Source organism: Jaculus jaculus, chromosome 7 (genome assembly GCF_020740685.1).
Source record: "Jaculus jaculus isolate mJacJac1 chromosome 7, mJacJac1.mat.Y.cur, whole genome shotgun sequence".
NCBI lineage: Eukaryota > Metazoa > Chordata > Mammalia > Rodentia > Dipodidae > Jaculus > Jaculus jaculus.
Genome location: NC_059108.1, coordinates 106984151 through 107272508, shown reverse-complemented (window position 1 = coordinate 107272508; position 288358 = coordinate 106984151). Strand labels below are relative to the sequence as shown.

General features: G+C 39.4%; 4 protein-coding genes and 1 pseudogene across 7 annotated transcripts in view; 3 read left to right on the top strand and 2 right to left on the bottom strand.

Moving 5' to 3' along the window:
• Psmc6 (proteasome 26S subunit, ATPase 6) overlaps positions 1–26279 on the bottom strand; it is a 28719-nt gene extending 2440 nt beyond the window's left edge. Inside the window, exons 1-13 of the mRNA XM_004649188.3 lie at positions 26140–26279; positions 24893–24972; positions 24766–24805; positions 24274–24326; positions 19337–19404; positions 18872–18986; positions 15658–15745; positions 13252–13313; positions 12868–12991; positions 11300–11361; positions 4591–4711; positions 4391–4471; positions 15–86 (exon numbers count right to left, since the gene is read on the bottom strand). Of these exons, the coding sequence (XP_004649245.1) occupies positions 15–86; positions 4391–4471; positions 4591–4711; positions 11300–11361; positions 12868–12991; positions 13252–13313; positions 15658–15745; positions 18872–18986; positions 19337–19404; positions 24274–24326; positions 24766–24805; positions 24893–24972; positions 26140–26266 (1093 nt within the window). The 5' untranslated portion in view covers positions 26267–26279. The remainder of the gene's footprint in view (positions 1–14; positions 87–4390; positions 4472–4590; positions 4712–11299; positions 11362–12867; positions 12992–13251; positions 13314–15657; positions 15746–18871; positions 18987–19336; positions 19405–24273; positions 24327–24765; positions 24806–24892; positions 24973–26139) is intronic.
• LOC123462643 lies at positions 12277–12400 on the top strand (annotated as a pseudogene).
• Positions 26280–38163: 11884 nt separating the features above from the next.
• Positions 38164–106803, top strand: Ero1a (endoplasmic reticulum oxidoreductase 1 alpha). Its single transcript, XM_045154725.1, has 16 exons — positions 38164–38280; positions 54303–54422; positions 55996–56079; positions 60707–60745; positions 63933–64006; positions 64088–64161; positions 74809–74929; positions 76543–76589; positions 81106–81117; positions 86044–86070; positions 86179–86271; positions 87267–87513; positions 91053–91122; positions 104046–104132; positions 104212–104345; positions 106421–106803. The coding sequence occupies exons 1-16, from the start codon at positions 38164–38166 to the stop codon at positions 106479–106481; spliced, it is 1407 nt and encodes a 468-aa protein (XP_045010660.1). The 3' UTR covers positions 106482–106803.
• Positions 106804–112599: 5796 nt separating this feature from the next.
• On the bottom strand, positions 112600–201593 carry Gpr137c (G protein-coupled receptor 137C). The gene is made up of 7 exons (XM_004649187.2): positions 201144–201593; positions 169910–169953; positions 168019–168247; positions 117259–117408; positions 115664–115789; positions 114972–115090; positions 112600–113525 (listed from the first exon to the last, which is right to left on the bottom strand). The coding sequence occupies exons 1-7, from the start codon at positions 201591–201593 to the stop codon at positions 113348–113350; spliced, it is 1296 nt and encodes a 431-aa protein (XP_004649244.1). The 3' UTR covers positions 112600–113347.
• A 699-nt stretch (positions 201594–202292) lies between these two features.
• Positions 202293–287263, top strand: Txndc16 (thioredoxin domain containing 16). 4 transcript variants are annotated; one of them, XM_045155074.1, is made up of 21 exons: positions 202775–202817; positions 203250–203322; positions 212257–212493; positions 213364–213446; positions 219736–219806; positions 220901–220975; positions 233892–234013; positions 241056–241146; positions 244562–244712; positions 253916–254082; positions 254748–254808; positions 261832–261949; positions 265414–265557; positions 266127–266186; positions 271623–271791; positions 272533–272669; positions 276786–276870; positions 278901–279039; positions 280697–280857; positions 283636–283826; positions 285689–287263. In XM_045155074.1, exons 3-21 carry the CDS (start codon positions 212334–212336, stop codon positions 285949–285951), a joined length of 2448 nt encoding a protein of 815 aa, XP_045011009.1. In that variant the 5' UTR covers positions 202775–202817; positions 203250–203322; positions 212257–212333; the 3' UTR covers positions 285952–287263. The 4 variants fall into 4 exon arrangements, with proteins under 4 accessions (XP_004649243.2, XP_045011010.1, XP_045011009.1 ...); XM_004649186.2 differs by lacking the exons at positions 202775–202817; positions 203250–203322 and adding an exon at positions 202293–202352; XM_045155075.1 differs by lacking the exons at positions 202775–202817; positions 203250–203322 and adding an exon at positions 202356–202480.
• Positions 287264–288358: the final 1095 nt, after the last annotated feature.

Below are 288358 nucleotides of genomic sequence, written 5' to 3'. Positions count from 1 at the left end.
CTTTATATTCATACCTGCTTCTGTACAAACATTTCTCAGGTCTGCTCCATTAAAGCCATCTGAAAGCTTAACAATTGCTTCATAATCTGTGCAGGAAAAGATACTGGAAATTAGTTTAAGAGACACATTCTTGATTTTTGCCCACAAGGAAACTGCAGCTGTTATTTTGAATTGGATTTGCACCCTCTCTATTACTCTCTACAACACTAAGCACTGAAAAATAAAAATACTGTGAAGTTAACCAGAACCAATGAGACATACCTCTAAAACGTTAAAATTAGAAAGGCCAAGATGTTTATATGCGGCCCAACTACATTATCAGGCAGATATGACTCATTAAAACTTTAAGCTGGAAGGCAGATTTCTCAGTATCCACGTAAAGCCAGATGTAGTAGGTGGCACATGCATGTGGAATTTGCAGTGGCCAAAGTCCTGGCGTATCCATTGTCTCTCTCTCTCTGCCTGCCTCTCTCAAATAAATAAATAAAGTATTTTTAAAAAACAGCCTGAGGGCTCAGGTGAATTGACAAAATGCTTACCGATGAACTCCAAGTCAATAAGAGATCCTGTCTCAAGGAGGTTAGAGGGTTTCTTAGGATCATACCTAAGGTTGTCCTGTGACCTTGACATGCATGTGCATGCACACATATTCTTAAAGTATTTTATTTATGAGAAAGAAAGGCAGAGAGACAGAATGAGCACTCCAGGGCCTCTAGCCAATGCAAACTAACTCTAAACACATGCACTACCTTGTGCATTTGGCTTTTTGTGGGTCCTGAGGAATCAAACCCAGATCCTTAGGCTTTGCAGGCAAGCACCTTAACCACTAAGTCATCTCTCCAGCCCTGCACACCTATTAAAAAAAAAACACAAAACTTTAACCTAAATAAACCATTAATATCCAAAACCAATTATAAAAGTGGAAAGTGGTGGTACACACCTATAATCTCAGTACTGTGAAAGAGTGGTAGGAGAATCATAAGTTCCTGGCCAGCCTGAATTACATAGTGAAATTCTGACTCAAAATAAGAACACTGCCTCCTAAAAAAAAAAAAAAAAAAAAAAATCCTTGGGCAATAGGCTGGAGAGATGGCTTAGTGGTTAAGCGCTTGCCTGTGAAGCCTAAGGACCCCGGTTTGAGGCTCGATTCCCCAGGACTCACCTTAGCCAGATGCACAAGGGGGTACATGCATCTGGAGTTCATTTGCAGTGGCTGGAGGCCCTGGCGTCCCCATTCTCTCTCTCTCTCTCTCTCTCTTTCTCTCTGCCTCTTTCTCTGTCTGCCACTTTCAAATAAATAACTAAACATAAAACAAAATTAAAAAAAAATTCTTGGGCAAGGAGATGGTTCAATGAATAAAGTGTTGGCCATGCAAGCATGAGTATCTGAGTTCAGATCTCCAGAACCCATGTAAAGGTGGACACCATAGCACGTGTCTATAATCCCAGCCCTCCTATGTTGAGATGAGAAGCAGAGGCAGGAAAATCCCCTGGATACTCATGGGCAAACTAGTGTGGCAAATGCAGTAGTGTACGGTTAGACACATTGCCTCAAGCAATGAGGAAGACAAGGACTGACACCTGAGGTTGTCATCTGACTTCTATATGTGCTCGATGGCATATGCTCACCAACACTCACCCATGAAAACACACACACACAGAGAGAGAAAGAGAAAGAGAGAGAGAGATAGAGAGAGAGAGAGAGAGAGATATCTTGAAGGTCTTGCTCTAGCCCAGGCTGACCTGGAACTGAACTGTGTAGCCCAGGCTGGCCTTGAAGTCACCATGATTCTCCTACCTCAGCCTCCAGAGTGTTGGCATTATAGGTGTAAGGTACACATACCACATTCCACATCCAATTCATTAGTTCTCCACCTTACCTTCAAAACACACTCAGAGTCTTTTCATTTAAATTACTTTAATTATCTCTTAATAAATATGGGGAGGAAAAAATGACTTTGCTATGACCTTGGACCAAGCCACTATTCTGTTTTACCTGGATCAAGGAAGTAACTTCCTAATGAAACCTCTTACTTCTATACTTAAGCCTCTATAATTTATCTCTAACATGCTGTCAGATGACTCAGTGGTTAAAGCACTTGCCTGCAATGCTTAATGACCCTGGTTCCATTCCCTAGTATCCATGCAGAGCCAGATGCACAAAATGGTGTATGTATCTAGATTCTCCAGGACCCACATAAGCCAGATGCACCAGGAGGCCCATGCATCTGGAGTTCGTTTGCAATGGCTGGAGGCCCTGGCACACCCATCCTTACCCTCTCTTTTTCTCTCCCTCAAATAAGTAAGTGAATAATTAAATAAAAATATTTTTAAAAAATAGAAAAGAAAAAGAACTAGGAAAGTGAGCCAGGTGTGGTGGTGAACACTATTAATCCCAGCACTGGGGAGACAGAGGTAGGAAGATTGCTATGAGTTTAAGGCCACCATGAAACTACATAGTGAATTCCAGGTCAGCCTGGGCTGGCGTGAAACCCTACCTCAAAGAGAGAGAGAGAGAGAGAGAGAGAGAGAGAGAGGGAGAGAGAACGAACAAATGAACTAGGAAAGTAAAAATTATATATAATAATCATAATCATCATTTTGTTTTGTTTTGTTTTTTCAAGGTAGGGTCTCACTCTAGCCCAGTCTGAGATGCAATTCACTATGTGGTCTCAGGGTGGCCTTGAACTCATGGTGATCCCCCTACCTCTGCCTCCCGAGTGCTAGGATTAAAGGAGTGCGCCACCTCACCAGGCAAATAATCGTAATCTTAATTCTAAAATAGTCATGCAGGAAATGTATTCAATGTAAAGTCCAAAGGAAAGGTTAAAAAAAAAAAAAAGATGTAGGTCACACAGGAAATAAGACTAACCAGAAATAATTATTGAAACTACAGTGAGTCATCAGTAAAAAGTACCTAAAGTGCTAGAGAGATGGCCTAGTGGTTAAGCTCTTGCCTGTGAAGCCTAACCCTGGTACCCCCCAGGACCCACATTAGCCAGATGCACAAGGAGGCACAGGCATGTGGAGTTTGTATACAGTGGCTGGAGGCCCTGGTGTACCCATTCTCTATCTCTATCTGCATCTTTCTCTCTCTGTCACTCTCAAATAAATAAATAAATACAGTTTTTAAAAAGTACCTAAATATTTCACCTTGTATTATTTTGATGTTTTGTTCCTAAAGGCACATATTCAAAAGTAACACTGAGTAAGGCAGAAAATTACTACCTTTAAATTGCCTAAATATGTATCTTATTGTTAACTACACAAGAAGAAAAACTAACATGTTTAACTTTTTTAGCTGTACCATTTTTAAAACAATAAATATGGTCTTTTCCTTTGAGCTAGGAAGGGACTTTCTTTAGACAGGGTTTTGCTATATAACCTAGACTGGCCATCAACTGTCATCCTCAGTCTCCCAAGTGCTAGAACTACATTTAAGAGCCAGCACTCTTATCTGAGCTTTTAATTTTCTATAATAAAACACTAAGGCTAACAGAAAGTGAAAATATGTCATTCCTTTGCTCACAAGGCTCCAACGGCACCCTTATTGCCAAAAATCTAAAAAGTTTAGCAATAAGAAAATAAAAGTCAGGTTGGAGAGATGGCTAAGTGGTTAAGGCACTTGCCTGCAATGGTAAACAGCCCAAATTTGATTCCCCAGATTCCATGTAAAGCCGGATGCACAAAGTAGCACATGCATCTAGAATTTGTTTGCAGTAGCTAGAGGCCCTGGTGTACCCATTCTCTCTTCTCTATGCTTCCAAATAAATTAAAATAATTTAAGAAAGTTCCTACATCATGATTTCTATTAAGGCTCTGCATACACAGCTTTTCAGGTCATCTTTTTTGTTTGTTTTTGTTCTTTGAGGGAGGGTTTCACTCTAGCTCAGACTGACTTGGAATTCACTATGTAGTCTCGGGGCGGCTTTGAACTCAGGGCAATCTCCTACCACTAGCTCCCAAGTGCTGGGATTAAATGTGTGTGCCACCAAGCCCAGCTTCAGGTCATCTTAAAAATCACCTTCTTGGTAAGGCCTTCCCTGTGGCAATCTTCCCCCATTTCAAAATTTATATTCTTATGGTTGCTCTTGGCATTTCCTATCCTCCTATATCTTGCATTATTTCCACTCATCACTTTACTTATCATCATCTAGTATGCTACATAGTGTACTTATTTTAGCTGTTTTTCCTAAAAAATAATAGAATTTTTCTAAAGGCATAAATTTGTTTCATTCATTGCTTTATCATTCCCAGCTCTTATAATCCCTAGAATTCAGCGCATTCAATAAATATTTATAAATGTAGAATTAAAAGTAGATTTGGTAGACCAACAGTGATTGAACAGCATTTTGCTTTATTATCAGATGTACAAAGGTTATTTCCTTACCTATTTCACCATGCTTTGTAATGGGACCTGCATGAATTTTCAATATATCTAATCTTGCTTGTTCATTTGGTAAGTCAATATCTGAAAATATAAGAATTGTTCTGTAATAAAGTTGCATTTTAGGAACTGAAATTAGGTAAGACGACAAAAGCAGGCATAGACAAAGGAAAGCAGGTAGCAAGTAAAGAACTATAACTCACGTATTTTTCTATCTAATCTTCCTGGACGCAGCAAAGCAGGATCCAGTGTGTCTGGTCTATTTGTAGCCATGATCATTTTAACTCTATGCAGAGTATCAAATCCATCCATTTGATTTAGTAACTAAGAATATTAAAAATTAAGACAGGTTTTACAACACATTCTCACCAATTAAAAAGACAAGCAGCATACATCTTTTACATGCACAATGTCATCAAATGTACTGTCTAAAGATAGCTGGATGACCTTCAGAATGGGCATTTGATAGAATTCTTTTTCTTTCTCTCAGGATGTATATGTATTTATTTTTCTTTTCTGACCTTCAGAATGGGCATTTGATAGAATTCTTCTTCTTTCTTTCAGGATGTATATGTATTTATTTTTCTTTTCTGTTTTAAAAATATTTTTAATTTATTTCCTTATTAGAAGGGAATGAGAGAATAGACACACCAGGGCCCCTAGCCACTGCAAACAAACTCCAGATGCAAATTCTTGCACATCTGGCTTATGTGGGTGCTATTAGTGAATCAAATTTGGGCCCTTAGGCATCGCAGACAAGTGCTTTAACCACTAAGCCACCTCTCCAGCCCTTTTCTTTCTTGATGCTAGGGTCAAGCCCAGGGCAACCACTCTACTACTGAGCTACACCCCCCAGTTCACTTGAGAAATACTTTCAATTCTCAAAGGTTTTGTGGGGGGAGGGGTGTTCATGTATGTGAGTGTAGGTATATACATGCCATAGTGTACATGTGAAGGTGAGGAGAGCATTTTGGGGGTAGGCTCTTGCCTTCTACTTCCTTAGAGGCAGGGTCTTGCCCTGTTTGCTGATGCTTTCACCAGGCTAGCTGGCCACTGAGCTGCTGGTGGATCCTCCCATCTCTGCCTCCTTTCTTACTGCAAACGTGGCTGAGATAATAAGTGCCTGCCAGTGTCCATGCTTTTTATGTGGGTACTGGGGCTCAAATTCAAGGACTCATGACTATATGGCAGGCACATTATCCACTGAGCCGTCTCATAGATCTATGTGTCTTTTTATATGTTTTTAATAAATCTGAAAGCTTCCATCCAGTTAACAATTATGAAACTAAATTACACAGATCTAATTTTCAATATCCAAAATGTTTTCATACATCTTTTCTTTCTTTTTTTTTTCTTTTTTTTTTGAGAGAGAGAGAGAGAAAAAAAGAGAGAACTGGCATGCAAGGACCTAGTGGGCATGTGTGACCTTGCACTTGCCTCACCTTTGTGTGTCTGGCTTACATGGGACCTGGAGAGTTGAACATGGGTCCTTAGGCTTTGCAGGCAAGTGTCTTAACTGCTAAGCCATCTCTCCAGCCCTTCTTACAGCTTTTTAAAAACTTTTACTTATCTATTTATTTATCTGAGGGGGAAGGGACAGAGAAAATATGAGCCCCCTAGGGCCTCTAGCCACTCCAAGTAATCTCCAAACACATACACTACCTTGAGCATCTGGCTTACATGGATAATGGGGAATCAAACCTGAATCCTTAGGCTTTACAGCCAAGCACCTTACCCACTAAATCATCTCTCCAGCCCTATTTTCAGACATCTTAAAAAATAAAAACAAAGAAACTCTAATACATCAAATTCTTATGATGTGGATATGGGAAAATAGCTCATCCAGTAAAGTACTTGCCTCATAATTATAAGTACCTGAGTTCAGATCCCCAGCACCCATATAAAGTGCCTGGCATGGTGGCATGTGGCTAAATCCTAGTGCTGGGGAGGCAGAGACAGGTATATGCCTGGGTCTTACAGCTAGTCTAGCCTAGTTGGTGAAGTCCAGTCCAATGAGAGACTCTCTAAAAAAGAGGTAGAGGGCTAGAGAGATGGCTTACTAGTTAAGGAGCTTCCTGAGAAGCCTAAGGACCCAAGTTCGAATCTCCAGGTCCCACGTCAGCCAGATGCACAGGTGGCTCATGCGTTTGGAGTTCATTTGCAAAAGCTAGAAGTTCTGGACCACCCATTCTCTCTGTGTGTGTTGCAAATAAAAATAAATTTCAAAAAAGAGGTAGACAGCATTTCTGAGAAAGACACCTGAGGTTGTCTTCTGGGTGCCATATTAAGTACATGCATACCCATGCACACTCACACATATGAATGAAAACACAGACATACACACACACATCTCAAAAAAAAGGGAAGAGGCTTTTTTTTTCAAGGTAGGGTCTGACTCTAACCCAGGCTGACAGAAAATTCACTACGTAGTCTTAGGGTGGTGGCCTCAAATTCATAGTGATCCTCTTACCTCTGCCTGCCTAGTTCTGGGACTAAAGTCGTGTGTCACAATGGCCAACTGGGAAAATGCTTTTGATGAGTAAAGACATAACATTTACATGAAGATGGTAACAAAGTAATAAAGTAAACCAAAATAACTGAATAATAAGCATTTTTCTATTTATTCTGACATTACACCATAATTTTTTTTAATTTTTAAATTTTTATTAACATTTTCCATGATTATAAAAAAAATCCCATATTAATTCCTCCCTCCCACCCCCCACACTTTCCCCTTTGAATTTCCATTCTCCATCATATTACCTCCCCATCACAATCATTGTACTTACATACATACAATATCAACCTATTAAATACCCTCCTCCCTTCCTTTCTCTTCCCTTTATGTCTCCTTTTTAACTTACTGGCCTCTGCTACTAAGTATTTTCCTTCTCACACAGAAGCCCAATCATCTGTAGCTAGGATCCACATATGAGAGAGAACATGTGGCGCTTGGCTTTCTGGGCCTGGGTTACCTCACTTAGTATAATCCTTTCCAGGTCCATCTATTTTTCTGCAAATTTCATAACTTCATTTTTCTTTACCACTGAGTAGAACTCCATTGTATAAATGTGCCACATCTTCATTATCCACTCATCAGTTGAGGGACATCTAGGCTGGTTCCATTTCCCAGCTATTATAAATTGAGCAGCAATAAACATGGTTGAGCATGTACTTCTAAGGAAATGAGATGAGTCCTTTGGATATAAGCCTAGGAGTGCTATAGCTGGGTCATATGGTAGATCAATCTTTAGCTGTTTTAGGAACCTCCACACTGTTTTCCACAATGGCAGGACCAGATTGCATTCCCACCAGCAGTGTACAAGGGTTCCTTTTTTTCCACATCCCCGCCAACATTTATGATCATTTGTTTTCATGATGGTGGCCAATCTGACAGGAGTGAGATGGAATCTCAATGTAGTCTTAATCTGCATTTCCCTGATGACTAGTGACGTAGAACATTTTTTTAGATGCTCTATTTAGCTCCATAGCCCATTTTTTGATTGGCTTGTTTGATTCCTTATTATTTAACTTTTTGAGTTCTTTGTATATCCTAGATATTAATCCTCTATCAGATATATAGCTGGCGAAGATTTTTTCCCATTCTGTAGGTTGCCTCTTTGCTTTTTTCATTGTGTCCTTTGCAGTGCAAAATCTTTGTAATTTCTTGAGGTCCCAGTGATTAATCTGTGGTTTTATTGCCTGAGCAATTGGGGTTGTATTCAGAAAGTCTTTGCCAAGACCAATAAAACAATTCGATTATACATAGAGTACCGTGAGACACCAAAATATTTCTTTTGGTTCCTAATGCCTTCTTGAATAAAATTTGAAAAACTTTAATCAAAGACCAAAATAAACTGAGCACAGAGGTGTATACTTTTAATCCAAGCACTTGGGAGGGAGGCAGGAGGATCACCGTGAGTTCAAGACCACTCTGAGACTACATAGTAAATTCCAGGTCAGCCTGGACTAGAGTAAGACCCTACCTCGAAAAATCAAAATAAATAAATAAGATAGACAGGTAAACAGCCTTGCTGGGTGTGGTGGGGCACACCCATAATCCCAGCACTAGGGAGATTAAGGCAGGCCTGTCAGTTTGTGGTGTGGCCAGGATGGCAGAAATCTTGATTAACATGCCCAAGCCCCTGAATTCAATTCCAGCACGCCAAAATAAAAATTTTAATTTAATTCAGTTAGATGAATAAAACTAATATTTGTGCTATTCTAAAATATTTTAATTGAAGGAATTTAAGGTGCTTTGGTTTTGTTGTTGAAAAAGGTTCTCATGTATCCCAGGTCAGCCTCTAACTCAATATATAGTCAAGGATGACTGAATTTCTTATCCTACTGACTCTGCCTGAGTGCTAGGAGTACAAATGTACACCATCACACCCAGTTACGTAGTGCTGTGGACCAAACCCAGGCTTCTTACATGCCAGACAAGTTTCCTACCAACTGAGTTATTTCCCTTGCCCCTCAATTTAAGGTTTCTCTACCAAGGCAGTGGCAGTTGGGCTACCCCAAGTTCAAGGTCATTTGGTCTTTGCTATCAAGGATCTAAGATCTTTGCCTGTGTCAAACAAGTAAACATAAAGTTTTCAAAGCTGGGACACGGTGGCACATGCCTTTAACCCCAGCACTTGGGAGGCAGTGACAGGGGGATCACTGTGAGTTCAAGGCCACGCAGAGACTACAGATAGAGTTCCAGGTCAGCCTAGGCTATAGCAATACCCTACTGAAAAGTGACAAAGAAGTGTCCAGCACTGAAACATCTCTATCACACTCTCCAAGGTTCAGGGTCCATTGTGGAAAAGGTGGCAGGAAGACTATAGGAGTCAAAGGCAGGGTACAAATCCTTACAATGCTACTGACCAGAAAGAAATTGGTCTCACTATCCATGACCTCGCAGTGCCTAGCAATACCTTCACACAACCCTCATAATAGGAGGAAAACACAATGACATCAAAATAAAAGAAAGACTAATGGAGAGAGGGAGGGGATATGATGGAGAGTAGAGTTGTGAATGGGAAATAGGGGAGAGGAAGGAAATACCATGGTTTGCAATCGTCAATTAAAATTAAAAAAAAAGCCAGGTACAGCAATCGTCAATAACAAAAAAAAAAAAAAAAAAAAAAAGAGCCAGGTGTAGTGGTGCATGCCTTTAATCCCAGCACTCAGGAGGCAGAGGTAAGAGAACTGCCGTGAGTTCAAGGCCACCCTGAGATTGCATAGCAAATTCCAGGCTAGCTTGGGCTAGAGTGAGACCCTACCTTGGAAAACCAAAAAGAAAAAGAAAAACTCTCTCTCTTAAAAAAAAAAAAAAAAAAAAAAAAAGGATGGGGGGACTGGAGAAATGGCTTAGTTTTGGTCAAGATGCTTGCCTGCAAAGCCTATGGACTCATGTTCAACTCTCCAGATCCCACGTTAGCAAGATGCACAAAGGTAAGGCAAGCACAAGGTTGTACATGCCCACTACATGATGCAAATGGCTGGTGTTTGATTGCAGTGGCTTAGGCACTGGTGCGCCAATTCTCCCTCTCTCTCTAAAAAAAGACAAAAAGAGGGGGGCTGGAGAGCTGGCTTAGTGATTAAGGCACCTGCCTGCAAACCCAAAGGACCCAGGTTCGATTCCCCCAGGACCCATGCAAGCCAGATGCACAAGGTGGTGCATTCATCTAGAGTTCTTTTGCAGTGGCTAAAGGACCTGGTGTGCCCATTTTCTCACTCTGCCTCTTTCTCTCTCACTTTCAAATAAATAAATAAATAAATAAATAAATAAATGTACCAAAAAAAAAGCGTTGATCTGTTTTGAATAGATGAGTATAATATGCAGTGATTTTCAAATACTCAGCGAGAAAGAATTAAAAATAGCTGGGCGTGGTGGCGCACGCCTTTAATCCCAGCACTCGGGAGGCAGAGGTAGGAGGATCGCCGTGAGTTCAAGGCCACCCGGAGACTACAGAGTTAATTCCAGGTCAGCCTGGACCAGAGTGAGACCCTACCTCACAAAACCAAAAAAAAAAAAAAAAAAAAAAAAAAAAAATTAAAAATACATTAGCCAGGCTTGGTGACACACATCTTTAATCCCAGCACTTGGGAGGCAGAAGTAGGAGGATTACTGTGAGTTTGAGGCTACCCTGAGACTACATAGTGAATTCCAGGTCAACCTGGGCTAGAATAAAACCCTACTGCAAAAAAAAAAAAAAAAAAAAAAAGCAGAAAACAAACAAACAAAAAGGCATTGCCCTGGGATAGAGTAAGACCCTACCTTGAAAAACCACACACACAAAATAAATTACCTATTTGTAGAAGTGGGAAAAAATGAAAAAGCAATTACCTTCACTTGCACAGAATATTGAATGGGAAACAACACAGGGAAAGGCTTTATGTAAGTTCTATCCCATCTATCTTCAATCATCACAGCTATTTATCTGGGGCTGGAGAGATGGCTTAGCGGTTAAGGCACTTGCCTGCAAAGGCAAAGGACCCAGGTTCAATTCCCCAGGACCCACATAAACCAGACGCACAAGGAGGTACATGCATCTGGAGTTCGTCTGCAGATGATAAAGGCCTTGGCATGCCTATATTTTCACTCATTCTGCCTCTTTCTCCAATACAAAATACCTGGTTATTACCTACATATCCACTGTGCAACAGCACTTCACTATTTCTTGTTCCTATACATAATGGCAACTTAGTACCCATCAATCTTTGCCCAACTTCCCCTGTTCCTTAGTACCAATCATTTTTTGGGAATTATGAAACACAAATATACTCATTTCTATCAAAAATTTCACACTTAATTCTTCATCGAAATTGTTACATACATTCTGACATTCAAATATGCCATGCTCAGGTTTTTTTCATTAGTAAAAAGTATTTTCTTTATAAACCCACTTTTTCAAACATTACCTCCATTAATGTTCTCTGAATTTCTCTGTCAGCTGAAGTGCCTTCAGAAAACCGACGGCCACCTAAAATAATTTGAAAATGTATATGCATTACTTTATTTATTCTCTGCCATCATTTATAAAAACAGAATAATAGCTGGGGTTAAAAGTACCATGATGAGGGCTGGAGAGATGGCTTAGCGGTTAAGCGCTTGCCTGTGAAGCCTAAGGACCCCGGTTCGAGGCTCGGTTCCCCAGGTCCCACGTTAGCCAGATGCACAAGGGGGCACACGCGTCTGGAGTTCATTTGCAGAGGCTGGAAGCCCTGGCGCGCCCATTCTCTCTCTCCCTCTATCTGTCTTTCTCTCTGTGTCTGTCGCTCTCAAATAAATAAATAAATTAAATTAAAAAAAATTCTTTAAAAAATAAAAAGTACCATGATGAAATTAAGTGAAAAGAATTATTCTGTTAAAAAAAATCCTTTTAGTATAATGTTTCTCATTTTGTTAAAGTCAAAATTTACTTTATTAAACATCCAGAAAGGCAATACTCTGGTAATAACAAATTCACTGTGGAATCTACTTCATACAAGTCATACCTATAGGTTAAAAGAAAGTTCTTTCTGCCGGGCGTGGTGGCGCACGCCTTTAATCCCAGCACTCGGGAGGCAGAGGTAGGAGGATCGCCGTGAGTTCAAGGCCACCCTGAGACTACATAGTGAATTCCAGGTCAGCCTGAGCCATAGTGAGACCCTACCTCGAAAAAACAAAAAACATAACAAACAAAAAAAAAAAAAAAAAAAAAGAAAGTTCTTTCATATTTTTTTTTCCCCAAGGCTGGTTCTTACCCTAGCCCAGGCTGACCTGGAACTCACTGTGTAGTCCCGGGCTGGCCTCGAATTCACAGGGAACCTCTGGAGTGCTGGGTTTAAAGATGTGTGCCACCATGTCCAGCTCAGATGTTTTAAAACTTCCTCTAACACTTTCAAAAACATTTCAAAAGCCAGCAACTAATCTACTTCTCTGAATGTGTTTCTGCAGAAATATAGAAAATGCTGGCAATAGCAATGCCATTTTATGAGCTTTAAGGATAGCTATTCAGGTCCCTGAAAATAGCTACAATATCATTAAGTTGAAGCATTTTCATAAGACTTAATTAAATTTTTGTTTTGTTTTGTTTTGTTTTTGAGGTAGGGTTTCAATCTAGCCCAGGCTGACCTGGAATTCACTATGTAGTCTCAGGGTGGCCTCAAACTCACGGCGATCCTCCTACCTCTGCCTCCCAAGTGCTGGTATTAAAGGCATGTGCCACCACACCCGGCTTTAATTAAAATTTTACTGTAACTTATTCTAAGCTTAATAAAACTTGAAAAAGTTATGAATAAAAATTTAAGTAATTATTGTATATATGTAAGTACAATGTTTGTGATGGGAAGCTAATATGATGGAGAATGGAATTTCAAAGGAGAAAGTGTGTGGGGGGAGGGAATTAACATGGGATTTTTTTATAATCATGGAAAATGCTAATAAAAAAAATTAAATAAAACAGGCAAAAAATATTTCAGATAAACTTTAAAAGATTTAGTCTTACCAATAGCATCTATTTCATCCATAAAAATGATGCATGGCTGATGGTCCCTGGCATAATTAAACATTTCTCTAATCAAACGAGCACTTTCACCAATGTACTTGTCTACAATAGAACTAGATACAACCTAGTTAAAAAAGAAAAACAAATTAAGGTAAGCATGAGACAATTGAAGTAAAACTTCATTTCATTGCATTTCTGGGTAAGGTCTTACCCTAGCCCAGGCTGAACTGGAATTCACTATGTAATCTTACGTTGGCCTCAAACTCACAGTGATCCTCCTACCTCTACCTCCCGCATGCTGGGATTAAAGGTGTGCGCAGCCTTGCCAGGCTCCATTTCACTTTTCAAAACATATATTTAATTACAAAAGAATCTTCCCTATACCTTTAGGAAGTTGCAGTCCAGTTGGCTGGCAACAGCTCGTGCCAAGAGGGTTTTTCCAGTGCCTAAGAACACCAAAAAATCCAATTAGATTGACAGCAGCACAAATTTTCAAAAGACTTTTAACAACATAATCATTTTGCTAGTGAATTTTCTAAAATTACAAGTCAAATCCTAGGGGCAGGAGAGATGGCTTAGCAGTTAAGGCATTTGCCTGCAAAGCCAAAGGATCCCGGTTCAACTCTCCAGGACCCATGTAAGCCAGTTGCACAAGGTGGCATATGTGTCTGGAGTTTGTATGCAGCAGCTGGAAGCCCTGGCACATCCATCCTCTCTATATATCTGCTTCTTTCTCTCTCTCTCAAATAAATAAATAAATAAATATTCTTTTTTTAAAAAAGAAAAACAATGGTCTATCTCGCAAAGTACATGATATTTTTAACACCAATAATAGGTTATTTAGAAACAACAGGCTCAGTGAGCTATGCAAATTTCTAAATGTTACTTTCATTATAAAATATTCCAAATAAGGGCCGGGTGTGGTGGCACACATCTTTAATCCCAGTACTTGGGAAGCAGAGGTAGGAGTATCACCATGAGTTTGAAGCCACTCTGAGACTACATAGTGAATTCCAGGTCAGCCTGAGCTAGAGTGAACCCCTACCTCAAAAAGTAAATATATAAATAAGTACATGTATGTATGTGTGTACACATACATACATATACATACATACATATATATATATACACACACACATACATACATACACACACATATATATACATATATATATATACATAGTTTCAAAAACAGAACTATTAATATAACTATACATCTTGTCAGAAGTCTTTAAGAATTAACATATAAGGGCTGGAGAGATGGCTTAGCGGTTAAGCGCTTGCCTGTGAAGTCTAAGGACCCCGTTTGAGGCTCAATTCCCCAGGACCCACGTTAGCCAGATGCACAAGGGGGCGCACGTGTCTGGAGTTCATTTGCAGTGGCTGGAAGCCCTGGCACACCCATTCTTTCTCTGGCTGCTTCTTTCTCTCTCTCTGTCTGTTGCTCTCAAATAAATAAATAAAATAAACAAAAAATTTTAAAAAAAAGAATTAACATAAGAAAGCTGTAAAACTCACTGTGCCAGGCATGCATTTTCAAAATTCTAAGTTATACCTAAAAGCTCTAATTTTATCACTACCATCATTGGTATCAGTTGTTTTAACACACAGGCTTATTTTGTTAGAAAATGTTGGCTAAAAAAAAAAAAAACAACGAAAATGTTGGCTAGACAGCCACTATCCAATCTACATATCCAGTAATTAATCACCAGTAAGCAATATGTGGTCTGAATTACCATGCACTACTCGAAACTATCCTTTCAAGTAAAAACAATCTTCCTTGAAAAGCATCTGAATTTGATGGAAACTCAAAACACTAAATGAATTAATTTCCTAAATACAACCATACTTTTCTTTTCTTTTCTTTTCTTTCCTTTTTTGCAGGCATGGTGATACATGCCTTTAATCCCAGCACTTGGAAGGCTGAGGTAGGAGGATCACTGTGAGTTCAAGACCAGCCTGAGACTACATAGTCAATTTCAGGTCAGCCTGGGCTAGAGTGAAACCCTACCTCAAAATATATTTTTTGTTAGTTTATTTGCAAGCAGAGAGGTGTGTAGAAAGTGGAAATGGGCACTGCTGCTGCAAACAACTCCAGATACATGTGCCATTTTGTGCATCTGGCCTGATATGGGTACTGTGGAATCAAACCCAGGCCATCAGACTTTGCAAGCAAGCACCTTTAATCACTGAGCCATCTCTCCACCCTACAACTATACTTTTCAACATGTAAACATGAAGAAATGTTCTTTCTATTGCATCACACAAAAGATCATTGTAGGATAAAGACTTAATAAGCAAGTTACTGTCACCTGATTCACACTATAGTGCTAAGCAATTTTACCTCCATTGTCTTTATACCATTAGTACAGATGTCAACACTAGACAAGAGCCAAATGACATTATTTGTTTCATGAAAGCATCTCAGGAACACTCATATCTGTGAACCACATTTTGGGGGAATATGGAATCACAAGGCATGTAATATGTAAGATATAAATATACTACTTATGCCTGAGGGAAGTACAGATGTACATTCGCCCATTCTCACTCATAACAGAGTGGAGGTTGTAATTAATCAAATTAAATACCATCTTTTTTTTTTTTTTGAGAGGGTCTTACTCAGCCCATGCTGACCTAGAACTTACTTTATACCCCAAGCTGGCCTCCAATTCATGCAATCCTCCTACCTGAGCCTCCCAAGGTACATGTCTTCACACCCAGCTCCATTTTATTTCTTAATTTACTCATTTATTATTATTAGTGTAGTAGACATAATTTGATACCAACCTGGTGGTCCATATAGCAAACAACCTTTTGGAGGTATTATTCCTACACGCTGGAATAATTCTGGGTTTGTAAGAGGTAATTCTATTACCTAGAAGAGAAGTTGCATGTTTCTTAAAAAGCCAATAAGGATATTTTAATACACCTTTAAACATGTTAAGTCTAGTAGCAATATACATATTGTGATCCATGAGAAATTAAGACTTCCACACTATGTAAAACAATTAAATTATAAGATTTTCTGCAAGTGGACAGATTTCTTAAACCTAAAAAAAGTAAGCTACACTTATACACAAGTATATAACTTGTCAAAACTTATTTGAAATATATACTTAAATCAGGTGTAAATTGCACCTCAATGAAAAATTACACAATTGGAAAAAAAAAACAGGGCTAGGAAGATGGCTTGCCAGTTAGGACGCTTGCCTGCAAAGCCTGAGGACCCAGATTCAACTCCTCAGAGCCCACAAAAACTATATGCACATAGTAGACACATGCATCTAGAGTTTGTCTGCAGTGGCTAGAGCCCCTGGTGTACCCATTTTCTCTCTCTCTCTCCTTTTTTTTTGGGGGGGGGTTTCCGAGGTAGGGTCTCACCCTAGCCTAGGCTGACCTGGAATTCACTATGTAGTCTCAGGGTGGTCTCAAACTCATGGCAATCCTCCTACCTCTGCCTCCCGAGTGCCGGGATTAAAGATGTGCACCACAACACCTGGCCTCTCTGTTTTTAATAAATATGTATAAATTTTAAATTCAGTGAAACTATGCCTGGCGGCACATGCCCAATCCCAGCTTCCTGGGAGGATGAGGCAGGATTACAGGAGTAAGCCCAGCCGGAGTAACTTAAGACCCTGTCAACAGGGCTCTGTGGAGGAGTGTAGTGGTAACAGTGCAAAGCCCTAAATTCAAGTCCAAATACCAAAAAAGAAAAAAAAATTTAACAAGAAAATAATCCTGCAACAATTTGCATGAGAATACAATACAAAATAACAGCAAAATAACAAATGGCTTTGATATCATAATGCCACTAAGAGAAAAGGTATATAAAATTTTCTGTGTTAATAAGTGTTACAACAGGCACAACATGGAGACTGGAGAGATGGTTCGGGAGTGAAGTGTACTTCCTATGTAAGCTCGAAGCCCTGAGACTACAGGATTTGAATCTCCAGAATCCATGTAAATAGCTGGGTGTGGCCATGCACGCCTATGTCCCTGGTGCTGTGGAGAGTAGAGACCATAGAATGGCTGGGCTCACAAATCACAAGCTCTGGAATTAGTAAGACTCCCACCACAGGGTAAAAACAGGCAGGTACTGCACAGAACACTGAATTAGTATATACACATTCATACAACATGCACAAAAAGAACAATATGGTCTATTCTCAATGTCCTGATTCACTGAAAGAACAAAAAGAGGAGAAGGTTTGGCAATATAACCTAAACAATTCACACCACCCACTTCTCAAGATAAACCTCAGAGCAGGAAGTATGCCCATAACAACAAGCCAACCCTAAAGTATCTGGAGACGCAAAGTATGCTTGTCTGTGCACATGCGCTTCTGACAAAGTGATGTTAGCAAATCACTGGAGAAGATACTTTTCACAGTTTCACCAAGTACCTGGTCTTCCTTCTGTTGCCCTTCCACTAAACAGGTGAATATAGGTTTTTATTTTATACTTATGCTTCCTCATGTACTGTCAGAGAAACGTTTACTTTCACCAACCTAGAATTTTTTTTTAAAGCTAACTTCTGGGGTGCTATCCCCTGTATCAGCTTCATTTAAACCACTCAAAGAGCCTATATTTTTTTTAATGTTTGTTTTGTTTTTTTTTTTGAACCCTAGCTTGTCACGCTAGGTAATCACTCTACCATTTAGCTACATTCCTAGCACAAGCCTATATTTTTAGTAACTATTTCAGAAACTTTAAGGTGCTGATGTCTAAGAATTAAGAACAACGTATCTAAGAACTCGCAAGGTGGCATGTTAACGTAGTAGGTAATGCCTCAGTCTCAAAGCATCTGGAGTTTGCAGTGGCTGGAGGCCCTGGCGCATCCATTCATTCTTTCTATCTGCTACCCTTTCTCTCATTGTTGCAGTCAGGTTCACATTGCTGGCCGAAAAGAGCAGACCAACAGCAGCCTGCTGGGATAAAGAAGGGATTAATTTTGCTTATAGACTTGAGATGAAGCTCCATGATGGCATGAGCACAGGGTGGACATCACCTCCTGGACAACATCAGATGGACAACAGCAACAGGAAAGTGTGCCAAACACTGGCAAGGAGAAGCTGGCTATACCACGGATAAGCCCGCCCCCAACAATACACTGCCTCCAGGAGGTTTCAATTCCCAAATTGCCCTCAGCTGGGGACCTAAGCATTCAGAACACCTAAGTTTATGGGGACACCTAAATCAAACCACCACGCTCATAAATAAATATTAAAAAAAAAAAATTGCTGGGCGTGGTGGCGCACACCTTTAATCCCAGCACTCAGGAGACAGAGGTAAGAGGATCGCCATGAGTTCTCCAAGGCCACCCTGAGACTACATAGTGAATTCCAGGTCAGCCTGGGTTAAAGGGAGACCTTACCTCAAAAAAAAAAAAAAAAAAAAAAAATCAATAAACTACTCAGTCTCAACCATTTTGATTCATTCCTAAATATTTAGGCTTACACTAACAGGACAGTGGATAATTATCAAGAAACCAGCCACCTGCACTGTGAGATAAGGCAATCCTATTTTAATCAATCACCTAACAGTTTAAAATACTTAAGTCACTCTACCAGCCAACAAATAGCTTTAACAAAATGAAACACTTAAAGCAAAGGTCTCTATCTCTATAGAGGTGAAGTTCACATTACCAGCATATGGGAAAGCACCCAATACATTACCCAAAGTGCCCTAACTGACTAAACCAACAACTGAGACCACAGATAGCAATGGCTTAGGAATACTATAATCAGTTATTCCTGGTTCCCCTTGCTTTCTTTACCACAAGACAGCAAAACTTTTCTAACAGTGAATATCTCCAAATAAATAAGCACTAGAAAGGTTCATAGCTACAAGTTTACTGTTTTCCTTTCTCAGCCAAGAATATTGGTGATAATATTCAAAAGCTACTTGGACAAATAAGTAATATTTCATCCTGTTTCTCCCTTCAGGAATCCTAAAACCAGCACCAGTTACCAAGTCTGAAATGAAAGTAGGCAATACCCACCTCTCTTAATTCCCGAATCTGTTCTGACAGTCCTCCAATCTCAGAATAAGAAACATTGCCAGGATCCTCATGAGACATGTTGTAAACCAATGGATCCACCTCTCTTGGCAAATATCTGTAATAAAAATATATATATATGCATTTCTGTTTCAAAAGATACTTTCTCCCAGCTTATAGATATATTATAAATGAGTCACTTATATAAGCACCTATAAGTGACCTTACAAAGAAACTTAACTAGAAATAAGTCAACAGTATGAAGTGGCAAAATCTTCTGAGATTTCAAAAAGCATGTAGTCATAGCCTGGCATGGTAATACATGCCTTTAATCCCAGCACTCAGGAGGCAGAAGTAGGAGGATTGCCATGAGTTCAAGGCCACCCTAAAACAACATAATGAATTCCAGGTCAGCCTGGGCTACAGAGAGATTCTACCTCAAAAAAAAGAACAGAGTAAGAACTTCACCTCATAATAGTGAGTGTTGTCATATCCAAAGCAACTCTTGTTCCTGGCTTCAGCTTACTTTTGTCAAGCTAGTTTTAGAAAACAAACAGTATTAATTAGTACACAAGCATTTAAAAATGAACTACAATGGATGGACCTCAAAAGGATTATACTAAGTGAGGTAACCCAGGCCCAGAAAGCCAAGCGCCACATGTTCTCTCTCATATGTGGATCCTAGCTACAGATGATTGGGCTTCTGTGTGAGAAGGAAAATACTTAGTAGCAGAGGCCAGTAAGTTAAAAAGGAGACATAAAGGGAAGAGAAAGGAAGGGAGGAGGGTACTTAATAGGTTGATATTGTATATATGTAAGTACAATGATTGTGATGGGGAGGTAATATGGTAGAGAATGGAATTTCAAAGGGGAAAGTGTGGGGGGTGGGAGGGAGGGAATTACCATGGGATTTTTTTTTACAATCATGGAAAATGCTAATAAAAATTTTAAAAAAATAAATAAAAATAAAAATGAACTACTACTCCTAACAAGAACTTAATATTCAGAAGCCAAATACTCATTTTGTTGTTGCTTTTTCGAGGGGGGTCTCACACTAGCCCATGATGACCTGGAATTCACTATGGAAGCTCAGGGTGGCCTTGAACTCACAACTATCCTCCTACCTCTGCCTCCCAAGTACAGGGCTTAAAGGCGTGTGCCACCATACCCGGCCTGTTCATTATTTTGATTCAGGCTGTATAATAAAAAAAATAAAAAATTGGAGGGAAAAGACAGATATGCTGGAAGTACATTGAGTAAATTTATTTTGAAAAGTAAAACTTTTGGGAAAAAGAATGTGTAACATAACAATAGAAGAGTAAGGGGAAAATCACTGTTTCCTCTTAGAGACTTTTATTAACATATTAAAGATGCAAAAAAATAAATTTAAAAAAAACAAATTATGTTTTTCCTACACAGCAGGTCTTATATTATGTAATAAAGCTTAACAATTTATTGACATGGTAAAGCGTGGTTAAAAAAAAAAAATTCAGAGCAGGTGTGGTAGTGCATGCCTTTAATCCCAGCACTGGGAGGTAGAGGTAGGAAAATCTCTGTGAGTTCGAGGTCACCCTGTGACTCCATAGTGAATTCCAGGTCAGCCTTGGCTAGAGGGAGACCCTACCTCAAAAAACTAAAAAAAAAAAAAAAAAAAAACCCACACATTCAGTAGAGGTGAGAGAGGGAGGCAGAATGAGGGTAGTGGGAAGAAGATTATGATCATAGTATATTGCGTATGTGCACGAAGGTTGTCAATAAAAACTGAAGTGAGAGATGGGCATGGTGGTGCATGTCTTTAAACCCAGCACTCAGGAGGCAAAAGTAGGAGGATTGCTGTGAGTTCAAGGCTAGCCTAAGACTACAAAATAAATTCCAGGTCAGCCTGGGCTACTGCAAGACCCTACCTCAAAAAAACAAACAAACCACCACCAAAAGAACCTAACTTTATATGCAAGGTACTTAAAAGAAAGAGATAAACAGAGAGTAGGAGCTATTTCAACATTTGCACCTGTTGCCCTTGTACAACCATGAACTGTCTTAGAAATGCCAAGTTTTAGCATCTACAGGGACTTGAAAGGGATATAAAGCACCCCACCCAACATCTGTTAAATATACGTACACATTCATTTTGGGGTGTGCAGTACTGGGAATTGAACCCAGAGATTCTCTGCCACTGAGCTACAATCCTATTTTAAGCCTTTGATTATCTGACTTAGAAAAATGTCATTCACTTAAATGCTAGGCAAAATTAGATTAGATATAGCCCACAATTAAATTCTACTCTAAAGGGCTGAAGAGATGGCTTAGCAGTTAAAGCGCTTGCCTGCAAAGCCAAGTGCCCAAGGTGGTACATGCATTTAGAGTTCATTTACAACCACTAGAAAGCCCTGGCACACCCATTCTACTTCTCTCCATCTGACCCCCTCAAATAAATAAATAAAAATATTTTTAATATATATATTTATTTATTTGAGGGAGAGAGGGAGATAATGAGCATGTCATTGCAAATGAACTCCAGACACATGCAGCCCCTTGTGCATCTGGCTTATGTGGGTCCTGGAGAGCCAAACAGGGATCCTTTGGTTTTGCAGGCAAATGCCTTAACCACTAAAAGCCAATGAAAATATATATCTTTTTTTTAAATTCTACTCTAGGGTTGGAGAGATGGCTTAGCAGTTAAGGCGCATTCATGCCTGTGATGCCTAAGGACCCAGGTTTGATTCTCCAGGTCCCATGTAAGCCAGATGCACATGGTGGCACATGCATCTAGATTTTGCAGTGGCTAGGGACCCTGGTGTGCCCATTCTCTCTTTCTCTCTCTCCATCTCTTCCTATCTCTAATAAATAAACAAATAAATAAAATTAATATCTTTTTTTTTTAAAAAATTCTACTCTAAAGACATATCAATGTTTTAAAACCTTAACTTGAAAAAAAGTTTTTTTAAAACCTGAACTTGGCCTGAAGAGATGGCTTAGTGGTTAAGGCACTTGCCTGCAAAGCCTAAGGGCCCAGGTTCGATTCCCCAGGACCTACGTAAGCCAGATGCACAAGGAGGCACATGCATCTGGAGTTCATTTGCATAGGCTGGAGGCCCTGGCACACCTGGTCTCTCTCTCTCTCTCTCTCTCTCTCTCAATAAATAAAAATTTAAAAAACTTAAAACAAAAAAACTTGCCAGGAATGGTGGCACATGCCTTTAATCCCAGCACTTGGGAGGTCAAGGTAAAAGGACTGTCATGAGTTCAAGGCCATCCTGACATTACACAGTGAATTCCAGATTAGCCTGAGCTAGATCTAGCAAGACCTTAAGTTTAAAAAAAAAAAAACAAAAAAAACAAGAAAACACATGAACTGGAGGCTGGAGAGATGGCTTAGTGGTTAAGGTGTTTGCCTGTGAAGCCTAAGAATCTACATTCAATTTCCCAGTACTCATATAATCCAGATACACAAGGTGGTGCACATGTATGGAGTTCATTTATAGTGACTACAGACCCTGACATGCCCATTCTCTCTATCTGCCTCTTTCTCACTCATAAATAAATAAAATAAAAATATTTTATCAAAAAACAATGAAATAAAACCTGAACTCAACATGTGCATATACCTATAATTACAGCATTCAGGAGTTTCCTGAATTCAAGACCAACATGGGCTACGTAACAATTTCCAGTCTTACAAATAAATAAATAAATAAATAAATAAAGCATGACATGATAGTACATGCCTGTAATTCCAGCACTCGAGAGGCCTAGGAATATCATGGTGAGTTTGAGACTACCCTGAGATTACATAGTGAATCCAGGTCAATGTGGTGGTGCACACCTTTAATCCCAGCCAGCATATGGCAGGCAGAGGTAGGAAAATCACCATAAATCCTAGGACACCCTGAGACTATATAGTAAATTTCAGGGTGGGGGATTTAGCTCAGTGGATAAGCGCTTGCCCTGGGTTCGGTCCTCAGCGGTGGGGGGTGGGGGGGCGGGGGGGATCAAATCACAAAAAGACAACCCACAAGGGAACTAGTAAATTTCAAGTCACCCGCTCAAGGGAGACCCTATGGGGGAGGGGGGACCTGAACAATAAAGTTAAAACAAATAATCAGATTAAGTGCTTTCAATAAGTTTGTAAGAATGTATGATCTAAGGATACTTTCTCTAAAGAACGGAATGGTGTATAGAAATTGCTTTTTGATGCTACTGAATGATTCTAAGATATTTGGTGGCATTATCTAATGACTACAGAATGAAATTCAGAGATATTTCAATTTGCCTATTCTAATCCAAATCACACACTACAAAATTAATTTAGACCTCAATGCAGCCTAAGACTAAGAAATACTTTAACACTTTTTTGAGTATTTAAATGTAAAATATAGGTAATATCTAAAACTTTATGACCTCTTCAAAAAAGTCATTGAAGAGTTGAGCATGGCAGCGCATGCCTTTAATCCCAGCACTCAGGAGGCAGAGAGGTAGAAGGACTGCTTAGTTTGAGGCCAATGTGGGACTAGAGTGAGTTCCAAGTCAGCCTGGGCTACAATGAGACCCTATTTTGTGGGAGGGGGGAGTCATTAAGGGCCGGAGAGATGGCCTAGCAGTTAAGGCGCTTGCCTAAGGACTCATATTCAACTCTCCAGGTCCCATGTAAACCAGACAACCAAAATGATACAAGAGCACAAGGTCACACATGCACACCAGGGGGCACACATGTCTGGAGTTCAACAGCTTCAGGAGGCTGGAGGCCCTGGCATGTCAATTCTCTCCATCTTTCTCTCTCATATTAAAAAAAAAGCAGTAGGGAGGCTAGAGAGATGGCTCAGCAGTTAAAGCACATGCCTGGGAAAAGTACCCAGGTTCAATTTTCCAGGTCCCACATAAGTCAGATGCACATGGTGGCACATGCATCTGGAGTTCATTTTCAGGGGCTAGAGGCCCTGGAGTGCCCATTCTCACTCTCTCTCTGTCTCTAATAAATAGTAACAAAATCTTAAAAAAAAAAAAAAAAAAAAAAAAAGGCAGTCTGTTGGGCTTGCCTCAAAAAAACTAATTAATTTTTTAAAATGTCATTGAGTCAGGCATGGTAGCGCATACCTTTAATCCTAGCACTTGGAAGGAAGAGGTAGGAGGATCACCATGAGTTCCAGGCCACCCTGAGACAACAAAGTGAACTCCAGGTCAGCCTGGAATAGAGACCCTACCAGAAGGTAAAAAAAATAAAGTCATTGATATAAAATGATTTTCTAGTTCTACAATTATTTGATCTTACTGAGGTGATGTGACACAGGAGAGAATTGGAAATTTTAAGAGTTGAAGCCCATGATTCAAATCCTTTACTTTGTTTGAACAAACTACTCTAGGCAGCTGTGATTGTCAATTACAATGCCTTACACAAATGTAAGTCTTACCTGTCGACGACAACCTACAACATATCTTGGTCCATTTGTAGCTTTAACAATGACTAGAAGAAGAAAAAAAGAACAAACTGAAAAATATAGTTAGAACATAAATAAATATACATTGATGGGGTGAGGTTTAGTTTTAATTCTGACCCCAAGAAGACCGCAGTTAAAAACCTAGTTTATGGGCTGGAGAGATGGCTTAGCAGTTAAGGCACTTCCCTGCAAAGTCTAAGCACCCAGGTTCGAATCCCCAGTACCTGTGTAAGCCTGATGCACAAGGTAGCAAATGCATCCTGAGTTCATCTGCAGTGACTAGAGGCCCTGGTGCACCTATTCTCCCTCTATCTGCCCATTCCACCCCCACCCCCGTCACTGTCAAATAAATAAAATATTTAAAAAGATTTTAAATCCTAGCTTATGCTAGAATATTTTCTTGCATTATTATCACTAAACAGAAAGCATTCCACATACTGGTTGTTTTTCTTTAAAACCACTTACATTTTTCTTCAGTTAATTGTTTAAGTACTTCACCCACAATCTAGAAAAGAAAAGAAAAAGAGCATTACTTTTTGTTAACAGCTAAGAAACACAGAAAATTGCCATCACCCCTAACCATATCACCTACCTGGCCAACACTTTGCAGTGCCTTCAGATCATTTTCGGACTTTTCATACTGCTTGGTAAGTTCTTTTAATTGTTCCCTCACTGAAATAATTTGAAGATTTTAAATTAAACAATAATCTTAGTGCACTAAAATTACAGTCTTATTAGTTTACCTAAATTTATGATAAGCCTAGTTCACGTTCTTCAGCTTTCATATCCGTTATATCAAACCACACACACACACACACACACACACACACACACACACAAAATTGCCTGGCGTAGTAGCGCATGACTTTAATCCCAGCACTCAGGGAGGCAGAGGTAGGATCGCTGTGAGTTCGAGGCCACTCTGAGGCTCCATAGTGAATTTCAGGTCAGCGTGGGCTACAGTGAGACCCTACCTCGGAAAACCAACAACAACAACAACAAATTGTCATCTCTAATGGATAGATGACATGTTTACAAAAAGAATGTAACAGAGAATCGTATTTCTATTTTCTTCACTGGCAATACTTACCCTTTTAAGTACATTTTAAGTTACATTATTTAAAGGTTTGCTAGTACAAATCCAAAGACAATCAATAAGTTAGACCCTTGGCTGCTGCTAGATTACTCTCGGATTGTGTGTAATAGTGTGGATAAAAAGTTAACAAATGCAATTCATCACAGAATCATATAGCTCCGGTCTCATTTAATTAAATCACCCGGGCTTTTCAATGAAGGTGCACCATTAAAGAAAAAAAGAAAAAAGTAAATGCTTAGGGAGTGTGCAAGAAACTTGGTCCACAATACATCATGAGATTCGAAGAAAGATCATTTTGACCACCGGACCCTCTCCTTCAAAGCTCCACGTTTGGCTTCTAGCACCCACTGTAAGCCGCCCGCGCCGAGTCCTATTTCCCGCTCGAGCTTGACTCCAGCGTCTTCCCTTCCCCTCCCGGATACTGGGACCCCAGCACTGCCTTCCTTGCACCCCAACCTGGGAACACGTCCCTCACCCACTCCTTCCTCTCCTGTCCTCCTAGACTCCCCCACTTCCATGTCACAACCGCGGCTGTCTTCGGTCGCCCGGGCCCGGACTGGGCCACTTCCCCGCCCGGAGCGGTGCTCGCACCCCAGGCTCCGGGCCGGATGACAAAGCGCCTTGTCCCGGGATCCAGGCCTGCCCAGCCCGGGCGCTCGGTCCCCGCGCTCAGCCCAAGGCCTCCGCTTTGTCAGAGGCACCAGCGAGCCCAGGCGCAACGTGGTGTGAAGAGGTTCACTCACGCTCCTTGAGACGGCCGTCGATCTCCTTGTGCTCCAGCAGCTTCTTGCGGTAGTCCTGAAGCGCCTTATCTCTAGGGTCCGCCATGATGAGAAGCCGTCGCTCATAGGGGATGCTGGGAAGGGCCATGGCCGCCCGGGCGGGGGAAGGGGCGGGGCGAGCAGGGGGAGGAAGAGCCGGCCTAGAGGGGCAGGTTCATTGAGACTCCGCCCCTTCCGGTTGGCCCCGCCTCTGCTTCACTTCTCTCGAGGCCGGGTCTGGTCACCTAGAGCGCAGGCGTACATGGAAAGAGGCTTCGGCCACACTGCCCCCTCCAGGCCAAACGAGGTAACGCAGGGCGCTGTTAGGAGAGCCTTGGTATTGAGTCACTGCTTTCCTGGAATGGTGAAAGGAAGGCACTGTAATAAACTGAGAAGTGGAGTCACGAGATACGCCCCTAGAGATTGCACCTGCAAGTGCAGAAGAAGCAGGCAGTTTTATTCAGTCACCCAGTGAAGTCGCGATTGGCTTATGGTCTGGTGGAGAGATTCAAAATTATTTGAATGTGATTAATTATCTATAAGGTGATGAAACACAGTGATATCATAGAGTAAAGGGAGGGAAGGAGAATTAATTGAGAATATATCTGAGATGAGAACGCTCCCACCATGCAACAGAGCAAACAGTAAGTGCAAGGTCCTAAGGTGAAGAAGGAAGTGAGGTAGAGATGTAGGGCACAAGATAAATAAAGTTGCTGAGGTCGGGGTTCTGAGGTCCAGTCGACGTAGATTTCTGTGGTTTGAGGGGAAAAAAATGCTTAATCTCATAATCTTTGCTATACACACATATTTAAAAGGATTGTCATAAACTGGGCATGGTGGCGCACACCTTTAATCCCAGCACTCGGGAGGCAGAGGTAGGAGGATTGCGGTGAGTTCGAGGCCACCCTGAGACTCCATAGTGGATTCCAGGTCAGCCTGCGCCAGAGTGAGACCCTACCTCAGAGAACCAAAAAATAAAAGGTTTGTCATAAGTATTAAGTAAGATAACATAACTAGAGATGTTAATACAACATAGTAATCACTTAATAGTGTTCTTTTAAGCTGTTATTTGGGTGCTGGGGATGTAGTTTATTGACAGAGCAATTCTTTAGAATGTGGGAGACCCTGGGTTTAATCCATAGCACCCTAAAACTGAATAAATATACTCTGCACATGCACTCTACACAAAGTTATGGGAATTCATGACGGTTTGTGACAAAGGTATTCAAATCTCTTTTATAAAGAAGATATTGTGGCTATTTTGGGAACATTTCTGTTGTATTTACTAAATATGAATGAGTCTTGCAGTAGACAATGAACAAAGATCATTTTCTCACACTCAGTTCAACAAATAGATCCATATCAAAACGTGTCAACTCTGACATCAAGAAGAAGAGGCCTTCACAAAATGGCCTGGATATCCATGACCTCACAGTGCCTGACACTACCTACACAAGACCATCATAAGAGGAGGAAAAGACCATGACATCAAAATAAAAGAGAGACTGATTGAGATGAGGAGGGGATATGATGGAGACTGGAATTTCAAAGGGAAAAGTGGGAGGGGGAGGGTATTACCATGGGATATTTTTTATAATCATGGAAAATGTTAATAAAAATTGAGAAACAAAAAAGAAGAAGAGGGCTGGAGAGATGGCTTAGTGGGTAAGGTGCTTGTCTGTGAAGTCTAAGGACCCATGTTCAATCTCTCTCCAGATCCTGGTAAGCCAGTGGCACAAAGGTGAGTCAAGCACAAGGTCACACATGCTCAGTAGGTGGCGCAGGCATATGGCGTTTGATTGCAGGAGCTGAGGCCCTTGCATGCCAATTCTCTCTCTCTCTCTAAAAAAAATTAACAGAAAAAAAGGACGGAAGGAAATAAAGAAAGGCGGGCCAGGCATGGTGGCAAGAAGGGAAAACAAGACAGACAGCGGTAAAAAGATAGCATAGTTTGGTTCAATTTATCATCAGCATATACTAGCATGTTATCTTTACATTACTCTCACCAATATTTAAGCTCCTGATTCTTTTTCTCTCACCCATTTGGCAAATTCCAACTTCAGATGAGCTATTCTTCTCATGCCCATGTTAGTTCTGTTCTTTTCTTACATGTGGAAATGTGGCTCAATTTGTAACTGTATCTTTTTATAAATGTGATTAAATACTAGTGACTAAACCCAGGAACTTATACAAGGCTATGACTATTTATTGCTCATGAGTATATCTACCACATTATTTGGAAAATTGAAGCTGTATATATGCATATGTGTATAAAAAGCAATGTGCTTATATGTGTGAAAGATGTGAATGAAGCCACGTATGGTGGCACATGTCTTTAATCCCAGTACTCAAGAGACAGAGGTAGGAGGATTTCTGTGAGTTCAAGACCATCCTGAGACTACACAGTGAATTCCAAGTCAGCCTGGGCTACAGTGAGATCCTACTTCAAAATAACAACAACAACAAAACAAAAGAGCTGGAGAGATAGATTAGAGATTAAGGTGCCTGCCTGCAAGGCCCAAGGACCAAGGTTCAATTCCCCAGTACCCATGTAATCCAGATGCACAAGGTGGAATATGCATACATAATTCATTTACAGTGTTAGAAGCCCTTGCATACCCACTTTCTCTCTCTCTCTCCATATATATATATATGCATATATATATATATATATATATATACATATATATATATAAAATGTGTATATATGCGTCTTTCTCACTGTCAAATAAGTAAATAAATAAAATAAAAATTCAATAAAAAATGTGAATGATGGGGCTGGAGAGATGGTTTAGCGGTTAAGTGCTTGCCTGTGAAGCCTAAGGACCCCGGTTCGAGGCTCGGTTCCCCAGGTCCCACGTTAGCCAGATGCACAAGGGGGCGCACGCATCTGGAGTTCGTTTGCAGTGGCTGGAAGCACTGGCGCACCCATTCTCTCTCTCCCTCTATCTGTCTTTCTCTCTGTGTCTGTCGCTCTCAAATAAATAAATAAATAAATAAATTTTAAAAAAAAATGTGAATGAAGCCAGGTGTGGTGATGCACAGTTTTAATCCTAGCACTTGGGAAGCAGAGGTAGGAGTATCACTATGAGTTTGAGATCACCCTGAGACTACATAGTGAATTCCAGGTCAGCCTGAGCTAGAGTGAGACCCTACTTCAAACAAAAAAAAAAGAAAGAAAGAAAAGAAAAGAAAAATGAAGTTATGAAATTTGCAGGAAAATGGATGGATCTGGAAAGGATTATACTAAGTGAGGTAACCCAGGCCCAGAAAGCCAAGCGCCACATGTTCTCCCTCATATGTGGATCCTAGCTACAGATGATTGGGCTTCTGTTTGAGAAGGAAAAAACTCAGTAGCAGAGGCCAGTAAGTTAAAAAAGGAGATATAAAGGGAAGAGAAAGGTAGGGAGGAGGGTACTTAATAGGTTGGAATTGTATATATGCAAGTAGAAGAATAGATTAATGGGGGTGAAAAAGCCCAAAGTGAGGTCAGGGGATGAGATTGAGTAAAGGAAGGGTGGAGGGAGGGCTAATCAAAATCTAAGAGGATGCAAATAAGTCATATGGAGTCCTTCGGTTTTAGACAATGGAACACTCAGGAGCCATAGATCATTGTTAGAAAATTTTCAGTGCCAGATGCCCCCAAAACATTATAGGCCATTGCCAAGGCCCTTGGTTTCCCACCAGGAATAGATAGTAAGACCCTATTGCTGAAGACTTCACATACTTAGGCCACAAGGTCACTGAGAAAACCTGCTGGAACTGAGCTGATAACCTTCTCCATGTAGACCAGCTGACAGAAAGCTGAAAGAAGCCATTCTACATGTAGTTCAATGGGATAAAGAGATACCACAAGTGAAGATACTCAACAGTGGACACTGCAAGCCTTATAATTGGCCAGCCAGGCCAAATGAGCCAACAGGTGCAATAGTGGCACATCTATCATGGTGGAAACCAACTGCCCTCCAATTGGACTGGAGGCCTGCTCCATGGGGGGAAACACATCCCTGATACTGAAAACTTAAAACAGGGGTAGTCATGAGCCCTAGGGGTGTAACATCTGCTGATGTCTGGAAAAATGTATATACTATGCTTATCCAACTGCCCAGTAAGCACTTCTCTTAATATTTATACCCTTATGTTAATGCTACTCTCACTTTGGGTAGAGAATCTTCTCTTTTCAGATGGCAGTGACTTTGGGATGACTCAGAAGGTATCATACTGCTGGAAAGAAGTGACTGGACTACTAACATCTCTATCACACCTTCCAAGGCTCAGGGTCTATTGTGGAAGATATGGCCGAAAGAATGTAAGAGCCAAAGGAAGGGTAGGACTCTGTACAACATGCTCCCTCCAGACATAGAATGGCCTGAATATCATGACCTCATAGTGCCTGACACTACCTACACAAGACTATCATAAGAGGAGGAAAAGACATGACATCAAAATAAAAGAGAGACTAATTGAGATGGGGAGGGGATATGATGGAGAATGGAATGTCAAAGGGGAAAGTGGGGGGGGGGAGGGAGGGTATTACCATGGGATACTTTTTATAATCATGGAAAATGTTAATAAAAATTTAGGAAAAAAAAACAACGCTCAGGAGGCAGAGGTAGGAGAATTACTGTGTGTTCGAGGCCACCCTGAGACTACATAGTGAATTCCAGGTCAGCCTGGAATAGATAGAGTGAAACCCTATCAAAAAAAAAAAAAAAAATAGCGAATGAGTTATGTCAAACGGTATGATTAACACACACAGAGAGAGACTTAGAAATGTCACCAGTACTCAAAGAACTTAAAATATCAGAGTGCAGTAGAACAGATATGAAAAGATAGAATAGGGCTGGAGAGATGACTTAGCGGTTAAGGCACTTGCCTACAAAGGCAAAGGACCCAGGTTCGATTCCCCAGGACCCATGTAAGCCAGATGCACAAAGTGGTGCATGTGTCTAGAGTGCGTTTGCAATGGCTAGAGGCCCTGACATGCCCATTCTCTCTCTTTCTCTTTCTGCCTCTCAATCTTTTTCTCCCACAAATATATAAAATAAAAAATTAAGAAAAAAATGTAGGACAAGTTTAGTTTGTCTTGAATTTATTTAAATTGGTATCATAACAAAAAAATGACCTGAGTTTCAGAACTTTATAAATATGCAAGAATAAACTTCCAAACTTAAAATTTAGCACTTAGGGCCTGGAGAGATTGGGCCATGGTTAAGGTGTCTGCATGACTAACAACCTGGGTTCAAGTCCCCAGTACTCACATAAAGCCAGATGCATTAAGTGGCAACATACATCTAGAGTTTGGTTGTAGTGGCTAGAGACTCTTGTGAACCCAATCTCTCTCTCTCTCTCTCTCTCTCTCTCTCTCTCTCTCTCTCTCTCTCTCTTTTTCTCCCTGTGTCTCTCTTCTCTCTGTCTCTCCTTCCTTGCAAATAAATAAATAAAAGATAATTTAAAAAAGTTAGCATTGGGCTGGGGGGATGGCTTAGTGGTTAAGGTGTCTGCCTGCAAAGCCAAAGGACCCAGGTTCTATTCCCCAGGACCCACGTTAGCCAGATGCACAAGGGGGCGCATGTGTCTGGAGTTCATTTGCAGTGGCTGGAGGCTCTGGCGCACCCATTCTCTCTCTCTCTCTTTCTGTCAAATAAATAAATAAATAAATAAATAAATACATAAATAAATAAATAAATAATAAGTTAGCACTTATATGTGTAGTGCTGTTAATATGCATACACAATTTTTTGGATACTTTCCACTTTAAGAAATGGAATCGAATTCCTCTTCCCCAGACTAATGACTTCCTCTTGATGATTAGAATAAGTGGACGTGACAGCATGCAGCTGCTGAGAGTAGGTCATAAGAAGAATTGGAGTTTCCTCCTTACCGTCCCTTTGATCACTCCCCCAGGGGAGCCAGCTGCCATGGCATGAGGACACATCAGCAGATCTCGGGGAAAGCCCACATGGCAAGAACTGTCAGCTGGGGCCTCCTGCCAGCAGACATGTGAGTGATTCACCTTGGCAGCGATCTCCCAGCCCTGGGATGACTTCAGATGAAGCAGCCGTGGTCTTCACTACAATAAACAGCATGAGATTGAGTCACAAACTTAATTCAACAGCAACTCCAGAATTGCTGGCTCAATCAAAACTGCCACATGATAAATGTTTGTTGTTTTAAACCATTATGTTTTGGAGTAATTCATTCCACAGATCTAGATAACTAATACAGTAGAAACACCCTTTTCTTTTTCCAAGAGAAATGGGCAAGTCATGTCAGATAAGCAAGTGGCAACTGCTTTTACTCACCTATCATCCTGACTCCTGAGGTTTCGTTTTGTTTCCTTTCTTTTTTTTTTTTTAACTATTTTATTTACTTATTTGAGGGGGGGGGGCAAGGGAGGAAGGAAGAGGCAGAGAATGGGCATGCCAGGGCCAACAGCCACTGCAAATGAACTCCAGATGCATGTGCCCCCTTGTGCATCTGGCTAACATGGGTCTGGGGAAGGAATTTAACCAGGGTCCTTAGGCTTTGTAGGCAAATGCCTAAACCACTAAGCCATTTACTCAGCCCTCCTTTCTTTTTATGATTATTTATTTGAGACAGAAAAGGAGAGAGAGAGAGACAGAGAGAATTGGGAGTACCAGGGCCTCCAACCCCTGCAAAGGAACTCCTGGTTCATGTACCACCATGTGCATGTGGCTTACGTGGGACCTTGAGAATTGAACCTGGGGCCTTAGGCTTTGCAGGTAAGTGCCTTAACCACTAAGCCATCTCTCCAGGCCTTGTTTTCTTTCTTTAAATGGGGTCTCATTGTATTGTCCAGAGTCTTCTCAGCCTTGTAGGCCTACATGATACTGAGCTGCCAGCTTAAGTAGGAATAGCTGCAGCCAAGGTATGTGCCACTGTGGCCAGTATACATTCAAGTGTCAAGAATTTTTTCATCTCAAATAAGGACTCCATGGGCTGCAAATGAACTCCAGATGCATGTGCCACCTTGTTCATTTGGCTTTACGTCGGTACTGGGGAATTGGACCTGGGTCCTTTGGCTTTGCTGGCAAGCACTTTAAACACTAAACCACCTCTCCAGCCTGAAAAAATATCTTTTTTTCTTTTTTTTAAGGCAGATGCACAAGATGGCACATATGTCTGGACTTTGTTTGCAGTGACTGGAGACCCCAGCATGCCCATCCATTCTCTCTCTCTCACATAAATAAAATATTTTAAAGTTATGAATCTGAGCACTTTTTGAAACTTATTTTTGTTTTAGAGATAGTGGGGAGGAGAGAGAATTGGTACTCCAGGGCCTCAGCCACTGAAATCAGACTCCAAACAATTGCGCCACCTAGTGGGTATGTGTGACCTTGTGCTTGCCTCACTTGTGTGTGTTTGGTTTACCTTGGATTGGGAGAGTCAAACATGCATCCTGTAGGCTTCCCAGGCAAGTGCCTAAGCTATCTCTCCAGCCTGCACTTTTCATGAGGAGAGTACACCAACACTGATTAAAAGATGGAATCCTGAGAAATATTCACATCTTAAAAGTGAGCTAGGAAAAAGATCAAGGCAGGCACAGTTAAGTAATACCAGCAAAATGTAAGAAGAGCAGGGTTTGGTGGCACACACTGTAATCCTAGCACTCAGAAGGCTGGAGCAGGAAGACAGTGGGTTGGAATCCAGCCTGTACCACATAGTGAGTCCCATCTCAGAAAGCAAGGGGTGGGGAGAACAAAGAGAACTTGGACTGCTGAGTGCATAGTAAATTGAGAGAAATCAATATTATCAAAATGTAGGAGAGGTTTCCTGAAAAATGGTCCCTGGATTGATGACAATGTCATATAAAGAGGAGCTTGCAGAAGGGAGAGCTGGGAACCTGGGGGCGAAGCCATGAATGGGAAATTAAGACATGATGTCAGTGACTATAATACCCAGTTTGCTCTTTCAGGAGCTGAAAATAATGAGGACAAAGACAGCTTAGGTAGCAGTTTGCATTTCAGCTTCAGCTGCTTCTCAGCACCTTGAAAGAAAGTTTTGCTAGTGTAACATTTATAATCAGTAAATATTGGGTAAGTGAATCTAATCATACAGTACCAAGTCTATATTTTTACTTAGTCATTCTCTCAATCGCTCAAGGATTACTTCTCATTGTTGACTATTTTTTTCCCCTTTAAAATATTTCCTTCCAGTTCCTGTAATGCCAAAAATTATTTGGGCATTGAGAAACTTCCCATAGACATTTCTGTGTCTCAAACTGGCTTGAGCCATTTCCTGCTTTGGTCATGAAAAAGAAATAATAGCTGCTATTTGCATACTAATCAGAATTCCATCAGGAAATATTGTGTACATTAACTCCAAGTCATGTTATTGTTATAACTACTAAGAATAGAATAACATGTTTGTGATCTTGGTCATCTCCAAAATATTTAAAGTTATTTAGCAGAGTTGTAGTACGTAGAAGACTGGCCTTTCAGAAATCAAAGGTTGAACTTTGCACCTTGTGGGTGCTCTTGAAATTGTCACTGATGACTAATCAGTTACCTCATGGGCCCTAACACAGTTGAAACGATTGCTCGGGCAGGCACATTTGTAGAAGTAAACTCAAAAGATTTAAAGTACTCTCAAGGAAGTTAGTAATATTCATATCATATGCACAGAACGACTTGACATGCTCTCAAATCCCTTACAAATCTGAAATAAAAATTACAAAAAAGTAAGTAAAAATTGGGGCTGGAGAGATGGCTTAGCAGTTAAGCACTTGCCCTGTAAAGCTTAAGGACCTCAGTTCGAGGCTCGATTTCCCAGGACCCACGTAAGCCAGAAGCACAAGGTATCACATGCATCTGGAGTTTTTTTGCAGTGGCTGGAAGCCCTGGTGCACCCATTTTTTCTCTCTCTATCTGCCTCTTTCTCTCTCTGTCTGTTGCTCTTAAATAAAAATGAACAAAAATTTTTTTAAAAAGTAAAAATTGTCAGATAATACTTGTATATGTTAGAAATCTGTTGTAAATTAGAGTTAGAGTTTAAAAAATATTTATTCATTTACAAGCAGATAGAGAGGAGAGAGAGAGAGAGATTGAGAGTGGGGAAATGGATGTGCCAGGGCCTCCTGCCTCTACAAACTCCAGATGCATGCAACACATGTGCAATGGGGAATCAAAGCCAGGCTGTCAGGCTTTGTAAACAAATGCCTTTAACCATGAGTCATCTCTCCAGCCCCAAGATTTAGATTTTTAATAGGACAGAAGTTTTGTTGTGGGAATGTTGAAATTTTTAAGCTCACTCAAGTAACAGGCTCTTGCATCAGGGTAAAATCTCAAGCTGAATCATGCTTCTTCTGAAATCTTAGACTTTATTTATTTAGTATTCTCCTTTTCTCATTCTCTCTCTCTCTCTCTCTTTTTCAAGGTAGGGTCTCACTCTAGCCCAGGCTGACCTGGAATTCACTATGTAGTCTCAGGGTGTCCAGCTTCATTCATTCCTTATTCCTGTTTTTTTTTTTTTTTTTTTTTTTTTTTTTTGAGACAGGATCTAGGAACTTGTATGTAGATCAGAGTGACTTCGAATTTATGGAGATGTCTCCTGGATGCTGAGATTGCAGATGTGGACCACCAAGCCTGGAAACTCATCTTTTCCTTTCATTTCTGCATGTATGCATGTATGCATGTGTGCATGTGTACATTAGAGGCTAATGGGCATCCTTCTCAATCACTCTCCACTTTATTTTCTGAGACAGAATCTCTCACTGCCTGTAGCTTAGTGATGTTTCCAGGTTAATGAGCCCCAGGGATCCCCTGGGACTGTAGGCGCACACCTCCATGCCCAGCATTCACCTGGGTTCTGGGATCCAAACTCAGGTCCTCATACTTTTACAGCAGCCCTATTATCCACTAAACCATATCCCAGCCCCATTCATCTTTCCGAGATTATTCAAACATATATGAGGAGGTGCCTCACTGTGGCTTTCATTTATATTTTTCTGAAGATTAGTGATGTTGACACTTTTGCTATAACTATTGTGATTTGTATATGTTCTTTGAAAAACATATGTTCAGTTCCTTAAGGCCCATTGTTTCAATCAGATTATTATTATTATTTGATATTGAGTTGTATGAGTTCCTTATAGTTTTTTTGTTTTTGTTTTTTTGAGGTAGGTTCTCACTATAGCCTAGGCTAACCTGGAATTCACTATGTAGTTTCAGTTTCAGGATGGTCTAGACCTCACAGCAATCCTTCTACCTCTGCCTACTGACTGCTGGGATTAAAGGTGTGCACCACTACACCTGGCTAGCACCCATGTTTATTTTAGCATTGCTCAAAATATTTAAGGTATAGCAGCAACCTAAGTGTCCATCAATGGATAAATGGATCAAGAATATGTAACACACATGTGAATGTGCACACATAATAGCTACTATGCAGAAGAGAATTCTGCTGTTTGTAATTATATATATATATATAAATTTGGAGATAATTATGCTAAGGGAAATAAGCCAAGTTCAGACAAATACTGTATAATCTCACTTGCATGAAATTTTAAAAAGTTCATCTGGTGGAATCAGTAAAGGTTGGTGGGAGTGGGTGGGGGAATGGCAGGAAAAAGGGAGATGTTGGTCAAATGTTCATTTAGCCTGGAGGAATGTTTCAGTGATCTACGGCACTGTATGGGGACTGCAGCTTAATAATGTATTGTGTATTTTGAGAGAGTGTGGACAGGCACACCAGGGCCTCTTGCCCCTCAAGATGCATGCACCACTGTGAGCACTGGGGAATTGAACGTGGGCTGGTATGCTTTGCAAGCAAACACCTTTAACTGTTGAACCATCTCATCAGCCCCTTACATTGTGTATTTTTTTTAAATGACTGATTTTTTTTAACATTCTCACTATGAACTGTGCTTTGTTCTTATAGTAAAATATACTAGATTTCAATATAAAAATTATAATATACTATGAATAAACTTAATATTGTTACATTTTGAATTAGTAACTTACACAAATTGGGTTAAACAAAATGTAATTTATGGGATGGGGAGACAGATTCAATTGCCCAGTTCCCATATAAAGCCAGACACACACAGTGGAAAAGTGGCGCAAGCATCTCCAGTTCGTTTGCATCAGCAAGAAGTCCTGGCGCGCCCCATAGCTCACTCTCTAAAGTAAATAAAAATATTAAAAATTAAGCTGGGCGTGGTGGCACATGCCTTTCTTTAATCCCAGCACTCTGGAGGCAGAGATAGAAGGATCATCCTGAGTTGCAGGCCACCCTGAGGTCATCCTGAGCTAGAGTGAGACCCTATCTCGAAACAACAACAACAACAGCAAAAATTATTTATTTACTTCTCAGCTTCTGACCCTGTGCCCAGGCTGGCCTGGAACTTGTCGTCCAAGGTGGCCTTAAACTCTTAGCCTCAGCCTTCTAAGAGCTAAAACTATAGGCCTGCCTGCATCACCATTCTCGGCTTATTTTAAATATCCATTTGGCATCATGTGTTTTTCTTTTTCTTTTCTTTTGCATTTGTTTATTTATTCACCATTTATTTATTTACTGTTGGGGACAGCCACCAGAAAAATCTAAACCCTATGCAGCAGCCCTGTTCCAGGTGACCTCCACGGTCCCTTTCATCAGCCAGTGGCGGGCGGACGCGTCCCGGGGACAGTCTCGTAAGGCATTGGCCGGCCGCGAGGGGGCGGGGCGGGCGGGGCGGGTCGGGGCGGGGCGGGGCCCGGGGCCCTGGGGGAGCCGGAAGGACCCGGCTCGGGCGTCTGCTGCGCGCGGGGCGCACGCGGTCCCTCCCACCCCGAGGCCGCGGGCAGCCGGCGGGGCTCGGGCGCCGCCGCACGTCCGCAGGCCGGCGGGACGGGGCGGGTCGGGGCGGGGCGGGGAGGCGCCGTGGGCGGGCCGACCGGCCGCGGAGGAGGGGCGCCGCCGCCGAGCCGCCCGCGCGGGCTTCATCTGAGAGCGCGCGGCCTGCGCCCGCCCGAGAGCCGCGGCCGAGGCGGAGGCGCGCCGGCGATGGGCCGAGGCTGGGGCTTCGCGCTCGGCCTGCTGGGCGCCGTGTGCGTGCTGCGCTCGGGCGGCGGCGGCGGGCCGGAGCCCGCGGAGACGGCGGCGCAGCGCTGCTTCTGCCAGGTGAGTCCGGCCCCAGGGCCGCCTTCCCGCCGCCCGCGCTGCCGGGCCGGGCCCGGGCGGCTCAGCCCCCGGCCTGGGAGGACCCGGCGAAGGCTCGGGGGAGCCCAGCCTGCCCGCCCCGCGCCTTCACGCCGTTGGTCTCTGCGTCTTTACGGACCTTCCCTCCCCGCCCGTGCGGACCGTGCGCGCCACCTCGGTGGTCACGTTGACTGGACCGCGGACGTGTGCGCCTCGTCCTGGAAGTCTTCGTCAGCCCTGCTGGCCCGGGACAGGCTGCTGCTGCTGCTGCTGCTGCTGCTGATTTTATTTTATTTTATTTTTTTGTTTGTTTGTTTGTAAGGCGGGCTAGCTGCGCCCCGGAGCTGGATGTCACGGGCGAGGATGGCTTTGCGTGGCTGTTTCTGTGTCCAGTCCTGCCCGGTGACTTTGGGGCTGTTGCATGCCCAGTGTGTGCGTTCTTTCTCCGGAACCGGGTCGGGGGGAATGGTGCTCCCCAATCGAGACATCCCGTTCAGAGGGTCGGAATGGAACGATGGTGGTCTTTACCCTTTTCAGTGCCCAAAGTGGATTACAAGTTTACGATTATTTGCTTCTGTAAGATGTATAGGTTCTCTGAGTACAAAAATCGAAGAAATTTCCATTTGCCCGTATTTCAGTAGCATTTTGTTTCGAGACACTACTAGCCTGCAAATTTTGGATTGATACAGTGAGATAATTGCAAATGTTGTTTTGTAGTCATCAGACTGCTAAGAAACATGAGAGGTTTTGGGTAGCACTAGAAATCAATTTATCTTGTCTTCTTTCCTTCCTTTCTTCCTCTTTTTGAGGCAGACTCTGGCTCTTGCCCAGGCTGATCTGGAACTTATTCTATAGCCTAGGCTGGCTTCAAACTTACAGCTGTCCTCCTACTCAGGGCACCTCCTACCTCAGCCTAAGGTGTGAGTCACCACACCCAGCTCTATTCCATACTTTCTGTTCCTTAGTGCATTCTTGTGAATTCATTGGGGAAACTTTCTTGAGGGCTTATCATGCTATTATTATTAACAGGTGTGCACCAAGATACCCAGCTTTCATTTTTTGGGGGGAGGGGGAAGGTCTTGTTCATTGCAATGAGAGAGAGAGAATGGGCATGCCAGGGTTTCTTGTCAGTGCAAACGAACTCGAGATGCATTTGCCTCTTGTGCATCTGGCGGATATGGAATCCTGGGGAATCGATTCTGGGTCCTTTGGCTTCACAGGCAAACACCTTAACCACTAGGCCATTTCTTCTGCTCTCATTACTGTTCTTAAAAAGCCACCCTTTGGAGGACTTTTATTGCTAAACTGTATTTTAAACAAAATCGCGGGGTAGGCAGGCAAATTACTCATTTTAGGATTTTGCAATTCCGATCAGAAATGCAACATACATCAGGATGTGAAACGCTGTCTTGATGGGCATGTTATGAGGAAGAGGTACCACCTTTTCACTGCTTTAAATTCTTGGGTTTTGTTGTATTGCTGAGTGATTTGGTTTGAAGTTGAGGTGATGTAATTAGGAAACTTATAGGGGAGTAGAAAGGAAATAGCTGCTTTACCGGAAAGACATTGGAAAGAATACTTTTCCTTCAGCGATTGTAAACAGCACACTGTCAGGTATTTAAAAGGGAACAGGGTCGCTTTTCCTCTGATTATAAATATTACATATCTGAACATAAGTAAGGTAGAAATAAACAGCTCTAATGTAGTTTTGAAAAAGAGTGTAACATTTTAAACTATTCTGGAGATTTGGATAAGGGAATTTGGGCTAGGGGGATGGCTCAAACATGGTTGGGTAATGGAATGAAATTCCTGTGTAACTCTTCAATTTTTACCATCTTCCCTCCCATAATCTTTTACAAGAGCCCTTAAAATAAAGGAACTGTGAATGTTTTACATTTTTTTTTTCCTGGTTAGTAATAGAATGTTTTTTTTTTCTTCTTTTAGAGTATCCTCAGATTTAAATGCTGTCCTAATAAACTTATTGAGCCACCTTTTCCCCCTTCTAAAACAAGAGTAGCTGATTTGTTTTTCCAAGCCAACTTTAAAGAAAGACAGGCACAGTGGTACCTACCTGCTTGCCCTCAGGAGGCTGAGGCAGAAGTACAAGGAGTTTGAGCTAGGCTGATCAGGCTACATCGTGAGAACCTATTTCCAAACAGTAAAAGACCAGGAGCTGGAGAGATGGCTTAGTGGCTAAGGCGCTTGCCTGCAAAGCCTAAGGACCCAGGTGTGATTCTCCAGGGCCCACATAAGCCAGATGCACAAGGGGCACATGCTTCTGGAGTTCATTTGCAGTGGCTGGAGGCCCTGGCCTATTCTTTCTCTCCTTTTGTCTGTCTCAAATAAAAATAAATAAATTAAAAAAATAAAAAAGTGAAAGATCAGCCAACAACAAAAGCAAAAATAATAATAATTGTGTGTTTTTCTTTTCCTGTTGTCTCTCTGTCTCATTTTTTTGGTAACCACTTCTACCGTGGGTTAGCACATCCTCCCACAAGCCCGTCCTGCAGTTGCAGAGGCACCTACTTGATAGTTGGGGTGTAGTTCACAGGATATCCTCTCAGATCTGGCTCAGAGCCACAGGTAGGTAGTTGATCACATAAAGACATTGCAATAAAATGTGCAGAGTTCAATAAATAATTAGATTAAATTCAGTAACTATTTGTTGAGGTCTACTGTCAACAAGTTTTAAGGGATCAAAAAAAAAAAGTGGTAAAAATGGTTTCAGCCCTCCAGAGTACTGAACCTGGTATAGTTGATACTTTGCAAATGTTAGGAAAATTACAAAACAAGAAGTACAAAAAATCATTTTGCTCTAGGACCTATTTGCATTGGTTTCCTGGAATTAATCTTTCAGATGGGTTGATGGCCCCAATGAGTACTTGAATTTGCTTAGTAGTTACTAACATGCTTGTCAACATCAAATCCTACTGAAACCATTTTCACTTTATGTTGTAAATTCTTTTTTTTTAAATTATTTTTATTTATTTATTTGAAAGTGACAGAGAGATAAAGAGGCAGATAGAGACAGAGAGCGAATGGGTGCGCCTGGGCCTCCAGCCACTGCAAACAAACTCCAGACACGTGTGCCCCCTTGTGTATCTGGCAAACGTGGGTCTTGGGGAATTGGCCTTGAACCGGAGTCCTTAGGCTTCACAGGCAAGCATTTAACTGCTAAGCCATCTCTCCAGTCCTGTAAATTCTTTTTTTTTTTTTTTTTTGGTTTTTCAAGGTAGGGTCTCACTCTAGCTCAGGCTGACCTGGAATTCACCCTGCATTCTCAGGGTGGCCTCAAACTCACGCGATCCTCCTACCTGTGCCTCCCGAGTGCTGGGATTAAAGGCGTGTGCCACCACGCCTGGCTGCTGCTAATGTTTTTTAAAGGTGTTTACTTATAAAGAGAGACTAATGGAGAGAGGGAGGGGATATGATGGAGAGCGGACTTGTGAAGGGGAAAGTGAGGGGGAAGGAAATATGGTTTATTGTCTGTAAGTATGGAAGTTGTCAATAAATTTAAAAAAAACACAAAAAAAATTTGTTTACTTGAGAGAGAGAGAAAGAGGCAGACAGAGAGAATGGGTATGCCAGGGCCTCCAGCCACTGCAAACAAACTCCATATGCATGTATCACCTTGTGCATCTGGCTTTATGTGGGTATTGGGTAATTGAGCCTGGGTCCTTAAGTTTTGCAGGCAAGTGCCTTAACCGCTGAGCTATTTCTCTAGCTCCTGTTAATCTATTTTTAACTATTTACTGACAACGTCCATAAATATACACGGCATACCATGATCATAAGCCCCTTTCACCATTCTCCCTTTTCCCTCTCCCAATCCCTTCACTGAATCCCTTCTTTCCAACTATCTCTTCTAGTTTGACGCCATCATTTTTTTTCCTTCTGTTATGCAGATCTTGTGTAGGTAGCGCCAGCCACCCTGCAGGCATGAATACCAAGGCCGCTTTGTGTCTGGATGACAGCATTGTTAGCAGTCCTCCCCTTCCTTTGGGTCTTACAGTCTTTCTGCCACCTCTACCACAGTGGTTCCTGAGCCTTACCTTGATAGAGGTATCTCACTTAGTGCTGAACACTCCACTGTCACTTCTATAGCACTGTTGTGATTTTGGAGTCATCCCAGTGGTCACCACCATCTGAAAAGAGAGTAATATATGGGCATAAGAAAAAGTGGTTAGAGGGCAGTTTGGTGGGCATAACTTATGCATTTAACAAGACAGTTACTCCCCTGGGGCTTTTGACTAGGTTTTTAGCGTCAGACATATGTTTCCTCCCATGTTTGTTTTTGTATTTTTGAGGTAGGATCTCACTCTAGCTCAGGCTGACCTGGAATTCACTATGTAGTCTCAGGGTGGCCTTCAACTCATGGCAATCTTCCTACCTCTGCCGCCTAAGTGCTGGGATTAAAGGCATGCACCACTATGCCAGGCTTACTGATAGCTTTTAAAATTTATTTTATTATTTATTTGAAAGAGAAAGGGGAAGGGAAGAATTGGTGCGCCAGGGCCTCTAGCTACTGCAAATGAACTCCAGCTGCATGTGCCACCTTGTGCATCTGGTTTATGTGGATACTGGGGGATCGAACCTGGCAGGCTCCTTAACTGCTAAGCCATTTCTACAGTCCAAGGCAGTGATAGCTTTTGACATTCCAGGTTGTGCCACTTAGAACACAGTCTGTGGTGTTTCCCTTCTCCTGGTGAAGAGTTGTCCCAGTGTGCTCTGTCATCTCCATGCTCTGTATCCCACACACTTGCTATGTCCTGTCCTTTAATCTTCATCTTCCCATTCCTCCTCTCCCATGGCAGTAACCAGTCAGTCTCTCTCTGTATTTAGCTCTCTTCTCTTCTCTCTTTCATATATTGTACGTATAAGTGAGATCATGCGAGATTTTTTTCATCTGTGATTGTTTTAAGTCACTTAGCTTAATGTCCTCCAGGTCCATCTGTGTTGTGAATGGCAGGATCTTTTCTTTTTTTTCTTTCCAAACTGAACAGTATTTCATTGTGTGTATGTACCACATTTTCTTACTCATTTGTCTGTGGATGAGCATTTGGAGATTTAATGTACAACATGAGAAATATAGTAATAGTATTGTGGTATCAAGATTTTTGCTAAATGAATATGTTATAGATAATTCTTGTCATGAGGGAGATTGGTAAGTAGTGATGGATAGGATAATTTGTCTCACTGTAGTGACCATTCTGCATTCTGCTTATGTAATATCCATCACGTATGCCCTAAAATATGGAATAAGATTTACTTTTCAAAGCTTTTTTTTTTTTTTGAGATAGGACCTTGCTCTCACTTTAGCCCAGGCTGACCCGGAATTCACTATGAAGTCTCATGGTGGCCTTGAACTCATGATGATATTCATACCTCAGCCTCCTGAGTGCTGGGATTAAAGGCATGAGCCACCATGCCCGGCTTTTTGTGTTCCTTTTTATTCTGTTATAAAACATAATAAACCTAAATAAACTAGTTGACAAATGAAACACACTTTGAACATGTGCATGTATTTATCTCTCTATTGAGATATAATTGAGAAAAATAGTATATATTCAGGTGCATGTGATATTTTGCTATACATATACATTGGAAAATGATTACTATAATCAAACTAATTAACATAGCTATCATCTCACAGTTACTTGTGTGAATGTGGAGAGAACACTTAAGATCTCTTCTCCTAGCAAATGCACATTGTTATTAACTATGGTCACCGCGCTGTACATTAAATCTCCAGGACTTACAGTATCTCCCCACTTCTAGTTCTGCCCTCTGGTAACCATCCTGTGGCTCTTGGTGTCCATGAGCCTGACTTGTTTTTAGGTTTCACATGTAAGGGAAAGCATGCACTATCTTAATATGTGTGGCTTATTTGCTTGGCATACTGCCTTCCACATTTATCCACATTGTCACAAACGACAGAATAATAGTCTGCAGTGTACTGTGTGGACCACACTTCCTTATCTACTCATCTCTTGATGGGTGCTGTGATTCATATCTTGGATATTGTGACTGATGATACTATAAACACAGGTGCTCAGGTGTGGTTTTATTTTCTTTGGATATATATTCAGAAGTGGGATTGCTGGATCATATGTTAGCTTTAGTTTTATTTATTTATTTTTGAGGAACTTCCATATTGTTTTTTTTTTTTTTCATAATGACTCTACCAATTTACATTCCCACCAATAGCATATAAAGTTTTTCCTTTTAGTTTGTGTTCACCAGCCAATTGTTATGTTATTATTTTGACAATGGCCATTCTAACAGGTGTGGAGTGACTTGTCACTGGTTTTGAACTGAATTTCCCAGATGATTAGTGGTGTGAGCACTTTCCACATGTTGTTAGCTCTTTGTCTTCTTTGGAAAATGGTCTATTCAAGTGCTTTGTTAATTTTTTCCCCCTTGGGTATTCCATGTGTGAGGCTGAGGATTACCTTGAACTACTTTTAAAAAAATATTTTACTTTTATTTATTTGAGAGAGAGAGCGAGAGCGGGACACACACACACACACACACACACACACACACAGAGAGAGAGAGCAGGGACTCCAGCCACTGCCAACAAACTGCAGACACATGTGTCACCTTGTATATCTGACTTATGTGGGTCTAGGTGAATTAAACCTGGGTCCGTTGGCTTTGCAGGCAGGTGCCTTAACCACTAAGCCATCTCTCCAGCCATAGTAACAAAAAGAGCATGGCACTGGCACAAAGCAGATATGTAGAACCATGGAACAAAGTCCGGGTAGCTATAGCCACTTGATCTTTGACAAAAATGCCAAAAATATTCATTGGAGAAAAGACAGCCTCTTCAGCAAATGGTGCTGGGAAAGCTGGATATGTGTTTGTAGAAAGATGAAAATAGATCCCTATCTCTGTCCATGCACAAGAATTAAGTCCAAATGGACCAAATACCTTAATATCAGGTCTGAAATCTCTGAAACTGCTAGAGGAAAAAGTAGGGAAACCCTTCAACATATTGGTCTTGGCAAGGACTTTCTGAATAAAACCCCAATTGCTCAGGCAATAAAACCACAGATTAATAGCTGGGACCTAATGCAATTAAAAGCCTTTTGTATGGTAAAACGCTGTGAATATACCAAAGAGGCAGCCTACAAAATGGGAGAAAATCTTTGCCAGCTATCCATCTGATATAGGATTAATATATAGGATATACAAAGAACTCAGAAAACTAAAGAATTAAGATATCAAACAAACAAACAAACAAAAAAACACCACAACACAACAAAACAAAAAAGCCAGGTGTGGTGGCACATGCCTGTAATCCCAGCACTCGGGAGGCAGAGGTAGGATTGCCGTGAGTTCAAGGCCACCCTGAAACTCCATAGTGAATTCTAGGAGAGCCTGAGCTAGAGTGAGACCCTACCTGGGGAAAACACACACACACACACACACACACACACACACACACACACACAACACAAAGAAATCAAACAAGCCAATTAAAAATGGGCTATGGAACTAAATATAGTGTTCTCAAAAGAAGAAACACAGATGGCATATAAACATCTAAAAAAGTTCTGTATCCCTAGTCATCAGGGAAATACAGAGTAAAACTATGTTGAGATTACATCTCACATCTGTCAGATTGCCTACCATCATGAAAAAAAAAAAATGAACATAACTGCTGGCGAGGATATGGAAAAAGAAAACCCTTCTGTACTGTTGGTGGGAATGCAATCTGGTCCAGTCATTATGGAAATCAGTGTAGAGGTTCCTGAAACAGCTAAAAATAGATGTACCATATGACCCAACTATAGTACTCCTAAGCATATATTCTAAGGACTCATCTCACTACTTTAGATTCTTGCTCAACAATGTTTATTGTTGCTCTGTTCACAATAGCTAGGGAATGGAACCAGCCTAGATGTCCCTCAATTGATGAGTGGATAATGAAGATGTGGCACATTTATACAGTGGAGTTCTACTCAGCAGTAAAGAAATGAAGTTAGGAAGTTTGTAGGAAAATGGTTGGATCTGGAAAGGATTATACTGAGAGGTAACCCAGGCCCAGAAAGCCAAATATCATATGTTTTCTCTCATATGTGAATCCTAGCTACAAATAACTGGATTTCTGTGTGAGTAGGAAGAAAACTCAGTAGCATAGTCCAGTAAGCTAGAAAGGAGATATAAAAGGAATAGAAAGGGAAGGAGGGGGTACCTAATAGGATGGTATTGTATATATGTAAATAGAAGAACAAGTTAATGGAGGTGAAAAGGTTTAAGTGAGGTCAGGGGAAGAGATTGAGTAAGGAAAGGTGGAGGGAGGGCTAATAAAAATCTAAGAGGATATAAATAAGTCATATGGAAATCTACTTATTTGGACAGTGGAACACACAGAAGCCATAGATTGTTACTAGAAAATTTTCACTGCCAGGGATGGTATACCTTCCAGTGAGTTGTTGGCCAGGGAGGTCCCTGATGACCCTAAAACATTACAGGCCATTGCTGAGGCCTTTGCATTTCCACCAGGAATTGATGGTGAAACCCTATTGCTGAAGTCTCCACATTCTTGGGCTGCAAGGTCACTCAGAAATACTGTTGGAGCTCCTCCATGTAGACTGTCTGACAAAAAGCTGGAAAAAGCCATGCTGCATGCAGTTCAATGGGAGACAGAGAAATCACCAGTGAAGATACCCAACAGTGGACACTGCAAGCCTAATATTTGGCCAGCTAGGCCAAATGAGCCAACGGGTGCATTAGTGGCACATCTGTTATGGGGGAAACAAACTGCCCTCTAATTTGACTGGAGACCCACTCCATACGAGGGAATATATCCCTGGTACTGAAAACCTACAACAGGGGTAGCCATGAGCCCTAGGAGAGAGAGAGAGAGAATTGGTGTGCCAGGGTTTCAGCCACTGCAGTTGAACTCCAGACACTTGTGCCAACTAGTTGGTATGTGCAACTTGCCCTTGCCTCACCTTTGTGCGTCTGGCTTACATGGGATTTGGAGAGTTGAACATGGGTCCTTAGGCATTGCAGGCAAGCGCCTTAACCACTAAGCCATCTCTTCAGCCCCTATGGATGTTTTAATAATTCTGATTAGTGATAAACCATGAACATGGTTGAGATGTTTCAGTGCTGAGCACTCCTTTGTCATTTCCTCTCAGCACCATGGTGCCTTCTGAGTCATCCCAAGGTCACTGCTATCTGAAAAGAGAAGGTTCTCTAACCAAAAGTAAGAGTAGCATTAATTATGTGGGTATGAACATTAAAAGACATGCTTACTGGGTGAGCATAGTATATACAATGAGCCAGACAGCAGCAGATGTTACACCTCTAGGTCTTTCACCTTCTTTTTTGGTTTTTCGAGGTGGGGTCTCACTCTAGCCCAGGCTGACATGGAATTCACTATGTAGTCTCAGGGTGGCCTCAAACTCACAGCGATCCTCCTACCTCTGCCCCCCAAGTGCTGGGATTAAAGGCGTGTGCCACCACACCTGGCACTTCCACCTTCTTGTTTATGTCTTCCTAAGTATTTCATTCATGTGATTCTATTGTAAATATGAATGTTGATTTTTTTTCAGATAGTTTGTTAATTTATAGAAACACTGCTTTTTTGTGTGTTGATTTTATATCCTGAAACTATTAGTTTTAACTTTTCTTGGTGGAGTCTATAAGTTTTTGTATATGCTGTGTAAGATCATGTCATCTGCCAATAGTGATATTTTACAACTTTCTTTTTAATTTGGATACCTTTATTTTCCCCTACTCCTTTTCATTCTTCTTTTTCTATGAGCTTTCTCTCTACCTTATTGGCACTTGGAACAAAGGATTTCATAAACATGAGTATGAGGAATATTGTCTTAAAGTACTTGGAGTGAAAACATAAAATGAAATCTGTTGTAGAGCTAGAATTTGTTAGTATTGTACTCAAGAAAACTTAGGGGTGTTTTCATTGTGAATTGAATACCTTTGACTAAGGAATAGGGAACAAATAGTTCAGTGTAATTTTCTTTTCTTTTGCCTTTTGCACCTGGCCTAAGCAGCCAGCACCCATGGAGACAGTAACCGAAGCTCCCTCTACTGCTTGCTGAATGTCAGCATCCAGTCCTCTGTCCCACGGAGCTGTGGATGTCAAACTTCAGTAGTTTTTGGGTTTTTTTTGGCGGTAGGGTCTCACTCTCACCCAGGTTGACCTGGATGTTGCAGTCAGGTTTGCATTGCTGGCAGAAATCACCCAACTAGTAGCAGCTTGAGGGGAAAAGATTTATTTTGGCTTATAGGCTTGAGGGGAAACTCCATGATGGCAGGGAAAACAATGGCATGAGCAAAGAAAGGGTGGACATCACCCCCTGGTCACATCAGGTGGATAACAGAAACAAGAGTGTGCCAAACACTAGCAAGGGGATCCTGGCTATAATATCCTTAAGCTCACCCCCAACAATACATTGCCTCCAAGAGGTGTTAATTCCCAAATCTCCATGAGCTGGGAACTTAGCATTCAGAATACCTGAAGTTTATGGGGACATCTGAATCTACCACATTCTGCCCCTGGCTCTCATAAACTGATAACCATACATGATGAAAGATGCAATGCATTCATCCGACTTTAAAAAGTCCCCACATTGTTTTATCAACACTAATGATGTTCATATATTCCCATAGTCCAGGATCTTTGAACTGAGTCATAATGCCAAGAAAAAAAAAAAAAAAAAAAAAAAAACAACCCAAAACCCATAATGGCATAGAATAAACACTCATACTGCAAAAGATGGCACTGGGCATAGCAAAGAAATATTCAACCAATACAGGATTTAAAAAGGGCAAACATCAAACTCCATAGTTCCAAGACTAACAACTCTAGTCAGTGACAAGTCTCCAAATCCGATACAATCCTAACAGCAACAAGTCTCAGAAGTTCTAATTCCACCCCTCCAACTAGGCTACTCACAATCCTGTAAAACTTCACTGGGGCGGGCAGCTTTCCTTAGCATCTCGTGGTCCCTGTGCTTCATCTTCATGGCTCCATTGGGTCTCCATGCAGGCAGCCAGCAAACCTGCTTCACACTGCCCATGGCCATTTCCAAACCACTAGATGGTGTTACAAACTCTGTGACCCTCTCTTTCCTGCATTGCTTACACTCCACAATTCCAGGTGGGGGTACCAATTTGTTAATCCAGGGGGGAATAAAGTAGACTTTGAAGAACAGGACACTTCTTGAGCACTCAGGACCCTTCAAAAGAGTCTACATTCTTCCTATTGCCCAAGTGCAGGTCAGCTGACCAATCTCTAAGGTTGTAATTTCTCATATAATTGCAGCTGAACAGATTTCATTCTGTGCCATATCCCTCTGCTCACACCAGTCCATTTCTATGCAATGCAACCCTGCACAACTTCTCAGGACACGGGTATAACAGTAAGTCTCTCACACAAACTGTTCGTAGCCCAGTCCAGGCAAAGCTCTTTCTCACCCTCATAAGCCAAACCTCACGGCCCGTAGTTCTTACTGCATTCAGGTCTTTCAACTCTGACCAGAATAGTCCATCAAGCTGTAGTTACAGCACTGCAAGGCATCTCTTAGGCTAAAGTTAAGGTTTCAAATCCTTCCACAATCCTCTTGAAAATCAGTTCCAAAAGGCCAAAGCCACACAGTCAGCAGCAATCCCATTCCTCTGGTGCCAACATTACTGTTGCCGTCTGGTTTGCATTGCTGGTAGAAATCACCCAACCAAGAGCAGTTTGTGGGAAAAAAGGGTTTGCTTACAGACTCGAAGGGGAAGCTCCGTGATGGCAGGGGAAAATGATGACATGAGCAGAGGGTGGACATCACCCCTGGCCAACATCAGGTTGACAACAGGAACAGGAGAGTGTGCCAAACACTGGCAAGAGGATACTGGCTATAACACCCATAAGCCTTTCCCCAACAGTACACTGCCTCCAAGAGGCATTAATTCCCAAATCTCCATGAGCTGGAACCTAGCATTTAGAATACCCAAGTTTATGGGGGACACCTGAGTCAAACCACCACACTGGAATTCATTATTTAGTGTCAGGGTGGCCTTGAATTTACAGTGATCCTCCTACCTCTGCCTCTTGAGTGCTGGGATTAAAGTTGTGAAAGATGAACAATTAGTAAGTGGCAGTGATGTGACCCAAACGCAAGTAGGTCTGATGACAGAACCTGGGTTTTCTTTTTCTTTCTTTTTAATTTTTTTTTTTATTTTTTATTTCTGGGTTTTTGAGGTAGGGTCTTGCTCTCTAGCCCAGGCTGACCTGGAACTCACTCTGTAGTCTCAGACTGTTCTTGGACTCACAGCATTCCTCCTCCCTCTGCCTCCCGAGTGCTGGGATTAAAGGCATGTGCCACCATGCCCGGCCAGAACCTGGGTTTTCCATGGAGATGCTGCCCTTCTGGCTGGAAGGTTGCATTAGGTAACCTTCAAAGACTGTCCAACTCTTACAAACTAGGCCTTTAAACTAGGTGAGGTTATGTATTTTGGTAACATGGCATTCTTTAGTGTCTAGGCCTGGCCTCCACGTCCTACCTGCCAGCCTTCCTTCCAAAAACCAGGTTCAGCTGCCTGTTGACGGGCTTCCCTGCACTGCCACCAGGCCTGGGTTTCTAGTATCTTTCTGTCTTAACTGGTCCTACTCCGTCTGTTGAAGCCCTGCTGCTCTTTCTTTGCTGCCTTAGCTGCCTGCCACCTGCGGTTGCAGTGGAGAATGCCTCCTCATCCACGGCTAAGTAAGGGGCAGAAGATAAAAAACCCACTTGCTGTCCTGCCTCCTTTCCTCCGAGGTCTCTTGGATATATACTGCCTCTGCTCTGGGAGATCTTGGATTCCTTTCTATTTGAGGAGTTCCTGTGCATCCTTTGTCATTAGCTATAGATAGGTAGAATGCGAGTGTGCTCCTACCACATGTCCTGTGTCTCTGGGGTAGCCAAGCACCATCATAGGTGACGTGGTGGTAGAGCCTAGATATAGACAGTGATAGGCTGGTCTGTAGTAATGAGAAACAGTGGCAGAATTCATTGATTCACTTAGTCTTTTCACCCCCATTCCATACACACCTGTTGAATATGTACTGTGTGTTTTCTGGAACACACTGTTAAGTACTCAAAAGTGAACAGACATGATTTTGCCCTGGAAGATTTTCAGTTTAGCTGATAGGAGGGAAATAGATACATCTAGCGCCGTGCACAATTCTCATACTGTAGTACAAGGTGGAATGCTCTGGGGGCACCCAGGAGAGGCATTGGTAAGAGGAGGATCCGAGAGAGCTCCCCCGAAGGGGTGACACTGAGCTGAGTCCTGAAGATATATTTTTAACTTAACAGTGATGTCCTCAGAAAAATGGATGGCTTCAGGTTTTTCTTACTTTCCTTTTGTAATTTAATGTGTCCTTTTGACCTTTGTGGTCTTTCTGCAACATTTTAAAAAATAATTTGTATCAGAGGGAGAAAAAGTATCCGCTTTCTATCCTTAGTTCTACTTTGAAGGTTCAGAAGAAGCTGTGGGGCTGGAGAGATGGCTTAGCGGTTAAGGGGTTAATAAGGCGCTTGCCTGTAAAGCCAAAGGACCCAGGTTTAGCTCCCGAGGATCGAGGATCGATGTAAACCAGATGCCTGCAGTTCGATTGCAGCGGCTGAAGGCTTTGGTGCGCCCATTCTTTCTCTCTGTATCTGCCTCTTTCTTTTTCTCTCAAATAAATAAGATAAATTTTAAAAACTGAAAAATTAATTCAGAATTAAGAATCTAAGGTGATATGTGCTCACAATTTTTAGTAGATGTAAAGCCACATTTGCATTTGAAATGAAAATAGATATATGACAAAATATGCAGGTCATATTTCTATAGAATGTGTCAGTTGAAAATAAGACTAGAAAAATTAGTAAGAAGTGTTAGCTTTTGGATATTGCTGTTTCCATTCAAGGTGTTGTTTTTTAGGTTAAAAAAAACTCTATTACTAATTTACAGTGTTCTCAAGTTAACAGTTAATATAGGATTCCACCTATTTCAAAAACAACATGAGAATTCAGTATTTCAGTAAACTTGCTTATTTGCTTCCTTGTTTTAAATTATGTTCTTGTAGGCAGCATTGCCCACAGTATAACCCAGTGTAGGGCACAAAGTAGATATTCAGCACTACAGTAAGGATCTTTCCTGTAACATGATGCTTTTTCTTTAAAAAACTTTTGTTTTGAATCATGAATTGTTACTTAGTGTGAAATTACTTTTAGGTATTTGCCTAGCTCCAAATAAGCATCTAAGTATTTGTATCACAGCTGACAACAACATTGTCTGATTATAATATAACTTCTTTTTTTTTGAGGTAGGGTCTCACTCTAGCCCAGGCTGGCCTGGCACTCACAGTAATCCTCCTACCTCTGCCTCCTGAGTGCTGGGATTAAAGACGTGTGCTGTACCTGGCATAATTTCCTATTTTATCCTAGTGTAGGTACACTTAATAGTTTGATCTGATAAGACATGTATTGAGCATTTGAAAGTCAAGATCGACTTTGTTGTTAGTTTTCCATCAGTGTTTCTGATGATATAGGTAATTTCTTTTTTTAAAAAAAATATTATTTACTTATTAGAGAGAGAGCAGGATGGGGGCAGAGAAAGGGCATACCAGGGCCTTCAGCCACTGTAAACGAACTCCAAACACATGCACCACCTTGTACATCTGACTTATATTTGTTCTGGGGAGCCACACCTGGTTTCTTAGTCTTCATAGGAAAGTGCCTTAACTGCTAAGCCTTCTCTTCAGCCCTGATGATAGGTAATTTCTAAGTACCATTCCAAACCTATAAAATGGCTATGGCCCAGTATTTGGAGGTTGTTAGATTCTTATAGTGTGCGGGGCTCCTTCCTGCTCAGGTAGGTGGTGCCGAGGGAAGGACCAGGCCTGCTGGTTCCTTCCTAGGGGTTGAGGGGATGATGAGCGTCGGACGACCCAGAAACCTCTCCTGGCCACCAGAGAAAAACCACACTGAGTCGGGAGTTTTTTCAATGCAGGAACTCGCAGAAACAACTCACTTTATTACTCTGAGCAGTTGCCTATATCATGTTGGGGACGAAGGTGGGTGGGGATTTTGGGATGTGGGAAGAGGTAAGGACCAATAGTAAACTGTACCTAGCTGGCCAGAGACAGGTCGCCAAACTTTAGCTAGGCTCAGGAAGTTCCACTAGGCCCCACACCTGGGCTTTTCAGAGCTCAACAATAGTGAGTTCCTGCTTCTTGCATAATTCCAGTCTTCTTTTTTAATAATTTTAAAAATATTTTATTATTATTTATTTGAGAAAGCGGCAGAGAGAGGGAGGATGGTCACATCAGGGCCTCCAGCTGCTGCAAATGAGCAACTGGCTTATGTGGGTCCTGGAGAATTGAACCTTGGTCCTTTGGCTTTGCAAAGCAAGCACCTTAACAGCTAAGCCTTCTATCCAGCCCTCATTCCAGTATTCTTTTCACACATCTACCAAGCTGGTCTCTTTCCTACATATCCTCTGAAATTCAAGACTGAGACAGAGAAATATAAGAAAATACAGCCTTAGGAAAGCCAAGAATGAGAATGAAGCCTAGTTTCAGGAATCCTGGGTAGATGTAGGAACGGGGTCTTGGGAACGCACGTAGTGTCTGCACTCTGGCTGCTAGCTCCGCTTCTGTATCTTTTAAAACCTTTCCTCCCCACTACGTGGCTCATGTGCTCATCAGTTAGTTCTCTTGTGGAGCACTATCTGAGTTTCTCTGGGACACTTCCCCCTCTTAATCTAAGTACCCACCTTTGTGAGGTCAGCCATTGTCTGTAGATAGGGTTTCAGGGTTCTAGCTCTGTGTATGTGTACCTGTGTATGATATGAGAAGTTGCATCAAACCCCATCTTAGAAAATTATGATGGGGAGGGAGGATAAGGCAGGGTTTGTCAAGTAGGAAGCTTTTTCATAGTAACTATGTGAGGAAGAACTTGGTTGCATCCAGGGCATTTTAATGGAATGTTTCATTTTCCTTGGAACAGGTGAGTGGTTACTTGGATGATTGCACCTGCGATGTCGAAACCATCGATAGATTTAACAACTACAAACTTTTTCCACGGCTGCAGAAGCTTCTTGAAAGTGACTACTTTCGATATTACAAGGTACTTTTAGTTTTTATATGACTACTTTTTTCAGGTTTAGAGAGAGCTTGTTAGATTAAGAGAAGGAAAGAGAAAAAAAGTACAGCCACATGGAAGGAAGGAGGGCGAACAGAGCCCCTGTGGGAATAGGAGGCCTCTTTTCTGGATGAAGCGGGGGCTTACCAGAACAGGGACCTGGAAGTTCAGGAGAGATGCACAGTCAAAACAGAGCACGTGAGCTTACTTTAAATGGATCATTTTCTTAAGAATCATAAACTTAAAAAATGTGATTGAAACAAATTAGTATCTGGGACCAGTATGGGGTTTAGTAGGAAGTTTTGACTTGTAAGTGAACTGTATGGCTCTGAAACCACCATTGGTTAGTTTTAATTTCAGTAACAGTTCTGTATTTAGAGTTAGAAAATAGGTGGTTAAATTGAAGTTAAAATATAAACTAATAGATTCAGAATTTTGTCAAACATTAGGTTAGTTAATTAAAATAAGTAAATTTTTTAAAGGCAATTGCTGCCATGCCCGGCTTTTAAAAAATTTTTTAAATTAATTTTAATTTTATTTATTTGAGAGAGAGAGAATGAATGGGCACACCAGGGCATTCAGCTGCTGCAGACGAACTCTAGAAGCATGCGCCCCCTTGTGCATCTGGCTTATTTGGGTCCTGGGGAATCCAACCTGTGTTCTTTGGCTTCATAGGCGTGTGCCTTATTTGCTAAGCCATCCCTCCAGCCCAACGAAAATTTTTTTTAGACAAACCATTTTTGACCCATATTATTTTCATACTTGTAGCTTATCTTGAGAAAAGTAATGGAAGTGTTTAGAAAACCTGTTCTGTGAAGTATTTGGGTGTAGTTTGTGTTCCCAAGTCTCATTGTCCTCTACTTAGTGTTTCTTGACTTAGAAATAGCAGTAGAGCTGGGCGTGGTGGCACACACCTTTAATCCCAGCACTCAGGAGGCAGTGGTAGGAGGATCACCGAGAGTTTGAGGCCACCCTGAGACTACATAGTGAATTCCAGGCCAGCCTGAGCTAGAGGGAGACCCTACCTCGGAAAACCAAAAAAAAAAAAAAAAAAAAAGCAGTAGAGCAGTAAGATATGAGCTACTTTGACTCCTAGTTGCTGTCTGTTTAGGCTCTGCTCAATAGCAGTCTGTTTTTTTGACCAAGTCCATCAGTTTAGCAGCAATAAATAAACAAACAAATATATGTATGTATAAATGTGTATATATATGTGTGTGTGTATTTATATATAAATATATATATATATATATATATATATATATATATATATATATTTTGCTTGCTTGTTTGTTTTTTTGAGGTAGGGTCTCATTGTAGCTCAGGCTGACCTGGAATTCACTATGTAGTCTCAGGGTAGCCTCAAACCCGGCTACCAGCCCCATATTTATAGTCAGTAAAACTTGACAACAGGTACATGAAATTAATAGGGTAATTACAGATAATACTAATATATATATTATATCATTATATATAATATATACATTATAGCATTATAATTTAGCAGTTATCAACTATAACCTCAGGATTTTAAGTTTTATACCTTCTTTTTCTATTGTAGGTGAATTTGAAGAGGCCATGTCCGTTTTGGAATGATATCCACCAGTGTGGAAGAAGGGACTGTGCTGTCAAGCCTTGTCACTCAGTAAGAATTGTGTATTTAAAATCTGCGCCATCTTGGTTTATCCACTACAACTTTTTAAAGGGTTGATATAACCAAACAATTTAATCCTGCATAAATATTACATCAAATATCTACATATTACACACTTAAGCTTACAAATATAAAATATCTTTTTTTTTTTTTTTTACTGCAAATGAACTCTAGATACATGCATTACCTTGTGCATCTGTCTTTACATGGGTAATGGGGAATTGAACCTAGGTTCTTAGGCTTTGCAGGCAGGTGCCTTAACTGCTGAGCCATCTCTCCAGTTCTTCTTTTCTTCCTCTTCTCCTCCCCCTCCCTCTTCCTTCTTCTTCTTCCTTCCTCCTCTTTTTCCTACCTCCTCCTCCATCTTCTTCCATCCTTTCCTTCTCCTCTTTCTTCTTCTTTTTCCTCTTTTCTTCTCCTCTTCCATCTTCTTCCTTCCTCCTCCTTCCTCTTTCTTCTTCCTTCTCCTTCTCTTCCTTCCTCTTCTTTTTCCTCCCTCCTCCTTTTTCTTTTTTCCTCCTCCTCCCTCTTCCTTCCTCCTCCTTCCTCTTTTTCCTCCTTCCTCCACCTTCCTTCCTTCCTTCCTTCCTTCCTCCCTCCCTCCCTCCCTCCCTCCCTCCCTCCCTCCCTCCCTCCTTTCTTTTTATTTATTTTTTTGAGCGAGCGAGAGAGAAACAGAGGGAATGGGCACACCAAGGCCTTTCAGCGGCTCCAGATGCGTTCGCCCTCTTGTGGGCATGCGTGGCATTGCATGCTTGTGTCACTTGCGTGCCTGAAGGATTCCAACAGGAGTTCTTAGGCTTTGCAGGCAAGCGCTTTAACCACTAAGCCATCTCTCCAGCCCCTCTTTTCTTTTTCTTTTTAAAAGGTTATTGCTAACAACATGTTTCACATGGTTACATCATGTATTGGTACCTTCTTTTCCCCCATCTCTGCCAGTGCCTTGTGCCTCATGCCTTTCCTTTGGGCATGCTCTTCGGTGGGGTTGCAGGTATTCCCCATGGGGTTGTGGGGCCTCTGGATCTCTGCTTTGGTATGTGTTGAGTATTGTCAGGGTCTGTCTCCTTCACCCTGGTGCTGATTACCAGGTTCAGCATGGAAGCAGCCCTCTCGTTCATCTCCCCAGTTCCTCTGGATTTAGCTGTGGCCTGGCTGAAGTGCAGGGGTCGCTATCTCCTCCCATTGCACTACCTTTCTGCCTGGTGCGCACCCTCCGGTACGGGCTCCTTTTCTCCTTTTCTTTTTTTTCCCCCTTTGGCTTTTGAGGTAGGGTCTCACTCTAGCTCAGGCTGACCTGGAATTCACTATGTAATCTCAAGGTGGCCTTGAACTCACAGTGATCCTCCTACCTCTGCCTCCCAAGTGCTGGGATTAAAGGTGTGTGCCACTATGCTTGGTTACAGACTGAATGATTTTTCTTCTTCTTCCTCTTCTTCCTCTTTCTCTCTCCTACTTCCTCTCTCCTCCTCCTCTTCTTTCTTCTTCTTCTTCATGTGTTTTTGTTTTCTAAGGTAGGGTCTCACTGTAACTCAGGCTGACCTGGAATTAACTATATAGTCTCAGGGTGGCCTTGAAGTCATGGTGATCTGGGATTAAAGGTATGCACCACCACACCAGGCTGCTCTTATTTTTTTCAGCTTCTACACTTATAGGCAATAAGCCATGATAATTCCCTCCCCTTCACAAATCCACACTCTTTCATATCCCCTCCCTCTCTCCATTAGTCTCATTTTAATTTTGATGTCATCATCTTTTCCTCCTATTTGGAGGGTCTTGTGATACTGAGACTAGTTTCTGTCTGGAAAGTTGCATTGTAAGGAGTGGTACCCTTCCTTTGGCTCTTACATTCTTTCCACCATCTCTTCTGTAGTGGACCCTGAGCCTTGGATGTGTGATAGAGATGTGTCATTGCTGAACATTTCTTCCAGTACTATGGTGCCTTTTGAGTCAGCCCAGTGGTCACTGTCAATTGAAAAGAGAAGCTTCTCTAACTAAAAGTGAGAGTAGCATTAATATATGGGTATGAATATTAAGCAAAGTGTTTGCAGGGCAGTTTGGTGGGCATAATATAGGCATTTAGCCTGACAAGAGCAGGAATTACATTCCTAATGCTCATGACCTCCCTCACCATACGCTTTTGATTAGGTTTTCAGGACCAGGCAGGTATTCCCTCCCATAGAGCAGGCCTCCAGTCCAATTAAAGAGCAGTTGGTTTCCCCCATAATAGACATGCCACTGTTGAACATATTGACTCATAGACAATGGTTTTGATGCCTGTACTTTTTTTTTTCTTGAAGTAATAAGATGGAGAGAAGGCTTTTCTCTCTCTTTTTACAAATTTTTTATTTTTCTCTCGAGGTAGGGTCTCATTCCAGTCTAGCCAGACTCACCTGGAACTACAGAATGAGTTAATCCTAGCACTCGGGAGGCGGAGGTAGGAGGATCCCTGTGAGTTGGAGGCCACTCTGAGACTACTAGTGAATTCCAGGTCAGCCTGGACTAGAGTGAAACCCTACCTTGAAAAATGAAAGAAAAAAAGAAAAGAAAAGAAAAGAAAAGAAAAGAAAAGAAAAGAAAATGAGAGGGAGAGGAGTATCATTTACTGTAGAATGTACTTTGGTTTCAATAATAATGTTTTGTGCCATTTACATTATTCTAGGACCTGGTTTATAAGCTTAGCTCTGGCCTTGCGAAGCTGGTAGTTAGTAGAGAAGAGAAACGCTAACTGATGATTTCAGCGCAAATGTCGTGTCCTGATAAAGGGTATACCGATGGTATGTACTCTGAGGACAGAGAGGAAGGGGGCACGAAGGAGCTGGCTGAGAGGAGCAGCGCTCCAGGTGACAGTAAGGGGATGATACATCTATTTTCCTTGTAGGACAAGTCTGGCCTCCACTGACAGATAGATCTTAGTAGGGTGTTGTGTCATAACCAAAGAGTGAATAAAGGTCATTTCAAGTGTCTTGTAATACTTGTCACAGCTTACTCAGTCTGCTGCCATACCTAGCATTTCTAGTGAGCATTTATGATAATATTGACATCCCAGTATTCTTTTTCTGGTTTTTTGAGGTAGGGTCTCCCTCTAGCCCAGGCTGACCTGGAATTTACTATGTAGTCCCAGTGTGGCCTCAAACCCACAGTGATCTCCTACCTCTGCCTCCCCAGTGCTGGGATTAAAGGCATGTGCCACCATGTATGGCTCAACATTTATTTTTTTAAACACAGAAATTAAACAGTTTTAGATACAATGATTTGGCCAACAGTTCAGGTTATGCTCTGTGACCCACCAGGTGGGAAGGAGACAGTAGAAGCAGACGTGTACTTCCTTACACTTCACACTTTGAGACGATGTCTCTTACTTTGCACCCGGATTCCAGAGAAGATCTGAGTGAGGCTGGAGTCTTCCTATAAGGACAGTCATTTATTCCTTTTGCAGTTCATCAAAATATGCTTCTTTCACCATAATTATTAAGTGACCAATGAGAAAAAGAGTCACAACATCCACTGTTAGTCTGGGAATAAGAAATGAGCCCTTTTTGCAAATTAATTTGACAAATGTGTGAGAAAAATTAAAAAAGGCACATCTCTTTTGACCTAGTATTTCTACTAGGAATGTCACTGAGTAATGTAACTGGACAGATACTCAAAGATAACTGTACAGCAGCATCACATATCACAAATACATTAATTTTGCTAAAATCAATCAATCAATCAATCTATCTATCCATCCACACACACACACATACACATACACATATATGTATATACCCACACATATATATGTAGCTGTTCATTATATGGAAAAAAATAGAAACAGTTGGGAAAGAATATAAATTGATCTAGTTCAAAGTTTGGAAAGCGCACAGTAAGGTGCTGGTCTGTGTGTGTCCTTGGAAATCACTAGCATTGATTTGCACTCTATAGTTGACTGAGGTCTGTTCATTTTTACCTACTCACAGCATCACTTTGAAATAAGCAGATAGTCAGTACGAGGCCAGCAAGACAGAAACTAGTTTCCTAGCAAAGAAAAAGGGCTTTAAAACAAAACAAAACAGTTGATTTTGGGCTGAGAGATGGGTTAGTGGTTAAGGTGCTTGTCTGTAAGCCTAAGAACCCCATGTTTGACTCTTTAGGTCCCATGTAAGCCAGATGCACAGAGTGACACAACATAGACAAGGTGGCGTGCTCATCTGGAGTTCGAGTGCGGTGGCTGCAGGCCTCGGCACGCCAGTTCTCTTTCTCTTGCTCTCTCTCTTTTTATCTTTTCATCTCTCTCACAAAAAAAAAAAACAACCAAACAAGAAACAAAACAGTTGATTCTAAGAGTGGGGCAAGAAACACAGCAAAAATGCTACCCATGACTGCTGGAATAATTTCCAAGGTAAAGTTAGTACTCAGTGGATCTCCTTATGGCTAGACATGGGACCATTTGAACATCGCAAAGAATAATGGCTAAGTTACCATTACTGAATATTCATAATGTAATTAAAAATCGTCCAACCCTTCTCGCTTAAAAATAGTTGCTTCAGTAATTTGTTTTTGAAGTTTGTCAATCATAGGAATTTACTTTTTTTCCCTGAAGATAAAATGGCATCCAGAATTTTGTTTTTTTTTCCAGGATGAAGTTCCTGATGGAATTAAGTCTGCCAGCTACAAGGTGTGTACATATGCCTGTTGATGTTGAGGAAAGCTGCACTCCTTGACATCTGTTACCTTGCTTCCGTGCTCTCTCTCTCTTTTTAAAATTTTTTGATTTAAAATATTTCTTCATGTTTGTGTGTGATGAAGTGCTTTTTTGGTTCTCTCTCTCTGTGTGTGTGTGTGTGTGTGTGTGTGTGTGTGTGTGTAGACTAGAGGTTGATGTTACCATGTCTGGCACATTTTATGGGTGCTAGGGATCAGAACTTAGATCCTCATGCTTTCACGCAACTGAACTCTCTCCCCATCTCTCTGCTGTGAAATCCCTTGTATTTATATTTAATGATTTAATTATTTTTATTTTATAAAACATTAATAAAAGCACAGAAAATGACATTTATTTATCATCTAGTAATTACTAGTGTATACATTAATTTCGTTTTATGTGTACCTTCTATTCCATTTTTCCAGTTATTTTAAGGCCAATCTCAGATTAATCATTTTGCTTATGATTGATATACAACACAACTTTTTCTTTTTTTTACAATCACAGCTTTCAACAAGGTAAATGCCATATTGAACTTCTCTCAAAGACTAGAACTTATAAAATATAGGGGTAAAAATATTTGGGCATACTTAATAAGCAATATTTTGTCAGTTAAATGTCTACAGAGAAGAGTCAGCTGAAATTATTGATAATTTTAAATTGATTGTAAAATTATAACTTAAAGGTTATGGCAATTTTGTGGAGAATTTAAAATGATAGTAAAAACGCTCTTCAGAAACATGCTAATAAAGTAATGAGATATGTAATGAAGCTGATTATATTATTATGTAATAACTAAAAATACTTAAAATTTTTTTTTATTTCTTTGAGAGAGAGAGATATAGAAACAGGCAGAGAGATAGAGATAGAGATAGATAGATAGATAGAGAGAGAGAGAGAGAGAGAATGGGCATGCCAAGGCCTCCAGCCACTGCAAATGAACTCCAGATGCATGCACCCCTTGTGCAGCTGGCTTATCTTGGTCCTGGGGAGTCGAACTTGGGTCCTTTGGCTTTGCAGGCAAGTGCCTTAACCTCTAAGCCATCTCTCTAGCCCAATACTTTTATTTTTAGTATTTATAAAATTATAATAAGGTTTTAATATGTATTATGCATAGGTATGTTATTTTTTGCATAATTTTTTTTTTTTTTTTTTGAGGTAGGGTCTCCTTCTAGCCCAGGCTGACCTGCAATTCACTATGTAGTCCACAGTGACCTTAAACTCACGGTGATCCTCCTACTTCTGCCTCCCATGTGCTGGGATTAAAGACGTGCGCCACCATGCCTGTTTTAAATTTTGTTTTTATTTTTAATTTTTATTTATTTATTTGAGAGTGACAGACAGAGAAGGAGAGAGAGAGAGAGAATGAGTTAGTGTGCCAGGGCCTCCAGCCACTGCAAACAAACTCCAGACGCGTGTGCCCCCTTGTGCATCTGGCTAACTTGTGTCCTGGGGAGTCGAGCCTCAAACCGGGTTCCTTAGGCTTCACAGGCAAGCTCTTAACCACTAAGTCATCTCTCCAGCCCTTGTTTTTATTTTTTAAACACATTATTTATTTATTTATTTGAAAGAGACAAGCAGATACCAGGGCTGCATATGGACTCCAGATGCATGTGCCACTTTGTGAATCTGGCTTTACATGTGCAAGCAAGCACCTTTAACCCCTGAGCCATCTCAGCCATCTGCCCAGCTCTTGTTTGGTTTTGATGAGCTTTTTTTTTTTTTTTTAAATTTTTTTATTTATTTAAGAGCGACAGACACAGAGAGAAAGACATATAGAGGGAGAGAGAGAGAATGGGCGCGCCAGGGCTTCCAGCCTCTGCAAACGAACTCCAGACGCGTGCGCCCCCTTGTGCATCTGGCTAACGTGGGACCTGGGGAACCGAGCCTCGAACCGGGGTCCTTAGGCTTCACAGGCAAGCGCTTAACCGCTAAGCCATCTCTCCAGCCCCTTGATGAGCTTTTTATTGATACTTACTGTACATAGTGATTGGCTTCATACAAATATTTCTTTCAAATATGTTATGTACTTTTTTTTTTTTTTTTTTTCTTAGGCAAGGTCTCACTGTAGTCCAGGATGACCTGGAACTCACAGTGTAGCCTCAGGCTGACCTTCAACTCACTATGGGACTAATGATATACCTATGTTGTGTACTTTCATATATATTTTCAACTTTTTATTTTGAAATAATTTCCAATTTACAAAATGTTGTAAGATTAGCATAAAGAGATTTTTTTATACATTGGAGATTCACTAACTTTATATATTTTTAGTATATTTGTTTTGTGCTTTTTCCACGTATGTTTTCTGAGCCATTTGATTATATGTTAAGTAGATCATATCCTTTTACTCTTTAATATTTCATTATGAATGAGAGAATTTTTTAAACTTTTTATTGACACTTTTCATACATGAGCATTGGGAATTTTAAAACGTTTGCAGTTTAGCTGTCTTACATATTGACCAATATAATGAAACAAAGTTGTTATTCAATAAATAAATATTTCAAAAAGTCATATCGTTTTTTCAGGGTTCCCTAAAACTGAGATCATTTCCATTCTTTTAGTGTTCAGTTATCTTTTTTTGTTTGCTTATTTGTTTTGTTTTTTTGAAGTGGGGGTCTCACTCTAGCCCAGGCTGACCTAGAATTCACTATGTAGTTTCAGGGTGACCTCAAACTCATGGTGATCCTTCTGCCTCTGCTTCCCAAGTACTGGGATTAAAGGTGTGTGCCACTATGTCTGGCCTCCTCAATTATTTTTATATTTTTAATATTTTATTTATTTATTTATGAGAGAGAAAGAGACAGATACAGAGAAATAGAGAATGGACATGCCAGGGCTTCTAGCCATTGCATACAAACTCCAGACACGTGTCCTCTTGTACATCTGGCTTGTGTGGGTCCTGGGGTTTCGAACCTGGATCCTTAGGTGTTGCAGGCAAATGCTGTAAATGCTAAGCCATTTCCCCAGTCCCCCCTAAATTATTTTTTAAAAGCTGTTTAGGACAGGTGTGATGTCACATAATTGTAATCCCTGCATTTGGAAGACTGAAACAGTGGGCTCATAATGAGACCCTGTCTGAAATATAAAAACAAAACAAAACAAAACAAAAAGCTTTAAAATATAATAAGTTCTATTTATTTTCTCTTCCATTTAGTATTCTGAAGAAGCTAATCTTATTGAAGAATGTGAACAAGCTGAACGACTTGGAGCAGTGGATGAATCTCTGAGGTGATTTATCTTTATCCATACCTTTTCCTTCTATGTCACATGTACTTGAAAAAAGAATGACATGGTTTTCTTTGTTTGAAGTGAGGAAACCCAGAAGGCTGTACTGCAGTGGACCAAGCATGATGATTCCTCAGACAGCTTCTGTGAAGTTGACGGTACAACATTTGTTATAGTATACATCCCTTCCTCTTCTTTCTTTCTCCCCTCCCTCCCTCCTTTTCTCCTTCTTGTCCTCCTTTCTTTCTGCCCTCCCTCCTTCTCTCCTGTCTGCCTTCTCTCCCTCCCCTCTCCTGTGTTTTTCATATATAAATATATATATATTTTTTTGTAACATGTGATTGGAGATTGAACCTAGTACCTTATATATGCTAGGCAAGGACTCTACCACTGAGCTACATCTACAAGTCCTCAGTTTCTCCTCTTTTCTTTTCTTCATTATTGTTGTTATACTAGGGATTGAAACCAGGGCCTTATATGTATGTGCTAGGCAGGTGCTCTAACACTGAGCTGTATCCCCAACCCAAAAAATTTCTTTGAAATTATTCTTTTTTTTTTTTTTGTTTTTTCGAGGTAGGGTCTCACTCTGGTCCAGGCTGACCTGGAATTAACTCTGTCATCTCAGGGTGACCTTGAACTCATGGCAATCCTCCTACCTCTGCCTCCCGAGTGCTGGGATTAAAGGCGTGCGCCACCACGCCCGGCTCTGAAATTATTTTTAACATCTCATTTGTAACAGTTTGGACATTTCTTCATAAAGCTAAGCATAGAACTATCATGGAACTTAGAAGCACCACTCCTAGGTATATACCTCAAATAAATTGGATAGACATAGGTAAACCAATATTCTGTACACCATCATTCAATTGCCAAAAGGTAGATGTGATCCATTGACACATTGATCAGGTGAATGAATTAGCAAAGTGTGGTGAATATGTGAAATGGACTACTGTTGAGGCATAATCATGAATGTAGTGGCCTGGATAGATGACTCAGGTGTTAAAGGTGCTAGCTTGCTTAGTCATAATGGCCTGGGTTCTGCTCCTCAGTACCCATGTGAGGCCAGATATACAAAGTGTTACATGCATCTGGGATTTATTTACAGTGGCACGAGGCCCTGGTGTACCCATATTTCTCTCTTTCTCTTTCAAGTGAATAAATAAAATATAAAAATGAATGACACATGCTACAACATGAACAAATATTGAAAACTTGCTAAATGATATAAGCCAAACACAAAGGACAAGCTGAGTCTCCTTATATGAAGTAGCTATGGTAGTCAGATTCATGGAGACAGAGTAGATCAGAGGTTACTAGAGGTGCTGGGCATGGCAGATGAGGAATTAATTGTTAAATAATTTCAGAGTTTCTGTTTGGGGTAATGGAAAAGTTTTGGAAACAAAGTGCCACTGATTACATAACGTTGGACTATAACTAACACTGCTTAGTGTACACTACATGTGGTTGAGCTAGTAAGTTTTATTAGGTTTGTGTTACTACCATAAGAAGAGTTTATAAAGGGTTGGAGAGATGGCTTAGCAGTTAGGGCACTTGCCTGCAAAGCTAAAGGACCCAGGTTTGATTCTCCAGGACCCACGTAAGCCAGATGCACAAGGTGCACTGTAATCAAACTCCAGATGTGCGTGCCACCTGTGTGCATGTGTGACACTGTGTGCATGTGTCACCTTGTGTATCTGGCTTACATGGGTTCTGGGGAGTCCTCAGGCTTTGCAGGCAATCATCTTAACCACTAAGCCATTTCTCCAGCCCAATCTTCCTTTTTCTAAGTTGGATCATCAGTCTTAATTGGTTTAAGCAAAATTTCACTAAATTTGAGTTTTAATATCCTCTGTAGTTTTATTGTAGTGGATTAATGATCTTCTAAATTAGTGAAAAGAATGATACAGATTATTTGAATTACAAGATGTAGCCTATAATCCCCAAACAAAAAAGGAAAAGGGAAAAGGTTTATTTTTAATTCCAAAGTGAAAGTAGGCACAGACTTGTTTTCCTTAATTGGAAACATGCCCATGTTTTGACACATACATATCTATAATGCCTTATTTCTAGTTCTAAAATCTGAAAACTCTAAAATGAACATTTTCTCCTTAGTTTAACACAGATTCATTTAGTGTGAATATTCATGTTTTTCTAGAAATATCTCTATGTGTATATGAATTTTTATTTATTTTTACTTAAAAAAATTTAAGGCCAAAGGACCTTGGTTTAATTCCCCAGGACCCATGTAAGTCAGATGCACAAAGTGGTAGATGGGTCTGGAGTTTGTTTGCACTGTCTGGAGGCCCTGGTGTGTCCATTCTCTCTCACTCTGCCTCTTTCCCTTTCTCAAATAAAATAATAATAATAATAAAAAATTTAGAGTGCTAGGTATCAAACCCAGGGCCTTGTCTATGCCAGGCAAGTGCTTTCTGTTAAGCTATACCCCAACCCCATGGTTTTAATTTGGATTTCTGATAATAACTATTATTGCTACCTGGAAACTTCTTTATTTCCAGGCTCTTAAACTACTGTATTATCTCTTCTGTCATTCTAGTTGATGTCTGAGCTATGTTCCCTCCCAGCCCTGTTTGGAAATGGATACCCCAGGCCCTGGTGGGATACATGCCATAGTACTCTATTATCTTCATAAAGTCTAACATTCTCAATTCCTATCCTCATTTGGTCTTGTGATATTGTATGAAGGTTTGCAGACGTAAACCAAAGTTCAGAATAGGAAAAGGAGACTAAATGATCTCCCAAACTCCTTATTTCATCATCTTTATAAAAACTTATGCATGTGAAGATGGCGGCGTAGGTACCACGCCAAAGTAGCCTGGGGGGGAAAAAAGATCAAAAAAACTCAGCAAAATATACACTTTTACTAAAAAGTGAGGTGTATAGGAAATTGAAGCAGCAGCGGAGAAGTAGGAGAGATCTACAGCATCCAGAGCCCGCACAGGCGGGAAAAGCGGCGGCGGCGCAAAGAAAGCCGCCAGGCTCGGCTCGAGCCGCAAGAAAAGCCAAGTGCGGGAGCTTCCCCTGACATTGCGCTCTCCGCAACTCGGGAAACGTGAGGGGAGAGCGGCAGCAACGGAGGAGCAGACCGTGAGGTAGAAGAACACGTGGAGCAGCAAGAGAACCGGAGCAGCTGCGGCTCCCTCCCCTCCCCCACCGCCTGAGCCCAGCTCCGGCGAACAGAGCAGCGGCCCCGGGACCCGGCCACGCCAACCTGACCCAAGCAGGAGCAGAGTTCCGCAGCAACATCAGCGGCTTCAGCACCGGTAACAGCGGCCCAAGCAGCAGCAGACCAAGGAGCGGCAGAAGCTTCAGCTGCTGACAGACCCAGTGGGGGAGCTGATCTGCAGGGCTACACTTGCCAGGCTTGGCTTGCCCCCCAGGAAAAGCCAGTGCCCAGCTCCAGAAATCACAACAGCAGTCCAACGACCCAGGCAGCAACTTGACTGAGACCAAACTCATCCAAGGTAACTGGGCTTGCACCAGGGAAGGGTCTCATTTGGTCACAAGCTGACTTGGATCCCTCAACAGACCAGAAATCTTAACCTCTATGTTCATAGAGGATCTATAATAACTACTCTGGCATACATACTTGGGGCTGTTTTTGACTGAATGGGTACAGTGTTTAGTTAACTTTTAGAATCTACCTGTATTTTATTCCACTCAGCCTACTTGAATACTCCCATAGCAGGGAAACTCAACCCCTAGGAGCACCTTTGTAGATACTCTCAGAGTCTTAAGAGCCACATCTAACACCTCAAGCTCCTACCCTGAAAATATATAACATCAAACCAATTGATACAGCTAAGAATACCCAGGTAGCTAGAAAATCCAAGCATTAACTTAATCCAAGATGCAAAAATATATACATTATAACACAAGAAACACTAAAAAGCAAGACGATATAAATCCACCTAAAAGTATTAATGCATCAGCAATGACCTCCAGTGAGAACGAGTTAGAGGAAATGCCTGAGAAAGATTTCAAAAGAATGATTGTAAATATGCTCAAAGAAGTCAGAGAACAAATCAAAGGAGTCAAAGAGGAACTTAAAGAGGAAATCAAAGGAATCAAAGAAGATGCAGGACACCAATTTCATGAAATAAAGAAGGCAATACAAGACATAAATAAGGAAATAGAAATAATAAAGAAAAACCAGTCAGAATACTAGCAATGAAGAACACAGTTAATGAAATAAAAAACTCTGTAGAAAATCTCACCAGTAGAATGGATGAAGGAGAGGATAGAATATCTAAGCTAGAAGAGCAGGTGGCAGATCTAATACAGGCCAACAAAGAGAAAGACAAACTTATAGGAAAGTATGAGTGGGAATTTCAAGATATTCGGGACACTATGTAAAGATCAAATATTAGAATTCAGGGCATAGTAGAAGGAGAAGAAGTCCACTCCAAAGGCATAGTAGGTGTCTTCAACAAAATCATACAAGAAAATTTTCCCCAAATTGGGAAAGAGGTGCCAATACAGATAACAGGAAGCCTTTAGAACCCCAGCCAGACAAAACATGGAAAGAACCTCTCCTCGCCATATTATAATCAAACTTCCAAATACACACACCAAAGAAAAAATATTGAAAGCAGTTAGAGAGAAAAATCAAGTTACCTACAAAAGTAAGCCCATCAGAATTACAGCAGATTATTCAACACAAACTTTTTTTTAAAAATTTTTTATTTATTTATTTGAGAGCGACAGACATAGAGAGAAAGACAGATAGAGGGAGAGAGAGAATGGGCGCGCCAGGGCTTCCAGCCTCTGCAAACGAACTCCAGACGCGTGCGCCGCCTTGTGCATCTGGCTAACGTGGGACCTGGAGAACTGAGCCTTGAACCGGGGTCCTTAGGCTTCACAGGCAAGCGCTTAACCGCTAAGCCAACTCTCCAGCCCTCAACACAAACTTTTAAAGCCAGAAGGGCTAGGAGTGATATATTCCAAGTTCTGAAATATAACAACTGTCAACCAGCGTTACTTTATCCTGCAAAGTTATCCATTCAAATAGACGGAGAAATAAGGACATTCCATGACAAAAGCAGGTTAAAGGAGTTTTGAAGACAAAACCAGCTCTACAGAAAATATGATAGAATCCTCCATGCTGAAGAAAAGGAAAAGCACACATATAAGGAACCTAGAAAAAACAAGCAATACTCAAATACTTGTTAAAAGAGCACAGGTAGAACCGGAACCACAAAAAAAAAAAAAAAAAGGCAAATATAAATACACACCTTTCAATAATATCTCTTAATATCAACGGCCTCAATACCCCAACAAAAAGACATAGGTTTGCAGACTGGGTTAAAAAGCAGGCTCCTACAATTTGTTGTATCCAAGAAACTCACCTTTCTACAAAGGATAGACATTATCTTAGGGTGAAAGGTTGGAAGATGGTGTTTCAAGCAAATGGGCCTAGAAAACAAGCAGGGGTTGCTATCCTAATATCTGACAAGGTAGCCTTCAGTCCAACGTTAGTCAAGAAAGATAAGGAAGGTCACTTTATATTGATAAAGGGCACACTCCAACAGGAGGACATTACAATCCTAAACATATATGCACCTAACATGGGGGCTCCCAAATTTATCAAAGAAACACTATTAGAACTAAGGTCACAGATAACACCAAACACAGTGGTAGTGGGTGACTTTTAACACCCCACTCTCACCAATTGACAGATCATCCCGGGAAAAAATAAACAGAGAGGCATCTGGACTAAATGAGGTCATAGAAGGAATGGACTTAACAGATATATACAGGACATTTCATCCAAAGGCTGCAGAATATACATTCTTTTCAGCAGCACATGGAACATTCTCTAAAGTAGACCATATATTAGGACACAAAGCAAATCTTAACAAATTCAGGAAAATTGAAATAATTCCTTGCATTCTATCTGACCACAATGGAATTAAACTACAAATCAGTAGCAAGAAAGGCTATAGAGCATAAACAAAATCATGGAAACTGAACAATACAATACTAAATGATGAATGGGTCAATGAAGAAATCAAAAAGGAAATCAAAAAATTTATAGAGTCAAACGATAATGAGCGCACAACATACCAAAATGTCTGGGACACAATGAAGGCAGTTCTAAGAGGTAAATTTATAGCCTTAACTGCCTATGTTAAGAAATTAGAAAGGTCGCAAGTAAATGACCTAATGCTTCGCCTTAAAGCCTTGGAAAAAGAAGAACAAGGCAAACCAAAAGTCAATAGATGGGAAGAAATAATAAAGATTAGGGCAGAAATTAATGAGATAGAAACAAAAAGAACAATCCAAAGAATTAATGAAACAAAGAGTTGGTTCTTTGAAAGGATAAACAAGATTGATAAACCCTTAGCAAATCTGACCAAAAGAAAGAGAGAAGAGACACAAATTAATAAAATCAGAGATGAACAAGGTAACATCACAACAGATGCCAGAGAAATTCAAAAAATCATAGGGACATACTATAAAAGCATATACTCCACAAAGTATGAAAATCTGAAAGAAATGGATGATTTCCTTGATCTATATGACCTACCTAAATTAAATCAAAATGAGATTAATCACTTAAATAGACCTATAACAAACATGGAGATCCGAACAGTTATCAATAATCTCCCAACTAAAAAAAGCCCAGGCCCGGATGGATTCACTGCTAAATTTTACCAGACTTTTAAGGAAGAGCTAACACCATTGCTTCTTAAGCTTTTCCAGGAAATAGAAAAGGAAGGAATTCTACCAAACTCCTTCTATGAGGCCAGCATCACCCTGATACCAAAACCAGGCAAAGATAGAACAAAAAAAGAAAATTACAGACCAATCTCCCTCATGAACATAGATGCAAAAATTCTCAACAAAATATTGGCAAACAGAATAGAAGAGTATATCAAAAAGATCATTCACCCTGACCAAGTAGGCTTTATCCCAGAGATGCAGGGATGGTTCAACATACGCAAATCTATAAATGTAATACATTACATAAACGGGTTGAAGGACAAAAATCACATGATCATCTCATTAGACGCAGAGAAAGCATTTCACAAAATCCAACATCCCTTCATGATAAAAGTCCTACAGAGGCTGGGAATAGAAGGAACATATCTCAATATAATAAAGGCTATTTATGACAAGCCTACAGCCAACATATTAGTAAATGGGGAAAAACTGGAAGCTTTTCCACTAAAATCAGGAACAAGACAAGGGTGTCCACTGTCCCCACTTCTATTTAATATAGTTTTGGAAGTCTTAGCCATAGCAATAAGGCAAGAGACACACATAAAAGGGATACAAATTGGAAAGGATGAGCTCAAGTTATCATTATTTGCAGATGACATGATTCTATACATAAAGGACCCTAAAGACTCTACTAGCAAGCTGTTAGAGCTGATCAAAACCTACAGCAATGTAGCAGGATACAAAATGAATACCCAGAAATCAGCCTTCATATTTGCTAACAACAAACACACAGAGGATGAAATCAGAGAATCACTCCCATTCACAATTGCATCAAAAAAAAATAAAAGTACCTTGGAATAAACCTAACCAAGGAAGTAAAGAATCTCTACAATGAGAACTTTAAAACTCTCAAGCGAGAAATTGCAGAAGACACTAGAAAGTGGAGAAACATCCCTTGTTCCTGGATTGGAAGAATCAATATTGTGAAAATGGCAATCTTACCTAAAGCAATCTACACATTTAATGCAATCCCTATCAAAATTCCAAAGGCTTTCTTCATGGAAATAGAAAAAACCAAAAATTCGTTTGGAATCACAAAAAACCTCGAATATCTAAAATAGTACTGAGCAACAAAAAAGAGGCTGGTGGTATCACCGTACCTGATTTTAACCTATACTACAGAGCCATAGTAACAAAAACAGTGTGGTACTGGCACAAAAACAGACATGTAGGTCAGTGGAACAGAATAGAGGACTCAGATGTAAGCCCAAGTAGCTATAGCCACCTGATATTCGATAAAAATGCCAAAAATACTTATTGGAGAAGAAACAGCCTCTTCAGCAAACGGTGTTGGGATAACTGGATATATATCTGCAGAAGGATGAAAATAGATTCTTCTCTCTCGCCATGCACAAGAATTAAGTCCAAATGGATTAAAGACCTTAACATCAGACCGGAAACTCTGAAACTGCTAGAGGAAAAAGTAGGGGAAACCCTTCAACATATTGGTCTTGGCAAAAACTTTCTGAATACAACCCCAATTGCTCAGGCAATAAAACCACAGATTAACCACTGGGACCTAATGAAATTACAAAGATTTTGCACCGCAAAGGACACAGTGAAAAAAGCAAAGAGGCAACCTACAGAATAGGAAAAAATCTTCGCCACCTATATATCTGATAGAGGATTAATATCTAGGATATACAAAGAACTCAGAAAGTTAAATAATAAGGAATGAAACAAGCCAATCAAAAAATGGGCTATGGAGCTAAATAGAGAGTTCTCAAAGGAAGAAATACGAATGGCATATAAGCATCTAAAAAAATGTTCTACGTCACTAGTCATCAGGGAAATGCAGATTAAAACTACATTGAGATTCCATCTCACTCCTGTCAGATTGGCCACCATCATGAAAACAAATGATCATAAATGTTGGCGGGGATGTGGAAAAAAAGGAACCCTCCTACACTGCTGGTGGGAATGCAATCTGGTCCAGCCATTGTGGAAAACAGTATGGAGGTTCCTAAAACAGCTAGAGATTGATCTACCATATGACCCAGCTATAGCACTCCTAGGCATATATCCAAAGGACTCATCTCATTTCCTTAGAAGTACGTGCTCAACCATGTTTATTGCTGCTCAATTTATAATAGCTGGGAAATGGAACCAGCCTAGATGTCCCTCAACAGATGAGTGGATAATGAAGATGTGGCACATTTATACAATGGAGTTCTAGTCAGCAGTAAAGAAAAATGTAGTTATGAAATTTGCAGAAAAATGAATGGACCTGGAAAGTATTATACTAAGTGAGGTAACCCAGGCCCAGAAAGCCAAGCGCCACATGTTCTCTCTCATATGTGGATCCTAGCTACAGATGATTGGGCTTCTGCGTGAGAATGAAAATACTTAGTAGTAGAGGCTAGTAAGTTAAAAAGGAGACATAAAGGGAAGAGAAAGGAAGGGAGGAGGGTACTTAATAGGTTGCTATTGTATATATGTAAGTACAATGATTGTGATGGGGAGGTAATATGATGGAGAATGGAATTTCAAAGCGGAAAGCGTGGGGGGTGGGGAGGGAGGGAATTACCATGGGATTTTTTAAATAATCATGGAAAATACTAATAAAAACATTAAAAAAAAACACTTAAAAAAAACATATGCATGTTTATAATGATTTTTGTTGTTGTTGTTGGTTTTTCAAGGTAAGGTCTCACTCTAGCCCAGGCTGACCTGGAATTCACTATGTAGTCTCAGGGTGGCCTCGAACTCATGATGATCCTCCTACCTCTGCCTCCCAAGTGCTGGGATTAAAGGCATGCCCTACCACGCCCTGCTTGTATATAGTGAAGTTTGATCATAATCCTCTCTTATTACCTTCCTCCCTCACAGTCCCCAACCCCTTCTTTTTCCAAGTTGTCCCAATTCTACTGTGATATGTGTGTGTGTGTGTGTGTGTGTGTGTGTGTGTGTATGTCGCGTGTGTGCATCCAGAGTTTAGTAAGCGTTGCCTGTGTGAGCATGGGTGGGGAGTTACTAGAGTACATGCAGTTTACCAGTCGCTACACCATTTCTTGAGGTAGGTCAGCCTGGGCCAGAGTGAGACCCTATATCTACTCTTCAGAGAGCAGTGGAGGGTTTCCTATTCTAGAGAATCTGGATTGGTTCCCAGAGCCAGATACAGTTCACCCCCACTGAAAGGGTCTCATGTCCAGTGTGTGAGCAGTTGGTTACCTACATTGCCTGTGTGCTACTATTGCACGTGTGTACTTCTTGCTCGCTCGATGATTTTGTAAGTGGCAGGACCTGCTGCTTAATTAATCTGTTGACAACTGTTATTCTCCAGCCAGTGACTAGCACGAGGAGGGCTAGCCAGGAGGGAACCGAATTTCCTCTGAGTTCCAGCACGATGACTGGATAGTTTATGATGACTGAGTTACATGTTTCTTAAATGCTGAAATTCACACATTCCTGCTTTTCCAGTTATAAATTCAAAATATTTTTTCAGTCAGTGTGTACAGTATCACCCCCTGGTTTTGTCGTCTTCTTTTTTTTTTTTCTCCTGAAAAGTTGTTCAAAAATCAGTGAAGCCTGCTCACTTTGTTCTGCTCTTGGTAGTATAAAAAGGAAAACATGGATTGGGGAGTTAGGAGACCTGATTTCTATTCCTTATGCTTCTACTAACTAGCCTGAAGATCTTAACCGCTCTGTGCCTGAGTGTTCCCATCTGCAAAATGGGGATAGTGTAAATTGCTTTACGTACCTCACAGGGTTGTTGTGAGGATAAACTGAGACAATGAATAGAAAGCACTTTGACAAGTAAGTGCTATGCAAATTGTAAGAAATGGAAACAATCATGTTCAAGGCAATGGAATGAACATTGGTAGAAGGGTTAATGGATTGTCCAGTCCTTTCTCTGTGTGGCTTAAACCCCGGTCACCATTGCTTTATACGTTCTCACTTAGCACAGATTTGTAATTATGCATGTAATAAAGCACAGCCTTATCAAAAAAAATCAGTGAAGCATTGTTACAGGTTGGTGCCTTAATTTATGGAGTACAGTTGTGTATACTAGCTTTTTAAGGTAACTGAAGATGACTTCATCTTTTTATTCTACTTTACAGACATACAGTCCCCAGATGCTGAATATGTAGATTTGCTCCTTAATCCTGAGCGTTACACAGGTTACAAGGGACCAGATGCTTGGAAGATATGGAATGTCATCTATGAAGAAAACTGTTTTAAGTATGTGTCATTTTCATTTAGACATTTCTCCTTTGAGTAAAGTAAGTCATAATGATTTAAAATTGCAAATCAGATTTACTTTGTTAGATCTGTTTGGACATAGAAATTTATCTGTGGATTAAGTCATTTCCCCTCCTTCCTTTTTATTTTTTTTTCCAAGGTAGGGTCTCACTGTAGCCCAGGCTGACCTGGAATTCACTATGTAGTCAGGGTGGCCTTGAGTTCACGGCGATCCACCTACCTCTGCCTCCTGAGTGTTGGGATTAAAGGCGTGTGCCATCATGCTGGGCTCAGTTTCCCTCTTGAAGATATAGTGGCATGAGTTTTGACCAATATTTCTTTCTCCTTTAAAAGACTTGTTTTAAAAAAAAGTCTTTAAAAGACCTTTATTGGGGGTATTTTGTACACATTGGAGTAATGTTCCTGAGTAGACTTTTAAGATCTCAAGGTGAAATAACCTAGGACCAGAGAGGTTTGTTTTGTTTCCCAAGATTGATAGTGGTGGGGTGGAGATTAGAATCTGCAGCTATTTTGGTGTTTTAAACTCCTTTCTGTATTCATAGCTATTTTAACAGTAAGTTGATTTCAGAGAACAGTTATAAGTAGGAAGGAACATTTTTGAGCTTCACTGTTTGCCGTGCATTGTGCTAAGTGTGCATACGTTTTCTTTTCTAGTTCTTATAATAAAACTGTTATAGTCATTGCTGTTTTACAGAAAGGAAACATGAGACTTAGAGAGGTTAAGTGATTTGTTCAGTGTTTGTTGATGATTCAGTCAGTAGAAAAACCTGCTTTGTACTTCTAATGGAAGGAGTCAGTTTGATCACTGTAAGCCTGGAGACTCTAAAGAATGTACCAGTTGGCTTTTGTGAAAAGTGTGTTGCTATCAGATTGAGGGCTACCCAGAAAAAAATTGGAATTCTTAAGTATGGGGTAATACATTTTACTTTGTATTAGTCTTCCTCCTCTTCTTTGTCTTGTGATTTTTTTTGAAAGTGAGTCTCATTGTAGCCCAGGCTGGCCTTGGGCACTAATTCTTTTCCGAAGTACAGGTTTGCACTACACACCTGGCTCTGTTTTCTTCATAAAAACAAATTTATAACAAACTAGATGGCCACAGGGCAAACTGATGTGTCTGCACTTACCTAACTGGAAGATAATGTATCCATACTGGTTTTTTTTCCTACTGTTTTAATGCTTGAATTGGCTATTCATGTTTATTGCTTGTTTGTTTTTCAATGAGGGTACACTTTGTGTTATGCTCAGTATTATACATGTACATGACATATGTAATGATATGTAATATGTAATGACTTACAATGGCTCTTGGAGAAGAGCTTGACTGGTGTTTTTCTTTGTTTCAAGAAGTGATTCAGAAATGTCTTGTTGGTCACTATAATAGGATAAGATCAAAAACTGTTTTCACTGAAACATAATAGCCAGTAATTTTTTTTTACAGCAGTTACAGAAAACTAAATATTTTATATTCTCAGTAAACTAACTTGACTTTGGATATAATCATTAACTAACATTATGACATAGTATCATTTAAAGTATTATAACATGGTTGGTAACATTTGTGTTTTATGTCGTATTCTGTTTTTTGTTTTTAGACCACAGACAATCAAAAGGCCTTTAAATCCCCTGGCTTCTGGTCAAGGTGAGTTATTTGCTTTGTTTTATAATTTACAAGCAGTGAACTTGGGCCAGAATGGAGAGGAAGGCAGCATAATTGCAAGAGAAGTCCACTGGCCTGTCTCCACAGAACTTAGGTCTCTCCCTTGCAGAAGTGCATTGAGCCAGGCCTGGTGGCACACTCCTTTAATCCCAGTACTTGGGAAGCTGAGGTAGGAGGATCACTGTGAGTTCAAGGCCACCCTGCAATTACAGAGTGAATTCTAGGTCAGCCTGTGCTAGAGAGAGACCCTACCTCGAGGAAAAATAAATAAATAAATAAGGAAAGAAAGAAAGAAAGAAAGAAGCACATTGATAATTTAGGAAGGAGTGTTGTTGTGATGAAGCCCATGGTATTTGACTACTGTAAAATGAAGATGAGGTTATATATTTAGTTTTACAGATACATTAAGTACTATGTTCACATACTTTAATTTTTGTTCATCTTCCAGATAAATTAGTATCCAAAACACTTATTAGTTTTTCTAAAAATGTGGGATAGCTATAAGTATCTTAGTGGTAGCATGCTTGCTTAGCATGTGTGAGGCCCTGGGTTTGTGCCCAGAACTGTAAAAGTACCTACCTACCTCACTTTAAGTTACATTACATCACTGTGGTGGTTTGATTCAGGTGTCCCCCATAAACTTAGGTATTCTGAATGCTAGGTCCCCAGTTGATGGCAATTTGGAAATTCAAGCCTCCTGGAGGCGGGATATTGTTGGGGGTGGGCTTATGGGTGTTACAACCAGCTTCCTCTTGCCAGCATTTGGCACACACTCCTAATGTCCCTCTGATGTTGGTCAAGAGGTGATGTCCACCCTCTGCTCATGCCATCGTTTTCCCTTGCTATCATGGAGCTTCCCGTAGAGTCTATAAACCAAAATAAACCCTTTTTCCCCCATAAGCTGATCTTGGTCGGGTGTTTTCTGCCAGCAATGCGAACCTGACTCCAACAAACACCACATATGAAGAGTCTGATTATAAATTCACATGTCTTCATACCTCATTAGCATTTTTCATTTTCTATCTATGCTCTAGATCTGGTCCTACTGCTCCCTTTTCCAATTTATTTTTATTTTTAGGTTTTTTTCCAGGTAGAGTCTCGCTCTAGCCCATGCTGACCTGGAATTCACTATGTAGCCTCAGGGTGGCATCAAACTCATGGCAATCCTTCTACCTCTGCCTCTTGAGTGCTGGGATTAAAGGCGTGCACCATTATGCCAGGCCCCTCTTCCATATTTTTTAAAAAACTTATTTATTTATCTATGTAGTTTATTTTTTGAGGCAGGCTCTCACTTTAGTCCAGGCTGACCTGAAACATACTTTGTAGACAAGTTGGCCTGGACGTTCCTGGCCATTGTCCTACTTCAGTCTCCTGAGTGCTGGGATTAAAGACATACGCCACCACGCCCGGTTATTCATTTATTCATTCCTTTGTGTTTGCTTGTGGATATAGGTATGCCTTGGTCTGGCTTTATGTAGTTGCTGGGGAATTGAACCCAGGCTGCAGGCTTTGCAAGCTGCCAGCTTTAACCACTAAGCAATCTTACCACCCTTTCCAAATATTTTTTTCTTGGCCCTCCTTTTTGGAAGTAAATTCTCATTTCTCACAAAATAGTCTTTTTTTTTTAAATTTTTATTTATTTATTTGAGAGCGACAGACACAGAGAGAAAGACAGAGAGAGGGAGAGAGAGAGAATGGGCACGCCAGGGCTTCCAGCCTCTGCAAACGCCAGACGCATGCGCCCCCTTGTGCATCTGGCTAACGTGGGACCTGGGGAACCGAGCCTCGAACCGGGGTCCTTAGGCGTCACAGGCAAGTGCTTAACCGCTAAGCCATCTCTCCAGCCCTCACAAAATAGTCTTATCCCATGTTTGTTTCCCTCATGTAATTTTGTTTGCTGGTAGTGTCATTGTTGATGTGTGTGTGTGTACCCTAGGACTTCTAGATACACATAGATATACCATATAGAAATACCCTAGCACTTCCAGATATATGTGTATACTATAGTATTTCTAGATATAGATATGTCCTAGTACTTTGGGATATGGCTAGTATCTTTTTATTTATTTATTTATTTATTTATTTATTTATTTTTTGGCTTTTCAAGGTAGGGTCTCACTTTAGCCCATGCTGACCTGGAATTCACTATGTAGTCCCAGGGTGGCCTCGAACTCACAGTGATCCTCCTACCTCTGCTTTCCGAGTGCTGGGATTAAAGGCGTGTGCCACCACGCCTGGCGCGTCTATTTATTTATGTATTTTTGAGGAAGGGTCTTGCTGTAGTCCTGGCTGACCTGAAATTCACTGTGTAGTCTCATGCTGGCCTGGCACTCATGGTGACCCTGTGTCTGCCTCCAGAGTCCTGGGATTAAAGACATATGTCACCACACCCAGCTAGCATTTGTCTTTTTTTTTTTTTCATTTGTTTTTTAATTTTAATTTTTATTAGCATTTTCCATGATTATAAAAAAATATCCCATGGTAATTCCCTCCCCCCCCTCACTTTCCCCTTTGAAATTCCATTCTCCATCATATTACCTCCCCATCTGCATTTGTCTTAATATGGAACCTGACACACGTGTGTGGAGTAGTTTGTTAGGTAAATCGCCAGTGAAACTTGTTCTCCCCATTGGATAGTCTTAGTCATGGCATAGTTACTCACCGTCTACTATGTGTTAGTCGTTGTGTAAGACCAGAGGGAATACAAAGTTGAAATTGTCCTGCCTAATCAATGACAGGTTAGAATGGTATGTTGACTAAACCACTTCAGCATGACTACTTAGGAAACATAGGTATTTTTCCTTTGACTATGAACTTATTGATAAAATGTTGGATTCATGACTGGGAGATGGCTCGGTGGTTAAAGGTACTTGTAAAGCTTGCTTGCCCGCGTTCATACCCCAAGTACCCACTTGTCCCCAGATGCCCTGCTGCATACACACACATACAAAAATTTAAAAACCTCGGATACATTTTTAGCAAATATGTAAGCTTTTTAAGTTTATCTGAAAAGGTGATGATCTCATAAAGTCAATAAATATAAATTTCTTCCTGTAAAGTAATAAGATTACATCATTCCCTGAATGCTGGCAGATTCATCTTTTTTAGATTAGGAAGGAAAGAACATTTTCAGACTAGGCTTTTTGGGTTGTACAGAGTTGAATGTGGTGACTTAGTGAAAACTGTTGATCTAACATTAAATAAAGTGCTAATTCACACTATAATATATAATTATATATTATATATATAATAATTATATACAATATAATTTACTATGAACTGATGACTTGGTAAATTAATTAACCACCTTCACCTTCACTTATTTTAAATGCAAATGGGAACATTTTAATGGTTATCATTAGGGAACTGGTTAAATGACATATGCATGGCCACGCAATAATGTACAGGCATAATAAATGCTGCTATTATATTCATTTAAAGATGATCAATAGTACACTAAGGACAAAAGCTTCTATCAATATAGTTTATTTTCATAAATAATATAATCTCTATCTACACACAAAAGAGGGTATTTACCAAAATATAAATGATATTTTTCTTGGGAAAAGGGTGGTTATGGATAGCTTTTCATTATGCCTTTTTTTCTCAGCATTTAAAAAATTTATGGCATTTTCAAAATGGAATTTTTTGTTGATTCCTGTTCTACCCTTCCTCCTTTTCTATTCTCCTCTCCTACTTTCCTTCCTTCTGTTTACATGTCACAAGCATCCTTTTGCTCACCCCTCCCCCTCTTTCACCTCATCCCTTTATATTGACTTTTGGTTTTACAGTTTATAGGTTTTATCAACATTTGCCCATCTAGTGTTTTTTTTTTTTTTAACATTTGCAGTGAGTATATATTAATCAAACAATGATGTCATTACAAAGTGATGATATTTCAGTAGGAAATATGCAACTGCATACAAACTGCAACATTATGTGTAATTTGCAATTCATAGTTATTGAAAATACTCCCAGGTTCAGCCTTACAATGTCAGTGGATAGGTTTCAAACAGTCCTACAGACATTTAACAAGAATTACGTAACAGCTTTAGGATAACAGATGTGGAAGAGGACTGTCAGCCAAATAAACCCAAATCCTTCAGATATTTGAGTATTCTCAGATGATGCCTTGCCACTTATTCACATCAGGCATATACCATGTCACTGCTGAGTAGTATGTGGTTATGGGTGTTTCTCCAACCAGTTTAATGTTTGATGATCTGAAGGACTGAAACTAATTATCACGGTCTTTTTGTTTGTATGTTTGTCTTTTGTTTTATTTTCGAGGTATGGTCTCACTCTAGCCCAGACTGAACTGGAGTTCATCTCAGGGTCGCCTTGAACTCATAATGATCTTCCTGCCTCTGCCTTCCCCACCCAGTGCTGGGATTAAAGGCATGCATCATTACACCTGGCCATCACACTCTTATTGTCATGTAGGAGTATCATCAGTGGAAGGAATTTATAGTAATCAATGTCTTGTTTTGTTTTTCAGAGAAAAGCAAAGGTACGTGTAACTTCTTTACCATATGTTACATACTTGGATTTGCTTATATACATTCAGAGGTATTTCAGATGTTGTTATTGCATACTTTATTTTTTCTTCCCAACTTCTCTGAGACTCACAAGAATTTAATTTTTTTCCTTTCTTCTACCTTCCTCCCCCTGCCACTCTGTTAGGTTTCTGTATGTAGCCCAGGCTGGCTTTGACTTTGAAACAATCCTCCTGCTTCAGCCTCCTATGCTGGGATTATATTCATGAGCCACCATGTCTGGCTCTTAATTTTTTTTTTTTTTTGCTTTTTGAGGTAGGGTCTCACTGTAGCCCAGGCTGACCTGGAATTCACTAAAGAGTCTCTGGGTGGCCTTGAACTCACAGCGATCCTCCTACCTCTGCCTCCCGAGTGCTGGGATTAAAGGCGTGCGCCACCATGCCTGGCTTCTTAATTTTTTTTTAAACAATTTATTTTTATTTCACTTATTAGAAACAGAGAAAGGCATGGGGGAGAGAGAGTGTGTGAGAATGGGCGCTCCAGGACCTCTAGCCATTATAAATGAACTCCAGACGCATGTGCCACCATGTGCATTTGGCTTATGTGGGACCTGGAGAATCGAACCTGGGTCCTTAGGCTTTGCAGACATGTGCCTTAATTGCTAACCCATCTTTCCAGCTTCTTAATTTTATTTATCTAACATTTTGGAGGTCAGGGCTGGGTGTGGTAGTGCATGCCTTTAATTCCAGCACTTGGGAGGCAGAAGTAGGAGGATTGCCTTGAGTTGGAGGTCACCCTGAGGCTATATAGTAAATTTCAGGTCAGCCTGCTCTAGAGTGAGACCCTCCCTGGGAAAACCAAAAGAAAAAAAAAATTGGGAGGGAGGGAATTACCATGGGATATTAAAAAAAAAAAAAAAGGAGGGAAGGAATTACCATGGGATTATTTTTTTTTACAATCATGGAAAATGTTAATAAAAATTAAAAAAAAAATTGGAGGTCAAGGAACAGACTGAGGGAAGGTAACCGAGATATCAGTTACATTTTTATGCACTGATTGTAGAAGCTGGTCCTAAGCCCTCATTAAAGCAAGAAAAATTTCTTCCTCTTTTTCTTACTGGATGAAGCCTGGAATATGATGGGTTTTATATAAGATGGATCTTGAAAGTGTTTGGAGTATTGATCGGAGAAGTTACCATTGCTAAATTTGTAAATATTTCTTTGTCTTTTTAAGAATTGTTTTGCTTTAAGGATGAGATTGAAGTGAGGGACTCCTAAGTGCTTTTTAAAGATGGTTTTATTTAATCCTACCATTTTGGGAAGCATAATTTTAATCTCCATTTCATAGTTGAGGGAAATAAGTCTCAGAGAGGTTTAAGAGAACAACGTGGCTAAACTGATATGTAAATTGCAGGGTCAGAATTCATTGTAATCTGGCAGTTTGGCCCCTGGAACCACACAGTTACTGTTTTATACTTTTGTTCTGTCAACATTTCTGTTTTGTTTTTTTTTTCGAGGTAGGGTGTCACTCTGGCCCAGGCTGACCTGTAATTAACTTTGTCGTCTCAGACTGGCCTCGAACTCACGGCGATCCTCCTACTTTTGCCTGCCTAGTGCTGGGATTAAAGGCGTGCGCCACCACACCTGGCTCTCTGTCAACATTTTGATGTTTAATCTAAGTATACATATATACCTTATACTTGAGCATATGTATAAATAAAGCAAATATACAGATAAATATGTTCTTATAAGTTCCAAGTAAACTCGACTTCAGGAATCTGTCTCCAGCAGTGTGTGCCACCACACCTGGCTTTTTTATGTGGGTTTTGAGGATCAGACTCCAGTTCTTATGTTACAAGGCAAACAGTTATTGAGTCATCTCTTCAGCCCTTTATCTTGACTAACTTGATAGGTAAAAGTGGTAGATCTTTTAGTTTTTCAAGGTAGGGTCTTACTGTGTAATCCAGGCTAACCTAGATCTCACTCTGTATTCTCAGGCTGGCCTTGAACTCATAGCAATCCTCCTACCTCTATCTCCCGAGTTCTGGAATTAAAGGCTTGTGCCACCACGTCCATCAAAAAGTGGCGTATCTTTTAACTTCTGTTTTTTTTTTAAATATATTTTTTATTTATTTGAGAGTGAGAAAGAGGGAGAGGGAGAGAGAGAGAGAGAGGGAGGGAGGGAGAGGGAGGGAGAATGGGTGCTCCAGCCACTGCAAACAAACTCCAGAAGCATGTGCCCCCTTGTGCATCTGGCTTACATGGGTCCTGGAGAATTGAACTGGGATCTTTTGGCTTTGCAGACAAGCGCTTTAACCGCTAAGCCATCTCTCCACCCCATTAACTTCTGTTTTTTTAAATTATTGGTAAGACTGAACTATTTTTGGGTAGTATTATTTGCAACTTTCCTTAACTTACTATTAGATGGATATTTTAGCATTTGTTGCTTGCTTTTGTTAAAGTTCAAACAGGTTTTTTAAAACAATATTTATTTGAGAGAAAGAAGCAGAAAGAGAGAGAGAGAGAGAGGGAGGGAGGGAGGGAGGGAGACAGAGAGTGTGTCTGTGGACACCACAGGGCCTTTTGCCACTGCAAATGAACTCCAGATGTATGTGCTACTTTGTGCATCTGGTTTTATGTGGGCACTGGGGAGTTGAACCTGATTGTCAGACTTTGCGAGCAAGTGCCTTTAACTACTGAGGCATCTCTTCAGGCCCTAGATTTTTTTTTTTTTGTATAAATCAGTTTATTGCTTATTTTCTTTCTCACGCCTTTCATTACTTTTAAGTAATTTAGTAAAACACAATAATCACATATATAATATATAATGCAATGTTTATCTCTCTTGCAAATATACAAATAGTAATATAGTTATAATAATTGCTATACATGCTATTTATTATTTCTAATAAATACTTTTCATGTACTATTCTGTTAGGCTTTGTCATTCTAATTTATTTAAAAGTTTTACCATGTTATCTACTTGTTCTATTTTAATTTAAGCATTTTAAACATTTTATTAATTGAGATATTAAAACTAAAAATATAATTTTCTACAAATTCCTTGTCCTTCCCTATTTTTACTTATTTACTAATATTTAGAGCATAATTCTAAAATAAGATTTGCTAAATTTAAGTACATTAATACTGATAATAGTTTTATTTTAAATGTTAAACTCTAGATGCATGTGCCACCTTGTGCATCTGGCTTACATGGGTCCTGGGGAATCAAACTAAGGTCTTTTGGCTTTACAGGCAAATGCCTTAACTGCTAAGCCATCTCTCCAGCCCCAATATTAGTTTTTTTTTTTTTTTTCTTTTCTGGTTTTTCAAGGTAGGGTCCTCACTCTAGCCCAGGCTGACCTGGAATTCACTATGAAGTCTCAGGGTGGCCTCGAACTCGCGGTAATCCTCGTGTATCTGCCTCCCGAGTGCTGGGGTTAAAGGCTTGTGCCACCACTCCCGGATCTAATACTAGGTTTTTAACATTTGCCTGAATTGTTCTTTTGAAGTAGTGAATGCATGGATTACTATTAGCTACATACAAATGTCAAAACTCCAACACTATTTTATAATCTTTATTTAGTCTAATGTTTAAAGCATATTGTAGGCCCTCAATTTTCACAGTATTAGTTATTGTCTAGGCTAGGTATTTTCTTTCCTTTCTTCCTTCCTTCTCTCCTTCCTCCCTCCCTCCCTCCCTTCCTCCCTTCTTTCTTTCTTTCTTTTGGCAAGCCCACAGACTAACCTTTTTTTCTTTTTAAAAAAACAATTTTTTTATTTATTTGAGAGCAATAGACAGAGAGAAAGAGGGAGGTAGAGAGAGAATGGACGCGCCAGGGCTTCCAGCCACTGCAAGCAAACTCCAGATGCATGCGCCCCCCTTGTGCATCTAGCTAATGTGGGTCCTGGGGAATTGAGCCTTGAACCGGGGTCCTTAGACTTCACAGGCAAGTGCTTAACTGCTAAGCCATCTCTCCAGCCCAAGACTAACCTTTTTTTAATGAGAGAGAGAGAATGAGAATTGGTGCGTTTGGGCCTCCAGCCGTTGTAATCAAGCTCCATATGTGTGCTTCACCTTGTGTACGTATACGACCCTTGTACATACGTTACCTTGTGTGTTTGGATTATGTGGGATCTGGGGAACATGGGTCCTTAGGCTTCTTAGGCAAGCACCTTAACTGCTAATCCATCACTTCAGCCCTAGACTAGGTAATTGTATGTATGTATTATGTGTGACATTCATGGGAATTGAACCTTGAGCCTTTTTGTACAAGCTAGGAAGGAGCTCTACCAGTGTGTTGCAACTTGTATCCCCAACCCAACTTCTTTAGTTTTACTCCATATAAAACACCTTATCTAAAAACTTATGAAAAGGCAGAGCGGTAGGAGGATTGCTGTGAGTTTGAGGCCACTCTGAGACTACACAGTAAATTCTAGGTCAACCTAAGCTAGAGTGAGACCTTGCCTCAAGAAGCAAAAAAAAAAAAAAAAAAAAAAAAAAAAAAGTCGAGAGTGGTATTAACTGAACCCACATCAAAATTTTTTTTTCTGGGCTGGAGAGATGGCTTAGCGGTTCAGCGCTTGCCTGTGAAGCCTAAGGACCCTGGTTCGAGGCTCTGTTCCCCAGGACCCACGTTAGCCAGATGCACAAGGGGGCGCAAGCGTCTGGAGTTCGTTTGCAGTGGCTGGAAGCCCTGGCGCACCCATTCTCTCTCTCTCTCCCTCTTTCTCTGTCTGTTACTCTCAAATAAATAAATAATAAAAAAAACTTAAAAAAATTTTTTTTTCTTCTTTTGAAGAACTTGCAAGTAAGATTTGAACAGTTAGGTTAAACAGTCTTTAAACCAGCATACTTTTTGTTACAATATTTTAAAAATCATTTAGAAGTATATATTTTGATACATTCATAAGCTTATGACATTTTTCTTTCAATTTCAGAGAACACATTTTACAGCTGGCTTGAAGGTAATTAGAAATTTAAACAAATTTCAGTTTTTTTCATATTTAAAGTCATGATATTTTATATTTACAAGATTCATATAAGTTTTATTTCAAAATTATTACTTCTTTCAGGCCTCTGTGTAGAAAAAAGAGCATTCTATAGACTGATATCTGGCCTACATGCAAGCATCAATGTGCACTTGAGTGCACGGTATCTTTTACAAGGTATGTGACATTGATTCATTCACTTTCCCGAAATTGTTTTTGGGTATATTTAACATTTTCTTAACTTTACTTGAAAACAAAAGCTATCTGATTGAATATTAGGTAGTAAAAGTCTAGCTTAAGTGGCAGTAACCAGGAGTGAGGAAACAGGATATAGCTGACAGTTTCATGTATGGTCTCTTCAACTTTACGTGTTTGGAAATATTCTTGTTGTGGGACCTGAGCTAGCTCCTAAAGCACAGCCTGCTGCTTGTCAGCCCCTCCCTTGACTGCTGTGTAGCCTGAGTGGCTGCAGTGCTTCCTGCTGCTCCTTAGCCTTCTTTTCATCAGCAACATATTTCTTCTGGAACTGTTGACAGATTTACCTCTTAGGAACAACATGGTAACCCTGATTTGACTCCAGTAACTCCACAATCATTTTGAATTATTTGTTTTAATTTTATGAATGCTTATATTCAGAAGTTTAACTTTTATTTAAACTTGCTTTATTGAAAAAAATACTGAATTCATTTTGTTTTTAAGGCTGGGTTACAGAATCTTACAGTACAATTCTTAAAGGCTAAATTATGAAAGGCAGTTTTCCTCGTTGCTTTACATATTTTAAAATTAAAAATGAGGGCTGGAGAGATGGCTCAATGGTTAAGGCGCTTGCCTGTGAAGCTTAAGGGCTCGTGTTTGACTCTCCAGGTCCCATGTAAGGCAGATGCAGTGATGCAAGTGTGCAAGGTCACACATGTGCACAAGATGTCACATGCATCTGGAGTTCAATTGCAGTGGCTGGAGACCCTGGCGTGCCAGCTCTCTCTCTCTCATTTTCACCCTCTTGTATAAAAAAGTGGCCAGTCTGTTGGGCTTACCTCAAAAACAAAACAACGAAACAAAACAAAACAAAACAAAACAAAACAAAACTGTAAGCATAAATAACCTAATGTAATTAAAATGAATATTACTCCATTACAACATAAAGTCTTTAACCTTTTTTTTTTTTCCTCCAGAGACCTGGTTGGAAAAGAAATGGGGCCACAACATAACAGAATTTCAACAGCGTTTTGATGCAATTTTGACAGAAGGAGAAGGTCCACGAAGACTTAAGAACTTGTATTTTCTCTACTTAATAGAATTAAGGGCTTTATCTAAAGTGTTACCATTCTTTGAGCGTCCAGACTTTCAACTCTTCACTGGAAATAAAATTCAGGATGCAGAAAACAAAAGGCTACTTCTAGAGATACTTCATGAAATCAAGTAAATTATAATGTATTCATTTGTATCTGGGTGACATGTAGTATAAAAAAAGAAGTGGTTAATATTCAGAAAACAAAATAACTTCAAAATAATTTCTTAGTTTTTTTGTTTATTTTTATTTATTTATTTGAGAGCGACAGAGAAAAAGACGGGGGGGGGGGGGGAGAGAGAATGGGCACACCAGGGTCTCCAGTCACTGCAAACACACTCCAGATGCATACGCCCCCTTGTGCATCTGGCTTACCTTATCTGGGAACCGAGCCTCAAACCAGGGTCCTTAGGCTTCACAGGCAAGGGCTTAACCACTAAGCCATCTCTCCAGCCCTAATTTGTTAGTTTTTTTAAAAATTTATTTATTTATTTATTTTTTAACTTTTTAAAAAATTTTCTTAAATTTTTATTAACATTTTCCATGGTTATAAAAAATATCCCATGGTAATACCCTCCCTCCCCCCCACTTTCCCTTTGAAATTCCATTCTCCATCATATCCCCTCCCCCATCTCAAACATTCTACTTACATATATACAATACCAACCTATTAAGTACCCTCCTCCCTTCCTTTCTCTTCCCTTTATATCTCCTTTTTAACTTACTGGCCTCTGCTACTGAGTTTTTTCCTTCTCATGTAGAAGCCCAATCATCTGCAGCTAGGATCCACATATGAGGGAGAACATGTGGCACTTGGCTTTCTGGGCCTGGGTTACCTCAGTTAGTATAATCCTTTCCAGATCCACCCATTTTTCTGTAAATTTCATAACTTCATTTTTCTTTACCGCTGAGTAGAACTCCATTTATAAATGTGCCATATCTCCATTATCCACTCATCAGTTAAGGGACATCTAGGCTGGTTCCATTTCCCAGCTATTATAAATTGAGCAGCAATAAACATGGTTGAGCACGCACTTCTAAGGAAATGAGATGAGTCCTTAGGATATATGCCTAGGAGTGCTATGGCTGGGTCATATGGTAGATCAATCTGTAGCTGTTTTAGGAACATCCACACTGTTTTCCACAATGGCTAGACCAGATTGCATCCCCACCAACAGTGTAGAAGGGTTCCTCTTTTTCCATATCCCCGCCAACATTTATGATCATTTGTTTTCATGATGGTGGCTAATTTGACAGGAGTGAGATGGAATCTCGATGTAGTTTTAATCTGCATTTCCCTGATGACTAGTGATGTAGAACATTATTTTAGATGCTTATATGCCATTCCTATTTCTTCCCTTGAGAATTGTCTATTTAGCTCAATAGCCCATTTTTTTGATTGGCTTGTTTGTTTCCTTATTATTTAACTTTTAAGTTCTTTGTATATCCTAGATATTAATCCTCTATCAGATATGTAGCTGGTGAAGATTTTTTCCCATTTTGTAGGTTGCCTCTTTGCTTTATTCACAGTGTCCTTTGCGGTGCAAAATCTTTGTAATTTCATGAGGTCCCAGTGATTAATCTGTGGTTTTATTGCCTGAGCAATTGGGGTTGTATTCAGAAAGTCTTTGCCAAGACCAACATGTTGAAGGGTTTCCCCTACTTTTTCCTCTAGCAGTTTTAGAGTTTCTGGTCTGATGTTAAGGTCTTTAATCCATTAAAATTTATTTTTATTTATTTATTTGAGAGAGAGGTTGAGAGAGGGGGAAAAGAGAGAGAATGGGCATACCAGGGCCTTCAGGTGCTGCAAACAAACTCCAGACACATGCGCCTGTTATGTGGTCCTGGGGAAGGGAACCTGGGTCCTTTGGCTTTGCAGGCAAGTGCTATCTTTTCAGCCCTTATGTGTTAGTTTTGCTCATTTGTCTTTGAATTTTTTTTCTTTTTTGGTTTTTCGAGGAAGGATTTCACTCTAGCCCAGGCTGACCTGGAATTCACTATGTAGTCTCAGGGTAGCCTCAAACTCATGGTGATCTTCCTATCTCTGCCTCCCACGTGCTGGGATTAAAGGTGTGTGCCATCATGCCTGGCTTTTTTTTTTTTTTTAATATGTTTTATTTATTTGTGAGAGAAAGAGGCAGAGGGAGAGAGATAGAGAGGAGAGAATGTGCATGCCAAGGCCTCCAGTCAGTGCAAACAAATTCCAGATTTATGTGTCCCTTGTGCATCTGGCTTACATGGATCCTAGAGAGTTGAACCGGGATCCCTTGGCTTTGCAGGCAAACAAATGCCTTAACTGCTAAGCCATCTCTCTAGCCTTGTTTTTTTTTTTTTTTTTTTAAGTATCTTATTTTTATTTGTTTATTTGAGAGAGAGAGGGGAGACAGAAAGAGGCAGACAGAGAGAATGGGCATGCCAGAGTCTTTGGCCGCTGCATATGAACTCCAGATGCATGTACCACTTTGTGCATCTGGCTTACGTGGGTCCTGGGGAATCAAACCTGGGTCTTTTGGCTTTGAAGGCAAGTGTCTTAATTGCTAAGCCATCTCTCCAGCCCTGCCCCCCTTTTGAGAGAGGTTCTTACTAAGTAGCTCAGGCTTACCAGTGTCTTTACTGGCTTTGACCTTAAGAGCCTTCTGTGTCTGCTTCCTAAGTAGTCGGAATGTAGGCATTTACAAACCACATGTGTCCTGCATGCATCTTTAAAGAAATAACAAACTTTTAAAAAAATTCAATTTTATTTATTTTATTAGAGAGAGAGAATGAATGGGTGTGTCAGGGCCTCCAGCCGGTGTAAACAAACTTCAGATTTATGTGCCACCTTGTGCATCTGGCTTATGTGGGTACTAGGGAATTGAACCTGGGTCCTTAGGCTTTGCAGGCAAGTGCATTAACCATCTAGCTATCTCTCCAGCCCCATACACCTATTTGTGAGGAGAGAGAGAGGGCGTATAACTGTGCCAGGGTCTCTTGCCACTGAAGTGAATTCTAGGTTTATGCACCACTTTGTGCATCTGGCCCTTTGTGGGTACTGGAGAGTGGAACCTGGGCAAGGTGGCTTTGCAAGCAATTGCCTTTAACTATTGTGCCATCTCCCAGTGCTTATATATCTTTTAGAAATTTTTGTTTTTACCCACATACTAAGGCACACAGTTTTTTTAACTTTATTTTTGTTTATTTATTTTAAAGAGAGAGAGAGAGAGAAAAGAGGCAGAAGGAGGGAGAGAGAGAATGGGCACACCAGGGCCTCCAGCTACTGCAAATGCATGTACCTTCTTATGCATCTGGCTTACTTGGGTCCTGGGGAATCAAACCAAGGTGCTTTGGCTTTACAGACGAACGCCTTAACCACTAAGCCATCTCTCCAGCCTCCCCCCCCAGTTAATTTATTTTTAAGAGACATTTTTTAAGTTCATAATACCTGCATTATTTTATATCTACTTGCATAAATTTGATTTGCAGCCATACTTCTAACATTATACTTTATGTTTAGATTTGTGCATGGATATGTGTATCAGTGTTAAGTTTTACTGATTTCTACTATATTTTGATTGTTATTTATCACTGACTAATAAAATATATTAGCAAAATTTTTTAATATTTATAATTTTAATTGTATTTTAATATTTATAATACATGAAAATGTGTGTTCTCTATTTTAAAAATGCAGGTCATTCCCTTTGCATTTTGATGAAAATTCATTTTTTGCTGGGGATAAAAAAGAAGCATATAAACTAAAGGTAATTTATATTTTAACTTATTATTAGAGACCAATGAATTAACATGTTGTAGATTTGTGAATTAGCAAGAGAGTATTTAAGAAGTTTTCACCCACTGAATTTGTTAGTTACCTTGATTTATCATTCTATATATATATATTTTTTTGAATTTATTTATTTATTTATATATTTATTTATTTATTTATTTGAGAGCGACAGACACAGAGAGAAAGACAGATAGAGGGAGAGAGAGAGAGAATGGGTGCGCCAGGGCTTCCAGCCTCTGCAAACAAACTCCAGACGCGTGTGCCCCCTTGTGCATCTAGCTAATGTGGGACCTGGGGAAACGAGCCTCGAACCAGGGTCCTTAGGCCTCACAGGCAAGCGCTTAACCGCTAAGCCATCTCTCTAGCCCTCATTCTATATTTTATACATGTGTGAAATGTCATAATTAAACCTATTATTGTGTATAACTAATAGATATTAGTAAAAACCATTAGCTCCCCAAAGCAATATACAATTATTTATCAATTTAAAAAACAATTTGAGATATAAGTAAATGCACATATATATTTATTTATTTATATTTATATACATACTTAAATATATATATATACATATATATCTGTATATATACATATACAAATATTTATATACATATATATGTGTGTATGTATATAAATATTTAACTGTAAATCTTGATAAATACCCTAAAGTTGTAAGAAAATTTGGTAGTCATGGTTTTTCTTTTTGTTATGAAAAGGCAGGTCCAATATAAGTTGCAGTTTGTATAATGTCCACGGTAATAGCTAGGGGCTGGGTGTGTAGCTCAGTTGGTTTGATCTGATGTCATCAGAATGTTGGCAGTCTTTCTCTCTTCTTATTCTTTGTTTATTTCCATGATGAAAGAAGTTGATTTATGCAGCTTGCAAAGAAAATACTTCTTCACTCTGTTTTTGCTATTAGATAATAGCTATTCTTGACCTCCTATCTGTGTCCTCCTCAAAATATTCTTGACACCAAAACATACCTCAGTGGTTATATAATCTTCCAAACAGCTTCCAGGAACTGGAAAGTGAGGGGAAGATGCTGCAATAAGACTTCTTTTTTTGTACTATTTTCAATATGTTCCTTATTTTTAGTTCACTGCTGGCTTGTTGGAGAATGTTTCAGCATCTGCTCTTTTTAGGTGTAAAAATTAGAAATATTTCTCACAGTGTTTTAATTTGACCAACACTCTAGAACACTTAGCCTTCATGTGCTTTGAAGTTCATGTAGAGAGTTCTTAGATTTTTTGAAGATTTTATTAGAAAGAAATTTAAAAATAACAAAAAAGTTAATATCAGAGACTTTAAAAAACGTTTCTTAAAAACATTATAGATTTGTATAGCTATATTTAAATTCATTAAAAAAACTCAAGACTGCTTTATACTTATCATGACTATAAATGCAGAATTAAGTAATGTTCAAAACAGAATAGGATCTTAGGTAAAAGCTTATAAAAAACATTTGAGAATTTTGTTAAGAACTGGTTACTTGATTTCAGTGAATATAAGTTATAGTATATAACCACAACATGTTTGATCATTTATTAGATGAATATAATAATCTAAAGTCGTGGGAAAATGGGTGGATGTGTTTTGAGTGCCTGTATTTCCAAGTCTTTGGGAGGCTGAGGCAGGAGGACATCTTGGACTCAGAAATTTAAGGATAGCGTGGATAATAGCATAAGACCTTGTTTCTTAAAAATAATAATAAAAAGCAAACAAGAGAGTGAAGACCTAAAACTTGTCTGAACAAACAGAATTTATAAGTAATTTTGGTGCTGGGGAGATGCTCAGCAGTTCAGCAGGCTTGCTTGCAAAGTCTGCTCGTCCGGGTTCAGTTCCCAGCCACCTATGTCAAGCTGGGTGTGCAGCGTCAAGAGACTCTTTTGCACCCATACACATGCACACATGTGCAAATGATTTCCTCTCTCTCTATTAAAAAAGCAATTTAGGTTTTGACCTTACATTCAGAATTCTAATCTTTTTAGGTATAAAAATTAGAAATACTTGTCTTTAGGATATACTCAGATTATTGGACATGGTTGTTACTAGAGGAAGTAACAAGGATCTTTTCCTGTTCTGATCTAGTACATTTACATTTCTGGTATTTTAAGCACCTGTAGATGAAAGATCCATGCTGTTTTACACAGTTGGTTTTAGTTTTATAATTTTTTGTTTGGGCTATTACAAGCAACCATACATAGTCTCTGTGCATGTCATGTAAGATTCACTCAGTAACTGCCATCTTCAAATATTTGAATATTATAGATATAGCCACTGAAGTAAGATAAAATAGGCATAATTTTAGAACAAAGTTTCCAACCTTTACAAATATGAGCCTCTTGAAGTAAAAAACTTAAGGCTTCTTCCTATGAAAGTCCATTTTTATAGTCTGCTAATTGTGAAAATGTAGTTGTCAAAAAGGCACTGTATTCAGTAACACTTTTTAAGTAAAAGTTGTTTTTACTGCTCATAATTCTTATATCAATTTGGAAACTTATGGAGCAAATGCTTAACTTTTTTTTGTGTGTCTGTATATGGGTATTGTAGACCCTGCTAACAGCTATCAAGTCCTCTACAGGGAGAACTCATAGGAATGGGAAAATGTACTTTAGAGTAATTTTATTGGTCTGTTATTAAAAGTTTGAATTTTTATTTCAGTCTAGGTCAAGACACTAAAAGAAACCTTAAATCATGAATTGGCCGAGAGTAATTATAAGTAGTTTTTAAAAATTTTTTTTTTAATTTTTATTTATTTATTTATTTGAGAGCGACAGACACAGAGAGAAAGACCAATAAAGGGAGAGAGAGAATGGGCGCGCCAGAGCTTCCAGCCTCTGCAAATGAACTCCAGACGCGTGCGCCCCCTTGTGCATCTGGCTAACGTGGGACCTGGGGAACAGAGCCTCGAACCGGGGTCCTTAGGCTTCACAGGCAAGCGCTTAACCGCTAAGCCATCTCTCCAGCCCATAAGTAGTTTTTTTAAATAAAGATTTAGAATTAGAGGTAAATCTTCATGAAATGATAGAAAAACAACAAACTAAGAATATTATTTATGATCATAATTCATATTAATAATTTGGGCTTTGTACTTAGTAAAAACTCCTTTATATGTTACAGCTGTTTCACAGCCTCTGAGGACAGTCTTTTGTTTGTTGGTTTTGGTTTTGGTTTTTATATGGATAGGGGCTCACTCTAGCCCAGGAATTCACTATGTAGTCTCAGGCTGTCTTCAACTCACAGCAATCCTTCTGCCTCTGCCTCCCGAGTGCTAGGATTAAAGGCTGGCCCTTGACAGTCGCCTCGGAATGGAATATACTGGATCCTAGTCTTTGCTGATTGACTCCTACATTTAGATCTGTGGTCCTCATCTGGTTTGGTTCAGTAAATGGTTTGACACATTATACATTATGATAAATTAGCTGAAATACTCTAAAATACTTTTTTTTCCCCCTGAAATATCTGTTTTATGTTTTTGTTTAAAATTCTGGTAGCTTGTTGGGCATGGTGGTGCACACCTTTAATTCCAGCACTTGGGAGGCTGAGGTAGGAAGAACGCCATGAGTTCAAGGCCAGCCTGGAGCTACAGAGTGAGTTCGAGGTCAGCCCAGGCTAGAGTGAGACCCTGCCTCAAAAAACAACAACAACAACAACAATAATTCTGGAGGCTGGAGAGATGGCTTAGCGGTTAAGGTACTTGTCTATGAAGTCTAAGGATCTGGATTTGATTCTCCAATACCTACATAAGCCAGATAAATGGTTGTACGTGCGTCTGGAGTTCGTTTGCAGTGGCTTGATGCTCTGGCATGCCCATTCTCTCCTTCTCTTAAATCAATCAATCAATCAATCAATCAATAAATTAGTACCTTGATTCTACTCTAAGATCAGGACAGAAAATCACTTGGAGGAGGATCAAACTCCAGACGCATGCACCCCCTTGTGCACCTGGCTAACGTGGGTCCTGGGGAATCAAGCCTCTAACCGGGGTCCTTAGGCTTCACAGGCAAGTGCTTAACTGCTAAGCCATCTCTCCAGCCCTAAAATTTATTTTTTTATTGACAACTTCCATAACCCTTTCCCCTTTGAAACTCCACTCACCATCATACCCCTCCTCCTCAATCAGTGTCTTATATTTTGAAGTCATCATCCTTTCCATTTATTATGATGGTCTTGTGTAGGTTGTATCAGGCACTGTGAGGTCATGGATATCCATGCCATTTTATCTCTGGAGGAGCACATTATAAGGAGTCCTACCCTTCCTTTGGCTCTTACATTCTTTCTGTCACCTCTTACACAGTGGATCCTGAGCCTTGGAGGATGTGGTAGAGATATTTTAGTGTTGAGCACTCCTCCTCTGTCACTTCTTCTCAGCACCATGGTGCCTTTTGCATCATACCAAGGTTACTGTCATCTGAAAAGAGAAAGTTCTGTAACCAAAAGAGAGAGTAGCATTAATATTTGGGTATGAACATTAAAAGAAGTGCTTTCTGGGTAGTTTGGTGAGCATAGTATATACATTTAGCCAGACATCAGCAGATGTTACACTCCTAGGGCTCATGACTACCCCTGTTGTAGGTTTTCAATATCAAGGATGTATTCCCTTTCTTGGAGTGGGCTGCCAGTCCAATTAAAGAGAGTTGTTTTCCCCCATTAACACACATGCCACAATTGCACCTGTTGGCTCATTTGGCCTGGCTGGCCAAATTTAAGGCTTGCAGTGTCTATTATTGAGTATCTTCACTGGTGATTTCTCTCTCTCCCATTGAGCTGCATGCAGTGTAGCTTTTTTCCAGCTTTCTGTCAGCTGGTCTACATGAAGGAGGTTTTCAGCTCAGCTCCAGCAGGATTTCTCAGTGACTTTGCAGCCCAAGTATGTGGAGTTTTCGTCAATAGGGTCTTATATCTATTCCTGGTGGCAATAGCCTGTAATATTTTGGGGGTATCAATTTTCTCTCTGGTCAACAACTCACTAGAAGGTATCCCATCCCTGGCAGTGAAAATTTTCTAGTAAGAACCTATGGCTTCTGAGTTCCCCTTCTCCAAAAAAGTAGGTTTCCATATGACTTATTTATATCCTCTTAGATTTTGATTATCCCTCCCTCCACCTTTCCTTACTCAATCTTCTGCTGACTTCATCCTGTTAATCTGTTCTTCTACTTACATATATACAATACCATGCTATTAAGTCCTCCCTCCCTTTCTGTTCCATTTGTAGCTTACTTCTGCTACTGAGTTTTATTCCAGCTCACAAAGAACTCCAATCATTTGTAGCTAGGATCCACATATGAGAGCGAACATGAGACATTTGGCTTTCTGGGCCTGGGTTGCCTCAGTAATTATAATACTTTCCAGATCCATCCAGTTTCCTGCAAATTTCATAACTTCATTTTTCTTTACTGCTGAGTAGAACTCCATTGTGTAAATAGGCCACATCTTCATTATCCACTCATCATTTGAGGGACATGTAGTCTGGTTCCATTTCCTAGCTATTGTGAATAGAGCAGCAGTAAACATGGTTGAGCAAGTATCTCTAAGGTAATGAGACGAGTCCTTAGGTTATATGCCTAGGAATACTATAGCTAGGTTATATGGTAGATCTATTTTTAGCTGTCTAAGAAACCTGCATACTGATTTCCACAATGGCTGGACCAGATTGCATTCCTACCAACAGTGTAGAAGGGTTCCTCTTTTTCTACATCCTCACTAGCATTTATGGTCATTTGTTTTCATGGTGCTAGCCATTTTGACAGGAGTGAAATGGAATCTCAATGTAGTTTTTATCTACATTTCCCTGATGACTAGGGATGTAGAACATTTTTTAGATGTTTATATGCCATCCGTATTTCTTCTTTTGAGAACTCTGCATTTAGTTCCATAGCCTCCCCCCCTTTTTTGTTTTTTTGAGGTAGGGTCTCACTCTAGCCCAGGCTGATCTGGAATTCAGTATGTTGTCTCAGGGTGGCCTCGAACTCACAGCAATCCTTCTACACCATAGCCCATTTTTTAATTAGGTTGTTTGATTTCTTACTATTTACTTTCTTGAGGTGTGTGTGTGTGTGTAATTTTTTTTTTAAGGTAGAATTTCAGTCTAGCCCAGGCTGATCTGGAACTCACTATGTAGTCTCAGGTTGGCCTTGAACTCATGGTGATCCTCCTACCTCTGCCTCCCAAGTGCCACCAAGCATGGCAAGTTTTTTGTATATTTTGAATATATTTGGATGTATAGCTGACAGTTATTCTCCTATTCTGTAGGTTGCCTCTTTGCTCTATTCAATGTCTTTTGTTGTTCAAAACCTTTGTAATTTCTTAAGGTCCCAGCAGTTGATGTGTGGTTTTATTTCCTGAGTAATTGGGGTTATAATCAGAAAGTCTTCGCCAAGACCAGTGTGTTACAGAGTTTCTCCTACTTTTTCCTTTAGCAGTTTCAGAGTTTCAGGTCTGATGTTAAGGTCTTTGATACATTTGGACTTAATTCTTGTTCATGGAGAGGGATAAGGATCTATTTTCATCCTTCTACAGATATATATCCAGTTTTCCCAGCACCATTTGCTGAAGAGGATGTCTTTTCTCCAATAAGTATTTTTGGCATTTTTGTTGAATATCAGGTAGCTGTAGCTACCTGGACTTACATCTGGGTCCTCTTCTCTGTTCCATCGATCTACATGTCTGTTTTTGTACCAGTACCATGCTGTTTTTGTTACTATGGCTCTGTAGTGTAAGTTAAAATCAGGTATGGTGGTACCACCAGCCTTACCTTTGTTGCTCAGAATTGTTTTAGATATTTGAGGTTCCCAAATGAATATTTGGATTATTTTTTCTATTTCCATGAGGAATACCACTGGAATTTTGATGGGGATTGCATTCAGTGTGTAGATTGCTTTTGGTAAGATTGCCATTTTCACAATACTGATTCTTCCAACCCAAACCAAGGGATGTCTTTCCATTTCCTAGTGTCTTCTACAATTTCTTGCTTGAGTGTTTTTTAATTTTTTCCTTGTAGAGATCCTTCACTTCCTTGGTTAGATTTATTCTAAGGTACTTTGTTTATTTTGATGCAGTTGTGAATGGGAGTGATTCTCCTATTTCATCCTCTGTGTGTTTGTTGTTAGCATATGTGGAGGCTAATGATTTCTGTGTGTTTGTTCTGCTACATGGCTATAGGTATTTATCAGCTCTACCAGTTTGCTGGTAGAGTCTTTAGGTTCCTTTATGTACAGAATCATGTCATCTGCAAATAATGATAACTTGATTTCTTCCTTTCCAATTTGTATCCCTTTTATGTGTTTCTCTCGCTTTATTGCTATGGCTAAGACTTCCAGTACTATATTAAATAAAAGTGGGGACAGTAGACACCCTTGTCTTCTTCCTGATTTTAGTGGGAAAGCTTCAAGTTTTCCCCCATTTAGTAATATGTTGGCTGTAGGCTTGTTATAAATAGCCTTTATTATGTTGACATATGTTCCTTCTATTCCCAGTCTCTATAGGTCTTTTATCAAGAAGGGATGTTGGATTTTGTCAAATGCTTTGTCTCCATGTAATGAGATGATCATGTGATTTTTGTCCTTCAGTCCATTTATATAATGTATTACATTTATCAATTTGCATATGTTGAACCTTCCCTGCATCTCCGGGATAAAGCCTACTTGGTCATGGTGAATGATCTTTCTGGTATATTCTTGTATTCTGTTTGCCAATATTTTATTGAGAATTTTTGCATCTATGTTCATGAGGAAGATTGGTCTGTATTTTTCTTTTTTTAAAAAAATATTTAAAAAATTTTTAATTTATTGAGAGCAACAGACAGAGAGAGGCAGATAGAGAGAGAGAGAATGGGTGCGCCAGGGCCTTCAGCCAGTGCAAACGAACTCCAGACACGTGCACCCTCTTGTGTATCTGACTAACGTGGGTCCTGGGGAATCGCCTCAAACCAGGGTCCTTAGGCCTCACAGGCGAGTGCTTAACTGCTAAGCCATCTCTCTCCAGCTCCTTTTAAATTATTTTAAAATTTTTATTTATTTGAGAGTGACCAAGAAGAAAGAGTCAGAGAGAGAGAGAAAGAATGGGCGCCCCAGGACCTTCTGCCACTGCAAATGAATTCCAGATACGTGCGACCCTTTGTGCATCTGGCTAACGTGGGGCCTGGGGAATTAAGCCTTGAACTGGGGTCCTTAGGCTTCACAGGCAAGCACTTAACTGCTAAGCCCTGTAATTTCTTTTTTTGTTCTATCTTTGCCTGATTTTTGTATCAGGGCAGTGCTGGCTTCGTAGAAGGAGTCTACTGATTGTTGGTTTTCCTTGTTCTTCTTTTTCCAAGGCATTAAGGTGAAGCATTAACTTGTTTACCTGTGCCTTTTCTAATTTCTTAATATAGGCACTTAATGCTATAAATTTTCCTCTTAGGACTGCTTGCATTGTGTCCCAAAGATTTTGGTATGTTGTGTTCCCATTATCATTTGATTCTATGAAGTTTTTGATTTCCCTCTTGATTTCTTCATTTACCCATTCATCATCTAGTAGTGTATTGTTTAGTTTCCATGATTTTATGTATGCTCTATAGCTTTTATTGCTGTTGATTTGTAGTTTGATCCCATTGTGATCAGATGGAGTACAAGGAATTACTTCATTTTTCCTGTACTTCTTAAGATTTGCTTTGTGTCCTAATATATGGTCTATTTTAGAGAATGTTCCATGTGCTGCTGAAAAAGAATGTATATTCTGCAGCATTTGGATAAAATGTCCTGTAGGTAACAGTTAGGTCCATTTGTTCTGTGACCTCATTTAATCCAGATGCCTCTTTGTTTATTTTTTGCCAGGATGACCCATCATTTGATGGAAGGGGTTGTTATCTGTCACCTTAGTTCTAATAGCATTTGTTTAATGAAATTGGGAGCTCCCATGTTAGGTGCATATATGTTTAGTATTGTAATGTCCTCCTGTTGGAGTGTTCCTTTAGTCAGTATAAAGTGACCTCCCTTATCTTTCCTAATTAATGTTGGTCTGAAGTCTACCTTGTCAGATATTAGGATAGCGACCCCTGCTTGTTTTCTAGGCCCATTTACTTGAAATGCCATTTTTCAACTTTCACCCTAAGATAGTGTCCATTCTTTGTAGAAAGGTGAAGTTCTTGGAGGCAACAAATTGAAGGGTCTTGCTTTTTAACCCAGTCTACAAACTTGTATCTTTTGGTTTGGGCATTGAGGCCATTCATACTGAGTTATTATTGAAAGGTGTGTTTAATTTTGCCTTTTTTTTTTTTTTTTGCTTCCCAAGCACAAACATGAAAGTTTATTTTAACATGAGCAGATGGAATTGTGATGTCATTGAAACCCTTGTCTTGTTAGTGGCTCAGTGCTAATGGTGAGACACATCTTCCCTGATTGTAATGACCCATCTAAAACTCATCTTATTTAGTTACAGCTGTAGCAGTACTGGCCCTTAAGAGATGTTTTGGTCAGTCTAGGGTGGTTATAACGTGGGTAGGTTAGTTATTGCAGGAGTGGCTTCCTTTTTTTCCCATTTTTTTAATTAATTAGTTTTCTACTCAGTGAATACAATTTGGTAACATTATTAGGCTCATCCATTACCTACAACCCCCCCTCCCCGGCCCCTCCTTGTTGAGGTATATGGGTCATGCATTCTAGAATTAGCCCACAGTTATGGGTAGGATAAATGTCTGCATATCATGACCCAACATGTGGCTCTGACATTCTTTCCGCTCCCTCTTCCATAAAATTTCCCTGAGCCATGTTGGGTTCATTTTGGGTCTGCTTCAGTGATGAGGTGTTGGGGGCCTCTGAGGCTCTGGATCTCTGATTTGGTAGGAGTTGATTTTTCTCTATGTTGATCTCCTTCACCCTTGTGCTGGTACCTGGTTCACCAGGAATTGTTCTTAGTTTCAGCCGGGGCCCTTTTGAGGTATGATGCGATGGCTCTCTCCTTAGGATCTACATCTATCTGAAAAAGAGAAGCAGATTCTCCAATGGAGAGTGAGTTAGCACCAGACAAATGAGATAAACCTTACTTTTTTATAGAGAATTTAATAGGTGTAGGCCCTCTTGTTGCCCATGATTGGTGGTAGCTTGATAACGGATAGTGGGCTTATGTTTGGATATGGTTCTGACTTGTTTCCCAACTCCAGCTATGGATCCTGTACCACTCAGGGGATCAGTTAGCCGAATCAAGAGCAGTTGGTTTCCCACCGTGGCTGTGTGCCACTATTGCACTTGTGTGAGCATCATGACAGGTTATTTGCTGCCAAGTAGGTGAGACCATGAGTTGCTTGGACAGATATTGGTCATTTTCCCCCAGTCGCCCATGTAGCACCACCTGGCACTAGACATGCTGACTGTCTGGGGACTGACTCTCTTCCAGCTTCCAGCCATGCCAGTCCTTTTTTTTTTTTTTTTGGTTTTTCGAGGTAGGTCTCACTCTGGTCCAGGCTGACCTGGAATTAACTCTGTCATCTCATGGTGGCCTTGAACTCATGGCAATCCTCCTACCTCTGCCTCCCAAGTGCTGGGATTAAAGGCATGTGTCACCACGCCCGGCTGGTGCCAGTCCATTTTATGTGTGAACCGCTTAGGGTGTCTTCAGCAATAGGGTCTTACCACTGAACTTTGGTGGGTCATCAAGTAGTCTGATAGAAATCTGTCTTTCTTTTAGGAAACCTTGTAGGTCTCTCTGATCATAAGCTCATTGTGGATGATAGCCACATGCTGGTACTGGGAGTTATAGATCAGTGCCTACTAAGAAAAGGAAGATAACTAATATAAAAGACATAGAGAGAAGAGAGGGAGAGAGAGAGGCTATAGAAGATTAAGGTCAGTCTTCATCATACTCTCTCCAGTGTCTTGTGGGTCAGGTGTTTCCTGTAAGGGCCTGGTGAAGGTTCAGCCACTTAGTCTGCCTTTTAGGATGTAGAATTTTATGGTACCATTGCCGTTTGGGTCTAGATTTGTGTTGTAGTTCTTCTGGTTTATCTTTGCTTTCCCGTATTAGTTAGTATCTGCATATGGTTTGTTTTTCCAGATTCCTTATATGTGTGCTTTTCTTTCTCTTTAGCATGGAGGATCCTTTCAAGTATTTTCTGTATAGCTGGTTTTGTCTGCAAATATTCCTTTAGCCTGCTTTTGTTGTGGAATGTCCTTATTTCTCTGTCTATTTGAATGGATAGCTTTGCAGGATAAAGTAACCTTGGTTGACAGTTGTTATCTTTCAGAACTCGGAATACATCACTCCAAACCCTTCTGGCTTTTAATGTTTGTGTTGAGTAATCTGCTGTGATCCTGATGGGCTTGCTTTGTATGTGACTTGATTTTTGTAACTGTTTTCAATATATTTTCTTTGGTCTATGTGTTTGGTAGTTTAATTATAATATGGCAAGGAGAGGTTCTTTCCAGGTTTTGTCTGTTTGGTGTTCTAGAGGTTTCTTGTATCTGCACTGGCACCTCTTTCCTAATTTGGGTGAAGTTTCCTTCTGTGATTTTGTTGAAAATGCCTACTATGTCTTTGGAGTGAAATTCTCCTTCTACTGTATCCTGATTCTTACCTTTAATCTTTTCATAGTGTCCCGAAAATCTTGAAATTCCCATTCGTGCCTTCCTATTAGTGTCTTTCTCTTGGTTGCACTGTATAAATATATCTTTTAAGCCAGGTGTGGTGGCACATGCCTTTAATCCCAGCACTTGGGAGGCAAAAGTAGGAAGGTGTTTATGAGTTTGAAGCCAGCCTGTGCAATCTAGGTTAGCCTGGGCTAGAGTGATAACCTACCTACAAAATTTTTTTTTCTTTTTTTAAAAAAATATATTCAATTTATTTATTTGAGAGAGAGAAAGACAAGCGAGAGAGAAAGAAAGAATGAGAATGGTCACACCAGGGCCTTTAGCCACTGCAAAGGAACTCCAGATGCATGAGCCCCCTTACACATCTGCCTTACGTGGATTCTGGAGAATTGAACTGGGATCTTTGGCTTTGCAGGCAAATGCCTTAACCACTAGCCATCTGTCCAGTGCCCCCCCCCATTTTTTTTCATTAAAAAAAAAGAAATGTGGAGCGATCCAGAGGAAGTCTCTATTATACTTGTAATGGTTTCTTTTTAATACCTGGTGGTGTGTATGTGTGTATAATAGATTTATATATAAAGAAAATCTGAGTGTTTTACTTAAATAATACCAGAAAGGAAGAGCTATGATTTAATTGTTTGGATGCAAAGTTTTTCTTTACTTCATTCCTCTTTTTTCTTTCCCTTTTTAAAAATATTTGTGTATTTATTTGAGAGAAAGAGGCAGATAGAGAAAGAGAATAGGCACACCAGGACCTCTAGCTCCTGCAAACAAAATCCAGATGCATGCACAACCTTGTACATCTGGCTTTACATGGGTCCTGGGGAATTGAACCTGGGTCCTTTGGCTTTGCTGGCACGTACCTTAACCATTAAGTCATCTCTCCAGTCCTGCTTTCCCTTTTCCCCTTTCCTTTCCGTTCTCCTTTCTCCCTTTTTTTGAGTGAGTGGATGATTCCTTCCAACCTCCTATTACGTAGTATTGACCTAAAACACACAACAATACATCAACTAAGTTATTTCTGATTTTTTTTCAGGTAGTTTGGCTTTGGAGTGAGGCAGTGCCGGGTTACAAATGTACAATTTACTAGGTACAGGAATTTAGAAAAGGTACTTAACCTTTCTGAACCTTTTTTTTTTTTCTGTTATAGGTAGATTATATCTATTTTTTGATTTTATTATGGAAAGATTCTGGTGTGTAAGAGATGCTCACTGAATGTTCTCATTTTTGGAACCCTGTAATACATTGCCCAAGGTTAAGCCCTTAGAATGCATTCAGAAAGTAGTTCTTAGGTGACTCTATTAAGTTTAATACAGTTCTGTTACATTGTTTTTAGGAGGACTTTCGGCTACATTTTAGAAACATTTCAAGGATCATGGATTGTGTTGGCTGTTTTAAATGTCGCCTGTGGGGAAAGCTCCAGGTAAGAAGTCCTGCTCGGTCTTCCCATGTATCCTTTGTGTGAAAAGTTTTCTTACTTTTATTTTTTCTTTTTATTATAGACTCAGGGTTTGGGCACTGCTCTGAAGATCTTGTTTTCTGAGAAATTGATAGCAAATATGCCAGAAAGTGGACCAAGTTATGAATTCCATCTAACAAGACAAGAAATTGTATCATTATTTAATGCATTTGGAAGGTTAGTTTGAATGTACTGGAATTATTTCTGCTGGCCAGCTTAGTCTAATGCAACAAGTATATCCTCAGATGAAATGAGGAAGATCTGTTTGAGTAAAATTATCTCATGAATGGTGTTATGAAGTAAATCAAGAATGTAGACATAACAGTTACTCCCTAATTATTTTGATCTATTGACTTTTATATTCATGATTTATTTGCTGAGTGTATTTCAATTTTCATTACTTAAAAATTTTTTTTTGTTTATTTTTATTTGAGAGGCTCGAACCGGGGTCCTTAGGCTTCACAGGCAAGTGCTTAAACTGCTAAGCTATCTTTCCAGCCCAATCATTACTTTTTAAAAATAATTTAAAACTTTCTTTTGTGCATTTATTTTTTAAGGGTTCTGGAAAATCATGTTTAAAATGAGTGATACACGTTTTTTTTTGAGTTCATCATTACAGTACATTGTAATAATTCTTTCAAAGTCATTTTCTATCAAAATGAGATGGAAAAAATACACACACACACACACACACACACACACACACACACACACACACAAATGTATTTCCTTAAGGCTTATCTAAAGAATGCTAAAATTTAGGACATGTTTTTCCCCCCTACTGCTAGGGATTTATCTTCTTTTTTTCTTCTAGTCCTGGGATTTGAATTTAGGACCTCAGCCATACTAGGCAAATGCTCTACCTCTGAGCCATAATATTTCCAGGTCATTGCCATATCTTTCAGGTTCTCTCTGTATGTGTACATACATGTATTATTTTGATCCCTTGTGCATGCCAGATAATATGGGGCAATTAACATTTTTAAATATTGCATTTCTTCAACTTTAAAAACATGCTTTAATATTTTGGGCTTGATATAATTGTCCTTCAAGATTATGTTTTTAGTGTCCTAGCACCAGGGTTTGGTAATTTTTTTTGTTTTGTTTTGTTTTGTTTTGTTTTGTTTTTTGTTTTTTGAGGTAGGGTTTCACTCTAGTTTAGGCTGACTTGTAATTCACTATGGAGTCTCAGGGTAGCCTTGAACTTGTGGTGATCTTCCTAACTCTGCCTCCCAAGTGCTGGGTTTAAAGCCGTGCCTGGCGTTTGTGTATTTTTTATTATGTTGTAGAGCAGTGCCAAAGTGTACTTAAAATAAGGAATACACAGCTGGGTGTGGTGGTACACGCCTTTAATCCCAGCACTCAGGAGGCAGAGGTAGGAGGATCACTGTGAGTTCAAGGCCATCCTGAGACTACAGAGTTAATTCCAGGTTAGCCTGGACCAGAGTGAAACCCTACCTTAAAAAACCGAAAAAAAGAAGGAACACACAAGTTTTACTTATAAAAATTATTGAAAAAAATTGGGTCACATATTGCTAGTCTTAGTCTTTACAGACCATAGCTTTGATTCTTTGTACATTTATTATGGAATATTGGTTTGCTACAGTGTTTATGTACTTGTAGATATTCAAAATATGAATTTTTTTTAAAATTTTTATTTATTTATTTGAGAGCGACAGACACAGAGAGAAAGACAGATAGAGGGAGAGAGAGAGAATGGGCACGCCAGGGCTTCCAGCCTCTGCAAACGAACTCCAGACGCGTGCGCCCCCTTGTGCATCTGGCTAACGTGGGACCTGGGGAACCGAGCCTCGAACCGGGGTCCTTAGGCTTCACAGGCAAGCGCTTAACCGCTAAGCCATCTCTCCAGCCCAAAATATGAATTTTAATGTTTCTAAATTATTTTGTATTATGGTCTTTAATATAGGCAACTTAAAAAATACTTAAATATTTTATATGTAGTTATATATATTTATTCTTTGTGTGCTTAAGTACTAAGTAGATGAATATAGTTATGAATATTTAAAATATCTTAGTATATATTTTAATACTGCAATATTATTAAAAGCTACCCAATTTAGGCACAATATTAGGGTTACCATATCAAAAAGTACGTGAAAATTGATTAAATGGTTTATTATATATCTGTTGTTGAAAGTTATTGTGAAATTTTTTTATACTCTAAAGATGCAAAGTCACTAACAGAAGACTTATCTAAGATGATTTTTGAGTAAAATGTTTTCTGTTTACAGAATTTCTACTAGTGTGAAAGAATTAGAAAACTTCAGGAATTTGCTACAAAATATTCACTAAGGGCAATGAATTGAACAACGCCTGTTTCTGGACAATGGAAGCCAAAGATGGAATTTCATTGAACAGTCTTAAGCCAAACATTTTATATAAAGCTGTTTTTGTAGAAGGAGAATTATATTGTTTTAAGTAAACAATTTTTTAAAAATTGTGAGTTCATGTTTAATATACAAATGAGTCAAAATAACTGATAATGTCGTACATATTTTAATGCTTAATAATGGACAAAAACAGGATTATCAAATTCACTCATAAAATTTGGAGAATGATGTCTTAAGTCTCTCAAACTAGAGTTTAACAGGATGTAATAAAAATAAAACTGTGACACTTATGACAAGTGTTTTCTAAGAAAATGGTAATGAGACTTAAAAATGACCCATAGTCAACAGCCTAATTTTTTAAAAATGCATTTAAAAGTTGCCAAGTTTAGCAAAAGTGCACATTGCCCAGTTTTATTTGATTTTAGATAAACTAATTTTCTTTTAAATAGAAGTAAGTTATATGCAGTTTTAGGGCCTATTTATATTAAAATTATTTATTTCTTCAAAGTTCAGTTTTAACTAGGAGTCCTGTGTTTTGCTGGCAATCCTAAAAACCATTGGTATGAAAAGTGATTATTTCTTATTAGAGTTATATGGCTGTTCTGATTGGGTTGTTATGTAGAAAGTTACAGTAACAACTCAAAGGCATAGGAGATTTCTAAGCATTGTGAAAAGTTGAATAGATTATATATTTATTCTTACAATACTTCCCCTGATACAGAGTAAAAATCGGAGGGAATTTTTATTTTTATATACTTTCAGATTTACAGAAAAGTTTCAAAAATAGTACAAAAATACTCTCTTACCTGGATTCATTGATTGTTCACATTTCTCTCCCTGCACCCCCAGTACTGGGAATTGAACCCAGGACCTGAAGCATGCTAGGCAATAGGCAAGTACTCTACCACTGAGCTCTCTATCTCTCATGTTCTCTCTGTACATGCACATACATAATTCTATTTTCTTGTTTGGAAGTCAGTCATAGGCATCATGCCATTTTAACCCAGAATACCTCAGTGTAATACTGAGTAATTTTCTAGAAATGATTTTTCTTCAGGAAAAAACACACACACACACACACAAAAAAAACAAAACACCACCCTACCAATCTGGACTATAGCACTATAAGCCTTAAAATAAGAAATCATTTCAAGTCCCAGTCATCTTTTGTCTTGCTGCTTTTTCATGCTTGAATTTTCTGCTGGTCCTAAGGCATACAATTTTATAGCTTTGATTAATGTATCAAATTCATTTCATTTGTTCCATAAAACTGAACTATAAGTTTTATAAGTTTACATTAGTGGAAGGTCTTCAATAATATAAATATTTGAAAGGATTTGGAATTAGTATCCCTTGTTGATTATAGGGAAGAAAGTCACACCTCAAACTTATGTGTCCCCTTACCTGTGTCTTAGCAGTTATAACGAGTTAACATGTCGCATTACCGGTCAATCAAGGTCTACTTACATAATGGCTTGGAAATGCTATCCTTGTGTTCCTAAGACCTAGTCTAGTTCTAAGCATATAGTTGGTGTTCAGTAAGTATTTGTTGATTGAATGTATGAATATGTACTTAATATATCTCAAGTGAATATCACATAACCAAGCTTAACAGTATATGTCCTATATTCCCCCCCCCCCCTCTCTCTCTCTCTTTTTTTTTTTGAGGTAGGATCTCACTCTTAACTCAGGCTGACCTGAAATTCATCATATAGTCTCAGGGTGGCCTCAAACTCATGGTGATCCTCCTACCTCTGCCTCCTGAGTGCTGGGATTAAGGGTGTGTGCCATCATGTCCGGCTTCCCTCTCATTTTTGTCTGAATAGAACAGTAAACGAAAGACATTAGCTTACTCATTAATCAGTTTTCTTGGGGACTCAAAGGATGAAGTTATCACCATATATCCCCCCCCCCCTTTTTTTTAGTAGCCAGTCTTTTTTAAAACTCATACCTTCACTTGTCACCTCAGACTTGTTTCTTAACTAAGAGCTAGCATTTGGTCCTGTGTTCTCATCCATCCCTTTAATTCTAAATCTATAGTTCATTTCACAAGCCATTATTTTGAGTTTGTTCCATTCAGAAAGTCTGTTTCCTTGGTCCCTTGTGTTCTGCTTACTCCTTCATTTAGTCCTTAAAGGTCATTCCTCAGACTTTCCTTCCTGCTGTCTTCATCACTGTACCACTCATCTCTTCTGGGTAGTTTCAGTTGAGTGGTTCCTCAGCCTTCGTCTGTGGCTCACACTCCTCAGTCCATGTGCTACTACTGTACTTGGTTGTCCTGTCACATGAGTGCTTTCAAGCAAGTGTTGTGCAAAAACTCAGTCTTAGGCCCCGTGTTCCCCTTTTTGTTGTTCATTTCAGAATCAAGTTTGCCGTTGATTCTTCTCCTAAACCTTTTTCCACCTGTTAGTGTCTGAGTTCTGATGATTTTACTTCAACCTTTCTGAAACCCTTTATCTTTTTTTTTTTTTTTTTTTTTACTGTTAGTACCTGTGGTCTCCTTATAATCAGCTTATCTCCTCTTTATGGCTCCCTAATGTTAGGTTTTCTAGAAAGCACTTAACAGTATGTCTCTGCTTAACTCCTGTCCTTGACTTTATGAGTGTTCTGGAGAGCCACAGTCCTTTACTTGGTGTATACTTGTTTTTCCCACTCAGTTTTCCTAATAAAAATTTTTTCAATGTCTCACCTTGATGAGTGCTGTTTACAAGTGCCACCTAGTCATCCTTCCTCACCTGGTAAATTCCTGCAGGTTCAGCATAGGTATCTTCTCTGTGAGTTCTCATTGCCCCATCCAAGGAGAGTCATCTAACCTTTTGTATCACCACTGTAATTACAACCTACCTCTACTGTAACACTTACTATTGTACTGTATAAAATATCCTTTACTAGAATGTGAGCTCCTTACGGGCAGGAAAAGGAACTTTATTCATTTTTGCATCTCTGCAGCATAATTTTTGGCATGTGAACATTTAATAAATGTATTACATAAACTGCTTTAAAGTGAAATTATTATATTAGAGGTCATACCTTCGTGCTAAGTACCTTCACCTCTTTTGTTTTACAGCAAGGATTTGCAGACTGTAGGTGGTCAATAAGGATGAAATTGTATTTAAAACTTGGTGTAGGATTTGGTTAGTCACAAAAAGGGTCTATTCTGGAAAACAAGGGTTTTCAAGGGAAGAGACAGCATCAAAGGAATTTCTTTCATTTTTATTTTTTTTTAAGAGAGGGTGGATTTATTTTGGCACATAGTAGAAGCTTTAGGTATCCTTAGCAAGGAGAGGCTCGGTGGTGGGAGTGGCTCTGTCTGCAATGGTGAGCGTATGTGGCAGCAGGTGTTCATCTTGTGCTGGACAAGAAGAAAGCTCCCTGCTGGACCAGGGGTCGCAGAACCTTCAAAGATCCACTGCCTCTGACCTACTTCTGGATTGTTTTTGCTCTGGCTGTCCTACATACATTTTAGTTTCTTCTAGATGGATCACATGAAATCTTCAAGGAAATAAAATCTTAGAAATGCCACCAAGCAGCTGAAGTCTCAGGACATTACTTTTACCTTCTTTTAAATATTTATTTGTGACAGAGAGAGGGGCAGACAGAATGGGCGTGCCAGGGTCTACAACCACTGCAAACAAACTCCAGACACATTTGCCCCCTTGTGCATCTGGCTAATGTGGGTCCTGGGCAATCAAGCCTCGAACCAGGGTCCTTAGGCTTCACAGGCAAGTGCTTAACCATTAAGCCATCTCTCCAGTCCTCAGAATATCACTTTTGAAAGGCAAACATATGCTGAGTGCTTTTCACCCTAAACAACAATGTAACAGAGCCAATGTCAAGGCATACAATGAATGATTTGGAAATCTAGTGGGCCTGTCTTTCAGATTGAAATGATCACAAATTACATACCTTGTAGAAGTTGAATACTCTGCTCTCTTCATACAGGCATTTCTTGGATGATAAAAATTTATTTATTGCTATATCACTAAAAGGAAACTCATTTGTAACTTCTGGGAGTTCTCTTCTAGAATCTTATATGATGGAAACTCAGTGAAATCAGTTGAGGGAGATTAAGAAAACTACAACTCCAAGTAAAAGCACACTCTTTATTTTTAACAGTAATATTTTGTTACAATTTAGTGAAACAACAAATAAATACATTCATTGTACAGCTATACTTTTATAACCAGTTTTAAACTGATTATATAGCTGAGAAACACTGTTAAACAATAAAAAGGCAACTATGCATAAAAAGCCACTTTAGCTATAAATTTACATCTTTCATAAAACTACAACCACCTACAGTGAGTGGGAAGAGTTTCAAAATGAAAATGGCCAACCAAATGAAATAAATTACAAGTGTTGCTAATCACTGTAGAATTACACATACTTCAGCAATGAAATTCACTTTTCTAATTGATGAACATAAGAGAAAGTTTGTCATGTGCCTCCATGTAGGATGAACAGGGAATTGGTAGCCCTTTGATTTTATAAACAGCTCCTTTCAAGACCAAACTTAAAGTGCTCCTAGTGCTTTGGAAGTTTTAAGCAAAATTTGGGCCCGAGTTTTTCGTCTTTGGTGATGTATTATGTGAAGTATGTATAAGGAGACAAATGAAAGAATTTAGTCAGTGATGCAGATAAAATTTTTATAAATTCCAAAATCAGTACAGTCAGCCAGTGCACTTAAAAGAACCAAGGTACTTTATCTGAGAAATTATTTTAAAGTAACCTTTACTTGGTCAAATAGGAACTTTGTCTAGAGAAGCTTCATTAGGAAAATTTACCACCTTAAATGCAAGGATTAACAGACAACACAGGTTTTTAACATCAAAATAAATAGCTGACATTCTGAAAAATTTAGTAACTGAAATCTGTTGCAGACTGTACTGTTCAGACTGTCATCTTTGTACCAAGATTAACCACTTTGCTACAAAAAGTTAAGTAACTTTTTACAGTGAGGGAACTTACAAATAAATGCCACATATTTATAAGTATGATTGGTATAGAATCTAAAATCTTTTGTATAAGAAGAATGTATTTTGGCTTTGTATCAGCCTCTCAAAAGATAGATAAAAAGCATTATTAATTTCATTTTTTGAAGATTCTTCTGCTGTTAACACTTTTGTGAAGTTACTGCATTAGTTAGTAAAAAGTGGATTTTTCAAGCAAGAGTACAAATAAAACAACTTCCTAGAACAGTTGTAGTTCCAATTATGGAGATAAAAGATTGGCAGACAATTGTATATAGTCATCTTGAAGCATGTAGTGACTTCCCAATGTTGCTGTTCCCTTGGAATCTTGAGGTATTCAGTATCTACTCTCGTATAGACAAAGTGCATTTTAAGATTCCATACTGTCTTACACATATACATAAATGTGATTTATGGTAGAGCATCAAGACAGTTCAGTGAAATTCTGAAAGTATTCCAATATTGTTAACCTCTCTACTTTGATACCTAGTTTGTATATGTATATTCTTCACTTATTTAGTCCAATGCTGGAATTAATTTGAATTCATTTTAATTTGGTTTTGCCCATAAATAAGGTATAAAAATGTGAAAAATAAATAAAGAATTATATCTTATAAAGTATTGCACTTTAGTTCACTGCTATAATGTATAATGATTTAATTTACCTGAGGACAATCTTCATTCAATAGGTAAGATTAGCTGTACTTTGTTACAGATAAATGCTTTTGAAAACATTGTTCTAACTTGGAATTGTACATTTTATGAATAATTCCTAAATATACTTGTAAACTTGTTTAGTCTGAAGAAGTTTCTACCAAAATCTCCCTATGCAAAAACCACTATATTGCATTCTGGAAGGATCATGCTTAAACTACTGTATTTTAGTATACAAAATAATCACTTGAGGGCTTAATGTTTAAGGCGCTTGCCTGCAAAGCCTAAGGACCCATGTTCAACTCCCCGGATCTCACCTAAGTCAGATGCACAAGGTGATGATTGTGCAAGGCTGTGTGTGCACACAAAGTGGCACACATGTCTGGAGTTCAACTGCAGAGGCTGGAGGCTCTGGTGTGTCAATTCTCTCCCTCCTTCCCTTTCTCAGTTAAAAAAAAAAAAAAAAACCTTTAAAAAATAATCACTTGACCAATTCCATTCAAAGTAGCCACATACTTTTTACTGGTATACTGTTACCTTGAAACTACTGTGGCTTTCCAAACAACACTGTTGGTCATCACTGTAAAGGGTTACCACTATCATTTGTTTAAAATGAATTTTTTTAGTAATTTCAACTGATAATTTCAAAACATGCTTAAAATAACTGTCTTCAATGAGTACACATTTTAGGATTTCTTAAAAGGAATGACACGTCTTTATGTCTTAACTCTGTGCACTGTTCACACTAAAACTGTAACTGGGTAAGGATTTCATGTAGAATATGCCACGGAATATATAGGCTTTTATGTTTGTACAAAAATTGCCTTACAGTTTGGTGTACAAGAATATTCCAGTGCGAATACTGGAGCATGACTTCGGGGATTGCAAAGTACTCTTTCAGAACAAAGATAAAAGTGCAAATTTGCAAATGTGCATTTGATGTTCCAAAGTCAGAATATTTGGAGGCCATCAAGTGCCTTCATAGCTAATCTCTTCTCCTATCCCAAGCTTTCTATTTTTCTTAATTTTACTATGAAGAGGTCAAAAGAAACAGCTGTGTTCTCCAACAAACACAGCCCAATTTCTAGATTTTGTTTTCAGTTGCAACAGATAATGGAATGTTGATGTAGATGCTATTTAAACACATTGAATATACATACACACTCATGAAAAACAATCCAAAAACCATGACGTGGCAATGTTATCAGTTTTGTGGAGTGACATACAAGCTGTGGTGATTGCTGATATCTAAATTACTACAAGTAAAGAGCAAAGGAGCAGTATCTGTCACAGGTCCATTCAGGTGGGGAGTGACTGTGTAGGTGTTACTGCCACATCCGGTTATGGTGCCATACCAGCCCAAACTCTGCGAGTTTGATAAACTGCAACAGCAACAACAAAAATAGGTCAGAGAAGCCATAGTGATGTAATATGTCACGCTGGCATTTTTAACACTGCCAGTGAATTTCACAACATAGTATCAAGTGTATTAAAATACGTTGTTTGCCAAATAACTTGATTTTCTACAATATAATAGCTTTTACCTAGTATCTGATATATAGCATATAACAAAAAACAATTCAAAAGTGTTAGAACTTATGAGACAATAAGATAGTGTTCCTTATGTGCTAAGTTTTATTCTAATATACATGTATATATGTGTATGCATACTCATTTCATCGTCGCTGCCTATGCTTTAGGTCCTGTTAGTTCTACTGTAGTGGTCTGAGTGTAATATGTTCCCCATAGCCTCAAGTGTTTGCTTAAGCTTTCTTACTTAGTGTCCAGTTAGTAGAATCTTTGGGAGGTGGGGCCTTGCTGGAGGAGGTGTGTTGCCAGAAGAGAATCTTGGGGTTGATCAGTTCAGCCCTACTGGGCATTGAGAGCTAGCTCATTCAGATGATTTCCTTCTTGCTTTGTGAAGAGATGTGACATCATAGCTACCTGCTCTGTCATGCTGAAACTTCCCTTGGAAAGGGAACTAAACCCTTTTCTCCTATAAGCTGCTTCTGATAGGGTGTTTTGTCCCAGTAATGACAAGGTAACTACTATATCCCTACTTTACCAATGAAAAGCAGGCTCAAAAAGCAGCTTACTTAACTTGTCGAGATGAAGTTAGAATTACTGAACCTACAAACTGATAGAATCACGTAGGTTCATGTTCAGCGTTTCTCTTTGTCTTGATGCAGAGCTAACAGGACACTAATCAAGGATATTTTGCCATGGTTTTGGAACAGGAGGGTATGAGAAGATTCCCCATGGCACCTAGGCTTTCCGAGAATATCGGGTTTCTCTGTGGATCTGGAACAGCAGTAAGGATATACAAGCAGATACATAATCAGTGTAGTAGACTTCCTTCCCTGTTCACTCCCTTTGCCTAGCTCCAGCTCTCAGCCAACAGAGCTCCTGAAATGAAATGTTATCATTTTACTTCGGGAAGTATTTTTGAAATAAAGGTAGTATGTGAGCTTCAAGTTCTTTATGCCTCACATCCTACAGTGTATTTAATATCTACTGCTTTAAGCTGTAGTATTCACTGAATTTATCTTATTTTTTATTTCTTTGGTGTTTTGAGGTAGGGTCTCACTTTAGCTCAGGCTGACCTGGAATTCACTATATAGACTCAGGACGGCCTCAAACTCATGGCGATCCTCCTACCTCTGCCTCCCGAGTGCTGGGAGTAAAGGCGTGCACCACCATGCCTGGCCCAGTGACTTTATTTATTGACATACACTGCCAACTCAGCTGTTTGGTGGTTGGGCTAAACTTCAGAGTTTGGTCAACCGATTTTAATATCTATCCAGGATAAGTGACTTGGTTATATCTACCTTCCTTCTCTTGAACTTCCCAGTCTTGGCAAGTCATCGTCACTATCATACCGTCTTGGATTGTCAAAAAAGTAGGCTCTGGAACTGTAACTGTGGCTATTTATCATTCCAGCAGGTGCCTGTGAACAAAAGATTAGATACTTCATGAAGGCTTGCCTTTCAACTAAGAAGAGGCTGGGGTTGGGGTGAGGCTGGGGCCATGTTTCAGTGGCTAAAGGCACTTGCTTGCATTGCGTAGTGTAGAAGGTTTGATTCCCCAGTACTCACATAAAGCCAGATGCACAAAGTGGCACATGCCTCTGGAGTTAATTTACAGCAGTAGGAGGCACTGGCACACCCATTTTTTTCTTTCTCAGTCTGCCTCATTCTTTTTTTTTTTTTTCGAGGTAGGGTCTTGCTCTAGCCCAGGCTGACCTGGAATTCACTATGTACTCTCAAGGTGGCCTAGAACTCACAGTGATCCTACTACCTCTCCCTCCTGAGTGCTGTGATTAAAGGCATGTGCCATGACGCACGGCCTTGCCTCATCCTTTATCTGTCTTTAACTAATTAACTGACTAAATAAAAGAGGCTGGGATTCATAATGATGTTTAGCCTTAAACTTCGTAAGAAAAATAGAAAATAAGCATAAATCTTCCATATTTTGTTTTTAATAATGAGACCAAGCATTGAGGAATATTATGGTATCATACCAAATTCTGGTTTAATCTCTGTGCCCGGAAGAATAGTACCACCGACCATGCTGGTACATGTTCCCACAGAAAGAGGACCATTCCAAACATTACATAGTCTTCTCCACTTACATCTTCTAGGTGAGCCTGTAGATAAGAGTATGGCAACTCAAGTTTCACACCTGTTTTATACTTAAGCAATCTCCACAACTGTTTCAGGTTGGGTGAGTTAAGATCTATCAATTATAAGCACATGAACCTTAAACCTTCCTATATTTTGTGATTTCCCATGGCACTTTTCCTTTAAGGAATGGTTAGTGAATAAAAAGCTATTAATTTTTTCTTTTTTTTTATTGTTACAAAATTTTTTTTAAATTTTTATTAGCATTTTCCATGATTATAAAAAAAATCCCATGTTAATTAATTTTTTTCAATGTATCACTTTACAAAAAATAATTTTAATCCTTCTTTAATTAGGAGTGATTTCATTTTGAAGCCACATATTCTGAAGACAGTTACTTAGAGATTATTTTTCCATCTGCCCACTGGCACAACAGCATACTGAATAAGCCCCACAGGAAAAAGGAACATTAAATACCTCAGAACAGGTACTATTTAAAGTATGTTTTCAGGCCTGTCTACATACTGACTTGTTTCTATCCTACCAGATTTGGGGAGAGGAAAAAATGGAAAAAGGGGTGAAGAGAATCTGCTACATGGAACCACAAATGAAAATTCTTTCTTAGAAAGGTGAATGAAAAACAGTATCCTAGGATGCCCTGAATTCAGTATAAAATTAAATTGACATAAATCATGCCAAACAGCACTTTTAGGAATGTGACAGTGAATGCTGGGAAGTTAAATATGCATGTCTAGATCACTGTGAATTACCACAGCAAACGCTGGGCACTCAAACAACTACTAATGCTCTTCTTTAATACAAGGTTAGTAAAACCACATTTTAAAGAATGTTCTTATTTATACATATAAAACTGAATAAAAGATTAAGATTTCTTATGTAGTTCTTATGTAGGGAAAAGTTAATTTCATTCTAATATGTTAGGTATATTCATTGGCTAATGTTAGACAATTTATTTAGAGATATTTAAACAGTATCTTTTAAAAATTAGTAACTAGGTTTTTACTGACAGGCTTTTGACACTATTACTATTTACATAAAGAAACTATTTTGAGGGCTGGAGAGATGGCTTGGCAGTTAAGTGCTTGCCTGTGAAGCCTGAGGACCCCGGTTCGAGGCTCCATTCCCCAGGACCCACGTTAGCCAGATACACAAGGGGGTGCACGCGTCTGGAGTTCATTTGCAGAGGCTGGAGGCCCTGGCACGCCCATTCTCTCTCTCTCACTCTGTTCCTCTCAAATAAATAAATAAAAATAAACAAAAAATACTTAAAGGAACTATTTTGAAAAGTTCTCTAATGATTTTGTGTGTCACATGTAAATGAGGAAATTTAACCACAGCTTTAAACTCCATTACTTGAAGCAGAGACTTTACTAAAGTATGTCTATGTCTGATACTAACATATTTTTTTTAGATAAAGGTAACTTAATTATCAACAGTATTAACTGTAGATTGGCAATATGTGGCAAGCACTTACCTTATCTGAAAGATTATCCCAACCATAATTAAATGGACTTTCTAATGTATCCTGAGATATGGTGATAACTACCAAATTGTAACAAGCTCTGGAGGAGTAGAGAAGGATGACTACAGAGCCCACGACGACAGTCTGGCATAGAGACATACCCTAAAGGAAACAAGCATTGTCATGATATTGTGCCCAATTTGCCGTGACAAGCTAGCTATTCATCCACATTCATTATGGTAGCTTCTTCAAAACACTTCCAGAAAGCACCGAGAGGACACCTGCCATAATTTCTATTCCTTTAGTTACATGTTGTATTTAATATGTGTGAGTTCTTTGCCTACTTGCCAAATGGCAGCAGGAGGAAGATTTTGTTCTGCCAAAGTTACCTTATTCCCTTAAATAATATATGAGTAGATAAGTTGGCCAAAGATCTGAGCCTTAAATCATTTAAATCAGGTAGTCAAAAGGAGAAAAAGAATGAAAAACAGGAGCATCAGTCCATTAGATACATTTAGCTTTTGATACAAATGAGAACAGAAATTCAATTCCTCAGATATTTACTCCTTTTCTATTATGGCACTGGTATTAGCTCTGTACTGATGACATCATAGTGATGACAAAACCATCTATGTGCTTGAATATACTTTCAAATTCATGACATTTAAAGCTATGGCTTTCACTGTTTCTGCAAATATAGACAAGACCTGTAACATAAGGCATCTCCACTATAGTGTGTACAGTGTGATCTTACCACTTGCAGGGATTCTCTACCTGGAATTTGTATTTCATTACAATTGGTTTCTTTTGTAGACTTACATATTTTGCCTTGTTCATTAAAGCTATTATTCTGAGTGATGACACCATTGCCAAAGAGCTTGATCTATGGCAAATAAATACCAAACATGGCATTTTGGAAGTTTGGGTTTTAGTTTCACAAAACTAAAGGACAATTATGGCATTTAGCACACAAAAGTCCAGGGTTGCTAAGATGTCCTGCAATCCAAAGGAAGTCCTCCACATAGAACTGTCCTCTGACTTTATGATATTCAAGATGAAAAACCTATTTATTATCATATGACTAGATTCTAAGTAACATATAAACACAGTTTATGTGTATATAATTTAAATTCATGCCCAAAATTTCAGAAACACAGGGGTAAATTTTTCTCTTCATATTATAGTCATGGAAATTACATTAAGTTTGTACTTTCTTTTGTTCTTAATTTTATTAAGGGTTCAAATATTTCAGAAAATCACAACACTTGACACCAACACTGTTTGTGCTATATGTGATCCAAGCAAAACACTTATAATACTCTATACTTATAATTCACAGATCTAGATTATATAAACATCTGATTACTATATCATGTCCAAGAAATTATATATTGACAGAATTATTCTTTCCTGTTTCCTCTTTATGGTAATTGTATTACTAGCTAAAATCTATTAATATCAGAATATACATTCATTTCAAGTGTTGTTACTAGAAAAGTACACTGGGTCTGGTAGGGTTGGGAATCAATATTACTACTGATTTTCTTTTAAGAATAACACACTTTAGACAAACACAAAATCTTAAAAAAGATACTATTTAAATTCTTGACAATATAGAGCCTTCTTTGAGCAAATATTACTATAACAAAGTTTGTGTACAATGCATAAAGTATTAAATGGGAAAAGCCAAGACTAAAATTTTTATCAATAGACATTTTTTATTTTTGTGAATCCAAAAATGTTAGCTGAAAAGCTCAGTCTAGATTCAGTCAATATATTTATTTTAATTTTTGAGATGGGGCCTCATTATACTACCTGGGCTGTCCTTAAACTCTTGAGCACAGAGGATCTTCCCAACTGAGCTCTGAGTAGCTGGGACTACTGTGTGCACAATTAAATCTTGCTTGCAACTGATCTTAAAAACATTATATTACTAGAAGAATAAGACAGAATGCTGTAATGACCTAAAATAGCCACCAAAGCTTCTATTTACTGCTTTGTGTCACAAAGCAACTGTTTGAAAGAAACAGCTTCTGCTTACATCTGTCAACATTGTAAGAACTTTTAAAAAGCTTGTGAGGAAAGAGCATAGAAGCAACAATGAAGAAGCAATTAATAAAACTACCTACAGCCAAATTACATGTAAAAACAATGAAAGAAATCCACTGATTTTCAAAACATTCCTCTTGCAAAACACAGGATTCTAGGATAAAAATAAGAATGTAACAGCTGTGTAGGACAAATCTCTACTACAATATAGAACATTATCATCAATACCGAATGGTCCCACACAGCCCTTCCCCATCATCCAATCCCTCAGATGCAAATCCTTCCATTCCTGTTTTGATAACTTAGTTCTGCCTGCTCTAGGGCTCTAGTAGCATAATATAATATGAACTCTTTTGTATGCTTCATTCACTTAGCATGTTTTAAAGATCTGTCCATGTTGTTGAATGTTATCCATAGTTTGTTCTTTTGCACCTTTTTTTTTTTTTTGAGGTAGGGTCTCACTCTAGCCCAGGTTGGCCTGGAATTCACTAAGTAGTTTCAGAGTGTCCTCGAACTCATAGCAATTCTCCTACCTCTGCCTCTCTAGTGCTAGGATTAAATGTGTGGGCCACCATGCCTTGTTAGTCTGCTTATTTTTTTATGGAGGGGGAGAGAGAGAGAGAGAGGGAGAGAGAGGTTAAAAAAATCGACTCACCAGGGCCTCCAGCTATTGCAATTGAACTCCAGATGTGGGCACCACCTAGTGTGTGTGTGTGTGTGTGTGTGTGTGTGTGTGTGTGTGTGTGTGTGTGTGTATGTGTGAGCTTGCACTTAACGTCACCTTCTGCATTTGGCTTTCATGGGATCTGGACTGTTGAACATGGGTTCTCATGCTTTGCAGGCAAATGCTAAGCCATCTCTCAAGCCCTACTTTTTTTTTCCCCCAAGGTAGGGTCTCCTTCTAGTCCAGGCTAACCAGGAATTCATTATGTAGCCTCAGGGTGGCCTTGAACTCACTCAGGGTAATCCTCCTAACTCTGCCTCCTGAGTGCTAGGATTAAAGGCATGTGCCACCATACCTAGCTAGTCTCTTCTTTTTATTGCTGAGGGTGACCAAGTTTTTCTGCTTTGCCCAGGAGTCTCTTGAATTTAGCACTGAGGGTTCCAAATTCTAGAAAACTCCCAGGCAAACCAGGACGATTAATTATACTACCTCCAGTGTGTGATGATATGCATTTCTTCTTATTTATTTATTTATTTATTTATTTATTTGAGAGCAACAGACTCAAAGACAGAGGGAGAGAGAGAGAATGGGCGCGCCAGGGCTTCCAGCCTCTGCAAACGAACTCCAGACGTGTGCACCCCCTTGTGCATCTGGCTAACGTGGGACCTGGGGAACCGAGCCTCGAACTGGGGTCCTCAGGCTTCACAGGCAAGCGCTTAACCGCTAAGCCATCTCTCCAGCCCGATATGCATTTCTTTCTATGACAGCTTGTTTACTCACATTTCTGTTAATAGATAGCTTCTATAAGCATTCCATTATGAGCCTTATGTGGATATATATGCTCTTACTTCTTTTGGACAAATACACTTAATGAAATTGTTGGGTCATTGCAGTGGGGGTAAATATGACTTTGCTAAGAAATCACGTCTTTTCCTAATGTTGATGTACAATTTCATACTTTCAGCAAGCATGAGTTCTAGCTGCTTCATTCAGCTGTCCTGTGCTGTGCTCTACTTGGGACTGCCAATCTTTTTTAATTTTACCTATGCCAGTGAATACATAATAATGCTTTGGTTTGAATGTCTCTCTCCAGGATTGCTAATGAGACTGTACTACTTTTGCACATCCTTGTAAAAGATATACCCAAACCTTTTCATCTCTTCTAATTCAGGTTTCTTTTTAAAACATTGCTGAACTACAGGTGATCTTTTTATATGCTAGAAAGTAGCTCCTTGTTAGACATGTACATTGTGAGTATTAGAGTCCGTGGCTTGCCTTTGTATTTTCTGTCTTGTCTTTTGATGAGATACTTTTAAACAAATCAAATTTACCATCTTTTTTGGGTTACTTTCTATGACTTAAGAAATCTTTGCCTATAAAGGTCTTTCCCCCAGTTTTCTTGGAAGCTTTTGGCTTTTTCCACTTATATTTAGGACTATGATCCATTCTGAGTAAGTTTTGTATGTATGAGATGCATTTGGAGATTCCAATGCATTCCATCTGGATATCCAGTTGCTCCAGCACTTCTAGTATGAAGAATTCCTTTCTTCATTGGATGCTTTTAGTACCTTATCAAAAGACCATGTAAATGTGAACTGGTTTCTAGCTCTCATTTAGTTGTATTGTTCTGTCTGTTCTTATGCCAATGGCATAGTCTTAACTGTTTTAACTTTTTACTAAGTTTCAAAGCCATATAGTATATGTCTTTCAGTGTTACTTTCTGCAGGGTTCAATGTACTACCCATTAGCCACATGTGACTCTTCATGTTTAATGAAATGAAAAGATCAGTTCCTATTGCAACGTATCACCACCAAGTGCTCAACAGTCATATATGGTTAGTAACCATACTGAATATTTACAGCTATAGAACATTTTTACCACCACAAAAAATTCTATAGGAAAACATGGCCTTAAGTGTTTTAGGTTCTTTGCTTTTCTACACAAAATTTGAAGGTAGCATGCCAATTAAAAGTCACATTATTGCCAGGCATGGTGGCACAGGCCTTTAATCCCAGTAGAGGAGGCAGACATAGGTGTATCACCGTGAGTTTGAGGCCAGCCTGGGACTACAGAATGAATTACAGGTTAGCCTGGGCTACAGTAAGACCCTACCTCAAAAAAACAAAAACAAATCACTTTATTGAGGTATGACTTACATGTAAAAAATACACATACTTAAAGCCGGGTGTGGTGGCACATGCCTTTAATACCAGCACTTGGGAGGCAGAGGAAGGAGGATCGCTGTGAGTTCAAGGCCACCCTGAGACTACATACTGAATTCCAGGTCAGCCTGGGCTAGAGTGAAACCCGCTCTCAAAAAACCAAAAAATAAAATTTAAATGTAGGTGGTTATTTTGTATCTTAATTATACTGAATAATGATAGAAACTTGAATCCCTTTAAATATAAAATCTTGGTCCAAGTAAGGTAGCAGTCTGTACCAGCAGTCATAACAAAAACATTATCCTCATTTGTACCTGCACTAAAACCAACATTAGTTTTACCTTCATTACGTAAACTATACCAAAGAAAAATTTAAATAGCTTAGATATTTAAAAGAAATTTTAAACGTAAAGGGATTTACAAAATATAAAAAACAAGAATTAGAAAAAAAAACCAAAAAAACAAACAAACCATACTTAAAAGTATACAACTTGATGAGTCTGTCACCTGGTCAACTTTCACTTTTTAACAAAGTCGTGGTATCGGGATTATATTCAATTAATACATCATTTTCAGATCTGCCATCTTAACAATACTACATTTTTCAATCCATGAACATGGTATATTTCATCATCTCTTCACTAACTTGGGTCCCTAGTTTCTTTTGGCAATATTTTACATTTTCAGGACAGAAGTATTAAGAAATTTTGTGCCAGGCATGATGGTGCATGCTCAAGAGACACAGGTAGGAGGACTGCTGTGAGTACAAGGCCAGCCTGGGTTACAGTGAGACCCTACCTCAGAAAACAAAACAACAAAAGAAATTTTGTGTCTTTAAAAATACTATTTTAATGGTTGTGGGTGCTTTTGGATTTTTATTTTTTAGTTTATCCCTCCTGGCATATAAAAATAATTTTTTTTTTTTAGGCAGTGTAATGTTATGCAGCCCCATCTGGCCTCAAACTCATGATCCTTTTGCTTTTGTCTCCCAAGTGCTGGGATTACAAGCATTACTTGTAATTTATGTCCAGTTAAAACATGTTCATAGCATTTCCCAAGAACTTGGTAGATTCACTTATGCGTTCTAGTGACTTTCATATACTCTTTAAGATATTCTTCATAAACAATTATGTTAAATGCATTTGATTACAGTTTTACCTTTTTCTTTTTGTTTTTTTGAGGTAGGGTTGCACTCTAGCTCAGGCTGACCTGGAATTCACTATGTAGTCTCAGGATGGCCTCAAACTTATGGCAATCCTCTTACTGCTGCCTCCTGAGTGCTGGGATTGAAGGCATGTGCCACCACACCCAGCTTCCATTTTCAATTTTTGAGACTAGGCTAGATTGCTGAAGCTGATCTTCTCAATATTCCTCCTGCCTCAGCATCCTAACTACTGGGATTACAGGCAGTTTCTTACCTGGCTAGTTTTAAAATTTATACTTCTCATTTCTTCTTCTTCCTTTTTTGGTATATTGAACAGAATTATATCTTTAAGAATATATATCTCTGCTTTATTCTCAGTCTTGGGGACAGAACATTAAATATTTAAATACATTGATTATTATATTTAAATTGGAGATTATTTGCTTTGTAAAAGAAAAACATTGTCTCCCCCCTTATTATCTATTAGCTGAATCCTTTCTTTTGTTAATCATTAAGTGTGCTATATTTTGTGAAATTTTTTCTAATTATGTTGAATGATGATTGGTTTTCTTGCTTTGTTCTGTAAATAAAATGAATTACATTTGATTAATTTGCAAATGTGAACCAATATTCCAGTCTCAGATAAATCCCTTTTGGGTCATGGATGTGTTATTGTCTGTTTTAAGTGTTGATTAGATTTTAGCCTACGAGGGTCTGTTGATATATTTAAAGAACCAATGTTTTGGGGCTGGAGAAATGGCTTAGTGGTTAAGCGCTTGCCTATGAAGCCTAAGGACCCCAGTTTGAGGCTCGATTCCCCAGGACCCACGTTAGCCAGATGCACAAGGGGATGCACACGACTGGAGTTCATTTGCCGAGTTAAACGCTTGCCTATGAAGCCTAAGGACCCCAGTTCAAGGTTCGATTCCCCAGGACCCACATTGACCAGATGCACAAGGGGGTGCACACATCTGGAGTTCATTTGCAGTGGCTGGAGGCCCTGGTGTGCCCATTCTCTCTCTAGCTGCCTCTTTCTTTCTCTGCTTGTTGCTCTCTAAATAAATAAATAAAAATAAATGAAAAAATTAAAAAATATATTTAAAAAGAATCAATGTTTAAAAACCTTCAATTGCACTTAAAATTGTGATTACTTCATTAGCCTTCAGTTTGACCTTTTTTTTGGGGGGGGGGAGGGATAGGAGCTCATTCTAGCACAAGAAGCTGACCTGGAAACTCACTTTGTAGCTCCAGGCTGGCCTTGAACTCATTGCGATCCTCCTACTTCAGACTTCCTGAATGCGTCCTTATAGGTGTAAGCCACAAAGCTCTGGCTTCAGTTTGACATATTTATTTTTATTTCACTTATTTATTTGTAAGCACAAAGAGATAGAAGACAGACAGACAGACAGACAGAATGGGCACACCAGGGCTTCCAACCACTGCAAATGGCTCTTTGTTTTACAAGGGTACTGGGGAATCAAACCTGGGTGTTAGGCTTTGCAGGCAAGTACCTTAACTGCTGAGTCATCTCTCCAGCTGCTGACAGTTTTAATTTCTTTGCTATCTTCTTTTTTCCTATGGGTTACTTAGAACAGTGTTGCATATTTCTATCTACTGTCTATCATCTATCTATCTTTCTATGTAGCTGCACTAATTCCTAATTACACTGTAGCTAGAGAATATTCTAATTCCAATCCTTTTGAATATGTTGGGGATTACTTTATTCATTATATGATCTATTAGGTGACATTTTCCATGCTTACTTGAAGTGAATGCATATTCCACTTACTGGTCACTGATCACCTCAAGTCCATTGATAATATTCAGATTTTCAAATGTCTTCTGATATTTTATAAATTAGATTGTCACTTTGTCTATTTTTTCCCACCTTTTATTATTAAACAGAGGGAGGGAGGAGAAGGGGAGGGGAGGGAGGGAGGAAGGAGAAGGGGAGGGGAGGGAGGGAGGGAGGGAGGGAGAGAATGGATGCACCAAGGCCTGTAGCTACTACAAACAAACTCCAGATGCATATGCCACCATGTATATCTGGCTTATGTGGGTTCTGGGGACTCAAACTTGGGTCCTTAGACTTGCAGCCAAGTGCCTTAACTGCTAACCCATCTCTCCAGCCCTTCTTTTCTTTTTTCAAATTTGTATTTTTGTACATGTGCACATGTGTGTGCCAGGACCTCTTCCTGCTACAGTGGAATACCAGACAAATACACCTTATGTGGGTGTCTTGGGAATTAAACCAGGGCTGGCAGGCTTTGTAAGCAAGTGCCTTTAACAGCTGAGCCATCTTCTCAGCCCCTCTATATTTTTATTTTTAACAGTCTTAGTTTTTACATTTATTTATTATTTTAAGGCAGTGTCTGACTCTCCTCAGGCTGGCTTTGAATTCACAGCGATCTTCCTATCCTAGCAGGAAGTGCTATGATTAAAGGTGTGGGTTATTATGCCTGTGACTCAGTCATTAGAGTCTGGAAGCCAGGAGAGAGATGACTTAAAAAAATCATTTTGGCAGTCTACTTTCTTTTTTTTTTTTTTTTGGTTTTTCGAGGTAGGGTCTCATTCTGGTCCAGGCTGACCTGGAATTAACTCTGTCATCTCAGGGTGGCCTTGAACTAATGGCAAGCCTCCTACCTCTGCCTCCCGAGTGCTGGGATTAAAGGCGTGCGCCACCACGCCTGGCTTGGCAGTCTACTTTCTAACCATACCACTAAATACAGTAGTGATATGTTTATATTTAGATCTTATATTTTACTAAATGATTTCTGTTGTCTCTCTTGTGTTTTGTTGTTGGTCTTTTTAGAAGGGAACAATTCTTAGTCTTTAGGGTTCAAGAACCTATAAGATCAAAATCAAAACTACTTTAAAAGGACTTCGACTTTATTTGCTCTTTTTGTATGTGTGGTTACGGTTACTCATATTCTCTTTTGAGTGCACAACAGATTTTGCCAGAGGCTACAAGATAAATGATGTTATAACCACATGTATGTTATGTATGTAGGTATGTATATATGTGTGTGTGTGCATATATATATGTATGTGTATATATATATATACACACACATTATATATAATATATAGTATTTTAAACTTTTTATTTACAATTTCCATAAGTATAAACAATCAACCATGATAATTTCCTCCCACCACCCTATTTTTTTTTTTTAATAATTTTTGATGTCGCAGATTTGGGTATGTCATTTTCAGACATGAAGCAGTTTGTTCTTTGTACTGTTACTAAGTTCTTGATAGTTTTCTTCAGTTATACCTACTACACTCAGTGACACTTTGTCATTCAATATACTTTATTTTGAAATGCTGAAAATTTTCTTGCACTTACATGGAAATTCAACATGTATACCATGTGGTTTTTGTTTTAAAGATTTGGAATTTTCTTCAAAAACTTAAAAAATTAATTTGATATACAATTCACTTAAAAAATAACATTTTACCTTAAAACAAAAAATATACTTTCATGTAAGTACTCTGTGCTAACTGAGCCACTGGAGCTCTGAAAAATTTCATGTTTAAGAAGATATTATTAGATTGAGAGCAGAGAGTTATTACTTAATTAGTACAGAGTTTCATTATGAGATGAGAAAAATGTTCTGGAAATGGACAGTGGTGATATTGGAACCACATGAATGTGCTTAATGCTACTGAACTGTGCATTTAAAATGATTATAATGATAAGTTTCATGTTATAAGTATTTTAGCACAGCTTCCCTGTCTACTTCTAAGATGCTGAGAAAGATGGAAGTATTAGAGAGAACGAATCTACCTCAAAGGGCCTATGTGAAACTGTTAGTAAGAAACAAGAATATAATGAAATCTATCTTTCAAAAGGCTTTATAAAATGTTAAGAATTTACCTTTTATGTCTTCTGCAACAGAACATTTTTTGAATAGTATTATGGTCCAAGTTAAGCTGCAGCATCTTTTGAGACCAATCATTCAGAGCTTAAAGCAAAAGGAATTGAAAATTTAAATGCAGGTGTGATGAATTATTTAAACACCAAATATTGTTTTCATAACTGTTGACATTAGAAAGAGCCAATGAAACAATTTATAGGCTACAAATGTAAATTATTGTACAATGATTATATTTTTCACTACCATGAACTTCTGGCTAAAATATCTTAATTTAAGAATAGCCTTTGTTTGTTTGTTTGTTTGTTTATTGAGACAGGGGCCTACATTGGCTGCCTCACACTTGCTACATAGCCAAGGCTGGTCTTGATTCTCCACATCTGCCTCCCAAGTGCCAGGATTACAGGCATGTGCCACCACACCTCGCCTAAGAATGTAATTCTTAAGCAGTGAAAATATTTATTAAATAATGACCCTATAGTACTTGTGTATTTAATATTCAGTGTGATAAGATGATATGTGCCCCTGAAACAATTCTTTTTCGTACTGAAATATTGTGGTTGTCTTTAAAATCACTTATGTGCCTGATTTGTTTAGGAGTGGAAACAGGCACTTCTCTTTTTCATACAGTACTGCTCTTCATTTGACAGACAACTATGGCAAACAAACAGTGGTTATTCCGATTTGGTAAGTGGGAATATATTTTTAAGTAAGTAAAATATGCGCATGACTTCAAAAAAAAAAACCCAGTTGGCCACAAGAAACTTTAAGTGAAGAATTAGAATTTTGGGAAACATACACACTTGTATCTATTTAACAACTCCCCCAAACTAAAATTTTTTATGATAAGATGGTGTGATATTTACATGTATGATTTTGGACATTATCTAACAAACTATATCAGTATCTTGAAGACCTGTGACCACTCTTTTCCAAATGACCAAAGCATGATCCTACAAAGTGTAAGGTAGACACAGGAAAGTATAAGTTCACTCATATTACTTTCAATTCCTCATGGCAATTAACCTTTAAAAAACCTCTACTTCTGAGTGTTTGTGTAGTATTAAAGAAGATATCCACAATTATCTGAAAACTCTACCAAATTTCTCTATTTCTAACTATATATATGTGTAAAGATGGATTTTCTTCATTTATTTCAACCTAAACAACATATGACAACAAATGAAAATCTGGCTGTCTCCGATTATAGTCAGACATTAAGAAGATGAATAATGTAATATGCCCAATATTCTATTTTTTATTTTAGAAAATATGATTGCTCATCAAAGTTATTTCTTTTACATGTAACGGGTTTATTATTATTTTAAAATGAATATTTTATTTCTAATATGGCATATAGAAATAGGTTTACATTAAAAAGCTCTTTGGAATCCTTAATGGGCCTCAGAACCCAAAGTCTGAGAACCACTGCTTTAAGTATTACAATTTATATTACTGACTTTTTAGTCTTGTATTCTATAGTAGTTTTATATATAACTTAGAAAAGTGTCTATTGTATTTACACATACAGACTTTACATTGCAACTTTTGCTTTACACAGTTATATTTATTTTTAAAGATGAAGAAATTATATTTACCCACATATTTACTATTGTGTCCTTCATTCTTCCCTGAAGAGCTGGAATTCAATCCAGTTTGTTTCTCTTCAGCATGTGGGATTTTCTTAGCATTTTATGCAATGCAAGTATGTTTGAAACTACCTTAGTTTTTTTGTTTAATCTACAAAACTGATTTAATTTGTTGTCAATGAATATTGTCACTGGGTAGATTTCAGGTTGTTTTCCTTCTTCATCATTTAAAGTTTCCTTGTCTTCTGGTCTCCACTATTTGTGATGAGAGATGAGTTATCATTTGAATCACTGTTCCTGAACCAGAGCTGCTAGTGAACTTCTTAAAACTGGTTCTTTTTCAGCAAAATTGAAAAATTTAGGTCATTTATTCAAATGTTTCCAACTTATTTTTCTTCCTCTTTCCCTCTGGTTATCCCAGTTATAAATACCTAGATCCTAAGGCTTTGTTCATTTATTATGATGCCCTCATGGTTCTCCATTCTTCAGATTGGATAATTTATATTAAGTTCACTGAACCTTCTTCTCTAATCTGCTGCTAAACACAAGTGACTTTAAGTTTATTCCCATTTTTTTATAGTCTCTTTTTCTCTTAAGATCTTCTCTTTGTTTAATCCAAATGTATTTTCTTTCACACCCTTTACTATATATAAAATTTTGTCCAGCAAATCCAAAAGTCAACTTGAGAGAGGGACAGTTATCGCCATCAATTGCTTTTGCTCTTTAGTATGAGTTACAGCTTTCCTGTTTCTTCATAAATGTAGTAACTTTGGATTATGTCCTGGACAGTTGTGAAAGATAGATTTTAATGTGTTTAGAATCTGTTTATTCCTCTGAAAACTATTAATTTTGATTTTTTAGCAAACCAAAGTGGGCTAGATTTATATCCCAAACTGTATTCTATGCATAGATGCTAGCTGAAATCTCCAATTCCTTTATCACTAATTGTGATACCTGGAGTGCCCTACACACGTGAGGGTCAAGTATCAGTCATAAACTTGGCAGCATTTATGAGAATATTGTGTTTGCTCTATATGGCTGTCTTCTTGAGAGCTCCCATTTATTTTTCAACCAGCAGTAGTTAGAAGAATGTTATGATCTGACTTTAAGCCAGTAAAAACTGGATTCCTCATGTTTTAGCTACTGCATGGATGCGCTCCCTTAGGTAAGAAGCTTACTGTAAACAACAGGAAGCTTATTCAGTGGCATTTCCTTCTTCTAGGTGTTGCTGTCCGGTGTCTTCAGTGCTTTTTCATTTGGTCCAGAATTTACCATACTATCTGGAAGTTGGATCCAGTAGCAGCAACCTTAGCCATTATCAGGAGCAGGAACCTGCACATATTTTTTTCAAATAACCTTACAAATGCTTTTAAATTAACTAAGCAAGGAAAAGTATTTTCAGTAAGTTTGAAAATGCTTTAATAAGTACAAGACTTGGACAGTTCCAAGAACAGTTTCATGCTGGTAAGACACAATGAAATTAGATCTCTGGTCCCTATCACTCTGAGATACTTTAATATTTTGCATGTTAAGGAGACACACCTGAAATCTTGGCAATAGACAAAAAGCGAAAAGATAGTGTTAACTCTTCAAGGCTGATACACACACAAGAAAACAGATACAATAGATTTCAGAACAAAGATATCTGCAAATAAAAAGGCTCTCTCATGCTTGCTTTGGCAGTACATGTACTAGAGCTGGAATAACAGATTAGCACTGTCACTGTGTAAGAATGACAAGCAAATCTGTGAAGGATTTATTTTTAGATTTCTGTCTTAAAATTTTTATTTATGAGAGAGAAGGGACTGCAAGGCCTCTTACTGCTGCAAACAAACTTGAGACACATCTGCCACTCAATGCACCTGGCTTTATATGGGCACTGGAGAACTGGACCCAGGCGATCCAGCTTTGCAAGCAAATGCTTTAACTGCTGAGCCATCTCTCCAACCCTATTTTCAGATTTCTTTAAAAATATTTCATTTATGAGCCGGGTGTGGTGGCGCATGCCTTTAATCCCAGCACTCGGGAGGCAGAGGTAGGAGGATTGCTATGAGTTCAAGGCCACCCTGAGCTGACAGAGTTAATTCCAGGTCAGCCTGGACCAGAGTGAGACCCTACCTCGAAAAACCAAAAAAAAAAAAAAAATCCATTTATTTACTTGGCATGTGTGTGTATGTGTGTATGGGTGTGCAAGGCCTCTTGTTGCAAACAAATAGCAGATGCATATGCCACTTCTTGTGTCTAACATCATCAAGTGTGTGATGTGGAACTGAATCCAGGCCACCAGCCTTTGCAAGCAAACACTTTTACCCACTGAACCATCTCCAGCCTCCATAGTTTTAGATTTCTAAGCAAAGAAGTTCCACTGCATTCCTGAGGCCTTCATTCTCCTAAGACATATAAAGATATGAGGGTTTGTTACTTTTTAGATATATTTTTATTTATTTGAAAGAGAGACACAGAAAGGTTGATAGAGAGAGAGAATTGGCACACCAGGACTCCCTGCCACTACCAACAACTCCAGATGTTTGTTTCACTTTGTGCATCTGACTTTATATGGGTAGTTGGGAATTGAATGGGGGTCATTAGTCTTTGCAGGCAAGTGTCTTTGCTGAGCCATCTCTCCAGCCCAGGTTTTTTTTTTTTTTTTTTTTAAGGCAGGGACACTTCATACTTTCAGCAATATTTAATTACTAGGGAAAGCTAGTTAAATAGTATGTGAAATATAATCTATCAGAGACTTCAATCCTTATCAAAATCACAGAGGAATGGTACAAAGTCACAAACAATTAAACTATTCAAAAGAAAAACATTGTTCTTCAGTGATTTCTATTCTGTTTTAAGAAACTTTCCTTTGGAGAGTTTAATTAAATGTACAAGACCTCTTTCTAGATAATTTTTGTCAACATTTTTAGGTATTCAAAGCTTCTTAAACCATCTTAGCAATATAAATAGCTAACATTTATAAATACTTTCTAAGTGGGAGGCATCACATTAGCAATTTATACGTATTTTAATTGAATTCTGCCAACTGGCTTATGAGGTAGGTACTACTTTTATTTCCCTTTAACCCCGGAGGTCAACATCATCCTAGTTCTACTTCACAGACCAGGAAGTTTAAGCTGAGAGGTGCTATTCTTTGTCTCAGGCCACACACTCAGAAAAGATGAGCTGGGATTTATGTCTTTATCTCTCACATCTCTTCACCTCGGATTTATAGTCTGGAACGCTATGATACAATGTCTCTCACTAAGGTCCTTCAGAATTAACTTAAAGAAATTAACATATCCACTGGGTATGACCTCACTTGCCTTTAATCCCAGTGGGAGGGCATGGGGAAGCAAAGCAGGGAATCTCCTGATTCCCATGCTCTTGGGTAGCCCACTAGAATGCCAGAACCCTCAAGCACCAGTCCCAGCTGCTGCACCCGACTAGGCTCTCTCCTGCGATACCTGCACACTCCACAAATCAGGACCAAGTGCCTCTCACCTTTCATCCTGTGCCTTTCCTTCTTTCCTCCCTCTCCCCACCACCAGGACCATGCCATCTCCTGACTCCTACCCCCTCACCACCCCGGACCCCACTGTTTGTCTACTGGCTTTTCTCCCCACCACCAGGACCACAATGACTCCTCCCACCTGAGCAGACAGGTTCCTGTGACACCCTCAATCCCACTGCTGGTAGTAAGCACCAACTCAGGGTGGCTGGTTCACTTAGCCCTTCACGATCTGCACATTCCTGAATACAAAGCCATCAGCAGCTTATTGTAGTCAAACACAAAAGAGAATAATCACTGAAGACACAACAAGGGTAAACTTCGGCTTCCTCTTGAATTAAGTAAGATTCCCACACTGTGACAGCAGACCACAATGCAAAACAAACAACATGAAACATCATATGGAAGGAACAAGGCTGCCTAGTCCCACAATGGAAGTCTCTAATAAAAACATACAGGACACAACAGAACTCCAAAATGAAGACACAAGATATGTGACCCTGACCAAGCAAATGGCAGAATTTGCAGAAAATCAATAAAAGACCAGCAATTTTGTGCATGAAATCTACATAGCCATCCTCACTAGGTTGGACTTAATAGAAAAAAAAAAACCAAAAAACAGAGAGACTTCAAAAGAGAGATAAGTGACCTGAAGGAGAGCCAAAAAACAGAGGACCTCAATAATAAGCTGGTTAAACTCAATGAAGATATAAATAAATACAAGGATGAATTCCAAGAAGTATTAAGAAAATCAAAAAATGACATAAAAAGAGAACTTGATAAAGGGATGGATATATATAGAAAAAAGGCAATAGAACATAAAAACCAAATTGAACCAGTCTAAACCTCTCTAGAAGCCCTTTAAAAACCTCTACAGAAGCTCTCAAGAACAGAGTCAGTCATGTGGAGGATAGAACCTCAGAATTGGAAGACAAGACAGAAGAAACAGTCCATGAGACAAAAACCAGAATAATTTCAAAAATTTTTGTGAACTGAACATGAGGGAATTATGGGATACCCTTAAACATCCTAACATTTAGATCATGGGTACACCAGAAGGGGAAGAAATTCAGACCAAAAGCATGGAGAACTTATTAGACAAAATTATCAAAGAAAACTTTCTCACCCTCTCAAAAGAGAGTCCCATCCTGATACAAGAAGCTAATAGATCTCCAAATAGACTAGACTAAAGGAGAAACTCTCCAAGACATTATCATTAAGACTCTAAACATGATAACAAACAGACAGCCCTAAAAGCAGCAAGAGAGAAACAACACATTACATATAAAGGTGATTCTATCAGAACTATCTCAGATTTCTCAATGGAAAGCCTGAAAGCTGGAAGGGCCTGGAATGGAACACTGCAAAGTCTAAAAACCTATAGCTTCAACCCAAACTACTGTGCCCAGCAAAAGTATCCCTCATAATAGATGGTAAAAAAAACCCTTCCATGATAAGAGTCAGCTCTACAAATATATGAACACAAAGCCAAACCTTAGAGAATACTTCAGGGAATTCACCACATAGAAGTCAAATAACCAATCTCAAGAGTCTACAAGAAGCAAACCTAGAGAAGGCTCAAAAAACTGTACAAAGGGCTGGAGAGATGGCTTAGCAGTTAAGCGCTTGCCCGTGAAGCCTAAGGACCCCAGTTCAAGGCTCGGTTCCCCAGGTCCCACGTTAGCCAGATGCACAAGGGGGCTCACACGTCTGGAGTTCGTTTGCAGAGGCTGGAAGCCCTGGCGCATCCATTCTCTCTCTCTCCCTCTATCTGTCTTTCTCTCTGTGTCTGTTGCTCTCAAATAAATAAATAAAATATTTAAACAACAACAACAAAAAAAAAACTGTACAAAGTCCAAGAAAACACCAAACTCCATAAAGTACCACAACACGGCAAGGATTAAATCAAACCTCACAGTTATTGTCCTAAACATTAATGGCCTTAATTCACCCATCAAGAGACACAAGTTAACAGGATAGATCAGAAAAATGGATCCCTCAATCTGCTGTCTTCAAGAAACCCACCTCACCATTAAAGACAGATACCTCCCTCAGTGTGAAAGGGTGGTAAATGATATTCCAAGTGAACCGAAATAAGAAACAAGGCAGGCGTTGCTATACTAGTACAGGATAAAATAGACATAAAGCCAAAAGTAATCAAAAAAGACAAAGAAGAGCTGGGCGTGGTGGCATACACCTTTAATCCCAGCACTTGGGAGGCAGAGGTAGGAGGATCGCCATGAATTCGAGGCCACCCTGAGACTACATAGTTAATTCCAGGTCAGCCTGGGCTAGAGTGAAACCCTACCTTGAAAAACCAAAAAAAGACAAAGAAGGCCACTTCTTACTCATCAAGGGAATGATCCAATAAGAGGATATCACAATCATCAATCTATATTCACCAAACACAGGTGTACCTCAACTCATAAAACAAAACCTACTTGACAACAAAACAGAAATTAGCACCAATATCATCATAGTTGGGGACTTCAATACTCCACTATCAGCAATAGAAAGATCATCCAAACAGAAAATCAATAGGGAAGTGAGAAAGCTCAACAAAACCATAGATAAATTAGACCTAATGTACATCTACACAACATTCTACCAAAAATCCACAGATTTTACACATTTTTCTCAGCAGCCCATGGAACCTTTTCCAAAATAGACCATATGCTGGGCCACAAAGCCTGCCTCCATATAGTCAGGAAAATCGGCATATTTTCCTGCATGATAATAGATCACAATGCTGTAAAGCTAGAAATTAACAAGAAATGTGCTAGGAACTCCATCAGCTCCTGGATATCAAACACCACACTTTTTAAACAGTAAGTGGGTAGTGGAAGAAATCAAAAGGGAAAATTTAAAATTTCTAGACTTGAATGACAATGAGAACACAATGTACCAAAACTTATGGGACACAATGAAGGCAAGTCCTTAGGGGAAAATTCATAGCACTAAATGCCTTCATAGCAAAGAGATATCAAATCAATATCCTAACCATCCATCTAAAGGCACTGGAAAAACAAAAAGAATCCAGCCCAAGGAGTTCCAGATGGAAAGAAATAATCAACATCAGAGCAGAAACTAATGCACTGGAAACTAAGAAAACAATTAAGAAAATTGAGGAAACAAAGAGCTGGTTTTTTTTTTTTTTTTTTTTTTTTTTTTTTTTTTGTTTTTGTTTTTGAGGTAGTGTCTCACTCTAGTCCAGGCTGACCTGGAATTCACTATGTAGTCTCAGGGTGGCCTCAAACTCTTGGCGACCCTCCTGCCTCTGCTTCCCAAGTGCTGGGATTAAAGGCTTGAGCTTGTTCTTTGAAAAAAATAAACAAACCCCCTAGGCAATTTGATCAAGCAAAAAAAAAAAAAGATGCTTCAAATTAACAAAATTAGAAATGAAAAAGGAGATGTCACACAGACATCAATGAAATTGGAAGAATCATCATGACTTAATTCTAAAACCTCTACTCCACAAAACGATAATCTGGAAAAAATGGATGAATTCCTGGACACAGGTCACCTACTAAAACTAAACTCAGAGCAATTTAATGTCCTAAACAAACCTATCACACCTATCATGACTGAAAAAGTAATTCAAAACTTCCCCCAAAAGAAGAGTCTAGGACCAGATGGATTCTCAGCCAACTGTATCAAACCTTCATGGAAGAACTAAAACCGATTTTCCTTAAATGGTTCCACATAATTGGACAGAGAAAGCTCCCCAACTTTTATGAAGCTAGCATCATCCTAATAACAAAATCAGACAGAGACATAACATGTAAACTATAGGCCTATATCCTGAGGAATTTAGATGCAAAGATCTTGAATAAAATCCTTGCAAACTGAATTCAACAACACATCAAAAGTATTATCCAACTTGATCAAGTAGGGTTTATCCCAGGAACACAGGGTTGGTTCAACCTATGGAAATCTGTCAATGCAATATACCACATAAAATAAACTTAATCAGAAAAACCACATGATCATTTCAATAGATGCAGAAAAGGCCTTTGACAAAATACAACATCACTGGGCAATAAGGAGGATAGGGCTTGGGGAGAGGAGTAGAAGGGCAGAAGGGAACACAAAACTGAAACCAAATTGAACTGGTACCATAGAAACCTATATCCTGGGAAGACAGACTAACATGACCTTAGGGGGAGCACCTGGGAAGAAGGGCCCTAGAGAGGGTGAGATGTGCCTAACCTTAAATTTCGTCTCCCCCCCCCCTTCTCTTTCTTTTTCTTTACCCTTGGTGCTGGCCTGTAATTCCTTGTACTAGGATGTGGTTAATACCCACAATGAGCTGTTGATCAAAGACCTACAAGGTCTTCCAAAGTAAGAGACTTCTGTCAGAGCCCTGGATTACCCACCAGAAATTAATGGTAAGACCCTACTGCTAAAGATACCATATGCTGTCGGCATGGAACATGGAGACCTGGCTGGAATCCAGAAGAGAGCCAGTCCCCAGACAGTTATAGCCTGTCTAGTGCTGGAAGGCACTACATTAGCTATTGGGGAAAAGTGGCCAACATTTGTCTGAGTAACTCAAGGTCTAAGCAACTCAGAAGCAAACAACCTGACGTGACACTCACACCAGTGCAACAGTGGCACACAGCCATCGTGGGTAACTAACTGCTCTTGAATTGACTAACAGATCCACTCAGTGGAAAGGAACCCATATCTGGAACTGGAAACAGGTAGAATCATATCCAGATAATGATTTTGCTCTCCAATATCAAGCTTCCACTAATCTTGGGGTATAAGATTTAACCTGTGCTGACTTTACTATTGGTTGGAGAATCTGCTTTTCTATTTCAGATGGGAGTGGGCCCTGAGGAGAGAAATGACCCACTGCACTTCAGCCTGGCCCCAACTGAAACCACAGAGGAACTGGGAAAATGAGCAAGAGTGATGCTTTCTCAATGAAGGAAATAGACATTGAGGACATTTTATACCTACTAAACCAGAGATTCAGAGACTGCTATGAGCCCATCACTGAAGAAGACTTAAAATGCACCAAATATGGCTCAGAGAATTTTGTAGAACAGGGGAAAGAAAGATTGTTAGAGGCACAAGTTGGGACATTATGCACAGAGACATTGCCTCTTCCCTATAATGGACTGCTGCACCCACAATGTACAACCCACAATCCCCGTGGGGATAAATTGCATCCCTAATGAGGCGAGCCCCTTCAGAAAAGGGGCAAGAATCAGGGGAAGGATGGTACCAACATTTGTTGCTTACATATTGAATCGGGTGTGGTGGTGCATGCCTTTAATCGCAGATTTTGGAAGGCAGAGGTAGGACGATCACAGTGAGTTCGAGGCCACCCTGAGACTACAGAGTAACTTCTAGGTCAGCCTGAGCTTGAGTGAGACCCCCCCCTCAAAAAAAAAAATCTAAAAAAGAAAAACTATAAACAAATCCAGAAGTGTATATAATCCTTTGTTAAATTACAACTTTCTCATTGCAAAAAAATTTTCTGAGGCAGTTGCATAGATAACACACAAAATCAAAAATGCAGACAGGTAGCTGGGCATGGAGGCTCATGACTTTAATCTCAGCACTTGGGAGGCAGAGGTAGGAGGATTGCCATGAGTTTGAAGCCACCTTGAGACTATATAGTGAGTTCCAGGCCAGCCTGGGCTAGAGTGAGACCCTACCTTAAAAAAAAAAAAAAAAAAAAAAGCATATAGGAGACTTTCAGTTAAGTTGGTGGCATAGTCACCATGACAAAGCAGAGAGGTGGGAGAGGGGAGGAAATAAGCGGAAAAATGCCACAAATCACTCTTATACTGAAAAGTGAAGGTGTATAAGGAATTATCAATCACAGCAGAGAAGCAGGAGAGACCCAGAGCTTCTATAGCAACAACACGTGCAGCCAGAATTGGCTCCGGCTGTAGTGCTAGTCTGCATGCACGACCAGCCCAGCCTGAGGTACAGGAGCAGAAGTCACGTGAAGAGATTTTCCACTTACAGCAGCCTCCTTACAAAATCAAGAAACCTGAAGAAGATAGCAGGGACCAGCTGAGCAGCTCTGGTACAACCTTCGACATCTTCTACAGTATCCCCTCCCCCAACTGCCATTGTCACTGGAGAATCTCCCCCACTCACAACACAGCCAGCCAGAACAGCAGACCCACCGGCCCTAGCAGAGCCCACAGCACTACAGAAAAGGACCCAAATGGACACACAGCACAGATGAGATCCAAGGCCATCTCAAAAGGTAATGACCTATTTACACTGGGTTAATACCTAGCCTGATATATAGGCCTGAATTCAAAGTGCTAACTGTGCTTTCTATATCAGGACAGTTATCTGTTAGATATGATTGAGGGCTGCTTTACCATTCTTAAATAAGCTGTATTTGGGGGTTGACTTTTGTGACCTTTGATATTTTCTGATTTATAGTGCCTTTGTCTTCTTCTGTCATTTGTGGGGGCAGGGTCTTACTCAGCCACAGGCTGACCTGTAACCCTTTACAGACCAGAAATCTCAGCCTCCCAGTTGACAAGATTAAGGGTGTGGAGCAACACACACCCTTAGGGACTTTGACTTGGTTAGACTATCTGTTTCAATCCCCACTTTTACATAAGTACTCCATGCTGGTTTTGATTGAGTATGTATATTGCTCAGTAGAATTTTAGGATTTGCCTGTATTTTGCTCTACTCAGCCTACCAAAATACTTGTATAACAGGAAAAACCCAACACCTAGGGTCACTTCTGGGAGTAATATAAGAATCATACCTGGTATCTGAAGCTCCTACCCTAAAGAAATATATTGTCATATTTACACATCTAAGAATACTTCAGATAACTAGAAAACCCAAGCATCAAATTTACTCAAGATGCAAAATTCTCTACATTACAAGAAACACACAAAAAAATCAAGACAACATAATTCCAACAAAAATCATAAATCCATCAGAAATGACCTCCAGTGAGACTGATTTAAATGAAGTCCCTGACAAAAAATTCAAAAGAATGCTTATATCTATGTTCAAAGAAATCAAAGAAGAAAACAAACTCCTGAAGGAATACCAAGAGAACACAGGAAACCAACATAATTAAATACGGAGGTCAATACAAGACATGAGTAAGAAAACAGAAATAATGATACTAGAAATGCAAAACAGAGTAAGTCACATAAACAACTCTGTAGAAAGTCTCACGAATAAAATGGATCAAGAAGAGGACAGAAGATCCAAACTAGAAGATGAAGTGGCAGATCTAATGCAGACCCACAAAGAGAAAGGCAAACTAATAGTAAGGCATGGATGGAAATTGCAAGGGATTCAGGACACTATGAAGAGATCAAACATAAGAATTCAGGGTGTAATAGAAGGAGAAGAATTTTACTCCAAAGCATAGCAGGTATTTTCAACAAAATCATAGAAAACTTCCCCCAAAAGGGAAAGAGATGCTAATACAGATACAGGAAGCCTTTAGAACACCAAACAGACAAAACCAGGAAAGAGGGTCTCATTGCCATATTATAATTACTACTATAATAATTACTAAACACACAAACCAAAGAAAATATATTGAAAGCAGTAAGAAAGAAAAATCAGGTCACCTATAAAGGCAAGCCCATCAAGATAATAACAGGTTACTCAACACAAACTTTAAAAGCCAGAAAGCTTGGAATGATTCATTCCAAATTCTGAAAGATAACTGTCAACCAAAATTACTTTATCTAGCAAAGCTATCCATCCAAATTGATGGAGGAATAATGACATTCCACAAAAAAAAAAAAACCACCCAAAACAAAAAACAGGCTAAAGGAATATATGACCACAAAGCCAGCTCTAAAGACAATACTTGACAGGATCCTTCACACTGAAGAGAAAGGCAAGCACACACATGAGGAAACAGGAAAAAATAAACCATGCTCAAATAACAGTTAATACAGGAGTGTAAAGGGAAAACAGTCAGCACTACAGAACAAGAATAAATACACATTGGGCTGGAGAGATGGTTTAGTGGTTAAGGCACTTGCCTGCAAAGCCAGAGGACCTTGATTCAATTACCCAGACCCATGTAAACCAGATGCATAAGGTGGCACATGTATCTGGGTTCATTTGCAATGGCTGGAGGCCATTTTTTCTCTCTCTCTCCCTCTCCCTCTCCCTCTCCCTAAGTCTTTCTCTCTATCAAATAAATAAATAAAAAATAAAATATTTAAAAAAGAATAAATATACACCTTTCAATAATAATTCTTAATTTCAATGGCCTCAATGCCTCAATCAAAAGACAGGCTTGCAGACTGGATTAAAAGGCAAGATCCTTCTGTTTGCTGCTTTTAAGAAACTCACCTCTTCATAACAGACAGACATTATCTTAGGGTAAAAGGATGGAAAATAGTATTTTAAGCAAATGGGCCTAGAAAACAAGCAGTCATTGCTATCCTTATATCTGATAGGACAGACTTCAAACCAACATTAGTTAGGGAAGATAAAGAAAGTCATTTTGTGTTGATTAAAGGAACAATTCAAAAGGAGGACAGTATAATTCTAAACACATAAGCCGGGTGTGGTGGTGCACGCCTTTAATCCTAGCACATGGGAGGCAGAGGTAGGAGGATCGCCTTGAGTTTGAGGCTACCCTGAGACTACATATTGAATTCCAGGTCAGCCTGGGCTAGAGTGAGAAAAGCAAAAGAACCCTCCGAAAACAAAAAACAGAACAAAACAATTACCACCAACAAAAACCAATTCTAAACATATATGCACCTAACATGGGTGCACCCAATTTCACCAAACAAACTCTATTGGACATAAGTTCACAGATAACACCAAGCACAAATGTAGTGATGACTTCAATACCACACTTTTACCAACTGACAGGTCATCCCAGAAAAAAAAAAAAAAAGAGAAGACTATGTATTAAATGTGGTCATAGAACAAAGGGACCCAACATATATTTCCATAACATTCCATCACAATGGTGCAGAATACACATTCTTTTCAGTAGTATATGGGACATTCTCTAAAATTGACCATATATTAGGACACAAAGCAAATCTTAACAAATACAGGAAAATTGAAATAATTCCTTGCATTCTATCTGACCACATTGGAATCAAACTACAAATCAATAACAAGAAATACTGTAGATCATAAACAGTCTCATGGAAACTAAACAGTACAATACTAAATGATAAATGGGTCATTGGAGAAATCAAAAAGGAAATTAAAAAATTCATAGAGTCAAATGATAATAAGACAACATGCCAAAACCTTTAGGATATAATGAAAGCAGTGTAAAGAGGGAAATTTATAGCTTTAAGAGTATGTATTAGGAAATCAGAGAGCTGGGCATGGTGGCACATGCCTTTAATCCCAGCACTTGGGAGGCAGAGGTAGGAGGATCACTGTGCGTCTGAAGCCTCCCTGAGAATACAGAATGAATTCCAGGTCAGCCTGGGCTAGAGTGAGACCTTACATTGAAAAACAAAACAAAAAACACAAAACAAGAAATCAGGCCGAGTATGGTGGTGCACACCTTTAATCCCAGCACTCAGGAGGCAGAGGTAGGAGGATTGCCGTGAGTTCAAGGCCACCCTGAGACTACAGAGTGAATTCCAGGTCAGCCTGAGCTAGAGTGAGACCCTACCTTGAAAAACCAAAGAAAAAAAAAAAATCAGAAGGGTTGCAATTAAACAACTTAATGCTTTACTTTAAGGTATTGGAAAAAGAATAAGGCAAACAAAAAATCAGTAGATGGGAAGAAATAATAAAGATTAGGGTAGAAATAGTAACCAAAAAAAAAAAAAAAGTACAAAGGATTAATGAAACAAAGAGCTTGTTCTTTGAAAGTATAAACAAGAGTGATAAACCTTCAGCAAATCTGACCAAAAGAGGTACAAATTAATAAAATTAGAGATGAAAAAGCCATCATTAAATAATAAGAAATCAAACAACCCAATTAAAAACTGGGCCAGGGAACTAAATAGAGTTCTCTCTAAAGAAGAAATACAGGGCTGGAGGGATGGCTTAGTGGTTAAGGCATTTGCCTGCAAAGCCAAAGGACCCAGGTTCGATTCCCCAAGACCCACATTAGCCAGATGCACAAGGGGGCACAAGCATCTGGAGTTCATTTGCAATGGCTGGAAGCCCTGGCACACCCATTTTCTCTGTCTCGCTCTCTTTCCCATCCCCTTCTCTGTCAAATAAATAAATAAAAATAAAATATTAAAAAAAAATACAGATGGCATATACACATCTAAAAAAAAATATGCTCCACATCCTGAGCCATCTTAGGCATATATCCTAAGGACTCATTCCACTACCTTATGAGGTATTTGCACATCCATGTTTATTGCTGCTCTATTCACAATAGCTAGGAAAATGAAACCAGCCTAGATGTTTTGAACTAATGAATGGATAATGAAGATGTGGTACATTTATATAATGGAGTTCTATTCAGTGGTAAATAAAATGAAATTATGAAATTTGTAAGAAAATAGATGGATCTGGAAAGGATTATACCAAGTGAGGTAACCCAGGCCCAGAAAGCCAAATGCCATATGTTCTCTCTCATATGTGGAACTTAGCTACAAATGTTTAGACTTGTATGTGAGTAGGGGTAAAAATTGGTAGCTGAGGCCCGTAAGATAGAAAGGAGCTATAAGGGATGGAGGAGATGGGTGGACTTAATGGGATGGTATTGTATATAGGTGAGTAGATGAACAGATTACACTGGGGTTGGAATGACATAAGTGAAGTCAGGTGAAGAGATTGAGTAAAGGAAAGGTGGGGGAGGGTTAATCAAAATTTAATATGGTATGAATAAGCCATATAGAAACCTACTCTTTTGAATAATGGCATACCCAAAAGCCATAGATTCTTACTAGAAAAATTTCTGTGCCAGGGATGGGATACTTTCCAGTGAGTTTTTGGCCAGGGAGGTTCCTGATGCCCTCAAAGCATTATAGGCCATTGTTATGGCTCTTGGTTTCCTACCAGAAATAGATGGTAATACCCTATTGGTGAAGACTCCACATTCTTGGGCTGCAAGAACACTTAGAAATCAAGCTGGAGCTAAGCCAAAAACCTCCTCCATGTATACCAGCTGACAGAAAGCTGGAAAAGCTATGCTATGGGCAGCCCTATGAGACTGAGAAGACATCAGCAGTGATAAATAACAGTGGATACTGCAAGCCTTAAGTGTAGCCATCCAGGCCAAAGGAGCCAACAGGTGCAATAGTGGCATGTCTGTTATGGGGGAAACCAACTGCTGTCTAATTGAATAGGAGGCCCTTTCCATGGGAGGGAATACATGCCTGGTACTGAAAACCTAATCAAAAGCCTATAGCAGGAGAGGTCATAGCCCTAGGAGTGTAACGCCTGATGTTGTCTGACTAAATGTATATGTTAACCTCACCAAACTTCCCTGCAAGCACTTTCCTTAATGTTCATACCCATAAATTCATGCTATTCTCAGTTTTGGTTAGAGAAGCTTCTCTTTTCAGGTGGCGGTGGCACAAAGAATTTAAGAGCCAAAGGAAGGGCAGGACTCCTTATGATACATTTTTCAGACACAAAATGGCCTGGATATCCATGACCTTGCAATGCCTGGTATCACCTACACAAGACCCCCATAATATTAGGAGGGAAAGATATGACTTCCAAGTAAAAGAGAGACTGATGAAGGGGGAAGTCTATATAATGGAGGTTATATTTGTGAAGGGGAAGGTAGGGAAGAGAATTATCATGGCTTATTGTCTATAATTATGGAAGTTACCAATAAAATGTTTAAAGAATGCATGTAGGACTGAGAGTGGTGGCACATACCTTTAATACCAGCATTCAGGAGGCTGAGATAGATGGGTTGCTATGAGTTTTGAGTCCAGAATGGGGCTATAGAGTGAGTTCCAGGTTAGCTTGGGTAGAAAGAAATCCAAAATTTATTTTACTTTATTAATTCTTTTTTTTTTATTAAAAGCTTCCGTGATTGTAAACAATATCCCATGGTAATGCCCACCCTACCCTTACTTTCCCCTTTTAAATTCCACTCTTCATCATATCCCCTCCCCATCTCAGTCAGTCTCTCTTTTATTTTGATGTAATGATCTTTTCTTCCTCTTATGATGGTCTTGTGTAGGTAGTGTCAGGCACTGTGAGGTCATGGATATCCAGATCATTTTTTATGGAGAAGCACGTTGTAAGGAGTTCTACCCTTCCTTTGGATCTTACACTCTTTCCACCACCTCTTCCACAATGGACCCTGAGCCTTGGAAGGTATGATTGAGATTTTATTGCTGAGCACTCCAGTCACTTCTTCCCAGCACCATGATGCCTTCTGAGTCATCCCAATGTCACTGCCATCTGAAAAGAGAAAGTTCTCTACCAAAAGTGAGAGTAGCATTAATATATGGGTATGAACATTAGAAGAAGTGCTTACTTGGAAGTTTGGTGAGAACAGTATATGTATTTAGCTAGACAGTAGCAGATGTTACACCCCTAGGGCTCATAGCTACCACTGTTTTAGGTTTTCAGTATCAGGAATGTATTCTATCCCATGGAGCAGGCCTCCAGTCCAATTAGAGGGCAGTTGGTTTCCACCATGACAGACCTGCCACTATTGCACCCATTGGCTCATTTGGCCTGGCTGGCTTAACATAAGGCTTGCAGTGTCCATTGTTGAGTATCTTCAATGGTGTTTTCTCTCTGCCCCATTGAATTGCATGCAGAATGGCTTCTTCCATCTTTTTCTCAGTCTACATGGAGGAGGTATTGAGCTCAGTTACAGCAGGATTTCTCAGTGTCCTTGCAGCCCAAGTATGTGGAGTCTTCAGCAATAGGGTCTTACCATTTATTCTTGGTGGGAAACCAAGGGCCTTGGGAATGGACTGTAATGTTTTGGTGGCATCAGGAATCTTCCTGGCCAACAACTCACTGGAAGGTATCCCATACCTGGCACTAAAAATTTTCTAGTAACAATCTACAGCTCCTGAGTGTTCCACTGTCCAAAAAGGCAGGTTTCCATAAGACTTATTTATAGCCTTTTAGATTTTGATTAGCCCTCTTTCCACCTTTCTTTTACTCAATCTCTTCCCCTGACCTCACTTAGGCCTTTTCACCCCCATTAATCTATTATTCCTCTACTTACATATATACAATACCATTCTATTAAGTACCCCCTACCTTCCTTTCTATTCCCTTTATATCTCCTTTCTGGATTACTGTTACTGAGTTTTCTTCCTACTCATACGGAAGTCCAGTCATCTATAGCTAGAATACACATATGAGAACATGTGACATTTGGCTTTCTGGGCCTTGGTTACCTCACTTAGTATAATCCCTTCCAGATCCATCCGTTTTCCTGCAAATTTCACAACTTCATTTTTCTTTACTGCTGAGTAGAACTCCATTGTGTAACTGTGCCATATCATCATTATCCACTCATCAGTTGAGGGACATCTAGGCTGGTTCCATTTCCCTTTCCCAATTATTGTGAATACAGCAGCAATAAACATGGTTGAACAAGTATCTCTAAGGTAGTGAGATGAGTCCTTAGGATATATGCTTAGGAGTGCTATTGCTGGGTCATATGGTAGATCTATTTTTGGCTGTCTTAGGAACCTCCACACTGATTTCCACAATGGCTGGTTAGATTGCATTCCCACCAACAGTGCAGAAGAGTTCCTCTTTTTCCACATCCTCACCAGTATTTATGGTCATTTGTTTTCATGATGGTAGCCAATCTTACAGGAGTGAGATGGAATCTCAACGTAGTTTTAATCTGCATTTCCCTGATGAGTAGGGATGTAGAACGTATTTTTAGATGCTTATATGCCATCTATATTTCTTCTTTTGAGAACTCTCTATTTAGTTCCATGCATTTTTAGTAGGTTTGTTTGATTTCTTATATTTTTGAGTTCTTTGTATATCCTAGATATTAATCCTCTTTCAGATGTATAGCTGGCAAAGACTGTTTCCATTCTGTAGGTTGCCTCTTTGCTTTCAGTGTCCTTTGCTATACAAAACCTTTGTAATTTCATGTGGTCTCAGCAGTTAATCTGTGGTTTTATAGCCTGAACAACTGGGTTATATTCAGAAAGTCTTTGCCAAGAGCAGTATGTTGAAGGGTTTCCCCTACTTTAGAAGTTTCAAGTCTGATATTAAAGTCTTTAATCCATTTGGACTTAATTCTTGTACATGGAGAGAGATAAGGATCTATTTTCATCCTTCTACAGATACATATCCGGTTTTCCCAGCACCATTTGCTGAAGAGGCTATATTTTCTCCAATGAGTATTTTTGGCATTTTTGTTGAAGGTCAGGTGGCTATAGCTTACATCCAGGTCCTCTATTCTGTTCCATTGATTTACATGTCTGCTTTTGTGCCAGTACAATACTGATTTTGTGATTATGGCTCTGTAATACAAGTTAAAATCAGATATGGTGATACCAGCAGCCTTGTTTTAGTTGCTCAATATTGTTTTAGATATTTGAGAATTTTTGTGCTTCCAAATGAATTTTTGGGTGTTTTCTATTTGTGTGAAGAATGATATTGGAATTTTGATGGGGATTGCATTAAATATGTAGATTGCTTTTGGTGAGATTGCCATTTTCACAATATTGATTCTTCTGATCCAAGACCAAGGATGTCTTTCCATTTCATAGTGTCTTCTGCAATTTCTTGCTTGAGTGTTTTAAAGTTTTCATGGTAGAGATCCTTCACTTCCTTAGGTTTATTCCTAGGTATTTTATTTTTTTAAAAATGTTTTATTTGTAAGTAATATACAAAATACACTTTGCTATGACAAGGAGATGGGGATGAAGGAAGAGCCATCATCTTCAGTCAATGCTATTCACTCTCTGTTGGAGATGACCATCTTTCTCTGAATCAAATGTATAATATAGCTTGGATTTCCTAAGTTGGAAAAGGAGAATTTGTAACTAAATTCAAAATGTTGTTGCACTGTTACTAGTTGGTTTGTCTCCACACAATGCTCTTGATCCCTGAAAACTCAAGTATCTTAAAAGGTATTTCCTGATACAATTTTATAAAGAAAAACAAAAGCGTAACTGTCAAGAACAGTGAGTTTAAATCTTTCGTTCTAAAGGAAACTGTGAAATAGCTATGTAACTATCCACATCTCAAATGTAGTTTCTTCAGTTATTTTCATTATTGAACAGTAAAAAGCCCTATGAATGTCAAAAATAGCCTTAATCTAAATGTTACTGTGGATAGTGCATCTGTGATAACTATCGACATGGCTATAGGTGTTTATCAGCTCTAACAGTTTGCTGGTAGAGTCTTTAGGGTCCTTTATGTATAGAATCATGCCATCTGCAAATAATGATAACTTGATCTCCTCTTTTCCAATCTGTCTCTTTTTTAGGTGTGTCTCTTGCCTTATTGCTATGGCTAAGACTTCCATTACTATATTAAATAAAAGTGGGAACAGTGGACACCCTTGTCTTGTTCCTGATTTTAGTGGGAAAGCTTCAAGTTTTTCCCCATTTAGTAATATGTTGGCTGTAGGCTTCTCATAAGTAGCCTTTGTTATGTTGAGATATGTTACTTCTATTCCAAGTCTTTGTAAGACTTTTATCATGTTCTCTGCATCTACTGAGATGATCATGTGATTTTTATCCTTCATTCTATTTATATAATGTATTACATTTATTGATTTGCATATATTGAACCATTCCTGCATCTCTGGGATAAAACCTACTTGGTTGGGATGAATGATCTTTGTGATATATTCTTGTATTCTGTTTGCCAATATTTTGTTAAGAATTTTTGCAGCTATGTTCATGAGGGAAATTGGTCTGAAATTTTCTTTTTTTGTTCTATCTTTGCCTGGGTTTGGTATTAGGGTGATGCTGGCTTTGTAGGAGTTTGGCAGGATTCCTTCTTTTTCTATTTTATGGAGAAGTTTAAGAAGCATTGGTGTTAGTTCTTCCATGAAGGTCTGATAAAATTCACCAGTGAATCCATCTGGGCCTGGACTTTTTTTTAGTTAGGAGGTTTTTTTTTTTATTACTGTTTGGATCTCTATACTTGTTATAAGTCTATTTAAGTGGTTAATCTCATCTTGACCTAATTTAGATAGGTCATATAAATCAAGGTAATCATCCATTTCTTTCAGATTTTTGAACTTAATGGAGTATATGTTCTTACAGTATGTCCCTATGATTTTTTGAATTTCTCTGGTACCTGTTGTGATGCTGCCTTTTTCATCTGTAATTTTATTTGTGTCTCTTCTCTTTTTATTTTGCTCAGATTTTCTAAGAGTTTAGCAATCTTGTTTATCCTTTCAAAGAACCAACTCTTTGTTTCATTAATTCTTTGATTTTCTTGGTTTCTATTTTATTAATTTCTGCCCTCATATTTATTTCTTCCCGTCTACTGATTTTCGGTTTGCCTTGTTCTTCTTTTTCCAAGGCTTTAAGGTGAAGCATTAAGCTGTTTACTTGAGACCCTTCTAATTTCTTAATATAGACACTTAAAGCTATAAATTTCCCTCTTAGGACTGACTTAATCATGTCTCAAAGGTTTTGGTATGTTGTGTTCTCATTATCATTTGACTCTATGATTTTTCTTTCTTTCTTGATTTCTTCATTGACCCATTCATCATTTAGTAGTGTATTGTTTAGTTTTCATGATTTTGTGTATGCTCTATAACTTTTCTTGTTATTGATTTGTAGTTTGATTCCATTGTGGTCAGACAGAATGTGAGGAATTATTTCAATTTTCATGTATTAAGATTTGCTTTGTGTCCTAATATATAGTCTATTTTAGAGAGTGTTCCATGTGCTGCTGAAAAGAATGTGTATTCTGCAGCATTTGCATGAAATGTCCTGTATCTATACATTAGGTCCATTTGTTCTGTGACCTCATTTAATCCAGATGCCTCTGTTTATTTTTTGCCAGGATAACCTGTCAATTGATGAGAGTGGAGTGTTGAAGTCACCCACTATAACTGTGTTTGATGTTATCTGTGACCTTATTTCTAATGGCATTTGTTTGATGAAGTTGGGAGCTCCCATATTAGGTGCATGTATGTTTAGGATTGTAATGTCCTCTTGTTGGAATGTGCCTCTAATCAATATAAAGTGACCTTCCTTATCTTTCCAACTAATGGTGGACTGAAGTCTACCTTGTTAGGTATTAGGATAGCAACCCCTGCTTGTTTTCTAGGCCCATTTGTTTGAAACACTGTTTTCCATCCTTTCACCCTAAGATAATGTCTATCCTTTGTAGAAAGGTGATTTCTGTGGAGACAGCAAATTGAAGGATCCTTCTTTTTAACTGACTCTACAAACCTAGATCTTTTGGTTGGGGCACTGAGGCCATTGTTATTAAGAGATATTATTGAAAGGTGTGTATTTTTGCTATTTGTTTTTTGTAATTTTTCCGGTTCCACCTTTGCTCTCTTGTGTTAACTAGTATTTGAGAGTCTTGTTTGTTTTTTTCCAGATTCCTTACATGTGTGCTTTTCTTTCTCTTCAGCATAGAGGATTCTTTCAATACTTTCTGTAGAGCTGGTTTTGTCTTCAAATACTCCTTTAGCCTGCTTTTGTTGTGGAATGTTCTTATTTCTCCATCTGTTTGAATGGATAGCTTTGTAGGATAAAGTAACCTTGGTTGATAGTTGTTATCTTTCAGAAGTTGGAATATAACACTTCAAGCCCTTCTGGCTTTTAAAGTTTGTGTTGAGTAATCTGCTGTAATCTTGATGGGCTTGCTTTGTAGGTAAATTGACTTTTCTCTCTAACTGCTTTCAATATATTTTCTTTGGTTTGCATGTTTGGTAGTTTAATTATAATATGGCAAGGAGAGTTTCTTTCCAGGTTTTGTCTGTTTGGTGTTGTAAAGGATTCCTATATCTGTATTGGCATCTCTCTCACAATTTGGGGGAAGTTTTCGTCTATGATTTTGTTAAAAATGCCTACTATGCCTTTGGAGTGAAATTCTTCTCCTACTATACTCTGAATTCTTGTGTTTGATCTTTTCATAGTGTCCCAAATATCTTGAAATACCCCTTCATACTTTCCTGTTAGTTTGTCTTTCTCTTTGTTGGACTGTGTTAGATCTGCCACCTGGTCTTCTAGTTTAGATATTCTGTCTCTCCTTCATCCATTCTACTGGTGAGATTTCCTAGAGTTATTTTATTTTATTAACTGTGTTCTTCATTGCTAGTAATTGACTGGTTTTTCTTTATTAATTCTATTTCCTTATTTATGGCTTGTATTGGCCTCTTTATTTCATTAAATTGGTTTCCTGTGTCTTCTTTGATTCCCTTGATTTCCTCATTCATTCCTTTGATTTCCTCTTTGAGTTCTTTGAACATATTTGTAATCATTCTTTTGCAATCTTTCTCAAGCATTTCCTCTAAATCAGTCTCACTGGAGGTCATTTCTGATCCATACTTTTTGGTGGATTTATATTGTCTAGATTTTTGGTGTTTCTTGTGTTATACTGTACATATTTTTGCATCTTGGATTAATTTAATGTTTGGATTTTCTTATTAGCTGCAGTAGTATTAGATGTATCAGTCAGATGCTATTTTTCTTCAGGCTAGGAGCTTAAGGTGCTAGATGTGGCTCTCAAGACTCTCAGAGTATCTACAAAAGTGACCCTAGATGTTGGGTTTACCTGCTACAAGAGTATTCAAGTTGCCGGGCATGGTGGCGCACGCCTTTAATCCCAGCACTCAGGAGGCAGAGGTAGGAGGATCGCCATGAGTTCAAGGCTACCCTGAGACTACAGAGTTAATTCCAGGTCAGCCTGGACCAGAGTGAGACCCTACCTCGAAAAACAAAACAACAACAACAACAACAACAACAAAAAAGTATTCAAGTAGTCTGAGTGGAAGAAAATATAGGCAGATTCTAAAATTTAACTAAATAATATACACATTCAGTTAAAAACAGCACAGAATATTTATGCAAGAGTAGGTATTATGACAACCAGATCCTCTAACAAAGTCACAGTCCCTTAGGACGTGTGTTGCCCCATGCCCTTAATCCTGTCAACTAGGAGGCTAAAATTTCTGGTTTGTTGAGGGGTCCAAGTCAGCTTGTGACCAGGTGAGACCCTTCCCTAATGAAGAACAGAAGAGGAAACAAAAGCACTATAAATCAGGAATCAACAAATGATAAGCCCAAAATATAGCTCATTTAAGAATGGCAAATCCAACCACCCATCAGATTTAACATATAATTTCCCTGACATGGAAGGTACAATTAGTACTTCCAAGATTCAAGCCTATATACCAGGCTTATTTGGCAAGTACTGACCTGGTGTAATTGCAGTTACCTTTTGGGATGGTTTTGGTCTCAGTTATGCTACGCTCCTGCTTGGGTTCCTCTTTGCTGCACTGTGGGTTCAGGTAGGCTGGCTGTGTCACTGGATTGCTGCTTGGGTCACTGGGGCTGGGTGCTGTGAGCTTCCTTCCCCAGGTCTCTGGTGCTTGCTGGCACTTGTGCTGGTGGTGAGGGAAGGGATGCTGTGGGTTGTGGCTCTAGTTCTCCCACTGGTCCACATGTTCCTCTACCTCGTGATCTGCTCCTCCATTGGTGGCTGCAGTCCTCCCTTTGTGTTTCTTGAGTTTGTGCAGAGGCCAGTGTGAGTGGAGAATCCTCTCACCTGGCTTTTCCTGTGGCTCAGGCTGAGCCTTGTGACTGTGGCCCTGTGGCCTGGTGATGCCTATGCTGGAGCTGCTTCTGCCTACTTTTGCGGGCTCTAGACATTCTGGATCTCTCCTACTTCTCTGTTGCCATTGGTAATTTGTTATACACCTCACTTTTTTGTAGAAGTGTGTATTTTGCTGTTTTTTTTTTTCTTTTTCTTTTTCTTTTTCTCCCGTAGGCTGCTTTGGCACGGTTCCTACACAGCCATCTTAAACGGAAGTCCTTATTTATTTATTTTTATTAGAGACAGCACTGGTGTGCCAGGGCCTCCAGCCTCTGCAGTTGGTACTCCAGACACATGCACCACCTTGTGTGCATATGTGACCTTGTGGATCTGGTTTACATGGGTCCTGGTGAGTCCAACCTGGGTCCTTAGGCTTCACAGGCAAGCACCTTATCAACTAAGCAATCTCTCCTACCCTGTCCAAATTTTTAAAACACATATAGAACATGTTCGTAAGGAGATAAGAACATGAAATGAAACTTGAGGTATAGCCAGAAGAAAAATTAATACCACAAAGTCATTTATAATTGGTAAAGGAGACCTCATATTTGCCTGTGAATGATGTAGCTAGTAGCTAGAGGAAAGGCTAACCAATACTGTTTTCCTTGGTGCTGAGTCTCAAAAAATTTTCTTTTTTGAGGACACTGTATAGCTAACACCCTCAAAAATATTACACACTCTCCATTGTTTAATGTTTAAATCTTTCTTACAAGAACTTTTTATGTTTATTCATTAATTAGAGAGAGAGGGAAGGAGGCAAGCAGATAGATAAAGAATGGGAACATCAGGGCCTGCAGCTGCTGCAAATGAACTCCAGATGTACATGCCACCTGTGTATCTGGTTGATGTGGACCCTGGCAAATTGAACCTGAGTCCTTTGACTTTGCAAGCAAGCACCTTAACTGCTAAGTCATTTCTCCAGCTCTTACAAGAAATTTCTAGTATTGTGATATAGGCCAAAGCATCATGCCAACATATAGGGTGGAAAATACAACTCTATCTATGGTATTATGTAATCTTTGTACAAAAATGCACTGACCTGGATTGGGCTGAGAATAAATGTAGATGACAAACAGGCTATATACACTTTCTGACAATTCTGCTTGTGACTTTTGCAGTTGAGTGCTTACTCCCTCTAACAAGAACCTAAAGTACAGAAATCCTATATGACTTAGTAGACAAGATTCTTGTTCATAAAAAAGTAAGCAGATGATAGAACTGTTTAGTTCTTATGGGAGTTGGGGGTGAAAATGAAGACAGATGTCTGATTCTAAGGCTGTCTTCCAAGGTGAGCCGATAGAAATATTTACTTCACAGTGATGTAGTATTTGAGTTGTCTGAAATCCAAATATAAAATTTCCTTGTTTTTATTAAATAAGAGATATTGGTACAACACTGTAAGATTATGGAAAACTGCCAAAATGATTCTTGAGAAAACATATTGCTCTACCTATATGTGCTTATAAAACAATGAAGTGTTTACACATGTAGATGTAGAACAAGGTAGAAACCTTAAATATGTAAGAAAGTAAAGAAATAAAAGCAAAGAAGTAAAAATATTTAAACTGTCAATAATTGTTATTTTTAAAGCAAATAGAAGTTATCATTAAAAAGAGAACATCAAATTATAGTATGAGTCTGTTTGGTTAAAATACAAATTAAGAAAATAAGTAAGGAAAGAGAATGTAAAAGATGCTTAAGATAAATGGAGACTGAAGTAGATAGTTCTAGATGTAATTACTAAAACCCCTACTCCACTATTACTTCTGTTTTTAAAATGCAAAATAAGATAGATTGTGAGGAAAAGTGAGAATTTAAAGGCTAATATTCTTTTAAAAACCACTTAAGTGGGCTGGAGAGATGGCTTAGCAGTTAAGCGCTTGCCTGTGAAGCCTAAGGACTCTAGTTCGAGGCTCGGTTCCCCAGGTCCCACGTTAGCCAGATGCACAAGGGGGTGCACGCGTCTGGAGTTCGTTTGCAGAGGCTGGAAGCCCTGGCGCGCCCATTCTCTCTCTCTCCCTCTATCTGTCTTTCTCTCTGTGTCTGTCGCTCTCAAATAAATAAATAAATAATTTAAAAAAAAACCACTTAAAGGGTTATCAGACAAGAGCTGAATTTTGGCACATGATGAAATTTTACATGGTTTTAAAATTTTAATAGCATGAGAAAATCCTTTACTAATGAATGGAAAGGGTATAAAGTTATATTTATTCTGAGTTCCAAATATAATTAACCACGGTGACATTGTTCTCCTTTCTTCAGTGTTCCAGACTTAACCCAAGGCCTTGTATAGTAGATAAGCACTCTACGGCAGAGTTATATCCCTGTCCTTGTACAGTAGACAAGCACTCTACTACAGAGCTATATCCCAGTGTTTGTACAGCAGACAAGCACTCTACAGCAGAGCTATATCCCAGTGATTGTAGACAAGCACTCTACAGCAGAGCTATATCTCAGTCCTTGTAGACAAGCACTCTACTACAGAGCTATATCCCAGTGTTTGTACAGCAGACAAGCACTCTACAGCAGAGCTATATCCCAGTGATTGTAGACAAGCACTCTACTGCAGAGCTATATCCCAGTCCTTGCAGACAAGCACTCTACTACAGAGCTATATCCCAGTGTTTGTACAGTAGACAAGCACTCTACTACAGAGCTATATCCCAGTGTTTGTAGACAAGCACTCTACAGCAGAGCTATATCACAGTGATTGTAAACAAGAACTCTACTGCAGAGCTATATCCCAGTCTTTGTAGACAAGCACTCTACGGCAGAGCTATATCCCAGTCTTTGTAGACAAGCACTCTACAGCAGAGCTATATCCCAGTCCTTGTAGACAAGCACTCTACAGCAGAGCTATATCCCAGTCCTTGTAGACAAGCACTCTACAGCAGAGCTATATCCCAGTCCTTGTAGACAAGCACTCTACAGCAGAGCTATATCCCAGTCCTTGTAGACAAGCACTCTACGGCAGAGCTATATCCCAGTCCTTGTAGACAAGCATTCTACTGAAGAGCTATATCCCAGTCCTTGTAGACAAGCACTCTACAGCAGAGCTATATCCCAGTGATTGTAAACAAGAACTCTACTACAGAGCTATATCCCAGTCTTTGTAGACAAGCACTCTACTGCAGAGCTATATCCCAGTGATTGTAGACAAGCACTCTACTGCAGAGCTATATCCCAGTCCTTGTAGACAAGCACTCTATGGCAGAGCTATATCCCAGTCCTTGTAGACAACCACTCTACGGCAGAGCTATATCCCAGTCCTTGTAGACAAGCATTCTACTGCAGAGCTATATCCCAGTGTTTGTAGACAAGCACTCTACAGCAGAGCTATATCCCAGTCCTTGTAGACAAGCACTGTACTGCAGAGCTATATCCCAGTCCTTGTAGACAAGCACTCTACTGCAGAGCTATATCCCAGTGTTTGTAGACAAGCACTCTACTGCAGAGCTATATCCCAGTGTTTGTAGACAAGCACTCTACAGCAGAGCTATATCCCAGTGATTGTAAACAAGAACTCTACTGCAGAGCTATATCCCAGTCTTTGTAGACAAGCACTCTACGGCAGAGCTATATCCCAGTCTTTGTAGACAAGCACTCTACAGCAGAGCTATATCCCAGTCCTTGTAGACAAGCACTCTACAGCAGAGCTATATCCCAGCCCTTGTAGACAAGCACTCTACAGCAGAGCTATATCCCAGTCCTTGTAGACAAGCACTCTACAGCAGAGCTATATCCCAGTCCTTGTAGACAAGCATTCTACTGCAGAGCTATATCCCAGTCCTTGTAGACAACCACTCTACGGCAGAGCTATATCCCAGTCCTTGTAGACAACCACTCTACGGCAGAGCTATATCCCAGTCCTTGTAGACAAGCACTCTACGGCAGAGCTATATCCCAGTCCTTGTAGACAAGCACTCTACTGCAGAGCTATATCCCAGTCCTTGTAGACAACCACTCTACGGCAGAGCTATATCCCAGTCCTTGTAGACAAGCATTCTACTGCAGAGCTATATCCCAGTCCTTGTAGACAAGCACTCTACGGCAGAGCTATATCCCAGTCCTTGTAGACAAGCACTCTACGGCAGAGCTATATCCCAGTCCTTGTAGACAACCACTCTACGGCAGAGCTATATCCCAGTCCTTGTAGACAAGCATTCTACAGCAGAGCTATATCCCAGTCCTTGTAGACAACCACTCTACGGCAGAGCTATATCCCAGTCCTTGTAGACAAGCACTCTACAGCAGAGCTATATCCCAGTGATTGTAGACAAGCACTCTACTGCAGAGCTATATCCCAGTCCTTGCAGACAACCACTCTACTGCAGAGCTATATCCCAGTCCTTGTAGACAAGCATTCTACTGCAGAGCTATATCCCAGTCCTTGTAGACAACCACTCTACGGCAGAGCTATATCCCAGTCCTTGTAGACAAGCATTCTACAGCAGAGCTATATCCCAGTCCTTGTAGACAACCACTCTACGGCAGAGCTATATCCCAGTGATTGTAGACAACCACTCTACTGCAGAGCTATATCCCAGTCCTTGCAGACAACCACTCTACGGCAGAGCTATATCCCAGTCCTTGTAGACAAGCACTCTACTGCAGAGCTATATCCCAGTCCTTGTAGACAAGCACTCTACGGCAGAGCTATATCCCAGTCCTTGTAGACAACCACTCTACGGCAGAGCTATATCCCAGTCCTTGTAGACAAGCACTCTACGGCAGAGCTATATCCCAGTCCTTGTAGACAAGCACTCTACGGCAGAGCTACATCCCAGTCCTTGTAGACAAGCACTCTACGGCAGAGCTATATCCCAGTCCTTGTAGACAAGCACTCTACAGCAGAGCTATATCCCAGTCCTTGTAGACAACCACTCTACGGCAGAGCTATATCCCAGTCCTTGTAGACAACCACTCTACGGCAGAGCTATATCCCAGTGATTGTAGACAAGCACTCTACGGCAGAGCTATATCCCAGTCGTTGTAGACAAGCACTCTACGGCAGAGCTATATCCCAGTCCTTGTAGACAACCACTCTACGGCAGAGCTATATCCCAGTCCTTGTAGACAAGCATTCTACTGCAGAGCTATATCCCAGTCCTTGTAGACAAGCACTCTACTGCAGAGCTATATCCCAGTCCTTGTAGACAAGCACTCTACGGCAGAGCTATATCCCAGTCCTTGTAGACAACCACTCTACGGCAGAGCTATATCCCAGTCCTTGTAGACAACCACTCTACGGCAGAGCTATATCCCAGTGATTGTAGACAAGCACTCTACGGCAGAGCTATATCCCAGTCCTTGTAGACAAGCACTCTACGGCAGAGCTATATCCCAGTCCTTGTAGACAAGCACTCTACTGCAGAGCTATATCCCAGTCCTTGTAGACAACCACTCTACTGCAGAGCTATATCCCAGTCCTTGCAGACAACCACTCTACTGCAGAGCTATATCCCAGTCCTTGTAGACAACCACTCTACGGCAGAGCTATATCCCAGTCCTTGTAGACAAGCATTCTACAGCAGAGCTATATCCCAGTCTTTGTAGACAAGCACTCTACGGCAGAGCTATATCCCAGTCCTTGTAGACAACCACTCTACGGCAGAGCTATATCCCAGTCCTTGTAGACAACCACTCTACTGCAGAGCTATATCCCAGTCCTTGTAGACAACCACTCTACGGCAGAGCTATATCCCAGTCCTTGTAGACAAGCACTCTACAGCAGAGCTATATCCCAGTCCTTGTAGACAACCACTCTACGGCAGAGCTATATCCCAGTCCTTGTAGACAAGCACTCTACGGCAGAGCTATATCCCAGTGATTGTAGACAAGCACTCTACTGCAGAGCTATATCCCAGTCCTTGCAGACAACCACTCTACTGCAGAGCTATATCCCAGTCCTTGCAGACAACCACTCTACTGCAGAGCTATATCCCAGTCCTTGTAGACAACCACTCTACGGCAGAGCTATATCCCAGTCCTTGTAGACAAGCATTCTACTGCAGAGCTATATCCCAGTGTTTGTAGACAAGCACTCTACAGCAGAGCTATATCCCAGTCCTTGTAGACAAGCACTGTACTGCAGAGCTATATCCCAGTCCTTGTAGACAAGCACTCTACTGCAGAGCTATATCCCAGTGTTTGTAGACAAGCACTCTACTGCAGAGCTATATCCCAGTGATTGTAGACAAGCACTCTACTGCAGAGCTATATCCCAGTGTTTGTAGACAAGCACTCTACGGCAGAGCTATATCCCAGTCCTTGTAGACAAGCACTCTACAGCAGAGCTATATCCCAGTCCTTGTAGACAAGCACTCTACGGCAGAGCTATATCCCAGTGATTGTAGACAAGCACTCTACTGCAGAGCTATATCCCAGTCCTTGTAGACAACCACTCTACGGCAGAGCTATATCCCAGTCCTTGTAGACAAGCATTCTACAGCAGAGCTATATCCCAGTCTTTGTAGACAAGCACTCTACGGCAGAGCTATATCCCAGTCCTTGTAGACAACCACTCTACGGCAGAGCTATATCCCAGTCCTTGTAGACAACCACTCTACAGCAGAGCTATATCCCAGTCCTTGTAGACAACCACTCTACGGCAGAGCTATATCCCAGTCCTTGTAGACAAGCACTCTACAGCAGAGCTATATCCCAGTCCTTGTAGACAACCACTCTACGGCAGAGCTATATCCCAGTCCTTGTAGACAAGCACTCTACGGCAGAGCTATATCCCAGTGATTGTAGACAAGCACTCTACTGCAGAGCTATATCCCAGTCCTTGCAGACAACCACTCTACTGCAGAGCTATATCCCAGTCCTTGTAGACAACCACTCTACGGCAGAGCTATATCCCAGTCCTTGTAGACAAGCATTCTACTGCAGAGCTATATCCCAGTCCTTGTAGACAAGCACTCTACTGCAGAGCTATATCCCAGTACTTGTAGACAACCACTCTACGGCAGAGCTATATCCCAGTCCTTGTAGACAAGCATTCTACTGCAGAGCTATATCCCAGTCCTTGTAGACAAGCACTCTACTGCAGAGCTATATCCCAGTCCTTGTAGACAAGCACTCTACGGCAGAGCTATATCCCAGTCCTTGTAGACAAGCACTCTACAGCAGAGCTATATCCCAGTCCTTGTAGACAAGCACTCTACTGCAGAGCTATATCCCAGTCCTTGTAGACAAGCACTCTACGGCAGAGCTATATCCCAGTCCTTGTAGACAAGCACTCTACAGCAGAGCTATATCCCAGTCCTTGTAGACAAGCACTCTACGGCAGAGCTATATCCCAGTGATTGTAGACAAGCACTCTACTGCAGAGCTATATCCCAGTCCTTGCAGACAACCACTCTACTGCAGAGCTATATCCCAGTCCTTGTAGACAACCACTCTACGGCAGAGCTATATCCCAGTCCTTGTAGACAAGCATTCTACTGCAGAGCTATATCCCAGTCCTTGTAGACAAGCACTCTACTGCAGAGCTATATCCCAGTCCTTGTAGACAACCACTCTACGGCAGAGCTATATCCCAGTCCTTGTAGACAAGCATTCTACTGCAGAGCTATATCCCAGTCCTTGTAGACAAGCACTCTACTGCAGAGCTATATCCCAGTCCTTGTAGACAAGCACTCTACGGCAGAGCTATATCCCAGTCCTTGTAGACAAGCACTCTACGGCAGAGCTATATCCCAGTCCTTGTAGACAACCACTCTACGGCAGAGCTATATCCCAGTCCTTGTAGACAAGCATTCTACAGCAGAGCTATATCCCAGTCCTTGTAGACAACCACTCTACTGCAGAGCTATATCCCAGTCCTTGTAGACAAGCACTCTACAGCAGAGCTATATCCCAGTGATTGTAGACAAGCACTCTACTGCAGAGCTATATCCCAGTCCTTGCAGACAACCACTCTACTGCAGAGCTATATCCCAGTCCTTGTAGACAAGCATTCTACTGCAGAGCTATATCCCAGTCCTTGTAGACAACCACTCTACGGCAGAGCTATATCCCAGTCCTTGTAGACAAGCATTCTACAGCAGAGCTATATCCCAGTCCTTGTAGACAACCACTCTACGGCAGAGCTATATCCCAGTGATTGTAGACAACCACTCTACTGCAGAGCTATATCCCAGTCCTTGCAGACAACCACTCTACGGCAGAGCTATATCCCAGTCCTTGTAGACAAGCATTCTACTGCAGAGCTATATCCCAGTCCTTGTAGACAAGCACTCTACGGCAGAGCTATATCCCAGTCCTTGTAGACAACCACTCTACGGCAGAGCTATATCCCAGTCCTTGTAGACAAGCACTCTACGGCAGAGCTATATCCCAGTCCTTGTAGACAAGCACTCTACGGCAGAGCTATATCCCAGTCCTTGTAGACAAGCACTCTACGGCAGAGCTATATCCCAGTCCTTGTAGACAAGCACTCTACGGCAGAGCTATATCCCAGTCCTTGTAGACAACCACTCTACGGCAGAGCTATATCCCAGTCCTTGTAGACAACCACTCTACGGCAGAGCTATATCCCAGTGATTGTAGACAAGCACTCTACGGCAGAGCTATATCCCAGTCCTTGTAGACAAGCACTCTACGGCAGAGCTATATCCCAGTCCTTGTAGACAACCACTCTACGGCAGAGCTATATCCCAGTCCTTGTAGACAAGCATTCTACTGCAGAGCTATATCCCAGTCCTTGTAGACAAGCACTCTACTGCAGAGCTATATCCCAGTCCTTGTAGACAAGCACTCTACGGCAGAGCTATATCCCAGTCCTTGTAGACAACCACTCTACGGCAGAGCTATATCCCAGTCCTTGTAGACAACCACTCTACGGCAGAGCTATATCCCAGTGATTGTAGACAAGCACTCTACGGCAGAGCTATATCCCAGTCCTTGTAGACAAGCACTCTACGGCAGAGCTATATCCCAGTCCTTGTAGACAAGCACTCTACTGCAGAGCTATATCCCAGTCCTTGTAGACAACCACTCTACTGCAGAGCTATATCCCAGTCCTTGCAGACAACCACTCTACTGCAGAGCTATATCCCAGTCCTTGTAGACAACCACTCTACGGCAGAGCTATATCCCAGTCCTTGTAGACAAGCATTCTACAGCAGAGCTATATCCCAGTCTTTGTAGACAAGCACTCTACGGCAGAGCTATATCCCAGTCCTTGTAGACAACCACTCTACGGCAGAGCTATATCCCAGTCCTTGTAGACAACCACTCTACTGCAGAGCTATATCCCAGTCCTTGTAGACAACCACTCTACGGCAGAGCTATATCCCAGTCCTTGTAGACAAGCACTCTACAGCAGAGCTATATCCCAGTCCTTGTAGACAACCACTCTACGGCAGAGCTATATCCCAGTCCTTGTAGACAAGCACTCTACGGCAGAGCTATATCCCAGTGATTGTAGACAAGCACTCTACTGCAGAGCTATATCCCAGTCCTTGCAGACAACCACTCTACTGCAGAGCTATATCCCAGTCCTTGCAGACAACCACTCTACTGCAGAGCTATATCCCAGTCCTTGTAGACAACCACTCTACGGCAGAGCTATATCCCAGTCCTTGTAGACAAGCATTCTACTGCAGAGCTATATCCCAGTGTTTGTAGACAAGCACTCTACAGCAGAGCTATATCCCAGTCCTTGTAGACAAGCACTGTACTGCAGAGCTATATCCCAGTCCTTGTAGACAAGCACTCTACTGCAGAGCTATATCCCAGTGTTTGTAGACAAGCACTCTACTGCAGAGCTATATCCCAGTGATTGTAGATAAGCACTCTACTGCAGAGCTATATCCCAGTGTTTGTAGACAAGCACTCTACGGCAGAGCTATATCCCAGTCCTTGTAGACAAGCACTCTACAGCAGAGCTATATCCCAGTCCTTGTAGACAAGCACTCTACGGCAGAGCTATATCCCAGTGATTGTAGACAAGCACTCTACTGCAGAGCTATATCCCAGTCCTTGTAGACAACCACTCTACGGCAGAGCTATATCCCAGTCCTTGTAGACAAGCATTCTACAGCAGAGCTATATCCCAGTCTTTGTAGACAAGCACTCTACGGCAGAGCTATATCCCAGTCCTTGTAGACAACCACTCTACGGCAGAGCTATATCCCAGTCCTTGTAGACAACCACTCTACAGCAGAGCTATATCCCAGTCCTTGTAGACAACCACTCTACGGCAGAGCTATATCCCAGTCCTTGTAGACAAGCACTCTACAGCAGAGCTATATCCCAGTCCTTGTAGACAACCACTCTACGGCAGAGCTATATCCCAGTCCTTGTAGACAAGCACTCTACGGCAGAGCTATATCCCAGTGATTGTAGACAAGCACTCTACTGCAGAGCTATATCCCAGTCCTTGCAGACAACCACTCTACTGCAGAGCTATATCCCAGTCCTTGTAGACAACCACTCTACGGCAGAGCTATATCCCAGTCCTTGTAGACAAGCATTCTACTGCAGAGCTATATCCCAGTCCTTGTAGACAAGCACTCTACTGCAGAGCTATATCCCAGTCCTTGTAGACAACCACTCTACGGCAGAGCTATATCCCAGTCCTTGTAGACAAGCATTCTACTGCAGAGCTATATCCCAGTCCTTGTAGACAAGCACTCTACTGCAGAGCTATATCCCAGTCCTTGTAGACAAGCACTCTACGGCAGAGCTATATCCCAGTCCTTGTAGACAAGCACTCTACAGCAGAGCTATATCCCAGTCCTTGTAGACAAGCACTCTACTGCAGAGCTATATCCCAGTCCTTGTAGACAAGCACTCTACTGCAGAGCTATATCCCAGTCCTTGTAGACAAGCACTCTACAGCAGAGCTATATCCCAGTCCTTGTAGACAAGCACTCTACGGCAGAGCTATATCCCAGTGATTGTAGACAAGCACTCTACTGCAGAGCTATATCCCAGTCCTTGCAGACAACCACTCTACTGCAGAGCTATATCCCAGTCCTTGTAGACAACCACTCTACGGCAGAGCTATATCCCAGTCCTTGTAGACAAGCATTCTACTGCAGAGCTATATCCCAGTCCTTGTAGACAAGCACTCTACTGCAGAGCTATATCCCAGTCCTTGTAGACAACCACTCTACGGCAGAGCTATATCCCAGTCCTTGTAGACAAGCATTCTACTGCAGAGCTATATCCCAGTCCTTTTAGACAAGCACTCTACTGCAGAGCTATATCCCAGTCCTTGTAGACAAGCACTCTACGGCAGAGCTATATCCCAGTCCTTGTAGACAAGCACTCTACAGCAGAGCTATATCCCAGTCCTTGTAGACAAGCACTCTACTGCAGAGCTATATCCCAGTCCTTGTAGACAAGCACTCTACGGCAGAGCTATATCCCAGTCCTTGTAGACAAGCACTCTACAGCAGAGCTATATCCCAGTCCTTGTAGACAAGCACTCTACGGCAGAGCTATATCCCAGTGATTGTAGACAAGCACTCTACTGCAGAGCTATATCCCAGTCCTTGCAGACAACCACTCTACTGCAGAGCTATATCCCAGTCCTTGTAGACAACCACTCTACGGCAGAGCTATATCCCAGTCCTTGTAGACAAGCACTCTACAGCAGAGCTATATCCCAGTCCTTGTAGACAAGCACTCTACTGCAGAGCTATATCCCAGTCCTTGTAGACAACCACTCTACGGCAGAGCTATATCCCAGTCCTTGTACCATAGATAAGCATTCTACTACAAAACTATATCCCAGTGACTGTACAGCAGACAAGCACTCTACTGCAGAGCTATATCCCAGTCCTTGTACAGTAGACAAGTACTCTATTGCTAAGCTACATCCTAGTCCATTGCAGCACTGTTTTTAAACTTTAAAATCACAATTTTTCATAATGCTAAGTTTAATAATCAGAAAAAATTACAGTAAGGTTAATATGGTCAACTGCTTACAAAACTAAAAATTATAGGTCTGCAGTAACTGTGGGCTAACTCCACAATGCACAACCCATTTACATCAACAAGGAGGGTCCATTGGGAGGGGGTAGATCATGGATGAGCCTAAACAATGGTACCAAACTGCCTCTATTTGCTGAAAAGAAAACTAATAAATTAAATTAAAAAAATTACAGGTCTGGTGAAAATACATCTAGTAAATAGATAATAGAGAAAACTAAAGCAAAATAAAGATGAAATGGTCAAATGGTCATTAGAGAAATTTGTTTATATTTTCTAAGAGGTCAATTTTTATAAACCAAGACAACATACAATGATGTAGACAACAGCATATGACATTTATATTTATAATTTATTTACTTTTGGTTTCTCAAGGTAGGGTCTCACTCTCGCTCAAGCTGTCCTGTAATTCACTATGTAGTTTCAGGCCAGCCTTGAACTCACTGTGATCCTCTTACCTCTGCCTACCGAGTGCTGGGACTAAAGACATGTGCCACCATGTCCGGCTAATATTTATATTTTTAGTGACAGACATTATGTGGTGGTTTCCCACACATTACCATTTTATCCTTCTAATAGTACTATGGAGATAGTTTAAACATGGACAGATAGGTTGAAGTCAGAGCTAGTAAAATAGCAAACCTCTGATTTAAATCCAGGCAACATGACCCTAGAACTTGTGTTACTTTCACACCCTCTCTGTGACTCTCCAAGCAGCTCCAGGTATTCAGCAATACAGATGCTCCTGGGGAATGATCCTGAGGGGCTTATGGAACTTTAGGATGTAGTGAGGACCCGATCCTGTAACCATGCCTAGGTTATCCCAGTAACTAGCACCCCACCACTAAGAAGCTAGCTAGGTGCCCCAAGCCACTGTTATTAGTATATAAAAGACTCTCTTGTCATTCTTGAGAATTCCAAGGGTTCTAACTGCTATGCACCAGGAACCAGAGGCAGAGAGCAAATACGTATACTTTATTATATTACAGTACCACTGATATGTGAGAATTATTTTCAGATAATGTGAAAACAACATCTTATAACATGGTAGATATGGATTGTGTCCATTAGGTTACCTTTTCTATCAAGTTCCTCAAACTGAAAAAAAATAAGCGTTGGAAGTTTTTTAAATAAAAAAATTAAAAGATGATAATTTTAGGAATGAGAAATGAAGAAGAGTATTCCAAATCTGAGTTGGAATCAATGAGTGTAACAATGACAAAATTACTAAGACGCAGAATGGAACATACAGGTTGCAGGGGTTTAGGTTGGTGGGGATATCTAAAAAGCAGCTGAGGTACAATAAAAATTTGTATCTTGGGCTGGAGAGATAGTTTAGCAGTTAAGGCACTTGCCTGCAAAGCCAAAGGACCCAAGTTTGATTCCCCAGTACACATATAAGCCAGATGCATGTGTCTGGAGTTCGTTTACAGTGGCTAGAGGCCTTGGTGCACTCATTCTCCCTCTGTTTGTCTCCTCTCTCTGCTTGCAAATAAAGAAAATAAATTAAAACAATTTGTATCTCCTCATTCAAATGAAATTCACTAATCCTCAAGTATGAGGCACAAAGGAAGATAATAATAAGTGATTCTCCTTGTAAGAGCTTAGATTTTAGTCAGGAAGATTGGACTACATAAACACAAATGTTATCTACAGCTATACATCTATCTATATATAGTCTATATAGAATGAGAAGAGTCCCAACATATGAAATTTTAATACAATTCAGGCAAGTTTTATCTATCTTTTATTTCAGAGACGGGACCAAATTAAGTTTACCAAAGGGGAGACACTAGAAAATTCAAGTTGCTAAGGGTGGATAAGAGGTGAGCTTCCAGGTAGGGAATACTGGAAGAGGGAAAGACCATCCTGGATGGTAAAATAGTCCAAAGATGTGGCGACAGGAAGTCAGTGTGTATCATTTAGAAATAAGATATGTAAGACTTTGTAAAGACTAATTACAGAGATCATAATTGTAAAGTATGCAAAGGAAGGAATAATAAAAAGAGAAAAAAGGTAAGTCTGAACTTTAAAGAAACACTAGAGACAGCAAGACAGTTAATTTGAAAGTGGATGAGGTGGAGGCTCAACAAACATTTGTTGACTGAAAAGAAACACCTATTACTATGTATCGTAGAAATGGAAGAGCCTAGTGTTGTTACAATGAGAATCTGAAACCAGATGATATTCGGTTTGAATGTAGAAGTTTACAACCTACTTACAATAATTAAGCACTACTTAACAATATAATATAGTACAATACAAATACTCAGATATCTCATCTTAGTAGGTTTATATTTGAATATTTCTCTCCGTAATGTTCCTACGTAAGCATGAATCCATATGGCTTTTAAATTTAAAATTTTAAAAATAATATAATAAAAAAGTGAATACACTTCATATGTTAGTAGGGGAGTAAGTTTGAAATAATCTGGAGTATTTATCAGATCTTTTCAGATTGTTAACTGTATTCACAATATTATTGTTCCAAAGTGAGTACAATAGAACTTTAGCAAGCTACTAGGTATCTGGAAGAAGAAACACTTTACATTCAACTATATTTATGCTTTATCACTAGATAATTCACTTGATAGCTCATGCTGGCCTCAAACTCATGGCTATCCTTCTACCTCTGCCTCCCAAGTGCTGGGATTACAGGTATGAGCCACCATGCCTTTAAAAAAAAAAAAAACTTAAAACTTTTAATAATTTTTTGTGTGTATGAAGATCAGAGGACAAACCCAGCATGTTAGTCCTTTCTTTCTACCTCAAGAGATAGAGTGTCTTGTTTTCACTACTGGGAAGGCCAGGTTAGCTGGCCTCCTGAGCTTCATAATTTTCCCATTACCATAGGTATTTTGGGATTGCAGACATATGCTACTTTGCATTCAGTTTTACACGGATGCTGGGGATTTGAACTCCTGCTGGCAGGCTAGCAGAGCAAGTGCTTTTAACCACTTGCCCATCTTAGCAGTCCCAAAAGGAATGAATTCCATGGTGATGTTACTACACTAAGTAAGGATGCTATCGTTGCCAGCAAAGATTATGTTCCATGACACTGAGAGTCATAATACTTAACGGTCACAACGAAGCAATAATTAATTAAAATACTTAAAATTTAATAACTATCTTTTTGGAATAAAAGTTGAATGAAATAATTTTTAGGCTTAATTGGCTTGAAATGTTCTGTCACTCTAAGTATATATTTTACTCAGCATTCCACTGAAATATGTTTAAAAAGTAAAATTAAAATCACCCCCAGCATTTAAAGGAAAAGCTGATTACCACATATTTAATTATAGTTCCTTATTCTATTAGGACTATATTAAATATAACAACAATATAGAAATCTAGAAATATCTGAGATGGATTGTGCTTAAGATACAAACTTTCTTATCTTCAATAAATAGTCAAATGGTTCCTCCCATAATGCATAACCTACAACTCCATGGGGAATACCTGAAACCCCACTAAGAATGGCACCAAGCAGACTGTGGGCAGGGACAAAGGAAAGGATGGTTCCAATACATGATGTATCCATATTAAGTATGTCCATAGTTTAAAAAAAAAGTATAGAATCTATATACACACTCCCCTGCTATGTGGTTCCATCCCCACACTCAATGCTTCACATATACTGTAAGGGTAAATTCACTACTCGATCACACTGTCAACCAACAACAGTAAAAACTTCCATAGCTCTTTGTCAGTGAGTTAACTTTATAATATACTGCAGTAACATTTCCAAATCTTCCTGCAAATAAATAGCACTTTATTTCCATGATATCTTTACATTGCTATCCTGAATGTATGTAGACATAATATGGCACATTTATTTGATGGTGGTACTGAAAAAAAAAAATCTCAAGTTCTTACTGCAGCTTCATAAGACTATTTTTGTTTTATTCATATCCATTCTGGCTTATTTAACTAGCCTCTAATGTAGAATTATAGAAATTACAATATGCTTGTTATATATACCATTTTCTTAAGAGATTTAGTATGGGCCAAAATCTGAATGCTCTGTATTTACTTAGACTATTATTTCATGCTAGAAATGTGGCTGTCACTCAGGATACTTAAAAAAAAAGCAATAAAAACTTTCCACTAAAATATGACTCATAAGATTAGAACTTGAAAATAGAATTTTCAGGTGCAAATTTAAGAAATATACTTACCTTTGATTCGAGGTAGACATTTGCTGATGACATTTTTGTAATTTTGCATATGTAACTAACTAAAGAGATGGCACAAAGAATAAATAAGCTATCATTAATTAGTGCTCGAACAAACACAGTCCATTTCAGTTGGTTTTCTGGGACATCTCCATGAACCAGCATTGCACAAGTCAAGTTCACCACTAAAAAGAGAAGGCTTGCCAGCATAAAGCCCAAATGCAGCAGAATTCTGAAAGAAAGAGAGTTTATCTGATGTTTATAAAACCAATACAAAGCTGGTATGTTAAGTACAATTCTTTCAGCTTAGCATGTTTATAATTACATTGAATACAAATTTAATAATCCCTCTTGGGCCATATGGTATTCTGAAATTAGTATTTAAACCATTTCAAAATGTCATAGATTAAAAATATTACTTCTGCTGGGTGTGGTGGCACCCACCTTTATCTCAGCACTCGGGAGGTAGAGGCAGGACTGCTGTGAATTCGAGGCCAGGTGGGCTAGAGTGAGATCCTACCTCAGGAAAAAAAGTAATAATAATTCAGAAATAATCTCTTATACATAAAAATTGCTCTGTGGGCAATTCATCAGACTATTTTAACACTATTTTAGGAAATCATGATTTTTTCATTTTTATAACTACTAAGCATATTTTCATTGACCTTTTTTATTCCAATAATTAATGGGCTTAAAAAATTAATATGCTGTACCTAAATTTAAATTTATGAGTTAATAAATTTAAGAACTACAGGAAGTGTGTTTTAAAAAATGTTTAATCCTATGAGCTCTCAAGTATCTATAGAGAACATTGCTTTCAAACCTGACTAAAGAACAGAGGGGCAGAACACATGGTGTGCAAGCACCCATCAATCTCTCATGTTCTACAGAGGTGCGCATTTACTATGTATACAGAGCAACTCACACCTGGAGTCCTGCCTTCCTCCTCAGAAAAATTAGAACATCTGAAAAAACTCTCAAAGTAAAGTGTGATTTTATATATCAAGTAGCAGTTAACAGTTCTCTGTATGAAAGTCATCCCAGGTGAAGTACATTTTTATTTCCAAATTAAAAATATGCTTCAAAATTTATTTTGCATCCTAGAGTCTTCTATTTTGCATGGCTGTCAGTAGTGGGAATCACAAATCATCTACCCTTGGGAGATGACTTACACAAGATAAATCAAATGTAAGCTGTAATTGGTAATAAGCAAACTTTGTTACGTATACATGCAAAGCATAAAATTTTTAATTTGAAAATGTAATGTTATATTTAAAAAGGTATTTTTGACTGGCAGGCATTGTGCACTGCTCAGTTGGCCTTGAATGCATCACCTTCCTGCCTTATCCTCCCACCACCCCCCTCCAGTGCTAGGGTTATGGCAATGTGCTGCCACACCTGGTAAAAGGCTAGATTTCTTTTAGAATAAATAACAAAAAGAATAATTATGTAGTTTTAGATCTACAAACATACCTTGAAATTATGTTTAGCTAAGTAATTATAGTAGTTCAGAAAATGAAAGCACAGTGAAGGTAAATATGTTAGTGGTTTCAAATCCAAAGCCCATGTCCCTTGACTCCAGGTTTACCTTTCACCCTGTTGAGATTAATAAGTTCTACAACATTACTTAGTTCATGAAACTATACCATAATTGTCTCCCCTAAAAGCATAATCTAGCTTTAGCTTAGCATGGTCCCTAAGAAGTTACAGCTAACATCTTAATCAGGGTGATGAGAGGGGAGTGAAAGGGAGAGACACTATCAACCACCACTTTTCACCTTGATCATGTTACTGTCAGAAATGCTTTCTTAGAACTTTTAGGTACTAAACATTAATATTAATGAATTCTTGCTTAGATATATTAGACAGAAATTTTGATACTCATGAAACTTACTTTTGTTTGTCAAGCTCAGTGGCACATCTGACTTTACATATAACCTATAAAAGGAGTATAAAAAGAAAGTTTTGAAAACATGTGTAATATTTTTTTCAATTTGTTTTGACTTCATGTTTCAAGTGATACAACTACAAGTAATAGCAAATAAATGTCAACAACTGAATTGATATGAAACAAAATACTTTTCCAAATGCTTAAATTAATAACTTTTTTGTTATAGATTTAAATTTCTACCTTTAAATAACTATTGTTATGAACCAGCCTGTGTTAGATGGCTTGCTATCGATCTTAAAGTGCATTTTATTACTAATGTTTTATACCAAAATAGAAATTCTTGAAGTTAGCCATGTTCTCCAGTGATTACTTTCCTTACCAGTGAATTTGGCCTTCAGTCTTTAAATAGCGGGAAGATACCATATCAAAGGTTTTTATACAGGTATTTCACATCTGTGATTTCACTAATTTGGTATTAACACATAGGACACTATAGAGGAAATACAGAAGCGGGAAGACCAGTTACAAAGACTATTGAAATACAGTATGAATTTTGATGTTTAATGTTCTTTTGGAAGAAATCAAGAATTCTGGAGTCTAGATTTCACATATTCTCCTTTAATTTTTGTGTCACTTATGAGTTATAATTTTTAAGAGTGCAGACCAGTAGAATACTTCTCATTTTGGGCTTCTCTACTGTTTCCTTCTTTATTTTTATTTATTTATTTGGTTTTTTGAGGTAGGGTCTCACTCTAGCCCAGGCTGACCTGGAATTCATTCTGTAGTTTCAGGGTGGCCTCAAACTTACAGCAATCCTCCTACCTCTGCCTCCCGAGTGCTGCGATTAAAGGCACGTGCTACCAGGCCTGGCTGTTTCCTTCTTTAAAAAGTTGTTTATAGGGCTGGAGAGATGGCTTAGCGGTTAAGCGCTTGCCTGTGAAGCCTAAGGACCCCGGTTCGAGGCTCGGTTCCCCAGGTCCCACGTTAGCCAGATGCACAAGGGGGCGCATGCGTCTGGAGTTCGTTTACAGTGGCTGGAAGCCCTGGCGTGCCCATTCTCTCTCTCTCCCTCCATCTGTCTTTCTCTCTGTGTCTGTCGCTCTCAAATAAATAAATAAAAAAAATGAACAAAAAAAAATTTTTTTAAAAAAAAGTTGTTTATATATTTGTGTCTGTGTCACACATGTGACATGTCTGTGTCACTTTGCGTCCAGCTTCATGTGGGAGCTGGGCACTAGAACCCAGGCCATGAGGCTTTGCAAGCAGGTACCTTTTACCATACAGCCATCCCTGAACCCTGCTGCTTTCTTATGACTACACTGAGGTTCTGCTCTTTGGCTGCAGTGATGGTACATTCTTCTCAGTGCACTAGGCTCCTGATGGCGGTTTCCTCCATTACTTTGTTGTTAGCTTTGTTCAATTGGCTGAGGTGGCATCTGCAGGTTTCTTTCACTGTTGTTACTATTTTCTTCATTGTAACTAACAGGCATCATGTGGACAGACATTTTAAAAATGATTCTTCAAACTTCCATTCACTAGTTTTAATGTCTACAAGTGATTTTTGCCTGAATAAATGATGATGGAGAAACTTCTTTGCAAATATGACTATACTATTTCAGGAACAATTCCATACATGAAAGGTGTTCTTTGTTCCTCCTACCTTCAATCTTGTGACCTGCTCATTTTGAAATATTCACAACTTTTCAACTGAGGGATTCAATTTCATATCTTCATGCCTCTGTATGTATTTGTACTTTATCTGGAATGTGCTTTTGTGGTCATATGACAAATTCCAACTCAGCTCCAAGATTACCAGAATGTCATACTTTTTCTCTCATGTTTACGTGTGGTGTGGTGTGGAGTGTGTGTATGTGTGCTTGTATGCATGCATGTGGAGGCCAGAAGTCAAGGTCAGGTGTTTTCCTCTATTGCTATCTACTTTATTTGAGGCAGTGACTCTCACTATGCCCAGAGCCTATACTGATTCAGCTAGACAGGTCAGCCAGCTAGCCCTGGGAAGCCTCTTGTCTCCCCCCCAGTGCTGGGATTACAACTGGACTCCCTGCATCCTTGGCATTTTATGTGGGTGCAGGTCCTCACATTTGATGGATGTATTTACATATTTACTTTTCTCTTAGGAAAAGCTGTAACTTACTTAGACTTAGAGCACCAGTTCCTAATACAATGGCTGGGTCATAATTTTTCAGGAAGTATTTAAAAATCTTAGCAGTGGATTCAGGTCAAAGTGAGTACTTTGGTGGTTTGGCATAGTACAAAGGAGTTTGGAAAAATGGAAGAAATTGAAGCTGGAAGGACAAGCAGCCATCCATCATAGAGGCCATGTATAAAAATGGAAGTGGACAAGGCTTTGCTGCTCTACAAACTCTGTAACATGATTCTGTTTGAGTGATTCTTATGTGAGTGCAGAAAATGGATTAAAGTGAGGCAAAAAACTATACTTAAAAGATTTTAATTTCAGTAAATCTACTAAATGATATTCCTAGGTTCTGCATCTAAAGAACTGTTAGAACAAAGGCCCCACTGACAAAATATTTAGAAGTCGGATCATGGTTCTTATTTTTAAAGTTCATTACATTTAGGCAGAGATAAAGATGACAAGTGAGTTTCAGAATGTAAGTAGGAAATGACAGGCACCTGCAGAGGTGACAAATGAAACTCAAGTAGAAGACATTTTGAGGGAACAAAGATGAGAAGTCAATCTATGATATGGTCACATTTAACAGTCAGGATTAAAAAGCAAAAGAGTTAAGAACAGAAAGATAAGCAGGGAAGACAAACAGAATTAGACTAGTCATAGAAAAAGTTAAGTAGTTTAGAGTTAAAGGGAAGAAAGTATAGCATATATAGTTCTTGTTAAATTTAGCAAAAATTATTTGGTTGGTGATTTGTATGCCACTGATACCCTGCAAAGAATAGTTTCTAGTACAATGCTAAGAACAGAAAGAAGTACAAGGAGTTAAACAAAGAAAACAGAAGCCGTGGGTATAGACTAGAGATGTCTGAAGTGAAAATAAATGGGATACTCTGCATTAGGAGACAATTCTTTTTTTAAAATTTTTATTAGCATTTTCCATGATTATTAAAAAAAATCCCATGGTAATCCCCCCCCCCACTTTCCCCTTTGAAATTCCATTCTCCATCATGTGACAATTCTTTTTTTTAAAAAATATTTATTTTATAAAAAGACAGAAAGAGACAGAGAAAGAAACAGAGAGACAGAGACGGAGACGGAGACGGAGACGGGGGGGGGGGGAGAGAGAGAGAGAGAGAGAGAGAGAGAGAGAGAGAGAGAGAGAGAGGGGGGGGGGGGGGGAGGGAGGGAGGGAGAATATGAATGGGTGTGCCCAGCCACTACAAACTAACTCCAGATGCATGTGCCCTCACTGTGCATATGGCTTAAGATGGTCTTGGGAGAATCGAACCTGGGTCCTTTGGCTTTGCAAGCAAGTGCCTAAACTGCTAAGCCATCTCTCTAATCCACTGGGAGACAATTTTTTATGGATATTTTACATGTGTGTATAATTCAGATACTCTAATGAGTTTGTACTGTAAGTATCTTTGAGAGCTAGAGGTAGTATCTGATTTTAATGTCAGAGGAAGATTTGTTTCCAGACTAGAAGAATGAAGAATCTCTTCATGGAGATGGTAAAACCTCTGTCCCTCTTTGGGATGGCAATTTGCTTACATTTGAGAACAAACCTGTCTCTACCGTCACCGTTCTCTCATTTCCCTTATTTCCAGTTCTTCCTCTGGTGCTCACCTTGCTTCATGGTCAGATAATATCTAGCCCATCAAAGCGCCGCTCTATTGGCAAGCCTGGGGACCTGATGGAAGGACATGCTTGGGTTACTGCTTTTGCCATGAGTAATAAATGGACTTCTCTGACTCCTGAGTCTTATGCTTTCCTTTTAGCATGTGTATATGGTGACAATCAAACTGTTACATTTCAAATAGGGTAAAGAGAACCCTTCACGGTTTCTGATTTAAAAATCTGTTAGCAATATACTAAGTAGGAGTGATAGACAGCTCAGTTGATGGAGTGCTTGTCTAGCATGTAAGAAGGCCTGAGTTCTATTTCTAGAATCACACAAAGTGGGCATGATAGCACACACCTGTAATTCCAGCACTGGGAAGTTGAAGGCAGGATGATCAGAAGTTCAAAGTTATCCTCAGCTACACAGTGAAGTCAGTCAGGGCTATGTACTAGACTAAATAGAAAGGGTGAAGCAGAAGCTGCAGGAAAGAGATAGAAAGGAAGAGACACAAGCTCAATTATTAAAGACTACTTTGGAAGAGGCAAAGTCACAAACTTGTAAGTCTTCAAAGAACATTTAAAATAATTTATAAATCATCTCTTTGTTAAGAAGCCTTGACACTGTGGATTCAGAAATTTTGATATAACGAAGGATAAGATAATTTGGAAAATGTATTCTGCTTTTCTACAAAATATATTCAGGCAAGACCATCACTTGGGAAAGGATGTTAGGGATTTCAGCACTTGGAGTAAGAAAGACACAAATAAAGAATATATTAAGATGAAGAGATGCAGCTGATAGCAGTCAGAAAGGTTTGTTGATTTTAAAACTCAAATAATCTAATAGCAAATATGAATGCCATTATAAAAGTTCAACACTAAGTTGTATTTTTCATGTATTAATTTAGAACTGTGAAACATGGGAACTATTTTGGAGAAAGAACTTACTCCGGTAAGTGAACTAGTTTGGCATAGCAAAATGTCAAGAGATGAGGAATAAAAAAACGTAATGGGGAGAGCAGAAAGGGTAAAGTGACTTTAAGTTGGGACAAGGGAAAAAAAACAAAAGGGTGAACTGAAGATGTTTAAGAGGAAAGACATAGAAGACAATGGTCAGAAAGAGACAGCTCTGGTTTTAACAACTGTTCCAAGGTATGGCCAAATAGAAATGGGAGAATTTTAGGGCTCTGGGAAACCAGTGAAGTGAGGCTTTGAATGGGTTATTAACACAGGCTTTGGAAATGGTCATCTATCATGGGAGACAAGGCAAAATGAAAGTGCTGATTCATGCAGGGCGGTACAGGTTATTATTATACCCAATGATGACCTAATCAGATGGCACAGATTTCAGAGAGGCATGATGGTACAACATCAGTGAAGAATACTGAGAGGCATAAAATAGGCTCTTGTCTTCCACAAAAGGCATGGAGTGCCATCTGGGAAAGGCAGATTTCAGTGGAGGCATTTAGAAAGATTACATGAAAAAGAGAATGGGGACTGAGGAGATAGTTCAGTGGGTAAAGTGCTTATCTTGCAGACTGAAAACTTAAGTTTGATCCTCAGTATCCATGCAAATGCTGGTTGTGTTGGTGCACACCTCTCCAATGCTGGAGAGGTAGATATAAGTGGATCTCTGGACCTTCCTGGTCTCAAAAAGACAGATGCATACCTGATGATGACACCTGGCATTGTTTGCTGATGTCCACATGTGTACTCACACACTGCACATCACAGACAAAACTATGCAAAAAAAGACAGTGGGAGAAGGGTGAGAGGGTGAATTCGTAATACTAGAGATCATGGAATAATGGGCATGAGAGGGAGCTGAGCTGGGTAACAAAAGGTCAGTTACTGACATCTGGGTTGAAAAAGTATGTTGGTTCCTGGGCACAAGCAAAAACCATGTGCTTAAATCATATTTATGTATTTATTTGGGGGGGAGAGATGGGAAGACAGAGAGAGAGAGAGAGAGAGAGAGAGAGAGAGAGAGAGAGAGAGAGAGGGAGGGAGGGAGGGAGGGAGGGAGGGAGGGAGGGAAGGAGGGAGGGAGGGGGAGAGGGAGGGAAGGAAGGAGAGAACAGGCATGCCAAGGCCTCCAGCCACTGCAAACGAACTCCAGATGCATGTGCCACCTTATGCATCTGGCTTATGTGAGTACTGGGGAATAGAACCTGGGTCCTTAGGCTTTGCAGGCAAGCGCCTTAATTGCTAAGCCATCTCTCCAGCCTTAAATCAAGTTCTGATTGTACTAAGATTAAACATACTAATAGGATATTAAGATTTCAAATATTTTATAGGGTATATCTAACAGGACATGATCTTGAGTAAAAATATACATCAAAAGAGCCTAACAATTATACACCGTTTGTTAAGATAGTACAGATAACTCATGAAATAGAGACACATACTTCATACAGACTTTTTTTTTAAAGATTTTTTTGGTTGATTTTTGTTAGATTGGTTTTTATCTTATTTTTACTTATTTATTTGGCAGAGAAAGAGGGAAAGAGAGAGAGAATGGGCACACCATGGTCTCCAGCCACTGCAAACAAACTCCAAATGTGTGCACACCCTTGTGCATCTGGCTGACATGGGTCCTGGGAAATTGAACCTGGGTCCTTTGGCTTTGCAGGAAAATATCTTAACCATTAAGCTATCCCTCTAGCCCTCACGCAGACTTTTAAAGCTTTGAATGACCAATAAATAATATGCCAGTTTATGTCAGATGGGCCACATCTCACCAAACATTTGAAACCTAAACGGGCATTTATACAGATATTTATCTTTATATAAATATATGAATCATAAAGCTTGATGAGCATTTCACTTTCATACAAACTATCACTCCTGATTTAGAAAATATTGACTTAGTATGTATGTATATGTGACAAGAAAGTAGAAGTAAAACTGTCTAGGGAACAAAGAGGACTAACATGAGGGCAAGGGAGAAAATGGAAGATAAGGAAGTCTGGGAGAAAAGATGCCCCACAGTGCATTATATATTTGTATGAAAATGTCTTTTTATTTTTTTCCCAAAGCAGGGTCTCACTCTCGCCCAGGTTGACCTGGAATTACTCTACAGCACTAACTTGGCCTCAAATTCACAGCTATCCTCCTACCTCTGCTTCCTGAATGCTGTGAAAATGTCTTTATGAAAACAAGTACCATACACAATAAATATATGCCAGTGAAGAAAAAAGGAAACACTGACTTAAGGCTTTAGAACAGATGGAGATTTGAAATAATGTTATTACACATTCAATTTTCTTTTACAATACTTAAACCATAGCTAAGTGATCTGAGATATTGTTCTGTTTTAAATTTTAGATGTATATATTCTATTTCCTTATTTAGTTCCTCAAGTAAAGGGGAGGTAAGAGTATAGCAAATATATTTTGTGTGTGAATGTTACTCTATATTATTAGTTTAATTAGTTCACCATTTGAAGACTGTTATGGTCTGCTTGTTTATGTTCTCATGTTCACATTAAAATATTAACCCCATGTGAAGATATGAGGAAAAAGGGCCATTGGGTCATAGAGTTATCATGAATGAGCACTTAGTATCCTTATAAGAGACTCTTTAATTTCTTCCATCACACCAGGACATAGTGGGAAGGCATTATCTACCTATAAGTGGGCCTTCACTAGACACTGAATCTTCCAGCTTTCCAGTGTCAGAATGGTGAGAAATAATTTTTTGTTATCATAAGCTAATTATTACCCAGGTGTGGTATACTGTTTTACCAGACTGAATAAACTAAGAAGATGTACACTGGAGGTTGCTATTTATTTTCCCTGTGATATGCAGACCACAGACCATGTGGCTTTGAATATGGTAAATGCTGAAACACAGAACAAGTGCTTTTCTGTGGAATTTATTTTTGTGAAATTAACTTTTCACTGTTGTTGATTTGAAATAGAAACTTTACTGAAGAACATGTCCGTATAAAATTTAGAATTCATGCTAAAATAAATCATGATAAACATAATCTCTTCTCCATGGTGAACTGCTAGGCATACATATCCAACTATGTAGATTACTTTCACAGAAGCAGTCATCTGTAGTCTCCATCTCAACTGCTTAAGTTCCTATGTAGAGTGGTCCATTATTTCTGAGCTTACCAATGCTGCTTACTACAGGTGAAGTATGAGGTCTCTATTTTAACTATAAACTGTATAGCAATACTATTCCTCAGACAGTTTTTTAAAATTTTTATTTATTTATTTGCAATCAGAGAGAGAGAGAGAGAGAGAGAGAGAGAGAGAGAGAGAGAGAGCATGGGCATGCAAGGGCCTCCTGCCACTACAAACGAACTCCAGATACATGTGCTCCTTGTGCATCTGGCTTATGAGGGTCCAGGGGAATCAAACCTCGGTCCTTTTGCTTCGCAGGAAAATGCCTTAACCACTAAGCCATCTCTCTAGCCCCTCAGATAGTTTCCTTAAATGCCTATTATATATTTCATTTTCAGAATTTTTATTTTGCAACTGTTTTTTGTTTTTTTGAAGTAGGGTCTCAACTTAGCTCAAGCTGACCTGGAATTCACTTTGTAGTCTCAAGATGGCCTTAAGCTCACGGTGAACCTCCTACCTCAGCCTCCTGAGTGCTAGGATTATAGGTGTTCACCATTAAGCCCAGCTAAATAATAAAAGACGACACAAAGTAGGAGAGATTAAGGGGCTGGGGAGATAACTCAGTTGAAGTGTTTGCTGAACCCATGTAAAAAGAAGCTGGGTGTGGTTGCTCAGTCCTGTAAACCCAGCACCAGAGCAGGGAAAGACAGGAGCACAGCCTACTAGGTGAGGTCCAGGCCAATGAGACTGTGTCTCAAGAAAAAGAAACAAAACAAAAGAGGAGGTGAGATAACGGTATCAATATAAGATGTCTAGAATCTAAATGTTGGGAGTTCCAAAGACAAAACAGCTCCTAACAAAGGAAGGGATAAAAATCAAAGTTAAGTCAACAAGTAAAAGTTTTCCAACTATTGACAAATATTGTTTCATTAATGCTAATGTCATCAGTATGTCATGGGAACTAGCTAAAGCTGTTAAAGAGCTGCAATTAACATGTCTAAGAAAATATATTCAGAAATCAGATTACATGTTTAGTAAATTGTAATGACCTAGAAAAATTGAATATCTTAATTGTATATTGTTTTGTAGCACACTGGGTACTTTTCTATGGCTATGAAAAACACAAAAACTGAGCTGGAGAGATGGCTTAGTGGTCAAGGCGATTGCCTGCAAAGCCTAACAACCTGGGTTCAATTCCCCAGAATCCGTGTAAAGCCAGATGCACAAAGTGGCACATGCATTTGGAGTTTGTTTGCAGTGACTGGAGACCCTGCTGTGCCAGTTTTCTCTATCTTCTCTCTGTCTCTGCCTACAAATAAATAAAAACTAAAAAACACAAAAACTAGCATTTTAAGGAATTAATGTAATCATATCAGCTAGAAGAAAATTTGTGAGCTTTCCTTAAAAATCTTAATAATGATGGTTAAAATGCTGTATGCCAACTAAAAATTTAAATAAAAATAATATTTAAAATATAACTGATTACTATGAACTACTCATTAATTTACCATAGAAAAGTTCTGGAAGATAAATTAATGTACTTTATATTTAAGGAATATGCTTTGTAAGCAAGCAACTTTAACCACTGAGCAAGATCTCCCCAGGCCATACATTTTTTAAAAGATGTTTTCTCTGGAATGAAGGCTATGGTGGGGGAAGGGCACATGGGAAGAGTAGGGTGAGGGAGAAAAGAGAGGCAGGGAAAGAAAACCAACATTTATTTGAAAAAAGACATTTTCCCATGGGAAATACCCCACAGTATACTACTACTTTTCATAAACCTTTGTACTTTTTAAGTCAGGAAGATAGAATGGTTTCTGTAAAAATAGAGAGGAGATTCATTGCAGAACACATCTTTGAGTGATAGTGGTGTGCTTAAAGGGGGAAAGAATGCAACAGACATTCACTAACAGTTTATAACCTGCTAATTCCATAGTATGACAGCAAAAACATTAGTATAGTTAAAATAATTGATTTCCAACTTATTTCTGGTGTGGTTTAGTATAAATCTATTACCTCAGTTCATTATCTGAAAAATGGGGTTATTTTCTAGAAATCTATTTTGATCAAATAGTAAGGAAATAATGCTATTATATACATTATTATAGGCTGGAAAAAAGGGCTAGTCTACTGTTTAATGTTTGCAATTAAGAAATAGGACAGGGCTGGAGAGATGGCTTAGCAGTTAAGCGCTTGCCTGTGAAGCCTAAGAACCCCGGTTCGAGGCTCGGTTCCCCAGGTCCCACGTTAGCCAGATGCACAAGGGGGCGCACGCGTCTGGAGTTCGTTTGCAGAGGCTGGAAGCCCTGGCGCGCCCATTCTCTCTCTCTCCCTCTATCTGTCTTTCTCTCTGTGTCTGTTGCTCTCAAATAAATAAATAAAAAATGGACAAAAACTATTAAAAAAAAAAAAAGAAATAGGACAAACAGAAGGAAACCTTAATTTCAGGGATATTAACTTTTCCTTAGGGATATTTATTTCCCCTCCTAACTAAAATAACACCAACAATGAACATTTGAGTCTTACTACACTTCTTTCAGCATTTTAAAAGTAGTATTTTTGCTAAGTAGCAGGTTTGGTTTACATGAGGATTTCAAATCCATCTCCATATGGATATATGGATATAGCCTAAAGCACCTCCATTGTGGCTTTTTCCTATCCATCAGGCCCCTTCTCTCGAGCCCTGAAGGTCCTAATGATAGTAGGGAGGAAACCATCATTTTACAAATATGCAGGCATGGCCTTTACAGTAATCCTAAGAACTGTGTTTTAGGTCACAGAAACAAAGTTGGTGAGTGTGCATACACAAATTACAGTTATTTAAATAAACCAGAATGTGCTGTTCTGATTTCATCTCACAATGACACTCCACTCTTTTCTCCAATGAATTCTCTTCCAAAACAAACAAAAACAAAAGAACTTGACATGCCTCTAAGTGTACACCTATGACCTCCAAATCAGCCACATGCCAAGTCACTAAAGGTGTCCACTAGATAGTCTACCAGGAAAACAAAACTAAACTTTGTTAGGCAACCACTTAAACAGCAATATTATTTCCTTCATATAAATTTTATGTAGTTCACGAGCTCAAACTCTCAACTACTAACTCTTCTGAGAGCAAAACATTTTCTCCCCATAGCAGGAGTGTAGTGACAAGTAATAACTTTTTCATAAAATTAAATAATGGCAGGTCAAGAAAATCATTTGCTTCTTATTAGCATTGTTTATAATCAAGCAGATGAGTATGCCACAATGTTTTGAACTGAATTCAAAACTTCCAGAAAAAATTAAAAGTGTTCTGGGCATGGTGGCGCATGCCTTTAGCCCAGCACCTGGGAGGCAGAGGTAGGAGGACTCCCATGAGTTCAAGGCCACCTGAGACTCCATAGTGAATTCCAGGTCACCCTGGGCTAGAGTGAGACCCTACGTCAAAAAAACAAACAACAACAAAAAAATGGAAGTGACTGATATTTGACCAGAACAAACTGTCATTGAAAACTTGCATTCACACATAAAAGGATTTGTTTTAAGGTTTTGTACTAGCATGGCTCTGCTAGGACATGTGGTAACTAAAATTTCCAGATTTTCTGTGACCTTAAGGTAGTAGCCCAAATGAATGGGAAGCAGAGGGGTCAAGAAGGAAAGGTTGTTAAAGAGAAGGAGATGTCCAAGAGCTGCTCCAGAACCCTTGGTTTCTGATTTTTTTTCTAAATAATTGAATATGGGTTAGGAGAAAAGTCAGGCAACACTTGACTGAAAAGTGTTTATAAACAAAGAGCCTAGCCTTTTACATTTTGGCATAAAGCTGTAAACTTTGTAACTTTATAAAGCAAGATATAAAGCAAATATAAGAGGATAATAAAGTACTTTTTACTAAAAAAAAGCAGTATTTCATTTAATCTTCACAGCCTGTTGAAGCACACACAACCAGCTCTCCATTTACACATGGAGAACTCATACCTGCTTAAGGTCAGTTAGTAAGGGTCGATGAATCTGAGCTTAGCTGCATCATACTTCCCCATACAATGTTCCAATGATGTTCCTAAAACCTTAGTTTACAAACCTGGAAACTTCACAACCCATTCAGAAAGTAGGTCTTTAACCACAACTGATTCTAGCCTGTTGACGCATCCCGCAGTAAGTTACCATGTCACCGTCCCTACTTTCCTACCTGTGCTGCTTTTGGTTTGTCTGTTATTCTCCCAGTTCTACTATTAAATATCCTATCATTTCCAGAACAGGTTTATCAAAAATGTCAAAATATAAAAAATAAAATAAATTTATCAACTAAATACTTTTTTTTTTTTTTTGGTTTTTCGAGGTAGGGTCTCACTCTGGTCCAGGCTGACCTGGAATTAACTCTGTAGTCTCAGGGTGGCCTTGAACTCATGGCAATCCTCCTACCTCTGCCTCCCGAGTGCTAGGATTAAAGGCATGCGCCACCACGCCCGGCTCAACTAAAATACACTACATCACCTCCAAGCAGCCCAAATGATTCAATCAGTAATTGAGCAGTCTTAAAACAGAATAGCACAGGAAATAGCACCAACTTTTAAGAAAATATTATTTAAGTTGTTTATACTCTGATAAAACAAATGTATATGTGGTCAGTATGCTGACAAAATTGAACTTTATATGTGTGAACATATAATTTTAATATAGCTCACTACTGCCTCTTATTCTAGAAGGCAGTTGACCATCAGGCCCTAAATAAGCCAAATTTGATTAGTTTTAACTTGGTATAACTTTGTTTAATGTCATCCATATCAGAATTAACACTGTATCTTAGAAGTAGGTAATAAAGTGTTTTTTTTTTTTTTTTTTTTTTTTTTTGAGTTAGGTTCTCACTGTAGCCCAGGCTGACCTGGAATTTACTATGTATGTAGTCTCAGGTTGGCCTCAAACTCATAATGATCCTCCTACTTCTGCCTCCCCAGTACTAGGATTTAAAGTGTGCACCATTACGCCCTGTGGTAATAAAGTTTTAATAAAAACTCTAAAATTCCAGATTGCTTTATTAGTGTCAGACCGTTACAATTAAAAGTTGTCTTGGATTTTACTAAAATTAACCACTTTGTTGATTAAACAATTGGTCCAGAAAAGCAGTGATTTGGTAGCTACCTATCAGCCAAACACAGAACTTGAAAGAGAATTCACATTCCCAGACTTCTAGATCAGAACTATTGATGAAATCATTCAATTTTAAATGTATTCCTTAACACAGTTAAAACAGGACCCTTAATAAATAAGACAAATGAGATGTGAAATTTTTATACTGCTAAGTTATTCTGACTTGGAGGTGGGGTAGAGTGGAAATGTTTCTTTTGAATTCCTTTATTACAAATTTACTTAACCACCCAAGTTATTAAACATTTACCACAAACGTAATAGTGCTGAGTACTGAATAGTAGCTGACTTAAAGTAATCTACAGTGTAGCAGGGGGACATGGATGTTGATGGTATAAACCCTTGCTCTATAGTACTTTCTTTACAGTTGGTCAGATTTGAGACAAACACACATAATTGCTCACATTTTCTATTTTTTTTGTGTGTATGCAACATGGTCTCAACTCTGTCAGACTTCATTTTTAAAAATAATTTTGAGTGAGGACTTTCATATATGACTGTAAAGTGGTCATATTCTCATCAGGTTATTCTCTTTTGTCCCCTCTTCCAGCCCCTATTGCACTGGGGCCCTCTTCAGGGTATCAGTAATAACTGTGGTGTCATAAATGCACCAGCTGGTTTGTGTTCAGACTTCATTTTAACAAACACTAATGAGTACTGAGTATAATGTTACATTTTGTTTATGAAAATGATAATTTATTCACTTGCTTCTTTTTTTTCTTTTCCTAACTTGCTTAATTCTTTAAAGCATAAAGAGAAGTAAAAAAAAAAAAAATCCAGCAAGTACAAAATATTTTGCTTACAGCACTCCTCTTGCCTCAGCCTCGCAAACTGCTAGAATTATAGTCATGAGCTACCATGCTTGATAGTGTACAGTGTTTTAAAAATAATATTTGAGGGCTGGAGAGATGGTTTAGCATTTATGACACTTGCTTGCAAAACCAAAGGACCCAGGTTCGATTCCCCAGGACCCATTTAAACCAGATGTACAAGGTATTGCATGTATTTGGAGTTGGTTGCAGTGGCTGAAGGCCTCAGCATACCTGTTCTCTTTCTCTCTTCCTCTCTCAAATAAATAAATAAAAAATAAAAATATAAAAATTTTGAATTTAAATTATTTACAAAGTAGATTTATTGGGACAGGGTCTCATGTAGCTCTGGCTACCTGGAACTTGCTATGTAGGTGAGGCTGACCTTGAACTCCTAATACTGCTACCTCTACCTCCCAAGTGCTAGCATTACCAGATTTCCTATTTTTTAAAAATGTAAATTCCTGCCAGGTATGGTGGCGCATGCCTTTAATCCCAGCACTTGGAAGGCAGAGGTAGGAGGATAGCCATGAGTTCGAGGCCACCCTAAGACTACATAGTGAAATCCAGGTTAGTCTGGGCTAGAGTGAGAACCTACCTCAAAAAAAAAAAAAAAAAAAGTAAACTCCTGATTTCTCTTGCTAATATGGAAATGTTGTCTTGCAGTTGAACTGAATCAATGTGGATATCCTCTTCAGACAAGTAGTCTACAAGGCACACCTCCTATTTCCTATGATAGCTCAGACAAAGTGTTAAGGTTCCTTTAGGCATTTGAGTTTAGGACTCTTGTTTTAAGGCAGGTTTTTGTGATTTTTTTTTTTTTTTTTTGAGGTAGTGTTTTACTCTAGCCCAGGCAGACCTGGAATTCACTATGTAGTCTCAGGGTGGCCAGGAACTCATGGTGATCCTCCTACCTTTGCCTGGGATTAAAGGTGTACACCACCACATCTGGCTTGTGATGTTTGTTTTAAGAGGAAGTAGGTAATTGGAACAAGAGAAAAAAAGAGAAGTGTTGAAACTTTTCTTCTTTGTAATTTATATATTCAGTAATTCCTCTCCTCTAGTATATTTGGGTGATACAGAACAAAAACTTCATTCATTCAATATTACTTATTGAGCATCTAATGCATGACAGGTATTAAATTGGGTACTAGGAATATAGCAAGAAAAAAAAACTTAGTTCCTATTTTTACAGTGCTACAGCCTATTAAGCGCATGCAACTATAAAATCCCAGCTGGGCAAATGACATGAAGAAAAGCATGATACTTGCTGGTAATTATGGAATCTATTCTACTTGGATAGTTGAGTGTAGGCTTCCTTGCAGAAATGCCATCCAGAATTCAAGAGGGGTAAATAAAGAAGGAAGAAAGAACATTCTAGGGATCAAAAAAATATGGGGAAGCTCTATGACAGAAGGAAATTAGCAAATACAAAGGACTAAAAGAATGTTTGGTTTCAGGGACAGGGAGCAAGGAACATACTATGAGATGAGGTGTCGTATAGAATGTGTAAAGCTGTCTTCATCCTAAATACTAAGCAGAGTCAGTGGAGGAATCGGTAACATGGGGGCAAGCTTTTAACATTAGATTTGTATTTGAGAAGGTAACTCTGCCAACAGTGTAGAGAATGCAGCCATGGGGGACAGAGGACACAGATACAGGTATGGATTAGACAACAGACTGTAGTAGTTTGATCAAGACGTTGGGATGGACAATGTATGAGAGAGAAAGCAGTATTGAACATGATGTAGCTTCTGAATACATAAACACATGGAGATCAGTGCAGTCACTATCATAGGGAACAGAAGTAAAGAGAGGAGAAAAGATCATGACCTTAATTTGGAACATTATTTTAAAAATATTTTACTTATTTGCAAACAGAGAGAAACTTTGTATATGAGTATGACAGGGTATCTAGCCATGGCAAACAAACCCCAGATGAATGTGTCACTTTGTGTATCTGTCTTATGTGGGTACTGGGGAATTGAACCTGGGTTGTTAGGCTCTGGAGACAAGCACCTAAACCACTGAGCACTCTCTCCAGCCCTTGTTTGATACACTCTGAACATGAATGCTTCAGTCACCTCAGAGAAGGTGCCAATGGCAGGGCTTAGGAGTAGTCTGGGTGTGTGCATCTAATTTTAACTGTCATTATGCCACAAGTATAGGTAGATGTGATCACTTGGTAAAGAGGGACGACAGGCTCAAGACTTTAGAAGTGTCAACCTCTGATGGCAAGCACAGGCAGATGAGCTAGCAAGGTAACAAAAAAATCAGAAAATGGTAAGCAATGTGAAAGTGCTAAGTTAGGTAACCCAGGCCCAGAAAGCCAAACGTCACATGTTCTCTCTCATATTTGGATCCTAGCTACAAATGACTGGACTTCTGTGTGAGTAGGGAGAAAAATCAGTAACATAGGCCAGTAAGCTAGAAAGGAGATAAAAAGGAAATAGAAAGGGGGGTACTTAATATGATGGTATTATATATATGTAAGTAGAACAACAAATTAATGGAGGTGAAAAGGCCTAAGTGAGGTCAGGGAACAGATTTGAGTAAAGGAAAGGTGGAGGGAGGGCTAATCAAACACTAAGAGGATATAAATAAGTCATATGGAAACCTACTTTTTTTTGACAATGGAAAATACAGGAGACATAGATTGTTATTAGAAAATTTTCAGTGCCAGGGATGGGATACCTTCCAGTGAGCTGTTGGCCAGGGAGGTCCCTGATGCCTGCAAAACATTCCAGGCCATTGCCAAGGCCCTTGGTTTCTGTTGCAGTCAGGTTTGCATTTATGGTAGAAATCACCCAACCAAAAGCAGCTTGTGAGAAAAAGAGGTTTATTTTGGCTTACAGGCTTGAGGGGAAGCTCATGATGGCAGGGAAAAACGATGACATGAGCAGAGGGTGGACATCACCCCCTGGCCAACATCAGGTGGACAATAGCAACAGGGGAGTGTGCCAAACACTGGCATGGGAAAACTGGCTATAACACCCATAAGCCTACCCTCAACAATACACTCCTTCCAGGAGGTGTTAATTCCCAAATCTCCATCAGCTGGGAATCTAGCATTCAGAACACCTAAGTTTATGGGAGACACCTGAATCAAACCACCACAGTTTCCCACCAGGAATAGATGTTAAGACTCTATTGCTGAAGACTCCACATGCTTGGGCTGTAAAGTCATTGAGAAACCCTGCTGGAGCTGAGTTGAAAACCTCCTCCACATAGACAAAACCTCTTCCATGTAGACCAGCTGAAAAAAAGCTGGAAAAAGCTATGCTGCATGCAGTTCAATGAGAGAGAGAGAGGGGGAGAGAGAGAAGAGAGAGAGAAATCAACAGTGAAGATACCCAACAGTGGACACTGCAAGCTTTATATTTGGCCAGGTAGGCCAAATAAGCCAATGGGTGCAATAGTGGCACGTCTGTTTATGGGGGGAGCCAATCACACTCTAATTTGACTGGAGGCCCCCTCCATGGGAGGGAATAAATCCCTGATACTGAAAACTTACAACAGTACGGGTCGTCATGAGCCCTAGGGGTGTAGCACCTGCTGCTGTCTGGCTAAATGTATATACTATGCTCACCAAACTGCCCAGTAAGCATTTCTCTTATTGTTCATACCCATATATTAATGCTACTTTCACTTTTGGTTAAAGAACCTTCTCTTTTCAGACAGCAGTGATCTTGGGATGACTCAGAAGGCACCATGGCGCTAAGAAGTGACAGAGGAGTGCTTGTGCTTAGCACTGAAATATCTCAATCACATCTTCCATGGCTCAGGCTCCATTGTGGAAGAGATGGCATAAAGAATATTAGAGCCAAAGGAAGGGTTGGACTCTTTACAACATGCTCCTCCAGACACAAAATAGCCTGGATATCCATGACCTCACAGTTCTGACACTACCTACGCAAAACCATCATAATAGGAAGAAAAGATCATGACATCAAAATAAAAGGGAGACTGATTGAGAGGGGGAGGGGATATGATGGATAGTGGTGTTTCAAAGGGGAAAGTGGGAGGGGGAAGGAGGGAATTACCATGGGATATTGTTTACAATTATGGAAGTTGTCAATAAAAAAAGAAAAGTTCTAAGGACAAAGTCTTAAGTAATTTGCTACTGATTAATATGGGTCAGTACTGGAATGTTTAATGAACTTTCTGTAACTGTGAGTCATAGGCAATGGTGATTTTATAGAATGACAGGCAAAAGCGGATTAGCATGGCTAAACAAGTAGGAAAATTATGTTGTGCATGGTAATTTCTGAAGAAGTTTAATTAGAAAGAAAGATGTGACTAGCCGAGGTGGTGTACACTAGTTATCCCAGCACTTAGGGAGCAGGATGATTGTGAGTTTGAGGCCAGAGCCTGTACTCTACAATAAGATTCATTTTAAAACAAAATAGAACAGGGCTAAAAAAAAAAAAAAAAAGCTCAGTTGGTAAAGTGCTTGCCTCATAAGCATGATGACCTGTACTCAATTTCCAAAACCCACATTAAAATTATTAAAAAAAAAAAAAAAGCTGGGCATGGTAGTGCGTGTTTGGAATCCCAACACTGAGAAAGCCAGAAGATCGATCCCTAGAGCTCACGGACCAGAAAATCTACACTGATGAAGCAAATTTCAGGCCAATGAGTTCCTTTCTCATAAAAGGTGGATGACTTCTCAAGGAATGACCCCCAAAATTGTCCTCTGGCCTCCACAAGCAACTGCACATATATATGTATATGTGAACATGTAGTCTCCCACACACCAAAACCAACTAAATAAAAAAAAATAAAAAAGAGAAAGGGGGCTGGAGAGATGGCTTAGCAGTTAAAGTACTTGTCTACGCAGTCCAAAGACCCATGTTCAATTCCCCAGTACCCACGTAGGCCAGATGCACATGGTGGCGTGTGAGTGTTTGGAGTTGATTTGCAGTGGCTAGAGGCCCTGGTACACCCTTTCTCGTTACTTCTTTCACTCTTTCAAATAAGTAAAATAAATAAAAAAGAAGGTATGGAGGTGCTTTGTCAAATCTTACTGTGTTTAAAAATATTACAGAAAATACTTTTATATTTATTATTTGCATCCTTTCAATTTATCCTACTCTTTTTCTAAAACAAACTAGATGCATACTTTGTTAAATTTTAGGCTCTTGTCTAATGTAGTTTAATCAAGACTCACTGTTTCTGCAGGACAACTCAAGTGTTTTAAAATTTCTAAGTGAACTTTTTTTTTCTCTGCTGGCCAATGAACCTTGGGATTCACACATGTGAGGCCAGCATTGTTCCAGTTAGCAACACTTTGAGTCCTCACAAGTTATTTCTGTTACTGAATTCTAACATAATGCTTTTGCAATGAAAAAATGATGTATATAAAATCAAATTCTTTTAAACTGAATAACTAATGACTGATATTACATGCTATATGCTACTGTAAATATATTTTATAATATATAGCTTTTACAATAATCCTATGAAGCAGGTATTATGGATTTCATTGCTATGAACACGGTATTAGGGACAGAGAAGTTAATGTACTTACTCTACCCAGTTCCATAGTACTAATAAATGATAAAGCTACACTTTTTACAATTTCCACTTTAGCCTTTATTCCTGGAGTAGAGTGCTATACTTTTTTGGAGTGAGAGAGAAACAATCTCATTATTATGTATAGCACATTGAATTCCAATTTAGGCTATAAAATTCTGAGTTTTGACAGATGTATACCAACTCTGAAACTATCAACAAATATAGGATGCTCCTACATCTGCTAAATTATGGTTTATTTATGTGTTGAGAATCTTCCCTTTTGCTCTAGACCCCAGGAAACTGGTGATTCACTTTTGATTATAGATTTTTTACATTTTACAAAATTTAGTGTAAATGGAAGAATAAATTAGCTCATTTTTGAGTCTGGCTTTTCATTCAGTACACCGATTCACTTATGTTGTTAGGTTTTTTTTTTGTATGGATGCACATATTATCCATCCACTTTTGATAGACATTTGGGTTAATTTTAGTTTTGGTTTCTTGTGAATAAAGCTATGATGAACTTTCATATGTAACCTTTGTGTCATTTCCTTTCTCTTGGCAAGTTACTTAGCTAGATTCTATGATTAAATTTATGCTTAATATTTTTTAAAATATTTGAGAGAAAGAAAGCAGATAGAGAACGGTGCTCCAAGACCTCCAGCCACTGCAAATGAACTCCAGACATATGTGCCACCTTGTGTAACTGGTTTATGTGTGTGCTGGGGAATTGAAACTGGCTTGTTACTCTTTTCCAAAATTTTTACTTGAGGTCTTCTTTATTTCCACACGTATTATAAAGTCATTTGTGAAATTAGCATAAAAATCCTGCAGAGATTTTAATAGGGATTTCCTTGAATGTATAGATTGAGAGAGAAGTGACATCTTTAAAGCATCCCATCTTCTAGAGTATGTTTTTCATTTATACAAGCTTTTTTTCCCCAGCACTAGGGATCTAACCCAAGGCCTTGTGCATGCTAATTAAGCACTCTATCACAGAACTACACCCTTAGTCCACACATAAGCTTTTGACATTTTCTCTTAATAGCTCAGCTTATAGAAGCCTTACATATTCTTTATTACATATATTACTAAGTAGTTTAATTTTTGGCACTGTTATTTTTAAAATGGAACTGTTTTTGTATTTCAGTTTCCAAATGTTTTCTGCTAGTTTAAAAACTTATATCTGGGCTGGACAAATGGCTTAGTACTTAAGGTGCTTGCTTACAAAGCCAAAGGACCCAGGTTCAACTCCCCAGTATCAAAGTAATAGAGTTTGTTTGCAGTGTCTAGAGGTCTTAAAGTACCCATTTGCCCTCTCTTCTTTCTCTCAAGTTAAAGTTATACCATATAGGTTTATTAAATTCACTTATAAGTTCTAGTAGTTTTTGAAGATTCATTAAGTATTTTTGACCTCAGTAACTATGTCACCTACAATTTTATTTTTCTCCTAAGTTTTAAGCATATTTTCCCTTTTGGTCTATTGCAATAGCTAGGATCTGCAGCATAGTGTTAACACAATTTGTCTTGTCATAGGAAATAAGCTTTCAGTCTTCCTCAAGTACATTAGGTGTAAGCTTTTTGGTAGATGTTCTTTATCAGACAGAGGAAATTTCCTTTCTTTCTCCTAGTTTGTAAAAGACTTAAAAAAAACCACACTTTTGAATTTTGTCAATTTTGTTATGTACCTATTGAAATAATCAGGTTTTTTTTTTTTGTTTCACTACAAAGATGGTCACTAATTGACTACTGAATGTTAGACCAATGCTACATTCTTGAAATCTGAGGCTATTTCATCATGACAAAATATATATTTAATATATTGCTAAAATTTGTTAAGGACTTTATGATTTTGTGATCATTAAATTCTCACTTGTTATCTAGTTACAAAGGGGAACAGGACTTCAGTAACTTGTTCATGAGCTCATGACAGCTGGTAGGTAGTAGAAATATACTCTCAGTGTCTCACTAGTTCTAATTTGTCCTGTATTTCTTCTTCTTTTTTTTTTTTTTTGTTTTTCGAGGTAGGGTCTCACTCTGGTCCAGGGTGACCTGGAATTAACTCTGTCATCTCAGGGTAACCTTGAACTCATGGCAATCCTCCTACCTCTGCCTCCCGAGTGCTGGGATTAAAGGCGTGCGCTACCACGCCCGGCTCTTGTCCTGTATTTCTTCAATGCTTTTTTTTTTTTTTTTTTTGAGACAGGGTCTCATATATCCCACACTGGCCTTGAACTCCTTATATAGCTGAGAGAGTGACTCTGATCTTCTTAATATTTATCTATTTACTTAACAGAGAACAGGCACACTAGATTCTATGATAGATATATGTTTAATATTTAAAATATTTGAGAGAAAGAGGCAGATAGAGAGAGAATGGTGTTCCAGCCACTGCAAATGAACTCAAGATGCATGTGCCACCTTGTGTATATGGCTTCTGTGGTTACTGGGAATTGAACCTGGCTCCTTAGGTTTCACAGACAAGTGCCTTAACTGTTAAGCCATTTCTTCAGCAGTCCTGCCATTGATTTGATACTCCTTTGTCTGAATTGTGAGTGCTGGGACTATAGACTACAGATGAGCCACCACACCCATTTATCCAAATGTTAAAAATAGAGTATTCTCTGCTCTAGGATCATTGTTCAATAAATGGCTGTTTTGGTGGTATTTCGTATTGGTTTTGTCCATTTGCTCAGTGAAACATGTTAACATTTCCAACAAAACATATTTCTTAACATTTCTTTGAAGTGTTATTAATTTGTTTTCTTTTGATTAGCATATCATATTTTCTATGCTTTGACACTTGCCTTTATATACTTGTATTTGTAGTGCTTCCTGTAAATAAATGAATTTCTATCAAAATGAATGATGCATTTTCATTTTTTGTAGTATTAGATTCATGAAATTGAGCATCCTCCTTTGTTGCCTGGGAACCACTGAGCCATATACCTAACAAATATTTCCTTTTTAAAAAATTTATTATTTATTTATTTGAGAGGGGATGGATAGACAGAGAGGAAGAGAATGGGTGCACCAGGGCCTTTAGCCACTGGAATGAACTCCAGATACATGCGCTACCATGTGCATCTGGCTTATGTGGGTACTGGGGATTGAATGTGAGTCCTTAGGCTTCGCAGGCAAGTGCCTTAACTGCTAAGTCATTATTCCAGCCCCAAATATTTTCTTTTAATTAAACTTTTATACTATACTAATTCAATCTTTCAAGATTGTTTTGCTTTGCTTTCTTTTTTGAGAGGTTCTTTCTATGGAGTCCAGGCTGGCTTTGAACTCGAGAGCCTCCTTACTCAGCCTCCTGAGTGTTGAGATTATAGGTGCACATCTTTATTCTTGGCTTCTTGTATATTGTCATTTCTTTCCATAGCTTGAAAAGTTACATATTTATATCATTTGAAAAGTATTTTCAGGGATAGACATATGGCTCAGCTGTTAAAGGCACTTGTTTGCAAAGCCTGATAGCCTAGGTTCAATTCCCTAGTACCCACATAAAGCCAGTTACACAAAGTAGTACATGTATCTGGGGTTCATCTGCAGTGCAGAAGGCCCCAGCTCATCCAACTCATTCTCTGCCTGCCTCTTTATCTCTCCCTCTCAAATTAACAAAAACCTTTCTAGAAAGAATATCGAAGGTTTAATATGTTTATACTCCTCTCAATCACCCCAGGACCTTATAATCTCATTCCCAAAACACCCTGATTTATATATGCTATTGCACAGGGCTCGGGTTCTCTTTTTTCCATTTTTAAATATTAGAAAATCTTTCACACATTCATTGTGTTTACATTTACTTACATATGTAGCTTTTTTTTTTTTTTTTTTTTTTTGCTCACTAGTTTTTTCCTGCATTTTAGAACTTCTTTTAACCTATGTCCTTTAGGATATCCTTCAATCGGGATCACACAGTGAACATTTTTATCTCCACATGCTTTTATTTTACAACTACTATTGTTTCATTGTGGATGGACTTTTAGGTACCTGTTTTATTTTTTGTCAGTAGTACCATTTGTTTGACTTGTTAAAAATATTTTAACATTGTTTTAAACTTTTATTCTAATGATTTTTTTTGTTTGTTTGCTTTTCTAAGTAGAGTCTTGCTGTAGCCCAAGCTGGCCTAGAATTCACTATGTAGTCTCAGGCTGGCCTTGAACTCACAGTGATTCTCCTACCTCTGCCTCTTGAGTGCCAGGATTAAAGGCGTGTGGCACCAAGCCTGGTCTAATTAGAATTTTAAGCTTTTGAATTTGACTGAACTATCAGTCATTAGCTCTTTAAATTTTTCTGAAATTTCAATTTTATACACACACACAAAATATCTGGCCATTATATCCTCATTTTCTCTTAACTATTTGTTCATATATTTTACCTATTTCTTTGAGCTACATTGGGTAATTTTTTTTCCCTCCCTAACCATGTAACATCACAGAACTTGTGAAGTTATGTGAACTCTATCTTCAAACTTGTGTGAGAACAGCTTGTTATGAATTCCCTTGGAAGGGTCCCAATAATTTGTACTCCCCACTTTCACTTATATCCAAGGCAAAGACAGGCATGAATCCCACTATTAACCTCTGAGGACCTCTTTATATTCTGGATTGATTCATTCAAAGTGTACACTGTGAGGGTTTGGGCTTTATGCTGTAGGGGTGTGAGGTCTCCAGACCTCACCACAAGATATAGCCCTTAATGTTACCTCTTGGTTCTCTCAACATATAAAATTAAAATACAGGCTGTGAGCAACTAAGGAGTAGTTAATAACTACTCCCGTCCCTAAGAGAAACACCTTTGTGGCATTTTATCATTCTAAACCCCTCTCTTTTTATGGTTTCTGGCCTCAAGTAGTGTCTTTACAAGATTCAATCATGCATTGAAAAAATATTCCTCTCTGCACCACTACTAGGAAATACTCTGAAGCTTGGGTGAGTCAGATGGCTCTGGCTTCTACTTTAAACTAGGGGTCAAGGGTCAAATGCTGATATGATGGGTTAAGAAAGGGACTGCTAGACGATGGGAAAGATATACAAATATGAAAGTATTAAAACATGCATTAGAGAAGTATCAAATTATAAACTAAGAAGTAATGGTATCCAGAGATGTTCAGGATCTAGGAAGATTTCTTGGTAAGATTTGACAGCATTGGAGCTATACAGTAGCTTCACATCTGATACATATTAGCCATGTAACACTGGACAAATGACACCCCTTTCCTATCTAATAAGATGAAGATGTTACAAAATGCTTTGAAGATATTGAACCCATAAAATGTAAGGCATTATAATCATGTCTTCTGTGCTATGTAAGTATCTGAAATTCTGGTCTTACAGATAGTATTAGGAAAACCAGGATCAAGTTAGTGGATAAAATGAAATTTAGTACTCAGATAAGAGCAGTTGGGGGCCCTTGCTTGCCATGCCTGATGTCCCAGGTTCAATTCCCCAGTACCCACCTGAAGGCATATGCCCAAAATGGCACGTGCATTTGGAGTTTATTTGCAGTGGCAGGAAGCCCTGGTGTAGCCAACTCTGTCTACTTTTCTCCTCTCCCAAATAAATAAAAAATTTAAAAAGAAGTTTATAATCACTTACAAAGAAAAGTCAAACCATTTCCAGTACATAGTAACTAACTTGTGAAGTAGACATTTTAGACCTTTCTGTTTACAATTCATTGAAACCAACCGAGAACAGCTCTAACGATTATGAACCACTTGCCATGATATGAAAATAGTTAAGCAAAACTCTTAAAGCAGCTTTTGTTAATGAGGTTTTACATAATAATCAAAATGAATTTTAGTCTAATTAAACCAAGCTACTCTAAAAGAGTATTAGCATTTACAGCATGTGGTATCATTTTTCTTTACATGTGTGTATGCATATTTGTACGAGTGTGTTCACATGTATGTGAAGACCAGAGACTGATACTGGGTGCCTTCCTCAGTTGCTCTCTATCTTATTTATCTTTGAGACAAGGTCTGCACTAAACCCAGAGCTCACAGATTTGGTTACACAAGGTAGTCAGAAAGTCCTGGGGATCCTGTTATCTCTACTTTCTCCAGTGCAGTGATGACAGGCATGTGCTGGCATATCTGGATTGTACATGAGTGCTAGGGATCTGAACTCAGGTTTTCATGCTTGCATGGCAAGCACTTTACCCATTGAACCATCTCCACAGCCCCACATGTGGAATCTTTAAGGCAGAAAATATAGTAATTATGGATTCTGTAAGTAATTTACCTCAAATTCTCATCAAAATAAAGTTAACTGGACACATCAGATGAATATTTTCTAGGTTATTTATTTATTTTTTTCAAGGTAGGGTCTCATTCTAGCCCAGGTTGACCTGGAATTTACTCTGTAGTCCAAGGTTGGCTTTGAACTCACAGTAATTCACCTAACCTCTGCCTCCATGTCCTGGGATTAAAGGTGTGTGCCACCATGCCCAGCTTTTTCTAGGTTTTGAGTTGTGTATCATGCCTGAGGTTTTCTAGGTTTTGACTTTTGTATCATCATTTAATAATATAGTCACTATTATGCTAGTTGCTGTGTGACAAAAATACAGTAAAAGAACTTATCTTCAAGTATATTTTTGTAGGACACAGAATAAAACTAACAGGCCTATAAGCAAAAATTACATTTAAAGTGTCATCAAGATTTGGAAGAGTATTGGGTGTGGTGACACAGCCTTTAATCCCAGGTCTTTGGGAGGCAGAGGTAGGAGGATTGCTTTGAGTTTGAGGCCAGCCTGAGACTACAGTGTGAATTCCAGATCAGCCTGGGCTAGAGCGAGACCCTGCCCTGAAAAAAAGAAAAAAAAAAAATTAGTTTGTATGTCCTTTAAAAAACCAGATTTGGAAGAGCACAGCTACTGGCAGGGGCAATAAATCATCCACAAAAGAGTGTTTAAAATTTTAAATTTAACTTTCCTAGATGTTCTGGAATTGTGATTAAGTCCCTGCACTTTATTCTGATTAAACAACTGGTATTTAAATTAGAAAATAGCATGAAAGGATGTCAAGATGAGCCTCAAAGATTAAGCCTGTGATTTTGGCATTCATCATAATGGTCCAAAGACGTACACACACTCTCATGCTCCGTTCCTTTACACATTCTAATGGCGGCCTGCACTAGTTATGAGATAATCTGTTCTACAGACTTAAATCTTCTCAGTGAAAATATATGACCACAAAACTTTGGTAAATTTCAAGTTATACCAATTCTGCCCCCCAAAATTAAGTCTATATTTTTACATTAGTGTACAGTTTTTTTTTCTTCCAACAGTCTGCTTCCAGAAGGCTAATAATGAGAAACTGAAAAGCCTATTTGTTTTAGAAAGGACTATCTTTTCAAAAATATATTTTTATCTTTTTATTTATTTGAGAGAGAAAGAGAGAGAATATGAGAATGAATATGAATGGGTGTGCCAGGGCCTCCAGCCACTGCAAAGGAACTCTAGAGGCATGTGCCATTTTGTGCATTTGGCTTATGTGGGTCCTGGGGAGTCAAATCAAAGTCCTTTGGCTTTGCAGGCAAATGCCTTGCTTGCTAAACCATCTCTCCATCCCAGGACTACTTCTTTTTTTTTACTTTTTTTTTTTGGTTTGTTTTTGTTTTTTTGAGGTAGGGTCTCACTCTAGCGCAGGCTGACCTGGAATTCACTATGGAGTCTCAGGTGGAACTCATGGTGATCCTCCTACCTCTGCCTCCCAAGTGCTGGGATTAAAGCCATGTGCCGCCACAACCGGCCCAGGACTACTTCTTATGTCAATCCCATTCAAGGGTAGTCACGAAAAGAAAGAGTGGTTTAGTGTTAAGCTTTCCAAAAACCTGCATTTTGGAAGACCCATTTTAAAACTGTTTTCAAAGTAGTAATAGCTGCTCTCTATATTTTTATATACATAAATGACTCCCTGCAACTAAATTGTTAAAGTTGGAAGTCTTGAGCTGGCGAGGTGGCTTAGCAGTTAAGACACTTGCCTGTGAAGCATAAAGACCCAGGTTTGAATCCCCAGTACCTGTGTAAGCCTGATGCGCATTGTGGCACATGCATCTGGTGTTTGTTTGCAGTGGTTAAAGGCCCTGGAGCACCCATTCATTCTCTCTCTCCCCCCTCTTTCTAAAGAAAAAGAAAAAGAAAAAGAAAAAAAATAAAGTTAGGAGTCTTAGAAATGGACATAAATGTTTTAGGTCAAAAGTGAGATGTGGGCTGGAGAGATGGCTTAGCAGTTAAGGTGCTTTCCCATGAAGCCTAAGGACCCAGTTCAATTTCCCAAAACCCCTGCAAGCCAGATGCACAAGGTCGCACATGCATCTGGAGTTTGTTTGCAGTGGGTAGAGGCCCTAGTGCCCCCATTTTCTCTCAATATTCAAAGAGTAAAATGGAATTAGGATTAAGAAAGCAAATATTAGCTTTGTATTTGTCAACAAATAGACTTCCCTTGTCACTCTGCTACAGTCTAAAGAACTCTCACACTGGGTATTATGGCACATGCTTCATGCTTGTAACTCTTTCACTTGGTTAGCTGAGGCAGGAGGATTGGGAAATTGAGGCCAACCTGGGCTATACAGACAGCCTGTCTCAAAAAACCTACAAAAAATTCACACACAGTTATTGCTGCTTGGTTCTTTAGTGTAACCCAGGCTCACCTGGAACTTAAGATCTTCTTGCCTCTGTCACTTGTGTGCCAGGACTTCAGGGATGTGCTATCACAACTGGCTTTCAAATATGTTTCCTTTTGAGATAGGGTCTTACTGGGTAGCCCAGGCTGGTCTAAAACTCATAGCAATTCTCCTGCCTTGGCCTCATGAGTGCTGAGATTAGAGGAATGTGCCATCACATCAAGGCTTTAAATTCAGACACCTATGAGCTTTTTTCTTTCTTTTAAAAAAATTCTTGTTTCTTTTTTTTGAGAGTGATAGAGATGGGGGGGGGGAGAGAATGAATAAATATGGGCACACCAGGGCCTCCAGCCTCTGCAAATAAACTCCATGCTACCCTGTACATCTGGCTTACATGAGTACTGGGAAATCGAGCCTCGAATTGGGGTCCTTAAGCTTCACAGGCAAGCGCTTAACTGCTAAGCCACCTCTCCAGGGCCCCATATGAGATTTTCTTAATGAAATGAGAAACAAATTCAGGTTAACATGTCTTTTTTAGCAGGTTTTCAAAAATGTTTAAAATGAGGATTCTATTGTTACATGTCCAACTTTTTAAGTTTGATTAAAGACAAGAATAGACAACTCACTTTTTTTTAGCAGACACTGTAAGAGAAAAAAAAAAACTTTAGTCCAGTTTTTCTTTTGCAAATTCTGTTTTCTAGGCTAATAAAGTTTAATTTTTTTTATTACAGTACATCACATGGACAAAAGATTCATTTAAAAGGAAAACTCTCAGAGTTTAAATTCTTCCTTATGGGCTGGAGAGATGGCTTAGCAGTTAAGCGCTTGCCTGTGAAGCTTAAGGACCCCGGTTGGAGGCTCAATTCCCCAGGACCCATGCTAGCCAGATGTACAAGGGGGGTGCACGCATCTGGAGTTTGTCTGCAGTGGCTGGAGGCCCTGGCACATCCATTCTTTCTCTCTCTCTCTCTCTCTCTCCCCCCCCCCCTTTCTCGCTCTCTCACTCTCAAATAAATAAAAATAATAAAACAAAAAATTCTTCCTTACTACTTAGAATGTTAACAATCAAAAGTGTGAAAACCCAGTCTGGAAGATGTAGGTAAGAGTGCTTGGCACACAAGCATGAGGGCCTGATTCACTGAGTTCAAGTTCCCCAGGATCCACGTAAACAGCTGGGCATGGCTACACACACCTATTACCCTAATCCAGTGGTGGGCAAAAACCAGATAATCACTGGGGCTAACTGGTCAGCCAATCCGGGTTGGGAAAAAGACTCCATCCACCTCAAGGAACCATGTGGATGAGTGATAAAGGACACCCAGTGTTGCTCTTTCCCTCTGCACATGTGCTCAAGGGGCAAGGGCATCTGGACACACACACAATCTAGATATGTGTATTTTATGTCACAGAAACACACTTTTAAAATTTTGAGCTTAAACAGAAATGAAGTTTTTCTATTATAAGGTTTGGCCACTTAATTTACCTTAGAGTGAGAGGTATAGGATACAAATGAACCTTATGGAGCAGCAGAAATGTTTGATATCTTATTCAGGGTGGTGGTTATATATAATTTTAATCTAGTCATATGTTTAAGATTGTACACTTTATGATAATACATTACATCTTAGGTAAAATGTGATTAGCTTCATGAGCTCCCTAACAACTATTTTACAGTGAATAATTACTATAGTTTTGTGAGTCAAGATTTATAGCAGAACATACTCCCAGCATGTAGACTACTAGTTACTTTCTGGTAAATTAACTGCATCTAAAGCTAAAGAAAGGCTATAGTGATAAGAAATTACTAATATTCTATCAGAAATGGTGGCAGGAAGAACCAATATATCATTTTACATATAAAGAAATGTTATAATGGCTTGATAAAGTGGATAATCAGAACATTCTCAAGTAAGTAGCATGACTATGATTACTCATGCTTTTAAGGTTTGGATTTTTGTCATTGAATTGTTTGAACTTCCAAAGAATGAAGAAAAAAAAAAAAGAAATAAAGTTTAGCTTCGTTACTTAGCTGTTGTTGTAGTGTGCTAACTAGCTGAAGTTATGACCATGTGATTTTTAAAACGATGCATCTGTTTCTTATTTATTAAGGGGGGGGGGAGAGTTGGTTTGTGCGGGAAATATAAACACAATCTGACTCAACTATTTTTTACTTTTCTTCCAAACTATGCTTAATTCTTATCACCTCCAGAAGCTGTTGAGAGGATTAGCTGCATAGACCAATATTGTTCTATATTAGTCAGTATTAAGCATATGATGTCACCTTGTTTCTTCTCTTCCTGTCAAGCTCTTCTTTTGAGGGAAAGTGGGGCCTTTGGGGAGCAAGTCTTAAAATACCGTGGTTTAAATATCACTAGCGGGTAAACGAGTGACAACCTTACAGTCCAAACCTGTCTGAAATGGGTCAAATACCTCAGCGCTGCAGAACAATGCAATCCAACCAGCAATCCCCCATAAAAGAGAAAGGGGGTGTGATTAGATTTCAGCTATTAAGCAACTTACTGCAAAAAACAGTTCGGCGGATTGTTTCTGCAATAGGCATAGGTTAAGCTAGTCTTCCCCTACCCTCTCTGTCTTAATTAGCTCCCCGCAAAGACTATGTGATCAGAGAGGTAGGGTACATGGCCAAAACATGATCAACTGGGGCAAACACTAAGGGCTTTAGGGAGATCCTTGTACTGTCCCGCAGCATCGGTTATTGATCGTTCACCTTGCTGGGGAACGATCGAACGGGAATTTGTGCGAGGCATTATCGAGCCACAGGCAAGGAGATGCAGGAGGGAATATAAGCTTCTAATAAAAGAAACGCAGCAACAATAGCGGAGGCACAGCTCTGCCTGGTGACGTAATGGCTGGCGGCGGTCCAGCTCCAGCAGAGCTGCCGCTACCTCAGCACCCAACCTCCCCTCCACTCGGTCCAGCTTGGGCAGAGCGAACGGGGCTGTTACTTCTTGCGATGCCACTTTGTGGGGGCCACCCAACACCTTACCTAAGAGAGCCGGAAGGGGGGGTACACACTGAACAAAGAGGTTGTCCCGCTGTTCTAAGTGTTTTACGCATCCATACTCTCCCCCATGCCCGCTCCCCAATCATCCAATCCCTTAGCATGCTTAAGTTGAGGGAGAAAACAGCGGTGCGCCTCAGTTTCCCGGGGATGCTCTACTCCGTCCTGTCCCTCCCGGGAGGGAGTTGATCAGGGCGCACCCTCCCGTCCTTCTTCCCCCCCGCCCCCGGGGAGGGAGGCAGGGGTCTCCCCGCAAGGCCCACCGCCGGCCCCTCCCGCCTTACCTCGGCCAGGTAGAGGTTGAGGAGACAGAGCGTGGAGAACTGCAGACAAGAGGGGAAGCAGTAGAGCAGCCAGTGGGGGAAGAAGTGCAGGTGAGCGGGCGGCCGGAGCAGGGGCAGCGAGCCGCTGAGCGAGAAGGCGGCGGAGAAGAGCGTGGTCCGGAGCGCAGCCCACGCGAGACACAGGAAGAGGCAGAGGCTCTGGTAACTGAGCCGCCGCTCGCGGAACAGGAGCAGCCGCCACAGCTGCAGGTAGGCGAAGGCGAAGAGCGCGGCGTAGAGCGCGGCGTGCAGGATGCTCAGCGCCAGCTGCACCGAGCCGGGCACCGCGGCGCCGGACACAGCCACGGAGCCCCCGCCGCCGTCGCCGCCTTCACCTCCTCCACCGCCGCCCGGCGTCGAGGGTTCGCGGCCCGCCGTGGGCACGGCCGGACCCGGCACCGACACCCTCATGAAAGAAACGTGAGACGGGCGAGCGCGCGCGCGCGGGAAGGCAAGGGTCGGACCTCAGGGGCGCCGTCGAGGGGGAGATGGAGTGTGCCCTGACCCCCCCCACCCACCAACCCCAGGAAGCGCCGTGACAGGACCCGGCGCCCCGCGTGCAGCAGCCGCCGCCGCTCCCCACCGACCCCGCCTCCTCCGTCCTCCCTTTTCTCCTCCTCCTCCCACCCCACCCCCCCCCAACCACCACCACCACCCCGGGGGGTCTCGGCTCCTCCTGCTGCGGCTCTGCTCCGTAGCAAGCAAAAAAACAACTCTCGGCTGGAGACAATCAGCTGAGAAAGCCGAGCATTTGAGGCGCTCGCTCCGCACCGTGGGCTGCCAGCGATTGGTCCAGGCGGGCACGCCCCCTGAGCGCCGCGCTCGGAAGGCCACGGGCCGCCGCACGCGTCACTCCAGGATGCTGAGCTCTGATTGGATGCCTGCTTTCCCCTCGTCCTCCCCCTGCTTTTTTCTCCACCCACACTGCTGATTGGCCCGGCAACTGCACGGCCGGCTCGCGCCGGCGGGAGGACTTGCTGGTCGGCTGTCACCTGGGGCGGCTCTCGCTCCGCCCCCTGAGCTTTCCATTGGTTGAAGAGTCCCTTACGTAAGGAGCACGAGGCGGGGGAGGAGTCCAGGGTTTTTTTTTTTTTTGGCCCGGGCCCCCCCCCCCCCCCCCCAGTCTGCGCCGGGGGTGGTGGCGGCCTTGGGGACGCGGATCTCTCACAGGTAGGCATTGCCGCTGGGCGGCTGCGGGAGGACCGTCCTCTAGATCCTCCCAGGTCTCGGGTGACGGGAACTGGTGGCCCGGGCCGCTTCAGTGGCTCTCCACCGGTGAGGCACGCAGCTCGGGGCAGGTAGGTGGCATTGCGGGTCCTTGGGGGATGTGGCTTCTGCCTGCAGGAATGCACATTCGGACCCGGCGGGCTTTCCTCCAGCAAGGCCTGCCCGTGGAGCTCCGGACTGGGATGTGTGTGGCACACCCGAGGGACACCGACCAGCCCTCACCTGGATCCTGCTGAGAGGCTTTTTTTCTTTTTTTGTTGTTGTTTTTGTTTGCTTATCTTTTCTTGGCGTGAGCAGTGAAGGAACCGTCGAGGCACGGTGATTGAACGAAGACCCTTCCCCCTCGCTTGAGAAATGTCCCTGAAGTACAGGTGGTAGGTAGGATGGATGTCGTAGCGATCTGCAGGGGTAAGGTGGTTCTTTGAAATTTACAATTTGGAGAGATGCTCTGGGCACACATTGGTGGGGAGGGTAGAGCGCAGAGTAACAGATTTGGAGCTGAAGAAAGAATAGTCAGTACTCAAAGTCCTCTTGTGATAGATTTGTATGTATGAGTTTATGTCGTCATCCCTGCTTGGGACTGAGATACAAAATAGATACTATGTTACTGTTTTAAAGAAGTGAGACACAAAATATATACTAGCGTATATTGGCCTTCTTTTTTGCATTCGATAATAAAATGAGCAGAGTAGTGCAATCAAGAGGAATTCAAGTGCTGTCAGAATGAACAGCGCACTACATGTATTCAGTACCCTTGTGGAAAAACATTACTACTTTTGCTGGAGCATCCAAGATCCAGTCTTTCCTAACTCAATATCCTTTGTCCTCTGCTTTGTCTAGAAAGTGTGTAGCCTTCTCCCACAAGTACAACTGGGTTGCATAGCGATTTCAAGCCTGTTTTGTACTCCAGATGGTAGGTCAGTAGTTTAGCAGACTCCTCATATTGTTGCTATTTGCATTCTTTCTAGGTATGCTGATGAACTGGTGGATGTCCTGACACTGTTATAGACATCCTCAGCTAAGCATTTAGTCCAGCAGATTTATTAGGATGCCATTTACTGTAAGAAACTAATAGACCTATCACAATATTAATCCTTTGGGAAAAGCCCAAGTTTATTACAATTTAACAATGTTGCCTCATGGGTTCTTAGTGAATGTGTGCTGAGGGCAATACACAGCCCTCCTCATATAAGAGGACGGAGTGCCCCTCACAGTAGTAAGGTCATTGGTTGCAGTTACATACTTAAGGACATAAATTAAGCATAAAATCTGATTTGTTTGTCTGACCTATGTTTGTACATTTTACATAATTAATGAGATGCAAATTTTAGGTCATAAATAGTTAACAAAATTTCATTTTTCTCCTATATTCTGTGCTCAAAGTGAAGGTAGACAAAATGTGGATAATATCCACACTAACTTTCGTTCTTTATAAGATTGCCCACATCCCTGCTCCCCAGCCTCTTTTTTTTTTTTTTTTTTTTTTTTTTTGGTGGGATAAGCATTCAGGGTGCAGATAGAAGAATCCCTCCCTCCCCGGCCTATTTGGAAGAGCTCTAATGTGGTGAGATATTGACTCCCTGTACCTCCTTTGGATCTTAAATAGTCAACCATATTAAGATATAATCTACATTTAAAACATTTTTTTTGTTCATTTTTCATTTATTTATTTGAGAGCAACAGACACAGAGAGAAAGGCAGATATATGTATAGAGAGAATTGGCGCGCCAGGGCCCCCAGCCACTGCAAACAAACTCCAGATGCGTGCGCCCCCTTGTGCATCTGGCTAACGTGGGTCCTGGGGCATCAAGCCTTGAACCAGGGTCCTTATGCTTCACAGGCAAGCGCTTAATCACTAAGCCATCTCTCCAGCTCCTAATCTACATTTTATTTGAGGCTGTTTCAGTGAGCAGGTTCTGTTCTCTACTAATAAGTTAAAATGTAAATAAACTAATTCTGAACAGAATGTTCCTGTTACAGGAACTTGGTCAACATTGTATAGCTTATTTGTTGCAAGATAAGGAGTGCCTCTTTTCCCAGAGAATGGTATGAGTAGATAATTGATATAATTTAATAGTTACAGCTGCTAGCTTCCTCTGTTCCTTAACATGGAAAGCCATGAAGTTTTGTGGCTATACCTAACTCATGTTATCCAGAAGTATAATTTCAACGTGTATAGAGAACTAGAAACATTTGGACAGTCTAGCCTTTATATCAACTAGTTTGATATTTTTGATAAACATAACAAGAATGACTTATGAAAAAAGGAAAATAAGCATCAAGTTACAAACCCCACTTTTAAAATTATTAGAACCAGTCAGGCATGGTGGGCACATGCATTCTAGAGGCTGAAACAGTGGATTGCTATGAGTTTGAGGTCAGCTTGGGCTATAAAGTGAGTTTAAAGCTAGTCTAGGCTGCTTAGTGGAAGTCTGTCTCAAAAACCAAACTAAAAAAAAAAAAATTAACAACAAATCACATAAAATTATTGTTATATTTAACAAATAGCCATATTACTTTCTTTTTGTTTTATTTTTTCAAGATAGGGTCTAACTCTGGCCCAGGCTGACCTGGAATTCATTCTGTAGTCTAAGGCTGGGTTTGAACTCACAGCAATCCTCCTACCTCTGCCTCCCAAGTGCTAGAACTAAAGGCTTGCAACACCATGCTGGGCTTCATATTACTTTTTGAAATTGCTAAACAGGTTTCTGAACAGTTTTTATTGTGTCAAGACAAAATATCCACTCTGCCTTAAGGAAATTAAAAAAAAATAGTTGACTCTGAACCATATGTAAGTGGCCATGGCCCAGGAACATAGACTCATGTCACCTTGAATGATATGTTCCACCACAGAAAAGGTTACATGAAAAGAAAGTTATCAGTCATTGTGATTACCAAATATGTAGGTGGGATCATTAGCTAGGAAGGCTGCAGCAAGAGAATGAAACCCATAGGTCTTTATCACATTAACTTTAGGGTTGGTGGAGGTGAGATGTGCATTCCAAACATCGATGATGTTAGGTCAGATACACAGGTCGATAGTAAGTAGCTATTAGAAGGGGTGAAAGAGCCCAGCATTTGTTCTTATCTCGCAGCATCCCACAGCTCTACAATCACGCTGTTCTCTTCAGCCAAGGCCAGGCATTCTGCAAGAGCTTTAATACAGCTGCAGCTTCTTCAGAGAACTTCGGCACACAAAACTTACCACTAGACTGATCACAAAGAATTCTAGTTCTGCACATGCCCTGCAGATTAGTTCGCCATGGTCTTTGGCTTTGTTTTGTGAGAGGTCCTGCAGATTTGATTATCTCAGCCACATCTGAAATTGGCTTTAAAGAACATGGCCTTCTTTTGTGGCTGAGCAGTTTGGTCAGCATGCTTCTTTGACCCTGGCAGGTGCGTGCCTCAGAATTGTTTTTGGTTTGCATAGCTAGTGCTCTTGGATGAAACTTCTCAGAGCAGCTTTCTTTGAACATCTTGCTAAATACAACCAATAGCAACCACCATCCATACTAATCTTTGGTCTTCCAGTCTTTTTTTTCTTGATGTTAGAAATAAGTTTGTTAGCCACACGAAGTGAGGTACATGTTCATTGTGAGTTCATGAAGTACACATCATGCCCAACTTTTTGTAGCAAGACTTTTATCAACTGTTTGCATCACTTCTTCATGTGGGTCACCTGCTGAGCTTTAGTTTCAGCTCTTTGTAGGTAGACAGTGGTGATTCCCCTAGTCAGTGTTTTGGAGGTTTTGTTAAGGAAGCTGCTCATTTCTAGTTTGAATAGTGAAAAACAGTTTTGCTATCATAGTAACTCCTCAAATCTCTGCAGGTTTATCATTCCTTTGTGTCACATGCTTATTGCACATCATCTGGGTGTGTGGTGGTCATGCTGACAAAATAGCTACCATGGAAGTCTCTCTTGTGATGGTGACAGAAGCAATAAATCCTGTCTACTCTAGCTGTTGAAATAGTTGCCTTAAAGAGACATTCTTCTTTTCCTCACATTTTTGGGGCCACAGTAAGTCACATGGTGGCCATACACAGCTTCAGCAGAGGTGGAGAAAGCTGGCCTACACTAATGATGTGCCACACTTAGGTAACAAGGTCGCATTTCTCCTGAGGCTCTCATCACATGATTTAGGTGTTTAGATGTTTCAAGCATTAAGTACTGTTTCCTTTTCTCATCACTGGAGATAAAGAAATCATCATGCATTTTATTTTAACTTTGCTTAATCTCTTTCCCCACCCACATTCTCTTCCCTTTAAAGATTTTTTTTTTTTAATGAGAAGGACATTCTTCTGGAAAAATGTACTTTATTTTTCATGCATGTAATATGCCCACTTTTCTATAGCCTAGCAAGTAGATTGGATTACATACAATTTGTTTATTTATTTATTTATTTATTTAAGTTTTTCAGGATAGGGTCTTACCTAGCTCAGGCTGACCTGGAATTCACAATGTATTCTCAGGGTAGCCTTGAACTCACGAAGATCTTCCTACCTCTGCCTCCCAAGTACTGGGATTAAAGGTGTGCATCACTTGGCACAAGCAACAACTTTTTAATAAAAGGCAAAAGAGGGGCTGGAGAGATGGGTTAGTGGTTAAGATGTTTGCCTGCAAAGCCAAAGGACCTTGGTTTGATTCCTCAGGGCCCATGTAAGCCAGATGCACAAGGTGGTGCATGCATCTGGAGTTTGTTTGCAGTGGCTGGAGGCCCTGGCACACCTATTCTCTCTCTCTCTCTCGTTCTGTCTGCCTCTTTCCCTCACTTGCTCTCTCAGATAAATAAATAAATACAATTTTTTTTAAAAGGTGAAAGATGTATTAGATCAGAAGAGAACCAGAGTGTAAGTAATAACTTTTAAAATAAAAATGAAATAGCATATTTAAAGAAGTGATTCTAGCCAGATGTAGTGGCTCACATCTGTAATTCCAGCACCCAGAAGACTGAGACAAAAGGATCATCATGGGGCTGGAGAGATGGCTTAGTGGTTAAGCGCTTGCCTGTGAAGCCTAAGGACCCTGGTTCAAGGCTCGGTTCCCCAGGACCCACATTAGCCAGATACACAAGGGGGCGCACATGTCTCAAGTTCGTTTGCAGTGGTTGGAAGCCCTGGCATGCCCATTCTCTCTCTCTCTCTCCCTCTCTCTCTCCCTCTCTCTGCCTCTTTCTCTCTCTGTCTGTCACTCTCAAATAAATAAATAAAAATAAACAAAAAAAAATTTTTTAAAAAGGATCATCATGGATTTAAGGCTAGCCTGGAATAGATGGTGAGTTCCAGGCTATCCTGGGCTACAAAGTGAGACTGTGCTTCAGAAAGCTGAGAAAAAGACATGGTTTTATGTGCTTCCAAAGTTCACTTGGTATCTGTTCTTGTCCCCCCCCCCCCGCCCCTCCAGTTTCTACTTTAGAGCAATTTTATTCAATTGATCATTGTGTATTTTGGCACTGACATTAATATTTCCAGTAAATGTGACTACTTTTGGCCTTGTTAAAGATATAATTTTCTTTCTTTTTTTGTTTATTTTTATTTATTTATTGAGAGGAACAGAGAGAGAGAGAGAGAGAGAGAGAGAGAGAGAGAGAGAGAGAGACAGACAGACAGACGGGAGGGAGGGAGGGAGGGAGGGAGGGAGGGAGGGAGGGAGGGAGGAAGGAAGGGGAGAGGAGAGAGAGAATGGGCATGTCAGGGCCTCCAGGCACTGTAAACGATCTCCAGATGTGTGTGCCCCCTTGTGCATCTGGCTAACATGGGTCCTGGGGAATCGAGCCTTGAACCAGGGTTCTTAGGCTTACAGATAGGCAAGTGCTTAACTGCTAAGCTATCTCTCCAGCCCTAGTTTTCTTTCTTTTTAATACATGGAGAAATTTTTTTAAAAAATACCTTCTTTATTTGTGTGTGTGTGGGGGGGTGGGAGAGGAAGAGGGAGAGAGAAAGAATAGGCAGGCCAGGGCCTCTAGTCACTGCAAACAAACTCCAGATGTATATGCTACCTTGTGCATCTGGCTTTACATGGGTACTGGGAAATCAAACCTGGGCCCTTTGGCTTTACCAGCAAGAGCCTTAGTTGCTAAACCATCTCTTCAGCCCTAAATTTAGTTTTCTTTTGCCCTAACTTACTTTCTGTCTCCTCACCTTTGCAGCTGTGTTTGTTAAAGTTTTGAGTCTAGCTGATTCATGATGCATAAATTCTGTGCTTTAAGTAATTTTTAAATAGTCACATCTTATTAAAGGTGGGACAAACTGCAGAGAACATTACTGAGTTTCTATTTCTAAAATGACATAATAGGTAATTTGTTTTTAATTGACCAAAAGCACAGTACCTTCATACATGTAATCTCATCTTTTTAAAAAATTTGTTTATTTTTATTTATTTATTTGAGAGTGACAGACAGACAGAGAGAAAGAGGCAGATATATATATAGAGAGAGAGATGGGCGCACCAGGGCCTCCAGCCACTGCAAACAAACTCCAGACGCGTGAGCCCCCTTGTGCATCTGGCTAATGTGGGTCCTGGGGAATCGAGCCTCGAACCGGGGTCCTTAGGCTTCACAGGCAAGCGCTTAGCCACTAAGCCATCTCTCCAGCCCTAATCTCATCTTTTGAGTGAGATAGAAGATGTGGGAAATTATTCAAGCACCGGATGTATGGTTAGACCTTATGCTACCGGTGTATTTTAGGGGAAAGAAAGTGTTAATTTTAATGTCCAATTTAGTGTTACAGTCATTGAATTCTAACGACAAAGAAATAGTATGCTTTATACTTTTATCTTTCAACTATGCTTTTACCTAATGTTTTATGGTTTAATGAAGTTATTGTTAATTCATATAGTAGCGATTGTTATTTAGTTATTCCCTTAGCCTCAGGAATATGTACATTTTCATCAGGAATGTAAATATCTGGTGACCTATTTTAAAACATACCCATGAATATAAAGTGGTACTAAAATAGGCTTATGTAAGATGGCTACAGTGTATAATCAATTTTAATGTCAGTGATACCCTTTAATTATATCATTAAAATCCATTTTATATACTACCTGTAGTTGTCCTGTCTCATTTTATTTTGAGTTTTTGAACACTTGACACATAATTAAAATTTCATGGCAAGTTTATTCACTGATAGAAATCTGTCTAATGAATTTCAGAAATATTAAGTAATCAATGAATAATTACCTTTTTAAAAAGCAACATCTGCTAGATAGGAAGACGTATCATGTGCTGTATTGGCGATGTTGAGTGACTAGAGTGTGTATCCAGTGTTTTATGATTTCTCCATAAGCTTTTTAAAAATTAAAAAAAATTTTTTTCTTCATTTTTTTTATTGACAACTTCCATGATTGTATACAATATCCCATAGTAATTCCCTCCCCCCTCCCACTTTCCCCTTTGAAACTCCACGGTGTGTATGGAGTGTGGTGTAGTGTCCCATAAGCTCATCTGCAGTGGCGGAGTGTTCATCTGTGGCGGCCAGAGTGGAGCACTGGGCAACTGCACCATTGCTCTGCCACCTAGTCTTTGTTTTGTAGAGTCTCTTTAATGATTCTAGAACTAGAGCTTGCAGGGATCTGCTGGTTCTTGGGTCTCTGCTCCTCTGTGAGAGTAAAGGCACATATTGCCACCTCAGCTGTTCATATGTGATCTGGAGATTTGAACTCTGCCAGTCCCCGCCTTCCTCAGGCCCCTCGTGCTTGTGCAGGAAGTGCACTTAACTGCCAAGCCATCTTTCCACACCAGCTTTTCACTTTTTATCATTTTATTTTATTTTTTTGTTTTTTTAAGGTAGGGTCTCACTCTAACCCAGGCTAACCCGGAATTCATTCTGTAGTCTCAGGGTGGCCTTGAACTCACAGCAATCCTCCTATTTCTGCCTCCCAAGTGCTGGGATAAAAGGCATGAGCCACCACGCCTGGCCATTTTATTTACTGAAAAATATAGCTCTTACTGTTATAAGTATATAGAAATATTTTTCTATTATCATTGTTAATTTTGAAATAGTGATCTTTCTTTTGAAAAATATGTGTCCTATTTGAAGTATAAAATTAATATTCTTACCTATATCTGTGTGTCTTTACATCCTAATAATTTGGTATTTTCAATATATTACTTTTCCAAGGGGTTGGGAATGTAGTTCAGTGGTAGAATATTTGCCTAGTTTTCCTAAAATACCTTCTTTCTAACATTTAGTAATAGAGATCATTAGTAAATAAACTGCGTGGAGTTGCTCAAGAAAAATTTGAAAACAGTCAAAGAGTAGACAGAATTGACAGCAGATAGAAGAAGAGAATGAAAGTAAGTACACCCAAGGAGAGAGGAAGGTGTCTGGATTATACTGACTTCATAAAATAGGAGTAGATCAAAATGTGAGATGAAAAAGATATCAATGTATTAATAGTGTTAACATTAAAATATGTATATTTAGAAGAAATGTTCTTACATAATCTTAAGTAGGCAACTTCTAGGAGATTTAAAGTGAACACACAGTTAACTTATAGCTGACATATATGTTGGTGTCTTACTCCCTCTCAAACAGTACTTAGTAACTATTTGAGATCAATATAAAAAACAGGGTTGAGGGCTGGAGAGATGGCTTAGTGGTTAAGGTGCTTGCCTGCAAAGCCAAAGGATCCAGGTTCTATGCCCCTGTACACATGTAAAGTTAGATGCACAAGGGGGTAAATGTATCTGGGGTTCATTTGCAGTGGCTGGAGGCCTTGGAGTGCCCATTCTCTTTCTCTTTCTCTCTTCATCTACCTCTGTCTCTCTCACACACATACACACATATAAATAAGTATATAAATTTATTTTAATGTGTTGATCCAGACCTGGTAGCTCAGTCCTCTTATCCCATCTATCCAGGAGGACTGTAAACTTAAGTCCTACTTGAGCTACAGAGTGAGTTCAAAGCAAGCTTGTGGGGCTTAGTGAGACCCTGACTCAATAAGTAAAAAGGCTGAGGATATTGCTCAGTGATAGAATACTTGCTTCACATGCACAAGGCTCTGAGTTCATTCTGTAGTACCAACATGCATATGTACAAAAAGATAATACATATTTTTTTAATTTTTTTGTTGTTTATTTTTATTTATTTATTTATTTATTTATTTATTTATTTATTTATTTATTTGAGAATGACAGAGAGAGAGAGAAAGAGAGAGAGGCAGATAGAGAGAGAGAGAATGGGCACACCAGGGCCTCCAGCCACTGCAAACAAACTCCAGACGCGTACGCCCCCTTGTGCATCTGGCAAACGTGGGTCCTGGGGAATCAAGCCTTGAACTGGGGTCCTTAGGCTTCACAGACAAGTGCTTGACCGCTAAGCCATCTTCCCAGCCCAAAAGATAATATTTTTAATAATTAACTTTAGAATAAAAAGACAGCTTAGCGTATCTATGAAACTTAAGAATTTTCTAGACATAATTGATATCTTTTATAATTATAAAAAATCAATCAGGATGTAGTGGTGCCTGCCTATAATACCAGTGCTCAGGAGTCGGAGCCCTGTGAGTTTGAGACCAGGCTAGACTACATACCAGTGCAACCCGGTGTTGCATGAAACAAACATCAATCACCACCACCACCACCTTCAAACCATCTCCAAGGGTTGGTACTGTAGCTCAGTGGCATAACACTTGCTTAGCCTGTACAATCTCCAACACTGCAAAAATAAATAAAATGAACTAAAAGTATTAACAAATCAATGTAATTATTTATCATCCTCCCTCATATTTTTACTACAATGAAATAATAAAGTTCTGGCAAAATCAGATAATGAGTGAACTATTCATTTGGAATATTTAACTTCATTAATTTAACAAAACTTTCTTGAACATTGACTCTGCCAGGAATTATCCTACGCAGTGGAACAACAATGAACAAGATAGACACCATCTCCTGGAGCTCGCCCACAGAGTAGCTCACAATGGCTTCCAGCTTCAGTGTATTTAGCATTGAGGTCTTTTTGGTCATACTATCTTGTGTTTCCAAGTCAAGTGAAGACTCTCTGCCAGAACTGAGTCCTCAAAAATATTTCAGCACACTGCAACCAGGAAAAGCATCTTTAGCTTATTTTTGTCAAGCTGGTAAGAAATTCTTCCATGATACTTTGTGATATTTATATTGCTGCCTAGTCAATACACGGTGGGAACTTAATGTCAGGAATGACAATATGCAGTTTACTAAAGCTGTTGCCTGGTGGCTGGGTTCAGAGTGGCCCATAGTGTGGTCTTGGTCATGTACCTTAGCATCTCTGTGTATGTTTTTTCATCTACTAATTTGATATTGCGATTGCCTTCTGAATTTATTGTGAATATTAAATTGTTAAGGAGATGATAAACCATCCTAATGTCATATAGTCATTTCTGAAAGTATACTTTTTCATGCTTTAGCATGTAATACTTTAAGATTTTTTTAAAATTTTGAAATTTAGTGTTTGTAATACTTGAACATACTGCTTTAGCTAAACCATTAATTACAATGAATTAGCTAACATAGCTATTGAACATGACTAGTAATTGAATGCTCGCATTTAAGTTTTCATGTCTTTAAAATGCAATTTTGTTATTGGAATTAATAAGTGAAATGAATTCACATTTGTATATGCTCCCTTACTATAATTGTAACCAGGGATTTAAAAATTATTTTCAAAATTGTGTATATGTGTGCTGTGTCCATGGTATTAAACTTGGAGGAATAATGCCAAATGTTAGATTTAAAATTAATGTCTTTTATCATGCCACTACTAATAGGAAAATTTTAAGGCCACTTATAAAATTACACTATATCATACTAATATTAGGAATAAGCATAATGAGGTAGTAGGGAAATGAAAATATGAAAATATGTGACTAGATGTGTTTAATATTTATTGTGTGAAGATTTGGGCTTTAATTTAAAAAATAACCTTTACCAAGAGCACTTCATAATAATTCATTTAACATTTCTTGTTTTAGATTCTCCAGGCACCTCTATATTTCTTGAAGAACTGAAGGAGGCCATTAGACCTCTCCAGGACTATGGGATTTCAGTTGCAAAGGTAGAAAGATATTTATGTTAGTAAAATATTGGTGGCAAAGTATGGTCCAAGGCTATCAAAAAATAGTTCCATACTTTTTTCCAACTGAAAAAACAAATTTTGTTTTTTTTATATAATAACAAGAAATATAGATAGTTTTAGATTATTGTATAACAATGCATAAAAGAAAATCTGCTTAAGATTCTTCAGCTTAGAATTTAATTTAATTTAGAATTAGAATTTAAACTTTATTGCATAAATTATTAGGGTATCATGTCATTTTTGGAACCCATAGTTAGGTTTATTATATTTTATTTTTTTATTAAAAAGAGGGAAAGAAAATTGGTATATCAGGGCCTTTTAGCCACTGTAGTTGAATTCCACATGCATGTGCCACCTTGTGCTCATATGTGCCCTTGTGATCTGTGTCACTTTGTGCAGCTGGTTTATGTGGGACCTGGAGAGTTGAACATGGGTCCTTAGGCTTCATAGGCAAGCACCTTAACTGCTAAGCCATCTGTCCCATCCTCATGGCTGGTTTTTGGTCCTGTTTTGTATTATCTGACAGATGTTTCATAAAAGAGACTATCATTTATTAAATTCTTTTTGAGGGTCTCACTCTAGCTCAGGCTGACCTTAACTTCACTCTGTAGTCTCAGGGTGCAATTGTGCTCACAGTAGTCCTCCTACCTCTGCCTCCTAAGTGCTGGAATTAAAGGCATGTTCTACCACACCCAGCCATTTATTAAATTTTTGTTAGTACAAATATAGATAGTAAAACTAAGATAGTTGAATTTTGTCTGTTTTATTTTTTTCTGTGTAATTGTTTATGTTACAGATTCTTGCATTGATTTTCTTCATAACAAAATTAAAACAACCTGAAAGTACATATTTAATTTTTTTCTAAAACTGTTCAAATTTGCCATGAAGATTTATGGAAAATTTGTACATCTACCTTGAATTAACTAGCTACATAAGCCTTCATTTAATGTAAGCTGAAAATTTGTACCTTGGAAGTAAGTAAGAAGTAGCACAGTGATAAAACCTCTTCCAGATAAATGTCTACCTGGCTTTCCATGTACATTCACCCTTTCTTGTTCACCTGTCTTCCTCCTCTCAGAGGTTGCTGCTGTCCCCTTACGTGTCTGCTACCAGACTTTCCAAGGCAGGAGGAATAGAAATAACTGACCTTGGCTATGTAACTTACAAACTAACAAACCAGAAAACGATATATATATATGTATATATACACACACACACACACACACACACACACACACACACACACGCATATATATATATATATATATATATTTTTTTTCTTCGAGATAGGGTCTCACTCTAGCTCAGGCTGACCTGGAATTCACTATGTAGTCTCAGGGTGGCCTTGAACTCATGGCAATCCTCCTACCTCTGCCTCCCCAAGTGCTGGGATTAAAGGCTTATGCCACCACGCCTGGCCCAGAAAACAATATTTTTAAATATGTCAGTTCTGTATGTATAGAGGTCTTATTTAGCTTTCAACAACCAAAATCCATTCTAGAATGATAACAGTATTGATCTCCCAGGAGCTGTGAGTAAAAATTTAAACTAACATTTGGGAGTGAAATACTTTCATGATACTCAAAAGGGATACCCATACTGTTTACCTCGTAGCTAGTAGATAAGAACTTAGTATTATGTATCCAGCAACTCCAGTAGGATATTGTGATTTGTGCACAGCCTGTTGCCCTTATTAATGAATATAACATATATAATTAATTTTATGCTTCAGAGTGCTAAGCTATCCGAAGAAAGAGTGGAATAACAGGTCCATGATGATCACTGAGTTCAGTCCTTGTCACATAGAAAATATTCAGTAGGGCTGGAGAGATGGCTCAGTGATTAAGGTGCTTGCCTGTGAAGCCTGAGAACTGATGTTCACACCTCAACTCAAGTTCCACATAAGCCAGATGCGTGGTGATGCAAGTGCACAATGTTGCACATGCCCACAAGGGGGTGCACATGTCTCAAGCTTGTTAGCAGTGGCTGAAGGCCCTGGTGCGTCCATTCTTTCACTCTCTCAAATAAATTAAATAAATAAATAAATAAATAAATAAATAAAATGTACAGTAAATATCCATGTGGGTAAAATGGGCTTACTATATCTAGTGTTCTTTTGGGCAAAAGGATGACCAAGACCTAGTCCTTTCCTTTAGAAAGGATCTATCATAAAAAGGGGGAGGATAAAACACATTTACCAATTATCTTAGTAGCTAGCAAAAGTTGATCATTGTGATAAGAGATACAAATAAAGTACCACTGAAATTTAAGGCCTAGCCTGTGTCTGTTGATGTGGAAATTCACAGTGATACTGGTGGACAACCTTGTGACAAGTAGCACTTGAGAATGTCTTCAAGAGTTAAGATTTCCAGAGGCTAAAGCTGTGTGAAGAAAAAACTACAATAAAGGAAGACTAAATGTTCCACTTAATGATTGTCCAGCTAGAAACAAATCGAGCTGGATGCTGTTTAGAAATGTGCCTATAATAAAGAAAAGCTTGAAAAATCTATGTTTATATGTAGAAATATAGCAAATGAAGGAAAACGATATGCAAATGATAGCCAGAAGAAAGCTGATACAGACAGCTATGTGACCATATCAAAGGGAAATTGAAAACAAAAAGCCTTTCAGTCACCTTGGCTTTTCTTTATCTCTGAGCAGTCCATCTCCTATCCTAATAGGCTCCACCGTGACGACTTTTCCAGTCTGCCCACCTGCAGTACTTGCACTTCTGCTTCTTGTCGTCACTCATGTCTGGAGGCCATAGCAGGCCTGATAGTTAGCCTTTCACTTGTCTCCATGTGCAATGAAAATTTTCAGATCACGTGGCTACTGTGCCCAGAGAGGCTTCCTATTACAGTCCTGGTAAAATTGAACCCCTCGAGTACTATGGATACTGGCTTTGTTTCTGATATCGTTTTCTATCCCTTTGCTTTTCTCAGTTTATGCCTAAAATGTACCAGTTATCTTTCTGTTTTTTGAGCCTGCTAAAGGTGCTATTATCACAGGGCCAGTACAGGTATTTTCCCCTTGGCTTAGAACTCATCTCTTTACTTGTTTCTATAATTATTTACCTATTTTTAAAATATTCTTATTTATATATTTCTTTATGTAGTTGACAGAGAGTGAGAGAGAAGGAGGCAGAGAAAGAGGAGAGAAAGAGAGAGAGAGAAAATGGGCATGCCAGAGCCTCTAGCCACTGCAAACAAACTCTAGATGCATATGCCACCTTGTGCATCTGGCTTTACCTGGGTACTGAAATCCAGTCCATAGGCTTTGCAGGCAAGTACCTGAGCCAGCTCTCCAGCCCTATATTTATTTACTTAAAAAATTTTATTATTTGCAAACAGGAGACAGAGAGAAGAAAGACAGACAGGGAGAGAGAGAGATGATGGGCACTCCAGGGCCTGTAGCTGCTGCAAACGAACACCAGATGCATGCTCCACATTGTGCATCTGGCTTTATGTGGGTACTGAGGAATTGAACCAGAGTGTTTAGTCTTTGCAGTCAGATAGATGCCTTAACTACTGAGCCATTTCTCCAGCCCCTATTTCTATATTTATATGAATCCCTTTTTGCTTGATGCAAACATCACCTCCTCAGAGTTGTTTTTCTTGATTGACTTAACTGTGGCTTAACTGTTGCCAACTATTATTCTATCCCTTTACTATTTTTATGTACAACATGTAACATTATATATTAATTATTTATACTTTCATAATGTAGATTCTAAAGATAATTTTTGTTTTGTGGTTTAACTTATTTCCAGCGACTAGGACATGGTTAACATAATGGTAGGTGTTTTAAGTACATTTTGAACAAATGAGTGAGTGGGTGAATCTGTTGTCATAATGACAATAATTTTTAGTCTGTAGGCTTTAAGATAATTTTAAAAATCGCCGGACATGGTGGTGCACAATCCCAATACTTGGAAAATAGAGGTAGGAGGACTGCTGTGAGTTTGAGGCAGCCTAGAACTACAGAGTGAGTTCCAGGTCAGCTGGAGCTAGAGTGAGACCCTACCTTGAAAAAACAAAACAAAATTTCAAAAACCATGTACTCTAAAATTCTTTTTTTGGTTATAGTTGTACTTTGACTTTTAGTTCTCTGTTCACGATATCTCTTTTGATTGCCACTTCCCCTTTTGTAGTTTTTTAGATCAATGCCACTTCTCTAGCTGTCACTCTGTTTCTGCAAACTCTAAACCAAATAACAACAAAAACTCCATTTTGAAGCAAACAAAAACCTTCTGATTAAATACAAAACAACCATTTCTCTAACCTTGTTGTTTTCTTAATTTTATTTATTTATTTGAGAGAGGGAAAGAGGCAGACACACACACACACACACACACACACACACAGAGAGAGAGAGAATGAGAGAGAGAGAGAGAGAGAGAGACAGACAGACAGACAGATGGGGGGGAGAGAGAGAGAGAATGGGCATGCCAGGGCCTCTAGTCATTGCAAATGAACTCCAGATGCATACAGTGCCTTGTGCATCTGGCTTATGTGGGTCCTGGGGAATCGAACTGAGGTCCTTTGGCTTTGCAGGCAAACACCTTAACTGCTAAGCCTTCTCTCCAGTTCCATCTAACCACTTTTTAAAAATATTTTTAATTATTTGCAAGCAGAGTAAGAGAGAGAGAGGGAGTGAGAGAATGGGCCCTCCAGGGCTTCTTACCCCTGCAAACTAATTCCAGATGTATGTGCCACTTTGTGCAGTTGGTTTTACTTGAGTACAGAGAAATCAGACTTGGGTTGTTAGGCTTTAGAAGCAAGTGCCTTTATTGCTGAGCCAGCTCTCCAGTTCCCTAACCTTGTTTTGGCTAGTTGCATTGGCAGCCATTCATTTGCCCTAATTAGAAACTTCTGCATTCTCTCTGTCTCTTTCTTCTCTATCTCATGAGGCATACACACTTAGTCTTTCTTACTGTATTTGCGAACAACATGCTTTTGTTTTTCATTTTGCTTACATGTGATACATGCATGTGTCTATGCATATTTGTATACATGTGGATACATGGCATGTGGCATGAGGTTGGTGTGGAGTATCTTCCTTGATCTTGCTCCATCTTATTATGGAGACAGGGTCTCTAACTTGAACCCCGAGCACACAAATTAGGCTACTTTAACCAGTTTGCTTTGGCTGTCCCCTTTTCTGCCTTCTGTGTACTGAGTTTGCAGGTAAGCTTCTATACTCACCTAGCATTTGTGTGTGTGCTAGGGGTCCACATTCAAGTCCTCATACTTGCAAGGCTCCATCAACGGAGCCATCTTCCCAGCCCCCTCCTAAGTCTTTTCTGCCCTTTATGGCTGTATTTCAGGTCCCTGATATCCTTGGCCTATACTAATTACCCACTTCCTTATGTGCCTTCTCACCCGCCATTAATCTTCATGATTTGCCTTATATTTTTTAACATGAAGTCCAGATCATTAGCTCTCTAGAACCGGTGTGGATGCTATAACATCAGAGACTCAAGTTCATTCTCTCTGTTGCACCATCCTTAGCAAGTGGCTTTTTAAAAGATGCCCTGAAGTTCATGATTGCCACTGGTACTGTAGCTGCTCTTTGGCTTGTGGTAAGAATTAGTGGGGAATTAGGCTATCAGTGTCCTTTTTAGAGCCTTTGAGGAAGTCCAACCAGTGATATCTCCTAATGCTGTGTGGTCATCCTGACCTGTTGTGGCGTCAACTGGGCATTCCCTTTCTAATAAAGTTCTGTTAAGAAGGGGAAGGATGAGCTTTTAAAAAAATAATAATTATAAAAGGGGGGAGCAGATGGGCTTGGGTTGGGAAGCCAGCAGAATCCACCTGCTAAACCTGTTTTATCACTGATATGCTTTCATGGGCCCTGTTTGTCACTCAGTTTTGTGCTTCCTGGTTTGTTTTTTTCTTAAATGTTGAGGAATAAACTTAACTCATACTTAGCACCCAGTCTACCACTTTGTTCTTAGGCCCTTATTTGTGGCTTTCCTGAGCAGTTTTATACCTTGCCTTAAACACTTTCCCTTTTTTAACCTACTTACCTCTGCTTGTTTTACAAGATTGAGTTAAATGTTAACTCTTAGGTGCAGAAATGGTTCCTATTTCCAGGTTTCCTCAAGCATTTGAGTAAGTGAGCCACGATAGCATAAAAGCAGGAAAAAAGGTAAAATACAAAATTTGGCCTGAAGAGACGCTGTAATGTTTAATTCTCCTTGTTTTCCTAACTATGAAACTTGACCTTTTTGGTATGCACTTTAAGCCTTGAATATAATCTTTTCAAGGTTAATTGTATCAAAGAAGAAATATCAAGATACTGTGGAAAAGATGATTTGATGAAAGCATATTTATTCAGGTAAATTATTTTTTGAGTATGTTTTACAAATATGAAGCCCTACTTTTTCATTTATGACATATCACTTACCCAGAATAAAGTTGTATTCAGTGGGTAGAATAGGAAGTTTAATAAAAAGTTCAAGTAATAGTAATAAATAGATTTACCTAATCATTTGGAAGGATAACTTCTTTCTTTATAAAATGTGGAAAGAAGTACCTTCTTCTCACAGGGTGGTTTTGAATATTATCTGAGATTATTATGCAAATTTCTAACCAAAATTTTTAATAAGTAAATACTTATTAACTTAGTGTTTTGAGTAGCTTTTCCAGGTCCATATTTGATTGTAATTTATTTTTGAGGGATCTGCCATTATCCAGGTATTGTTTCCTGTGCTCTTGGGTGGGTTAATGTTCTGAGGTGTGGCACACCCTTTCCTCAGACCCTCGAGGTATGGCATAAGAAGAGGGGAAGAGATTGTTTTGTTCAGGAAACTTCTCTCCCCTGTTCATCTCCTTTCCAGCCCTGTTTGGAAATCTTTGCGTGACAGGAACATTCTTAGGAAGCTGCCTTTTAACTCATGTTTGTTGTGCTGTCTTTGACAGCACATATACTAAAATTGGAATGATACAGTGAAGATGAGCATGAATTCCTATTTTTTCCCCTATTCTTTTTTTTAAAAAAATTTTTGTTCATTTTTATTTATTTATTTGAGCATGCCAGAGAGAGAAAGAGGCAGATAGATAGATAGATGGGAGGGAGGGGGGGGGGAGAGAATGGGCACGCCAGGGCTTCCAGCCACTGCAAATGAACTCCAGACGCGTGCGCCCCTTTGTGCATCTGGCTAATGTGAGTCCTGGAGAATCGAGCCTCAAACCAGAGTCCTTAGGCTTCACAGGCAAGTGCTTAACCACTGAGCCATCTCTCCAGCCCCTTTTCCCCCTATTCTTGCTACCATGTCCAGGACTTATGCTTTTCAAATTTAATACACTTATTGAATGAATGTTTACGTGTATTATGTGCTAGTACTCTTATAGATGGAGCTTAACCTAATGTTACAGACAAATCAGTTTCTAAGGAAATATTTCTATAATGTAGTTTTAAACTTTTTACAGAGGCAACGTATTGCTCAGAGAATTCCCTACGGACACCTTATTTGATGTGAATGCCATCGTTGCTCATGTTCTCTTGTAAGTACAGAGGGCACTCATTCACTTGTTTATTGTTGACTTCACTTTAGAGAACCATAATCCATGTAAATATTTCAGGGTTTAACATTGTACTTTCAGATATCAATTTTGTACAAATTAATGGTTTATTTTCTCATGTTAAAGTTCTGAAATTTCTTTCATGACAAAAGATATAGGAATATGTAACAGGAATACATGAAAGTGGATGACTTAACAAAAGCACATGGTCATGCACTTGGTTTTGGAGTGTTTTACTGCTATTTTAATCTGTTTGGGCTGATAACACGAAGTCCGTAGAGGAGGTTACATGTAAACAACAGAAATGTATTTTTCATGGTTCTGGAGGCTGGAAAGCCCAGGGTCAAAGTTGGCAGATTTGGTATCAGATGAGATAGATTCTCTACTTCATAGATGGCCATATTCTTCTGCTGTCCAGAAAGACCCTAGATATCTGAGGTTTCTTTTACAATAGTACTAAGTTCATGCATAAAGGTTTTACCCACATGATCTTAATCAATTTGAAAAGTCTCATCTCCAAATACCATCACTATGATGGTTGGGATTGCTTATTTATTTTGTAAATTTTTATTTATTTTAATTACCATAGAAAGTAACAGATTTCCTTAAGAGTTCTTATAATACTTAGTTTGGGTTATCTTCCATCCCATACTGTTACCCCTAACCTGTAGCATTCCTCCCCAGGTGTTCCCTTTTCCATGTTCTATTACCTGAATGTGTTCTATTACCCTTCCAAGACAATGTGTGGCTGAAGATCCTATTCTGTGAGCTGCTTAGTTCGAGGGGTTTGTCTCACTTTTTCCTGTCTTGGTAGTGTTAACACTTCTCATGCCATAATATGATTTGTAAAACACAGATTGCACACATAGATTCTTCCTCATGTCCCTGCTATGTGCCAACACTTGTTTGGCATTGGGGATAAAAAACAGAGTAAGCTGTGGCTTTTGTTTTCAGGAAATTTAGTGTTTTGTTGCAGAGAAATATAAGTACTTGGTTAAGACAAGAAAGCAGGGCAAACTTTGTGACAAAGACACGGATGTTGGAAATAGTTCAGAGAAGATTGTTTTGCAGGGTATAAAATGTCAAGTAGGTGATAAGAATAGGGAATTAGGTAACTCAGAAGAGTCCAACTTTAAGCCAAAATCCTTTGCCTGGCAGGACTCACAGGAGAAAACTCCCCTCTTCATGCCAGACATGGTGCCTGGCCAGTATAGTGTAGTTTTTTTGTGTGGGGGGGGGTTGGGGAGTTGATAATTGAGTTCAAGGACTAGCACACCCACCCTTCATGCTTTGGATCAGTGTTTCTTTAATGTTTCCACTTGTAATCCCTTTTTGCCTAAAAAATTTTTATATGCTCCCAAGTCCATAAAATAGGTATACAGATTACTTACTGACAATAAATCATAAATTTATTTTGAATCAATATTTTGTGTGTGTATGTGTGTGTGTGTGTGTGTATATATATACACACACACATAGTTGCTATGTATATATGTATATATATAAAATTTTACCATTTTTACCATTTAATAAAGATAAAAGCAAATTTGCATACTGAGAGAGGTGCTTATTTATTTTTATATAAAGTATTAAATCTTGACTCCAATATTTGATAACTTAGGGTATAGAGTTTCTTAAGTGTTATTTTAGAGTTCGTTGATATTTTGTTGCTTTTTCAATAATTGTTAATGCTGAGAAACCAAGGTTACATACATATGTAGTATACAATTGTAGAATTATGTTGAAGGCCATTTCAGAAATTGTATACTAATTCCAAGCCCAAATTCATTTATCTGTTTATAAACTTGGCAACTCAAGCAGAAATTTTTAAAATCAGACATCTTAATATATAGCAATTTGACAACTTACATGTTGAAGAATGATGGCATGCAAATATTAAAAGGATTGACTGGGGAGATGGCTTGCTGTGCAAGCATAAGGACTTGAGTACAGTCCTCATCACACGTGTAAAAATGTCAGGCGTGATGGCATCCACCTGTAATGTACGTGCTAGGAAGACAGAGACCAAAGACTCAGTCTTCTTTAAAAAAATACTTTTATGGGCTGGAGAGGTAGTTTAGCTGTTAAGGCACTTGCCTGCAAAGCCAAAGGACCTCGGTTTGATTCCCCAGGACCCACATAAGCCAAATGTACAAGATGGTGCATGCATCTGGGGTTCATTTGCAGTGGCTAGAGGCCCTGGCATGCCAATTCTTTCTCTTTTTCTGCCTCTTTCCCTTACTCAAATAAATAAATAAAAACAAAATAAAATAATACTTATATTTATATATACTTGAAGAGACAGGCCAAGAAAGAGGCAGACACAGAGAGAAAGAGAATGGATGTACCAGGGCCTCCTGCCACTGCAAATGAACTCCAAATGCATGTACCACTTTGTGCATCTGGCTTTACATGGGCACTGGAGAATTGCACCCAGGCCGTTGGCTTTTACAAGTAAGCATCTTTAACTGCTGAGCAATTTCTGCAGCCTTAAGGATTCATTTTAAAAGACTTATCCCCAGGGCTTGCTAGCCACCTTGTGTAACCAAATTGATAGGCTTTGGTTCAGTGATAGACCCCGTCTTAGAAAATAAGGTATTTAGTGATTGAGGAAGCTATCTGACATTGACCTGTGACCTCAGCACATGTGTGTGCATGCATCTGCACATCACACATAAGAGCATTCATCCATGCATACCCACATTGCATGTATATATATACAGCAGGAAAAATATGGAAAATATTTGTTTTTCATTATGTTTCCATAAGAGTAGTAAACTTTCTGTGTATAGTAAAACAACAGTCTCAAATCTGAGCCCGGGTGTTTCAGGCAGCATTCATTGGCAGTGCTTGGCTTGGTAGAAGGGCAGTGCAGCGGGCAGATGTTGTGTATTCAGAACCAAGGCCATAGTGAGTGAAGTGGTGCTTTGTAACAAGGGCATGTGCTGCCAGAAACACCCAAGTTCACTATGCAGTTGATTTTGAATTAGTTGTGCTCATCGTGCTTTCAGAAATCTTTTACTGTTGCTAAATTTTTCACGACCCCCCGCTGTGCCTTAGCCCTGCTGTGCTTATAGACCACAGCTAGATTCAGGGCCCACGTGCTTCTGCCTTGAGACCTTCTCACCTCAGACCTTCTAGGTGCTCTGCTAAGAAGTTAACAGGGTAGAAGCAGTTTTCTCCAGTTTCAGTCATTACCTTTCCACCTCTAATCCTTGCCCATTTTTCTTCTACTATGTCCATGGGTCCTTAAGAGTCAGGGAGGGGCCTTTGGCTTGGCAGGAGCTGATTCCTTGTGTCCGGACTGTATCCACCTGGCTCTTTGCTTTAGCAGGCAACTGGGAATAGCGTGGAGTTCGTGTTTTTATAGATTCTTGTATTATCACAGTAAGTGAATAAAATCCTATTTCTTTCTTACTCCCCTTACCCCAGTGGTGCTAGAGATTGAACCCAAGGTCTGTCTCATACATACTTAGGCCAGTAAGTACTCTACTGAGCTGCCTGGCTCAAAAAAAAATCTTGGTTGCAACTGTTAGTCCTGACTGATTACCATAAGACCTGATTGTTCAGCAAAGCACTGTAGGCAGGCAAGTGATGTCATCAGATTAGGATTTAAGAGATCATTCTGCAGGACATGAGGTCGATGTATGAAGTCTTAAGTCGATTTATGAAGTCTTAAGAAATCACTGGGTGGCCATTGTATAATCTAGGGAAGTAGAGCAAAAAAGCTGTTTTCGGCGTTTAAGAAGTAAAATTAACTGGGTTTTGCAATAGTTAATTTTGGACTAGTTAGCAAACCTAAAAACTTGCCTAATATTCTATTTCTTTTCCTTCCTACTTAACATCTCAGATCTAATCTGTCCCCTATCTGTAGTAGCCCAGGAAGAAAAACAGCTTGCAGATGATGAATCTGTTTTAACAGGCAGAATGTCCACCATGCTGTGGTCCCCGACAGCTGTGGGACTGGGAGCTGCTGAGGAGTGCACACATAGGTATTGTCAGCATACGTCATCTAAGGGACGTCCTAAGGCAACGCCACGTTAGGGAAGAGATTAAGAAGGAAAAAAAAGCCAAGGAAGTAAAAATTCAAAGGGAAAATGCCTTCATTTTTTGTTTAGAATACAATGACTTGCGGAATTCAGTATTTCATAAAATTTTCCAGTAATTATTTTTAAATATTTAATAATTATACCATATAGTTTGCTGTATCATAACTGGATCTTGTACCACAAAGGAAATATGTCATCCTTATTTTTGTGGTCTAAAATCATCAGTTAGAAATAACCAGTTCATTGCAAGCAATTTGTTTCTCTCATATGTACTTTTTCACAGTTGTGTATGGTTCACAGGAATGGATTGAACAATTGTTATTAATATGTTTTGAGCATTTTCCATATGCTTTAAACTTCATTGTTAATTTCTAGGCCAGTGTATATACAGAAGGGAACATAAATTACAGAAAAACTCCCCCCCCCCATGCTTGTCATTTCTTTAAATTTCCATATTGTGATCACTACAAATTATGTGGTTTTAAATTTAATCTTTTCTGTTTTGACTTCTGGATTTAGTGTTGTATGGTAGTCTTCCCTTATGCCATTGTTATATGCCATTTTGAGGGTTTTTTTAATTGACAGGCTGTTGTTTGAACACTTTTAGATTTATAGAAAAATTAAAGAAATTCTTGAGCAGGTAATATAGAAAATTTCCATACTACTTTCTCTCTATATGGTTTTTCCTGTTAATATTTTACAGCAGTGTGACAGTTGTTCTAATTGCTGAACCAACATGAACACATTATTGTTAACTAAGTATAGTTGAGTTCACTCTTTGTGCCTTGCATTCTGTAAGATTTGCAAAGGTGTAACAGCATATTCACCATTACAGTGTCATACAGAATAGCTTCACAGCTCTAAGAATCTGACCCTTTCTTTCATATTACTAATGATTTTGTCCCTGTAGTTTTACGTTTTTCCATAATGCACACACACCATGTAGCTTTTCATATTGGCTTCTTTTACTTAGCAATAAATAAAGATTGCATGTCTTCACCCTGAGACTACATAGTGAATTCCAGGTCAGCCTGAGCTAAAGCGAGACCCTATGTTGAAAAACAAAAAACAAAAAAAATTGAATATCTTGTTAGTGTTTAATGGTGCACTTCTTTTTACCCACTTATCCATTGATGTAATACTTTATTTTTTGTTAGACATTTTGCTTACTCCCACCTTTTGGCAGTTATGTATAGAGCTTCCATACACAAAAAATGTAGGACTTTTTTTGTAGATATGTTTTCAATTCATTTGTTTAAATACCTAGGAATAAGACTTGTGGATCATATTCCAGATTATATTTAGTTTTGTTAAGACACTGCCAAACATTCTTCGAAAGTGGCCATTCCATTTTCATCCTCACAGGTGATGGGTTCTTACATGTCTATATCCTTGCCAGTGTTTGGTGACATCATGTTGAAAGCTAAGCTATTTTGATATGTGTGCAGTGCTGTTTCATGACGCAGAACATCTTTTCATACGCTGATTTGCCATCTATATATGTTCTTTGATGCCGTGTGAAAAGTTTTGCTTGTCTTTTCTCATTTGTCTTTTTAAAATTAGGTTGTTTTCTTGTTGCTGTTTTAAAAAGTTCTTTAGTATGTTTTGGAGCTAAGTATTTTATAAGATACATGCTTTACAGATTTTTAAAATTTCCTTTCTCCCTGCCTTCCTTCCTTTCTTCCTTCCTCCCCTCCCTTTCTCCTTCCTTCCTTCTTTCCCTCCCTTTCTCCTTCCTCCCTTCTTTCCCTCCATCCCTCCTTCCTTCATTCCTCCCTTCTTTCCTTTTTTTTTTTTTTTTTTTGAGGTAGGGTCTTACTCTAGCCCAGGCTGATCTGGAATTCACTATGTAGCCTCAGGCTGGTCTCGGACTCACAAGGATCCTCCTGCCTCTGCCGACCGAGTGCTGAGATTAAAGGTGTACACCACCACAACTAGCTTGGTTCTTTGTTTTTAAAGGGAAATTTTAGAGCAGTTTTAGGTTCGTAGTACAAAGATGAAAGTACAGAGATATCCCATTTATTCCCTGCTCAAAACATGAGTAAGCTCCCCCCATTATGAACACCGCCACCAGAGTTGTATCATTTGTTACAGTTGGTAAGCCCATATAGACACATAGCTTTTTTGTTTTTCTTTTTAGTGATGATGGGGATCAAACAGGGCATTGTACATGACAAATAGCCCTGAGGTACACTTCTAGCTTTGTTGACATATAACATATAATCATCCAAGATCTGTAGGTTTCATTAGGATTCATTCTTGGTGACTATTTTATGGTTTGAACAAATGTATAATGGCATGCATTCATCATTATAGTATCATGTAGAGTATTTTCACTACTTTAAAAATTCTCAACTCCACCTGTTCAACTCCTAACCATCATCCCTGGAAGATGACCCTGGAAACCACTGATCTTTTTAGTTTTCTCATATGTTTGCCAGTTTTAGAATGGCTTGTATTTGGAATCCTACAATATGTAGCCTTTTTGAACTGGCCTCTTTCACTTAGTAATAGAAGTATTTATTTAAGCTTCCCCAGTGTCCTTTCATGGCCCCATAGCTCATTTCTGTTTAGCACTGAGTAGTATTCCATAACCTGGCTGCAGCATTTTATCAGTTCTCCTTGTGAAGGGCACTGGTCATTTCCAAGTTTAGCAGATGTGAAGAAAATGGCTGTAAACTTATATGTAAACATGTAAATTCATGTGAAAGTTTCTGTGTGGTCATAGATTTTCAACTCATATCGCTAATTGAATGCTGGGCTGAACAACAAGAATATATTCAGCTTTATAAGAAATTACCAAGTTGAATTTTAAAATGGCTATTCAGCTTTTCATTACCACCAGCAAGGCATTAGGTTTTCTATTGTTTCACATCCTTGCCTTCATTGGATATTGGCAGTGTTCTCTGTTTTTGTGTTATGGTAGATTATAGTGGTATCTCAGTGTTGTAATTTTTATTTCCTTGATGAAGTGACACTGTCTCATTCTAACACAGGGTAACCTAGAACCCACTCTGTAGCTCAGGCTGGCTTCAGACTTATGCAGTCCTACTACCCCAGCCTTCCAAATGATGGAATTGAAAGCATAAGCCACCATGCCCAGCTTATGCAGGTTTTTGTAGGATATTGAAAATATCACTAAAACACCATTAATTAAAAGTATACCAATCTAGGCCTTTAGATAGAGATAGCTTAGCAGTTAAGGCACTTGCCTTTAAAGCCAAAATACCCAAATTTGACTCCCCAGGACCCACATAAGCCAGTTATACAAGGTGACATACATCTGGAGTTTGTTTGCAGTGGCTGAAGGCCCTGATGTGCCTATTCTCTATCTGCCTCTTTCTTTCTTTCTTTCAAATAAATAAGTAAAAACAAAAAATTTAACAAATATACCAACCGAATGACAGCTTTTGTTTTTGAGAGTGACAGAGAGAGAAAGAGCAGATAGATAGAAAGAGAGAGAAAGAGAGAGAGATAGAGAGCTCGCCCACATGCCAGGGCCTCCAGCCACTGCAAATGAACTTCAGATGTGTGCCTCCCCTTGTGCATCTGGCTAATGTGGGTCCTGGGGAATTGAGCCTCGAACCGGGGTCCTTAGGCTTCACAGCAAGCCCTTAACTGCCAAGCCATCTCTCCAGTACTAATGACAGATTTTTTTAATTGGGAAATTATAATACAAAGTCACTTGTCTTAGATTTTAATTCTTCACACTATTAATAGTTGGTATAAATGGTTACATCTTCAAGCCGTGACCTTGAGAGCATAATGTGGTGCATGAAATCTGTTAGGTGTTCGATAAATATTGGATTGATATGTGATGAATATGGAAGATTGATTTTTTTGGGTGCTAAATATAGAAGGAACAAAAAATCTTTTAACTATCCATAAAATTGTTTCAGGTGATAGTTTTGGAAGTAAGCTGATAGGAAGATTATACAGTTATTATAGATAAAACTGAGATTGGTATTTTTTATTTATTTATTTTTTTAATGTTTTTTTTTTAAATTTTTATTTATTTATTTGAGAGAGACAGACACAGAGAGAAAGACAGATAGAGGGAGAGAGAGAATGGGCGCGCCAGGGCTTCCAGCCTCTGCAAACGAACTCCAGACGCGTGCGCCCCCTTGTGCATCTGGCTAACGTGGGACCTGGGGAACCGAGCCTCGAACCGGGGTCCTTAGGCTTCACAGGCAAGCGCTTAACCGCTAAGCCATCTCTCCAGCCCGAGATTGGTATTTTTGAGCCTTATAATTTTTACTCTTAATTCACATTTCAGAAGTGGCATCTATTTATTTTTTTCCAAGAATTAATGCTTAATAAGAGACTGGTATTGTTCTCTTTTTAAAATTTTATTTATTTTTTGAGAGAGGGAAAGAGGAACAGAGAGGCAATAGGCGCACCAGGACCTCCAGCCACTGCAAATGAAGTCCAGACGCATGTGCCCCCTTGTGCATCTGGCTAACATGGGTCCTAGAGAATGGCCATCTCTCCAGCCTTGTAGTTCTCTTTATATATGAATTTACTAAATCACAATGTAATAGTTTAGTTAAAAGAAGTTTCTCACCAGGTGATGTGGTACTCTCTCTAATCCCAGCACTTGACAGGAAGACTGAGAGTTTGAACCAGCCTAGGCTACGTAGTAAAACCTTGTCTCAATGGTGGCGCATGCCTTTAATCCCAGCACTCAGGAGACAGAGGTGAGAGGATCGCTGTGAGTTTGAGGCCACCCTGAGACTACATAGTAAATTCCTTGTCAGCCTGGGCTAGATCAAGACCCTACCTCAAAAAGAAAAAAACCCAAAAAACAAAAAACAAAACAAACAAACCAAGAATAAAGTAATCTCACACAAGGTAATTTTTTTCTTTTCCATTATTTCTCCCTCTCATAGAAGGTTTGGGTATGGTAAATTAGCAGATAGTATTTTATGATGTTTTTAGAAATTTGAATAATGACAGAAATAAAACATAAAAATGGTCACTCTGAAAAAGGCTGAATGACCTACTGCAAAAGTAGGAACAAGTAGTCTCTTAGATTTTTTTTTTTAACTTACAACTTAATTTTGGGCTACCTATCTATCTCATGATTATGACAATCTCAGGGAAAACATGAGAAAGGAAAGGAAAGGAAGTGGCAGAAAGAACTCCCCAGTTAGATCAGCCCCGGTTGCCTTACCCCATCACTAGAGCCATAAAATCTCAAGAGAGACCTTTTCTGTTTTTTTTTTTTTTGGTTGTTGTTGATGTTGTTGTTTGTTTTGGTTTTTCAAGGTAGGGTCTCACTCTAGCCCAGGCTGACCTGGAATTCACTATGTAGTCTCAGGCTGGCTTTGAACTCATAGCCATCCTCCTACCTCTGCCTCCCTAGTGCTGGGAATAAAGGTGTATACCACCACACCCGGCCTTGAGCTTTTCTTTTTGTGTGTGTGTGCATGTGTGTGGCATAGTATACATCTGTATGCCCTCACAGTGCACCTTGCACTCACCTGTGGGAAGGGGAGAGGATGGTGGCCAGAGCAGATGTTGGGTGTCAAACTTCATCTCTGGCTTCATCACTCTTCCACCTGGCCCAAATCTCTTACACTGGAACTTGCTGTATTTATTTATCTGTTTGTTTATTTGTTTACTTATTTATTTATGCAAGCCTGGATGATTTCCTCGTCCCTGCTTTCCTTTGAGAGCTGGGTACACCCAGCTGTTACATGGGATCTGGAGATCAGGTCTGTGAGTTTTCAGGCCCTCTCAGGTCCTCTCCCACATTCATCCACTGAACTATCACTTTATCCCGAGACTTATATTTTATTTTATTTATTTGAGAAAGAGAGAGAGAAAATGGGTGCACCAGGGCCTCCAGCCACTGCAAATGAACTCCAGATGCATTTTTTTAAAAAGGGAATTTGTTTTATTTATTTGAAAGAGAGAGAGAGCGAAATAGGCAGGGGGAGGGAGAAAGACAGAGAATGGGTGCACCAGGGCCTCCAGCCACTGCAAATGAACTCCAGATGCATGCATCCCTTGTGCATCTGGCTTACGTGGTTCCTGGGGAATGAACCTGAGTCCTTTGGCTTTACAGGCAAGCACCTTAATCACTAAGCTATTTCTCCAGCCTGCCAGAGACTTTCTTTTTTCTTTTCTTTTTCTTTTTCTTTTTTTTTTTTTTTTTTTGAGGTAAGGTCTCACTGCACCCAGGTTGACCTGGAATTCACTCTGTACTCTCAAGGTGGGCTTGAACTCACAGTGATCCTCCTACCTCTGTCTCCCTAGTGCTGGGATTAAAGACATGCACCACCACGCCTGGCTCCCCAGACTTTTTTTTTAAAACCCATTTAGTCACTCTTTGAGACCAGAGTGAAGGATCACAGACTTGTGGAATGAATCCCTAGATCTCTTCATATTCTGGAATTCTGCCTATTAAACAATATATTAAAGGTAGGAAGCCACTGGGAAAAATCACATCATTAGATAATGAATGTCATTAGTTTTGGCTATTATTATCTCATGGATAATAACTGCTTAATGCGCTTTGGGACATTAGACAGGGTAACCTCTCTATACACCCATGGCCTCATCTTTAAAACAGGTCTATGGTAATACCAGTCTCAAATGTTTGTCATGAAAATTATACAAGACAGAGTGCATTGCTGAAGGTTCTAAGTCATAAGCCTTTGAATCTGGGTCTGACTGACTTAAGCAGAAGGATTTGGATTGAAAGACTGAAGAACTGGACTCAAAGGTATAGCCCTGAATTACAGTAAAATTGACACATAGCTGATCTGGGAAGGCTGTCATATTACTGCCGACCACTCAATGCCACAGCTTTCGTTGTCAGCACCGACTCTTTTCATACTGTTATTACTATCTTTGATGTGATTACTGCGACTGCTTCTCAAAATAATTCTACTGTGCCTGGTTCTTTGTGTCACTTGCTGTGGATTCAGGATCTCAGGCAAGTGATTCTGGGTCATTTAGCCATTCCTTGCAGCAGAGAGCCTAGAAAATCAAGTTTGTGATATTAGCAGCATTTATGAAGGGGCTTGAACTGTATCCACCATGAACACTTAGGAAACTGGGAATTCTTAGAAGAAAAAGTTGAGTGCTGGGTAACTTAAAAACTACTTTTAAAAAGCTTAATACAATGCATGACATGTAGGTGCCTAGTAATTGTTAGCTCTTACTAATTTGTATTTGCCAGACTTCATTATATTAAAAATATAGTTGGGGAGATTTCTACTTCCCGGTTTGATTTTTGAAGTAAATAGATGGGAATTACTAGATTAATAAACATGAGCGGGTGAATGTAGTTTCCAGAGTAAGAATATACATGAGAATCCTTTTAAGCTTGCCACCACTAATCTGTTTTTGAAATAACTCAAGGTTAATTCTGGATTCTTTACCCAAGAGGTATAGGTATAGTTGGCTATCAAGACTGCCTGGCCATTGCCCTTTCCATTTGGTTTCCTTTTTGTAAGAGTAGATGGGAGGGCTGGGTATGGTAAGGAATGTCTGTAATGTCAACACTCAGAAGGCTGAGGCAGGAGGATTGCTGCAAGTTTGAGAGGCTACATAGCAAGACCCCAAAACAATCAAAAAGAAGAAGAAGAGATGGGTGTTAACAGATTGGAAAGTCTTTGCTTCAGTGTCAGAGCACCTGTATTTGAATTTCATCTATCAATGACTAGTACTATGATCTGGGGGATGTCATTTAGTTCCTGAGAGTGTTACATGTGCATGTAAGAGAGAGACTAGGTAGATGAACTGTTCTATCTCTTAGGATATTGTTAAGGGTGTGAATGGAAACATGTAAAAAGTATCCAACACATAGTGAATAATGTTCAGTAAATACTTTTTTAAATAAAAAGTAAGACAGGACTGGGGAGATGGATGGCTCAAAACCAGGTTTGGTTCCCCAGTACCCTTGTAAAGCCAGATGAACAAAATGGTGAATCTGGAATTTATTTGCAGTGGAAGGAGTCCCTGGTATGCCCATATTCATGTTCTCTCTCATTCTCTCTCTTGCTTGCTCTCTCCCCTTGTAAATCAATCAATCAATCAATAAATAAAAGTACTTAACAAAACAGTAACAAAAAAGACAAGAACCTGCCTTGAGAATTATAGATCAAGCTTTTGTATTTCTTTCAGAAAGTAAAAGAAGGGCTGGAGAGATGGCTTAGTGGTTAAGGCACTTGCCTGTGAAGCCCAGGGACCCATGTTTGACTGTCCAGATCCCACATAAGCCAGACACAAAAAGGTGAGGCAAGCACAAGGTCACACATGCCCACTAGGTGCCATAAGCAGCTGGAGTTGGATTGCAGTAGCTGAGGCCCTGGTGCTCTGTTTCTCCCTCCGTCTGTCTGTCTGTCTCTCTTGCTCTCTAAAATTAAAAAAAATTAAAAAGTAAATCTATGAAAAATATTTAAACACTTAAGCCAACATAATTTAGAGCAGACTGTCAGGGTGTCTACTAGGCCAAACTATTCTCATAATACTGTGATGTTAGCTGCCCTTTTCAGTATCAGTTTCCAGTGAATGTAAGCTCAGATTGGTCTGATATTCAAAGAAACTTTCAGAAATATAAGACAATCCACTCTTCATTTTTCAGGGCCACCTTCTGCTGCAAATGAATTCCAGATACATGCACTACTTTGGGTGTCTGGCTTCATGTGGGTACTGGGAATTGAACTTGGGCTTTGTAAGCAAGTACCTTTAACTGCTGAGCCATCTTCCCATCCTTAGGTTCTCACTACTGATCATTTATTCAAAAGAGCTAATTTTTTATTAGGTTCTTTAATCAAAATATGTGTTATAAAAGGCCTTGTCAAACTTTTGATTAATTTTATATGTATTTGCTTTAGTGCACTTCTTTTTAATGAAGTGAAATACATTACCACACTGGAAGACCTTCAGAACATAGAAAATTCTATGAAAGGAAGAGCCAATATGATATTTTCATATGTAAGAGCCATTGGAACACCAGGTATTGAAAACTTGTTTTATTTTGTCTGTGCCTATCTACTTGTGTATGTGGAAGTACTTCAAATAGCATACATGCTGGGCATAGTGGCATATGCCCTTAAACCCAGCAATTGGGGCAGAGGTAGGAGGATCACTATGAGTTCAAGGCCACCCTGAAACTATGTAGGGAATTCCAGGTTAGCTTGGGCTAAAGCAAGACCCTACCTTGAAAAAAAAAATAGCATATATTCTTAATATTTAAGATAAATATAAGTCATTTTTCTTGTTACAATGTCTTGCTTTAAATGAAAAGCATCATATAGTGGAAATCTGGAGCCAGACTATCTAGGTCTAATATAAGTTATATTGGTAAATTGTCATTTAATGTTATAGCTTGTTAAAAGTTGTGTCTGGAAATCCCCTTCCCCTTGTCCCAGGCACAAGTATGTTTACAGACCAAGAGTTAAAACATGGCACTATTTTCATTTTCATTTTATTTTATTATTATTATTATTATTTGTGTTTTTGAGGTAGTGTCTCACTCCAGCTCAGGCTGACCTGGAATTCATCTATAGTCTCAGGGTGGCCTCGAACTCACAGCAATCCTCCTATCTCTGCCTCCTGAGTGCTGGGATTAAAGGTGTGTACCACCATGCCCAGCTATTTTTATTTTATTTATTTTTTTATTGATAGCTTCCATAGTTATATACAGTAAACTCTGGTAATTCCCTGCTTCCCCCCCCCCCCACTTTCCCTTTGCTACTCCACTCTCCATCATATCCCCTCCCCTCTCAATCAGTCTCTCTTTCATTTTGATGTCATCATCTTTTCCTCCTATTATGATGGTCTTGTATAGGTAGTGTCAGATACTGTGAGGTCATGGATATCCAGGGCATTTTGTATCTGGAAAAGTGCATTATAATGAGTCCTACCCTTCCTTTGCTCTTACATTCTTTCTACCACCTCTTCTGCAATGGACCCTGAGCCTTGGAAGGTGTGATAGAGATGTTTCAGTGCCAAACATTCCTCTGTCACTTCTCAGCACTGTGATGCCTTTTGAGTCATCCCAGAGGTCATGGCCATCTGAAAAGAGAAGCTTCTCTAACCAAAAGTGAGAGTAGAATTAATACATGGGTATGAACATTAAGCGAAGTGCTTGTTGGGCAGTTTGGTGAGCATATTATATACATTTAGCCAGACACAAGCAGATGTTACACCCCTAGGGCTCATGCCTTCCCCTATAATAGGTTTCAGTATCAGGCATGTATTCTTTCCCATGGAGTGGACCTCCAGTCTAATTAAAGAGTAGTTAGTTTCTCTTATAACAGACATGGCATTATTGCACCCATTGGCTCATTTGGCCTGGCTGGCCAAATTTACGGCTTGTAGTGTCCACTATTGTTTATCTCCTCCAATGATTTTTCTCTCTCTCCCATGGAACTGCACACAGTGTAGCTTTTCCAGGCTTTCTTCAGCTGGTCTACACAGAGAAGGTTTTCAGCTCAGCTCCTGCTGGATTTCTCAATGACATTGCAACCCAAGTATGTGGAGTCTTCAGCAATAGGGTCTTACCATCTATTCCTGCTGCGAAACCAAGAGCCTCAGCATTGGCCTGTAATGAAAAACATGGTACTCTTGAGAACAGCTAGAAGGCAAACCATTTCCCAGTCTATCTGACATTCCCTAAGGCTTAAGACTTGAGTAGAGGTCACTGTTGTTTATCCCCTTGATATACAAATGCCTATGGTGGGAACTGCTAATTGAATGCCTCACCCAAGGGGAGGATGCTCTACCTAGGACCCTTGATGATGAATGACTCTAGTTGACTTTTTTTTTTCACGTATACCACAGATTCTCATTTTATTTATTATTTGCTCTAAGCCAAGATGTTTTCATTGCTTATTTCTTCAAGTGTAAGAATTCCCATTCTGTTACTGTTACTACCTTGTTTTGATTATATGAAACTAACAGACTCAAAAGCACACTGGAGTGTCAGGAGATGTGGCTGCTGGCACCCATTCCGTTGATGACTAAGTGTATATAGCCTTGTGCAGTAATATTGCCATCAACTAATACATAGCACTTAATAATTTACAGAGTCCTATTGAGTAACTTTATATACTCACCCCTAGGGCCAGGCAGATATAAATGCAAGAGAGAGAACTGCTAACCTAGGGCTTACATGCTTGCTTAGTTCCAGTGTGTTGTGGCCATGAAACTGTGAGACCAGAAGAGATCATCAAGTGAATGAGGCTACAGGAAAAAGAGAAGAGCATACCTAAACACATTAGATACTTTAGCATTTATACTCAGGGAGTGCAGGGCAACCAGAAAAGGTGACAGATGGAAGAGTTCATGTGGTAGAAGAGCCTGAACATTGAGGGATGTTGCAGTCAGGTTCGCATTGCTGGTAGAAATCACCCAACCTAGAGCAGCTTCTGGGGAAAAGAGGTTTATTTTGGCTTACAGGCTTGAGGGGATGCTCCATGATGGCAGGGAAAACAATGGCATGACCAGAGGGTAGACATCACCTCCTGGCCAACATAAGGTGGACAATAGCAACAGGAGAGTGTGCCAAACTCTGGCATAGGGAAACTGGCTATAATACCTATAAGCCTGCCCCCCACAATATAGTCCCTACAGGAGGCATTAATTCCCAAATCTCCATCACCTGAAACCTAGCATTTGGAACACTTAAGTATATGGGGAACACCTGAACCAAACCGTCGCATTCTGCCCCTGGCTCTATAAACCAATATCCATACATGGTGTAAAATACAATTCATTCAGTCCAACTAGTCCCCATAGTTTTTATCAATCCCAATGATGTTCAAACATCCCCATAGTGCAGGATCTTTTAACTGAGCCATAACACCAAAAAATCCCCCGCCCCAAAAAAACCCCATAGTGGCACAGAATAAACATTCACAGTGCAAAAGATGGCATTGGGCATAGCAAAGAAATATTCAGCCACTACAAGATTTAAAACAACCAGGGCAAACATCAAACTCTTTAACTTCAAGTCCAACAACTCTAGTCGATGACAAGTTTCCAAGTCCAATAACTAACCAGCAACAAGTCTCTGGCATTCTAATTCCGCCCCTGCAGCTAGGCGACTCACAGTCCTGGAAAACTTCATCTGGGGTTGACAGCTCTCCTTGGCAGCCATGTTGTGGTCCAGCATCTCCTCTGGGTCTCCACTGCAATCCACAGTTCATCCTTATGGCCCCATGAGGTCTCCATGCAGGTATCCAGCAAACCTGCTTCACACTGCCCATGGCCATTTCCAAAACACAAGACTGTGTTGCAAACTCAATGACCCTTTCTTTCCTGTATTTCTTATACTCCACAATACCAGGTAGGGTGCCAATTTGTTAATCCAGGGGGAGTAAAGCAGACTTTGAAGAACAGGACACTCCTTGAGCACTAAGGCCCCTTCAAAAGAGTCTACATTTTTCCTGTTGCCCCATTGCAGGTCAGCTGGCCCAGTGTCAAAGATTATAGTATCTTAATTGCAGCTGAATGGACAGCAGTTTACCCAAAGATTTTTCTTTCTATGACATATCTCTCTTCCCACACCAGTTCATTGCTATGTAAAGCAACCTTGCACAACTTCTGAGAACATGGGCATAACAGCAAGCTTTTCACACAAGCTGCTAGTCCAGTCCAACCAAAGGTCTTACCCACATAAGCCAAACCCCACAGTCTATAGTTCTAATTGCATTCATTCCTTCTACTCTGATCGGAATAGTCCATCAAGCTGTACTTACAGTACTGCAAGGCATCTCTTAGGCTCAGGTTTCAAATCCTTCCACATTCCTCTTGAAAATCAACTCCAAAAGGCAGAAGCCAAACAATCAGGTGTCAGGCGGTAACCCCACTCTCAGTACCACTTTACTGTTGCAGTCAGGTTCGCATTGCTGGTAGAAATCACCCAAACAAGAGCAGTTTATGGGAAAAAGAGGTTTATTTTGGCTTACAGGCTCGAGGGGAAGGTCCACAGTGGCAGAGGAAAACAATGGCATGAGCAGAGGGTGGACATCACCCCCTGGCCAACATAAGGTAGACCATAGCAACAGGAGAGTGTGCCAGACACTGGCATGGGGAAACTGCCTATAACACCCATAAGCCTGCCCCCAACAATACACTCCCTCCAGGAGCTATTAATTCCCAAATCTCCATCAGCTGGGAACCAAGCATTCAGAACACCTAAGTTTATGGGGGACACCTGAATCAAACCACCACATTTCACCCTTGGCCCCTATAAACTGATAACCTTACATGATGTAAAACATAGTACATTCATCTAACTTTAAAAGTCCCCATAGAGCTGGGTGTTGATGGCACATGCCTTTAATCCCAGCACTTGGGAGGCAGAGGTAGGAGGATCACCATGAGTTCGAGGCCACCCTGAGACTACATAGTGAATTCCAGGTCAGCCTGAGCTAGAGCAAGACTCTACCTTAGAAAACCAAAATAAATAAATAAATAAATAAAAATAAAAATAAAAAATAAATTAATTAATAGAAAGTCCTCATAGTTTTTATCCATTCCAATGATGTTCATATATTCCCATAGTCCAAGACCTTTTAACTGAGCCATATTACCAAAAAATAACCTCAAAAAACCCATAATGGCACAGAATAAACACTCATACTTCAAAAGATGGCACTGGACATAGCAAAGAAACATTCAGTCACTACGAGATTTAAAACAACCAGGAAAACATCAAACTCTGTAGCTTCAAGTCCAACAACTCTAGCCAGTGACAAATCTCCAAGTCTAATAATTCTAACCAGCAGTCTCTGGACTTCCAATTCCGCCCCTCCAGCTAGGCTGCTCACAGTCCTGGAGAATTTCATCAGGGCCGGTAGCTTTCCTTAGCAGCAGTCTCATGGTCCTGGCATCTTCATTGGGTCTCCACTGCAAACCATGGTTTCTTCTCATGGCCCTATGGGGTCTCCATACAAGCAACCAGAAACCTGCTTCACACTGCCCATGGCCATTTCCAAAACAAAAGACCATGTTGCAAACTCAATGACGCTTTCTTTTCTGCATTTCTTATACTCCACTATTCCAGGTGGGGGTGCCAATTTGTTAATCCGGGGGGAATAAAGTAGACTTTGAAGGACAGGACACTCCTTGAGCACTCAGGCCCCTTCAAATGAGTCTACTTTCACCCCGATTCAGAGTAGTGGGCCCAATCTCAATGGTTGTAATCTCTTAATTAATTTGCAGATGAGTGGGCAGCAGTTCAGGCCCAAAGACTTCAAATCTCCATCAGCTGGGAACCTAGCATTCAGAACCCCAAAGTTTATGAGGAATACCTGAATCAAACCACCACAGGGAACACCCAGAACAGTGTAGCCTCATTCTGTTCTAGAGCTAGTTCTTTCTTTCTCTTGAGTTGTGGCCACCTCATGACTGAACCATGCAACTCCCTCTTAATTCTCACAGGTTCACCTAGATCATTTGATCTAGTAATCCCACCTCTGGGTATATATCCATTGGAATTGAAATCTGGATCCTAAAGAGATTCCTGCACTCCCATGTTCATTCCAACATTATTCACAGTTGTCCTTGCACAGAGACAGACTGTCAGCCCTGCTTTCCCAGTTGTGTCACAAGCAGCCATGAGTGAGCTGTTAGGAAAGGGCCAGATCTGGGATGCAGAGTACCTCAGCCTTCACCCCACTTCTTCTGAAGTTTCCTGCTGGGCAGTCTCTTTCACGTGCTTTCACCAGTGTCACACTGACCTGTGGAGGCAGGGTGTATTCCTTTGGGGAAGGAGCTCTGGCAGGCAAGCAGAGTGAGCACCACAGGAGCCATCCGTGCAGAGTAGATACCTGAGTCGGTGTCTGCAAGCACATGCGTGTGCACGTGGAGGCCAAAGGTTGACATCATGTGGCTTCCTCCATTGCTCTCCTCTCTGTTTACTGTGGCATTATCCCTCACTTGGACCCATAGCTGGCCAGTTATAGGATAGGTGAGGTAGCCAGCTGGCCCAAGAATTCTCTCTGTGCCTCCTTCCTGCTGGCATCAAAGGCATGAGCTTCCGTGCCTGCCTCACATTATCTGTTGGTGCTGAGGGTCTGGACTGCAGTCCTCACACCTGGGTGGCAAGAGCTTTATCCACGGAGCTGTCTCCCGAGCCCTAAGAAATGATCTTATTGGAAGGGAATGTGTGACTGCTGCTGGGCATGTTCCTCTTGGTGCAGAAAGGATGATTACCATGCCAATGGAGAACTGCCTGTGCTATGGAGAGCACAGAGCATCCCTACATTCAGTTGAAAGGGAGACTCTTTTTCTTTTCTTTTCTTTTTTTTTGTAGCAAAATAAAAGACCCTCTGTGTTCTGTCTCCATTTCAGATTTGTGTAAGGAGGTTGTCATGTCTGGTGCCATGGGTAGAGTGAGGCCCAGAAATCCTCAGTTTTAAATAGAGGTCAAGTGATTCTTAGCAGGCATGTTTGGGACACATTACACCATATTATTAAGATCCTCTTCAGGGCACTACGAACCTTTACATTAGCCACAAACTATCCCACTTAGGGAGAAGGGGCTATTTAGACCCAAATCCAGAGCAAAGCAAGCTTCACACTATCTGAGCATCCAGTCAGCGTGGAGTCCTTTAATCTTTGTGCATCCTAACCAGATTTACCCAAGAGTCTTTCCAGTTCAGTAGGTATGCTGTTATTGATGCCGCAGTGTCTGAAATAAGGAGCCAGGCTACATAGAAGTGAAATGTTTTTGTCTGCCGAGCATTTTCCCACACTTCATCACCCTCCCATTCAAACAAGTGCTGTGTCTTAGTGACATAGGTGTATGGTAGCTTCTAGTGCCAGCCAGGAAGTTCTCCTGGGAGCTGAGCTATAGTCCAATGCAGTTCCTTTCTATAGCGTTTTTATTACCCCTCTCACTGCTTAAGCCTTCCCAACTGAGTTCTGTGTAGAGGACTTTTCTTTGAACCTAATAGGTAACTCAGGGGTGTAGAACAACCTTCACAACAGACATTTACATGGACTCACACCAACTCTTTTCTCCCCCTTCCTTGTCTCTTCTTCAGAGCACAGAGCAGTCATGGAAGCTGCTTTTGTCTATGGGACAACATACCAATTCGCCTTAACCACAGAAATTGCCCTTTTGGAAAGCATTGGGTATGTATAAAGCAGCTCAGGTCAATGGTTTTATTTTCTGTTGTTCAGTCATTTCACATTGCTTAGTCAACATTTTTGTCACACTGCCACAGCATGCTTACATGAAGGAATCCTAAGCAGATGTAAATATGTAAGGAGACCTCATCTACTGGGCTATGATCTAAAGGTATAAGCCTTTAGATATGTAATGGGGGAGGTCAAGGTGAATAAAGACAGCATGGATAAGCCACATGATAGGATCTTAGAAAAATAGTTTCCCATAGTTGTCAGATGGGAGTAAGCAAAAGATGGCATTGGGCATAGCAAAGAAATATTCAGCCACTACAAGATTTAAAACAACCAGGGCACACATCAAACTCTGTAGCTTCAAATTCAACAACTATAGCCAGTGACAAGTCTCCAAGTCTTGTAATTCTAACCAGCAACAAGTCTCTGGCATTCCAATTCCGCCCTTCCAGCTAGGCTACTCACAGTCCTGGAAAACCTCATCTGGGGCCAGCAGCTTTCCTTGGCATCCATCTCATGGTCCCAGCATCTCTACTGGGTTTCCACTGCAATCTATAATTCATCCTTATGGCCCCATGGGGTCTCTATGCAGGTAACCAGCAAACCTGCTTCACACTGCCCATGGCCATTTCCAAAACACAAGACCATGTTGCAAACTCAATGACCCTCTCTTTCCTTCATTTTTTATACTCCAAAATACCAGGTGGGGATACCAGTTTGTTACTTCAGTGGGGAATAAAGCATACTTTGAAGAACAGGGCATTCCTTGAGCACTTAGGCCCCTTCAAAAGAGTCTACATTCTTCCTGTTGCTCCAGTGCAAGTCAGCTGGCCCAATGTCAGTGGTTGTAATCTGTCAAACAATTTGTAGGTGAGTGGGCAGCAGTTTAGGCCCAAATATTTTTCCTTCTATGCCACATCCCTCTGCTCTTACCAGTTCATTTCTATGCAAAGCAACCCTGCACGATTTCTCAGGACATGGGCATAACTGCAGACTTTTCACACAAACTGCTTCTAGCCCAATCCAAGCAAAGCTCTTTCTTATCCTCATAAGCCAGACCTCACAGTTCATAGTTCTTACTGCATTCAGGTCTTGAAATTCTGACCAGAACAGTCAATCAAGCTGTACTTACAGCACTGCAAGGCATCTCTTAGGCTCAGGTTTCAAATCCTTCCACATTCCTCTTAAAAATCAACTCCAAAAGGCAGAAGCCAAACAATCAGGTGTCAGGCGGTAACCCCACTCTCAGTACCACTTTACTGTTGCAGTCAGGTTCACATTGCTGGTAGAAATCACCCAAACAAGAGCAGTTTATGGGAAAAAGAGGTTTATTTTGGCTTACAGGCTCGAGGGGAAGGTCCACAGTGGCAGGGGAAAACAATGGCATGAGCAGAGGGTGGACATCACCCCCTGGCCAACATAAGGTAGACCATAGCAACAGGAGAGTGTGCCAGACACTGGCATGGGGAAACTGCCTATAACACCCATAAGCCTGCCCCCAACAATACACTCCCTCCAGGAGCTATTAATTCCCAAATCTCCATCAGCTGGGAACCAAGCATTCAGAACACCTAAGTTTTTGGGGGACACCTGAATCAAACCACCACACTATACTAATGCCATATTGTAATATTTATTTATTTATTTTTATGAGAGAAAGAGAGAAAATTGGCATGTTAGGCCCTCTAGCCACTGCAGTTGAACTCCAGTTGTATGTGCCATCTTGTACACATGTATCACCTTGTGTGTCTGGCTTACTTGGGTTCTGCGGAGTTGAACCTGAGTCCTTAGGCCTCATAGGCAAGTCTTTTAACTGCTAAACCATCTCTCCAGCCCCCGTATGCTGATTTGTTTTTGTTTTTCGTTTAGTTTTTAGAGATAGGATCTCACTTTACATATGGCGATTTTTAAAATGCTCTTTTTTTTTTTTTTCTTTTTTGAGGTAGGGTCTCACTCTAGCTCAGGCTGACCTGGAATTCACTCTGTATTCACAGGGTGGCCTAAAACTCACAGAAATCCTCCTACTTCTGCTTTCCAACTGCTGGGATTAAAGGCGTGTGCCCTTACACCTGGTAAAATGCCCTTTTGAGAGAGAGAGAATTGGCATGCCGGGGCCTCTGGTTACTGCAGTTGAACTCCAGATGTGTGAGCCATCTTGTGTGCATGTGTGACCTTGCGTGCTTGTGTCAGTTTGTGTGTCTGGCTTACGTGAGATTTGGAGCTTCAAACATGGGCCCTTAGGTTTCATAGGCAAGTGTCTTAACCACTAAGCCTTTTCTCCTGCCCTAAAATGCTGTTTTAATTTTGGCAATACTTACCCCCCCACTATAAGTTTATCTGTAAATTCTTGTATCCAAAGAAATGACAATTCAGATTATAGGCCATATCTGCTCAGTTTTATAATTTTATACTTTTTAATTTTAATTTTAAATACTTTTATTTATCTGAGAGAGAGGGGGGTAATGGAGGGAAGGAGGGAGGGGAAGAGGGAGAGGAGGAAAGAAAGTGGCAGACAGAAAGAGTGGGCATGCCAGAGCCTTCTGCTACAGCAAACAAACTCCAGATGCATGTGCCACTTTTTGCATTTGGCTTTACATGGGTACTGGGGAATCAAACCCAAGCCATCAGACTTTGCATGCAAGCACCTTTAAGTGCTGAACAATCTCTCCAGCCCAGTTTTATAATTTTTCAGATACAGACTCTCACATGGTTCCTAACTTAAGGCATGTTTTAACTAAAGTTTATTCAAAACAGCTTTGGATTTAAATTAAACTTAGAGAACATTTGTGTTACCAAGCTTCATTTAGCATAGTTCTATAAAAGCAACTGTATTTAAAGATAATCTTACTTTCTGTAAGGTGACAGTCTTTCATTGAAACCTTTAACCTAATTTAGAAGCTAATATATAAGAGTTCAGGGTGAGGGCTGGAGAGATTGCTTAGCAGTTAAGGTGCTTGCCTGCAAAGCCAAGGGACCCAGGTTCAACTCCCCAGGATACACATATGTGAAGTGGCACATGTATCTGGAGTTCATTTGTAGTGGCGTGCCCATTCTTTCTCTCTGCCCTTCTCTCTACCTTTCTTGCTCAAATAAATAAATAAATAAATAAATAAATAAATAAATAAATAAATAAGTACTTTTTCTTTTTTTAAGTTTAGGGTGAAAATTTGCTTATCCAACTCATGGTCCATTCAAATACTAAGTTTAGTTTTCTTAAATGTCCTGTGCCTTTTTTTCCCCCACAACTTCATGTTGTTTTAATGAAATACTCTTTTAGGCCTTTATTAAACCAATAATTCAAAGCTTAAGAATCAGAGAGAGGCTGGAAACTGGTGATGTCTTTTTGAATGGTTTGCTAATCACACATTGAACTTTATATTAAGTGAATGTCCCTGATTTTAAATTTCAGCTCTGAGAATATAGAACGTGAACATCTCTACTTTTTTCATTGTGAAATAGTCTTGGACTTGAGCCAGGATTGTAGAAGAACGTTAATGGAGCAACCATTCACTACACTGAACATCCATGTGTTTGTTAGGACAATGAAAGCACCCCTCTTGGTATGTGTCTTCTTTTAGTGCAGGCATTTGTACATAAAATTTTATGTATTTTGACTCACAGATCAATGTTTCACATTGATGAATTTTATATCTTCCTTTTCTCTTGTGTTATGGTGGTCTTAGTCTTGAGTATTTACAGGTTCTTGGCATCTTATCCAAAGGCTTGGGAAAGACGCATATAGAAAGTAAAGCAGTCAGAAAGGGGAATAAGCTGTAAAAGATTAGCAGGCTCCTAGAGCTATATTACCTAAGAGCAGTAGGTTACTCTTGGGGATTCTTTTTATGGGGTCCAGAAGAAGCGAGGACATGGTTATTACTAAGGGGTGTTTATGGGTAGTTCTCTATTTTGATTGACAGACATGAGTCATGTAAGCTTTTTTTTTTCCTACTGTCCATGTCCCTTCCCATGATATATCTTATTTTTTTTTGTGGGAGGGGCCGAACTCAGAGAGACATCTATTGTTTGGAAGGGCAAGTCTTCCACTCACACAGGTTCTAACATAAACACATCACCAAGTCATGCCCAAGTCCCTGCAGGCTGCTGCTCTTTCCAGTGCTAAGCTCTGCTCTCTGCAGCTGACACCCCACATGTTACGTGTGATGCCAGTGGGCACAATATATTTCCCAAGCAGCTGTGCAGAGATATGTGACATCCCAAGCAAAATAAACCCAGCCAATCTGTTGGACTGAAGCTGTGACAACACTGGAAGAGACAGGGAGTCTTTCCTGGGCCTTTGCTAAGGAGTGTGGAGCAGTGGAGGCTGAGCTATGCCTGGATGCCTCTGGGTGGCTTCAGTCTTCAATCACTTGTGGGGGAGTGAGCTGTAGCTGAAAGTTCTCATTCTGGAAGATGTTGGTAAAAGCAGAACCAAATTTTAATTATATGTATGCCAAATTATGCATACACATAAGGTGGTTAACAGGATATTCTCCTTAAAAGTCCACTCAAAGGACACAGCTTGCCTTACTGCATGTATACCGAACTAGTATAGGCTGGATAGCCCCCCATCATCTCATCATGGATATATCTTAGAACATATGTGAATTAATCAACCACAAAATAGGTGTTACCAAGGTTTCTCATAGACTTATTCTACTGTTTGAAGCAGGGTGTACCTGCTGCTAAGTGCAGGTTGTGGGGATGAGGGGTTCCAGGTTGCCAACAGGTTGCTAGCTGCATTGTCAGAAAAAGGGTGTGTTTATTGCACAAGCTTTATGGCATCTTAGGTTGTTAAACTATTTCCCTATGTGTTCTTGTCTCACTTGGACACATTCCTTTCATTTATAGCATGTAGGAGTCATGCCTTATTTAAGGTAGAAGATAGATTGATATTCTCATGCTTTGATTTATTATTGTGTTGAAACCTAAATATAACATTGTACAAGTGAAAATATCTGATAGTTATAATGAATTCAGGGACTTGGTGAGTACTTACAGACCACAAAGACCTCTTTTGTGAATGCTTTAATCATTTTAAAAACAATTTGTAGGTGTTGAAACTTTAGGATTTATTGTGCCCTGCCCTACTGAACATTAGCCTCAAAGACTCACAGGGTAACAGTGGTCAGTAAACTTCCCGCTCTGAAAGCCTCAAGGGTTGTCCAGGGCATGTGTAAAACCTTCAGTAGAATTCTTGGTACATCTGTTGGTGCATGTGTTTAACAAATAATCTCAACAGCAGCAAATGGTAAAACAATTTTTTTTAAGTTATGCACTCTCAACATTTAGAAAGTGTAAGGTGGTTTCATACTAGCACCCATACGCAGACAGGTGGATGAACAGCTCAGTGGACACATCTTGAGTGCTGCCTTACAGTGTTATAGTTAGTCTTATTTGAATTTAACAGAAGAAAAAGAAATTGGTGTGAGCCTAGAAGGATTATGGTACTTCTGATGAGCATTTTGTTGTCGTTTACGAAAAACTAAAGTACTGAAAATGGTTTGAAAACACTGAGAAGTTAATTTTTAAGAGCTCTTGTTTTTACATTCAAGTAGAATTGACTTTCTCTTTGCTGTGAAAATTGAGAAATTAACTTCATATATTTTCATCTCTTCTTTTTACCTTTCTAATTTTTGTTGGTATTCTGTTATATCTATGCAATTAAGGTCAGTAGTATTATATTCCGTAACCATAATTTCTATGTTTTAAAAAGCTTTGCTTTTATATTTAAATGTTTTATTTATTTATTACTATTTGAGAAAGAGAGAGAGATGAGGAGGAGGAGGAGGAGAGAGAGGGAGGCAGATAGGGAGAATGGGCACACCAGGGTCTCCAGCCACTGCATATGAACTCCATATGCATGCGCCACCTTGTGCATCTGACTTACGTGGGTCCTGGGGGATCAGACTTGGGTTCTTAAGCTTCGCAGGCAAGTGCCTTAACCACTAATCTATCATTCCAGCTCACTCATTTTTTTTTTTTTTTTCCTGAGGTAGGTTCTCACTACCTCAAGGCTGACCTGGAATTCACTATTTATTCTCAGGGTGGCCTTGAACTCAGTGATCCTCCTACCTCTGCCTCCCGAGTGCTGGGATTAAAGGCCTGTGCCGTGTGTGTGTGTGTGTGTGTGTGTGTGTGTGTGTGTATGAGAGAGAGAGAGAGAGAGAGAGAGAGAGAGAGAGAGAGACAGAGACAGAGACAGAGACAGAGAGAGAAAGAAATATGCACAAGAGCATTCCAGCATTCCAGGACTTCCAGCCATTGAAAACAAACTCCAAACACAAGTACCACTTTGTGCATCTGTCTTTATGTGGGTACTGGGGAATTGAACCTGGGCCAGCAGTCTTTGCAAACAAGTACCTTTAAATGATGAGCCATCTTCCCAGGCCTGAATTAATTTATTTTTTATTTATTTTTCTTTTATGAGAGATAAAGAAATAGAGAAAGAGAGAGAGAATTGGCACACCAGGGCTTTAGCCACTGCAAATGAACTCCAGACACATGTACCACCTTATGTGCATGTGTCACCTTGTACATTTGGCTTACGTGGGTTCTGGGGCGTTGAACCTGGGTCCTTAGGCTTTGCAGGCAAGCACTTTCACCACTTTTTTTTTTAATTTCAGAGAGGGGGGTTGCAGGAAGATAGAGAATTGCCATACCATGGCTTCTAGTCACTGCAAATGAATTCCAGACACATGCGTCACCTTGTGTATCTGGCTTTATGTGGGTACTGGGGAATCAAATGTGGGTCCTTAGGCTTTGCAGACAAGTGTCTTAACCACTAAGCCATCTCTCCAGCCCCATTTCATGCTTTTAACATAAAACCAGATGCACAAGGTGGCATATGTGTCTGGGGTTTGTTTGCAGTGGCTGGAGGCCCTGGTGTATCCATTCTCTATCTGCCTCTTTCTCTCTTTGTCTCTCTCAAATAAATAATAATAAAATATTTTTTAAAAGCTTAGGACGGCAGCCATACATGTCTGTAATCCCAATCCTGTGTATGTCTGGTGGTGGAGACAGGAGAATCATTGGTGCCAGTCTGACAGGCATAGTGGAACTCCAGCAGTTTGAAGTTCAGTGACAGACTTGTTGTCAAGAAAACAAAATGGAAGAGTGATAAGAGAGGCACACCTAGCAGAGGAGGCTCTGGCCTTCGCATGCATTTTTGCATGGGGTGAACACATCTGCACACACATGTGCATACACTGTACATTTATAAACTACATATTATTACACATGTACACAAATGCCCTCCTCCCCCAATGAAAACAGTTTATATTATCTTTTCTTTTTATGTATCTTTTTAATCTTTTTTTAAATTTAATTTTTTTTAAAATTTATTTGAGAGCGACAGACACAGAGAGAAAGACAGGTAGAGGGAGAGAGAGAGAATGGGCGCGCCAGGGCTTCCAGCCTCTGCAAACGAACTCCAGACGCGTGCGCCCCCTTGTGCATCTGGCTAATGTGGGACCTGGGGAACCGAGTCTCGAACCGGGGACCTTAGGCTTCACAGGCAAGCACTTAACCGCTAAGCCATCTCTCCAGCCCAATCTTTTTTTATTAATTAGCTTTGTACTCAGTGAATACAACCAAGTTGGCACCATTGTTAGGATCGTCCATGTCCTACCTCCTCCCCCTGTCCCCTCCTTGTTGAGGTATATGGGTCATGCATTGTGGACTTAGCCCACAGTTATGGGTAGGAGGAAATGTCTCTGCATATCATGACCCAATGTGTAGCTCTGACATTCTTTCCACCTCCTCTTCTGCAAAATTTTCCTGAGCCATGTTGGGTTCATTTTGGGTCTGCTTTAATGATGAGGTGTTGGGGGCCTCTTTGTCTCTGGATATCTGATTTGGTAGGAGTTGATTGTTCTCTGTGTCGATCTCCTTCACCCTTGTGCTGGTACCAGTTTCACCAAGAAAACAGAACCCTTGCTTCTTTCTCCAATTATTCTTAGTTTCAGCTGGGGCCCTTTTGAGGTATGATGGGGTGGTTCTCTCCTTAGGATCTGCATCTGCCTGAAAAAGAGAAGCAGATTCTCCAACGGAGAGTAAAGTTAGCATGAGATAAATGGGATAACCCTTTTTTTTAAAAAAAACTTTTTATTTTTATTTTTTTTTATTTGAGAGTGACAGAGAGAAAAAGAGGCAGAGAGTGAGAGAGAGAATGCGCATGCCAGGGCTTCCAGCCACTCAAAATGAACTCCAGATGCATGTACCCCCTTGCGCATCTGGCTAACGTGGGTCCTGAGGAATCAAGCCTAGAACTGGGATCCTTAGGCTTCACAGGCAAGTGCTTAACTGCTAAGCCATCTCTCCAGCCCATCCTTTTTTTTTTTAATAGAGAATTTAATAGGTGTAAGCCCTCTTGTAGCCCATGATTGGTGGTAGCTTGATAATGGAGAGCAGGCTCATGTTTGGATATGGTTCTGACTTGTTTCTTAGCTCCAGCTATGGGTCATGTTCCACTCAGTAGATCAGTTAGCCAAATCAAGAGCACTTGGTTTCCCACCATGGCTGTGTACCACTATTGCACTTGTGTGAGCATCAACGACAGGTTATTTACTGGAAAGTAGGTTAGACCATGAGTTACTTGGACAGATATTGGCCATTTTCCCACAGTCGCCCATGTAGCACCTTCTGGCACTAGACATACTGAATATCTGGGGACTGACTCTTTCCACTTTCCAGCCATGTCATTCCATGTTACATGTCAACCACATATGGTGTCTTCAGCAGTAGGGTCTTACCACTAACCTTTGGTGGGTCGTCAAGTACTCGGACAGAAATCTGTCATTCTTTTAGGAAATGTTGTAGGTCTCTGTGATCAAAAGCTCATTGTGGATGATAGTCACATGCTGGTACTGGGAGTTACAATCCATGCTAAGAGAAAGAAGAAAAAGATAACTAATATAAAAGTGTGTGTGTGTGTGTGTGTGTGTGTGTGTGTGTGTGTGAGAGAGAGAGAGAGAGAGAGAGAGAGGGGGGGAGAGGAAGGGAGGGAGGGCGGGAGGGAGAGAGGTAGAGAGAGGGAGAGAGAGAGAAGCTGTAGAAGATTAAGGTCAGTTTTCATTTTACCCTCTCCAGTGCCTTGTGACTCAGGTGTTCCCTATAAGAGCCTGGTGAAGGTTCAACCATTTGGTCTACCTTTTAGGATGTAGAATTTTATGGTACCATTGTCATTTGGGTCCAGATTTGTATCCCCCACTCCCTTCCTTACCCTCCCCACCCACCCTATTGTTTATCCTCGAGATGCTTACTGGGTATGTCGGCATCTTGGGTAGATTCAGGTTAGGTGCTGTAGATGAGTGAGACTATGCGGCGATTATCTTTCTGTGATTGGGTAAGTTAAATGAGGAGTCCAGGCTAAACCATTTTTCTTCAAATTTCATTGTGTCATTTTTTTCTTATTGCTGTGTAAAATTCCATACTGTAGATATAACGGTCTTAGTTATCCATTCTTCTAGTGATGGACATCTGGGTTGATTCCAGCTCTTAGCTATCACAAATTGAGCCGCTATAAACATGGTTGAGCAAATCTCTCTGGACTAAGGCTTGAAGGTTTTAGGGTATATGCCCAATAGAAGAATAACTAGGTCTGTTGGTAACTCTATAGTCAGATTTTTTTTAGGAGTCTCAATATTGCTTTTCAAAGTGGTTGTACCATCTTACATTCCCACCAACAGTGGATGTACACACATGTTCCCCTCCCCTAATGAAAACAGTTTATATATCTTTTTAAAAAATATATCTTTTATTTCATAAGGGAAGAGACATGTATCTTACATCTATGGGACGAATGTTCTCTGAGTTTGTTTTGGTATCCCATTTGAGGAACAGGAAAAGGGAGAGAGGGCAGTTCACCCCACAGTCCTCATTTTCTTCTCTTCAGTCTGTTAAGAATTCTTGGGATTTTTGCCTTTCTACCAGTAGGGGGCAGGATTATAATTTGTACCAAACTTACTAAATTTTCTTTTCTTCTTGCTACCACTTCTGGTTTGGAGGTAGACCTTTTTCCTAAAGCTTCTACTCCTGAATATTTTTTTGCCATTAAAAACACTTTTGGATAGATATTCAGGAAGGTGAGTCTTTCTCTCTCTCTCTTTTTTAAAGATAGTTTCATGTAGCACAGGCTGGCTTTCAAACTCACCATGTAGCTGAGAATGACTTTGAACTTCAGATCCTCCTGACTCAGCTTCTTCTAGGCCCGGTTATAGGTATTTGTCACCACACTTGACTTGTGAGGTACTGGGGATTGAGTCCAGGGCTTCAGGCATGCTGGGAAAACACTAACAAGTGAGCTATATCTGCAGACCAGATTCTCTGATACTATTTCATTTTATGACATTAGGAATTATATAATATTAGCTTTGAAAGTTAAAAACCAAAACTTTGAAAACTTCTTAATAAGTAGGGGTTCAACTAAGCATGGCTTTACTTGAAAGCATGACATGGCAAAAAGTCAAAGGCAGCCTTGATACTTTATTCTGTATGAGCAACATCCCCTGAAGTATGCCTTTTATATAAGATACTCTGTGACTGGAACTCTCTTGCAGAGTGCAGGTGGCTGTGCTGTGGCACTGGAATATTCAGTTGTTAGTCTAGAGTGGGGTTGCATACTTCTCACAAAATTATGCAGAAGCATCTTTAATTTAATTATTTTCCTTTCCTCCTGAGACTGAGAACTGAGATGCAGAATTTAAGTATAGGTTCCAGAAGCTTGATTAGAGACTGGCATAGGTAGACATGACTAGCAGCCTGAGGCCACAAAAGATCTGAATGTAAAACTGAAGATTAGTGCTTGGTTGGAGAGCTAAACTGATAATCTCAGTCTTTGTTTGGTCTAGAAAGGTGTGGGAGGTGCCAAGAAGGCTAGATTAGTGGCCCTTCCCTGACAAGAAAAAAAGTAGGTAAACACCTCAGTTTACTAGAGACTCTTGCTGATGTGGTTTAAATATTAATGGTTAACTTAACCCTCAAGGGACCAGAGAAAAGTTAAAAGATTTCTGAGCTGGTTTGCTCACTTATGCTTTGATGTTTTAAATATCTGCTTATGTTAGTATTCATGGGCTTTTTGTTGTTGTTGTTGTTCTTGAAGAATATACTTGAGTTCAAAAGACAAAGTAAGACCAAATACTTATGTAAGAAACACTCATAGACCAAAAGTTGATGTAACAGGATTAAGACACTTTGATGGCATAGAAAGGGTAGATAGGACCTGGGAATTAGTACTGAAATTTGATGATTGCTTTCACATTCTGACCGATGAGACTTGTTAGCAGGTGATCTGAAGGATTTTTAGTTTGTTTCTTATTCCCTTTGAGCACAACTTCCCATCTGCTCGGGGTCATCAGCTACAGTTCTTGAATCTCCCTTCACAATGATTCCTCCATGCTATTTACTTTCCTGTTTATTTTGGTCTCTGTCTTTCATGTTAGAAAAATTTCCTCAGATATTTAGTTAGTCTTTGGGTATCTGTTCATGATTTAGAATTTGAAATTGACACGTTGATTGGAAATGATGAGTGTGTTGTTGGAATTTGTTGACTCAGAGCTCTACAAGGTGGTGCCTGGCTGCATCCTGTGACCCCTGTTCTCAGATCTTTATGCTTTGGGGGATTATTCAAGATCTTTCCAAACCATCTTCCAGTCTTTATCTCAAGAATAGAGGTCTGGCTGCTAACACTCTGAGACCTGAGTGGGAGAGGCCTTGGTGGGGGGGAGGGGCGTGATGACATTCTGACTCAATACTCCTGATTTCTGGACACTATCCTCAAGGTCAGGGGCTCCTCCAGTGCTGCCTTCCTGCTGTGGGGTGGGGGCAGGGAGGGCGATGCATGGAGTTGTGGGAGTGGGGTGAGGAGAACCTAGGAATCTTAATTGTTCTCAAAAGCTTTTACTTATCCTCAGTATAGGACCTTTCTGTCATTTCCCTGGGATGTATCTTTTCCTGTTCCACTATTTAGCCCACATTGCTGGCTCCTGCACAGGCTAGGAGTATAGTAAAAACTAACAATTCTACAGCTCTTCCATTCATGGCTTAGGATTTCGCTTTGTAGAATCTCCTAGTGAGTTACTCTTTCCCTGTCTACCTTCTAAAATAATGCCAGTTCTCTTTTCCTTTCTTCACATGCATATGTTTATCAGTTTCATAAGAGACCTGCTGCTGTATTTTTCCTTGTGTTTCTGGAGGGACTCAAATTAACTATGTGCATTCAGTCTGCTATTTTAACTCATAAGCTCCTCATTGTTTTATAATATGTCATTTATTATATTTATTTTGGGGGGACAGGGTTATACTATTCAGTCCTTGTTGGCCTCCAACTCTCAATACTCCTGCTTCATCCTCCCACTGGTGCTGGGATTACAGATATGTACCACCAAGCCTGGCTCTATATTAAATTCGTAGATGAAATACTTACATTTTAGTTGTTTGTTTCCTTTGAAACATTTATCTCTGTATACCAGTGCCTCACTTACTTCTGTAATTTATATTTTTGTTTCCTTGTAGTATGCCTATTTCTTATGGTTATAATTTTATGTTTAATTCCTAATAAAATGTTAGTGTTATGTTTTAAGCTAAACTATATACAAGTTCTCTGGAAGCATTAAATTTAGAAAGTTATGATTATTAATGCTGGAAATTATTACATAGACTATTGTTTAGTCTTGAATTTATGAGAATTTGGAGGCCTTAAGTCCAGATGTTGGAAAATTGTTATACAGCAAGGACAGTTTTTGATTTTGTTTTTTGTTAAATGAAGACTGAAGTTGCTGAAGATCCTCAACATGTTACAACTGATCACCTGCAACTTGGATTACCACTGCTTTTTATTGTGAGCCAGCAAGCTACGTATGATGCTGACAGAAGAACTGCAGAGTGGATTGCTTGGCGTCTTCTGGGGAAAGCAGGAGTTCTACTCATATTAAGGTATCTTTTCTTCTTCTTCTTTTTGTTGTTGTTTTCCAAGGTAGGTTCTCACTGTGGCCTGGATGGCCTGGAGCTCACTCTGTAACCCAGGATAGCCTCAAACTCACAGTGATCCTCCTACCTCAGCCTCCCTAGTATTGGGGTGAAAGGTGTGCACCACTACGCCCAGCTTGTTGTTGTTTTTGAGACAGGGGTTCATTTCAATCCAGAGTGACCTGGAACTCACTTGGTAGCCTAGGCTAGCTTCAAACTCATGGCACCCCTCTTACCTTAGCCTCCTAAGTGCTGCGATTAGAAGCCTGAGCCATCATGTCTGACTTGTGGTATTCTAACACATTAAATAGTCACTATACCTAGCCAGATACAAATAATCTCATTTTTAACACTACAGCCTAACTATAATACATTCAGATCTCTAATATATTCCAGTATAGTTAGAACCAACTACTGAGCTAACATCTATATATTAGTTATGAATTTGATTATAATTAAAATGAAGACTAGAAAACCCAGCTTATATTTACATGTAAAATTTTCCATACTCATTAAATTGCAATCATAGCATTTTTCAGTATAAGAATTTATAGCTGATTTAGATTGACATCCTGGATGACTATTATTCTTCAGATTAGCAACATAAACCATTTATTTCCATTTTGAAAAAGGGACTCTTTGGAAGGGAACATTCCTCAGCGTATCAATGTGATCCTCAAAAGAGCAGAACAGGTTAGTCATTTTATCTACTTATTTGTAATGTCACCTTATTTAAAGAAAGAAGCACATATGTTGTAACATAATACATGTTTACTATGGGGAAAAAAATCTTTCAGTTGTCATCATTCAAATGTAATTGTTGATAATGTGTTTATTTTTTAATGTACCTGTCTCTTCCCCATATGTGTGTGTGTGTGTATGTATATGTGTGTGTGTGTATGTATGTATGTATATATATATATATATGTATGTATGTATATATATATATATATATATGTTTATATGTATATATATATGCAGAGAGAGAGAGAGTATATTTTTTCTTAGTTAGACCATGGTCTATATTCTAGTTTTTAACCTAAAATTATATCTAACTCCTTATTTTTGTCATATAATGCCTGCCTTTGTGAACTGTTTGACTAGCATATATTCCTTCCTTTGGCAAAATTTCTATGAGTAAATTTGTCAAAGAATGTGGAGTTGGTCTTGTTTTGTGAAATTATGTTGCCCAGACTGTCCTTAACGCTTGCAATCCTCCTGTCTCAGCCTCCCAAATACTGTAATTACAGATATGTGCCACATGCCTAGCCTAATGTCCTTTTTTCATCACATATTCTTTATTCCTCACATCTGAATATAATAAAAAGTTGCTGCTATTTTTTTACAACTGCTAGCCCCAAACTTAAAATTCTCTTGCTTAAATCTATGGTGGGAATATTGAATTAAGAATTAGAAACTTAATCAAGAAGGAAATCAAAAAAATTTATAGAGTCAAACGATAATGAGAACACAACATACCAAAATCTCTAGGACACAATGAAGGTAGTCCTAAAAGGTAAATTTATAGCTTTAAGTGCCTATATTAAGAAATTAGAAAATCGCAAGGAAATGACCTAATGCTTCACCTTAAAGCCTTGGAAAAAGAAGAAAAAGGCAAACCAAAAATCAGTAGATGGGAAGAAATAATAAAGATTAGGGCAGAAATTAATGAAATAGAAACAAAAAGAACAATCCAAAGAATCAATGAAACAAAGAGTTGGTTCTTTGAAAGGATAAACAAGATTGATAAACCCTTAGCAAATCTGACCAAAAGAAAGAAGAGACACAGATTAATAAAATTAGAGATGAAAAAACATCACAACAGATGCCAGAGAAATTAAAAAAATCATAGGGACATACTATAAAAGCATATACTCCACAAAGTATGAAAATCTGAAAGAAATGGATGAGTTCCTTGATTTATATGACCTACCTTAATTAAATCAAGATGAGATTAATCACTTAAATAGACCTATAACAAGCATGGAGGTCCAGCAGTTATCAAAAATCTCCCAACGAAAAAAAGCCCAGGCCCAGATGGATTCATTGCTGAATTCTACCAGACCTCCAGGGAAGAGCTAACACCATTGCTTCTTAAGCTTTTCCCAGAAATAGAAAAAGAAGGAATTCTATCAAACTCCGTCTATGAAGCCAGCATCACCCTGATACCAAAACCAGACAAAGATAGAACCAAAAAAGAAAATTACAGACCAATCTCTCTCATGAACATAGATGTAAAAATTCTCAACAAAATATTAGCAAACAGAAGAATATATCAGAAAGATCATTCACCCTCACCAAGTAGGCTTTATCCCAGAGGTGCAGGGATGGTTCAACATATGCAAATCAATAAATGCAATACATTATATAAATGGAGTGAAGGACAAAAATCACATGATCATCTCATTAGATGCAGAGAAAGCATTTGACAAAATCCAACATCCCTTCATGATAAAAGTCCCACAGAGACTGGGAATAGAAGGAACATATCTCAATATAATAAAGGGTATTTATGACAAGCCTACAGCCAACATATTACTAAATGGAGAAAAACTGGAAACTTTTCCACTAAAATCAGGAATAAGACAAGGGTGTCCACTGTCCCCACTTTTATTTAATATAGTACTGGAAGTCTTAGCCATAGCAATAAGGCAAGAGATACACATAAAAGGGATACAAACTGGAAAGGAAGAAATCAAGTTATCATTATTTGCAGATGACATAATTCTATATATAAAGGACCCTAAAGACTCTGCCAGCAAACTGTTAGAGCTGATAAACACCTACAGCCATGTAGCAGGATACAAAATAAATACACAGAAGAATTAGAAACTTGGAGCTGGACGTGGTAGTGCACACCTTTAATCCCAGTACTTGGGAGGCAGAGATAGGAGGGTCGCTGTGAGCTCGAGGCCACCCTGAAACTCCATAGTGAATTCCAGGTGAGGTTGGGCTAGAGTGAGACCCTACCTCGACAAACCAAAAAAAAAAAAAAAAAAAAGAATTAGAAACTTGGGCTAGAGAGATGGCTTAGTGGTTAATGTGCTTGTCTGCAAAGCCAAAGGACCCAGGTTTGATTCCCCAGGGCCCACCCAGATGCACAAGGAGGTGCATGTTTCTGGAGTTCATTTGTAGTGGCAGGGGTCCTGGTATGTCCATTCCCTCCCTCTCTCTTGCTTTCTCTCTCTCTGCATCTCTGTCTCTTAAGTAAATAAATAATACAAAAAAATAAAATAAAAGAGCTAGAAAACTTAATGGTGGTGCACACCTTTAATCCTAGCACTTGGGAGGCAGAGTTAGGATTGCTATGAGTTTGAGGATAGTTTGGGACTATAGAGCCCAGGTTAGCGTGGGCTAGAGTGAGACCCTACCAAAAAAACAAACAAACAAACAAAAAAACTTGAATTCTATTTATTTTGAGTTCTTGAGCCACATAAGTGAATCACCTTCCTCAGGGCTCAGTTTCTTATTTGTGAAATGTCATAAGTTCTCCTCTTGTAATAAGAAATTTTGTGTCAATAAATGGGATAATGCTTTGAAAAGTCATAGCATCCTTCAAATATGAGATAGGACAGGATAGGTATGTTCCCCATTGTGGCCAGGAATTGGAAAGAGTACCTGTGAAACCTACTGTAGCTGTGTTCTTGCTGTTTTTTTTAAGAACCTTGTTTAGGATATTCTAATATTTATTATTGTTATTTAGGTAAGTTAGAAAAGTTTGTGCTATTTCCCAGTTTTTCTTTAATAATTTTTTTAAAATATTTTTTGTTCAATTTTTATTTATTTATTTGAGAGCAACAGACACAGAGAGAAAGACAGATAGAGGGAGAGAGAGAGAATGGGCCCGCCAGGGCTTCCAGCCACTGCAAACGAACTCCAGACGCGTGCGCCCCCTTGTGCATCTGGCTAACGTGGGACCTGGGGAACCGAGCCTCGAACCAGGGTCCTTAGGCTTCATAGGCAAGCACTTAACCGCTAAGCCATCTCTCCAGCCCTAGTTTTGTTGTCTTAAATTGTTATGTTAAAAATGATTTTACATAGTATAAGGTAAGGCAGGTTATATATTTGCTATCTCTTTTAACAGGTTTTCTGTAGGATAAAATATGCTTCCCTATGACTTGTTTTGGTAAATTCAACTCATTTTAAAAAATATTCCTTGAGGCAATAGTGTTGGTTCTAGAGTTGGATAGCCACACTTTCTCTCTCTACTTCTGTACCCCTCCAGCCAAAGGGTTTGAGAGTCCTATGTAATACTGGTTGCACAAATAGGTCACACCCTTACTTGTTTTACTGGGCAAATTATTTGATTTTTACCTGTCCACTTTTTCTGTTGTAAAGTGGGGATAATAATGCCTACCTTAAAGTGTTGTTGGTTGGTATTTAAAGGAAATAATGTGAAGTACTTACTTAGCACAAGGCCTAACAAGATTGTTAATAAATAATATTAACTAATGTTCATTTAGTAAATGTTTTTTAAGTACCTCCATTATTATGGGGAACAGTATTCTAGACAGAACACAAGAGGCCCCAAGCAGACGTGGTATGATAGTAGTATGAGGAATTGTGTTAATACCTAGTGCTGTAGTTACCTTCTTGTTGCTGACACAGAGCACCTGACCAGAAGCAGTTTCTGGGAGAAAAGGGTTTATTTTGGCTTATAGACTTCAGAGGAAACCCCATGATGGCAGGGACAGTGTGGCATGAAGAGGCTGGGCATCACCTCCTGTCTAACAACAGGTAGACAACAGCAGCAGGAGTTTGTGTCAAACTAACCCTGGCACGAGTGCTGATAAACCTGAAGGTCCACCCCCAGCCACATACTTCCTCCAGCAAAGTTCTATCTCCAAAATTGCCACCAGCTGGGGACCTAGCATTCAGAACACATGAGTTTATGGGGGATACCTAATTCAAACCCCCACACTGAGGATCTTTCTTAATACCTCAGTGTTAATCAGCTTTCTCTCACAAAATACTTGAGAAAGTAAATTTCAAGGAGGGCAGGTGTATTTTAGCTACAGCTTCTGAGGTTTCAGCCCGTGGTTTGTTCAGGTGCTTTGGGTCAGTATATTATGGAGGGACACATGCAGGAGAGGCCACTGACCTTATGGTGGCCAGAAAGCAACCAGAAGGATATAGGTCTCAATACCCCTTCAAGGGCCTGCCCCCAGTGATCTCTCTCCTACTAGGCTCCACCTCCTAAAGGTCACCACCTCTCAATAGCCTCACAGGCTAGTGACCAAGTCCCTTTAGTACATGAGTCCTCAGGGGTAGTTATCATCAAATCCATAAATTTGTAAAACCCCCTTTTATTCATTTAAGCACTTTATTACAAAATATAAGAAGTAGAATGACCAAATACATACCTACTGTCTAGATTTTCGTGTTATTTTTATTTGAGACAAAAAGAGAGGGAGAGAGAGTGGGCATACCGGGGCCACCAGCCAGCCATAGCAAACAAACTCTAGACATGCCACCTTGTACATCTGGCTTACATGGGACCAGGAGAATCGAACCTGGGTTCTTAGGCTTCACAGGCAAGCCCCTTTACTACTAAGCCATCTCTCTAGCCCTATACTGTCCAGATTTAACAATGAACATTTTGTCATATTTGCTTCATGTATAATTTCTTTCTGAAATACTAGAAAGAATGTTATAAATAGGCCAAGCATGATGGTGCATGTCTTTAATCCCAGAATTTGGGAGGCAGAGTTAGGAGGATTGCCATGAGTTTGGGGCCACCCTGAGATTACATAGTAAATGTCAGTTTAGCCCGAGCTAGAGTGAAACCCTACCTTGAAAATCAAACAAACAAAAAGAGAATGTTATAAACAACATGATATTTTACATATATATTATATACATATATATAATATAGCATGAATCTTGAAACCTCTTATTATACTATATATGTCAAAATCTCATTATTGTCCTTAAAATTATAATAGCTTAATAATGTGCCCTAATTTCAGGGATGGTCCATATTCAAATATCTCACCCTAAAATTATTTTCTATAGTTTTTGGAGACAAAAATATGTTCAGGAATTTACAAATAGCATTTTGTATGTTTCCTAAATATCTTTTTAAAACTTGTTATTGGTGGCTTCCATCTAAATATCTTTTTTTCTTTTTTTGGTTTTTGAGGTAGGGTCTCACTCTAGCCCAGACTGACCTAGGATTCACTATGGAGTCTCAGGGTGGCCTCGAACTCATGGTGATCCTCCTACCACTGCCTCCCAAGTACTGGGATTAAAGGCATGTGCCACCGTGCCCGGCTTCCATCTAAATATTTTTGTTTATTTTTATTTTATTTAGTTATTTGAAAGTAACAGACAGAGAGAAAAAGAGGCAGAGAGAGAGAGAGAATGAGCATGCCAGGGCCTCCAGCTACTGCAAACAAACTCCAGATGCATGTGCTCCCTTGTGCATCTGGCTAACATGGGTCCTGGGGAATCGAGCCTTGAACCAGGTCCTTAGGCTTCACAGGTGAGCACTTAACCACTAAGCTATCTCTCCAGCCTGCATCTAAATATCTTAACTAACTTAAGCCTCTCCCTTTTTCTCCTCAAAAAAAAAAATTATCTGTTTTTGTTTGCTGTCATCTACTTTGCTCTTTCTGACTTATAATTTTTGTAAACTAGACTTAAGGTTGATGAAGCATTATGAGTAATAGCACCTAGTTGGGCAGCATTTATTATGTTCCATCCTATCCTAAAGCACATGATTCTTTTTTCCTCATGTTTCCATGTTGGTTAGTTAAGGTGGGGATAGCTAATTTTTTCCATTAAATGACATGTTTTTGTTTTGTACTTCACAAGTAAGTCAAAATACAAATAAGATTACTTGACACCTATACTTATCCAACAGAGTAGCTAAAATGTTTTGAAGTGATAATGCCAAATGTTGACAAAGATGTAAGAATCTAAGCATTTCCATATACTGCTAATAGAAGTGAATCTCTGTAATGAGTCTTGGACCAAGTGTTACTTAAGTTGAAACTACATTATCACATGATCTAGTAGTTCCATTCTTAGGAATGTGCCTGGCAGAAATGTATATGCATGTGTACCAAAGACTATATTGCTATATAATGTTCATAGCAGTACTATTTGTGATAGCCATATACTAGAAATAACATGTTCATGAGTAGTAAAATGGATGAATAGGTGAATTTAGAGTTCATGCTTATAATAACTACTTTAAACTATTGAAAAGAACAAACTGTTTTATATGTTACCAACATGTATAAGAATTACGATATAAGGCAAAAATAACAGTCACAAAAATTATGATTCAAATTGGTATAGTTCCATTATGAAAATAAAAACGCAGCAAAAGTTACAGTAATTATTTTATTCTAACTGGGTTGTTATAACAAAATACTGTAAGTTAGATGGCTTTTAGAGGCTGGAAAGACCAAAATAAGGTGATAAAAGATTTGATGTCTGGTAAGAACCTATATGTGGGTTTATAGGTGATGTTTTCCCATGATAGAAAGATGGGCTAGATCTCTGAAGTCTTTCTTACAGGCACTCATCCCATTCACAAGGGATTTGTGAACTGGGCACATTTAAAGAGTCCTCCTGCTGGTTCATCCCACTGGGGGATATTGGAGGGCAGTGGGGGAAGGAGACAAGAATTAGGTATATTGACATGCATAAAAATGTCATAATGAAACTCATTAAGTTACATGCTAACTTTAAATAACATGCTTCTAGGAAATGGAATATTTAGTATTAGATGATATTGATTCATTAATTTTCCATGTGGAAAATAATGTGAAATCTGAACAAATGGAAGAAGGTGAAGATGAAGAAATGGAAAGTCAAGATCTGGGTAAGAATTGTAATACTTGCCACCCCTTTCCTGTCCCATACCCACACCAGTGAGATTTCCAGTAGATTAATTTTAAAAAATATTTTAAAAGGCTGGAGAGATTGCTTAGTGGTTAAGGCATTTGCCTGTAAAGCCAAAGGACCCAGGTTTAATTCCCCAAGACCCATGTTAGCCAGATGTCCAAGGGGGTGCATGTATCTGGAGTTTTTTTGCAGTGGCTGGAGGCCCTGGTGCACTCATTCTCTCTCTTCCCCCTCTTTCTCTGTCAAATAAATAAAAATTAAAAAATATACTAAAAAATATTTAAAGAGATACAAAGAGAGAGTGTGGGAGAGGGAGAGAAAGGGTGCACCAGGGCCTCTAGCCACTGTAATTAAACTCCAGGTGCATGGGCTGCCTTGTGCATCTGGCTTACATGGGTACTTGGGAATCAAATCTGGGTCCTTGGGCTTCACAGGTAAGCATCTTAACTGCTAAGTCAGGGTAGAGTCACTGTGTTCTTTTGGGGTTGCTTCTATCTTTTTGAATAGACCTGGGCTCTTCTCTCATTTCCTGCTCTATTCTTTTTTTTAAAAAATTTTATTTTATTTTATTTTATTTATTTGAGAGTGACAGACAGAGAGAGAAAGAGGCAGATAGATAGAGAGTGAATGGGCACGCCAGGGCCTCTAGCCACTGCAGACGAACTCCAGACGCATGTGCCCCCTTGTGCATCTGGCTAACGTGGGTCCTGGGGAATTGAGCCTCGAACCGGGGACCTTAGGCTTCACAGGCAAGCGCTTAACGGCTAAGCCATCTCTCCAGCCCTCCTGCTCTATTCTTGTGTTCTGAGGCTCCAGCCTTCAGACTTAGGGCACTTTCCCTGTCTTGGTTTAGTGAAGTTCTCTTCTTGATGGGAGCTGCCCATTTCAAGACTTCATTGTGGACCAGTCCTCTCTATTGCTACTTGACTTTGTGGCCATTTGGTGCTGCCTTTTCTTTCTTCTGTACCCACCTCCTCACCACAGCCTATTTCTAGTATTTCTTTTTCAGATCTGCCTTTTTTTTTCATAGCGTTCTAGTATTTGTAGTCCATATTGGCCATTGATATTATACAATACATAATCCCTTCACTCCATTTTACATGAGAAAATAAGATGTGGGCTAAGAAAGAATTTGTTGCCATGTGGGAGTGACATTCAGAGATAAGTACCCCCAAAGGAAATGCCCACAGTGTGCATTAGAATGGAGAGGTCTGGGATCTGCAGAAAGAAAACACGTTCAAAAGGAAAGAAAAATGTATGACCCCAGATAGTGTACATGTATTGATGATCAGGTGAAAGGCAGAACTAAGGAGGAAATTTATAAGCAAGGGAAGCTTGTCAAGAGAGCACAGTAAATAAGGAAAGGACGTTTTTCAATAAAGTAGCAACACAAAGGATGAGTTGGGAAATAAAGTGACAGGAAAATGAAACGTGACTAAGAAGGCCAAGAAAAATAGTACCTAACAAAGTAGATATTTGTAAGTTTTAGTGTCCTGGAAGGAAGTACAACTCTTAAAGTTAATGCAGTGTACACTTAGGCTTCACAAAGTTGGCACCGAACACTGCCGCAGACGTTTCAGTGTGTCACTCAGTTAGAAATGTCCAAGAAGGTACTAAAATCCACATCTGAAATTACATATTATGATATTGGAAGATATATAGGAAATAGTATTCTAGTTCTTGGTGCTCATTGTCTTTTCCCCTTCTTTTTCATGTGCCATTTTAGAGAACTGTGAATGTACCGTAACGTAGACAGGATAATAAAAGCTATCCTGGCATCCATTACTTGCCTCTATCGCCTTGGCTATCCTACTCCTCCTCCCCACCCCTTGAAATTTTGTAGCAAATCCTAGACATAAAATTTCCACCATAAATATTTATCTGTGTATTTCAAGAGTATGAGAAATTTATTAGAAACATGAATACCATTACCACACGTAAAAGCAGGGCTTGACGCCATCAGATGTCCCCCGTGCTGGATGTGCATTTCCAGCTGCATCTCAGTCTTCTCTCTGCTGCGCCTTTGCATGTGCTGCTGCTTCCTCTGCCCACCTCGGTGCCGATTTCTCTGACTGCCTATGTTCTATTTTTAAATATTTTTATTTGTTTATTTTAGAGAGAGAAGCAGATGGAGAGACAAAGAATGGACAGGCCAGGGCCTTCAGCCACTGCAAACAAACTCCAGATACATGCACCACCTTGTGCATCTGGCTTATGTGGGTTCTGGGGCATCAGACCTGGGTCCTTTGGCTTCTCAGACAAGCACCTTAACCACTAAGCCATCTCTCCATCCCATAGTTTTATTTTTAATATTTAGTTAGTCTCCTTAATCAAGTTGGATGCCTTTTTGCTGTCACCATACAATTTGTACTAACTTCCAACAAAATTTTCACGATTTCAAAATGTGTTTCTCCACACATACTTGGGCAGATGGACAGATCTATGACTTAGCTGTTACTAATCTGTTGAAATTAATGTTTTATACATATTCAGAATATATCCATAACTTTATGCACTTAGGATACAATCTAAAATTCGTGGCCAGGTTTTTCTCTTACAGTCTAGCCATTGCTTAGCTTAACGTTTTCTCCTGCCATAGGTTATTTTCAGCCCATTTTTGCTTTCCTACTCTTAGTTTTAATGTATACTAAGCTCTTATGTCTTAGTGCCTTTGTATATAAATTTTTCTCTTTGTATCAAACTCATTTTTGTTTCTTTTGGATTCTTTGCCTGTTAGACTTTGGATGTCCTAATCTAAATTTGTCCGTTAGAATTCTCCCCTTTTTGCATGTGTATGTGTGTGTGTTTATGCTTGTTCATGTGGGGTGACACTGATGCTAGAGCTCCCCTAATTCAGCTACACTAGCTAGCCAGCAAGCCAAAGGGATCCTCTACTCCCTAGCATTGGGGTTGTAAGCACTTGCTGCTGTGCCCACCTTTTAGCTGGATGGCAGGGATCTGCATTCAGGTCTTCATGTTGTGTGGCCATCTGAGCCATCTCTTGAGCCCTCACATATCTCTTACCTTCATTTAGAAACGGATCAGGTTGTAATTAATTATTTATTCATTGAAAGTCTATCATCTAGCTTTTCCAGTGATAGAAGTTCTGTGGTCTAAATAAATTCTGTAAGATATGTATGTTGAGCTCATTCTAAATTAAAAGTGGTTAGAAACAAAACAGTGATATTTACACTATCTGTAAAACAAAATAATTGCTTCTAGAATTGATTAACTTCGTACTTTGGAGTCAAAAGGCATTCCATAGTTATAAAGTAGGAAGCCAGGCAACTTAAAGGATTTCTTAATATCTCACATTGTAATTAGTTACATAGTGTGAAGTCAAATGTTTTATAAACTACCATATTGTCATATGCTTGCTTATGAGATGATTATATATTGTAATTATATAATCTGTATTTAATTTGTTATTAAAAATTTTAGATACTCAAGATGATGAGGTGGCAGAAACTGTTTACAGAGACAGGAAGAAACAGTTACCGTTGGAACTGACAGTGGAATTAACAGAAGAGACATTTGATGCAACAGTGATGAATTCTGACAGCATAGTGCTTTTCTATGCTGATTGTGAGTATGGGTCTTGAGAGGATGTTATGTTACATATGAGAACATTTAAAATATGTTGAGTTTACTTTTATATTCTGTATGTTATACATTGTAAAATACATACGTGTGTGTGTGTGTGTGTGTGTGTGTGTGTGTGTGTGTATGGCTTTCATATGTACCAAGTATTTCATATGTACCTCTGATTGTAAGGAGTAAAACTGATGTATATTTTTCTAAATATGTGATTTAGAAATCAAAGGCTAATTTCAAAAATTTCAGAATGTGTTATGATTCAAGTTAATGCTTTTAAATGTATCAATTCTTATAAACTTACAGGAAGTATATTGCTTTTCTTCTAAATAGTATCCACTTGAATATATTACTTACAGTGTGAATACAGAAGATTCATTGCACTTGGCACCTTGTTAAGTTGCTGGGTAATATTGGATACTCTCTATTCGGGCATTTCTTTTTTGGGAATAACAATTTTGGGAATATTCATATACCCCTATGTGTGTGTGTTTCTGTAAGTGGTGATGCTCTTGAGGTACACATTGCTAATATCTGTTGAACTTTTTATTTTAATGTAGGGCATGCAGTATCCATGGCATTTCTGCAGTCGTATGTTAATGTGGCAGTTAAATTGAAAGGTATTGTACTGTGGCACGTATGCTTATTTACCTGATCTTGATATGTACCTTTTTGTAGAAAATGTTATTCTAATGCTTTTGAAAACTACATAAAATTTTAGATGGCCTCCAGGATTAAATTAATAATCAGGAGTATCAAAAATGTTTTGAATTGTTCACTTTGATTGTCTCATAGGACTGTGTTTAGTAAACACAAGAGGACTCATATTAAGCAGTGTTGCTTCACAGTTAATCCAATAACCTTGTTTGGCTAAATTCAGTCATTCAGCAGGCAGTTATTGCATGCCTACTCTGTGCTACCATTAGGTACTGGAGGTAAAAGAAAAATTGTCACCTGACATATTTTGTCTCTTGACCCAGTCTCACTCTCTAATAAAAGATCAAAAATCTCAGTGTTCTCAAAGCTACATAGCTTCTTGTGGCCTATTAAGGTATTTATTATTAGCCAGAATCTTTCTGTTTTAACTATTTTATGTAAACTATTCTATTTTTTTTTTAATTTTATTTATTTATTTGAGAGTGACAGACACAGAGAGAAAGACAGATAGAGGGAGAGAGAGAGAATGGGCGCGCCAGGGCTTCCAGCCTCTGCAAACGAACTCCAGACGCGTGCGCCCCCTTGTGCATCTGGCTAACGTGGGACCTGGGGAACCGAGCCTCGAACCGGGGTCCTTAGGCTTCACAGGCAAGCGCTTAACCGCTAAACCATCTCCCCAGCCCTAAACTATTCTATTTTGATAGAGTGTCAGACAAATAAAGAATCAAAAGATTGGGGCTTAAACTCAAAATTCCCTTGCCATCATTCCAGAAAAGTCTTAGGAAGGCCTTATAAATGAGGTAGTGCTGGATTGGGTGTGTATAATATATTATGATCATTTGAATAGGAGAGAATGTATTCTGTTTTAATCAGTAATATGAGTTCCCCCATCTCTATTTATTTTGTGAATTAAAGCTATACTTATGGTTAAACAGCTTCTTCTTGGCTACAATAGGAATGTTACTCACCACTTAGTGTTTTAGTTAAGTAGTTGCAGAATAAAAAAGTAGGTATCCAAAGTAGGACCTGCTTTCCTTTTCATTCATTGTGCTCTGTGTGAGTAACAATTCTTGTAGTCATTAGATGTAAGATCCATGGACTAATTTGGAAGCTCTTGGGCCTTAATATAGTAATGGGTTTGGGTAACTATAATATTTTGTGTCTGTGTTGAAGTCTATACAAGTTGAGTATTCCATACCTGGAATGCTTAGGAACAGAAGTATTTAGGATTCTTCAAAATTTAGAATATTGCATATACATGAGATAGCTTGAGGATAGGATCCAAATCTAAATAGGAGATTCATTCAGGGTTCATCTACATTCTATATGCATAACCTGAGGAAATTTCATACAGCAGCTTTATTATAACTTTTTCTTACTGTAGTCAGTCACATGGGTCTAGTGTGGAGTTTTCCACTTGGAGTATTACACTGACACTCAAAAACTTTCAGATTTTGGAACATTTTATATCACAGATCTCCAGAATAAGGATACTCATCCTGTACTGTAAAATTTTAAATTATGAAAATATTGTAGCACATTGGGCATTAATCTTACATTCTGTTTCTCATGATGTTTTTTTGGGGGGGAAAAAAGACTTTTCTTTTCTTCTCTCAGGTGAAGACAATGAATAGTTTCATTGGTCACAAGGTGGCAGCAAATGTTAAATTTTTATACTCAGAGAAAATTGTTATTTCCCCACCCTTCATATTAGGAATTATTTTTGAAGTTAATCCGTTAGTGAAGTTTATGGGATGTAGTACTGTAGACATTCAGTGTATTAGAGTATTCAGATTGGAATATGAGTAAATATTGAAACCATTTCTAGAAACGAAAAGAAAAATGTTAAGTAATTTCAACATAGGCCGTCTTATATATTAGTGTTTTGTTTTCGGTTTTAAAGATAAAATCAAAGTGATCAACTTTGTAGGGACAAAGGAATGAAGGACATTTTCAGCAGACTATAAGGATGTTGAGTGTGCTGATTGCAAAAAGAACTGTGTATAATAGTGCTCACTGTGTTCCATGATGGTTGGTAATATAACTTTACTCTTCATATAAATGAGTATCAGTAGGTACTTAGTGATGACATGCTTAAAGGAAAGAAAACTTTGTAGAGAAGTAACTTCAGTAGGTCTGATTTTAGAAGAAAATGAAGACTTATCTTTGTTTATATGCTCATTTAATGTTAGGTGTTCATATACTTTGGCTTAAATATTTTTTAAAAAATATTTATTTTTGTTTATTTATTTGAGAGCGACAGACATAGAGAGAAAGAGGCAGATAGAAAGAGAGAATGGGTGCTCCAGGGCCTCCAGCCACTGCAAATGAACTCCAGATGTGTACGCTCCCTTGTACATCTGGCTAGTGTGGGTCCTGGGGAACTGAGCCTCAAACCAAGGTCCTTAGGCTTCACAGGCAAGCGCTTAACTGCTAAGCCATCTCTCCAGCCCTTAAATAATTTTTAATTTATTTATAAAGAAATAGCACTGTAGGTGTCACACACATTTTTGGGGTACATGCTGTATAACAGACCACATGCTAAGTCCTAGGAGTATGGTGCTGAATTAGATGTTGCTTTTATTATCAATAATGACAACACTAAGTCTAAAGTAATGTTATCACCTCTGTGACCCTCAAAATATAATGGTGGTTTCCATTATTAAAAACTTTTTGTGGTTCTGGGGAGATGGCTCAGTGTTGAAAGGCACTAGCTTGCACAGCCTACTGCTGCAGGTTTGATTCCCTGGTACCCACCTAAGGCCAGATGCACAAAATGGCACATGTGTCTGAAGTTCATTTGTAGCACCAGGAGGCCCTGGCCCAACTTGCTCTCTTGCTCTCTTTATCTGTTCATCCATAAATAAGTAAATAAATAAAATACCTCTCTGTGATAAAATATTAAAATATATTTCAGGGCTAGAGAAATGGCTGAGTAGTTAAAGTCCTTGCCTGCAAAACCTAAGGACCCAGGCTTGATTCCCCAGGACCCTTGTAAGCCAGATGCACAAGGTGGTGCATGCTTCTGGAGTTCCTTTGCAGTGGCTGGAGACTCTGGCATGCCCATTCTTTTCCTCTTTTCCCTGATTCTCTCTGTCTCTCTCAAATAAAAATAATATTAAAAAATTTCATTTCACAGTTTAAATCATGTGGTTTTGTTAGACTATATCCTAAATTGAGGGCTAAGGAGATGGCACAGTGGTTAACAACACTTTCTCTGCAAGCCTGCTGACCTGAGTTAGGTCCTCAGCATCCATGTAAAGCCAAACAAGAGGTGGTACCTGTTGTTAGTCTCAACGTGCCTATGGAAGTGGGAAGTGAATCCCAAACAAAGCTTGTGGGCCAACTAGACCGGCCTTCCCAGCAGAAAAACAACATGAGTGAGACCCTGTATCAAACAGTGTGGAAGGGGAGAACCAACACTCTGGGATTGTCCTCTGACCTCCACACACCATGGTATGTGCACACCCATGCATACATCATTGTAAATTAGTAGAGAAATATCCTAAATAAATACATTTAAGAATATTTTTATTTGAATCTTCCTTTCCATAGTTGAATTGTGTGGTGCTTGTTTTAGTTGGATTATTATTATTTTTTTTAATTTTTATTGTTTCAGCTGTGGCTTGGCTGAAGTGTGAGGGGTAGTTTTATCTTTTCGGGTCTTGCTACCTTCTGCAAAAAGGAAAACAGATTCCCCATGGAGAGTGAAGTCAGCATAGTTTAAATAGAATAAGTACTATTAATCTAGGGAGAACTTGATGTATGTAACTCCTCTTGTAGCCAACTTTGTGGAGGGGGGGCTGAAAGAATGTAAGAGCCACAGTCTGAGACAGCATGCACAGAACACCAAAACTGACTGCTGCTCCCACAACATAACCCCATAGAGATTACCTGCAGCCCCACAGAGGAGGGTCCCCAGTGGAATGGGGACAGGGATGAGGAAAAAGAGTGTATGAATACATGATGTATTCATACAAAATATATTGTTAATTAAAAAGTCTAAAAAATTTTTTTAAGAATTTGAGAAAAGGAAAAAGCAGACAGAAAAAAAGTGAGAAGGGTTGTGCTAGGGCCTTCTGCCACTGCAAATGAACTCCATTTGCAACTTTGTACATCTGGCTTCACATAGGCATTAGCGAATTGATCCTGGGCCATCAGGCTTTGCAAGCAAGTGCCTTTAACCCCTGGCTGGGCCATCTGTTCAGCCTTTTAGTTAGACTCTGATTTCTTTACTACCCAGTGATTTACATATTTTAGAAAACTTCCCATGTTTTATTATAGAACAAGTAGGGCTTTCTATTTTGGAGTCTTACCAACACATGTAGGCTGTAGAAGACAGTATTTAGACCATAATTGGTAGCTCAAGCTCTGGATGAATCTTACATATATAATTTATTCATATGCATATTGAAAGTATTTTGTGTGCAAGGACTGTTGAGATGTTAGATAACAATGGCATATAACATAGACATAGTCCCTTCTCTGAAAGAGCTCCCTTGTTAGAGACAGACATTAATTAGATAACACAAATGACTACAAAGCTATCATACGAGATAAGGAAAGAAATGCAATTCTGTTAGGGTGTATAATATGCAAAGGAACCTCTTGTAGATCAGTAGGCCAGAGTAGGTTTCTGTGAAGTAGTGAAACAGTGAGACTCACCTACTCTTCTAAAGCTTAGTGAGAATGAACTGGCCCCAGAACAGATTTGAATTTTGAAAAGATACTCTAACATTACTGTAGAGACACTGAATTCAGGGAGGTCAATTAGAAGCCTGTTGTATTCTGAAGATATGATGAGTACCAGGAATAAAGGGAAATAGAAAATAATTAGAGCCAGTTTAGATTTGAGTGGTAACATTGAAGAGATACTGATTGACTAGATATGGGCACTTAGGGACAGGGAGGCATGAAAGACAGTGTGTTGTTTTCTGAGTTGCCCAAGACTGGCACCCTTCACCAATACACACAGGAAGGAAATCATATTGGGCTTTAGATTTGGAGTTTCATTGTTTCCCTTCATAGAGCAGCAGATAAATATCTGGGTCTAAGAACTTTAGGGAGGAGTTGGCACCAAAGATACCAGTTTAGTTTTCACTAAATCGTTGGTTGCTATTGGAATTGTTTAGAAACAGTAGAGAAACCAGCAGCTGAAACTGAGTCTTGAGCTCCTAACTTCAGTAGTGGAAGAGCCTACAGAAGGCACCAAAGAGTAAAAGGCTAGAGAGGTAGAAAATATCAGAAGGAGAAGGTGTTTTCACGCAAGATCAAAGGAAGAGTGTTTCAACAAGTGTGTCATGCTGAGAGTTAGTATGAGTGGAGTGGGAAGAGACTGAACTCTAAGCAGGTGAGTGTTCTTCAGTAATATTTGTAAAATTTGTGTTTCTTTAACTTAGGTACATCCACTATGCTTCTCACTAGAATAAACTGTGCAGACTGGTCTAATGTGTGTTCTAAGCAAAATGTTACTGCATTTCCTGCTGTAAAGATGTACAAGGAAGGTGAGAACCCCGTGTCTTATGCTGGTATGCTAGGAACTGAAGATCTCCTCAAGTTCATCCAGCTGTAAGTACTCAGCTTCACTATAGGATTTCTAACTTTGTGGTCTGTAGTTCCAATTCTCGACTTGGTAGAGAACATGTTCAAAAGGATACTAGAATTGAGATTATAGAGTAAATATTATGACCCCATAAATTTTGAGGAGATAGTTTTTAATGAAGTTGTATTTAAAAAAATCATTTTGGCAAAATAATTATGTAATATATTATTTGTAAAGTTCAGTATGTTTTATGTTTTAACAAACTGGAAAGTATCTTTGAAAATTGATATTGAGCGCTGGAGACATGGCTTAGCGGTTAATGAGCTTGCCTGCAAAGCCAAAGGACCCAGGTTCGATTCTCCAGGACCCATGTAAGCCAATGCACAAGGTGGTGCATGTGTCTGGAGTTTGTTTGCAGTGGCTGGATGCCCTGGTACACCCATTCTCTCTCTTTCTCTCTGCCTCTTTCTCTCCCGTAAATAAATAAAAGTAAATAAATAAAATCTAAACAAAATTAATGTTGAGGGGTTGGAGAGATGGCTCAGTGGTTAAGACACTTGCCTAAAGACCTGGGTTCGATTTCCCAGTACCCACATAGATGCACAGATGCACAAAGTGGCACATGCATCTGGAGTTCATTTGCAGTGGCTGGAGGCCCTGGTGTACCCATTCTGTCTCTGTGTCTGTCTTTATCTCTCTGTCTTGCTCTTCTTGCAAATAAATAAATAAAAATATTGATATTGAATGTAGTTATATATTCAATCTAGCAACAGGATTTCATATCCAGTGAACATAGCATCGATTCAAGAAGCAGAGAAATATTTAAGTGGGAAATTATATGAAGATCTGTTCACCTATGCAAGTGTATCTGTACTGGGTTTATTCAGTCCAGCCATGACAACAGGTAAATAGAGTTATATACTTACATAATTAAGACACTCATTGCTTACTAGTTGTTGCCACTGTTTAAAATAATATCTTCTTAAATTTTTTTTTAATTTCTTTTTTTTTTTTCTTGTTATTTTGCAAGGTAGGGTCTCACTCTAGCTCAGGCTGACCTGGAATTCACTATGTAGTCCCAGGCTGGCCTCGAATTCATGGCAATCCTCCTACCTCTACCTCCCGAGTATTGGGATTAAAGGTGTGTGCCACCATGTCCTGCTAAGAATATCTTCTTATAGAGGATTTTAAATATGTATGTGCCTTTAGGTGTTTTTCTGTCTGCCTTTGACTTTGTCTTCTAAGTAGTTTAGATGCCTGGTGTATTGAAGTTCTCACTTACACTTGGCTTCCTTCTGAGAAGAATTTGAGTTTTCAGAGAATAAAAAGGTCAAACACAGGCTGGAGAAATGGCTTAGCGGTTAAGGTGTTTGCCTGTGAAGCCTAAGGACCCCAGTTAGATTCCCCAGAGCCCATGTAAGCCCGATGCACAAGGGGGCGCACGCGTCTGGAGTTCGTTTACAGTGGCTGGAGGCCCTGGCATGCCAGTTCTCTCTTTCTATCTGCTTCTTCCTCTCTCTCTCTCTCAAATAAATAAATAGATAAAATATGTTTTTTTTTAAAGGACAAAGAGAATGCATTCATTAAAATAGGATATGTAGGATTTTTATAATAAAACAGTAAGGGATAATTATGTAAAAAGTGCAGAAAACACTATAGTTAATCACAAATTAGCCATAACCAATCAGATAGCAACTAGAAACAGGGTGAAATTTTTGATGTAAATTACAGTATACAACTTAGGATGCTGATTCTTCCACAGAGAAAATGTTTTCCTGAGTTTAAATTGTGGAAGGAGCTTTTCATGTTATTTTTTATATGGGGGGGTTACATAACAACCTATTACTAATATTCCTAACCAAGTGATGATGAAATATACATGAAGTCATACTTAGCAAAAGTGAAAATTGTGATATTGTTGTATAAATATAGTACTGGTATACCGTAGTGATACACTGTGGATATAATAATGTTTTTATTTCATTGGATTGATTATTCCCAACCCTGTCAGGAAGGTATTAGTTCCTATTTACTTTTTTTTTTTTGTTTTTTTGTTTTTTTTGTTTTTTTGAGGTAGGGTCTCACTCTGGCCTAGGCTGACCTGGAATTCTCTATGGAGTCTCAGGGTGGTCTCAGACTCACAGTGATCCTCCTACCTCTGCCTCCCAAGTGCTGGGATTAAAGGCATGCACCACCATGCCCAGTTTCTATTTACTATTTTTAGTGGTTTTTTTTTTGACAGATGTTTACATATTAGCTAGACTTTAAATATATGTAGAATTAGTATGTGATGATAAAACTATACTGTGAATCTATTTGGTATAAGTTTATGTTCTATTGAAAACTAACATTTTTTGAGCACTCATTTTGTATCAGATACTGGTTTATTATTTATATACATTTATTCTAATGGTTTGGAGATACATATTGTAAGTTCCAAGAGCACAAAAATGTTTCTTTTGCTCATAATGCTCATAATGTAACATCATATTTTTTACTTTTAAAATATATTTTATTTATATATTTGAGAGAGAGGGAGAGAGAAGCAAATAGAGAGATTTGGCATACCAGGACCTCTAGCCAGTACAAATGAACTCCAGACATGTGCCGCCTTGTACATCTGACTACTGGGTAATTGAACCTGGGTCCTTAGGCTTTGCAGTAAAGTGCCTTAACTGCTAAGCCATTTCTCTAGCCCACAGTTTGTACTTTTGTTGAGAGATACCTACATATAAATTTTATTATCATTTGGATGGCAATATGATCAAGCAATTTCTTATATCAACCCTCTATATAAAAAAATAGGAAAAGTTCATTAAAAAATTAGAAAAGAAAAAAAAAACGTTAATAAAAAAAAAGAAAATACTTTTTCTCCATGGGTTTCCCAAGTGACTTTTATATATCCTTATTTACTTTATAGGCATTTCATTGTATTTAAGGTTGCCAAATATTCTGATGTATTTACAGTTTTGACCAAGGAAGTGACAAATTTGCCCAGTTGTTTTGTTTTGTTCTCAAGGTAAGGTCTCACTCTAGTCCCAGGTGACCTGGAACTCACTCTGCAGTCTGACTGGCTTTGAACTCACAGCGATCCTCTTACCTCTCTGTCTCCCGAGTTTTGGGATTAAAGTCCTGCGCTCCCATGCTTGGCGCCCACTTTTGAATATTCAGAGGAAAATACAATCTGATTTAGTGGAAAGGGATGTGTGTATGAGGCTGCAGCCTCACACACTCCCTTCATACAAGTCACTTAGGATTTATTAGCAAGCAAATTCATGAAGAAGCCTCCAAGGAAACATAGTCATGAGTAGAACGGTTTCTGCATGAGAAATTATGAGAATATTCATGTTTTTCCCATGCTACTTACCAAAGAATAAGATGGAGCACATTTCTTTAAGTCATTGCTTTAGATAGCAAGCATCTTATTAGCCAGAATTTAGCTCTTTTTTTTCCTCAGAAATGAAAATATAGACATTCAGTTTTTTTTATTTGCTTATTTTCTTGAGTTTTTTTTTTTTTTTCCCCACTTTGGCATATAGCAGTTTCAGAATACTTTACCAGATTACTAGTTTCTTATTAAATTTTTGACAAATAAATGAATTCCAAATATTGAGCCACCTTAATAAGTTTACTTTCCTACAGGCCATGTTTAATCTTGTAGAGTGTGCGTTGCCTTTTAAATGGAAAAAGCCTCAAAGTAAGTAATGTTCACATCATGAATACAGTGCTTACTGCTAACATACAGATCTGTAGGCTCAGGGTGCCTAGTAGGTGCTTTGAGCCTAACTTCTGCCATTGTTTTTCTTTTGAGTTGCTATGAATCTTTGGTGAGTAGAACTGAGTTATATTTGACCTTTATGTGGCAAGAGTATGTCACTGACCCATAGGTCATCCTTTGCTACTTTCTCATCAATCTTCATATAATATCTTGTGCTCACCAATTGTGCCACTAGAGCATTAATCTTCAGTATTATAATTCAAAGTTACTTCTTTTTCTTTCTTTATTTTTTTTCCTTTGGTTTTTTGAAGTAGGATTTCACACTAGCTCAGGCTAATCTGGAACTATGTAGTCTTAGGGTGGTCTTGAACTCATGGAGGTCTCCTGTCTCTGCCTCCTGAGTGATTTAAGGTGTGTGCCACCACACCCGGCATCAATCTTACTTCTTCATTAGCATGATCCAGAATATATTATGGAAATGTATCCAGAAATCTACAGGTAGCAATTATTTTGAAAATGCATACTATAACACATTCAAGAAGACTGATATACCAGTTAGTGAAAGTTCAAAAGTTAAAAAAAAAATACATTGCAGAAAACACATGGAATAAGACACAAATCCCTCATCTTTATCACACAGATGGTGTTAAGACTAGAATTTCCATTCTATTATTCTTTTTTAATCCATACAGGCACTTTTACATTTTGTGATTTTAAACATTTCATAGGCCTACTTAGCTTTTTAGGCTACATATTAGGACAATGGTTTCCATTTACTTTGCCTTAGGAGTACATTATAAAGTCAGTTATTGGTATGATTAGAGTGATGTAAATCAAACTGACACACACTTAAAGTGCATTCATTTAGGAAACCATAGATGTTATTTGTCAATTTACCTTTCATAATACAGCATTATTAAAAACATGTGTTTTAGAGCCATTAAGTTCTTTAAGGTGTCTGCCCTTAAATATTTATTTTTATAGCTAAATAACAATGAAGTACTACCATCTATAAGTCTGTTCACCAACTGAATAGTGCACATTATATTATAAATTTCACAGTCAGGCTTGAGAGATGGCTTAGCAGTTAAGGTGCTTGCTTGTGAAGCTTAAGGACCCAGGTTTGATTCTTCAGGTCTCACGTAAGCCAGATGTACAAGGTGGTGCATGTGTCTGGAGCTTGTAGTAGCTAGAGGCCCTGGCATGCCCATTTTCTTTCTCCCCCTTTCTCTCCCTCTGTCTGTCTCTAATAAATAAATAATAAATAATAAAAAAATTACAGTCTTGTCTGCTTATCTACAGCAAAAGAAAAATTTCTGGAAGCAAGAAACTACTTAAAAGGACATGTCATCATTGGAATTTATTCTGAAGCTGATGTTTGGATACTGTAAGTATATTGCTCTTCTAATTTTAGGGAGGGAGAAGCTATATTATATAGTATGTCACTTGTCTTTGCACAGCTGATGAAGGAAGATACAGCAACAAAAAAAATAAAGTTTTAATTTCCTTTTAGGAAGATCTGTCTGCAAAGTACTTTGCTATTTGGATCTCTTTTTTTTTTCTCTTTAAATCAAAGCAGCCACAGGGATAATCTTGGATTCACACTTCTTCGTGTGCCTACAAAAACTCCCTGCCTTTGATTCTGTTTCATTTGGTTTTGGTTTTCTGTAGAGTTGCCATAGTATTTAGAGAGTTACTTCTTAAGCATCCTGAGGTTTTTTGTTTTTTTTTTTAGGTTTTTGTTTATTTATTTACTTATTTATTTGAGTGTGACAGAGAGAGAAAGATACACACACACACACAGAGAGAGAGAGAGAGAGAGAGAATGGGTGCTCCATGGCTTCCATCCACTGATAATGAACTCCAGACGCATGTGCCCCCTTGTGCTTCTGGCTAACGTGGGTCCTGGGAAATCAAGCCTTAAGCCAGGGTCCTTAGACAGGCAAGCGCTTAATCGCTAAGCCATATCTCCAGCCCCCCACCCCCCGTTTTTGTTAAGGTCTTACTCTAGCCCAAGCTGACCTGGAATTTACTCTGTAGTCCTAGGCTGGCCTCAGACTTATAGCAATCCTCTTACCTCTGCCTCATGAGTGCTGAGATTAAAGGTGTGTGCCACTGTGCCTGAGTTTTTATTTGCTGTCATAACATATATATATATATATATGATGAACACTTTTCTTAGTCAGTTAAATTGCTCCATCTATGGAACATTGGGTCCCGATAAGTTGTCAAAATATTTTAGTTGCTATAGAATGAAAGACTGGACTGCAAATTTGGGGACTTTTATTAATACCTATTACAGTTTACATTAATAGCTCATTTTGGGTATAGTATTTAGGCTCTAGTAGTTAATGTTTTCTACCTTTTGACTATATTCCTAGTTGTAATTGCTGATCTTAAATCTAATACCTTGAACATTGCTTTTGGTGGTAAAGCTTTTAATTCATTTTGTGAACTAAGTAAATTTTGGAAAGTATATACTAAGCCAGGAAATATGAGACCCTATCTATCTGATGCAACCACCATCTGTTTCTTTTGTTAGTGTGCATTTAATTATGGTGTAAAGAGCTAGACTGGTTGTTTTCAGAATTTTTTTTTATAGCCAACTGGTTAATTAAAGAGACTTTTCTAGATGATCAGAAGTCTGGGCTGTTTACAGACCTTTGAAATACCATGTATATACTTTGTTCTGGCATGAGTCAAGCTCTTATGCATGTGCCTGTATCACTGGAAATTTCATACAAAACATTTTTCATACTTAATTTAGAGGGCTTCTGTTCAGGTTTAGTTACCAAAAGTGGAGGGAGGGTGGATTGGGGCCCTTTCCTCCATGAAAAGAGTACTGTGTCTAGAGGCACCTCCCTTGAATTTGGTGTCTGCTGTTGATTGCCCTGTGACCCTCAATCATCTGTGACATTGGATCCCAGAGGTTGATTTTAGGGCTGTTCTGAAGGTTAAATGAATACAGCTTCTGGCAGGTGGCTGGTTTCTCAAAGGTGCCAATCTCCTTACTCAGCCATGAAGGGAGTTAGAAAGTCTACCAAGGCTGGCTATTCCCATTCAGTGTCTTCCAAATCTTGTCCACACATACTCTTCATAGGTAAGTTGTACAGGAGGAGAAATCTATCTAAATTAGACATCTCTTGAAATTAAGCTAATTTTTTTTCTTAGCAGCAGAACTTTAAAAATTTTAATTATTACTTTGTTTCTTTAAGACAGAGTCTCAGTACATAATCCCAGCTGGTACCAAACTCAAGATCCTCCTCCCTCAGCCTTCCGAGTGCTGGGATTATAGGCTTGTACCACCTACTTTAGCTAAATGGTCTTCATTTGCTGTCTCCTGATGTGACTCGCTGTGATTTTCAAACTACTTGCTCTCTCTTGGTTGGGAATTTTTAAGAGTACATTTCTGCATAGGTCAAGCAAATATGCTGCACCTCTTCCAGCCCTTCTGCTTGCCAGGCCCAAAGAAGGCAAAATAGAGTGCATCCCCTTAGCTGGCACCCATGTGCATGGCATAGTTCAAATAATGGCGAGAGCAGTACTGGAAATATTTGTGAGTATTCTGCCAGTAACATGAAGGTTATTTGAAAAAAATCTTACTCAGTTAATAATAGTATATGTTTGCAAAAAATTTTCCAGTTTTTGGTGGCACAGTGTGTGTGTGTGTGTGTGTGTGTGTGTATACATATACATATATATGTATGTATATAGATATATTTTTTTGCAGGAATTTTTATGGGGTTGCTTGGTTTTGCTTGTCACTCATTGCATACAGAACTTTTCTAGTTCACTGCTAAATGCTTACATGACTTGCTATGACTAGTGTGGCTGGAGTCAGCTGAAGTACTTAATCTAGGGTGAAACTAATAAAACAAGTGGGGTCCAGAAAGTCAAACTGGCCCCAAGTTCTTGCCTGATTCCTCACTGGCTTGGCTGTGTGGTGTCTTCCCTGCTCCCAAGCTGCTTCATGTGCAAAGTGTGAGCCACGTTAACACACGCAGCAGGAGTTTTATGAGGACTACAGGAGATGTGACCTGCATGGTGCTTGTGTAGTGTTTGTTCCATGGCAAATATCCAATGTTTGTTAGCTACCCTTATTATTTATAAAGTTTTAAAATGAAATACTGTCTTATGAAATGCCTTTGAATGTTTTCTGATGGATTCAAAGGCATAGCATATGTAACCTGGATTATTTGATTTTAGTTGTTTTGCATTTATATTGACTTACATTTGTAAATTGACCTAAGGAGCTCTGTTATGAGCTATAAATACTGAATAAATGTTCTCTTGTTATTATGTTTCGTGTCATAATAACTCAACAGCTATACATTGAGGGTCAGATAAATGAGTACAGTCTAAATACTAAAACAACTAAAATCAACTTATTTAGCTTTGTGAGGTCAGGAAAAGTACCTTACTTTTTGTGTAAGTACTTAATGCAACATCTAAACTTCATAGTTCTTAGTAAATGTTTGAGAGGAGCAGAGTGGCTTTGTCTCACCTCATGCTTCTGCTGTTTCAATGAGATGTTAATATTTAAGAAGGCAATAGGATTTATGTAAAAGTTTAAAAGATGATAGTTGACACAGTAGGCCTGGGAATTTGGAGAAAAAGAGATTTAAGATTTAAGTTGAGAGGCAGAGAGTGCTGCACCACTGAGCTGTGTCCTCAGCAGGTTACTACTTTCAAATTACTAATACTAAAATGATTTCTAACTTCTTATTAAACTTCTTTCAGTTATTTTAAACTTAAAAAACCTGAAGTTGGCTTTTGGGTTTGTTTTTTAGCACATTTTGTAAGTTATTTTAATTATGAAAAAAATCTACAAACTTGGAAAAAGTGTATTTTTATTTTAAGTAATCTTATATATTAGAAGAAAGGTTATAACTTCCAACCACGGCTCATATTTTTCTGAAAAAATTTTGCTAGAGTTCTCTTTGTTAGGTGTATTTTGGCTATTTTGCTTAATATTTTAGCATAAGTTATTAGAAGTATTAGTATGTTGTCAAAGTCTGTTAATTTAGCTTGAAAATGGCTTGTCCTTGTGAGATAGAATTAAGTAAGAAATCTCCAAATGAAGATGTGTTTGAATCATATTCGATAAACTAGAATTACATGATTGATTTGAGTATTGTTTCTAATTTATTCTGTATCGTACCTGTGCTTATTTTCTTTATTTTATTCTTTTTTTGGCTCTTTTCTTTTAATAGCCAGAAATCACTGTAGAAAATCTTCCTGCATATTTAAGACTTCAGAAACCATTACTCATTTTATTCAGTAATGGCAGCATAAGTCATCAGTATAGGAAAGCAATACTAACACTAGTGAAGCAGAAGCAGTTGGATTCACTTACTCCCTGCTGGTTAAATTTGTAAGTATATTTTATCTTCTGTATATATAAGAGGTAAAGAAATAAAAAGTCGGGTGTGGTGGTATACACCTGAAAGCTAGCATTCAGGAGACTGTGGCAGGAAGATAATGAATTCAAGGCCAGCTTAAGGGCAACATAAAATAAGGAAATTGCAATTACTCAATTACTACATTTTTTTGTTTGTTTTTTGAGGTGGGATCTCACTCTAGCCCAGGCTGACCTGGAATTCACTATGTAGTCTCAGGCTGGCCTCAAACTCATAGCATTACTCTTACCTTTGCCTCCCAAGTGCTGCGATTAAAGGCCTACCCCACTATGCTTTGCTTGATTACTATATTTTCATTACGAAACAGAATTTTCTTAACTCTTCCCTTAGAGTTAATATGATGGGGCCATATAATGTCATGATATTTTAGTAGCTAATGCTGCTCAGATAAAATCCAAGATGACCTTTTTAAATTTTGTTTATTTTTATTTATTTGAGAGAAATAGAGAGAGAAAGAGGCAGATAGAGAGAGGGACAGAATGGGTGCACCAGGGCCTTCAGCCACTGCAAATGAACTCCAGATGCATGTGTCACCTTGTGCATCTGGCTAGTGTGGGTCCTAGGGAATCGAGCCTCAAACCAGGGTCCTTAGGCTTCACAGGCAAGGCTTAACTGCTAAGCCATCTCTCCAGCCCCAAGATGACCTTTTTTAGATCAAATCTCATTCTTTAGTTAAAGTAATATTTCATGACTTTAGTTGATGTCCATTGAAAAACAATTGCAAATAGAAAAGTAAAGTTTGTGGGCTAAAGAGATGGCTCAGCAGTTAAGGCATTTGCCTACAATGCCTAAGGACCAGAGTTCAATTCCCCAGTACCCACATAAGCCAGATGCATATGGTGGCACATGTGTCTGGAATTTGTTTGCAGTGGCTGGAAGCCCTGGCATATCCATTTTCCCTCTCTTATCTGCCTCTTCCTCTCTCAAATAAATAAGTAAGTAAATAAAAATTTTAACAAAGTAAACTGCCACATTTTGGCCTTTTCCTTCAGTCCCTTTGTACCTCTGTATGTTAAAATTCAGTTTATTATATTAAAAAAGGTTTCAGTGTATTCCTTAGAAATACTTCTTGATTTTTATTGTAGCATGTGTATATGTGTAGTGTGGGACATGTATTTATGCCTGTTCTTAAGTGTGTAGGCACATATGTGTACACATGCCAGTGGAGGTCAGAGGCCAACATTGGGTGTCTTCCTCAATTACAGTGAACCCAGAACTTAACAATTCAGCTAGACTAGCTAGCCAGTAAGTCCCAGGAATCCTGTCTACATCTGCCCAGGCCTGGGATTATAGGCATACACAACCACACTCAGCTTTTTTATGGGTGTCAGGGATCTGAGCTCAGGTCTCCACATTTGCATGGTGTTAAGGCTTGAATGTGAATGTCCCCCATAGCTCATGTGTTTGAACATCCCATGTAGTCCTTATTTGGTGCCACTGGTTAAGAATTTGTGGGACCTTTAGGAGAAGGATCCTTGCTGGAGAAAGTGGGTCTCTGGGGATGGGCCTTGAGTTTTTAAAGCTCAGATTCACTTCCTATTCGCCCTCCCTTTTGCTTCTTGGCTGCAACTGCATTGTTACCAGCTGGTCTCTGCTGCATGCCTTCCCCACCACAATGGAGTACAACGCTTCGAAACTCTAAGCTGGAATAAACCCTCTCCTTGCTTAAGCTGCTTCTTCTCAGTGTTTGGTCATAGCAAGAGAAAAGTAACTAATGCACATGGCAGACACTTTACCCACTGCGTCTTCTCCCAGCCTCTCCTGGTAGGTTTTCTAGACGTATGACTGTGTTATAGAAATGTCCATGAACACAGGATACCCCCTCTCCCCACACGCTATCCCTTGTACAGATTCAGTAGATTAAAACATAATTTTTAACTTATTTGAAAATGAACAAAAATGTGACCATGTAAGTTTTGTACATTTTTTTTGAGGCAAGCCCAACAGTCTTGCGTGTATGTGTGTGTGTGTGTGTGTGTGTGTGTGTGAGAGAGAGAGAGAGAGAGAGAAAGAGAGAGACTGAGAATTGGCATGCCAGGGCCTCCAGCCACTGTAATTGAAGTCCATACATGTGCGCCACCTTGTGCATCTGGCTTATGTGGGATCTGGGAAATTGAACATGAGTCCTTATGCTTCTCAGGCAAGTATATTAACAGCTAAGCCATCTCTAGCCCTTGTACAAATTTTTATTATCAGTACCTCTTGCTGTTTGAGGCAACATTTTCCTAAGTAATTATCACTATAGGCATTTAAGAATATTAAATAACATGAAATGTGCTGCAGTAGGAAAACGTGTACTACTTACAGTTTTTTTTTGTAGGAATATAATTATTTTTCATGTCTTTAATTTGAAGCCAATTTCTTCTTCCTGAGAAAAACACAATTTTATTTGCAAAAGAAGTATTTATAAAAATAAGCATCCTGTGAAGGCTTGGTAACTAATGAGCTTTTGAATTGACATATGATGAGACAGCTAAAAGTTGAGAGAAACCTGTGGATTGTGCCAAGCCTGTGCTGACAAGGCTTTGGGCTGTGTGTGCTTTTTATGGAAAGTCCCCTGAGTAGTACCAAGAATATGATTGCTAATCACATAGTCATAGACATCTCAGGATTTTTGATATCATTTCATAAATTTATTGGCATGATAATAATTACAACTGGATGTTTGGTAAACTAGTTAAAAATTTTTGTTATAGAAAAAAATTAAAATGTTCACTTACTCCCTCTTGCAGAAAGAACACTCCAGTGGGGAGAGGAGTCTTGAAGTCATATTTTGGCTCTCTGCCTCCCCTCCCTCAGCTTCTTTTGGTGAATGTGTATTCAGGTGGCCAAGTATTTGCATTTCCTTCAGACCAGTCTATTACTGAATATAACCTTGTGTCATGGCTTAAGAACTTAGAAGCAGGACTGGAAAATCCTATCAGTAAGTTTTTTCTTTTCCTTTTTTCTTTTTTTTTTTTTTTTGGCAGTGGGGGGTGGTGGTGTTTCGAGGTAGGGTGTCACTCTAGCTCAGGCTGGAATTCACCACGTAGTCTCAGGGTGGCCTCGAACTCACAGCGATCCTCCTACCTCTGCCTCCCAAGTGCTGAGATTAAAGGTGTGCGCCACCACGCCCAGCTAAGTTTTTTCTTTTCTGTAATACACACAATTCTATATTGTGTGACATAAGTTTTAAGATTTACTTGTAGTTAGCAAATACTGGAATGAATTAAATTGTGATAGTTAATTCTTACATTATGTACTAATAAATCATTTGTGAGGCAGTCTCCACCTTGAGGCCTAAGACAGCAGCCTCTCCTCACTCTTGAGCAGGCATGGCTTTGCTGGCAGTAGGACGGGCAGGATGGTGTAGGGGTTGTGGAGACATTCTGGCAGCGATCTACGTGGAGCACGGTGCCACGGGCATCTGCTTCAGCTTGCTCGCTGCTCCTCTCACCGTCAGTGAGAACAGAATGTGTCAACTGGCTACTCTTACTTGAGATTTACACTTACCTTTGGTTGAGCTCCTTAACTTTTCTCTGCTTTGGTCTACTTCTAAGCCTTGCTTGGAAAGATTATTGTGATTCTGTTATTTTTTTTAAAGGTTAAGAATGCCAGGCCTATGGTAAAGGTTGAACAAATGTTATTTTTTACTATCATCAGTAATTTATGAACAGTGTAGTTATCAGCCACACCTGAGTAAACAGCTTATTTGCATTTGAAAACATTAAGACTTTTGTAGATTTCCCTCAGCAGTAATTCCTAGCATTGAAATGTTAAGTTCCAGGCATTTTTGTTCATAGTCTGAAAAGGTAGTGGTTATCCTAACAAAAAAAGAAAATTACTAAATATTTGCTAACCTTTAAACTAGAGTTTAATGTATATTTAAATGCATATTGCAAACTGCAAACAGTTGTTCTTATCCCTTACCTATTCATCATATTCAAATAAATATTTCATCCATTTCTCACTTTGGAATCTGTTAGCCTTGCAAGACCAATTTTAAGCTTGAATTCTGTTTGTAATGTAAATTTAATATGTCACTGATGTACCTAAAATTTGGTATACTTTAGTCTGAGTAAAGATGTTTTCTATCACCAAATACAGGTCTATTGCACATATACTTGTGTAGATTTTTGTTTGAGCTTGTCTACTCTAGGAAATGTAGTTTTCTTATCATTCCAAAATATGCAAAGATTTGAATTATGAGATGTTCAAGTTTCTATTTTCTGAGCACACGTTATTTTTTTATGTAATAGTAGATACATCCTTTCACTGGAATTTACTTATTATTTGCATGTAAATGTGTGTGGTGTACATATGTGTATACATGTTCATATGTGTGCAGTCACACAAGCAGGGGTAGAGGAACGGGGTGCAGCGAGCAGACGTCTGTATTTATACGCACATGCAGGACTTTGGCAGCAGTGGCAGAGGGCCAGGGTGGGGACAAGCAGGAATCTTTTAATTTTAACTTGTACTTGTCTGTCTGTTATTGTATTGCATATTTTGCTGTTTCCTTGGACCCTGACAAGGGCTCATCAGCAGTAAAGACGATAGATGTTTTTTCACCCCTTATACTTTTCTCCATGAAGAAAACACAAGAATGTAAATGTGGTATTAAATGCAAGTAGCTGGAAATGACAAATGTTCTTACTTACATTAGCATTAAAATGCCAAATTTTCTTAGATAAGAAGACTAAGCCCTTCTATAAATATATGTTTCAAAATAAGATGCTTCCTAGTATATTTGTATGATGATGTAATCACTACTAATCATTAACTTTGGTTGTCTCTCCCTTTCAGAAAATTTATCTGCTCAGGAATGGAAGCCTCCTCTTCCAGCTTATGATTTCCTCAGTATGATGGATGCTGCTGAACCTCAACATCCCACCAAGAAAGTTCCCACATGTGTGAAAGAAACAGATAAGCAGGAAAGTGAGAAGGGAGAGCAGGAACCAGAGCCCACCAGAAAGGAACCTGTTCAAACACTGAGGATAAAGCACTGGAATAGAAATTATTGGTCTAAAGAAGCAGAAAAGCCATTTAGGCATGAAAAAGAGTTATAAGCTAACTTCAAAGGGCTGTCCTCTCTTTTTGGCTGGCACTCAAGAACTTATTTCATTAAGGAATAATACAAGATCATTATAAGTTTCTAGACCAGTGCCACTCAGGAGAATTATAATGCAACTTACATGTAAAGTTTTCTTATAGTAGCTACATTTAAAATGAGCAGGTGAAATTGATTTTTAAAATGTATTTTACCTGGTAAGTATGCCCAAAGTAACTTAATATAAAAACATAGGGAAATTTCTTTTTCATAGCAAGTCTTCAAAAATAGTGCATGTTTTATACTTACTGCCATTTCTCACAATGGAGTAGCTATGTTTCAAGTACTTATTAGATACATGTGGTACATAACTATTTTGTTGGACAGCTCAGTAAGTATCAAACAAAACCCAGTATAAATAACTTAGGTCTAGCCATGACATAATTTGGAATAAAATCAAAATGGGACTCTTGAATTGTAGATAACTCTGCAGTGGAATCATACAGCTGTCAGTTATGCTTATTTTCTTGTACTTTTGATGTTACAGCCAGTATCTTTTAGTTTTGTACCCCCCCCCCCCCCCCGGGACTCTTGGCAGTGCTGAAACATTTTTGATAGCATGACTAAGGATGCTATTGGCAGCTAGGGGATAGAGGCCAGGACGCTGCTTAACACCCCATGTTGGCCATCCCATCACAAGATTGAGTGCCCTTGTGTTAAATGAGCCATAGCAAAGTGGGCTCCTCAGATTTTGTAGATTTGTTCAATTGCCATGTTTGAAAAGTTTTGGGTGTTAGTGACATTAGATGGTATTTATCCTGCTTATTATCATAAATTAATTTTTATGTTTTCAAAAAACAATAAGGCAATCTTCCAAAAGGACTCAGAGTAATACACAAGTATATCTGCATATGCATGTTTATATTTTAAGGGAATCTTAAGTTGTGCTCTTTATTTTTATAAATTTCAGATTGAACATGAGTTTAATAATCTGCCATCTCCTTGCAAGGAGAGAGACTCCCTTCTCTGAGCCATGCCCAAAATCTGTCCTTGTAAGCTTCAGACAGTTGATTTCCCTGGCCATAGGCCTCATTTTTATAACGAGAGTGCAAAATTACCAAACGTTAACTTCTTTTGTTTTTTAATTTCAAATCACATTCTGTAAAATGGATTTATCTGTCTTCTTGTTGTGTGCATCTTGTGAGATTTTGGTGCTCTACTGTATTTCTCCTTATAATATCTACTTGGGTTATCTTACTTAAATTTGTACCTAATGAGTTTCATAACTGGAATTTTATAACTAAATTTCAATAAATCTCTGCAAGATATTTCACTGTATTCCATTTGCTACTCTCAGCACCCCTTACTTGACTCTTCCCCCCTACCTGCACATACAGTGCCTTGATTGTTTCATTCATGTCTTTCTGACATGGGAGGTACAGGAGTGAACTCTAACACTATCTCTGGTAATAAGATATCATTAGCCTAACCATTAAAATGCTAATTATAGGCTGTAGAGATGGCTTAGCAGTTAAGGCATTTGCCTGTGAAGCCTAAGGACTCATGTTCGACTCTCCAGGTCCCACATAAGCCAGACACACAGTGATGCAAGCATGCAGGTTGCACATGCTCACAAGGGTCACATGCATCTGGGGTTTGATTGAGTGACTGGAGGCCCTGGTGTGCCAATTCTTTCTCACTCTCTGTCACATAAGAAAGGCAGTCTGTTGGGTTTTCCTCAAAGAAATGCTAATTATAAGCACATAGAAACATGAAATTAAATCATCATTTTAATATACATTACACTGTAATAGTTTGGAAACTCTTCAGTACATGTTCTGTTTATAATTTTAAATAAATTTCAGGCTACCTTCTAAATCTTTCCTTGGCCTCTCTTATTTCTATTGGGCTGCCTTCCCTTCATCAGTTTACTTTCTTTGGTTTCAAAATCTCAATTTTGGCTAGCTTAAGCAAAATAGAATATTGGGTTATTCACAGAATTAGAAGAACATTTTTTTGTTTGTTATTTTTGTTTTTTGAGGTAGTGTCTCACTCTAGCTCAGGCTGACCTGGAATTCACTATGTAGCCTCAGGGTGGTCTCGAACTCGTGGTGATCCTCCTACCTCTGCCTCCTGAGTGCTGGGATTAAAGGCATGCACCACCACGCCTGGCCAGAACTTTTTTTTTTTTCAAGGTAGGGTCTCACTCTGGTCCAGGCTGACCTGGAATTAACTATGTAGTCTCAGGGTGGCCTCGAACTCTTGGCAATCCTTCTACCTCTGCCTCCCAAATGCTGGGATTAAAGGCATGCGCCACCACGCCCAGCTCAGAACATCTTTAAAAGATAGGAACCAGTTCCGTTATGGGAATCTATGTGTCAGGAACTAATACCAATGAACTGTCTCCAGATGGTTTTCTATTTTAT

Coding starts and splice junctions, on each gene's coding strand:
- Ero1a (XM_045154725.1), top strand. CDS start 38,164: ATGGGCCGAGGCTGGGGCTTCGCGCTCGGCCTGCTGGGCGCCGTGTGC. Junction 64,162..74,808: donor CAGCTTCTGTGAAGTTGACG/GTACAACATTTG, acceptor TCTACTTTACAG/ACATACAGTCCCCAGATGCT. Junction 91,123..104,045: donor AAGAAGCATATAAACTAAAG/GTAATTTATATT, acceptor CATTGTTTTTAG/GAGGACTTTCGGCTACATTT.
- Gpr137c (XM_004649187.2), bottom strand. CDS start 201,593: ATGAGGGTGTCGGTGCCGGGTCCGGCCGTGCCCACGGCGGGCCGCGAA. Junction 169,954..201,143: donor TCAACCTCTACCTGGCCGAG/GTAAGGCGGGAG, acceptor CTCCTTTTATAG/GTTATATGTAAAGTCAGATG. Junction 117,409..168,018: donor ATGTCTACCTCGAATCAAAG/GTAAGTATATTT, acceptor TGTTTCCTTTAG/GGTATGTCTCTATGCCAGAC.
- Txndc16 (XM_004649186.2), top strand. CDS start 212,334: ATGGCTTCCAGCTTCAGTGTATTTAGCATTGAGGTCTTTTTGGTCATA. Junction 219,807..220,900: donor ATGAAAGCATATTTATTCAG/GTAAATTATTTT, acceptor AACTTTTTACAG/AGGCAACGTATTGCTCAGAG. Junction 234,014..241,055: donor AAGAGCCATTGGAACACCAG/GTATTGAAAACT, acceptor TCTCTTCTTCAG/AGCACAGAGCAGTCATGGAA.